Genomic DNA, 288,358 nt, shown 5'->3' on the forward strand with positions numbered 1-288,358 from the left:
ACAGTGCTCCATAGGAGCAGCAAGAGGTTAGCGTTTAACGTGTCGTCGACAGTGCTCCACAGGAATTAGCGCAAAGAACGCGGACAGTGTGAAGAAAAAAGTTCGTTACGTGAAAATGTTCTTATGTTTCTTAGGTGCAGTTATAGTGCGACCTCCAGTATATGACCAAATGAGAGGAAACGCAGATACCGGCCAAATACTCAAGTAACTACCCTATTGAAGAAGTCCTAAAGTAAAAAGGTGAAACGCATCTGGAACAAATAAAATAGATAGCAGCAAGAAAAATACGGTTTTTATTTACAAAACGAATAACGCAAAATGTATTTTGCTTTCTATTTTGGTGTAGATTGCTGATTTAGTAGTTCAGTTTTCTAATGTCACAAATTTCCAGCCAACCGGTTGCAAATAGAATTTAAAATTCTTTAACTAGTTTCCAACGCCAACTAGGGGTGCCTTCTTCAGAGGAAACTATTACCTTACATGTCGTTAAAAGGAAATTTGAGCGACATCGCTCTAGTAAAAACATTAAAACGACGATTAAAACATTTAAATTCTATTTGCAACCGGTTGGCTGGAAATTTGTGACATTGTAATTAATTACGGTTGCTAATGACAGCCATGTTCAAAACACTAGTTCAGTTTTGTGATATTCTCGCGTGATGAACCACTCGTATTGCGGATCATTTAAATGTGCTACAGACTAAATAGGTGCTTTTGTAGTGTGTACTTTTCTCTTTAAAATGCTATAGAAATTTTCTGCTTGATATTTTGATATAACTTATTGAATTACATAGTTTTATAATGCTTCGTTCGTGTGATTAACCACGTGTTTTTGAAGCCAATTACGAGTAAGAGCCACACAATGTGTCTTTCTCCTCTCTGAATGCTACAGAAGGGATTTTATCTGGTATTGTAGCACAAAGTATGCGGTTATTTGAACCGTTTATGAGTGCTTGCTTATTCTGAATATTCGTTTAGATTCTACCACGTGTGAGTGCAGGGATAAAGCCAAGGTCTGAAATTCGAACTCATCGACGAGCTGTCTCGGCCAGTGCAACAACTTTGTGTGCAATACCTTTTTCTGTACATTTTCCTGCTCGCGTATTCGTATAGCAAGTCATTTCTCCTATCAAAGTCGCGTAATTACGAACCTTCACAGGTTGTCGCACTTCAAGATTCCCTTGTGCGTTTGGAAAATGTGTTTGTCCTTAGAATGAGATTTTCACTCTGCAGCGAAGTGTGCGCTGATATGAAACTTCCTGGCAGATTAAAACTGTATGCCGGACCGAGACTCGAACTCGGGACCTTTGACTTTTGCGGGCAAGTGCTCTACCAACAATTTTTTTTACTTTTTTAAATTTTTTTCTTATTCTTTTTTGTTTTGTTTTGACGGACGGGTAATAACTGTCTGAAAATAAAAAAATTAAACTTTTCACTCGAGGGAAGACTTGAACCAAGGACCTCATTTTTGTATTTTTTTTTGTAACTTTGCGAAAATAAAGAAAGATATCTTTTCACTCGAATGAAGGCTTGAACCAAGGACTTCTCGTTCCGCAGTTTTTTTTTAAAGGAGTAAGGGGGAGGGCGGGGAAGGCAGAGCGATCAGCGGTCGTAACCCGAGGCCTGGTCGCAGTGTCCCCCTCGTCCGTCAAGGAATCAGGGATGGGAAGGGGAAATCTTTTGTGGGAATTATTATTTATTTTTATTTACTGTTTTTAATACATTCTTAATGTGGTTTAACTTTATCCCACAACTAAAATAAATGTATCTAGCACCACATCGTGCTTTGGGAAAAAGAAAACAATATCTCGGCACGTTCCTACACCGAAGTAATGTATATGGGGAAAACGAAAAAAAAAAGTGCTTCATACAGGATGCAGAAGGGTGTGTCGCTACTATCCTTACGCTTCATCATCCAGGTACGTCTTCACGTATATCATGTTGTTCCACCGAGAATCGAACTTAGTCATGTCAGCTCACTCAATGGGTATCTTCTCCTACCTGTTGATGATCCAGCTGCGTGGAGGGTCGCGTAGGGCACTCCCTAAGTAATTAGAAAAATACTGTCTGTATTTCGGGTTCCGTACGATCTTGCAATGACGTTCTTGTAGGTAGTTCCAAAAGTCTAATACATCTTTAGGTCCATCGTGAAATAAGTAGTGTACCGCATGCACACGGATCCACGTGACAGCGTTGGTCTTGGCGCACGGGCAATACTGTTGATCCGGAAATAGTAGAAACCGAGGTGTAATGTGTTCCGGAGTCACTCGTAGAAAATACGACAAAATTTGTCGCACCAAGCGCCATACGTCTTCTGCCGCGCCACATGTGAGACGGTGTTCGTCCGTGTCTGGTATCCCGCAGTCTACGCAGAGAGGCGATTCCGCCATGTTTATCTTGTGGAGGCGTGATCGGGTGATCTGTTTACCATTGACTGTGATGTACCATGTGGATCGGACGGCTGTGTCCAGTGGAACCGCGTGAATCGTCTTCCACATCACCTTCCAATTAACCTGAGGGCTTTTGGTCTCCACGATGTTTGGTGGGCGCCTCTGTTGTAGGACATGATATATATTCCGCGCCGACGCCTTTTCGTCGGTGGTACTGCGATACGGACATAGCTGTGTTCGATGTAAAAGTTCCCGAAGTAGTAGAAGGGTGGGGGTATGTCTTGCGTCGTCAGTGGGGGCATAAGGGAGGCCGGAGCTAAGGACTCCAACAGCAAACCTGGCTCCGAATGCCGCTAATAGACGTCGAGCCATCGGTAACGGTATTGGGAGAACACGCGCTATGTGTGGAAGGCGCGATGCGAGGTAAACATTGACGAAGTGTGTCCTTTGGAGAATGTCGAGGGTCCGCAGACGAAGGTTGAAGACCTGGACCCGAATTTGTTGTAATAAGCGGCGGTAGTTAAGATCCGCAGTGCGCCGTATGATGTCGTGAAACTGTATTCCGAGACATTTGATAGTGCCACGAAGCTGTAGGGGATCTACACACGCTGGGGTCAACCCGTTTCCTTTGGTCATGGCGACCGATTTGGCGACGTTGAGACAGCTGCCGGAAGCCACACCGTACGTGGTAATCCATTCTAGTGCTCCGTTGACATCGTCGCGATTTCGGAACACGAGAACCAGGTCGTCAGCATATGCTGTACAGCGAAATGTGACGTCACGTAGGATAAGACCGGTGAGGCGTTGACGGAGGCCACAGAGGAGCGGTTCCAGTGCCAGAGCATATAGTAACGTCGACAAGGGGCAGCCTTGACGGACGGAGCGGAAAATCGGGAGGGACTGCGAGAGACGTCCGTTAACGAGCACTTTGGAAGTCGCCCCTCGGCGTCTGTGAATTGCTGTGGTTACTGCATGTGCTGGAGAACGGACGTTAGGTACGCGTGATCCACTCGATCAAAAGCTTGGCTAAAATCTAGTGATGCCAGCGCTCCCGGGATGCGGCGTGCCCTGGCTAGGGCTATTAAGTCACGGTATCGACTCAGTGCTGTGTGGATGTTGTTGATACCCCCTAGGGAAGTCTGATCTGGCGAGATGACGTCAGGTAGGTTCGGTCGTAGACGGTTTGCTAATAGTTTGGTGAATATCTTCATGTCGCAGTTGACGAGTGTTAGCGGGCGGTAACCTTGTATTCAGCCCCACCTTTAGGTTTGTGAACCGGTATAATTATTCCTTCTACGAAGGTCGCAGGGAGCGGCACCGCGGGGGACATAAGCTCCCGACAGATGTCTGTCAACTTGGGAGCCAGTAAATACTGGAAAGTTCTATAAAACTCCACAGGGAGCCCGTCGGGGCCAGGAGACTTATTCGCCGCTCCTTTACCGATGGCGTCGATAACTTCGTTTTCCGTAATGTCGTTCAATAATTCAGTTTGTAAATCCTGTGGGACAATGCCGTAAACCAGTTGTGAGACTTCTGTCACCGTCGTCGGGTCGGAACATTGAGCAGAATAAAGTCGTGTGTAATGGTCGAAGAAGGCTGCAGCAATATCGCGTTGTGTGGTGTGATGACGGCCGTCCTCAGTGGTGATGGCATGCATCAGCGCCCGTCTTCGCAGTGTACGTTCTCGGATGACGTGGTACATGGTGAGTCGTTCCGTTGCGAGTCTGTCTTGTGTCCGCGCTCGGACGATCGTCCCTTCGAGGTGTCGGCGCATATGGGCTACGATCTGTGCTTTCGCACGCTGAACTGTCAACTGTCGTTCGGGTGTGGGTGGCAAGGAGGCGCATTCGCGAAGGACGGTGAAATAAAAATCAAGGGTCTGCCGCCTCCAAGCAGCAGTCTCACGACCATACGTAATAAAGGTTCCCCGTAGGGCCGGCTTGGCGCAGGTTAACCACCAACTAATCGACGTAGGATACGTTGGGAGGCGGCGGACGCACAAACTCCACGTGTCTTCGATGGCGCGTCGACAATTCGGAGAAGCGAGATGAGCAAGGTTTAATTTCCAGGGATGTCGGCTGCGCCACACCCGTTGGTGACGAAGGGTGACGGCACATATATAGGCCTCGTGATCAGAAAAGGCTACTGACCACACTTCCGCGTCACTCACCGTTGCCGCGAGAGAATGGGAGACGTAAATCCTATCGATGCGACTACACGAGTGACTCGTGAAATGGGTGTATCCCGGTCTATTTCCTCGGACATGTTCCCATGTATCTACTAGCTGGAGATCGCCGATGAGTGTCCCAAGTTCGGGGCACGGTGAATGGCGTGGCAGCTGATCTTTAGGTGCTTGGGTTCAATTGAAATCGCCCCCTAAGATCAAGTCATCGTGCCTGCCCTGAAAAAGCGGTGCTATTCCTTCTGCGAAGAGGAGCGATCGGTCACGACGGCGATTCGTTCCTTAAGGGGCGTACACATTGATAAACCGGACGCCTTGCACCGTTACGGCCATTCCTCTAGCGTCGGGGAGATATCGGACTTCGTCCGCCTCGAGGCCCTCTCTGAGGAGAACTGCGACTCTACTGTTAGTTGGCGAGGCGTGGGACACATGAGCCGTATAACCATACATACCCGGGAAATCGGCGACGAAGACTTCTTGGAGAAAGACAATGTCAACGTCTGCTGCATTGAGCATGTCTTGGAGCAGCGACAACTTCGTACGTGTCCGAACGGTATTAATGTTGATGGTCGTTAAGCGATAGGTCTGCAGATCGTCTCCTGCGGTGGGGGCCGCCGTCAGTGTCGCCGTAAAAGGTGGGGCCTGTGATCTGCCGGCCGTGTCCGCGCCGTCATCTGTTGCTACTCGGGAGGGGCCGAGGTGTGGGAGGAGAGACTCCTCTCCTCATCCACCACAGCGGCCGTAGAATCGTCTTCAATGTCATCCGCCCAAAGTCCGTAAGTTAACGGTGGCTGCGGTAGAACACTTGTGGGCTGAGTGACTAAGGGTGAATCCGCAGTTGTTTCCGGTTGTGTACCAACGGCGGGCGCTGGCCATCCGTTTGTTCGAGAGAGCGGAATCGGATTTGTCAAAATCAGACAAAGTGACAGGTGAAGGCGATCTCGTGTCATCCATTTTCCTCGTCGTTTCGTCGGCCGTCCGGTCGTCAACTGGAGAAGACGTCCGCTGGAGGCAATCGTCTGAGGGTGTGCGACGTCGTTTTTTATGTTTTCTCGGTGACCTTTGTTTGCGGACGTGGGTTTCTGTGTCCGAAAGAGTTCCCGTATAGCATCCCCCTCAGGTAGAAAGGCAGAGGTCGGTACAACCCTAGCGTCGAGTCCCATTCTCTCGTCCGAATCTTCATGTGGAGTCGATGGGCGGCGTTCTTCAACCCCTGCAGACACCGTAATGGTGTTGGTCAGTCCAGGACCGGCGACAGGTGCGCATTCTAACGCTTCCTGTCTTCCGGGGGGGTTGTCGTCTGTCATGACGGTCGATCGTGTCACCTCTGCGTAATTGAGGGGGAGGGCCGTGAGCGTAGGAGGTGGTGTCGTGTCATGCAATGGAAGTTGTGTAACCCGACGTTGAATACACGCCGAGCGCACATGACCCTCCTGGCCGCAACCAGAACAAGTACGAGGTTGGCCGTCGTACATAATTATTGCTCGACAGCCACCTATGACTAAGTAGGAAGGCACATGTTTCTTTAATTCAATTTTCACTTGTCGGACGCCGTTGAGGACTTGGTACGTCTCGAAGGTGTTCCATTTTTCGGCCACGTGGCTAATTACCGTCCCATAAGGGCTGAAAGCTGAGGTAACGACGTGCGGTGGTACTTCGAAAGGGTTCGAAGACTCTTAGTGTGCGTAATCCTAGTCCAGCATGGTCAACAGTAACCTCTCCGATGTGACCATCGGAGTGTTTGAACTTGCGAGTGTTCGCGCATCTGTTCACAACTGCGTGACATAACTCGTCATCGACCATCTTGACGTAAACGACGCTACTGGTGATGGATAGGTGGATACCGATGATGTGCTGTGTTGCTATTTGAACATCGTAACGGATGAATCGTTCGACTTCAAAGGCTCGTGGTCCTGCGTAGTCGGGCTGGAAGCTGATCTTGATGGTAGCTTTTCTGTACAAATGAGCCATGGCGACTCAGTGTTAACGGACGCGAGTATTAGCTGCGGCGAGGAAGTAAACAAACTACGCGCGCTCACGACTCTGCGGACGGGACGTAAACAAGACGTCCTCGCCGCTCACCGGCCGAAAGCAGACTGAGGTGCTAGTTCTGCTTGTTCTGCTAGTTCTGCAGGAGAGCTTCTGTTAAGTTTGGTAGGTAGGAGACGAGGTACTGACAGAAGTAAAGCTGTGAGGACGGGGCGTGAGTCGTGCTTGGGTAGCTCAGTTGGTAGAGCACTTGCCCGCGAAAGGCAAAGGTCCCGAGTTCGAGTCTCGGTCCGACACGCAGTTTTAATCTGCCAGGAAGTTTCGTGTTTGTCCTTACTTCTTGTACGTGTCGCACCCAATCCCCGCCCCCTTGACCCCACTGATTAAGAATTGTAAGGTATGACTCTTTATACTAGTGTCTCATTAGTATGTATATAACTAGTCGCTTGTATCCATTACAAAAATATGGGTATGTTAAATTTCCGTACAATAAATGCCGTGACAATTCCTTATGAGTTCACTTGTTACCCCATTCCTACTGCATCATCAGGAAAATAAAAGGTACTCAGTGTTTCTGTTACACTGGACTTAAAAATACCATGCTAATTAACCTGTTTTACCTGTTCTGCTTACGAGCAAGATGGAATCAGGACCCTGAAATGCATATGTGATCTTAGCTCCATATATCATTGCTTTAGCTCGCAATTTGCATAACGGTTTCTTTTGTCAAATTTTTATTTAATTTAATTGCTAAGTAGCTTGTGTATCAGGTCTGCTGACCACGGTATTTTTCTTTTCTGTTTTTATGGATTACTCAGGCAGTCTATTAAATTCCTTCTCATAATTTTAACCAGCATTTACTTATATTCGGATAAATATAGGTGTACCTTCCAATTCACTTGTTTGCTTCTTGTCTCTATGCTGTTTCTTCAGTGTGTTTTGGACCTAAAATTTTCCTCAATGCTTGTCATTCACCACTTTGGAATTATTCATTAATCTCTGTTTAAAATGAGCGTTTCAGTCCCATTAATACTCTGTGTTTTGCTGACAGAGTTGTAGTATCTATTTTGGGTACTTTGATTAGAATGTTTTTAATTACAAATGTCTTTTGTAAGTCCGAAGCCTGTATTCGATTGTTGGCAAAGAGTTTCATAACATACATATTTTAGGCTAGGCTCTTGCATCAATTCACCTGCATATTTGATATAAGAAACTATGTCGACATAGAAATCAGAATGTATAAATTCTGAGTAATGTTTACTCTGTTTGTAAATAACTTATCTATTAAACAGTTGCTAATGTGAAAAACGCGGATGCGTGAGGAGTTATGAAGCTGGAATCGCACAAGAAAACGAAAGTGAGGAGTAGTGTTACCATTTCTGCAAAAGCCCATTTTTTTTATAAAGAAAAGCCGGAAAAAAGCTGATATAAAACAGTGTGCAGTTTTATTTTTGCAGTAACTGTTCTGTGCAACAGAGTAGCATGTTATGACACTTCCTGGCAGATTAAAACTGTGTGCCCGACCGAGACTCGAACTCGGGACCTTTGCCTTTCGCGGGCAAGTGCTCTACCATCTGAGCTACCGAAGCACGACTCACGAGCGGTACTCACAGCTTTACTTCTGCCAGTATCTCGTCTCCTACCTTCCAAACTTTACAGAAGCTGTCCTGCGAAACTTGCAGAACTAGCACTCCTGAAAGAAAGGATAATGCGGAGACATGGCTTAGCCGCAGCCTGGGGGATGTTTCCAGAATGAGATTTTCACCCTGCAGCGGAGTGTGCGCTGATATGAAACTTCCTGGCAGATTGAAACTGTGTGCCCGACCGAGACTCGAACTCGGGACCTTTGCCTTTCGCAGGCAAGTGCTCTACCATCTCAGCTACCGAAGCACGACTCACGCCCGGTACTCACAGCTTTACTGCTGCCAGTATCTCGTCTCCTACCTTCCAAACTTTACAGAAGCTCTCCTGCAAACCATGCTGAACTAGCACTCCTGAAAGAAAGGATATTGCGGAGACACGGCTTAGCCACAGCCTGGGGGATGTTTCCAGAATGAGATTTTCACTCTGCACTCTGCAGTATCCTTTCTTTCAGGAGTGCTAGTTCTGCAAGTTTCGCAGGAGAGCTTCTGTAGAGTTTGGAAGGTAGGAGACGAGATACTGGCAGAAGTAAAGCTGTGAGTACCGGGCGTGAGTCGTGCTTTGCCGGCACGGTAGCTGAGCGTGTTCGGTCAGAGAGCTGGTTCGCCTCTGTAATAAAAATAACTGATCAAGGATCAAACAACGAACTTAAACGGTTGTCATGTGACGTCCGCGACGATCAAACACAACGATCAACAACGAAAAAATGAAAAAAAAGATGGTAGAGCACTTGCCCGCGAAAGGCAAAGGTCCCGAGTTCGAGTCTCGGTCGGGCACACAGTTTTAAATCTGCCAGGAAGTTTCATATCAGCGCACACTCCGCTGCAGAGTGAAAATCTCATTCTAGAGTAGCATGTATTTATGTTTATTTTCTTAATTTCAGATCTTATGGACATTACAGTAGCAGAACAGTGCCTACGCCCGAACAACAGGGAACTAACATGCATCGAGATTAGAAAATAGTGAATTGATAATAGCTAGGCACTAGCCCAAATCTGCATTTGCGCAATAGAAGCTGCTAAGAAAAGGACGAATGATTGCTGCGCTCTATAATTTATAAAGCACAGCTACTTTACTGTGAATGTGTAATATTGTTTGTCAATAGCGGGGAGAGAGCGGTGTGCTGTCCCCACGCACTTCGGTGTCAGCATTCGATGTCGCCAGTCGGCTGAGGGCGACAACGCCGTCGGTCGGAGTCGTCGGGCCTTCCGAGGCGTGTCAGGACGGAGTTTATAACCTCATTTGTATTACATATGCTTGACTTTACTTCGAATAAGGACGGAGGGATAGACAGACTCAATGGGAATTTCTGAAGTCACTGAGGGGTAGGGGCAATGAAACGATTGGTCAAGTTCGTGTGCAGAATCTATGAGACGGGCGATCTACCGTCAGACTTTCCGAAAATCTGGATATCCCCTAAAGAATAATAACTAAAAGTTCAGAGTTACTGTATTTTAGAGAAAGATCTCAATAAAACTATTGATGGGTGATAAATGTCCCGAATCAAAGCGTTCTGCCAGGAGAAGCGTTTTCAGTATTCCAAACGGTATTATTTCCTTAACATTAGCCAGAAAGGTTATTTTGCAGGATTTCTTGTTTAACATCTGAAACAAGAAAGTAGCCAGTAGTAATTTTGTTCTCACCTGGCTCAATATTCTAGTTACATGGGCGCCAGTAAAATATTAGTGGATGGCAGTCAAGAATAGTAGAAGGAAGAACAAATATTGGCTTGCTGTTATATCCGTTGTGTTTATTCCTGTTAGTTCTTGGTAAGGTCTAAACATAATAACGATACGGTGCCGATGTTACTTCCTGGAAGACCGCAGTAAATACTTAGAATTTTGCCGTCACGATGTACTGAATTGCCGTTACTCTAAATGGTTCAAATGGCTCTGAGCACTATGGGACTCAACTGCTGAGGTCATTAGTCCCCTAGAACTTAGAACTAGTTAAACCTAACTAACCTAAGGACATCACAAACATCCATGCCCGAGGCAGGATTCGAACCTGCGACCGTAGCGGTCTTGCGGTTCCAGACTGCAGCGCCTTTAACCGCACGGCCACTTCGGCCGGCGCCGTTACTCTAAAAATATGTAGAATTCAACATCTACATTGTCACAGAAGTGGATACACTTGTTTCCCAAGTCTCTTTAAGAGGACTATCTAGAGAATTTTGTAGGTGACCGGCTGGAGAAGTACTCCTTTATAACTACTGGTGCTTGTTTTGTCCCACATGTTCTTAAACTGTTACATTAGCGCACACATCCGTCCGGAAGGAATTCGTTCGATTTTCCATATTTTCCTTCGTTCTTGTGAACTCCCTCCTTTAAGTATTCATCATTTATCTTCCGGATTTCTGCATAAAATTCACCTTCTCCTTGGAATCTGGGGTTTTTGAGTAATTTAATACCGCTTGAAATTTCTCTACAAGGTATGGATGGAGGATAAGCTGAAGAAAGACGAAAGTAACAAGAAACAGCAAAAAAGAGATAAGCGAAGAACATGACAACTGGTGACCTCAAAGTACATGAAATGAAGGAAATATGTTAGCTTGGGAGCACAATCTACATCTACATCCATACTCCGCAAGCCACCTGACGGTGTGTGGCGGAGGGTACCTTCAGTACCTCTATCGGTTCTCCCTTCTATTCCAGTCTCGTATTGTTCGTGGAAAGAAGGATTGCCGGTATGCCTCTGTGTGGGCTCTAATCTCTCTGATTTTATCCTCATGGTCTCTTCGCGAGATATACGTAGGAGGGAGCAATATACTGCTTGACTCTTCGGTGAAGGTATGTTCTCGAAACTTTGACAAAAGCCCGTACCGAGCTACTGAGCGTCTCTCCTGCAGAGTCTTCCACTGGAGTTTATCTATCATCTCCGTAACGCTTTCGCGATTACTAAATGATCCTGTAACGAAGCGCGCTGCTCTCCGTTGGATCTTCTCTATGTCTTGTATCAACCCTATCTGGTACGGATCCCACACTGCTGAGCAGTATTAAAGCAGTGGGCGAACAAGCGTACTGTAACCTACTTCCTTTGTTTTCGGATTGCATTTCCTTAGGAATCTTCCAATGAATCTCAATCTGGCATCTGCTTTACCGACAATCAACATTATATGAACATTCCATTTTAAATCACCACATGACGGACGAAAAAAGGCGGCAGTAACAAGCAGACCTGTACAGGCGTTCCTGACCAAAAGGAGGATCATGTATTAAATATGAGCCTTAATTTCAGGCAGAGGTTCCTGTGAATATACATATGGAGCGCAAAATCCCATGTAGTATGGGCAGTGGGAAAACTGGGGAAGAACATAATCCAAAGGTCTGAAATGGGCTATAGAAGAATGTTGACAATTAGAAGCACTGATAAGATAAGAAATGAAGTGCACCGTAGAACTGGCGAGGAAATGAACATGTCGAGTAGACTGGGAAGAAGAAGGGACGGGATGATAGAACATTTGTTATGGTCAGAGAATAACATGCAATGTGCTAAAGGGACCTGTAGAGAATAAAGACTGATGGGGACTATGATGACAGGAATAACTGAGAATGATGCGTAAGATAAAGAGTTTGGTAAGGAGAAGAATTCGTTACTGGCTGCATCAGACAAGTCAGAATACTGACGCCAAATAAATTTCCATGTTTCTTGGTGTTTCCGAATCGGATTTATCGTGATAGTTTCAAAGCGCATTTTCTACGATGGAAACTCGCAGTTGATAACTTTCTTGTCATAGTCCGTTTTTGCAGTTATTTTAGTTTTTGGTTTCCGTTGACTGTATTTTATCTTTTAAAGCGTGGTTGATAACACAGATCAACGAAATTTTTTTTTAAAAAACTTTTTCTACTTTGATAGCTGATCTTTATAGATTTTTATGAACTGAATCCAAATCTAGCCTCAGTTTTTTTGTATCACCCATAGCTTTCGACTAATATGATTTTTATTATATAGTATAAAAATCCTAGGCTATACGTTAAATGGGGGAATTAATGAAACGCTTTGTTACAACTTAATCAGGCAAAGACTTTACAAACTGTTTCATAAGGCCTAACTTTATATGTAGAGGTGATAGGAGTACTTTTTTGGATCTGCAAGGTTTTTGCGTAGAATGTTCTTCTCACCAGGTTTTAAAGACTCCCTCACAGACCAGTTCTTTTTGCACCAGTGTTTATCCCTAGCCCTACTGTCCCATTCACACAAGAAACATGGAAATTTGGTAACACCACCATTCTGACCAAGGAGCATGCGTGTTGCTTTTAGATCGCCACATATCATCCAACCATGAGCAGAATAGTATATTTTATTTATCACTATTTCTAGGTTTTCATAGCTTTCTTTCATATGTACAGAATGCCCAACAGATATTGATGCATACATGTTACCATTGTGTAACAAAACAGCCTTTAAACTAGTTTTGGATGAATCAATAAATAGCATGTTGTATTCAATACCAAACTCATTTATCAGACTAGGAGTGTCTGAGCAGTACACTAAATCACCTTCTTGTTGAAAAAAAATGGAAAATTGGTGCTCTCTCTTTCTATACTTGTATATGCTGGTTCCAACTGCCAATAAGTACTTTCCTTTTAATCTAGAGCCAAGCAATTCCGCAATTTCTTTCTTTAAGACCAGACCCCTAACCGAATAATTAAACTCGGACTGAGTAAACAATTTGGGCTCTAGATTTTCTGTATTACAATGGAATTCATCATTATCTGGTTCATCTAACTGAGATTGTACATCAGAAAATACTTCTGTTGGAATAGAATTTAAATTATCTGGCGGTTCAGGAACCGGCAAATCTATACCATGACCTACTGGTTGGATGGCAGAAGGAAGGTTAGGGTAGCTTATTACCTTCATTTCTTTCGAATTGTGACCAGTAATATCAACACTGCAAAAGTAGCAATCATCAGAATGATTTCTTGGCTCCATCCATATCATAGGAGCAGCAAAACTAAACGCTTTTTTCTCCTTTTTGGACCATTTTATCAGATCTTCAACACACATATAACACACCTTATGCGGCACCCAAGATTTATCTTGATCACCAAGTTTAGATCCAAAGTATGATAGATAAACCTTTTCCACAAAGTCTGTAATGTTTCTTTCGTGTTTTTTAATTACAAATTCGCCACAAATGTAACAAAAACTGTCAGCAGATTTTTACAATCACCATTAGACATTGTACTGAGCACATGCACAGGAAAGAGGAAAGTGAGTTTACACCCCATTTTTAAATTATTTTAACTACATAAAAAGTGTTAAATTCTTTACAAAATTGTTTAATTTAATAAATGTAACTATAAAATGTGAAGAAATGGTGGGTGATACAGTTTCTTGAGTATCATATTTGGATTTCCCACCGTAAAAAACATAAGAATAAGGTATTTTCAGCAAAAAAGTTTTTCAATCGTTGGCCTGTGTAATCCAACAATTATTATTACTCTTATTATTAATATTATTGTTTTTAATATTATTATTACTGTTGCTTTCTGTATTAATAAACGATTAACCCAGTGCACAGTGTAAAGTTGCTGTTGCAGGTCGCCTATCTAACCGCTTCTGGAAGGAACAAAAATTTGATTTTCAGTACTTCAAACAATTATTGACCGAATTTGTAAATTTAAAATGGTGGCATAATCTACTCATTAAGATGCATAATCTTTCGTTAAAAGCTTAACACAGTAAGACAATTATTGCAGTTAGAAACTGTTGTATGTCTGGAGGGAGCGTAAGTCATACCACCTACATTACCCAGAAGGGGAACACTTAGAGACTTGCAACAAAGTTTGCACATAATTTCAAATCTTTTTCAAACTTTTTCTCGGTTACTAATGTCAAATATGTAACGCAGTTAGCTAGTTAGCTTCATGATCCATGCACAATTCTGTATGATAAATCGTAATAATGAGGAACGAGTCATTTTACATTTAGATCGCAAATTATTTCGCAAATATGGCTACATGATGAGTATTTATAAGCTTTGTTTAATATACAGATGTGAGTAATTCCTACCCACCATATTTTACACATTACAATAATAGAAATTCTTCTACGGAATAGAAGGAGGTATCAAGGAGAAACATTTTCAAATTTTACTTTGCTGTCTATGGAGCATTTCTTTTTTTGTTGCAGCATTGTGCTCCCCATTTTTGTGCTAAAGACAACCTTAATGTGGAGTAATTAATATCATTTTCCGTTCTGGTATTTTAATTACGTACATCATTGTTCCTTCTGAGCTGTAGTGGATTGTTTACAACAAAATTCATGAGGTGTAAATATACTATGAAGCTGTAGTCAGAATGGCAAACTCCTTACAAAAGATATCTACAAGAGATCGTGGGTGAGCACTACATATTATTCTTACAGCACATTTTTGAGCAATGGAGACTTTCTTTATTAAAGGTGAACAACATTATGAGAAGTAAAGTTGCTACTCACCATAGAGCGGAGATGCTGAGTCGCAGTTAGGCACAACAAAAAGACTCTCAGAATTATAAGCTTGGCCATTATGGCCTTCGTCAACAATACACATACATACACACACACACACACACACACACACACACACACACACACACGCAAACGCAACTCACACGTATGATTACAGTCTCTGGCAACTGAAACCATGGATTATTAAAGATGAGTTACCTCAGAACATTATTCCATATAACATTATTGAATGAAAATATGCAGCTTAGTGATTTGTCTCTTTCCAAGATTTTCAGTGATTCTAAATGAAAATGTAGTTGAACTGAGTTGTTTTAGGACTTCCAAAATCTGTTTTTCCCAGTTTAAATTCTCATTAATAGGACACCTAAGAATTTTCAAGTTTCCACCCTATTTATTGCTTCCTCACCATATGTTACACTTATAACTGCTTTAGTACCACTAGTTATGCAGAACTGAATATGTTGTGTCTTTTTAAAACTAAGTGTGAGACCATAAGCAGAAAACCAGACAATGATACTTTTCAGAACTTCTAGACTACGTCACCTTCTCAAAATTTTGGAAAATAATGTCAGCATTAACTCATTTGTGAAGTAATCAGAGGGTTGAAACTGTTTTACATATGGGATTTCAATTCTTTACAGAAATGGGGGTTGGGGTTTGCTGGTTATATTTAATCCATTTTCTATGGACAGTGTAATGTTAACTGTGAGGAATTTCTCTAAGGATATCTAGTACAGATGTAAGAGAATCTAAATTGTAATCGTATTCGGGAGGACGACGGTTCAATCCCGCGTCCGGCGATCCTGATTTAGGTTTTCCGTGATTTCCCTAAATCGCTCCAGGCAAATCCCGGGATGGTTCCTCTGAAAGGGCACGGCCGACTTCCTTCCCCGTCCTTCCCTAATCCGATGAGACCGATGACCACGCTGTCTGGTCTCCTCCCCCAAAACATTCACTTCATTCAATTCTAAAGTGTAATCCAAATATAATACACTGACGGAAAAGTAATCGCAGCACCAAAAAGTAATTTATGTAGAGTAATGAAATATCACAAATACATTTGTGTTCAAGTGATTAACATTGCAAGACCACAGGTTAGGGTAAGTGCGAGATAAGCCATTGCAAATGTGTGAAATGCTGGTACATCAGTAACTGGTGTAACTGCCAGAATGTTGGACTCAAGCACACTAACATGCATGCATGCTTTGTACTGCACACGTGCCAGATGTCAGTTTGTGAGATGGAGTTCCGTGCGTTTTGCACTTGGTCGGACAATACAGGGACAGTTAATGCTGTCTGTGGATGACGCTGGAGTTGTCCGATGATATCCCATATGTGCTCCACTGGAGACAAATCTGGTGATCAAACAGGGTAAGGTAACTTGTCGAAACTCCAAACAGCATGTTGTGTTATAACAGCGGTATGTGGAGGAGCGTTATCCTGTTGGAAAACACCCCCTGTGGAGCAGCATTATACTGTTGGAAAACACCCTCTGGAATGCTGTGTAAAAGTGGCAGCACAACAGGTCGAATCACCAAATTGGCATTCAAATCTGCTGTCTGGGTGCCCGGGATAACCACGAGAGTGCTCCTGATGTCATATGGAATCACACTCCAGACCATAACGTCAGGTGTCCATGCGGTGTGTGTCTAGCACGCAGACAGGCAGGGTCATCACTGGCGTCGAGGCAGAACCAGCTTTCATCAGAAAACACAACGGACCTTGTAACGTGTCCGCTCTCGCGCACGTTAACTCTATAAAGCATGTAGTAGTATGGTAAGTTGACGGGCCTCACCTTGTAAGAAAGGATTTTAGTAAATATATTGACCGCATGTACCTGAATGGAGGCAAAATCAGACTTACATCCACTCAGTAACAACAATGATACGCCAAGCAAGTCTAAAGTGCAACTACACGTTAGGATGGGCAAGAAACATACACAGCAGATGCTACCAATTGTTAATAATACGGTCGCCAGCCTAATTAGGCATTAAGTGAGTTTTTTCCTTGTACAAGTGGATGTACGTGCAAGCATAACAACACGTAGTAATACTGCATTCTATGGTAAATTTTAGAACCAGAAAAATCTACTGAACTAAGAATCTCACTTGCTGTACTAATATGGACACACCATAAATACACAACAATACACTATAATGCTTACTACAACCTGCGTTTTGTCTTTTGATCCGACTGAAATCGGGCATAGGTTACCCTAGAAAGAGCACTTTTGAAACACACATACAATGTCAATTTTAAGAAGGGTAAAACACTGATAAATTTAGGTTTTATATTGACTTTAACTTTGCTGGTCAAAGCAGTTCAGTACACTTCAGAATTCAAATGAATAGAAAAGAAAAAAAAGGGGGGGGGGAAGACGCTGAAACTGTTATGATCACTGTAGTGAAAGATTGCTCATTGAAAACATTAAGCATTCAAGATTTCCAATATATGATTTACCACTCTTTTTGTCTTATTTCCTGCTCATTTAACTACCGTTGTTGTGGTCTCAATTTAAATAAACTTCATTACTAAACCAATTTCAGTGTTATCTTCCAACTTGGTCAGACCTATATTATTCGTCCAGTATTTCATTAACAACAAAGTTCTTTAAACATCATTCTAACATAGATAGGTCTGCAGGTAATTATTATTAACATAAACTTTAAATCTTCATCTTGGGATACTCGGATTGCACAACATGTGGAAAGGACCCTGTCTAGGTTAGTTGTGAGGATAATTAATTGATAGGACAGTTCTGGTAAAATTTAAGTTATCATTGAACAGTATGTAGCAAAAGTGACACTGGTCCACACGAATACAGTACTGAAAGTTTCAACCTGTTCGTATCGATGAGGCGGTCGGCAGGCGGCGAGATGGAGAGGCACAAAGCACACGTGCAATTACAGCAATGGCTCATGAAATATAGGCACTTTACTTCTTCATGGCGTCGCAATGCTTTTCCATTTAGTGCCTATGGAATATTGTCATGCTGTATAGACGTCGGAAACAGCGCATCCGAAACTCAACGAAACCACTTTTTCCAGGAGAGCCTCCTCGATCTAGCACGTGTTTCTCAGATCGATGCCCAACTCCGACTAACTCTGCTGAGCCCGTTATGCCGTACCGCGCCCGTGTGCATTTTCCCGCGCTCGCCTACCTCCGCCTTTTCCTGCTCCCCTACAGACAGGGTTTTCACCAAAGGTTTTACATTCCACATAGTCTAAAATACATTGCCTACGTATGGACCAGGCGTACAAATACAACTTTCACATCTTACAATAGTTTCAACATTAGGTACACTTCCCTTCGATTACAACATTACTTGAAATTTGACATAAATATTAAAATTTACATCGAAATTTGTTTATAGCTTTTTCAACATAATGTCATGAAACAAAAAAGAAATGAAACCAGAATATGGATTATACTAATTTATCGAAATTCAGAAGACAAAAATTTATTACATATACAGTAGGATAACGTTAGTGTTGTTACAACCTCCAGAATGCTCTCCAACGAGCTCTCGCTTGACACCGCCCAAGTCGCAAATGGCCGTGGTTTGGGTCAGAGGAATGCACGTCTGGCTTAGAGCCATCCTTGAAGTTACCGATTTGTAACAATTCGTTTTGTCACTGTGGTGTCAGATGCTGCTCAAATTGCTACTGCAGATGATGTGCCAGAGTTATAGGCTGGGGACGACGACGGTTCAATCCCGTCTCCGGCCATATTGATTTAGGTTTTCCGTGATTTCCCTAAATCGTTTCAGGCACATGCCGGGATGGTTCCCTTGAAAGGGCACGGCCGATTTCCTTCTCCATCCTTCCCTAACCCGAGCTTGCGCTCCGTCTCTAATGACCTCGTTGTCGATGGGACGTTAAACACCACTACCCTAACTACCCCCTCCCCCCCCCCCCCCCCCAGCTATAGGCTGGACACGACGGTCTTCCCTCTCGTCGGCAGTGCCACCACGTGGCCGTCCAGAGCCCGGTCCTCTTGTGACTGGACATTTTCGTAACCAGCGCTGCCGGCGATTATGGACAGTGGCTACATTCCTGCCAAGTCTTCCTGCAACATTGGAGAAGGAAGATACACCCCTTCTCGTAGCCCTGTTACAAACGACCTAGTTCATCTCAGTGAGGTTTTGATAATGGCGTCTTTGTCGCCTAAAAGGCATTCTTGACTACCATAAACTAACCACGTTCTAACTCAACGGTAAGTAACGCTCACGACTGTTACACCGTGTGTTTAAGCAAACCTGGTTTGCATCCTCTTACGCGACTGGCGTGAAACCTGAACGGCAGTCATCTTTAAAATGTAGAAACACGCCAACCAACTTCCGTTTATGTCGCACGACTCCTTCTTGATGTTGTGATGCTTTTTCTGTCAGTGTAGAAGCCATAAACAAAAGAATAAAATAAATCGGATAGGGAGTGAGCACCATCTCGTGAGCAGACATACGTTCTGAGTGTTCACGAAATTCTGATAAATATTAAAGTGCTGTATAACATTCATGCTCATCAACATATTTATACAACTTCAGCCGCTGTCAATAACAATAATAATAAGAATAATAATACGCAAAACTTGTCTGAAAATGGAAGAACTGTGTTTTTGGAATTTTGTTGTTTTGTACATAATTAAGTAAATTTTATGGCAAAAACGAAATAATGTTGAAGCTTTCGCTACTCTCCGTTTCGCATTTTTGTGTAAGTGAGAGCATTCGTGCTTTTTTATTTTTCGGACAAATGTACAAGATACCTATTTCATGCATCGGTTAACGAATTAACTTCTGGGCTGAAAATCAGGCATTCTTATGTTAAATTCATATAACGACTTAAGCTTATTTTATATTTCCTTGTCAAATGGTTCAAGTGGCTCTGAGCACTATTGGATTTAACTTCTAAGGTCATCATTCCCCTAGAACTTAGAACTACTTAAACCTAACTAACCTAAGGACATCACACACATCCATGACCGAGACAGGATTCGAATCTGCGACCGTAGTGGTCGCGTGGTTCAAGACTGTAGCGCCTAGAACCAGTCGGCCACCCCGGCCGGCCTTCCTCGTTAGATGCTCGCTTGTAGTAATGCTCATTTGATTTCGTCACTTTTTCAGACACTTTCGTCACTTTTCCTGGTAATTTATGTTGTGGATTGGCAAGAGAGCCAACCCACTATGAGAGGAAGCCGAAAGGCACGCGTTTTAGCTCACGCAGGCTGGCGTGAGGTCTGGAACAGGTCAAGGAAATTAGACTAGCAAAAAACGTACGTAGCTGCTGGAATACTTAACTTTAATTCATAAATGGTGAACATCGCTCTTGACGGTACATGTTTTACAGCATCAATAGTAACTGGTAATGGCGCCTTGCTAGGTCGTAGCAAATGACGTAGCTGAACGCTATGCTAACTATCGTCTCGGCAAATGAGAGCGTAATTTGTCAGTGAACCATCGCTAGCAAAGTCGGCTGTACAACTGGGGCGAGTGCTAGGAAGACTCTCTATACCTGCCGTGTGGCGGCGCTCGGTCTGCAATCACTGATAGTGGCGACACGCGGGTCCGACGTATACTAACGGACCGCGGCCGATTTAAAGGCTACCACCTAGCAAGTGTGGTGTCTGGCGGTGACACCAAAATTTACTTATCTGTTTGCACTTAACACAAATTCAACAGACTCCATGTTGACACTCCACAGAAATGTCGATTCCTGCACAGTGGACAACCAGCTCTAACCACAAACTGCCGTTTGCGGAAATGTCTAAATTCAAGTAGTACTATCGACCAATGAGGTCACGTGACAAGCATACAAATGAGGCGCCTAGAGCCGTAAGAGCCAAAAGCATACCACCTCCGACCTTCCCTATTTAAGTGAATATCAGAGGAACCTGTGAGAGAGCTTTTCGTGAATGTTCAAAAATATGTACAATGTTGGCCTGCAGTGCAGATAAAACACAAGTTGAACAGAAGTCAGAAGCACGAATTAATGCTACAGTCTCACAATCGACTAAGATGTGCTTTACGGTTCTCAGGGCCTGAAATGGAATGCTCTATGAGGAAATCCAAATCTCTGTGTACGATATCTCAATCAGAATCCCACAAAATAGGTTTTCTCTCAAATGTTAGAGTATAACACTAACATACACTGGTGTTTAATGTATTTTTAGTATGTAGTGTGTGAATTCGTATATCTGTGGAGTGTGCTACGACCTAGCGAGACTTATGGCGAATGTAGATAAAAATCTGCTGCAGTGTGTTACCACCTGGTGGCATTGACGTAAACTAGTAGATGAGTGCTTAGAGCTAGAAGTGCACGTCATGAACGTGCGCATCGTTTATCAATTCCGTATGTATTTGACCCACGAGAAAGACAGGTCGCGTCGCGTAGGCCACGAAGGTGGGCCTGAGTTCAGCAGGCAAAATACGTTTCTGAACCGGGTAACTCGCAACTGGGTGCGTACGTACTAACGAGAATTGCATATTCTACTGGAATCTGCCATTTATTAGTCTCACTGATTACTAGTCGTAAAACAAAATTTAAGATCAGTTCTCGACATAAATGGTATAAGGGCTTATTTATAGCATTAAGTCTCTTCTGCATAACAGTCCTCATGTCACACAAAATGTGGAACCTTATGCAACAGATAATCATTTTGCATGACTTTAATTTTATTACACCCACGCACAGTTGTAATAAATTGTCAGTAGACTTGTGCGCTTTCTACCATTGTAGGACAAATGACAGTAACGCTGGCACTGTACCACTTGTCAGCAGGTACGATTGATAAATTCAGGCATAGAGTAGAAGAAACCTCGAACGGCGTACCCGTATGTATATTCCAAGCCCATTTCGACACGGTGAGCAGCCGAATTAGAGCCGGAGGTGGCAGCTGAGTCAGATGGCGGTCTGAGGAGCTCTCCACCTTGCCCAGAGATCGCAGCACTACTCGCGCGGTTTTGTTCCCCTAACACTCCATAACCGTGGCTTACAGGAAGACATCAGTCCGCAGCTCGTGGTCGTGCGGTAGCGTTCTCGCTTACTACCCCCGGGTTCCCGGGTTCGATTCCCGGCGGGGTCAGGGATTTTCTCTGCCTCGTGATGACTGGGTGTTGTGTGATGTCCTTAGGTTAGTTCGGTTTAAGTAGTTCTAGGGGACTGATGACCATAGATGTTAAGTCCCATAGTGCTCAGAGACATTTGAACCATTTTTACAGTGGGACATCCGGGAGGGATGAGGCGAGGAGCGGGAAGGCAATGTTCACTTCGGCATGGCGCATATGGGCAGCGGAAGTGTTGCCTATCCGAAAACTACAGCCTTACGGAATTCTGAGTTTTATAGTCACTGATTAGTGTTTCGTTTTTCGCCGTTTAAGCGCCCCATATCTTTTCGTTAGTTCATAATAGTTCCCAGTTACGTGTATCTGTATACTTTTTTGTTTTGTTTATTCTTCTTGTCAAGAACAACGCACAGTTCAATAAGTGGTGAGCCATTAGCCACTGGAAGTATATCTGCTGCCTCCACAATGTTTCAAGATCGTAACAAGGGGCAGACGATTCATCGTAAGGGTAGTGAATAAGGAAGTGAGGAATATTATAAAACCATGTGATCTAGAAGCCAGGCAGCAAAGTAGAACAAGATATGCTTGCTGACTATTATGCTGACGTATTTCTAAAAGAAGTCGAAAAGGCGTAATTTCCACAGGGATGGCCTCCTTTGTACTCCTGGTAAAAAGCATCCGAGATATGAAGTACATATCTATCGTTATGTGGATATGTGTCTAATAAGAGACATTATGCTACGTACATGTGGACATCACATTTACACTGCAAACTAGAAACAGTCGAGAAGCCCTCGCGAATAACGATCTTTTAATCGGCTCGTCGTGAGCAGAAAAAGCATTTCAGCGGTTGAATACACGGTATCTGCATTAATAAACTAATTACACAACAGGCTACACAAATGGAGCAGTGTTTGCTATTATTCCCACCATATGAGTATCCTGAAAGTTGCGGTGACTTGAGATATTTATTTTGTTGAGATGTATTGCTGATAAAGGCAGATCTACTTTGTATTGTATTGTACTGAACTGGGGAGCTAGAAACGATGGAGAGGCTTCATCCCCACTGTAGCCCTCTGTGGTTCACAACCCCACAACAGAATACAGCAGTCCACTCACCCCACCGCCGCCCCCCACCGAACCCAGGGTTATTGTGCCGTTCAGCCCCCAGTGGACCCCCTGGGAATATCTCACACCAGACAAGTGAAACTCCAAATGTTTGCGTGGTGGAGTAATAATGGTGTACGTGTACGTGGAGACAGTGTTGCGCAACAATCGCCGACATAGTGTAACTGCGACGGAATAAGGGGAACTAGCTCGCATTCGCAGAGACAGATGGAAAACCGCCTTAGAACGCATCCATAGGCTGGTCGGCATACGGGACGTCGACACTAATCCGCCGGGCGGATTCGTGCCGGGGACCGTGCTTTCCCGACCGGCCGGAGTGGCCGTGCGGTTCTAGGCGCTACAGTCTGGAGACGAGCGGCCGCTACGGTCGCAGGTTCGAATTCTGCCTCGGGCATGGATGTGTGTGATGTCCTTAGGTTCGTTAGGTTTAATTAGTTCTAAGTTATAGGCGACTGATGACCTCAGAAGCTAAGTCCCATTGTGCTCAGAGCCATTCGAACAGTGCCTTTCCGCCCGGAAAGCAGTGCGTTAAGCCGTCGGCACACGGACCGTGCATCCGAACGTTGAGCGTCGAGCGTGCCGAGTTTCTGACGTCACAGCGTGGAATAGCACGTTCGAGAGTCTTCCCGAATGTGCAGGGCAATATCTAGCAGGTCAGATATTCTGAGCGTGCGGCTGAGCGTTGACCAATGAGGTGGCACAACGCCACCTACGTCACACGCACGCCATCTCCCTTCAGCACAGAGTTGTGATGCGCCATATTGGCACTCATTTCAAGCCTATACGTAGATATGCCGTTTATGAGCACCAGCAAATTGAGAATTACTCGAAAACCCGTTGTTAACTGTGTGTTTCGTTGCAAAAAACATAACGAGAAACATCTTATTCGTGGCAAAAGTATTATTGTAACTTGCGCGTTATGAGAGTATGCCATTTGAATGCAACGACACATGGAGGATCCAATGTTGTCAGTGTAGCGTAGTGAGTAGCATTACCAATTTCTACCTAGCTGCAAGAAATAACTTTGGTTCGCGTCTCGCGCTAACTTTTTTTCCCCCCCTTTCGTGTAATAGGTTCTGACGCATTACTATTAGTTTAATATAAGTTTATACTATAGGATTTGATTTGATGTAAATGTAAGTGCACCTTCTTTTGAGGAGTGAGTTTGTTTGATTGGCTTAATGTACAGGACAGCTTGCGCTACTTGTATAACGATATTTTGCTCCTTTTTCTTTTACGTCTTGTAATTCACATGTAAAAATTCTGCTCCTGGGTACGAACAGTGATCAAGTAAGAATGACCTTAGGGTTTTGCTAAAATGTGGGAATGCTGAAATAATGCTTATCTTATGTGGAGAACTATAGCAAATTTGTATCACCGTGTTTGTAATAGAAATTTTATAAGTCTGTGTTCTTACTTATTAGACATGGTACTTTCCTTTTCGTCTTAAAACATTTATATGGATATTGAAGTTTTTATTTGTGTGTATTACATATAGAACAACGCGACCGGCCTATGAGTAATGGAGGAAATGTGCGTTTTGATAGAGTTAATGCGGGAATTTTACGCGCACCCGTTTAAGTAAACAGTGTCATTTAGGAGCTAGAAACATACCGCAACTGCCGCTGGAGTGCGTTGTAATCGCGTATAGCACGTTGGGGCCCACGTACCGTATGCACAAGTCGCATCGTTCCTGAGCGTTCAGCAGCACGTTGAAGTCGGCACGCTCAACGTTGACGTTCGACAGCACGGTCCGTGTGCCGACGGCTTTAGACCGCACGGCTAACAGGGCGGGTCAGACCTACTTCAGTGACAATGTTTTTAGAACGACGTGAAATCTTCCTCTCACAAAGTACACTTGGCTGGCTTCTGCATTCCTGTCGCGTGCATTATTCTCATCTGCTGACGGTGCACTGTCCATTGTGTTGTGCCATGTATCAAATGTTTACTTTTCTCAATAACAATCATCATATTCGCGAATCACGCATTGTGAATTTGGTAAGCTGTAGGTGACTAACCAGCATCTGGCGTGTGGGTGTCATATTGCCTGAATGGTACGCTCGTCATTATTATAAGGAATAAAATCCTTTGGTAAGTTTCCATTTCAGGCGCTCAGTGTTAAAAATACGATGGGTTATGGGATTCAACCAAAATTCCAACAGAATTGGCGCTTTATTTTTCTGTGAATTGATAACCTTCTCTCATTCGAAAAAGTATCACCAATTACGAGTAACGGCCACATTTCTCTTGTTGACAGATTTGAGAGTACTTCTTTTGCCAAAATACACTATAATTTGCACAAACTCATTTTTGCAGCAGCTATTGTGACCGAATTCTGAAATAGTGTGTCTCCTTAAACAAGTAATTGGCGACCAGAGAGCTCAGTAGCTTACGAACACCTAATTGTGTCCGTTTGTGGTAATATAATAGAAGAAATTTCCTATTTATTTTCATACTAGGAAACTCTTGTCTCTCACTAGCTGTCGATAACTCTTAAAGAATTACAGTCACTGGAATAAAAAAAGTAGAAAGTACAACTTCAGATATATCGCCATAGATAAGAAACTTCAATGTGTTTTCGAACTGGCAAAGTACTCTCCTCCTTGTGTGCCGTCATTCGCCAAAATCTCGTTTCGATGTCCCGAGCCGTTTAGGAGATACGAGGGCTGTAAAAATATTTCATTCCCGTGGGCGAGAGATCGGCACTGAATGCACTACATAGAATCCACTTTCCTGAGACCGGGGACAGATACAGACCTCCTCCCAAGTCTAAACAAAAATTCAATATGTTAGCTAAATTTGACACGCAGCAGCACGTGGTGTAATGGATTGGATTGTTCGGGGGAAGAGACCAAACAGCGAGGTCATCGGTTTCATCGGATTAGGGAAGGACGGGGAAGGAAGTCGGCCGTGCCCATTCAAAGGAACCATCCCGACATTTGCCTGGAGCGATTTAGGGAAATCACGGAAAACCTAAATCAGGATGGCCGGACGCGGGATTGAACCGTCGTCCTCCCGAATGCCCGAATGCGAGTCCAGTGTGCTAACCACTGCGCCACCTCGCTCGGTAATGCGCACCAGACTCAAAATCATAGCGACTCCTATTTCTCATTGCACACTTTTTGAGTTTTGCATAGTGCCTTACTAAAATGTGTATATCACGATAAGCATGACCATTAGCGAGATGATGGCCACTTCGCCACGATCGTTTGAGAAAGATAACAGGGTGCGCACGCTTTGGTTCTGTGAGCGCGGAGCTTTGCCAATCGGATTGTGCGAAGTATGTGTACGCGTCGCAATATGGCTTGGACCAGCACGACACGTGTGGCACGTGCGTGTCGCCCTGTAGTATCGCATCACTTCACACGTGCTATACGCGTCTCAGTTTCCTCTTACAAGGAGACGGCACGACCGTGGGGTCGGGGATTTGTCCGACATTTTGTGTGCTGAAAGAGGACCTCTAACACCTCACGTGGTTAAAATATTAGGACGCACTACTCGGAAAATCCCGGGAAAAATCAATCCAAAGTTTCTTAGGTGCCTTATGACTATAAAATGTTACTCTAGTGCCAATCCGCCGTCGGGCCTACATGGTTAGCGCTCGGACCCTAACCCCAGAGGTCTCGGGTTCGATTCCTCCTCTGGCACTTTTTTTTTTCTTCTGTTGCTTGCAAAATTGCAGCGCATTGTTACAGAAGAATCGTGAAATTAATTCCCGAGAAGACCGTATAAAAATTCATTCTAGAATTCACCGTCAACTATCGTCACCAATATTCCGAGACATGGTTCAACATGCCTGGTTTGCCTCAAAATTATCAGAAACTCAAAACATTTTCGTAAATGTTAATGGGACATGGTTTTGTACAGATTTATTGCAAACGCCCTGTGATTGAAAAAAAAAATCCGCCTTTATATATTGCGCAAGATGACGCAAAAATTATTGGTTTGTTTGTTTTTACGATAATTATCGCCGGCCGGAGTGGCCGTGCGGTTCTAGGCGCTGCAGTCTGGAACCGAGCGACCGCTACGGTCGCAGGTTCGAATCCTGCCTCGGGCATGGATGTGTGTGATGTCCTTAGGTTAGTTAGGTTTAATTAGTTCTAAGTTCTAGGCGACTAATGACCTCAGAAGTTAAGTCGCATAGTGCTCAGAGCCATTTGAACCATTTGATAATTACCATTGCGGTTCTTGTTTATAATTATTATGTTTCCCAATCGACTTTGTTTTTCTGATTAAAAACTCAATGTTTCCCTTCGTATAATTTACAATTAAAAATGGAAAACCCACCGCCATGAATTGTGTTGTTGGACAAAAATAAAATAATTTTTATTCAATAATGTAACTAATTTGTTAAAGATAATGTAGGTTTGGGAAACTTTTTGAATAATTGGTGGAATAACAAAAGAAAATGAAACAGATGAAAAACAGAAGTGCCAGAGGAGGAATCGAACCGGAGATCTCTGGCGTAAGACTCCGAGGCCTAAACAACTAGGCCACACGGCGGATCGGCAACGGACTAACATTTTATACTGATAAGAAACCTAAGAAACTTTGGATCGATTTTTCCCGGGATTTTCCGTTAAGTGCGTCCTAATATTTTAACCACATGAGGTGTTAGAGGTCCTCTTTCACCACAAAAATTTCGGAGAAATCCCCGACCCCACGGTCGTGCCGTCTCCTTGTTAGACTGACTCCATAACAATGGCGTACAGTCGGAGATGCAATTATCGTTTGCACATACACTCCCAGTTATGAGTTTACAGGTGTAGAAACGCTGTTTGTCTGCTGAGTTGAGTGAGCTTGGCCTACCTTCTGGACATACGCAACGCGGCCTGTCTTTCTCGTGGGCCTCGCCTGTAAGGCAATTACGTCACGGCAGTTGCCAGTCCTGACAAAACTCTACCATCTGGTGAGCAAGATGTATGAAACAGGCGAAATACCCTCAGACTTCAAGAAGAATATAATAATTCCAATCCCAAAGAAAGCAGGTGCTGACAGATGTGAAAATTACCGAACAATCAGTTTAATAAGCCACAGCTGCAAATACTAACACAAATTCTTTACAGACGAATGGAAAAACTAGTAGAAGCCGACCTCGGGGAAGATCAGTTTGGATTCCGTAGAAATGTTGGAACAAGTGAGGCAATACTGACCTTACGACGTATCTTAGAAAGAAGATTAAGGAAAGGCAAACCTACGTTTCTAGCATTTGTAGACTTGGAGAAAGCCCCTTTGACAATGTTGGCTGGAATACTCTCTTTCAAATTCTAAAGGTGTCAGGGGTAAAATACAGGGAGCGAAAGGCTATTTACAATTTGTACAGAAACCAGATGGCAGTTATAAGAGTCGAGGGGCATGAAAGGGAAGCAGTGGTTCAAATGGTTCAAATGGCTCTGAGCACTATGGGACTCAACTGCTGTGGTCATAAGTCCCCTAGAACTTAGAACTACTTAAACCTAACTAACCTAAAGACATCACACACATCCATGCCCGAGGCAGGATTCGAACCTGCGACCGTAGCGGTCGCGCGGTTCCAGACTGTAGCGCCTTTAACCGCGTGGCCACTCCGGCCGGCGGAAGCAGTGGTTGGGAAGGGAGTGAGACGGGGTTGTTGTCTCTCCCCAATGTTATTCAGTGTCTGTATTGAGCAAGCAGTGAAGGAAAGAAAAGAAAAATTCGGAGTAGGTATTAAAATCCATGGAGAAGAAATAAAAACCTTGAGGTTCGCCGATGACATTGTAATTCTGTCAGAGACAGCAAAGGACTTGGAAGAGCAGTTGAACGGAATGGACAGTGTTTTGAAAGGTGGATATAAGATGAACATCAACAAAAGCAAACCGAGGATAATGGAATGTAGTCGAATTAAGTCGGGTGATGTTGAGGGTATTAGAATAGGAAATGAGACACTTAAAGTAGTAAAGGAGTTTTGCTATTTGGGGAGCAAAATAACAGATGATGGTCGAAGTAGAGAGGATATAAAATGTAGACTGGCAATGGCAAGGAAAGCGTTTCTGAAGAAGAGAAATTTGTTAACATCGAGTATAGATTTAAGTGTCAGGAAGTCATTTCTGAAAGTATTTGTATGGAGTGTAGCCATGTATGGAAGTGAAACATGGACGGTAAATAGTTTGGACAAGAAGAGAATAGAAGCTTTCAAAATGTGGTGCTACAGAAGAATGCTGAAGATTAGATGGGTAGATCACATAACTAATGAGGAAGTATTGAATAGGATTGGGGAGAAGAGAAGTTTGTGGCACAACTTGACCAGAAGAAGGGATTGGTTGGTAGGACATGTTCTGAGGCATGAAGGGATCACCAATTTAGTATTGGAGGGCAGCGTGGAGGGTAAAAATCGTAGGGGGAGACCAAGAGATGAATACACTAAGCAGATTCAGAAGGATGTAGGTTGCAGTAGGTACTGGGAGGTGAAGAAGCTTGCACAGCATAGAGTAGCATGAAGAGCTGCATCAAACCAGTCTCAGGACTGAAGACCACGACAACAACAACAGTTGCGCATGTGCAGAAGCTCCTTAAACGTGCACAAGTGAAGGTGTGCTCACGACACTGATGCCAAGTTTCACCGAGTCTAGTGGAGCAATATGTAGCGCAGCGCGGTGGATATAATGTCGTGTATTTCAGATTACCGCATCTACATTACGTTTAGCAGCATTCAGAGACTAATAACCGATAAATCCAGAGGGTGTCAAAAGTTAGGGTGTTGAAATGCTCTTATGCCCTTACACAGCAGACGCCACTGCTCATGTGTGACCTCTCGATGCGGTATTTACTGGCGCAAAACTGTGAATCAGACTCCACTCCGAGGCGGCGTCTAGGGTAACACAACGCCAGCGCCAGTATTCGTCACACTGACGGCGATCGGAAGCGGCGGGACGCAGAGCGTGGTGGACGTGGAGGAACATGGAGGACCGTGCCCGAAATATCGCTCCGGAATACTCAGCCGACCGCGACGTGGCCGCGTGCACACAATTAGTCCCGCGCTGAGTGCGGGGTTAATTAAGCAGGGGCGCGCCGGAGCTGTCCTTTAATTAGCCGCTCTGCAGGTGGCAGGAGGCAGCCGGAGCCGCTGGAAACGTCTGCTCCAGACGAAGAGCGCGTCCGCATACCAGCTGGCCATTCATGTGGCCACCAGTGGCTTCTACGGCTGACAAGCAGTGTGTACCACATGAAGCACTGTAGAGGTACAGGGTGTATCTGTTATCAAGATACATACTTACTGTGATTGTGGAGACAAGCAAACCGTTTGCTGGTTGGTGTTCATGAAGACGTGTTGATAAAAGCCGTTAAATAAAAGACATAAAGAAAATGTGGTATTGCCAGTGCGTAGTGAACAGTCTGAGTTCTGTACATCACTGATAGTCAGATGTGCGTTTCCGTTGCGTATTATTCATACAGGAGGATAATTTGTAACTTAATTGTGAGTACGAGAGTTCATGTTACTCGATAAATAAGAATGAATCCACTCGCTTGGCAGACCACTCATCTTGCAGGCCTGACTGCTTGATGCCACAGTATGAGCAAGGCATGTGGGTGCCTCTCAATAATTTAAAATATGAAAAGTATGTGGACAGGCAGAAACAGGAAGACTATTGAAATGGCGTGGTTGTAGAGTAGATTTTGATTTGAAGATGTTTGAAAGCTTAGTACTGGGAAAGATTCTAAAGCCATAAAAAAGAAGAAACAGTGAAAAAAGAAAATAAATAAAATATTAATCCAGAGAATGTAATGGTTGAAACCATTTATCGGTAGTAATATAGTAACACTTGTGGTCTGTAGTGTATTACCCAGGCAGTTACTGTATGTTGCAAAAACAGACATAATGTCTGTTGGGATAGCAGCAATCAGTGATTATACAATGTTACTTATAATCCGTCTTGATTGCAAAATTTTTATTCATATGACCGGTTTCGGTTCATCCAGAACCATCTTCAGATCTGATATTTCGGTTACAGACGTAACCCATTCAAATCCAGCAACTTTCACTGGTTCATCCAGAACCATCTTCAGATCTGATAATCCGGTTACAGGAGTAGCCCATCCAAATCCAGCAACTTTCACATGCTGCGTCAGTGAAAGTTGCTGTATTTGGATGGGTTACTCCTGTAACCGAAATATCGGATCTGAAGATGGCTCTGGATGAACCGAAACCGGTCATATGAATAAAAATTTTGCAATCAAGACGGATTATAAGTAACATTGTATAATCACTGATGGCTGCTATCCAACAGACATTATGTCTGTTTTTGCAACATACAGTAACTGCCTGGGTAATACACTACAGACCACAGGTGTTACTATATTACCGATAAATGGTTTCAACCATTACATTCTCTGGATTAATATTTTATTTTTTTTACTTTTTTCACTGTTTCTTCTTTTTTATGGCTTTAGAATCTTTCCCAGTACTAAGGTTTCAAACACCTTCAAATCAAAATCTACTCTACAACCACGCCATTCCAATAATCTTCCTGTTTCTGCCTGTCCACATACTTTCCATATTTTAAATTATGTATGTCTTATTTTCAGTACTGAAATGAATCTACTTTGGATAAACAAGGACCTTATTTTACGGAATTCCGCCCTTGGTAGCTGCGTGGTCAGCGCGACGGAATGTCATCCCTAACGGCCCGGGTTCGATTCCCGGCTTGGTCGGAAATTTTCTCCACTCAGGGACTGGGTGTTGTGTTGTCCTTATCACCATAATTTCATCCCCATCGACACGCAAGTCGCCGAAGTGGCGTCAACTCGAAAGACTTGCACCAGGCTAACAGTCTACCCGACGGGAGGCCCTAGCCACACGGCATTTCCATTTTACGGAATTTTAAGACGCACATTTTTTCTCCGAAAAACTGCCTCCAGTATTCGAGAGCGTCTTATACTCGAAATTAATATAAAAATGCTCTGTGTTTGATTTAAAATTCCCGCCAGTCTTAAAAATGTCCATACATTCGATGCCGCAGGAAACCTATCTCCATCTGGCAGCATTGTATTCAATTGGCAGCGGCAGTGCACCAATGCGACCAACTTGAGTCGTGGTGATTACCAAGCTCGCTAACACTGTCTCGTTCTGCCATCACAAACCCAGGACACTGTGCGGCCTACGGTGCGTCATTGCAGTCTTCTGCGGCAGTGAACTTTAACTGAAAGTAATTTGTGCTATCGGTGACAGTACAATATTTTTGTTGGCAGCTAGCTTCGTAATGGAAGAAATGGAAGCTGTAGGAGGAGGAGGAGATTAGTGTTTAACGTCCCGTCGACAACGAAGTCATTAGAGACGGAGCGCAAGCTCGGGTGAGGGAAGGATGGGGAAGGAAATCGGCCGTGCCCTTTCAAAGGAACCATCCCGGCATTTGCCTGAAGCGATTTAGGGAAATCACGGAAAACCTAAATCAGGATGGCCGGAGACGGGATTGAACCGTCGTCCTCCCGAATGCGAGTCCAGTGTGCTGACCACTGCGCCACCTCGCTCGGTGGCAAGCTGTAAACTGAATGTAGTAGCAAATGCAGAAAAACACAGAAACGGAGCAGCTGAGCTGCATTTCGGCCCTCTGACAACACGAAAAAACTATTCGCGATTGGCTGCCTAGTGATGAAGGGCGGAAGAAATGAGGAAGACTGTGCAAATAGAGGACTGAATTCAAAATGGCCAAAACTAGAAGATGACGATTTTTGAAAATTTTAAAGGTCAATTCGGTTTTATAACTTAAGAATTTAGTCTGGCTTCGAAATCTAATAATAAAAATCGTATAAATGTTACATTCTTGAAGAAATTGCTTAAAAAGTAAGGTATGTCTTACAGCGCGTAGTCTTGTAGTCAGTAAAATACGGTACGTTTTAATACAGAGTACGTCCCAGTTCCGTTAGAACTGTGTCTATAAAAAATAAAGGTGGCTACACCGGTTCCTGTGAGATCACCGAAGTTAAGCGCTGTCGGGCGTGGTCGGCACTTGGATGGGTGACCATCCAAGCCGCCACGCGCTGATGCCATTTTTCGGGGTGCTCTGTGCCTCGTGATGCCAATTGAGGAGCTACTCGACCGAGTAGTAGCGGCTTCGGTCAAGAATATCATCATAACGACCGGGAGAGCAGTGTGCTGACCCCACGCCCCTCCTATCTGCATCCTCCACTAAGGATGACAGGGCGGTCGGATGGTCCCGGTAGGCCACTCGTGGCCTGAAGACGGAGTGCTATGTTTTTTTTTTATTATGTTCACAAAACCACTGTCTTTATTAAAATTAGTTTCTTCGTAAATCAGTGCATAGCTAAAACCGTTTTAAAAGTGATTTGAAACCGATATTAGTGGTTTTTTTTTTTTTTTTTTTTTTTTTTTTTTTTTTTGGCGTAGCGTTTAGTAATGCAGCACAATTTTCTTGGATGTCGCCAACTTTGTCGAAATTCTATCCTTTCACTGTCAGCTTTAATTCGGGAAACAATCTAAAGTCTACTGGGGCAAAATTCGGCGAATGAGGGGAGTGATTCAGGACTGTGATCCGTTTGCTAGCCAAAAACTCGCACACAGTCTTCAGTTTGTCGGCTGGGGCACTGTCCTAGTGGAGCGACTTCTGACTGGTTTTCTGCGGCCCGCCACGAATTGTTCTCTTGTGCCAACCTCTTCGTCTCAGAGTAGTACTTGCACTCAAAATCCTCAGTTCTCTGTGCTTCACCAAAATTTTACCCTACACGGCTCTCTCTAGTTCCATTACAGTTATTCATTGTTGTCTTAAAACTTGTGGCATGTTCCTGTTCCTTCTTCTTCCGATGCCAACATGTTCCTCTCCTTGGTGTTTCTGCGTGGAACCACCTTACTTTTTATCTTACGTGTTCACCTGATACTAAATATACCTCCATTATTCACTTCCGCGCAATGTTATGCTTCAAGCGCTTAATACTGTAACTATGATGGAATGTCGTCTGCTCCAGTGTCCTTGTTTCATTGCTGTACGCAGTTCTTCTTACAGTGTCGTATTTCCATTCCCATCGTCATCTACTTCCTCTTCCTGTTCCGTCCGTCTCTCATGACCTCGTTGTCGATGGGCCGTTAAACACTCATCTCCTCCTCCTCCTCCTGTTCGGTAATATTATCTTCACGTTCGATTTCCTTGCATAGCCCTGCAATGTATTCATACCACCTATGAGCTTTGCTTTCATTTCTTAGTGCTGATTTTCCATCTGAGCTGATATCAATAAATTTGTTTCTCTTTTCCTACAGGCGGCATCAATCTGTCCCCTTGTCATGCACACTTCTAGCCATACATGTTTAAGTTAATAGCAGTGAAGCATGAATTAAATCTATCAACTTGTAACCTCCCCCTCACTTATCGACCTTAATGACAGTGAAAAATTAAACCGCGTGTACCTAATGGAAATTTGGGAAAAGCAATCGTCACCGAAGTTAATTTGTCGGAAAAAAAGGGAGGAAAGGGTTACATCTAAATGAAAGAAAAATGCAAATGAAACTGCTGGAAATTAATTTTGAAAAGGGGTAAAGTTAATAAAGAAAGTAAATGTGCGGCCGTTACGTTAACAATTAACTAGCGGTAATTAGATATTTGAGATTTGGGGGAAATTACGGTCGCCAGTCCTAAGGACAATTACTATAGTAACTGAAAAACTAAGGTTATTACACATATAATTAGCACTAGAAGTGTGGCAACTGAAGGTTGACATGTGCAGTGTGAAAACTGAAAGTTTGTCAGAAGTAATAAATTTCGCTACACTCTGACTTAATTTAGCAAAAGAATTAATAAAACCGGAAAATCGAAAGTTAATTTAGTGACTGAAGTTAATAGTGAGCTTTCTTTCTGAAGCACATCGAAATTCAGTAAAATACGGTTAGTCTTGAACTACCTCAACAATCATTTCAAAAGCTACTTGAATCTACGCAATTTAGAAATAAGAGATTTAACTTTGAACTTGAATTAAATGATTCTGAACAATTAACAATAGTAAAATTTAGTACGTACCAAGCTGAGCTGCAGTCACAGGTAAGCTAAAATACGGTAACAAAACTCGCCCTCTTAATTTGTGCTTGTGTAATCTAAATATTGTAGCCAGCTATGAATACTTTAACTGAACTTTGAAATTAATGCAGTGAAATCGAATGATGCTGGCGTTTGAATTTCAACGACACTCGGGTTCATTCCGGAAAAAGGAAGGGACCCTGCTTGGTAATGCAATTGGGACAATGAGCAACAAAGGTTCATGCTACGTTGCTGTAATTTAGTTATGAAAATGGAACAGTTTGAAAATCTGAGGTCTGCCATACAGTTCTAAAACTTTACGTGCTTCCAGTCTTCCTTGTTGGTTGATTGAAGGTTTGAAGCTGTCGATCGAGGAGGTGGCGACAGTCACTTATTGTCGGCCGTCGCTGTTGCAGAAGCTGGATGTTGGCGCGCCTTCTTCTCGACACGGTCACCAGACGAAACGGGCTCTTGATGTGCGCCAGCTAATGCTTCCCGTCCGCGACACCGTGTCAGAAACTATCATAGCAAGTCAAGCGCTATTACATGCTGCCAAACCCCGAAAGCGCGGCGACTCGCGGGAGCGTCACACAACACACCCGCTCCACTCGCTACTCCAGGCAGTCTATGCTCTGCTCGCGCTCCACGCGACAGAGTTAACACTACCAAAGATCCTAAACACTTTTGTTCTCCACACGATCTATCGATGTATTCGTTCGATAGCATAGTTTTCCCTAGGCCAGACCCAGCGTATAAATACAAATAATATTCACAAAACAAACCAATTATACGTCGACATAAATGCATATATATACAAATAGTAAAACAATTGCAATACACAAAGACACAGAAATGTTATATCTTCAGGTAACAAAATAAGGAAAAAAATTTGCAGTGGAATAGATGGAAATAGGAGGATATGCATTTCCGGCGTTACAAACTATTGGACTATTCGTAAAAGGAAACATTATTTACATAGGTTGGCAACAGGTAATCTGCGGGCCAGATCCGGCCCGCAGTTGGTTTCAGTCTGGCCCGAGGGAGAAATTCGTGAGCTCCTCCCACTCATTTCGTGCAGTGCTCACCGCATACTATTCGTGCCAATGACCTCAAGCGGGAGAGATATCACACGGAACTTAAAGCCCCTGAAACGTTCAATATTACTGTTAATACGTCACCATAATGACTGTACCGTTCGTCAGTATTTCAAATACTGGCAAACAGTATCGTTGCCGACCAAAATATTCTTAGTATTACCAATACGTATTGCACGTGTGTGTGTGAGTATTACCTGTCGTACATTTCGCCATTCTGTTGTTCCCATTTTTCTATTTTCAGTTCTGTATGATACAACTGATTTCGGCCCTTAAACGGCGAAGATGAGTATACTGTTTCATGGCTGCTTTGTGGCATTCATCCTTTTCGTTTTACAACCACAAAGTCTCAATATAGGAACGATTATCTGGGTAAGTTACAGATAAGCGGTGTAGTAACCAAAATTGGTTACCGTATCCCTTATCTGTAGTGTAGCCCTGATAATCGGTACTAACTTGAGAGTATTTCATTTTAAATGAAAAGTATGAATGCCGTAAAACAGCGTTTCCATTTCCGCTCGTTAGGGGCACTGCGGGCACCTGATTCTTACTGCCTCTCTGGTGAGGTCATAGCATCTGCCATGTTAGAGATACGCGACGTCGCCGTATTTCACAGTTTTTACGCTTTCTTTTCAATGGTATCGGTATTATCGCTTTCCGGGTAAACATAAAATAGATGTACTTAAAAATACCTGATGTTAGATATAATCTGTTGGCGTCGCGTGTCTGAAAGGAGTGCAATCCGTACAGGTACTCTGCCTTCTAAACATGAACGTCACGGACGCCACAGTTTCGACTTTGTGTGCTACTAGTGCTGCTGTCATGTCACATGTTGAGGTGGCCCACGAGCTAAAGTAAGTATGTGAACCATGCCCGTACTTAAAAAAATGTTGCCCTTGTTTGTCATAATTCATATATTTGAGAAGACTGAAGAAAAACTTAGTAGTTGTGGTTTCAAATACGTTGATTCGTTGAAATATCTTTTACCCTTTGCTATGGGGTGCTGAGAGACTGGTACTGTAGCACTTGTCAGCAATTACGATTGATAAATTCAGGCATCGAGTTGAAGAAACTTCGAGAGGCGTACCCGTATGCATATTCCAAGCCCATTTCGACACGGTGAGCAGCCGAATTCGAGCCAGAGGTGGCAGTTGTATCGGAGGGCGGTCTGAGAATTTCTCTACCTTGTCCAGATATCGCAGCACTACTCGCGCGATTTTCTTCCCCTTACGTTGATACACGTGTTAGTAGATACCAGATAATACCACAAGTCATTTCAGTCAGTGGTTGGCTGTAGGGAGTCTTTTGAAGCAGTTGTGTTAAGCATGGTGTTATAAATTAAAAAAAATCGAGTATCGTAGATTTATTAAATTCTTCGAAAAAGAACAGCCCCAACCGAAATTCATTAGCGTCTTTGCGTGTGGTGGTTCTACGCTTTCACCTCCACCGTGAAGAAAGGGGTAGCCAAACTTGAACGTAATCGTGAGAGCATCCAGCAAGATCCACGCAAAGAACGTGCAAAAATTGCAAGCACACTGAAAATCATCGACAAAGTGCGTGATATGATTTGGAAGATTGACGTATGAAGGCGCTTGGAATTGGTAGTGCTCTAGGGATGTGAAAGGAACTTATTGGTCAAATTTTGCGCCAAAAATTGTGCAAGATGGGTGCCGTGTGTGCTCTCACAAACGGATTTCCACGACACTTTTCGAAATGTTCTTGGTGCATTTTAAGAGAAGCAGAAGTGACTCCTTGCGCCAATACGTACCAGTGGATGAAACATGGACCCACCATTTTACACCCGAATCCAAAGAGCAGTCTGTGCAGTGGTCAGGAGCCGCCTCATTAGCTCCAAAGAATGTGAGGACAGCGCCACCAGCGGGAAAGATCACGGCCCTAGTGTTTTGGGACTCCAAAGGATATTTGTTGATTGACCATCTTGAAAAAGAAGACAAAATATTCTTTCATTACAACAATGCACCTGCCCACAAAAGAGTCTTGTCAGTGGGGAAATTCAGGGTTGTGAACTATGAGGTGCTGGAACATCCAACCAATTCCGAAAATTTGCCACCCTCTGACTTCCATCCATTTTTATAACTGAAGAAACATCTTGCTGGTCAACGCTTTTTCTTCGATCAAGAAGCAATTGCGGCTGTAGATGGGCAATTTGCAGCACTTCTGGAGGAACACTACAGAGGGGGTATAATGTCACTGAAACTCTGCTGGATGAAATGCAGTGATATTAGAGAAGACTATGTTGAAAAATAAAACTTGTTTGAAAGGATAAATCGTCGTTTTCACTATCAGGCTGAGAACATTCCACACCACCCTCATATACTAAATTTCACGCCCTGAATAGCACTTCGACACCCAACAAATTTAATCTTATACTCTTTCTATTATGCTGTATGTGCGAAATAAGTAAAAATTGCTATCCTTCCTTGTGTTGCAGTTTTAATGGTCTACACTGACGGTGTTGAAATTTTATTTTATTTCACAAGCTGTGACACTGTCGCGAAAAAACAATGACACGTATATGTAATAAGTTTCCTTTAATTTACTTCTATGGTCACAAACGTTTTGTTAACAGATTACCGGTTTCGGTCTTTAATGACCATCATCAGATATGTTTCATAAAATCATTAGGACTTTGTTTTTATGAAAGAGATCTGATGTTGGTCATTAAAGACCGAACCCGGTAATCTGTTAGCGAAACGTTTGTGACAATAGACATAAATTAAGGGAAATTTATTTTATTTTGCACTCCAAGTTCCGCAGGACCTAATTGAGGAGCAAATCTCCATGGTCATGGGACGTGTCAGTACGTGAAACTACGACATAAAATAAAATGTTTGTGAACTGAAAAAAAGACAGGCAATAAGTGTATGTAAATCAACAATATAGCACAGGAGGAAGCTTAATTATTCAAGGAACTCCTCAATAAAATAAGAGTGATCCGTGAGGAAACTCCTCAGTTTCGGTTTGAAAGCGGGTGGATTACTGCTACGATTTTTGAATTGTTGTGGTAACTTATTGAAAATGGATGCAACAGCATACTGCGTATCTCTCTGCACAAGAGCCAAGAAAGTGCGAACCGAATACAGATTGGATTTCTGCCTAGTATTAACTGAGTGAAAGCTGCAAATTCTTGGGAATGAGGTGATATTATTAACGAGAAACGACATTAAAGAATATATATATATATATATATATATATATCGTATATATGAAGAGGCCAGTGTCAGAGTACCCAGACTAATAAACACAGGTCGGCAAGAGTTTCGCGGCCTTACGCCACTTATTGCTAATCCGCTCAGCTCTGGGCCAAAAATATCCTTTGAAAATGGAAAGAGTTACCTTAAAATACAATACCACACGTCATAAGCGAACGAAAATAAGCGAAGTAGATTACTTTCGTGTCGAACTATCACTTATATGAGATGCCGTTTCAAGAGTAAAAGTGGCAGCATTAAGTCTTTGAACAAGATCCTGAAGGTGGGTTTTTGACGACAGTTTACTATCTGAACTTCTAGAAATTTGAACTGTTCGATTTCGGTAATCATATGCCCATTCTGTGAAATTAAAACGTCGGGTCTTGTTGAATTGTAGGTTATAAATTGTAAAAACTGAGTCTTACTGTGATTTAGTTTTAGTTTATTATGACACAAGCCAAGAACTTATGTCATGAACTGCACTATTTGAAACACAACATCTTTTATCACCAAGCTAGTGTCATCAGCACTTATATAAATAAGGAACAGGAGTGGCCCCAGAACTGGGGCACCCCACATTTGACGATGCCCCACTCTGACCTCACATCGTAGCCACCCTCAGCACTGTGGATGATGACCTTTTGCTGTCTTTTGTTAAAGTAAGCGGTCAACCAAATGTGAGCTACTGTCCGTATTCCAGAATTGCCCAGCTTCTGGAGCAATATTTTGTGATCAACATAATCAAACGCTTTAGTTAAATAAAAAAGATGGCTAGCATTCCAAACCTTTTATTTAATCCATCGTGTACTTCACAGAGAAAAGAGAATGTAACTGAGCCGTGCGTGGCTCGTGTTCCCGCCATCATGTATTTTACGCCCTGTTTTTAACGTACTTCCATCTCACTACGTTAATTTAAATTACTACTGTCACTGAGTTGCTGCTTTGCCTGACCGTGAGTGGCGTTAGCAGCGCGTATCGATGTATCCCCTCTTGTAGTATCTTTGCTCGACTGCTATTACTTCCCGCTCGTTGTCTGTTGTAACCCGCCGTCTTGAACCCCCTCACCCCCTGGTTGCTCCTCTCCTCTCTGATCCCCGCCCCCTGCCACATCTTCACCGTTGTGTCCACCCCACTCTCCATCTCTACACCCTACATCTCCTTGCCCAAGGTGGCTTCCGTCAACTCCCCCTCCTGGATGATGCCCTCTCTCCCTCCATTTATCCTTCCTATCAACTCTGATCCTCACCCCCCCTCCTTTCCTCCATCCTTTCCCTGGGCTCCCTCCCCCCTTCTATCCTGTGTTTTCTCCCCACCTACCCTCTCCCTATCTCCTTTCTCCCCCCCCCCCCCCGCGTCCTTTTAGACTCCCCTCCTCTGCCTTCCCCACTCCCAGGCACGTCTGCTCAGCACCCCCCCCCCTCTTATGTATCTTCATCTTCAATTGGCTCCTTTCCCCCCTCCCCCTTCACTTTTCCTCTTCTTCCACCCCCCCCCCTTTTTCCCGTCATCTGCCCAGTTTCCCCCCACCTGCTCTCGGGTGTGGTATGTCATATTTGTGCCAATTTTTTAGTGCAGTGTTTGAGTGTTCAGTGTTGTGCGTCTTTCCACAGTGTTGCGAACAGAAATCATGCTGTCGCTGGGTGTGCATTTTATATCTCTTGCGAACAGAAACCAGACTGTAGAGCGGCGTACTAAGCTGCTGCCAGCCCGCCCTCTTTAGGGGGAATCGAAACTCAATAAAGGAAAAAAAAATCTGTTGTAAGTTAGTTGGTCGCAGTTTATCTAGAGTTCGGATAGTGAGTTCGGGTTGCGAGTTGTCGTCTGCTAGTCGGTTGGAACGTGTCTGGAGCGCAGCCCGGACCTGCCAGACGGGGAGTTGCAATGCAGCACTAGTGCAGTCGGATTGGAGCAGTGAGGTCTGCGTCGACATGGCTCGCCCGCACGGTCTTGTTGGATCGTCGGTCGGTCTTTCAACCGGACGACGCGTTTTGGCTCGCCGATCGTTTATGAGTCGGCTGCGTGTGTGTGCATCGACTCCCGATTTGTCTTCGTGTGTGCTTAGTTACTGTTGGGTATCGTTCTGGTCTTCGTGCAAGTGTGTCACGTTGTGTGTGTGTGTGTAGTTGGCGTGATTTCCTTTAAGTTATTTAAATGTTGTCCGCATACTGGCTCCGAGAGGTCGGTCGTCTCATGGGGCGACGTGTAACTGAATCTCTGAGCGCTTCTGGGCCCCTTGGCTGTGCAGAACAGGTAATAGGACTGTGGAAAGGGCCAAAGGTTGAGGTCAGTTTCTCCTTCTAATTGTCATTTATTGTAACTTAGTAACCTTTACAACCAAAGCGGCACATAGCCGGACTTTTACCGAATGCAACTCTTTCATGGCTGAAGGCCTCCAAACAAGAAATCTTAACAAATCAACAAGATAAAAATCCAGTTAAGATAGCAATAAAATAATAAAAAAATATATCACAGCAAAGTAGATAGAACAAACATGCAAGGTGCAATACGAACGGCTGAAGGCCACAATTAAGTTTAAAAATTTTAAAATATACTACCATGATCTTTAAAGGCAGAAGGCCGCAATGTTTAAGCTTGAAAGATAAATTTAAGAATTAATTTTGCAAAATTTTTAAGAAAAAAATAACCATAAGCCTTAAATTTTAAGTAGCTGAAGACAGATAATTAAACACCGGTGGCAATCAGAATCCTCCCTCGTTCACTCAGGCGAGACAGGTGGTGAGCCCAACTACAACTGATCTGTCGGAACCCAACTAGGGGACAGCCACGGACCGACCGACACAACGACTTGCTTTCCACTAATCGGTACATGAGAACTTAAACAAACAAAAGTTTGGAAGCACACAACATGAATGGACGAGGCTTGGGTAGTTGAAACCACTACTCAACTTTGACGTCCTGGGTCGGTGACGTAGCGATCGGACAGCTCCACACACGCTCCGACACTGCGAAGGGACCAGCATTCGAAACCTTTTGTTTAATCCATCCTGTACTTCACAGAGAAAAGAGAATGTAAAAATTTTCAGTTCCAAAACGGAACTTTAAATTTGATAGTAAATTAATTATTAAAAATGCAGTAAATGAAGCAGGCAAAAAGGAATACAAACGTCTCAAAAATGAGATCGACAGGAAGTGCAAAATGGCTAAGCAGGGATGGCTAGAGGACAAATGTAAGGATGTAGAGGTTTACCTCACTAGGTGCAAGACAGATACTGCCTACAGGAAAATTAAAGAGACCTTTGGAGAAAAGAAAGCCACTTGTATGAATATCAAGAGCTCAGATGGAAACCCAGTTCTAAGCAAAGAAGGGAAAGCAGAAAGGTGGAAGGAGTATATAGAGGGTCTATACAAGGGCGATGTACTTGAGGACAATATTATGGAAATGGAAGAGGATGTAGATGAAGATGAAATGGGAGATACGATAGTGTGTGAAGAGTTTGACAGAGCACTCAAAGACCGGAGTCTAAACAAGGCCCTGGGAGTAGACAGCATTCCATTAGAGCTACTGACGGTCTTCAGTCCTGAGACTGGTTTGATGCAGCTCTCCATGCTACTCTATCCTGTGCAAGCTGATTCATCTCCCAGTACCTACTGCAACCTACATCCTTCTATATCTGTTTGGTGTATTCATCTCTTGGTCTCCCTCTACGATTTTTACCCTCCACGCTGCCCTCAAATACCAAGTTGGTGATCCCTTGATGCCTCAGAACATGTCCTACCAACCGATCCCTTCTTCTAGTCAAGTTGTGCCACAAACTCCTCTTCTCCCCAATTCTATTCAATACCTCCTCATTAGTTATTTGATCTACCCATCTGATCTTCAGCATTATTCTGTAGCATCACGTTTCGAAAGCTTCTATTCTCTTCTTGTCCAAACTATTTATCGTCCATGTTTCACTTCCATACATGGCTACACTCCATACAAATACTTTCAGAAATGACTTCCTGACACTTAAATCTATACTCGATGTTAACAAATTTCTCTTCTTCAAAAACGCTTTCCTTGCCATTGACAGTCTACATTTTATATCCTCTCTACTTCGACCATCATCAGTTATTTTGCTCCCCAAATAGCAAAACTCCTTTACCACTTTAAGTGTCTCATTTCCTAATCTAATTCCCACAGCATCATCCGATTTAATTCGACTACATTCCATTATCCTCGTTTTGCTTTTGTTGATGTCCAGCTCGCAGCTCGTGGTCGTGCGGTAGGGTTCTCGCTTCCCACGCCTGGTTTCCCGGGTTCGATTCCCGGTGGGGTCAGGGATTTTCTCTGCCTCGTGATGGCTGGGTCTTGTGTGATGTCCTTAGGTTAGTTAGGTTTAAGTAGTTCTAAGTTCTAGGGGACTGAGGACCATAGATGTTAAGTCCCATAGTGCTCAGAGCCATTTGAACCATTTTGATGTTCAACTTATACCCTCCTTTCAAGACACTGTCCATTCCGTTCAGCTGCTCTTCCAAGTCCTTTGCTGTCTCTGACAGAATTACAATTTCATCGGCGAACCTCAAAGTTTTTATGTCTTCTCCATGAATTTTAATACCTACTCCCAATTTTCTTTTGTTTCCTTCACTGCCTGCTCAATATACAGATTAAATAGCATCGGGGAGAGGCTACAAACCTGTCTCACTCCCTTCCTAACCACTGCTTCCCTTTCATGTCCCTCGACTCTTATAACTGCCATCTGCTTTCTGTACAAACTGTAAATAACGTTTCGCTCCCTGTATTTTACCCCTGCCACCTTCAGAATTTGAAAGGGAGTATTCCAGTCAACATTGTCAAAGGCTTTGTCTAAGTCTACACATGCTAGAAACGTAGGTTTGCCTTTCCTTAATCTAGCTTCTAAGATAAGTCGTAAGGTCAGTATTGCCTCACGTGTTCCTATATTTCTACGGAATCCAAACTGATCTTCCCCGAGGTCGGCTTCTACTAGTTTTTCCATTCGTCTGAAAGAATTAACGTTAGTATTTTGCAGCCGTGACTTATTAAACTGATAGTTCGTTTACCCCTTTATACTGTCGAATATTATCCATACGTCTACAAGCCCCATGAAACTCTCTTGACTGACTGCAGGATATAGCCTGGTATAATACGCGCAAGGCGAAAAGGGGGAAAGTAACGGCGGGCATCACTCAACCTTATCGCTCGCAGCATTCGCGCACCGTGTTGGCTTTATTTCGAACTCGTCGCCTTCATGAATACGTGCGTGGGTGTACCCGTGGGCCATTGTGGCTCTGGACAGACAAAGTAGCCAAACTATATGTGTGGCACAAAGGAGGAAATTAAAAGCGCGGACGCGAAGCTAAGCAATACATCTGGGTATTTGTTTGGGTGTCGGCGCGAGATGGTGGCTGGATATGAGAGGGTGGGTGGGTGGGTGCGGGCGGACACCTGCGCCGCCGGACAGCGGCGCCGTATTTCACCGGCGTATCTGGCGCCGCGCTGTCCCCCGTGATTGACGACCGCCGCCCGCCGGCCGGACACAATCGGCCTGCCACGTGATAAGATGCCCGCGGTTCGACTCCGGGCTCCACACCGCCCGATAGCCTGCCCGTGATATCAGTTTCCCGCCCACAGCCAAACTGCGACACGCTCTCTGCGAGTGCAAAGTGATCGACCTGAATTAGAGACGGCCTTGCCATTAATATTTAATTTTCATTGCCTTGGTACGTGATAACGAATAGCGTAAGTCGCGGCTAAACTCGATCTTGTTTTTGGACATTGCTACGTCTGCTCATGTCGACACATGTGAGTAACGCTACAAGTAAGGTGATGTTCATTGTGACATGACAAGCTGGAAGTCTTTTGTTTAACGAATTTTTGGATTGTTTTTGGTGGCCGGGGCTAGAGGATACAGAAATAAATAGAGTAGCCTTTGGTGTGCGTGAGGTATGTCCCTCTGGATACCATGAACCACTCAGATGCCGGTCGTACGACGCAACTTGTATCGCACGATACACGTGTAAGTAGGCTCTTTAGTTTTTTATGTTGGTAGCGCCACTTCGCGCTCTGCATGAAAATCACTGACTTTGCTGTGTGCAGTCTGTGGCTGGTTTGCGTTGTTGGAATATTTGCTATTGTAGTGTTGGGCAGTTGGATGTGAACAGCGCGTAGTGTCGCGCGGTTGCAGGTGAGCCGCCAGCACTGGTGGATTTGACTTTTGAACACTATTAGGGTAAATACATTGTTTGATCTCCTTCAAAATCTTTCATTTGCTAACTATGCCTATCAGTAGTTAGTGCCTTCACTAGTTAGAATCTTTTATTTAGCTGGCAGTATTGGCGCTCGCTGTATTGCAGTAGTTCGAGTAATGGAGATTTTTGTGAGGTAAGTGATTCATGAAAGGTATAGGTTATTGTTACTCAGGGACATTCTTTTGTAGGGATTATTGAAAGTCAGATTGCGTTGCGCTAAGAAAGTATTGTGTGGCAGTTTAGTGATGATCAGAGTAAGTAAAGAGAGAAATCTCTGAGTACGTTCAGTTTTGTTCAGCTGTTTGAAAATCAACCAGCACTGTCATTCTTTATTTTTCTAAGGGATGTTTCACACGGGGAGTGAAATTTCAAGTGATACGATTTGCCTAAAAATTTTGTGTGTGGATGAAGCAAAGCTACATCCGAAGCTTTAGTTAGTTTCTCAATAAAACTTTTACTTTTAGCGGAAAAAAATCACTGTTTCGGGATTCACGCATGTTTTCCACTATGCAGTCTTTCTCATTTTGTTTCGAGGAAAGTATTCTATAGCAAAATATTATTTTTCTTCGTCTATAGCCACACATTACAGTCTGATAATGAACTTTCTTTCTTTCCGTTATGGCCCGAACTTCAAAGTGCAACATCGCGCATATTTTGAAAATTTTACAGTGAAAAATGGCCAGTTTACTTTTGGTGCGTTTTATGCCCACCATTACTCTGTGCGAAATGTAGCTAATATACAGAAATTGTCTTTGACAGTGGAAGGAGAGTCATATCTTTTTCGGATGTAGAAAGATATCCGCTACCAGTCACATTAAAAGGTCATTTATATTTCACACGACCGGTTTCCGGCTTGCGGCCATCCTCAGGTGTTTATACATTCATTTACATGTTTACACTGTTGGAGATCAATAAAGATGAAGCACCATTATTACAGTTGTGCTGTTACACACAATAAGTATGTAACTAAGTGGCAAAACTGTCACCACAGCATATCTTTATTGATCTCCAACAGTATAAACATGTAAATGAATTTGTAAACACCTGAGGATGGGCGCAAGCCCGAAACCGGTCGCGTGACAAATAAATAACCTTTTATTGTGACTGGTAGCGGATATTTTTCTACACCCGATAAAGGAACAGTCACGGAGTTCGACAGCATCCACTATGGATCAAATTCATAGCTTTTCCATTCTCGAGAAACGACGTGAGATATATTTGAGACTTTTCGAGACGAGGTTGGCACTAACGTGCCACAGGCACGGCTATTGCCGTCTGCTATGTAGTGTTCCCCCTGCTTCTCACCTTCATGTGTTGCCAAAGCTGAAAATAAAAGAAAAATTTAATGGAATGAAAAGACATCGGGAGTCTTCGGCTCATGAGGCTAATTATGTTTTTTAGTCTGAGCTGCCTGGTTTCAGGGAAAATGCTTTCTATATTATTCTGTTCACACCTTTACCTGTAGTACTGAATTTACTAGCTCATTTATGTATTTCCTGTTCACCTTACAACTGTCGTTTCAGCCGAGCGCGCTGTGAACTGTCGACGTGTCCCGCAATTGGTTGTTTCGAATAACGCACGAGCGATATAACTGCACTCTGTCAAAATGTAACATGGTTCCTGAACTGCACTTGGTCTATTCGCAGAAAATAAAACAAACATATATTGTCTTAACACATTCTTCTACGGAAAAATAGTCGAAATTAGCAGTAGGAAAATAAACTTGTTTTATGTTCGAACAATGCAACTGTGCGTGTAGGAGAGAACGGTACTTTCGCTTTCAACACATTCTTCAGGGAAGGTTGGGAAACGAAAACAAGAAGAAGCTGTTGTGTTACTGTCTAATAACTGGATACAAAAGATAATTCATTTGCTAGTAATACAGTCTTCTATAGAGAAGTGTGTGAATTTAAAATAAAACAGTTGTATTACAATCTAATTACTGGAGTTGCGGTTTAAGATCACGCTTCTAGATTTCTTCGCACCTTTCTCGCTTGTCCTAAGAACGTGTGCACGCCATGCTACAATGTCCTCCCTCTCAACCAGAAATGCTCTATTTTTAGGTTTTTAAAACGAAACAACCTTTCCGTTTCTCTTCTCGACAGAACTGAACTACGTTGCTTATCAACAGTTTTCCATCGGAGCATACTCTTCGACAACATATATTTGCATGATGACTTTCCATTTCAGCAGAGGCTAAGAATACGCAATAGTAGTTATGCGCTATGACTATAATTTGACTGTACAATGCTGAGCGACGTGCAACAGTCATTTAGTATTCAGCGCTGTCGGACGCCTTCGGTCCCGTTTGTACCTAAACAAAGTTCAGTTTCGCGTTCTGCCATCTGCCGTAATTTGTAAAATGAACAGTTTGTAATTAACTTGAAAACTAACAAATCTCAAGCAGCTCGATAGAAAGGCAAACCCGATAGAAAGGCGAGATGAGACAGTGAGTAAATAGGTAAACACAGAGAAAACAGCAGTGAGACTGGCGCTGCGCACCCAAGGGGTGGGGGGTCCTGGCGGATACTTTCAGGTTCTTCGTCAGGGGAAAGGCCCCTCTGCCTCCTATGTGCTAAGGTTGGGACGGGCAGCACTTCCCGCGAAAGGTTGTTCCTGTGCGTGCAGGCAAATTGTGAAGCATTGTGTGACCAGTAGTTGTGCAAACAAATGTGTGAGTTGGATGTGCGACGAACTAGCCGCACGTGTTCCAAAAACTTTTAACATAATTCACTGGAAGATTTTACTTGGACAATTGTAATCGGAACTGAACATTTTATGTGCCACACGGCAAAGATCAATACAACTTGAGGTTGAAACTACCGCTGGAGACTGAAAATCTCATTCTGGAAACATTGAGGTTGCTGACACGAACTGCCAGGGGCGGCGAAACGGGAGCATGCTTTGGAGTTGTGTTTGTTGGGTTGCCTGTCTGTAGGCGCGAATTAATTCGACGCGATAATAAGGAACGGATGATTTATCCACACGTTCTGCTCTCTAGAGCAATTACGCCATGACGCGTATTATGAATCGGAACTTGAAGAGACGTTCTGTCCACTGCTATGTGTCATTTTTAAAGTTCCGTATGTCAATATTCCCTGCATAATGCAGTCTCCATTTTATGCACAAAAATGGCTTCCTCTCATGTTAAATCAGTGTTTGGAGGTAAAATAGTCCCCCATTCGGATCTCCGGAGGGGAGGGGGGGGGGACAACTCGAAAGGAGGCAAAAAATCAAAACGAGAATGTTAGAACTCTGCTTCAAGCAGGAAAAATAGAAAAACTTAAAAGAGAGATGGAAAAAATGATATGGACCTCATAGGAGTTGGTGAGGTAAGATGGAATGGACATGGAGAGTTGCAGTCAGATGAATATGTGTTGCACTACTCAGGAGGAGAAGCAAAAGGAATGAATGGAGTAGGAATGATTATGACAAAGGAATTGGCTAAATGTGTGGAATATGTAGACTATGCAAATGACCGGGTTATTGGTGTAAGGCTGAAAGGAGCACAAAAATATTTACTGATTGTCCAGGTGTATATAACTTCAGAACATGATGACCAAATTGTAGAGGAAACGTACAATGTAATAGAGAGAATAATGGACGAAAATAAAAAATGGTGCAAAATAGTAATGGGAGACTGGAACGCCATTGGGAGAAAGGGAAAGAGGGAAACATAGTAGGCAGTCATGGTCTTGGAAAGAGAAATGATAGAGGTGAATGACTAATTGACTTCTGCAGGAAAAGGCAGCTGATAGTGGCAAACACATGGTTCAAGAACCACAAGAGGAGGCTCTACATTTGGAAATCACCAGGGGATAAATACAGAAACCAAATCGATTTTATACTGGTAGAAGAAAGATCCAGGAATGGAATCAAAAAGGTGCACACATTACCAGGTGCAGATATTAATAGTGACCACAACTTACTTATGGCAGAAATAGAAATAAGAATCAAAAAACTGAAGAAGGCGACCATGGTGAAGAAGTGGGATCTAGAGAAGATAAGATCCAACAAAGAACAAATTACAGAAATGCTGCCTCGGGAGTTTCTAAATACATTACGAGACAAAGAATCACCTGATAATGCCAACGAGTACTGGAATATGCTGAAAAAAGGAATCATTAAAGCAGGACAGCAAAATATAGGATATGAAAAAGGGGAAAGGTAAAAAAAGCCATGGATCACACAAGAAATGATTTCCAAGATGGAGAGAAGAAAATGGAAAAACAAGAGCACTGAAGATGCAAGAGAGATATACCGAATTTTAAATAATGAACTGCGAAGAGAAACAGAGGAGGCTAGGAAAAAAATGGCTAAAAGAGGAATGCGATGAAATTTAAGAAGTGGACAGGAAGGGAAGATGCGACTTAATATACAACAGAGTAAAGACTATGACATGGGAACAAAACAGAGCAGGAAGTGCTACTATAGAAATTTTGAGTAAAGGCGAAGAGGTAGTGTACAAAGATCGTGACGATGTCCTCCAGAGATGGGAAGAATAAAGAAAAGAGCTATATGACACAAATAGCAAACCAGAAACTCTGGAACTTGAATCACACAACAGTGTAAGTGATGACAAGAAAGGACCAACCATCATAATGGAAGAAGTAAAGTCTGCCATAGCTGCAATGAAAAATGGCAAAGCGATAGGTAGAGATACGATACCGGGAGAAATATTAAAATGCTTAAACCAAGATGGGATAAGAGAAATATTGAGATTATGTAGTAAAATATATGACAGTGGTGAATGGCCTGAGGACTTTCTGACAACAGTAATGATTCCATTACCGAAAAAAACAAGGAATCAAGAAATGCAGCGAGCACAGGACAATCAGCCTCATTTCACATGCAGCCAAAGTGATGTTAAGAATAATTAATAAAAGACTTGAAAAAGTAATGAAGGAGAATCTTGGCGAGGAGCAGTTTGGCTTTAGACAGAATACGGGCACCAGAGATGGAATAGGGCTCCTACGAATCTTGGGAGAAAGGTTTATTGAAAAAGGAAGAGACCTCTATATGTGCTTCATCGATCTAGAAAAGGCATTTGACAATGTGGTTTGGGACAAGCTGGCGACTATAATGAGGGAAAAGAGAGTGGACTGGAAAACCAGAAGACTTGTAAACTCATTATATCTTAATCAAAAAGTTTCAATTGAAGTGAGCGGAGAAAGTACAAACTGGATCGAACTAGGAAAATATGATTGACCGATGCTCATTAGATGACAAAGGCGTTGAAATTGGAGGAAGAAGAGTAGAGTGTTTGAGGTTTGCTAATGACATGGTCCTTCTAGCCACAGGGGAAAACGAATTACAGGATTTGGTGGACACCATTGAAACTATCGGAAAAAATATGGAATGAAAATTAACACAAATAAAACAAAAGTATTGGTACTAGGAGGAAACAAGGAAATAAAAATTATTCTGAATGGAGAAATACTAGAACAGGTGCAAAATTTTAAGTATCTTGGAAGCGGGATAGACACCGACTGGAAGTGCACAACAGAAATTAAAACAAGGATAGCAATGGCAAAAGAGGCGTTTTATAAGAAAAGAAGAATTTTCTGCAGCAGTCTGGGCAGAGAACTCAGGAAGAGACTCATAAAATGTCTTGTATGGAGTGTTCTTCCATATGGCGCTGAAACATTGACTATGAGGAAGAAAGACAAAGAAAGGCTGGAGGCTTTTGAGATCTGGACATGGCAGAGGATGGAAAAAATAAGTTGGCTGGACAGAGTAAAAAATGAAGAGGTACTGAGAAGAGTGGGAGAGAAAAGACAGTTACTAAATGTAATAAAGAGAAGAAAAAGATATTGGATTGGGCACATATTAAGAAAGAACGACGGACTGACAAAAACAGTTTAGAAGTCTAAGTAGGAGGGAAAAGGAAGCGAGGAAGGAAGAGATTCCAGATACTGGATGACATGATGGACGGTACAACATACAGCAGCCTTAAGAAGGAAGTAATGGATCGCAGAAAATGGAGAGGCGAAGGACCTGCTAGTACAGCAGATAACTGATGATGATGATGATGATGATGATGATGTCAATCGGTAAAAACAGAACCCTTATACGATGGATTTGTCGCCCGTCTATCTTTCTGTCTGTCTGTCGACAGTTAAAAACCTTTTTTGTCAGGACGAAGGTAGGTGAATAAATTTCCAATTTATGTTACATACCAAGGTCTACGGTTTATTGGCGGTGTAAAACATTTAAGCTTCGAAGTGTGTACGATCAAAAGATACGGCCACTTACGTAAAAAATTTTAATACTCACAAACACGCTCTTAAAAACCTGCAGGGAACTTCCCGTTGACCTAGAATAATGAAATTTGTTACGAAGCAGAGTGCTACAGTAAAAATAATGGGGAAAATCCGGAAATTGTTGATTTATAATTATATCACAGGAAAAAAGTTTTTGTCATTTTTTATCCATCTGTCTGTCTGTCCGTCTCCTGCGACATTTTTCTTCCTCAGGAATGGGTACATGTAACAAGTTAAAATTTGTGTCACATGGTAATGTGTAAGGACCCTTAGCAGTGTAAGAGATTTAAGCTTCTAAGTCAACCCAATTAAAAGCTAGGACCATTTACGTCATATTTTTAACAGTCGCAAACTCACTCGTTTAAACCTATAAAGTACGTCCCGCTACCTAGAATCATGAAATCTGGTAATAAGCAAGGGTTCAGAGTACAAAAAAGTCGGAAAATTGTCAGACTGTAATTATTTCACACACAAAAAGCATCTCCTTGCCATTAGATCCTACAATGTACTCATCAATCGTCGAAAGTATAATAAAAAAATTTACTGCATACAGGCATAAAACGTACATTGTAGTCATGTTTTAGTAAGTAAATAAAAATATTTCATTAACCTTCTCGCTACATATATAACCTGCTTCTTTTTGAATTCCGAGCCGGTCTCGAGAACTACTATACAGATTTTGATACGGTCTTAGAATTCCCAGGACCGACATGTTGCAGATATCCATAACGATAACAGATTCTCTATTCTCGGGCTGGATGAACTATCTGTGTACATGATTAACTTTGCATGGAACCGTCAATGCACGACTGCTACTCGCACTTAGCCGATTTTTTCCATATAGAGGGTGAAAAGTGGTACCGTACAAGTTCAGACACTACGATATGTATCTACGTCAGTGTGTTAGTTCCCCCCCCCCCCCCCTAGGTGTAACAGTTTTCCCGCAAACACGTCACATAATTTACTACCTGATGTTTTCTGTGCTTTCGTAACTGCACCACCAAGTGGATTACGCCTGACTGTGTAAACTAATCGTTTTGCGTCCAGGCGTCCACTGTTAAACACCTGATCTGTTGCCCAGAGGGAAATAAGCGTTAATGGCGTGCTATTGCCACATGTATTTGGTACTGCCAACGTAAAACCGTATTATTCCTAATAGCTACAACTATTGGCATGCATATGAAGTAATACTGATGTAATATTGTCCAATGCACTGTCCGCAGTCATCAGTAAAACTGTCTGCACTTTTACCCCTATCACTCTGTGCATTCTACTTTTTGCGCATTCGTCTTCTGCAGCTTTGGACCTGTTTACGAATAACACTGTAGTATAGTGCAAGACAGCTGGCGAGATTGTGCTGCCTTACGAGAGAATCGTGTTGACCCCTGGACTAGTGGAGCGAGGACTGGGCGTTAGAAAGGTTTGTGACACTACAACACAGTCCTTGCTATGAATTTTTTCCGCTTACTTAACACATGAAACTGTTTGTATACGATGTATTGTCTAGTGTAAATATGTATTGTAATACAGGGTTATTACAAATGATTGAAGCGATTTCACAGCTCTACAATAACTTTATTATTTGAGATATTTTCACAATGGTTTGCGCACACATACAAAAACTCAAAAAGTTTTTTTAGGCATTCACATATGTTCGATATGTGCCCCTTTAGTGATTCGGCAGACATCAAGCCGATAATCAAGTTCCTCCCACACTGAGCGCAGCATGTCCCCATCAATGAGTTCGAAAGCATTGTTGATGTGAGCTCGCAGTTCTGGCACGTTTCTTGGTAGAGAAGGTTTAAACACTGAATCTTTCACATCGCTATGCGTGAAACTTGCCCGCACGCGTTCAACCGTTTCTTCGCTCACTGCAGGCCGACCCGTTGATTTCCCCTTACAGAGGCATCCAGAAGCTTTAAACTGCGCATACCATCGCCGAATGGAGTTAGCAGTTGGTGGATCTTTGTTGAACTTTGTCCTGAAGTATCATTTCACTGTTATGACTGACTGATATGAGTGCATTTCAAGCACGACATACGCTTTCTCGGCTCCTGTCGCCATTTTGTCTCACTGCGCTCTCGAGCACTCTGGCGGCAGAAACCTGAAGTGCGGCTTCAGCCGAACAAAACTTCATGAGTTTTTCTACGTATCTGTAGTGTGTCGTGACCACATCTCAATGAATGGAGCTACAGAGAATTTATGAAATCGCTTCAATCATTTGTAATAGCCCTGTACTATGTTTCAATTGTGTAATATTTAACACTGGCAAGTCAGGGCATATTTAGTTAACGTTGAAGTCAGAGAGCTTTTTTTTGTCGTGCCGCTGAGCACGGGAGCGCGCCAGCGGGTAGTAGTAGCAGTGACGCTGTGCTCGGAGTAAGACGTACAGTCGAGTGCTGCTAGTCCTAGCTGTGTTACATCTAACGGCTAGTGTGTGGATCTAAGTACGACGGGAAAGTAATGGTCGGCATATCTGGAAGCATGGCCGGGCAAGTTATTATGGACTAAAGGGCACAGTGCTGAAGAAACGAGGGCTTAAATGTGAAGAGCACTGTGGGCCCAAATCGCAACAGTAAAAGCCCGCTGCCACATTGTGTCGCCGCCGTGGACTTCCATCGATCCACCGACAACGAAGGAAGTAAGATCTACGTAATTTTCGTAGGATAAAATTGTAGAAGGCTTGCCAGTGACTGTGCTTTTCTCTGAAGTTGAACAGTTAATAACAAGCACAACACAAGAGTTGCAGTTACATTCCACCCGACAATAACACCAAGTAGGTTCCTTCCGATCCTTACCTTATTGAACCGAGTGTGTCACGCCATTATCAAGATAAAATAATTGATTATCAAATTATTTGCACAGACGGTGAAGAGTAAATTTCAGACTGTTTCGAACGATTGGTTATCGTAGTTAATTGTTGCACTTAATAAGCTTACGCCAACCATAGCAACTTAATAATAGACTGAAATACTAAATTTGATTATTAAGATTTATTTCAATTCATATTCAGCTGAAGTTAGTTCAAGGATATTTCATGGCGCTATAAAGCTTATTCCACCTGACAATCGCCCAATTAATGAATTATTATAATTCAAAACATAGTTAATCAATTATTGGCAATATATTTCATTATCAGTAGATTAAACTGTGCGTAATTTTAAAGACAGAATGACAGTCCATTATTCAAAATCTCGATAGATAATTATCTGCGTTGTCAGCATTGCACTTAGCTGACAAATTATGAACAAAATAATTATCAAAATAGTTATTGAGGGTTAACCATTAATGTTTAAGTGTAGTTAGATTGTTATGACATTATTTTGTATGACATGAGCCTGACACAGCACTTACGTATAAGTTACCGTTCCACCTGCTTCGTTACAAACAGTAAACTTTATTTTTGACGCAATTATTCACGTACTTAACAGTACTGTCGCTAATCAGTTGAGCTGGCGACCGATTTTTTAATTGCTTTTACAACTTAATCATTTCTTCCGGCAAAATTTCCACTGGAAAAATTTATTTCCAAATTATTTCCACTATTTCATTTACCGATAGTTATTGAATGAAATTACTCATTCAATAACGGTCAAGTTATAACGTCTCCTGCTTCCCGCGGAATAATCATTATTTACTTCGGATTCGGATGCCTTATCCCGTCACGGGTCAAAATTCATAATTCACGGTGATTGTTAACTTGTAATTTCGCAAATCCCGGGAAGCAGGGGGGTGTTATACGTGGAATGACACTTTTAAATTTTTATTGAAACTAAACATTCACTAGCGATTACAAATTATTAAATCATTAATCACAATCTTGCTTTTTCAGTATACATTCTGGAAATACGAATATATAGCAAATAACCTTCAATTAAATAATTCACGGAAATTCGAAACTACGCTAGGTACACAACCGCCACGCAGCATACAACGGCATATGGCAGCGGGATAATACTACCGACAACATTTACTGCAGATCCAGACATTTCATCAGGTAAGCTGAAAACAACCATAGTTAGTTCCTGGAAACGAACATCACTAATGGCAGATACCCACAGGATTTTACCAAGTTGGGAGGAAATTACAATGACACCAGTGGGAGACTTGTCTCCTCCAGGCACTATTCGTACTTTTTTAAACGCTAACACAGTGGTTACACGTTACAATTTAGTCAGTCATGTAGCATTAGAAATTTACACAAATCTCAGATACCCCTGGACACAAAATTAGCTCAAAAAACATGTGCTAATAACAGGAGCAAAACAACCAACGCCATTTTTGAAAATAGGATACCCCTTTAGCGTACTTAAAAACTAGTTTCTACCTACATCTGTATCTGAGTGTTTGTCTCTGGAATGAGAACTTTTAACATCACTCCACTTATACCACATACGAATAACTCATTCCTCATCCGTCTATCCCAGGCGTGAGATATAAACTACACGTACATGTAATCAGAAAGATTATGGCAATAAAAGAAACGGCGCGATATAATCAAATAATTCCAATTGCTCCTAAAGGTGACAATTGTGTGGTGTAATGACGGCTGTTAGCATCAAAACGTTAACAGAATAATGATTCGACACCACTAGTGTCGACAACAGTCAGCATAACTACAAATGTGGGCATGCGTTATAGAGCGTGGAACACACGATTAGACGTACCGCCTTAATACTTTGGTGTCCATAAGTCACCCAGCATACTACTGTCGCACAAAATCCAACAATCTCCGCCTCAGGCCACAGCTGCACGACATCTTCACGTGCACATCCGTCCGTGACATTTGGATAAACGTTGATCTCTTCCAAGATCTACTGAGTGCCTTTGGGCAGACAAATTTGCTCGCAAACCGTACTGACAATGCCCAGAACAAAGCAGCCGTCTCCTCGTACCAGCTCACACCGAGCGTCAAACGCACTGGTCGCCACAAATGTGCCACTCAAGGGCAAACCCCTCGTGCTTACGATTATTCCACCATTAGTAGATAAGTGATATAACAGAGTTACTAAACACGGACTTCCGAAATGCCTTCAAAAAAGAAGACGAAGTAAATATTCCAGAATTCGAATCGAGAACAGCTGCCAACATGAGTAACGTAAAAGTAAATATCCTCAGAGTAGTGAAGCAACTTAAATCACTTAATAAAACAAAGTCTTCTGATCCAGACTGTATACCAATTAGGTTCCTTTCGGAGTAAGCTGATGCATTAGCTCCATACTTAACAATTATGTACAACCGTTCGTCCGACGAAAGATCCGTTCCCAAAGACTGGAAAGTTGCACACCTCACACCAATGTTCAAGAAAGGTAGTAAGAGTCATCCACTAAATTACAGTCCCATATCGTTAACGTCGATACGTAGCAGAATTTTAGAACATATATTGTGTTCGAACATTATGAATTACCTCGAAGGAAACGGTCTATTGACAAACAGTCAACATGGGTTTAGAAAACATCGTTCCTGTGAAACACAACTATCTCTTTCTTCACATGAAGTGTTGAGTGCTATTGACAAGGGATTTCAGATCGATTACGTATTCCTGGATTTCCGGAAGGCTTTTGACACTGTACCACACAAGCGCCTCCTAGTGAAATTGCGTGCCTATGGAATATCGTCTCAGTTATGTGACGGGATTTGTGATTTCCTGTCAGAGAGGTCACAGTTTGTAGCAATTGACGGAAAGTCGTCGAGTAAAAGAGAAGTGATTTCTGGCGTTCGCCAAGGTAGTTTTATAGGCCCTTTGCCGTTCCTTATCTATATAAACGATTTGGGAGACAATCTGAGCAACCGTCTTAGTTTTTTTGCAGATGACATCGTCGTTTATCGACTAATAAAGTCATCAGAAGATCAAAACAAAATGCAAAATTATTTAGAAAAGATATCTGAATGGTGAGAAAATTGGCAGTTGACCCTAAATAACGAAAAGTGTGAGGTCATCCAAATGAGTGCAAAAAGGAACTCGTTAAACTTCGGTTACACGATAAATCACTCTAATCTAAAAGCCGTAAATTCAACTAAATACCTACGTATTACAATTATGAACAACTTAAATTGGAAGGAACACATAGAAAATGTTATGGGGAAGGCTATCCAAAGACTGTATTTTATTGGCAGGACACTTAGAAAATGTAACAGACCTACTAAGGTGACTGCCTACACTACGCTTGTCCGTCCTCTTTTAGAATACTCCTTGGCGGTGTGGGATCCGTATCAGGCAGGACTGACGAAGGACATCGAAAAAGTTTTGTATTATCGCGAAATATGGCTGAGAGTTTCACAGAAATGATACAGGATTTTGGCTGGAAATCGTTAAAAGAATGGTGTTTTTCGTTGCGACGGATTCTTCTGACGAAATTCCAATCACCAACTTCCTCCTCCGAATGCGAAAACATTTTGTTGACACCGACCTACATAGGGAGGGACGATCACCACGTACGGAAAGATATAGGTGTTCATTCTTTCTGCGCGCTGTACCAGATTGGAATAATAGAAAATTGTGAAGGTTCCTCCGCCAAGCACTTAAATGTGATTTGCAGAGTATCCATGTAGATGTAGATCATTTGCTCGACAGAGTTATCCAATGTTCAGTATCCTCTCCCAAATTAATCGGTTATTGGACATTATGCCACTAACGTAACACTAGCAGTATCTTACAAGTTTGTCACGAAAAACGTCACCCATGCAGCAGAAGCAAACTTGATGTCAACCTAAAAAGTATTGTAACTTCCTTGCGTGCTCTGTAGTTCTTTAGTGGATACAGGGGCAAGGAACAGATGCTGTTCATCTGCAGAGAATTTAGATCTTTTATTCAACATATAATATCAAATCGCAAAAAGTGATTCGACGCTTGGTCACTGTAGTTGCAGCATCAGTTGCTAACAGTAGCTTTGAATGCTGAAACATACGGATTCACAAATCAGTTACTCTTCAGTACTATACTTATTTAGTAGATCACGATCCCTGGCCACTATGAAAGTCTGGCGAACACACAAAATAAGCAGTTCTCGTAATATGCAAAGATCAGCACATTCCTCAAACTGGGGAACTATCAAGAATGGGGTTCCACATGGGTCGGTCTTGGGTCCTTTGTTGTTCTTAATATATATTAATGACTTGCCATTCTATATTCATGAAGAGGCAAAGTTAGTTCTCTTTGCTGATGATACAAGTATAGTAATCACACCTGATAAACAAGAATTAACTGATGAAATTGTCAATAATGTCTTTCAGAAAATTACTAAGTGGTTCCTTGTAAACAGACTCTCACTGAATTTTGATAGGACACAGTACATACAGTTCCGCACAGTAAATGGTATGACGCCATTAATAAATATAGAACTTAATCAGAAGCATATAGCTAAGGTAGAATATTCCAAATTTTTAGGTGTGTCCATTAATGAGAGATTAAATTGGAAGAAACATATTGATGATCTGCTGAAACGTTTGAGTTCAGCTACTTATGCAATAAGGGTCATTGCAAATTTTGGTGATAAATATCTTAGTAAATTAGCTTACTATGCCTATTTTCACTCATTGCTTGCATATGGCATCATATTTTGGGGTAATTCATCACTGAGGAATAAAGTATTCATCGCACAAAAGGGTATAATCAGAATAACAGCTGGATTCCACCCAAGATCATCCTGCAGACATTTATTTAAGGATCTAGGGATATTCACAGTAGCTTCTCAGTATATATAATCTCTTATGAAATTTGTTATTAACAACCAAACCCAATTCAAAAGTAATAGCAATGTGCATAACTACAATACTAGGAGAAAGGATGATATTCACTATTCAAGATTAAATCTAACTTTGGCACAGAAAGGGGTGAATTATACTGCCACTAAAGTCTTTGGTCACTTACCGAATAGTATCAAAAGTCTGACAGATAACCAAGTATTTAAGAAGAAATTAAAAGAATTTCTGAATGACAACTCCTTCTGCCTCATAGAGGAATTTTTAGATATAAATTAAGAAAAAAAGAAAAACACAAAAAAAAAAAATATTAAAAAATTAAAAAAATAAAAAGTTGTAATATTAACTTAATTATGTTGTTAAATTAACTTAATTATGTCACGTATTGGAAAATTTGACTCATACATCATTACGAAATATCGTATTCATGATCCATGGAACTAATCTAATCCAGTACAACAGCCACTGGAGCTACGGGGAGGGGATGCTTGCATCTCATTGGCTGCGGTGTAATCGCCCGTGGCAGCGCGCCAGCACCGCGGTGGCGGCTGTAGGAAACACGGCGATGGAGCTGGCGGCGCTCATTCGTATTTGAAAGTGCGGCCGGATGGATAACGGCCAATACCGCAAAAAGCATCTATAGAAGGTGGTAACGGACACACGTGTGGTAGTCACAACAGCTCAGCGCCAATTCCCATTTCTGTCTCTAGCGTTTCGGTTGAATGATTTCGATATCTCTATAATCAATCAGGAGTGAAGTCATTTTACAGCTAGTTCAAAACGAGAGTATAAGAGAGGGAGTGGGTGGATGATATATACCAGCGTATGATAAACCCCTACCCTCAATTTCTCTCCTTCATACCTCCTCCGTGCTACCACAGATGACGTGTCACTCATGTCATTTGTACTAAGACTGCAATAAACGCGGGGTGCCTATTTGCATCCACCGCCTTGAGTGGAATGCATAAGTTATAACTAATGTTCACAATCCTGCAGTTTTCTAGTTTTAGTTTAGTTTTAGATTTAGTTATGTCATGTTCCATAGATCATTTTCCCAATTATTTTATCGATATGATGTGGAACAATTCAGATTACAAGATATATTGAAACCTTCCCGTCTTCTCTATATCTCTCTTTTTTTTTTACGCAACCTTCCCTTCTACAATAACCTATGAAACCTTTCCTTAGGATTTCTATCTCTTGCTTAATAATAACAAATGAAATCCTCCCTTTGAAATTTATTCTCTTTCTCAGACTTCTCATACAAATGTAATTTATGCGTATTAAAAGCGATTTTCTGATTATTTCGACGAAACATAGAATGTGTCGTCGTCGTGGCCCTCAGTCGTTATCTACAATAACCCAAAACTGATCCTTAACTTTTTTACTGTTACTGGATCGCCATCTGACTGCTACATCGAACTGCGACATGAATATACTTACTCTGGTTTACTATACTCTATTAACTGCTGGTGGGCTGTCATAATAAGTGGCTGTATTTATTACCAAAGCTGACGTTATTCTTTAACAGCAAAGCTGACGTTATTCTTTAATTTATTTGACTGAAGTTACGTAACTCATAGTTACACCTTTTCTTGACAACAATAAAATTTTTGCAAAGTTTTACGTTGACGGTTTTTGGGATGGATTATAATCAGTAATGCAACATTGCTGGCAAAAATTAATTATATTCGGAAAACGCTTCAAATATTTACTGTTGCTAATGAAATGATTTTATAAACGTTCAAATTGGACTTACTTTTTACAATAATCTTACAACTAGCATTGCGCAAACATACCTTCAGTAGTCTTGAGTTTCGCAAAGAAAATAATTCAATAATATTAGTTCCTCTTACGATAATAGTTACCTGATGTCTCTGTTCATCCGTTTATAATCTCTTGTAAATCATAGCTGGTGGCTGGCAGGCACACTACTCCTCTCAACATCTCGCTTCAGACCTGCTACCAACTCGCTTCACATCTCGCTTACTACTGACTTCCTACGAACGCTAAAGTGCGGTCTCTCCTGCCAACAATGCTTTCTGGTGCAGACAATCACTGCTACCAATACAAAATGTATCAATGCGCGGTCTTTCCAGCTCTTTTCTTAAAATGTATCCATACGCGGTCTCTCCCGCCCTTTTTAAAATTATATCAATTTGCGGTCTCTCTTGCCAACAATACTTTGGCGCAGATATTCCCTGCTACCACAATTATTTCCAACATGACAAATATTAATTATTCTTACTTAATCCTATTAATAAAATATAAACATCTGTAAGTAGGCTGTTTAGGTTTTCTTATTGGCAACGTTACGTAGCGCTCTGTATGAAAATCACTGGCTGTGTTGTGTGTAGTCTGTGGCTAGTTTGCATTGTTGTCTGCCATTGTAGTGTTGGGCAGCGGCAGCTGGATGTGAACAGCGCGTAGCGTTGCACAGTTGGAGGTGAGCCGCCAGCAGTGGTGGATGTGAGGAGAGAGATGGCGGAGTTTTGAAATTTGTAATACTGGATATTATGAACTGCTATGTATATTATGATGTTTCAACACTATTAAGGTAAATACATTGTTTGTTCTCTATCAAAATCTTTCATTTGCTAACTATGCCTATCAGTAGTTAGTGCCTTCCGTAGTTTGAATCTTTTATTTAGCTAGCAGTAGTGGCGCTCGCTGTATTGCAGTAGTTCGAGTAACGAAGATTTTTGTGAGGTAAGTGATTTGTGAAAGGTATAGGTTATTGCTAGTCAGGGCCATTCTTTTGTAGGGATTTTGGAAAGTCAGATTGCGTTGCGCTAAAAATATTGTGTGTCAGTTTAAGCACAGACATGTATAATTTTTCTAAGGGGACGTTTCACATCTTTCATAAATTGTGGTTTGACAATAGACAATAGAAATCTACACGTCTTACAATATATACACACATGAATAGTGCTAATATTAATATTACTGAAATTTTCAGTTCTACACGTACAACTACATTTAGAGGTACAATTTTCTTTTTTACGATTTCTGAAACAGAAACTCATCCATGGAGTAGAAGGAGTCGTCCAAAAGAAATGATTTTAAGCTATACGGTATTTAAAATTTGATCTGCTACCTGCCAGACACTTTATGTTGTGAGGCAAATGATCAAAGATTTTTTGTTGCTGAATAATGTACTTCTTTCTGAGCAACTGACAGCTTCAATAACGTATGGGAAAGGTCATTTTTCCCTCTAGTGTTGTACGTATGAGCATCACTGTTCTTTGCGAATTGAGATGGATTATTTGTAACGAATTTCATTAGCGAATATATATACTCTGATGGTGCAGTTAAAATACCTAACTCCTTGAGAAGGTGCCTGCATGACGTCCTTGGGTGAACACCACTAATTATTCTCACTGCTCTCTGTTGTGCAATCAATACGTTATGTCTAAGTGGTGAGTTACCCCAGAAAACAATTCTATAAGACATTACTGAGTGGAAATATGCAAAGTACATTAGGAGGCTGATCTGTTTATTACCAAGACTAGCGATTATACGAAGAGCGAAAGAAGCTGAACTTAGTTGTTTGAGAAGCTCAGTAATATGCTTCTTCCAGTTCAAGTTGTCATCAATGTGAACGCCCAAAAATTTGGAGAGATCTGCCCTGTTAACTAGGCCCTGTTCATATGCTACATCAATTGTCGGTATGACTCTATTCGGTGTAAAGAACTGGATATAGTAAGTTTTTTCAAAATTAAGGGAGAGTCCATTTTCTGAGAACCACTTAATAATTCTTTGGAAGACATCCTTAACAATACCTTCAGCTGCTTTTCCTGGAATGGGATTTATTATAACACTCACGTCATCTGCAAAAAAGTGCTAGTTCCGCTTGCTGAACGTTAAGCAGGAGGTCATTCACATGAATGAGGAAGAGCAGAGGACCTAAAACTGAACCCTGTGGGACTCCCGTTAACTCCCCATTCACTAGAATATACCACCCTCCCAACATTATTCGTGCTATTCAGCACAACGTTTTGCTTTCTGTTCATTAAGTATGATTGAAATCAGCTGTGTGTATAGCCTTCAATTCCATAAAACCTGAGTTTTTCTGAGAGTGTGACTTGATCCACACATGTACTTGTTGTCCCCTACGTAGAAATGAGTACGTAGGTTGTGAGTCCATTACCTTGAGGCTGTAATAAACTATTAGCGAGGAACAGATATTTCATAAATAATTAAATTTCCAAGTGGTTTGTTTACACGGGATGCCACTCGCTTTTTATTAGCAGAATACGAGACACTGCACAATTATATTCCACTTTAAGAATCACAAATAATCTCCAACCTTCATACCTCGATAAAAACAAAACAATGATTTGCATATTTGCGTAATTACTAGCGAATTGTTCTCAGTTACATATCAACAAACCATACATCGCTAATAAAGTCTTAACCCGATGCCGACCGCGGCAGACAACGTCTGTCCTTCGAGATTGGCAGTCCAGCTCTGATCATAGAGCCGAACCACTTCGCCCGCCATCCAATTTAGGCGCGATCCGAAGATCTCCGAAGTGCTTCGTCTGCCTTTTCGTTTAGCAGTTGTGATGTAATGGAATGATAGTACGTAGAGAGGTGCTTTAATATGAAATGCAAGTAAGTCCGCTGTTTAGTTTTTCTAATGTTAATAACAGAAGATTATCATTTTTGGGCGCAAATTCCGAATGCAGCCAATCGTTGACAAGGACCTCGATGCCCGTACCGAACAAAAGATCTGTCATCGGTAATTCACATCACATTACGTTGTCTTCCCACTGCTTCCGTCCCAACTTCTTGTACCTGACTATGATGGCTGTAAAGTTAGAAATAATACAGTTTTGACTTACATTGTTTTTGAAAATAATACTCAAATATAAATGAGTAACGGAAACTTTTAAAAGATATTCGCTGCAGAATGACAGTACTAATTATGTGAATTAATGACTTGCAGTTATTTTATTGAATTCAATTTGAAAGAGTAGGTCAGATGGGTGATGTACAGACATGAAGAACTGCTTTCCTTTTAAAACATACAATTTTAGAAATAATATGCCGGTCGGTATCATTCACATCCCTGGTATAAGGTAACGTAGGAAGGGAAGAAAGAGAGGTCATAGGGTGGATAAATATCGTGTGGAATTTCATTGTCTCTGGAGGAAACAGGCTGAAGTTCCGTTGGGAAAAGGTATGGACCGTGTTTCTGGTACAACGTACTGTAGCTGGAAAAGGGTTGTCGCGGTGGAGCTGGGAAGCGTAAGATATACGCATGTCCTCATTGCATGCGACGACGGGTTGAATTTGATGAAGTGCTTAGAGAGTGGATTGGGAAGAGGTAAACAAATACTGAAGCTCAGGCGGACTGCATGCCGTTTAAAAATTTAGACAGAACGGTGGACCTTTGGTGAACTGGATAATCGGGAAACACTGGCGTATGTGAGGACAGATACCATCAACGTTCAGTAGTTGTGGAGGACGCTGAACAATGTGGTGGCAGTGTGGCAGTAATATTGGTTCGCTGTTGGATAGAATGAAGACAGGTGGAATATTCCGGAGGGAAGCTACACCAGGTAGAGGTTTAATCTCCTCTTGAATGCAGAGTGGTTTTGTATAAGAAACAGGTTACTGGACAGTTTGTTCCTGAAACTGAGTTGGATAAAGATTTAGTGTTATGCACAGGTAAGCTGTACCATTCGGAGCGTGGAATGCCAGAAGTTTGAACGTGGTAGGGAACCTAGAAAATCCGGAAAGGGAAATGCAAATGCTAGATCTAGATACGGTGGAGGTCAACGAAGTGGAGTAGAAAGAAGATGCCAGTATCTGGTCTGAAAAATATAGGGTAATATTGAAACGTCCCCTTTGAAAAATTTATGAATTACTATGCTGATAAACCTCTTACATTATTTGATTTTCAAACAGCTGAGCAAAACTGAACGTACTCAGACATTTCTCTCTTTACTTATTCTGATCATCACCAAACTGACACACAATATTTTTAGCGCAACGCAATCTGACTTTCAATAATCCTTACAAAAGAATGGCCCTGTCTAACAATAACCTATACCTTTAATGAATCACTTACCTCACAAAAATCTTCGTTACTCGAACTACTGCAATACAGCGAGCGCCCCTACTGCCAGCTAAATAAAAGATTCTAACTACTGAAAGCACTAACTACTGATAGGCATAGTTAGCAAATGAAAGATTTTGATACAGAACAAACGATGTATTTACCTTAATAGTTTTGAAAAGTCATAATATATATAGCAGTTCATGACATCCAGTCTTACAATTTTACTGTCTCTGATGAATACACATCCAGATCATCCGCTCTCAAAACTCCGCCATCTCTCTCGCCACATCCACCACTGCTGGCGGCTCACCTCCAGCCGCGCAACGCTAGGCGCTGTTAACAGCCAACTGCCCAACACTAAAATAGCAAATTCCAGCAATGCCACCCAGCCACAGACTGCACACAGCACAGCCAGTGATTTTCATACATAGCGCTACGTGGCGGTGGCGTTACCAATATAAGAACCTAAACAGCCTACTTACAATATAAATGGCAGCAGAAAATGGTATAAGGGGATTATGACTCGTTACGACCAGGAAATTAGGGTGGAGATTGAGTTATTGTCAACAATTCAGTGTTAAAGATATTTTCGTCAGAATCGACAGCAACCAATACCGACAACGACAGCTCAGGTAAACACGCCGACATCGCAAGCAGGAGCTGGAGACATAGAGGAAGTATATAAGAATACTGGACGTATAATTCAGCCGTAAAGGGAGATGGTAACTTAATAGTCATACGGACAAGAAATGGTGCTGTAGGGGAAGAAACAGGAGAAACAGAATATGGATTTAGCAGTAGGAATGAGAGAGGAAAAGGACTGTTTGCGTTCTGCAGTACATTTCAGATGGTAATAATGAATATGCTGTTCAAGAATTACAAGAGGAGAAGCTGTACTTGGAAAAGGCCCGGTAACTTTAGGAGATTGCAGCTGGATAACATCGTGATCAGGAAGAGAGTCCGAAATCAGATACTGGATTGTAGGGCGTACCCAGGAGCTGACAAGGACCTAGGTTGCAATTTAGTAGTAATGAAGAGTAAACTGTAAGTTTAAGAGAACCTTCTGGTGAAACCACTGTGGTAGGAAATGAGATTCTGAAATACTGGGGAGTGATGAGACTCCTTCGAAATTAGCTACAGGTGTGGATACTGTGGTAAGGAATACCGCAGCAGGTAGTTCCGTTAAAGAGCAGCGGATCTTTCTAAAAATCGCAATCACAGATGTTGGACAGTCAAACATAGGTACAAGGAAGATACCTGCGAATAAACCTTGAATAACAGGAGAAATACTTCAAGAGATCAGCGAAAGAAGGAAGTACAAGAATGTATAGGCAAAGTAATAGAGAAATAAAAATCAGAATGAAATAAACAGGAAGTGCAGGGAAGCCAAGGCGAAATGCCTGCAGGAAAAATGTGAAGAAACCGAAAAAGAAATGATCGTCCGAAGGACTGATCCAGCACATATGGTACGAGTGCGAGGTCCAGAATAATGTCTCCGAATGTTTTATGTCATAAACCTTAAAGAAGTTTTTAATAAAACAAACTGTATCAACATTCTACATCTTTATTCTTCATGTCTATATATCCATCTCAACATAACCACCCTGGGGACTAACGCATTTCTCCCAACGAGGGACCATTGTGCTGATACCGTCACTGTAGAATGTTTGAATTTGTTCACGGAACTTCAACCTCATCTCTGCTTACACAGTTTGATCACTATCAAAGTGACGTCGAAGGTGTTCTTTACGTTTTGGAAACAGATGAAAATTTAATGGGACCAAGTCTGGACTGTATGGAGGATGATACACAACAGCGAATCCAAGGCGTAGGTCGTTGCTGACATCGTAGCGCTCGTGTCTGGTCTGGCATTGCCATGGTGAAGGAGGGGGTGGTTCATAAGTCGACGGCCTCTTCGAATTCGTGCTTTCAGTTTTCTAAGGGTCTCGCAGTGCCTTGGAGAGTTTATGATGGTACTTTTAGGCATGAATTCCAAATGCTTCTTACCGGAAATCTATGAGTATGACTTTGCCTGCTGATGGCATGGTCTTGAACTTTTTGGTGTCGGTGATCTTTTGTGGCGGAACTTCATTGATGTTCTTTTGTTGAGGTTAGCACCAACGTTTCCTTCTTTATGAGCACCAAAACCCCAACGTCGCACATTACTGATTATACAATTATCCCCATACACAGTTGTCATTCTTCTATGTATCTGAATTGGAGGCACGTTTCGAGCGCTTAAGCCGTCGGCACACGGACCGTCCATCCGAACGTTGAGCGTTGAGCGTGCCGAGTTTCTGACGTCATAGCGTGGAATAGCACGCTCTGGAGTCTTTCCGAACGTGCAGAGCAATATCTGGCGTGTCAGATATTCTGAGCGTGCGTCTGAGCGTTGACCAATGAGAGGGCATAACGCCAGCCAGCTACGTCACACGCACGCCGTCTCCCTTCAGTACAGATTTGTGAGGCGCCATATTGGCATTCATTTCAAGCCTATATGTATATATGCCGTTTCTGAGCACCTGCAAATTGAGAATCACTGGAAAACCCCTTGTTAACAGTGTGATTCGTTCCAATAAAATAACGAGAAACATCATATTCGTGGCAAAAGAATTATTGTAACTGGCGTATTATGAGAGTAGGCTATTTGAAGGCAGTGACACACTGAATATACACCCATAACGCATTGTCCTTGGTACAATTTGTTATAATTAAATTTCAATTAGTAACATATCTACGATTAAGGTTTTAAGCATGGGGTAACATAATATGATTAGAAATAGAAGACGTGTTGTTGCTTTAGGATAAGGAGTAGTGTCAGTATTCTGAATTTAGTTGTTGGTTGGGGCGGTGGTTCGTGTCTTGGCAAAACCTAATTTTTTTTCCTAACATTCGCTCTTTTATTAGATTCTGATACTTTATCATTAATTTAATATAAGTATATATTATAATATTTGAAGTTATTTAAATATAAGTTCACCTTTTTTTGACGGGTCACTGTTCGATTGGCTTAATCCACAGGACAGCTTGCGCTTCTTTTATAAAGATATTTTGCTCCTTTTTCTTTTACGATTCGTAATTCACATGTTGCAAAGATTCTGCTACTGGGTAGGAACAGTGATCAAGTAAGACTGACCTTCGGGTTTTACTAAAATGTGTGAATGATGAAATACTGTTTATCTTATGCGGAGAAGTATTCCAAATTTGTACCGCACTGTTTGTAATGCAACTTTTATAAGCGCATATCCTTATTGATTGGACGTGGTACTTTCCTTTTCGTGGACGACGGAGAAAATGTGCGTTTAGTAGGGCTAACGTGGGAATTTTACGCTCGCCCGTTGAGTAAACAGTGTGATTTACGAACATCCCTCAACTGCCGCTGGAATGCGTTGCGATCGCGTATACCACGTTGGGGCCCACGGTGCGTACCGTATGCACAAGTCGCGTCGTTCCTGTGCGTTCAGCAGCACGTTGAACTCGGCACGCTCAACGTTCACGTTCGACAGCACGGTCCGTGTGCCGACGGCTTTAGGAACTCTATTACAGCACGCTGTTTCTCACACACTGCCATGCTACACCCTACAGTTCATACAATTCCGCGCTCTCTAGTGGCAGAAGGTTTAACTTGTGTCAGTGAAGCGGGAAAGTCAGTAATACGCACGACATGTAATACCGCAATCGATACTGAAAACAAAATAAACAATTCAAAGTACGTAGAAAAGTCGAAACAACAATCGGTGAAATGAAAATCGAGGGTGGAAACATTAATTATGCAATGAAAATCCCACTGTTCAACATAGAAATGAGAATGGATAGGTAGAAAAAGTATATTGAATGCCTGTATAGGGGTGAGGAGTTTTCTGATGACGTGATAGAAGAAGACGGAGTTAATAGGAAGGGATAGGTGATCCAGTATTAGAGTCATAATTTATAAGAGCTATGGAACAGATGAGATCAAATACGATAGAAGTGATGTACGTATAACATTCCATCGGTATTTCTAAAATCACTAAGGGAAGTGGCAACCAAGTGAGTATTCAACTTGGTGTGCAGAATTTATGAGACAGCGACGTGCCTCAAAGTTTCGGAAAAATCCCATTCACACATTTCTAAGGCAGCAAGAGCAGATCTTCTTCTCTTCTTTTCCTTCAGCGTTTGTCCCGTGTGCCTGCGGGGTCCGCTGCAGGGGTCCGTTGTCTCCATTTAGCTCAGTGACAGGCTGCATCTGGGTGGATGCTTACGCATTTAAGGTCTTTATCAGCCCAACGTTGCTTAGGTCGTCCTTTGGGTCTTCTGCCGACGACTTCAAGTGTGTAACGCCCAAATCATCGAAGACGACTCTCACGCATCTTTTCTTGGATCGGTGCTACACCAAACGGCTGTCATTGGAAACGTGATCTAACTTGGTGAGGCTCGCTGATCCCCTTAGCATCTTCGTTTCCATTAAACGTGGGCGGTGTTCTGTCTCAGCTGTAGTCGGCCGGCACTCACAACCATACAAGGCGACTAGTCGGACGACAATGCGATAGATTTTTGATTTTAAATTATCTTTTATCCTGCGGTCGCAAGTGACTCCGGCTGTTGTTCGCCACTTCCTCCAGCTGCCTGAGTTCTGGTATTGACCTCTTCGGTGAGTCGGCCGTCCACTGTGATCGTGGAACCAAGGTGCTTAAACTTACTCACACGAGTCAGATCTTCACCATTAATCGTGATGGTTCCCATTTCATGTCTGTCTGATGATATGTACTCGGTTTTCTTCAAACTGAGGTGCAAACCATGTTGCGCCAACCGGTCATTCCATTCTTGAGTTTGGCCCTGCAGATCAAGCTTGTTTTCTGCTGCCAGCATCACGTCGTCAGCATAAAGTAGGGTCCATGGTAATGGCCAGGGCAGGTCAGCTGTCACGGTGTCCATTACGAGAATGAACATAAGTGATGGTAATGCAGAACCTTGATGGACGCCGACTGTGATGAAGTCCTTGGATGGTCCTGAGGTTGTACGGACATAACTTCTTGGCTGTGCATAAAGAAACTGCAACCAATTAATAAGCTGCTTTGGCACATTATGTTGTCGAAGTGCTAGCCAGATTCTTCACAAATCCTGCTTGGTTTTTGAAAATCTGCAAGAGCAGATAAATGCGAGAAATAACGCACGACCAGCTCAACAGCTCATGCATCGAAGTTGCTGACGGAAGTAATGTACAGAAGAATGGGAAAAAGTGAGGATTTATTAGGTAAGGACCAGTGTGACTCTAGGAAAGACAAAGGCACCTGCTAGGAAGTCCCGACGTTGCGCATGGTAAAGCAAGCAAGACTGAAGAAAATACAGGGTGCAAGGATATTAATAGGATTCGCTGATGACATTAGTGTTCTCAATGAAGGTGAAGAATAATTGCAGGATCGGTTGGATGGACTGAACAGACTAATGAGTACAGAATATGGATTGAGAGTAAACCGAAGAAAAACGAAGGTAATGATAAGTACCGGAAATGAGAACAGAAATAAAAATATGGAAGTATCTAGTGAGATTAGTACAGACTCAGAATACGAAATAATTTGGGTGCAGATAAGTGTTAAGAGGGTATCAAATATAGTCATCGAATACGTCTATGGAACCCTGCCTGAGAAACAGTAATGGAGAAACAGTTGAGGGGAAACTAAGAGAACGGTTCGCGTAAATTTCCTGGTCGTGTTGTAGTATTGGGCGGCTTCCCACTTATAGACTGGGAGACTCAAGGGATTAGGACGTGTAATAGGGACAGAGAATCATGTGAAACTGCGCTCAGTGCCTTATCCGAAAATTACCTTGAGCAGTTGTTCAGCGAAACGTGAAGAAAACACCTTAGGCCTACTGGCGACAAACAGATCCGAACTTTTCGACTCACGTAGCTCAGAATACGGATTCAGTGATCATAAGGCCGTTACAGAATCACTGAATGCGGTCGTAAATACAAAGAAAGGCGAGAAGGTCTTCACTTTTTAGCAAGATCGAAAGAGACAAATTTCTAATTATCCGAAATGTTATCACGAAAATTGCATTTAAACACTGAAGATCGACGTTGATCGTTTAGGATCAACGAAGAAACTTAAAGTACATCGTACTATACGCTTTAGACAAGTATGTCCCGAGCAAAATTGTGAGAAATGGGAAAGGCCCTCCGCGGTTCGACAACCGTGTTGAGAAGCTGCTACGAAAGCAAACAAACCTTCACAGCAAATTTAAGGGTAGCCAAAGCCTCAAAGACAAACAAAAATGAAACTAAGCCAGAATTAGCGTAAGGAGGGTTATGCATGAAGCGTTCGACGAATACGAAAGTAAAACTCTAGCTACTATCTTGACAAAAAACCCAAAGAAGTTCCCGTCTTATGTTAAATCAGTAAATGCATCGAAGCCATCTATTCAGTCACTCTGTGACCACAATAGCTCCGAAACAGAATTACACAGAGAAGGCCGAAATAATAAACCATTTACAGAGGGAGGTGACACTATAGATTCTCCTTTACATCGTCGCACGAACGAGAACAGACCGATATTGAAATTAGTGACGAGGGATGTAAAAGAAAATGAAATAGATCACTAGAGTAATGACACACGAAAGTACTTGCCCCTATTCTAGCAGCAATTTAGCGTAGATCTCATGAATAGCGAAGCGTTCCTAATTATTGGAAAAAGGACATGTAATTCCCTTTTTCAAGAAGTTCGTCGAACAGACGCATAAAACTATAGACGTATATCTCTGACATCGGTCTCGTGTAAAATTTTTGGAACATGTTTCATGCTCACGTACTATGATATTCCTGGAGACCGAAAATCTTCTCTGCAAGAACCAACTTGGGTTTCGTAACCATCTTCAGCTCGCTCTGTTCATCCACGAGACACAGAAAATACTAGATACAGGCGCCCAGGTAAATACCAAGTTATTTGACTTCCGAAAGTCATTCGATACAATTCCATACCGCCGCCGAGCGAACAAAATACGAGCGTAGGAAATATCAGACCATCTTTGCGACTGGACTGAAGAGTTTCTTTGCAAACACAACACAGCACGTCTTTCTGGTCGGAGAGAACAGAAGTTTTCAGACATAAAAGCAAGTAAGGACGTGATGCAGGGGAGTGTTTTAGAGCCAACACTTTAGACACTATTCTAGGAGTGTCCCACTCCCAGGCTGGATATTCCTGTTGTTTTGTGAGGATACTGAAGCGGATTCTCCGGTTCGGATGTACGTAGTTGTAGTAATTCGGCGAAGCAGCACGATGGATGGGTGTTTCTGCTTGTTCGAATGACACGACGGATTACTGGGCGTGACAAATTTTGCCCTCTGGTTTCAGGATTAGGGTCGTAGTATTTCGCCCCAAGAAAACACAGTACGTTTATTTGTCCCTTTGAGCTTAGGTGCAGCTTTTGATAGTTGTTAATTACGTGCGGGGTTAAACGGTAGATCACACACGCTACACAACGAGCAGCACCCGTTAGATAGTCTCGCCTACGCAAAATCAGATCACTTTATTTTCTGTTTCGACGTAAGTATCATTAAGCAGTGTGACTGAATGAAATTTAAAATGTTTGACACCACAAACAGTCGTGAAGCCACAGTAACTAAAACAATAAAATTTTAAAAAAGTCACATGACTAGTTTCGACTCACTGAGTCGTCATTTTCAAATGTAATCACAAACATGGAAAACTACAGTAACAATTGCAACCATACTTCTTTCAAATATTACGAAAAAAACCTAAGCAATGGCAGCAAGAACGGGTTACAGGATGTCACGACAGTTTTTAGTTGATCAGTCATTTCACACCTTAATACACTGTAGATGAAAACTGCATCAGGATGAAAGACATTATATACTCTTCCATTATGTCCTGCAGTGACGCATTTCGCAAAGAAAGGCTCACACATGTGAAAATTAAAAAAAATATGCATTTAACTAAGATCATGGCGAAAGCTGCCATGAGAGAAGTAGTTATCATTGCCCCACCGAAATTTTATAAGAGCACGCAATCATACTGTGTCCTGCTAAAGAAACCTTACAAAGACGATGCACTCCCATTTTCTAAAAAAAAAAAAAATTGATTTAGTTACTGTGGCTGGACAACCGTTTTTGGTGTCAAATAAACATTTCTTATCACTTAATTCAGATCCGATTGAAACGTTCAAGAATTTAGATATTTTCCTTTTCTGCCTTTATCGATAGGCACGTTAAAGTTATTGAGCAAAATATTAATTATTTTTCGCAGCTAGCAAACAGTTACGTGAAACTAGAGGTTTCTGACTATATGTTGCATTCAGTTTCCCCAAACACTTGACCAGCAGATAGCCCAGCGCTCACTGTTTGAAAATTCCGATAAGTAAAGTTGCAAAAGTCACCTTGACTTCACACAATATTAGTTTCTTTTAACTGTACCGATTCTATGTTTCTCTGTCCAGTCTAGAAAACACTACTTGATATTCTTTAATTACTTTCAGTTTTTAGGGAAATACTTCATCTTATGGGAAATGAAATTTCCGTCTTAGCGGTTGATTTAACTTTTCGTAAATGATCGTATACACGATTTAAATGAATCTGGCGTATATTGTTAAATATTTCTTTTTATACGCAAATCACACAAGCAATCACCTACAGAGTTATCCAGAAAAGAGGATGTCTAACACGGAACAGAACATAACCAAAAAACGAGAACATATAATGATTGTCCCTGTTTAATCTACTACGAAACAATCTAAGGTAGGAAGTTATAACTTCTTAAAGGGAGTAGGACGTCGAACGGGCCGACTTGGAGCAGGAGAGGCATCACAGTACATTTCCAGTGTCTATACTTTTACAAATAAATTCATAAAACTTTGTCAGCATCACCAGGAAGGATTCAGGATTCACACTCACTGCAGTGGAAGTTCGAAAACATAACAAAATAATTTTTTTTGCGTGTGAAAATTCATCATTTTTTCACTTACTTGCTGCTATAGGTACACTTTTCTTCACAAGTTAGAGAGATTCTTCGATGAATTTTGCACAGCATGCATACCATACTTACAGGTGCATGAAACTCTAGAATTTATTTAATTTATGAAAAAACGAATGAGCTGTTGCATTTTAAACTTCATGTTTAGAAAAAAACACAAATTTTGTAGTTAATTACCTCAATTTTTACCACAGTTTTTAATAGATTTGGAAAATTCTAGAGTTTCATACACCTTTAAGTATGGTTTGTATGCTGTGCAAAATTCATCGAAGAATTTGTCTTATTTATGAAGGAAAGTGTACCTATAGCAACAAATGCTGCCATTAGTAAGTGAAAAAAAATGATGATATTTCACATGTAAAAAAATTATTTCGTTATGTTTTACAACTTCCACTGCTAAGAGCGTAAATTCTGAATTCTTCCTGGTCATGCTGACAAAGTTTTATAAATTTATTTGTAACAGTATATACAGTGGAAATTGAAATTTCCTGTGGTGCCTCTCCTGTTCCAAGTCCGCCCATTTGACGTCCTACCCCCATTAAACTTTTGCATTCTTTGCCTCTTTCCTTCACCTTGGTTTACATTTATATTGAATATTTCCAAATATTTTCTCGAAAACTTTTACTGAAAGAAAGAAACAGCTAATATAAGCTTTATTACGCTTACCAAAAATGAGCGAGTGGTTATAACAGGTTGAGGACATGTGGGGCGCTTATAAAATAAATAAAATAAAAAATATTATTTAAATATTAATTATTCTATCTGTATGATGGTGATTGTGATTGTAATTGTAATTAATATTTGCTTATCTGGAACGTGGACGTTTAATTATTCGGTATCAGACGCTTGACAATGGCTTTCTCGTAAAGGCAATGTTATTCGTAGTTGACCGTGAAATAAAACTGAAATAATCGGACTTCGTAAATAAATCGTTTCCAAAGACTGCTGCGGTAGGTGCGGACTCATAATCTAAATCTCAATATTTCAATAATTTGCCAGCCATGCCAATACGTCGTACAGAGGTGATTGTCTACTAAACATAAAAAAGTTACACAGTTAGTTAAATCAGATATATTCAATGAATAAGCCTTCAGTTCATAATCCTACTTACTTTTATAAATATAAATTCTTTACAGAATCGAGTGCCTAGTCTGGTTGCAACTCGCAGTATTCTTCTATAACATGAAATATGGCGGTGTGCCAGACAATAGAATAAAATACGTGTTTCTCGCACCACTTCTACCAGAGCTCTCTCCTTTCTTAATCAAACATAAGAGTAACGTAATTGTGCTTTTGTTTTATCAGTGACACAGCGCTGCAGTTGTGTGCCATAGGCTTTATTTATTTGTCACTGATTATTTATTTAATTAATATTTCGCGTTTCCGAGGAAACTCACGCTCGGCATGCAAATGTGCCTTTATATTGCCCCCTGAATTGCGAGGCGAAAGGACACACCTGCAGGCGAGCAATTCACCTAAAGGCACAAGAAAATCTAAGTTATCTACAACTATTTACATGACTTACATTATACACATTATATACAAAATTTGAATGATGCGGGTGCGCCGTAAAAGTTCTTATGTTGGCAGATAGAGTGCGCGCATGTGCAGAAGCGTCTGTGTGACTCCGGCACTGCCGTTATATCGTACAGTTAGATCACGCGGCACAGTATTGCAGTTCATATTGTTCGTGTGCGCGCGTTTCTCAGTCGTTGCACAAAGAAAATATTCAACCAAGATTACATATGAAGACTACATTCTATGACAGGTAACTTAGTTTTAAATTTACAATATTTGTTATAACACAATACAACTTAGATTGTTGAATGTTCTTAGTTACATAGTATTGTTTTGAAATACTTCAAAGAAAAATGTCCGTATGTTTCAGGTGCGTTGACCTATACACATCGTGTCGTTATTACAGTTCATATTCATCTGTTGCACAATAATTTTTTTTATAGGTTAGTATCGTCGTGGTAAAGTTTTTTTTTTTTGATCACAGTAACATCGTTGTATAACAACGTGATTAATACATAAGCGTGTCCATTTCCCATTTCCATTATAGTCGTTGTGATGCAGTTCGTTGTGACTAAAGGCATTGCTCATTACAGATCAGACGTGACCCGTCGAGTAATTGGTCCACGTGCAGTTCGTTTTTTTTTTTTTTTTTTTTTACATTCCGTGGAAGCTTGGTTGCAGAACCTCGGACGGCACATAGCTGGCGTCGATCCTTGGACAGTCCAGGTAAGAGTGTCCGTCACATTTCGAGAACATTTCATTCCCTGAAGTTCCAACCAAAATTCTTCCACCCGTCGTGTTGTTTTCTGGACAGGCACTTTGTGTCCATTTAATCCAGTTAACATCTTGAAGTTAGGTATTGTAGTAATGTCACTAGACGATGCACGAATTATGCCCTTCACATTTTCAGTTTTTTTTGCTGAATATAGCTCACCTAAATGTTCGTAGTTATTAATCAAAGAAATCATTCATCGCGTTTACATAGATACGCTGCATAATGAATGGCATTAACCGTTTCTTTCACATAGGTTTCTGCGTAGTAGCAGAGTTAGTAATGTTCGTTAATGTCCGTGAACAGAGGTTCACTATGCAATGTCTTTTTGGCACTCGTTTTGTTCAAATTTTTTACATAGTAACAGTTACATGATGCATCAGTTAAAAAAAATAAGTAATTATACATACACACGTCACATATTTTCTTAGCATAAACATAATACAGTTGCACATAAACATGTTTGCATCATCATTACATAGCTATAGGTTATTACATTGTGTCACGTGATGTCATCTGAAATTAAGATAGGTTAGACACAACATTCATTACATCAGTAGGCAAGACCAGGCGTTTTCACTACTCAATAAATATTCAAAATAGTAAGAGAGAAAAAATGTTCGATTCCTCGCGTTTTGTGCGTGTGTGTAGAGTGTCTGTGTGGCCTTGACTACTGATAGATGCTTTTCGTGTTGAGAGATGTGCGTCTAATCTATTTCTCAAAGTAAAAGATTGCTTCACAGATGACGTCTGTCGGTTCGTCAGGTGTCATACCAAGTCAGTGGTACCTACAATAACAAATGTTCCGTGAAAAATTAATATATCATTCACTGCTACGTAATCATAAATTTTATTTTGATATCCCGTCTTCCAGGTGGTGGCGCGCGCTGAAAGAAGAGTTCTTCTGCCTTCAACTGCGACTCTGGAACCGCTGAAATGAAAATTTCTACACTACTTATTATCTGTATTGTAACAACAGAGTTTTTCGAGTTGCTTAGCAATATTTTGATGGGTATGACTTTGACATTATTCAGCATGAAATGCTCTAAGATCTCGGTGTGCGTATAGCCCAATAATTTTGTTAGTTCTACGATGTTGTAACAGATACGCACCAGGATGCGGTATGTTAACAATTATATAAGGTCCTTCATATAGCAGACGCCACTTAGCGTTGCGTCGTTTGAGTGCTACAGATTTATGATGAGTACGAAGTAGTACAAGCATTCCTACCTCGAATTTTTGTTTTCTTTTTATTATGTTTCTGTGATGTTTGTTTCGTATCTGTGCGTGATGTGTCAGCGTAGTCAATACTTCTTTTATTTTTTGTTCAGGTGTGATTACCTTGTCTGACAACTTAGGTAATGGTTCTATCCATTGATCGTTCTGTTTGCAATTGAACATGATCTCGTTAGGTGTGTAATTTGTATCATAAATATTTAAGTTATTGTGTACGTCTTCGAAAAGACTTAGGTAGGACACCCAATTAGTATGTTTTGATGAAATATAGGTCCTCATGAATCGATTTAATTCTCGGAAAAGTCTCTCAGTCGCGTTACATTGTGGACTAAACCTCGAAATAAATATACTTTTAATGTTATTGTCCTTCAAGAAATTTCTCCATTTGTACCCAGAGTAGTATGCTGCATTATCTGACAGAATTGCTTTAGGTTTTCCCACGTGCGTCAGGTAATCACTTGAGAATCTTCGTATTATAGCACTTGCAGTGGCGGATTTTAAAGCATAAAGTTTGACATGTTTAGAAAATATATCGTAAAAAGCTAAGATATATTTGACGCCTCCAGAGCTTGCTGGATGCGGTCCACTGATGTCAATACACAGAATGTCCATTATAATTATCCGGGCTGTTATGCCGTGGTCGGTTAATGAATGCTGTGGTGATTCCCAACGACCACGGCATAACAGCCCGGATAATTATAATGGACATGATATTTCCGGCCGTGAAAGTTTACATTTTAGTATAATACACAGAATTTCCAGGGGTTTACTAGGTAAAATAGAATGTAAATCTGTTTTTGTGGATAAATTCTGAGGTTTTGATTTTTGACATATGACACATGTTTTCAGTTCCCTGTAAATTTTTCTTCTCATATTGCTAAAATAACAGTATGTGCTGAGCTTTGCCAAACACTTTTTCGTCCCATAATGACCCCAAACTAAGTGTGTGTGCCAGATTAGATTACGTTCAGACTCTTTGGGAATGCATACACACCAGTTAGTAGCATTTGGATGTCGGCGGTAAAATAACACATCATTGTGTAACTTGTAATACTTAGTCGAAGGATGATTGTGTTTTTCTACCAGTAATGTTATTATCTTATACCAGTGAGGGTCAGATTTTTGTAATTTAGCCATGTTTCTGCATATATCAATATAATATTGGTGATACTGCTTGTCTTGCATTAAGAGAATCCTGTAGTCATTTATATTTTCTAAGTCACTGTTGGTATCATTCATACCTTGTGGAAGTCTAGACAAAGCGTCTGCAATGGTGTTGTCCTTACCTTTTATGTACTTAATTTCAAAAGAGTAGTTCTGAAGTGTAACTGCCCATCGTGATAGTCTAGGATGTACAAGTTTACAAGTTAACAAAAATGTCAGGGCCTGGTGATCGGTGTAAATTACTGTATGTTTTCCAAATAAATAATAATTGAATTTCTTGAATGCCCATACTATGGAAAGTGTTTCTAACTCAGTAGTGGAGTATGTACGCTCACATTCAGTTAGAGTACGACTTGCAAACCCAATAATTCTTATCTGTTCCTTTTCTTTATTCTTTACAACTTGAAATAAGCAACATCCCAAGCCAGTTCGTGAAGCGTCACAAGTCATACAAAAGTCTAAATTGAAATCTGGATGGCTCAATAAGTTTGCACCCACTAAAGCATGTTTAATTGTATTAAAGTCATTCTGGCACTGTTCCGACCAGATCCAAACTTGATTCTTTCTGAGTAGATTTAGCAGATGTTTACTGTTCAAAAGTGGTTGTGGCAAAAAACGTCTGAAAAATGAACATAGCCCAAGGAATGATTTTAACTGCTTTTTAGTTCGAGGGCTAGGAAAGTTTCTGATAGCATCTAATTTACTGGGATCTGGACGTATGCCCTGCGAATTAATGATATGTCCTAAATACTTTATCTCACTGCAACCAAACTTTGATTTTCTAAGATTGGCTGTGACTCCAGCTTGTGCAAATTTTTCTAAAATTCTTTGAAGTGTGTCAACGTGTTCCTTCCAAGACTGTGTAGCTATCAGTATATCATCTACATAGTGTGTGACTGTCTCAACTAAATCGTCGCCAAGCACGGTATCCAGGGCTGTAATAAATACCCCAGAGCTGACATTCAGTCCGAAGGGTAGAACACAAAACTGATAGGTTCGCCCCCCGAACATAAATGCAGTATATTTCCGTGAATCAGGAGTGATACCCACCTGCCAAAACGAATTAGCGAGATCTATTGTGGAAAAATATTTTGCATCTAGAAATTTCTGTAATTGCTCTTCTAAATTTTCGGGTTTTGTGTGAACCGGTAAAATTATTTCATTAATTGCTCGTGTGTCTAACACTAACCTAATGCTTCCATTTAATTTTTTCACAACAAGTAGAGGACTACAATAAGGTGAGGTGGATGGTTCAATGACCTTCCAGTCTAACATTTGCTTTAATTCTTGCCACACAGCAGGTCGTTGAGATAACGGTACGTTATATGTCTTGTGGTAGAAGATCTTGTGAGGCTTAACTTCAATCTTGTACACATACGTGTTGATAACACCTAATCGTTTGGTAAAAACTTGTAAATATTTGGATAACACTTCCTGTAGTTTTATACGTTCATGTACACTGAGAGCTGTAGCTTCACTTATCTTATGATCAAGCAATGTTTTCAAGTCCATTAGCTCTGTGTCAGATGAGTGTGTTTGCATATCTTGAATGTCATTGTCAAGTACTAACTGAACCTTGTACCCTGTACAGTGTTTGTCATGCTTTAGAGTTCTCCTGTCCAAATCAATAATAATTACACTGCCTTTATCATTTAAAATACATTTACCTTTGGAGAAGTCTATAATAGAGTCCTTCTCGCTCATAATATCTATTCCTAATATGCAATTTGTCACAAGGTTTTGTACAACCAGGAATGGCCATTGTACGGTTCCATTACCTATTTTAATGTTTACAAAAACTTGCTTCGTAACCCTACATGACTTATTACCTAGTGCAGTAGTTATTTTACAGTTTTGGGCAGGAAACTCAGGCACAGGTTCCAATTCACACATCTTTTTATAGAAATTAAAAGACAAAACGCTCACAGCTGCACCTGTATCTAGGATAATAGTAGTTGGAATCCCACCTACTACACCAGTAGTAGATGCTAAAACAATTTCATTTGTGTTTGAACGACATTGTGTACTGTCTTGTAAAATTCATCTGATATATTCTCATTGTGGTTGTATCTTATAAATAAAACAGGTAATTTTTGTTTAGAATTATTCGGCATATCATTATTCTGTTGTTCAAGTGTGGTGTCAAATAACTGATTAACATTGCAGTCGCCCCGCAAGAATTCTTCAGCCACGACCTGGGGCATAGAAGTGACTGTTTCTAGTTTGTCGGATTAGCATTTGTACTAGGTACTGACACAGATTGAGGTTGTGCATCAGGTGTCATTTCTATTATATTCACATTCGGATATTGCCTATTATGATCTCCAAACTTTTGCGGTTGTTGTTGCTGTTGCGCATTATAACTTACCTGTCGGTCGTAAGGTATGCTCCAATTTTGTCCTGGTGGCTGCTGTGGTAAAGCAGAGTTTGAATGGAAGTACTGATCGTTACGAGTCCAACCTTGATGCTGTCTTGGCTCGTAGTTATTATTATTTCTATTTCTGTTTGTGTTTTTGTTGTTGCCTTTGTATCCGTTGTTACCGTTGTAGTTATTACCGCGGTGCGTTTTGTATGGATTGCCGCATGAAGTGTTATTACTGTTGTAACTATTGTTTGTATTGGAATACGCGTGTTGATTTTGATTTTCGTATTGAAACGGCATGTGAGTTTGCTGTTTTTGCTGTACCGCGTATCCAACTGTGGGCGCGCCAGAATTGAGTTGGCAAGCCTGCATGTTTTGCATACCACTAGTGTAAACATTGTGGCTGCTGTTTTGCCGCGCGAAGCGCTGATCTTCAAGTAACATGTCAACCGAATCTAAGGCTGTTAAAAAATAATCTGAATCGTCATCCGGGATATGTAGGAGTTTTTCTTTAATGTTGAAAGGCAATTTGGCCTTCAACGCACGGAGTATATCACGCGTTGCGACTGGTTCGTCTAAAAAGTGTCCCATGTTCAAGTATTTTTCAAAATATCTGCGTAAGTTGCCATTTTTACTGTTAAAAATTTCAGGTTCTAAAATTTGTCTTCTGAGTCGCTCCTGGACGGATTGCGACCAGAATTTGTTCAGAAAAGCACGCTCAAACTCACTGTACGTGGTACATACGTCAGCTTGACTGTATGCCCAGACAGCTGCATCGCCTTGGATGTAACCGACAATATATGAAATCTTTTTCCGGTCACTCCAAGTGCGTGGAAATGCGTTACTAAAAGATTTAAGAAAAATCACCGGATGAATGGTTCGTTTTTCTGGGATAAAAATCTGAAATTGCCTGTGTTTCATTAAGCTTTCTTCTTCCTTCGCATTGTGATATGGATTTATTCCACTGTAATTACTGGTATGTTCAGCTGGCGAGTAATTACGATAATGTTGCTGTGGTTTACCATGATAATAGCTTGTGTTTGTGTTTGCACATCGTGGTATGTGTTGTAGTCGTGGTGTGTTTTGTTCTTGTGTGTTTGTCGTGTGCGGTATGTGTGTGTCATACTCGAATGTATATTGGTTCCTGAACTGTGCATTTTGACTGATATTTTCGTTACATTCAGACTGTGGTCGATCGGTGAATTGTCTCATGGGTGCAGTGACGGATTGTACTGCGTCACTGATCAGCTGTTTGTTATTAGTAATGTATTGCGCTACGGAGTCGTGCACAATTGTTGGTAAATTTTCACGTAAGCATCTATCAAAATGTTTGTCTTTGTTCACTACCCAATCATGAAATTCTTTATTAATATTTTGAAAATGAGCTGTGGCATCAGATTGTAAGATGTCAGTCAGGTGTTGTTCAACATTGTCAAATTTATTCTGTACGTCAGTAATTCGTTTTTCAAGGTTGTCATCTACTGAAGGATATGTTTGAATTTGTTCAGTAAGAACTTCACACGTGACATTAAGGTTTTTTACTTGTGTCTGTAAAAGTGCTACGTCAGTTGCAGTCTTTTCTTGTCTCGTATTAAGCTGGGAAAATTTAGTACTGAGTTCAGTCATCTGTTTGGTCAGTGTGGCGTCTATAAGTTCCACACGTTTACATAAAGTGTCATTACCTGTCTTGAGTGCTATGAGGTCAGATTTAATTGCGTCATTTTGTGTCTGTAAGGTTGCCATGTTTTCGGCGTTTTGTTTCATTAGCATTTGTAACATGTCGGCAATGTTTACTGTTTGCAAGGTCTGTGCCCCCGTCGCGTCATTAGACGTGACGTCATGCATCAACATGGGCTCTGACTGAGACTTTGAAATTTTTGTAGTGGACGGCCTATTACCAAAATTTCCGTCAACACTTGCGTCAATGTTTGATAAATCGTCACTACCGGTTGCTGTCGTAAAGTCATTTTCTAACATTTGTCTCTCGTCCGAGTCGGATTGCGTCTGAATAGTACGTCTTTGCTGTTCCATTTTTGCGTATTGATTTCTAGTTATTACCATGCCACACGTGATATATGTGTCAAGAAAATATTTGACATTGATTTTAAAATAAAATGCAGTTGAGCATGAATCGCTCGTAGCAACAATGGCTGTCTGTTAATTTAAAAATATAAACTGAATTTGAGATTATTGGTAATGGCTGCTGTCCATGTTACTACGTATCGTACAGAAGTCGGCCATATTGTACACTCGTGTATTGGTATTGTTGCATACGTTATTGTTTAAGGAAAAGTACTGAGAATGAAATTTATCACTGAAAACTGTTATGCACGAAAGAAACACTACAGAATCTACTGAAAAGCTAATACACTGAATTATACGTCTGGTCAAGCCTGCTAATGCAAAGATGCTGCGTCTTACCTTATTTTGCTGGAAGTTTCATTGCGTCTTCCCGCAAAATTTTAGAATTGGAAAATATCTTCAGATTTTTTTTTTTTTTTTTTTGTTATCTCTCATACATTCACGTCCAGGTCCAGAAAGTTGATTTTTCACATGAAACAAAGAGAACAATGTAACAAATGACAAAATAACAAGTCCGACATGCAGTCGCCAATATAAAATAAATAAAATAAATAAAATATTATTTAAATTAATTAATTATTCTATCTGTATGATGGTGATTGTGATTGTAATTGTAATTAATATTTGCTTATCTGGAACGTGGACGTTTAATTATTCGGTATCAGACGCTTGACAATGGCTTTCTCGTAAAGGCAATGTTATTCGTAGTTGACCGTGAAATAAAACTGAAATAATCGGACTTCGTAAATAAATCGTTTCCAAAGACTGCTGCGGTAGGTGCGGACTCATAATCTAAATCTCAATATTTCAATAATTTGCCAGCCATGTCAATACGTCGTACAGAGGTGATTGTCTACTAAACATAAAAAAGTTACACAGTTAGTTAAATCAGATATATTCAATGAATAAGCCTTCAGTTCATAATCCTACTTACTTTTATAAATATAAATTTTTTACAGAATCGAGTGCCTAGTCTGGTTGCAACTCGCAGTATTCTTCTATAACATGAAATATGGCGGTGTGCCAGACAATAGAATAAAATACGTGCTTCTCGCACCACTTCTACCAGAGCTCTCTCCTTTCTTAATCAAACATAAGGGTAACGTAATTGTGCTTTTGTTTTATCAGCGACACAGCGCTGCAGTTGTGTGCCATAGGCTTTATTTATTTGTCACTGATTATTTATTTAATTAATATTTCGCGTTTCCGAGGAAACTCACGCTCGGCATGCAAATGTGCCTTTATACGCTGACGTAAGTAAAACGAGATTCATTACTCGTTTTATTGTTCAGTGTACATAACTTAGCTGTGGCCCCAGCGACGGCCGGCTGCTGTGTAGGCCGCAGTCGAATCTGCTGTCGTCAGTTTCGGACTCAAGGTAGCTTGGGTGTAGCTGTAGGCAGAGGCCGACGACAAGTGGTCGGGCGGGTTGCCCACACGCCAATCCGTAGGCGCTTCCCTGGTGACGGTTCCGTAGCGAGGCGCAACTGAAAGTGTTCTGTCTGTCTCAGGTGGCTGCCCACACTGTCCGATGGACTGTGGTGTTGGTGCCGTGATGTTTGATGTCGTGATGTACGCTGATCCTTACTCACCGATTTGCTAGGCCATATGGTCCGTACGATTCCGAAGTACTGGAGCAGCTCGTGCCCTGAACTGAAACGGTGTTGCTGGACTCATGGACCACCCATCAGTCCTAGACTCCGGCGTCAGTTATGTCTGATTACAGAACTGGTGTCTTTAAGCCAGGCAGCGGGAGTATGACTGACACAGTGTGACAATGCTTGAACAATCTTACACAAGATAATGAAACACAGTAATCAGAGAACTGAGCGTCAATGACTCGGACGTCACCAATCCTACTGACTGCCTCTACGCTGGTCGGGGTATTTACACTGAAGAGCCAAAGAAACTGGTATAGGCATTCGTATTCAAATAGAGAGATATGCGCACAGGCAGAATACGGGGCTGCTGTCGGCGACGCCTATGTAAGAAAACGCAGTTGTTGGATCGATTACTGCCGATACAGGGGCAGGTTATCAAGATTTACTTGAGTTTGGACACGGTGTTATAGTTGGCGCACGAGCGATGGGACACAGCATCTCCGAGATAGCGATGAAGTGCGGATTTTCCCGTTCGACGATTTCACGAGTGTACCGTGAATACCAGGAACCTAGTAAAACATCAAAACTCCGACATCACTGCGCCCGGGTAAATGTCCAACAAGAACGGGATCAACGACGACTGAAGAAAATCGATCAACATGACAGAAGTGCAACCCTTTCGCAAATTGCTGCAGATTTCAATGCTGGGCCATCAACAAGTGTCAGCGTGCGAAACATTCAACGAAACATCATCAATATGGGCTTTCGGAGCTGAAGGCCCACTCGTGTACCCTTGATGACTGCACGACACTAAGCTTTACGCCTCGCCTGGGCCCGTCAGCACCGACATCGGACTCTTGATGACTGAAAACATGTTGCCTGGCCGGATGAGTCTTGTTTCAAATTGTATCGAGCGGATAAACGTGTACAGGTATGGAGACAACCTCATCAATCCACGGACCCTGCATGTCAGCGACGGACAGTTCGAGCTTGTGCGGCTCTGTAATGGTGTGGAGGTTGTACAGTTGGATTGATATGGGATCCCTGATACGTCTAGGTATGACTGACACGTACGTAAGAATCCTGTCTGATCACCTTCATCCACTCACGTCGATTGTGCGTTCCGACGGACTTGGGCAATTCCAGGAGGACAATGCGACACCCCACATGTCCAGAATTGCTACCGAGTGGCTCCAGGAACACTCTTCTGAGTTTAAACAATTCCGCTAGCCACCAATTTCCCCAGAGGTGAACATTATTGAGCACATCTGGCATGCCTTGCAACGTGCTGTTCAGATCTCCACCCATTATACTCTTACGCATTTATGACAGCCCTGCCGGATTTATGGTGTAAGTTCTCTCCAGCACCACTTTAGACATTAGTCGAGACCATGCTACGTCGTGCTGCGGCACTTCTGCGTTTCCGCGAGGGTCCTACTCGATGTTAGGCAGGTGTACCAGTTTCTTTGGCCCTTCAGTATATATTGAAATTAGGAGAGTGCAGATATTTTGTGGACCTGCCAAAAGGCCTGCCGCCAGCAGCCTATAGTGCTACATGTTCCAGTTCAGTGGCAAAGGGAGAGTGCACAGATTAAATTAAATCAACAGTTTTGACTTCAGATTCAAGTTGTTCGTTAAATTACCTTTCATTTGATATGCCGCTCGAGCTGATAAAATAATTATCTCAAAAATCGCTATAATTTTTAATTACGCGACCACAAATTAATTCGAGACCACCGTCTGTTTGCCTAACTAGCGATCTAGGGGCTCCTGTAGGCGGACGAATTCTTAGAGCCCAGATTCAATTAACTGTACAATACTGCAAGATGGCGAATATCGGCAGAGGCTAAGCAGCCGTTGTTTCAAATCAAGGCCACAGTTACTCGCCGCGGAAAGACGCAGGAGGGCCGGTCGTTTCCAGGGGATTCCCACCACAGTAAGAGAACAAACCTCTGAGCCGGCGGCTCTTATCACTACGCAGGGGTGTTAACGGCAACAGCCATGCTGGTTAGGTTGGCTATACGCCCCTCTTCTCGTCGGCAGAAGCATGCTGTCCTGAGGGCTCCTCTCGAGAGATGCAAGGAAAGGTAGTTGTTACCAGTGGACAGAATGGAACTGATGCGAACAGCTAAGAGGATCGTCAGTTTGGAGCCAACCGCCATCTTGGCTTCGGTGATCAAGTTTAGTACACCGTTGTCCGCCGAGGTCGTCAAACTTCCAAGATCATACTGGGTAATTTCTGTCAGTACCTACATTCAGATTACACTGCTTATTGTTCGGTACCCATAGTATGGGCGCTATTTAGGATGATTGCTGAGTATCGTGTTAAACACCTACAGCCTTACTTATGATTTTATTTTGTCACTAGCAGTTTCAACGCTTCAGTGCGTCATCTTCAGGTTGTTTTTGCTGCGGTGCAGGTTGATATGATCCCCATGCTTAACACATCAGTTGCCAGCATGGGGATCATATCAACCTGTACCACATTAAAAACAGCCTGAAGATGACGCACTGAAGCGTTGAAACTGGTAGCGGCAAAATAAAATCAAATCATAAGGCCGGCTGTAGGTGTTTTTTTTTGTCACGATAATAAACGACCGTCGTCCCAGAGCCCTCCTTCTAAAAGGATGGACATACAAAAGTTTGCTGAGTAATTGCATCAAGTGCCCTGCCCGGACTTCGTTATCTTTCTTGCCGACAACCAACGTTCTCCACTGTTTCTGTCCTTGTATTCTTCCATAGTTCCGTAGCTGGACCAAGCTAATTAATGGCTTTACTATCGATTGAATGTTTTATGCAGTAAGAAGAGACAGGAACTGCTTTATATAAATGTACCTTCATACTTGTAAATCGGGCTACCTCACCTTTGTTTTGTGTGCTACTGGAAGTACAATATACTACGTTTTTATCAGAACAGATGTATTTTATCTCGTCTGTAGCTTCCAATGTTTCCTGTTCATTGTTTCAATTGACCATCAACTGAACCCCTGATAGAAGGAATGAAGTTCGGTGCCAGCCACAGTCGGGGCAGCAGCCGACAGGAAGATGGATGACAGATCTCACCGCTTACAGAGAACGGTGAATTCATCTGCAATCACCGTAGTTAAAATTCATTAGATGTCACGGCATCGTCTCTGGCAGACCACTAATGGCTGCAAGGCTTTTCTGTGCGACGTCACTCGTAATGACAGAACCAGTCAAAGTTATTACGATTGGTCAAAGGTCTCTAGTTCTGCAACATTGGCTTCATGGGTTTGTTTCGGTACCGTAACCGCCCCGTCAGTTCCCCGACATGCATACTTGCATCCTACCGAATGCATCTTACTTCATGCTTCGAGAGCAACAAAGGAAGTTCGGTGTGCTCTTGTGTTACACTTTTCTCTATGACGAAGAAGTGTCGATGCCGCTCTCTTGGTGAACGATGTTACGTGTCTAAATGTTTACGCCTTGTGGCTGGCTTATGTTCACTCCGCCCTGAGCTAAAGCAATGCTAGGTTGTGAGGACTTACTACGAGAACGGGAGGGTAAAAATGGTCTGTGTCGCTGCGTAACAACGTAGAGAGTGGCCCACTGAAACGTTTCAGAGCAAATATCTCTGGAACAAAAATAGGTATTGAAAAACAACTTTTGTAAGTAGGCTGTTTAGGTTTTTATGTTGATATCGCCATATAGCGCTCTGTATGAAAATCACTGTGCTGTATGCAGTCTGTGGCTGGTTTGCATTGTTGGAATATTCGTTATTGTAGTGCTGGGCTGTTGGCTGTTAACAGCGCGTAGCGTTGCGCAGTTGGAGGTGAGCCGCCAGCAGTGGTGGATGTGGGGAGAGAGATGGCGGAGTTTTGAGAGCGGACGATCTGGACGTGTGTCCGTCAGAAAAAGGAAATTTGTAAGACTGGATGTCATGAACTGATTTTTTTATATATATATATATATATATATATATATATATATATATATATATATATATAAACTTTTGAACAGTATTAAGGTAAATACATTGTTTGTTCTCCATCAAAATCTTTCATTTGCTAACTATGCTTGTCAGTAGTTAGTGCCTTCAGTAGTTAGAATCTTTTATTTAGCTGGCAGTATTGACGCACGTTGTACTGCAGTAGTTTGAGTAACGAATATTTTTGTGAGGTAAGTGATTCATGAAAGGTATAGGTTATTGTTAGTCAGGGCCATTCTTTTGTAGGGATTATTGAAAGTCAGATTGCGTTGCGCTAAAAAAAAAAAAAATAAAAAAAAATGTGTGTCAGTTTACCATTGATCAGAATAAGTAAAAAGAGAAATGTCTGAGTACGTTGAGTTTTCTCTGATGTTTGTAAATCAAATAACGTAAGAGGTTTACCAGCAGTATCATTCTTAATTTTTCCAAGGGGATGTTTCACTTTCATTGGAATCAATGTAAGATAGGGGCTCATGAAAATAAATGCTACGGGACACTGTGAAACGTAATCAAATATATGTTTCATCTTAAACTTTCTTCTTATCCATAACATGAATAATCACTAAAAAGAACGGTGTTGGTTGCATCGCAATACGTCAACCACATCCCGAGAAATTGCAAAGCGAAGTTGACGCTTGAAATATAAGAAACGCACTGCTGTTGCACGTCCCGAGATGCAAGAGTTATCCCCACAATCAGTGTTTGTGTCACCAAATCCTGTTATTACTTCCGGTCCTCGTGACAACAGTGAAAGAAAGACTACGTACGTCAACCACATCGCGATTATGAGCAACGTGAGGTTCACGCTAGCATCTTGAAACGTGCAACAGCGGCGCGTATCGTTTATTTCAAGCGTCAACTTCACTTTCCAGTTTTTCGGCATATAGTGATGTATTGCGGTGCAACCAACGCCAATATTTTTGCGATTTTTTTTTACTTTATTGATTGTGTAATAAATAATACGGGATGTCCATAAAAAACGTAAGTTTGTGTTGACGCTAATATCTGCTTGTGTTTTAGAATGTCTTTCACTTATTTTCATGAGCCCCTGTCTTACTTTCATAACAGTGAAAGTCATTTTTCTGTATTTATTTTTCCTCCAGAGATATTTGCGCTGAAACACGTTTAAGTGGGCCACCCTGTTAGTAAATGACCTAGTGGATAATGTCTGAAATTCCATGATGCTTTTCGCCGATGATGCAGTTGTATACAGAGAAGTTGCGACGCTAGAAAATAATACCGAAATGCTGAAACATTCAAATGGTTCAAATGGCTCTGAGCACTATGGGACTTAACATCTGTGGTCATCAGTCCCCTAGAACTTAGAACTACATCAGACACATCCATACCCGAGGCAGGATTCGAACCTGCGATCGCAGCGGTCTCGCGGTTCCAGACTGAAGCGCCTAGAACCGCACGGCCACAGCGGCCAGCTGCTGAAAGATCTGCAGAGGATCGACGGTTGGTGCAGGGAGTGGCAATCGACCCTCAACCTAAACAAGTGTGATGTACTGTAAATACACAGGCAGAAGAACGTTTATTGTATGATTACAAAATTTCAGAATAATTATTGGAAGCAATTACTTTCATAAAATAACTAGGAGTATGTGTACGGAGCGACTTGAAGTAGAACGACCACAAGAAATTAATTGTAAGCCATATGCCAGAATGAGATTCATTGGAAGAATCCTCAGGAAGTAGCTTGCAAATCACTCGTTCGACCAATACTTGAACATTGCTCTTCAGTATTGGATCTGTACCGGACTGGTCTGACAGAGAAAATAGAGATCCAAAGGAGAGCAGCACGTTTCATAACAGATTCACTTAGTAAGCGCGAAAGCGTCACGGAAATGCTGAGTCAACTCTAGTGGCAGGCGCTGCAAGACAGGCGTTGTTCACCACGGTGTTGGTGGAGAGGATACATTCCCAGAAGAATCAACAAACTTATTGCTTCCCCCTACTTATATCTCGTGGAAAGACCATGAAGATAAAACTAGTGAGATTCGAGAGCCCAAACGGAGACTTACCAGCACTCTTTCTTTTCGCGAACCATAAGCGACTGGAACAGGGAAAGGGGGAAGTGATACTGATATACAAACTAATCCTCGCCACACACCGTCAGTTGGCTTGCGGAGTGTAGAGGAGGTGCAGATGTAGATGCAGGAGAACGTAATCAAAAATGGTGATCACAATGTAAACGAAGTTAAGAAGTTCTGTTAGCTTGGAAGGAAAAAACCCATGACGGACGAAGCAAGGAGGAGAGAAAAAGGCAAACAAGCTCTGGCAAAGAGTGTCTTCCCAGCTAAAAGAGTCCTAACTAAGAACGCACGTTAGAAGCACAGAATCATGGTACTGAATCATGGACTGTAGGAAAAGTGGGTCAGAAGAGGTGTGGTTCTACAAAAGGATGTTGAAAATTAGGTGGAGTGATAAGGTAAGCAATGAGGAAGTCCTACTCAGAAACGGCGAGGAAAGGAAAATATGGGAAACACTGACAAGAAGAAGGGACAGGATTATAGTAAATCAAAGTGGGATGACTGTTGTCAGCTGCTGTGGGATATTGCGCGCAATCAGCGGCGGCTAGTGAAAATGTGTACCGCACTGGGATTCGAATCCGGGATCTCCCGCTCACTGTGGGTGATTTAGCGGGCAAATCGTCTTTGATTCCAGGGGAGGGGTTCTCTAACCTAAAAAAGCACCACGTGCATGCCACACGTACTCCTGCGTGTAGTGCATGCCTGACCTATTAAGGAGAACCCTACATTGACAAACTGCCTATTGGCTTCTGTCTCGGGTTCTTCGGCCGACGTTCATCTAATGATTTTTCTGACGTTTCACCAGCACGAGTGGCTGGCATTGTCAAAGCTTCACCCTCCATTGCCGGTGGTGAACTGGAGGCGAGCTCGAGGCCGCAGACTATATGTACCTGGCGCGCCAACGTCCGAGGGCTTCTCCGCGGTCATTTCCGGTGTGGTTCTCATCTTGCTACCTGCGACGGTCGTTCGCTGCAGTACGGGAAGCCAGGATCCGTTTACCTTAAGGCTTTCCTCTTTCTTGTTGAAACTGTTCGTGTGTTTTTGTATTTCTACAGCTTCTCTGAACAAGCGCGTGTGATAGTGCTTCTCTACAGCTAGAACTTCCGTGTCGGCGAATTTTATTACGTGGTCGGTCCCATTCAGTGCGTGCTCTGCCACGGCCGATTTCTCCACCTGCCCCAACCTGCAATGTCGCTTGTGCTCTTTGATCCTGGTGTTAATGGATGGTCAAGTCATTCCGACATAAACTTTTCCGCATGTGCATGGTATTCGGTATATTCCCGACATTGCAAGTGGGTCTCTTTTCTCCTTCGCCGATCTAAGACACTCTTTGATCTTCCTTGTCGGTTTGAAAATCGTCTTTACGCCATGTTTGCGCAATGTACGGCCGATTCTGTCCGTGACGGCAATGGAGGGTGAAGCTTTGACAATGCCAGCCACTCGTGCTGGCGAAACGTCAGAAAAATCATTAGATGAACGTCGGCCGAAGAACCCGAGACAGAAGCCAATAGGCAGTTTGTCAACAAGTGGCCACGAAAGCCTTAACAATTTTGTAGAAACCTACATTTCCGCAACGGATAACGGAGGTCGAGAAATTTGCATCTGATACCGTCGCAGAGTCGTCTGAGTCTCGGCATGGACCTTCCATTCTGTTCCAAACCAGAGGACCGCGATCAACCGTGGGTATGATGCTACAGATAGCTCAGCCTGCACCCCAAAAGCGTTGCTAGTTGCCTTTACCAAATCAGCCAGCCATTGAAAGGATCCGAGGATGGCCTCAGAACCCAAGCGGCGGGCGTCATTCGTGCCGACATGTGCCACTACATGCAGACGCTTGCACCCAGTGCGCTCGATAGCCGCCGGCAGGGCCTCCTCCACATCACGGATGAGACCACCCGGCCGACATACCGAATGCGCACTGGAATTCTTTCCCGCCTTGCCCTATCTCGCTGAGATTACCCCCTAACAGTGGGGCTCCTAGTGACAAGCATACCCAACCTCTGTGCTTGTCCGGACTGGGCAGGAAAATCGGCCGCTGGCCCAGCAGGAGAGGCATCCCGTGCTGGCTCAGAGTTACCATCAACACGGGGTAGCACCTCGTACCTTTTGCTAAAGCTACGTTGTGCAAAACGCGACAGCTGGCTGCGATTTACGACGCAGCCCCCTCCTCTCCTCTTTTCCCACCCTGGCAGACGGCGACACGGCCGCAACACGACAGGAGTCGTCGCTGTTTCCCAAGCTCTGGTCGGCGGCGGCGGATTCAAATACATAAGGAAAATAATAATTCCGATTTTCTTGCTGTAAAAAATACTGTATGTTAATGGAACAAAGTTACATCGGCTCCCAGAGTTAGTTTTTCGATACAGATTCTCTTTTCACGTTAAAAAATTGAAAAGTATATCTTACGGTTTTTTTTTCTCTGTATATTACTTCTCTATCGATTGTGAGGAAAGTAAAAGGCACAAAAAATTGATGTTTCTGTATCTTACAGTTTCACATCACAGCTTGATAATGAGGTGTCTATTTTTTCGATATTCGTCACAGTTATTCCGATACTTAATTTACAAGTAACCTACTGCATAAAATTTGAATTGTGTACAGAGAAAAATGTGGTCGCTGGCTACTTTGCGTATGGTTCACGTTAGGTCATACATCGTTGCCGATGAAACGAAGCTAACATATCGAAATTATTTTTAAAGTTGAGATCAGAATGATATCGATCTCCGTTTCCGAGATTTGGGCTCATATATCTCCGGGAGGGTCGCGACTAGCCGCCAGTTCTGTCGACGCGCAATGTGAATCGTGTGGCCATCACACGTTAGAGAATGCATTTGTTTTGTTTCGCTGACACATTTGGACCTAATGAAACCATTTTATATCATATATTTTTCCGGTATGAGTTACTAATATTTCTCCATATGCTCTTGACAATTTCATTTAAAATGCCACGAAATGTAGGTTTCTTAAAAGTAAAGACATGCTGCCTTCAATATATTTTCTTCTCATTCTTGGGAAGATGATAAATTTTCTTCTGAACCTGGACGAGGATACCCAAGTAGAAGTAGACGTCCTAACAAAACCAACAAATGTCAAAAATTTACGTTTTTCAACAGAGCGAAATCGATTACAGAAAGCTGTACAACAATCTGCTGGTGGTTTTTCACAACTGGAAGGTATCATCAAGACACCAATCTACCGTTTACTTTCAAAGTGAAGGTATTGTAAAATGTAACTTTCTCGTTGTACTTTAGATTGTTCATTTTGTAATGTACTTGCGGTTTTCAATTTTTATCGTCACAAAAAAAGAGTAGTGCGAAAACTGACCTGCAAGTTCATTTTCATCATTCAAATTCTACATCTGCATGGATGATACTGATTTTCATAACAGGACTGAAAAATTTGCATTAGTGGGAAAATAATATGTGTTTCACTCACTTGCCAGTTTCAACTGTGCACCAGTTTCTTCCCAAATTCTGTCTCTGAACAAAGTGTCCCTGTATTTAGGGTTCTTCAAAGGCAAGGATATTGCGAGACCAGCTCACAGATCATCACATCCTGTGAGTGGCTCATTTCAGTTTTCCTTGACTGGCTCGACATCTTTGTGGCAGCCGTACGTCTTTGTGTCGTCCGACTTCCGTCTCAACACTGCTCACTGGTGCAGTGCTGCGGCAGCTGCCGCAACAGTCGCGCGTCGCATCCCAAACTCGAACTGCGCATGCGCCAGCAGGCAACTTCTGACGTCACGTAGCGACCCGTCGCAGTCGCTAATGTGCGTCGCGTCTTGGACAACGTACCTTTAGACGTAGGGAGCCAGCCGCACGGCCTGTTCCCACTTTCGCCTCCCGCCCAGTGATCAGCAAACCCACCACTGTCTGCCATCCACCCTGGAGAGAGGACGGACCGGTCAGATGTTGCGTATCGGAAGCCGCAGCGACATGCGGGTCGCCCGGGGAGTCCAGTGGCATCAAAGGTGTCGCAGGTTTCGTCACTGGCGCCCCGACGTCACCGCAACTTTGAGCATTAGCTAGAAGCTTGTCGACGGTAGCCAACGCAGCTTCCAACTGTTTACGGACAGCAGCCAACTCTCCTTGTATCCGCTAACAACAAGAACCGTCCCTATCCGTATCGTACTGTGTACAAAATAGATACAAGGTCTGAAACGGCACTACTGAGTTTGAAATGCATACAAAATGTACCGAAGGAGAACAGAGTAACACTAAAAATTGCTGTGCAGATTTATCACTGTACTCTGAGACCGCAAGCTATTAAACAGAAATAAATTTCTGTACTGAAGTTGATGTATTTGCAGATGCCTGTTATTAAAAACACTGTTTACCGAAAAGTCACTGCACGAGATAAATACTCACACTAGAATACACTGATCTGAACTGTATGCTGTTTACCAGCACAAAATTAAAACTTTGTGGCGTGACGAAGTTTCTGGCGACAGGAAAATTTACACTAGAAAGCAGCCCTACACAAGAAAATTAAAAAAAAAAGTTCAAATGTGTGTGAAATCTTATGGGACTTAACTGCTAAGGTCATCAGTCCCTAAGCTTACACAATACTTAACCTAAATTATCCTAAGGGCAAACACACACACACCCATGCCCGAGGGAGGACTCGAACCTCCGCCGGGAACAGCCGCACCGTTCATGACTGCAGTGCCTTAGACCGCTCGGCTAATCCCGCGCGGCCAAGAAAATTTACAAGATTTACGCAGAAACAAAAACTACGATTAATTTACTAACCACTAGTCTACACAGTAAAACACGCACGTATAGTTCACTTCTTTGCAGAAGCTCGTGAAGAAAAAGCAAAGATTAAATTAATGTAGTGTTTATGAGAGGACCGCTGCAGGCGCGGCTGTGCGACTTCTCGGCTCGGCTTCTACCGCCACACTCAGAAAATTTCACAGAACGTAGAAGACACTGGTGTGTGATTGTGTGACATGCCATAGCCACCTTCAAATATTATGTTGAAAACGAGCTGTAACGCAACATACTTGAAGGAATTTCACTGTACTGTTTCGTTGGGATTAGGAATTTGATATTACTACTGGGTCAGCTGAACTTGTTGGAGACTATGAAATAGTTCGCTAATTTACGGAAACTTAACTGCACTCACTGCAATATTCATTAGTGAACTGGAGGTGGGACAGACATACTTTCAATAACATTTTATAAGGCCATCGTTTTACTTGTGTGAGATTTACTAGCTGTGGAGTATTCAATTATAAATCAACTTTGTCATTTTGTTAATTACCATTATTTGTTTATTCAATTTGACTTGCATTGTTTTTATCATTCATTTATTCATTTGCATTATTGTCTGAATTTATTTATATGTGATCAGTACTTGCCTGTAAAACTTTATGATTAAACAGAGGGTGCTGTTATGAAGCTAAACGCGCAGCGGCGTTCGTTCCACCCCTCAGACTCTGGGCCCAACTGTCTATAGGGCGAACGCCCACTCGCACGTCGATAGTTAGCTATTGGACTTTAGAACGCCGTGTTAAATATTTGAATCACGAATATTACAAATACCTGATACTCTTCTGGAACAATACACAAGGCGAAAATTCCAGCCATCGCGCCCGGTAACATGGTGTAGCGAGTTCCATTCTGTCAGAAGGTTCTTTGATAGCTTGTTCCACATTCCTTTCGCGCTCACAGTAACTGTACAGAGAATGTTCTTTTTCGCTTTGTTAGCAGAAGTACAAAGGTACGAGGAAAAAGAGAAAGGTTTGTAGCTTTCTTTCTAATCTTGGTATAATTGCAGCTTTTAAGTCATTTTTATTTGAAAGTTTTCGACACTGGTTTGCAATAATGAAGGATGCCCTACTTACAGAATGACTCATTCACAACGGTGCACGGATTAAGCTGAACGTAACTTCCTTACAGATATAAACTTTGATAAGATTTACAACTTTAAAAAAAATTATAACAGCACTATTTTGTTTCACACGTACATTTCAATCAGGAAATAATTTTTCGTTTGTTTTGAAATTAAATTTTGTGAAAAGATATTTATTCCGAAATTTTATGATCCATTCTAAGTGTCGTATGACTGTATTATGTCCAAATTTTCTTTTTAAAAAATGTAAGACAACTGAATCAAGCACAGAAACTTTCGGTAGGAAAGTTGGTGTACCAGTAAGTTACATTTTCATTGAAATAAAGTTTCTCGTAAGTTAATTACGATTAGTACGTAATTCATTTGTGTGTTTCTCGGTGGTTCAGTACTGCGAATTCAAAGGCCTGAAGTGGTTTCCCGATCAGACCTACTCTATTTATCTTTCACTTCATTCTTTTCACTTCTGGCAACGTTTGTTAATATTTTTCATGCTTATTAGGAGTCCACGTTAAACTGAGCAGTTCAGTGCAAGGTTACGAGGGTGACAGCGACGTACCACCTACATACGCATGTGCTTAATAAAGCACCGTAGTTTTATTTAATTTATTTTTAATTGCAGGCAAATTTCAACATTGTGTCCTTTAATTTTCCTCGCTTGGTATGCCAAATAAGCAATTTTTATATGATTAACTTTCCCAATATTTGTAACCACCTATATCTTTCACCTTTTAACACCATAAATCTTCAGAAATTAACTGTTATGGTTAAAATGTAGTGAATTTGTTTATGTGAATTTCGACCAGCTTAAGTTTTCCATGACTCCATTAACGTGCATCAGTGTTGTAATGATTTGTGTCCTCAGTATCTCTCCTTGTATATCAAACATCTATCATCATTCAATAACCGCAATAGATTTGATGTGTTCAGCATCTTGGCTGCACCTGTGCATAACATGAAATCATTTTCCATATCGTTATTCGTTTCAGTCTTAAGACTCTAGAACAAATTAATTAATTTTGCTAATAATGGAAACATGCAAGATGCAACGCCTGTCCAGATATTTACTTGTGAAGGCTCAGTACGGAGTAACACGAAAACTATTGTGATTTAGATGGTATTAACAATGAACGACTAACACAAACAGAAATACAGAATATGAACATGATGGTCATTCTTATTAACAACTGCTAAAATCTCTATACAGACTGAAGAGCTAAATACACTGATATAGGCATACTTATTCAAATACAGAGATATCTAAACAGGCAGAATACGACATTACCGCCGGCAACGTATATATAAGACAAGTGTCTGGCACAGTTGTTTGATAGGTTACAGCTGCTACAATTGCAGCCTATCAAGATTTAAGTGAGTTTGACGTGGTGCTACTGTCGGCGCACAAGCGATGGGATACAACATCTCCCACGTAGCAATGAATTGGGATTTTCCCGTATGACCATTTCACGAGTGTACCGTGAATATCAACAATCCGGTAAAACATCAAATCTCAGACATCGTCGCGACCGGAAAAAGACCCTGCAACAACGGCACCAGCGACGACTGAAGAGAATCGTTCAACGTGACAGAAGTGCAACCGTTCTGCAAATTGCTGCAGATTTCAGTGCTGGACCATCAACGAGTGTAAGCATGCGAACCAATCAACGAAACATCATCGATGTGGGATTTCGGAGCCGAAGGCCCACTCGTGTACCCTCACCTGGGCCCGTCAACACCGACATCGGACTGTTGATGACTGGAAACATGTTGCCTGATCGGACGAGTCTCGTTTCAAATTTGATCGAGTGGATAGACGTGTACAGGTATGGAGACAAGCTCATGAGTCCAAGGACCCTGCATGTCACCAGAGGACTGTTCAAGATGGTGGAGACTCTGTAATGATATGGAGCGTGTGCTGTTGGAGTGATATACGAGGTGCATTCAAGTTCTAAGGCCTCCGATTTTTTTTCTAATTAACTACTCACCCGAAATCGATGAAACTGGCGTTACTTCTCGACGTAATTGCCCTGCAGACGTACACATTTTTCACAACGCTGACGCCATGATTACATGGCAGCTGCGAAGGCTTCTTTAGGAGTCTGTTTTGACCACTGGAAAATCGCTGAGGCAATAGCAGCACGGCTGGTGAATGTGCGGCCACGGAGAGTGTCTTTCATTGTTGGAAAAAGCCAAAAGTCACTAGGAGCCAGGTCAGGTGAGTAGGGAGCATGAGAAATCACTTCAAAGTTGTTATCACGAAGAAACTGTTGCGTAACGTTAGCTCGATGTGCGGGTGCGTTGTCTTGGTGAAACAGCACACGTGCAGCCCTTCCCGGACGTTTTTGTTTGCAGTGCAGGAAGGAATTTGTTCTTCAAAACATTTTCGTGGGATGCACCTGTTACCGCAGTGCCCTTTGGAACGCAATGGGTAAGGATTACGCCCTCGCTGTCCTAGAACATGGACACCATCATTTTTTCAGCAATGGCGGTTACCCGAAATTTTTTTGGTGGCGGTAAATCTGTGTGCTTCCATTGGGCTGACTGGCGCTTTGTTTCTGGATTGAAAAATGGCATCCACGTCTCATCCATTGTCACAACCGACGAAAAGAAAGTCCCATTCATGCTGTCGTTGCGCGTCAACATTGCTTGGCAACATGCCACACGGGCAGCCATGTGGTCGTCCATCAGCATTCGTGGCACCCACCTGGATGACACTTTTCGCATTTTCAGGTCGTCATGCAGGATTGTGTGCACAGAACCCACAGAAATGCCAAATCTGGAGGCGATCTGTTCAACAGTCATTCGGCGATCCTCGAAAACATTTCTCTCCACTTTCTCGATCATGTCGTCAGACCAGCTTGTGCGAGCCCGAGGTTGTTTCGGTTTGTTGTCACACGATATTCTGCCTTCATTAAACTGTCGCACCCACGAATGCACTTTCGACACATCCATAACTCCATCACCACATGTCTCCTTCAACTGTCGATGAATTTCAATTGGTTTCACACCACGCAAATTCAGAAAACGAATGATTGCACGCTGTTCAAGTAAGGAAAACGTCGCCATTTTAAGTACTTAAAACAGTTCTCATTCTCGCCACTGGCGGTAAAGTTCCATCTGCCGTACGTGCTGCCATCTCTGGGACGTATTGACAATGAACGCGACCTCATTTTAAAACAATGCGCATGTTTCTATCTCTTTCCAGTCCGGAGAAAAAAAATCGGAGGCCTTAGAACTTGAATGCACCTCGTACCTCTGATACGTCTAGATACGACTATGACAGGTGACGCGTAAGTAAGCATCCTTCCTGATCACCTGCATCCATTCATGTGCATTGTGCTTTCTGATGGACCTGGACATTTCCAGCAGGACAATGCGACACCCTACACGTCTAGAATTTCTACAGAGTTTCTCCAGGAACACCCTTCTGAGTTTAAACACTTCCGCTGGCTACGAAACTCTCCAGACATGAAATGGAAATGAGTGTTTGGCGTCATTGGCCGGGAGGCCCCTTACGAGGCAGGTCCGGTCGTCCTGGTGCAGGTCTTATTCCATTCGATGCCACATTGGGCGACCTGCACGCCGGCTGGGGATGAAATGATGATGAAGACAACACAAGACCCAGTCACTGAGCGGAGAAAATCTGCGACCCAGCGTGATATCGAACCCGGGCCCGTAGGACGGCAATCCGTCACGCTGACCACTCAGCTATCGGGGCGGACTCTCCAGACATGAACTTCTTTGAGCATATCTGGGATGCCTTGCAACGTGCTGCTCAGAAGAAATCTCCAGCCCCTCGTACTCTTACAGATTTATGGACAGCCGTCCAGGATTTGTGGTGTCAGTTACCTCCCGTACTACTTCACACTTCAGTCGAATTCATGTCCCGTCCTGTTGGGGCACTTCTGCGTGCTCTCGGGGTTCTACACGATATTAGGCAGGTGTACCAGTTTCTTTGCCTCTTCAGTGCATAAAAAGCAATGTCACTACTGTGACTAATCATCGCCCAGGCCAAAGCAGTAGAGACAGAAACTTGGAATTTGCAGAGGGTGTTGATCTTATACTGTAAGGGGTTTTTGAGAAGGAATTTTTCGATATTCGATCCCTGAGGGGGTATAATAGGGGTTGAAATTTTTTACAGGAATATTTCATTCCTGAAGCTAAATCTATGAAATTTTGTATTTGGCTGCTGTATTAGAAATAAATGAAATAAGTATTCCATTGCTTTTGGAAATTCAATCCGTAAGGGGGGCTGAATATTTTTATCAAAATATTTCATTCTGAAAGCATTTTTAAAGCTAAATCTTTGAAAATTGGTATTAGGCTGTGTCATTAGTCTTCTAGCGGGTTGATCCGTCTAGTCAGGAATTCCCGCCAACATCATCATCTCGTAGTAGCACTTGCAGTCTACGTCCTCAATTAACTGCTGGCTGTATTGGTTCAAATGGGTTCAAATGGCTCTGAGCACTATGCGACTTAACTTCTAAGGTCATCAGTCGCCTAGAACTTAGAACTACTTAAACCTGACTAACCTAAGGACATCACACACATCCATGCCCGAGGCAGGATTCGAACCTGCGACCATAGCGGTCGCTCGGTTCCAGACTGCAGCGCCTAGAACCGCACGGCCACTCCGGCCGGCTACTGGCTGTATTCCAGGCTCTTTCTTCCTCTATGGTTTTTACCGTCTATAGTTCCCTCGAGTACCATCGAAGTTATTTCATGACGTGTTGACAGATGTATCATGCTTTCCCATGTTGTCAGTGTTTTCCATATACTCCTTTGCTCGCAGATTCTGCGGACAACCTCCTAATTGCTTACCTTATCAGTCCATCTAATTTTCAACATTCTTCTGCAGCACCAATGCTTCGATTCTCTTCTGTTACGGTTTGCCCACTGGTCTCAAACATCGCTACCGTACAATGTTGTTCTCCAAACGTACATTCTCAAAATTTCTTCCTCAAAGTAAGGTCTATTTTTGATACTAGTAGACTTCTCTTGGCCAGAAATGCCATTTTTGTCGGTGCTAGTCTGCTTTTTATTTCCTCTTTGCTTCGTCCGTCATCGATTATTTACTGCCTAGGTAGCAGAATTCCTTAACTTCATCTACTTCGTGTTCATCAATTCTGATGTTAAGTTTCTCGCTGTTCTCATTTCTGCTGCTACTCATTACTTTCGTATTTCTTCGATTTACTGTCAGTCCATATTCTGTACTCATTAGACAGTTCATTCCATTCAACACATCCTGTAATTCGTCAACACTTCCACTGAGGATAGCAAAGACATCAGTGAATCGTATCATCGATATCCTTTCACCTCGAATTTTAATTTCACTCCTGAACCTTTCTTTTATTTTCGTCATTACTCCTTCGATGTTTAGATTGGACAGTAGGGGCGAAAGAATGTATCCCTGTCTCACACCGTTCTTAATCCGAGCATTTCGTTCTTGGGCTTCCACTCTTATTGTTCCCTCTCTTATCAGCCATCTGTGATGTATACATGAAGACTGATGCGATGAATGAAGATTTGTAACAAGGCCTAGATTCGAACCCAGGACTCCTGCTCACTAGGCAGATGCGCTAACCACTATGCCATCCCAACAGTGACTTTGCAGATCTGCAGGGACTTTCCCGGTACGCCTCCCTCCTCAGTCCAAATTCCCATTCATGTTCTGCCGAGTAGTGCCTCAGCCCAGTAGTGGTTAGCGCATCTACCTAGTGAACAGGAGACATGGGTTCGAATCCTGTCCCGATTTAAAATTTTCATTCGTCCCTTCAGTCTGCTTATATAACTGGGGTTCTGACTGGAGATGTGGGGTTCAATTTAACATTTAATTTGACACCAACGGACTAGAAATACTCTCATCAAAACTAGAGATCTTTAATTAGGTCCACACATAATCAGTACAAAAGGTCTTTTATTAAATAAAAGAATAAAATCTAACGGTTGCCCTAATATGCCTAACTGGGCAACATCATCAACAATTTACAATGTTTGACCCTCGGTCACAACCAATAATATATCTCAGCAGTAAAACATAACGTGGCACAACAACTTTTAGAATCAGCTATGATAAACTACATGGTTTATGCAGAATGTTGCTGGTAGATACATCCAATGCACTGCTCATATACCACACATTTAACTGCATCAACCATAACACCACCAGTGGCAACCGTCAGCTGCAAAAGCACGCAGGTAGGTTCCTCTTGACATGCAGAATCCCCGTTCTTCACAGAGATCGCTGTCCACCCAGGCAAGAAAAGACGACAACCGCTCCACGAGGCTGTTGCGTCCACACGGCGGCCTTGCCCATCACAGACCTTAGAAACGTCCGGCTGATACCACAGCAGCACATCAGTTCCTCGAGGTCCTCGCTCCTAGCTAGGCCCAAAACTCACTTGTCGGTCTCCATGCAGCTACAGATTGCTCCAAACTTCAGGCTCATCCAGCTGTTACGGACACCTCGACCATTACCGATGTGGCGTACGAGGGACAGTCAATAGACTGAACACTCAGTTTAAACCCAAGTACAATGCTGAGGGGAGAAACGCCCAGCCCAAAGCATGTTTAGGGCAAACACCTACACTGCTGGCCACCGTAAATGCAACACCAAGAAAGACAAGAGGTAGCACAACAAAATTTATTTTGTAGATAACATGTTGACCAAGTATCAAATGATTACGTTTACAGCCGTCTGTGACATGTGGTTCCTGCCAGAATCAGTAGCCAGAGCAGCCGCCATTGTCGGAGATCACCGCTGCCACACGTCTCGGCATTGAGTCAAAGAGACGTTGGATATGTTCCTGGGGTACAGCAGCCCAAGCAGCTTCCACACGTTGCCAAAGATCATCTGGTGTGGCAGCTGGGGATGTAATCTGGGTCACTCGTTGAGCAACCATGGACCACATGTTTTCTATCGGCGAAAGATCCGGAGAGCGAGCCGGCCAGGGAAGCAATTCAATCTGGTTATTGACGAAGAACCTTTGGACAATGCGTGCCACGTGTGGTCGCGCATTATCCTGTTGAAATATGGCTGTGGCCGAGCCCTGAAGGTAAGGAAGGACAACTGGATCCAGCACCTCGGATATGTAGTGCCGGCTATTTAAAGTACCGGCAATGCGTACTAGAGGCGTGCGAGAGAAATATCCTATACCGCCCCATACCATAATACCCGGTGCAAGACCAGTGTGGCGGTGCATAATGCAGCTGTCCAGCATCCTCTCTCCACGGTGTCTCCACACTCGAATCCGACCATCGTGGTGCTGCAGACAGAAGCGTGCCTCGTCAGTAAAGACAACGTCATTCCATTCTGCCGTCCACATCCGTCTGTCATCACACCATTGGCGACGGAGACGTCTGTGGTTCTGCGTCAATGGTAGACGAAGCAATGGACGTCTTGCGGACAGACCACTCTGCTGTAAACGGCGTCGAATGGTACGCGCAGACACTGGATGATGCGTTACAGACGCAATGTGCTGTGCTATGGTTCGGGATGTCACTGAGCGATTCGTCACTGCCATGCGCACAATTTGCCTATCAGCACGTGCAGTGATGCACCGAGGTGAATGCGATCGACCACGTCGGTCCGCCGTACCCTCCTGCATCCAACGGTCACCATATCTGCATTACAGTTGTTTGGTTTCGTCCAAAACGACTAGCGATTTCTCTGTATGATAATCCACAATCTCGGTAAGCCACTATCCTTCCTCTGACGAACTCGGATACTTGATCAAAAGATGTTCGCTGTTTCCTACGAGGCATAACTGATCTTCTTGTGAAACAACCACAAGGTAAACACATGTGCCGAACGTACACTCGTCGAAATCGCCAAGCCTTAAATGGCGCTATGAGGTGGCGCCACAGGCGCGCGTGATGTGCGTCTGCGCTGAAATTCTAATCAGTTGCGTATCTCATCGCTGCAAACTCATGGTGTAAATTCCACTTGATTCGGATGCTTCCTTCAGGGTGTTGCATTTACGGTGGCCAGCAGTGTAGTTTCAGAACAAAACAACCATGAAACAACATGATGATGTTGCAGCTTGCAGTGCAAATGCCAGAGCCCCAATACAGCCTTAACCAAAGGCAGGACTAAAGCACACTAGTTTCTCGCTCAAAGTTTCCAAAACAATAAAAACTAGCTGGCTTCCCTTATACGGCAGACGTGCCAGCACTTTCGTTCATACCCCAGAAGAACTAACGCAACATAAATCATTGACGCATTTCAGATAATATTTTAAAACAACATACTTAAATACCTTTGCCGGCCGGTGTGGTCGAACGGTTCTAGGCGCTTCAGTCTGGAACCGCGCGCCCGCTACGGTCGCAGGTTCGAATCCTGCCTCGGGCATGGATGTGTGTGATGTCCTTAGGTTAGTTAGGTTTAAGTAGTTCTAAGTTCTAGGGGACTGATGACCTCAGATGTTAAGTCCCATAGTGCTCAGAGCCACTTAAATACCTTTGTTTACCACAAGCCTTAACTAGTTAACAGGTTAGGCTCTGTTATTGATGCCACGCAAATGAGATAGCAAATTAAAGTCTACAATTATACTTAGCCATTTAACACACGTCGTGACGAGGAAAGAAAGAATCCTGCTAATTAATTGAAAGTCACTACTTGGATTCAGTATTTGACGATGCGCTTATAATCAGCAGACAAAGGTGAGCGTCAAGTTTACACCCGCAAACAGCGCACGCAGAACACAAGCATAAGATGAACATTAAGGGAAGGTTCACTATCTTTTGGTTTAAAAAATCGATTTTTTAAAAATTGCATCTTTGGATCCATAAAAGTGTTTAGAATCCACCCATGAAACGGTTTTTCCGAATACGGAACGGAAATTTTTGTAATTCGCGGTTGAACTAAAAAATGCGCCTGAAATCGGCCTTTTTCACGCACCAGTTTTTTTCTTTCTGAGGACGCGTTATTGTACCGGTACTTGGGACAAAACACACAAAATTCAAATGAATGTTTGAACGCGTGTGTTTGGAAATTAGCCCCCAAGCATTTGCATTCTGGTGCGAAGACTGTGGAGATAGCGACTTTCCCGGCAGTGAGCAGCTTCAACGAAGGGTATTCAGCGTTCAGCAATTCTGAAGACCGTGACAACGATGGAGGTCACCCTGGGACTCTATTCGACGCAGTTCGCCAAGCATTCGGACGACCACCCGGATTCAAGCGGCCGAAAACCGCTAGTCACCGACCGCACGCTCTGGGGCAGCGCAGGATGGCCCAGATCGAGCAGAACGCCCTCTACGAGGAAGAGGAAGGACTAGTTTATGGGCGCGGAATAGCAGATTGAACGTAAGTTGTATAATATTCCATTTATATGTAGTCAAAACTTCAAACGCGTTTTTCTCGAAATGACTTTTTTTTTATCGCGTGGTATGGTAACTTCAAATCTACTGAACCGATCGGCATGATTATTTGTTTCTGACGAAGCTAACTAAATTGTCTAGGAGGTGTACCACTTTTATTCCGGCCCATCAACTATAAATATTTTTACTTGGCCGACGAAATCGAAAAATCGATGAAAAAAACCTTTTTTTCAAATGGCCGCCAGTTTGTTTCCTATGGTCCAAATAATTTAAGCGATGTATAACTCCTAAAGAATCTTATATACTTCACTAACGTTAACTCAGTTTTGATTTCAGGCGAGCCGGCTGACATGTGACGTACCGCGCGTGGAGGTCTACATCGAAATTTTGTTTCCTTCCGACGGCACTTCCGTCTGTACTCTTCGACATTTCCGGTCGAAAAAATTACAGTTTGTAGAGGAAATATCAGTAAACGGTTTGACCAAATGTGACATTGATATCTATAACACACGCCTAGAAAAAAATTCTCAAAGAATATGCCTTTTTCGGACCAAAGATAGTAAACCTCCCCTTAAATAAACTGCTCCTTGTTCAATCATTTACACACCGACGAAGCAAATGATCTTCGCCGAATTACTGCAGACGCCGGAATCCCCAGTTGCTTGCAAATGACGCAAATAATGGTCAAAAAGGTCTTACTTCAGTTACGCCAAACCATCAACAAAACGGCGTGGCCTCCTGTACGCTCCCAGACGTCCGCAATTAGAGTTCCGCCTCCCGACTAGGGAGAGAAAACAGCAGAGCGCGAAGCGGCAATTTCAAAAGGAACGCGCTACAGACAAGGAGGGAACGCAGAGAACTAACCGTCACGTTTCGTCACGGTTCAGTGTACACACACAGAAATTAAGTATTACGCAAATTAAAGGTGGGGGAGGGGTGGCGGGGAAGGAAAGGGAAAGGAAGGAAGTAATGAATCAACTGTGTCGGGACTTTATGGGGAATCAGCGGCGAGGAACGAAAATGTATGTCGTAGGGGTACTCGAACCTGGGATCTCCTGCTAACTAGGCAGTTGTGTTCATCGCAAATACGCGGACCGTGTCGGCACGCTTCCCAGACGACCCACACTCCCACCTAGCACCACATACCTGCAGTCCGCGTCCATGTCCTCCATGTTCACTAAAGTTTACATTCCCGCCGTAGGTCGAGCGTTGTCGTGGATTCGCACTGAAGGTTGTGCATTGCTTACGACCGTGCGGAGCGGCCGCGCGGTTTCAGGCGCCATGTCACGGACTGCGCGGCCCCTCCCGCCGGAGGTTCGATTCCTGCCTCGGGCCTGGGGGTGTGTGTTGTTCTTAGCATAAGTTAGTTTAAGTTGTGTGTAAGTCTAGGGACCGGTGACCACAGCAGTTTGGTCCCTTAGGAATTCACACACATTTAAACATTTTAAACACTGATTACGCATCGAAGCGAATATCAGGTATATCAACGTGTGATGTCTGTTCTTTCAGAAGAAAGTGTGTTCTGCAATATTTGCGTGTGGCAGGCCTAAGTGATTGGAACTGCTGTTCATTTAATTTGGTTTATTGTGAAACGTCCCCTTTGAACAATTGTACACGACTGTGCTTAAACTGACACACAATATTTTTTTTTAGCGCAACGCAATCTGACTTTCAAAAATCCCTACAAAAGAATGGCCCTGACTAACATTAATCTATACCTTTCACAGATCACTTACCTCACCAAAAATCTCCGTTACTCGAACTACTGCAATACAGCGAGCGCCACTACTGCCAGCTAATTAAAAGATTCAAACTACGGAAGGCACTAACTACAGATAGGGATAGTTAGCAAATGAAAGATATTAATAGAGAACAAACAATGTATTTACCTCAATAGTCATAATATATATAGCAGTTCATGACAAATTTCAAAACTCCGCCATCTCTCTCCCCACATCCACCACTGCTGGCGGCTCACCTCCAACTGCGCAACGATACGCGCTGTTAACATCCAGCTGCCCCTCTACAATGGCAGACAACAATGCAAACTAGCCACAGACTGCACACAGCACAGCCAGTGATTTTCATACAGAGCGCTACGTAACGTTGCCAATAAGAAAACATAAACAGCCTACTTACATAGCCCCCATGCTCCCCACAAAAATTTTTACAAATTGTTTTGGCCAGAGGCCAATAATGATTTGATAAAATTTTTCATAAATACAATAACAAAGAAATCAAATGCACACACTTATTGATACAATGTTGGTCAAAATCTAAAATGTTCTCACAGTCCATAAAGACAGTCGTGATCATTTATCACAGTAAAATTGCCGTTTCTTTTCTCAAAGTCTGAGCAGTAAAAGACAATGCACACGGAAGTAGTGGATTTCCATGCAGTCTTGAACAAGTAGTGTTGTCCTTCCAACGGAAAGACAGTGCTGACTCTTGACATGCAGACAGGTAATGGGCCACAACAGAGCAAACCCACAGCAGAGTCATTCGACGTTTTGAAGAATATTAGTAGGTAGGTCATCACAGAGCAGACCCACTGTAGTCCTGGTAGAGATTGTGGTATTAGTGGGCCACCAGAGGTGCAGACCCCCTGCAGTCCTTGTAGAAATAATGGTACTGGTGAGTCAGCAAAGGTGTAGACCCACTGTAGTCCTTGTAGAGATAATGGTATTGGTGGGCCACCAGAGGCGCAGACCCACTGCAGTCCTTGTAGAAATAATGGTATTGGTGGGCCATCAAAGATGCAGACCCACTGTAGTCCTGGTAGAGATTACGGTATTGGTTGGTCATCAGAGGTGCAGACCCACTGTAGTCCTTGTAGAGATGGCCAGCAGCCATCTGTTGCGATTGTGCAGGTGCACATTCACCATTGAAGAGTCTTGCGGATAATAGAGCAAGTCCATAACCACCACTTGTGCACTCACGAAGTTTTTGGAATTGTCCTTAGAACCAGCAATGCTGTTATCCAGTCCCTTGCTGAATTTGTAACACATGTGCAAACACTGATTCTTGTGCATTTTCCAGCATTAGTAGAAGCAGTATGGTATTCTGTCTTACGGCAGGTCTTGTCATGGATTAAGCCTCTTCCACTTTTGTCTGCCCATAGCCAGTCTCTTCATTTCTAAATATTTGTCTCCTTTGATATTGATCAGCAGTTGATATCTTCTTTTTCCTCTTCCCCTTTTTCCCTCCACCATTCTTTCTATTCCTTCCTTCAATAAACAGTCCCTCTTCAAACAACGTCCAATACAGTTCCGTTTTCTCTTTCTGATGGCTTTCAGCATGTTTCTTTCTTCTCTAACTCCTCTTAATACTTCTTCGTTCCTTACTCGGTCTTCCCATTTCACTTTTTCCATTCTTCTCCATATCCACATCTCTAGTGCTCCAATCTTCTTTCATCTTCCATCCTCAATGTCCAGGTCTCCACATCATATTGTGCAACGCTCCAGATGTAACATTTGGCAAGTCTTTTCCTCAGATCTTGGTTTAGTGGTCCAGAAAGTAATTTCTGTTTCCTATTGAATCCTTCTTTTGCCACTGCAATTCTTTTCCTAATTTCTGTTGAGCAATACATATCATCCATTATTACACTTCTCAAGTAATTGAAGTTATTCACTTTCTCTATTTCTTCTTCCCCTATTTTCATACGGCATTTTCTCCCCTTTCTTCCAATTACCATGCTTTTCGTTTTCTTCTTATTAATCTTCATTCTATAGTCTTCTAATTTTGTGTTTAGACCGTCTAACATTTGTTCCATCTCTCTTGCACTCTCTGCCATCACAACCATGTCATCTGCAAATCTCGCTCCACTCTCTGACCCCCTATACAAACTCCTTCCAGCACTGATATCCCCCCAGTTCGCCGATCCTTTGAACGGTTGCTGGAGCTTTGGGAAATGGACAGTCCGAAGGCTCTGGTGAGTCTCAGTTGTAAGCATAGAATTGTATTGTTGACTATCGATAGTCGCCTCTCTGCCGAGCGCAGAGCAACAATGGGCAGCGGTGGCGTGGCTTTCGTGGAGCGTGGACGATGTCTTGTGTTGATGCCATTGCTCCAGCACGTATCTTTCAATTTTTGGTGAAGTAATTGAATATGTTTGACACACAAGTTTTACGTTTAACTTCACTGTTCACGAAGCATTATCAATGTTTATCCAAAAGGTGATGCTAGAATTATATATTAATACCTTCAGCTACTGACGGGCGTTGATACATATCAACAGGGAGAGGTGAAAATGTGTGCCCCGACGGGGACCCGAACCCGGGATCTCCTGCTTACATGGCAGACACGCTGTCCATCTGCGCCACCGAGGGCACAGAGGATAGTGCGACTGCAGGGATTATCTCGCGCACACATTCCGCGAGACCCACATTCTCACCTTATATGTCCACACACTACATTCGTAGTGTCCCTACCCAACACGTCCGAAAGAACAGATACCATATCCGTATAAAAGGTGATGTTTCTTGGTTTCTTGTGTCGTGTCGGGGGAACAACAATCAACCGCGTCGCGACGGTTACGGAAAAATAATGTGGACTGGTATGATCCTAACTGAAAATTCGAGCCGGCCGCGGTGGTCTAGCGGTTCTGGCGCTCAGTCCGGGACCGCGAGGCTGCTACGGTCGCAGGTTCGAATCCTGCCTCGGGCATGGATATGTGTGATGTCCATAGGTTAGTTAGGTTTAAGTAGTTCTAAGTTCTAGGGGACTGATGACCACAGATGTTAAGTCCCATAGTGCTCAGAGCCATTTGAACCATTTTTTTGAAAATTCAAAGTAAAAGAAACACATAGTTTTGACTGGCTGAATATCACGAGCGCAGATAACTTTCTCGTGCGTGTCGCGTACCCGTAATTTTGTGGAGCATCCGCGTCGCGATTCGGTCACGCGCACGCTCGTGTTATAAGCTGTTGAATTGTTAACTACTGTTGGAAGAACTGTACCAATCTTCGACTGATAAAACATCCGTTGAACAGTGATTATTTTGAGTTCTATGCACCGTGTTTTTGCATGGTATGCCATCATTTCGACAGCAACCTTACACATCACAACGGACACGTACTTTGAGTACAAATACTGATCACGTCCATTGTGGAACAACGTTAATTGTGAACAGTGCAGTCCCACCCAGTACGAGTGTAACAGAATACAGTAAATTCTACCAGAACAACTTGGTATTGCTGGTGCGAGTGGATCGTCTTCCTGCTAGACAACAGTTATTACAGGAGACGACATAGCAGGCAGCGCACAGAACCACCACGGGAAGGAGCAAGTACGTGGGTTTAGGCACACGGTCGTTAAACATCCAGCCCCCTACCTGTGTCTAGGGATATTGTACGGTCTCGAATGCTTAAGGTCAGCTTTTATTGGTACAGCAAATCTACCCCATTTTCCTCCCGGCCGTGTTAAACAGTGAATTCCCCTTGTCCCACGGTGTCAACATTTTACAGCGAGGCCTAATTATTTACAGTTAGCGATGTTGGGAAGGTTAGCATTGAAGGCACTCTAAAGTGATTAACGGTGTTTAGCAGCTAAGTAAAGGGGTCGTTCGTACTTGCTCCTCCCCGTGGTGGTTGATCCGCTGTTCTCTGCGCTGCCTGCTATGATGTCTCCTGTAATAACTGTTGTCTAGCAGGAAGACAAGCCACTCGCACCAGCAATACCAAGTTATTCTGGTAGAATTTACTGTATTCTGTTACACTCGTACTGGGTGGGACTGCACTGTTCACAATTAACGTTATTCCACAATGTACTAGATCAGTATTAGTACTCCAAGTGCGTGTCCGTTGTGACGTGTAAGGTTGCTGTCTAAATGATGGCATCCAGTGGAAAAACGCGGTGCGTAGAACTCAAAATAATCACTGTTCAACGGATGTTTTATCAGCCAAAGTGAAGTAAAAGTTTAAATAAAAAGGGAATGCTTGTCATTTACATATTCACTCTCTTTTTGTCCTTCACATTTTCCGTGCAAACTCACACAACAGCAATAAATAACCTAAGCGTCAAAGCACGGGTAATACACTCCTGGAAATTGAAATAAGAACACCGTGAATTCATTGTCCCAGGAAGGGGAAACTTTATTGACACATTCCTGGGGTCAGATACATCACATGATCACACTGACAGAACCACAGGCACATAGACACAGGCAACAGAGCATGCACAATGTCGGCACTAGTACAGTGTATATCCACCTTTCGCAGCAATGCAGGCTGCTATTCTCCCATGGAGACGATCGTAGAGATGCTGGATGTAGTCCTGTGGAACGGCTTGCCATGCCATTTCCACCTGGCGCCTCAGTTGGACCAGCGTTCGTGCTGGACGTGCAGACCGCGTGAGACGACGCTTCATCCAGTCCCAAACATGCTCAACGGGGGACAGATCCGGAGATCTTGCTGGCCAGGGTAGTTGACTTACACCTTCTAGAGCACGTTGGGTGGCACGGGATACATGCGGACGTGCATTGTCCTGTTGGAACAGCAAGTTCCCTTGCCGGTCTAGGAATGGTAGAACGATGGGTTCGATGACGGTTTGGATGTACCGTGCACTATTCAGTGTCCCCTCGACGATCACCAGTGGTGTACGGCCAGTGTAGGAGATCGCTCCCCACACCATGATGCCGGGTGTTGGCCCTGTGTGCCTCGGTCGTATGCAGTCCTGATTGTGGCGCTCACCTGCACGGCGCCAAACACGCATACGACCATCACTGGCACCAAGGCAGGAGCGACTCTCATCGCTGAAGACGACACGTCTCCATTCGTCCCTTCATTCACGCCTGTCGCGACACCACTGGAGGCGGGCTGCACGATGTTGGGGCGTGAGCGGAAGACGGCCTAACGGCGTGCGGGACCGTAGCCCAGCTTCATGGAGACGGTTGCGAATGGTCCTCGCCGATACCCCAAGAGCAACAGTGTCCCTAATTTGCTGGGAAGTGGCGGTGCGGTCCCCTACGGCACTGCGTAGGATCCTACGGTCTTGGCGTGCATCCGTGCGTCTCTGCGGTCCGGTCCCAGGTCGACGGGCACGTGCACCTTCCGCCGACCACTGGCGACAACATCAATGTACTGTGGAGACCTCACGCCCCACGTGTTGAGCAATTGGGCGGTACGTCCACCCGGCCTCCCGCATGCCCACTATACGCCCTCGCTCAAAGTCCGTCAACTGCACATACGGTTCACGTCCACGCTGTCGCGGCATGCTACCAGTGTTAAAGACTGCGATGGAGCTCCGTATGCCATGGTAAACTGGCTGACACTGACGGCGGCGGTGCACAAATGCTGCGCATCTAGTGCCATTCGACGGCCAACACCGCGGTTCCTGGTGTGTCCGCTGTGCCGTGCGTGTGATCATTGCTTGTACAGCCCTCTCGCAGTGTCCGGAGCAAGTATGGTGGGTTCTTTTTTCCATTTCCAGGAGTGTAGATCACAGGCAATGCTTGCGAAGCGAAGGAAATATCAGGCTGGCAGTTGGCGCCCTCTGCACCGCGGGCAATCTCGTGCGCTGTGTGTTCCGAGATGGACTACGAACTAGAAACTCTGTGGGGAGATCTGCTGTGTGATAAAATGAAATAAATGTTTATCATCCGTGTACCGAACACATTCAGAGGTTGGACAAAAATATGGTAACACTGCGAGAAATGCTCGCCTGAAGATAAATGCAGATGCTAACCATCTTGCAGACCGCACTGTCATATTTCATCACGAACCGCAAGTCAGTACGTTGCAAGTGTCAGTCACGGTCCGAACACGGTCCTGTGTAGATCTGAATGCAATGTATCGGAGCTAAGTGAGTTCGAACGTGGGCTTGTTGTTAGTGCTCATGTAGTGGGTGTTTGCGTGACCAAGGTCGTCAAAGTGTTTGGTATTTCTACATCTACATCTACATGATTACTCTGCAATTCACATTTAAGTGCTTGGCAGAGGGTTCATCGAACCACAATCATACTATCTCTCTACCATTCCACTCCCGAACAGCGCGCGGGAAAAACGAACACCTAAACCTTTCTGTTCGAGCTCTGATTTCTCTTATTTTATTTTGATGATCATTCCTACCTATGTAGGTTGGGCTCAACAAAATATTTTCGCATTCGGAAGAGAAAGTTGGTGACTGAAATTTCGTAAATAGATCTCGCCGCGACGAAAAACGTCTTTGCTTTAATGACTTCCATCCCAACTCACGTATCATATCTGCCACACTCTCTCCCCTATTACGTGATAATAAAAACGAGCTGCCCTTTTTTGCACCTTTTCGATGTCCTCCGTCAATCCCACCTGGTAAGGATCCCACACCGCGCAGCAATATTCTAACAGAGGACGAACGAGTGTAGTGTAAGCTGTCTGTTTAGTGGACTTGTTGCATCTTCTAAGTGTCCTGCCAGTGAAACGCAACCTTTTGCTCGCCTTCCCCTCAATATTATCTATGTGGTCTTTCCAACTGAAGTTGTTCGTAATTTTAACACCCAGGTACTTAGTTGAATTGACAGCCTTGAGAATTGTACTATTTATCGAGTATTCCAACGGATTTCTTTTGGAACTCATGTGGATCACCTCACACTTTTTGTTATTTAGCGTCAACTGCCACCTGCCACACCATACAACAATCTTTTCTAAATCGCTTTGCAACTGATACTGGTCTTCGGATGACCTTACTAGACGGTAAATTACAGCATCATCTGCGAACAACCTAAGAGAACTGCTCAGATTGTCACCCAGGTCATTTATATAGATCAGGAACGGCAGAGGTCCCAGGACGCTTCCCTGGGGAACACCTGATATCACTTCAGTCTTACCCGATGATTTGCCGTCTATTACTACGAACTGCGAACTTCCTGACAGGAAATCACGAATCCAGTCGCACAACTGAGGCGATACCCCGTAGGCCCGCAGCTTGATTAGAAGTCGCTTGTGAGGAACGGTGTCAAAAGCTTTCCGGAAATCTAGAAATACGGAATCAACTTGAGATTCCCTGTCGATAGCAGCCATTACTTCGTGCGAATTAAGAGCTAGCTGCGTTGCACAAGAACGATGTTTTCTGAAACCATGCTGATTACGTGTCAATAGATCGTTCCCTTCGAGGTGATTCATAATGTTTGAATACAGTATATGCTCCAAAACCCTACTGCAAACCGACGTCAATGATATAGGTCTGTAGTTCGATTTACACCGCATATGGGGAAGGCGGAAAAAGATTATCCGCTAAGCTACAACGCGCACGGTACTGTGGGCTGAGTGATCGTGAAGACGATCATTGAAGACGATTGTGACCAAAATTAAGACGGCAACTGCTGCTTAAGTCACTGCAGGACTGAATGTCGCCCTCGCGCCAAAACAAGGGAGCTCCGTAAACTGGGAACTGGAGGACGAGCTGGAATTTTAAAACCACTCATCAACGGGAAAATTTTGAACCGAAGACATGGACCGTAGACTATGAGCAACGGAGAAAAGTCGTTTGCTCGGATGGGTGTTGCTTCACACTGTTTCCAACTAGCCGAGTTTACGTCCCAAGAGTCAAATATTACGGGGATTCGGTGATGGTTTGGGCAGCCACATCGTCGTATTCCACGGGCTCCGTGATTTCTCTGCCATCCAAGGAAAATGTGGCCATTATGGCTGCTCAGGTCCATCCCAAGTACAATGTTTCGTCCCCAATGGTGCTACTATGTTCCCAAACGGCAGGTACCTGTTCACGCAACTCACTTCATATAGGACTGGTTTTGTGAGCACTAGGATTAATTTTTCGCGACTACCCTGGCTACGACAGGAATTAGATATCAATATTATTGAGCTTTTGTGGCCTAATTTGGAAAGAACGTAAATAAATGTCGTGTGACTAGGGACTCCTATCGGGTAGACCGTTCGCCGGGTGCAAGTCTTCCGATTTGACGCCACTTCGGCGACTTGCATGTCGATGGGAATAAAAACGCAACCTTTGGCTCGCCTTCCCCACAATATTATCTATGTGGTCTTTCCAACTGAAGTTGTTCGTAATTTTAAGACCCAGGTACTTAGTCGAATTGACAGCCTTGGATGATGATGATGATGATGATTGGGACAACACAATATCCGGTCCCTGACCGAAGAAAATCTCCAACCCAGTCGGGAATTTAACCTGCGGCCTTAGGATTGACATTCTGCCGCGCTGACCACTTTTTTTTTTTTTCGTTGTTGATCGTTGGGTTTGACCGTTGCGGACGTCACACGACATCCGTTAAAGTTCGTTTGTTCTCAGTTTTTTATCACAGACGTCAACCGGATTTCTACCCGAACACGCTGAGCTACCGAGCCGGCAGTAATGTTATCAGAAGTATCCGGACACCTAGCTGAAAACGACTTACAAGTTCGTGGCGCCTTCCATTCTGGAATTCAATATGGCGTTGGCCCACCCTTAACCTTGATGACAGCTTCCACTCTCGGAGGCATACGTTCAATCAGGTGCTGGAAAGTTTCTTGGGGGATGACAGCCCATTCTTCACGGAGTGCTGCGCTGAGGAGAGGTGTCGATGTCGGTCAGTCAGGCCCGGCACGAAGTCGGCGTTCCAAAACATCCCAACGGTGTTCTATAGGATTCAAGTCAGGACTCTGTGCAGGCCAATCCATTACAGGGATGTTACTGTCGTGCAACCACTCCGCCACAGGCCGTGCATTATGAACGGGTGCTCGATCATGTTGATAGATGTAATCGCCATCCCCGAATTGCTCTTTTAACAGTGGGAAGCTAGAAGGTGCTTAAAACATCAATGTAAGGCTGTCCTGTGATACTGCCACGCAAAACAACAAGAGGTGCAAGCCCCTTCCATGAAAAACACGACCGCACCATAACACCACCGCCTCCGAAGTTTACTGGTGGCACTGCACAAGGCCATACCCCCACCCTGCCATCAGATCGCCATATTGTATACCGTTTTTTGTCACTCGCTACAACGTTTTTCCACTGTTCAATCATCCAATGTTTACGCGCATTACATCAAGCGACGTTTGGCATTTACAGGCGTGATGTGTGGCTTATGAGCAGCCGCTCGACCATGAAATCCAAGTTTTCTCACCTTCCACCTAACTGTCATAGTGCCTGCAGCGGATCCTGATGCGGTCTGGAATTCCTGTGTGATGGTCTGGATAGACGTCTGCCTATTGCACGTTATGCCTACGACCCTCTTCAACTGTCGGCGGTCTGTGTCAGTCGACAGACGATGTCGGCCTGTACGCTTCTGTACTGTACGTGTCCCTTCACGTTTCCACTTCACTGTCATATCGGAAAAAGTAGACCTAGGGATGTTTAGGAATGTGTAAATCTCGAGTAAAGACGTATGACACAAGCGACACCCAATCGCCTGACCCTTTACAAGTCCGTGAGTTCCGCAGAGCGCCCTATTCTGCTCTCTCACGATGTCTAATGACTACTGAAGTCGCTGATATAGAGTACCTAACAGTAGGTGGCAGCACAATGCACCTAATATGAAAAACGTATGTTTTTGGGGGTGTCCGGATACTTTTGATCACATAGTGTATTTGGCAAGAACACTGATATAAGATTCCATTGAAACCGTACAGGACCTGTATTTATCCGCTACGAGACTTCTGAAAGCTGTTTTGAATGTCAGCGGTTTTCCGCCACCGTATAAGCCATGGCAATGTGTTGTGTGGGTGGTGTTTCCGTATTTTTCTGCCCCCTCGGTACTTTTACTACGAGTATAGATCGAGCACAAAACTGAGTTTCCTACACCTGCAGCCTACAGACTTGGCAGCACGTGTAAACAACTATATCTGGATACCTGAGGCTGATCAAATGAACACCCGTACTTTGGACATGACTATAATACTATTGTACACTCGAACTGTGACGAGATACTATGTGTCTGTGTCCTTTTAATGTGATGCTGATGTTGGCTAAAACTGAAACGTCTATAATAGTAAAGTTCATAAGTAAAAGACAACACTGTAATATGCTGGACTTACGTTATAATCTTATGTCAAAAGCGTGAGTCCCCTTTCGCGTGTCTTCGGATTCCGTTCTGGCTGGTATGGAGGAGGTTATTCTGTTTGAGATAACTCATTAGGTTTGAGCTCAGGATATGTTCGAATAGTCTATGGCAGGAGATACTGGAGAGCAGTTTTGTGGATTACTTCTGATACGTTTTTTGTAGGAGTGAACTGTGCTTCCTTCAACCTACCGTTCACAGTTGCTTGTTCGGGAGTGAACCGTGAATTTACTTTCAAAGGTTTTTTCTTAAGAATTTATTTTATTTACTAGCGATTCACCAAGAACATTAACACATTTAATCACGCTATGTGAGCGTGGAAGTAGTTGCCAGTAAGTAACTGATGAAATAAAAATGAAATTGCTTTTAACAAATGGGAATTTTATTCCGAAAAGCCTTTTTTTTAAACAGATTTAAAATTATAAGCAGAAAGCACCCTCTAAATTTCAAGTTACAATTTATTCAGAGGCAGAAGAAACAAATTTTTGAGTGTATGAGCTTTCGGACTGAGAACCTTGCCGATCCCGTAGTGACGACCGTTCACAACAACCTCTGAAAGACTACACAGGTGCAAATCTGCAACACACCAGATTACCTTAAAGTAAAAGTTTCAACAATTCACACAAGCACACAAACTATGCACCCCATAGGAGGGATGTAAATGGTACAAAACACTAAAATTAAAAGATTAACTTGCCACCGAAGGTGCAACTTGATTTTAACTTCTAACAAAAGTCTTACGGTGGAAGGGTGGCAACTTTATATACTAAAATGACCATTTAAATAAAAGCCCATGAAATGCAATCTTACATAAAATTTTACAAGGTTGGCCAAACATGCTCTACAGTACACATATACCGCCTCTCAAGATGATAGGCAAGATCAAAACATATTTCAGGAATTAGGCCGTTGCTCTTCAAGCAATAAATTCGTTAACGCACCGAATCCGACAAACATGGCAGATGCAGCTATTAATGTACGGCAGATTGATAGGAAGATTACCGAACAACCCGAACCGCAGGTTGCTCTAAACCGCCCCTACTCCACAAGGAAAAAACGGACCACCCAATTCATAAATAACCAGCTTCCCGCGGGTGGGCAAACGGAGAAGAATGGTGGGACGACCCCAAAACAAAGCGGCTGGTGACCTCACCAAGAAAACAAGTAGAATTTAACAGGTAAATGAAAAAAACATATCACCAATAACTTCTAATAAACTGCGATTTCTGGTGAAGACCTGGCGCCGCACCCCCAAAACGCTCTCCCGAACCGTCCGCTGCCAGCCGCTTCAACGGACGCAGGAAGGCGCGCCGATCTCCCGTCTCACGGCGTCGCAGCTCGCACCGGCCAGACCGATGTCGTGGGTTGACTCCTGTTGCTCTCGTGTCGGCCGCGAAACCACTACCATCGCTATACAGCGCGGCCCACTGGACTCACCTGGCGACCTCACATGCGCCGACGCTCAAGGCGGACAAGTCATCTTGTGACTCAGTGCGCGACCGACCAACCGACCGATCCAACCACCAATGACCGTTGCCTGAGCAACTCGAGCAGACTGGCGGCCTAACGCGCAGACTCAGATGCAGGAACTCAGCCCCCGACCCGGCGAACACTCGTTGAGCTCACTGCGCCACAAATTCTGACGACAGACAGACTAGCAAGCTGGGGACGAGAGACTGACCCCAGACTGTCCCCAGACTAACTCCACACTGACTCCAGACTGACTCCAGACTGACTCCAGACTCATCCAGACTGACCGACTGACCAGCTCATAGAGTCCCTTAAATACACGTGAACAGACAAGCTTTCCCCTTTCTCACCAGAGGGAGATACCAGAGAAACGGAGGGCGACTGATTCACACTACGCGCTGCGATGTGTAGACGAGCGTTGTCATGGACAATGTGTATGCCCTTGCTCAACATTCCTTTTCTCCGGTTCTGAATTGCCCGTCTGAGTTTTTTCAGAGTCTCACAGTACCTGTCAGCGTTAATTGTGGTACCAGCGATTCAGCTCCGACGACGAGGTGGGTTCATAACTTTCTGAACAGCATGGCGGCGAGCTGGTATGACTTTTTTTTTTTCTGGTCATCAGTCTACTGACCGGTTTGATGCGGCCCGCCACGAATTCCTTTCCTGTGCTAACCTCTTCATCTCAGAGTAGCACTTGCAACCTACATCCTCAATTATTTGCTTGACGTATTCCAATCTCTGTCTTCCTCTACAGTTTTTGCCCTCTACAGCTCCCTCTAGTACCATGGAAGTCATTCCCTCATGTCTTAGCAGATGTCCTATCATCCTGTCCTTTCTCCTTATCAGTTTTTTCCACGTATTCCTTTCCTCTCCGATTCTGCGTAGAACCTCCTCATTCCTTACCTTATCAGTCCACCTAATTTTCAACATTCGTCTATAGCACCACATCTCAAATGCTTCGATTCTCTTCTGTTCCGGTTTTCCCACAGTCCATGTTTCACTACCATACAATGCTGTACTCCATACGTACATCCTCAGAAATTTCTTCCTCAAATTAAGGCCTTTTTTGCTATAGCGAGTCTGCTTTTGATGTCCTCCTTGCTCCGTCCATCATTGGTTATTTTACTGTCTAGGTAGCAGAATTCCTTAAGTTCATTGACTTCGTGACCATCAATCCTGATGTTAAGTTTCTCGCTGTTCTCATTTCTACTACTTCTCATTACCTTCGTCTTTCTCCGATTTACTCTCAAACCATACTGTGCACTCAATAGACTGTTCATTCCGTTCAGCAGATCATTTAATTCTTCTTCACTTTCACTCAGGATAGCAATGTCATCAGCGAATCGTATCATTGATATCCTTTCACCTTGTATTTTAATTCCACTCCTGAAACTTTCTTTTATTTCCATCATTGCTTCCTCGATGTACAGACTGTAGAGTAGGGGCGAAAGGCTACACTCTTGTCTTACACCCTTCTTAATACGAGCACTTCGTTCTTGATCGTCCACTCTTATTATTCCCTCTTGGTTGTTGTACATATTGTATATGACCCGTCTCTCCCTATAGCTTACCCCTACATTTTTCAGTATCTCGAACCACTTGCACCATTTCATATTGTCGAACGCTTTTGCCAGGTCGACAAATCCTATGAAAGTGTATTGATTTTTCTTTAGCCTTGCTTCCATTATTAGCCGTAACGTCAGAATTGCCTCTCTCGTCCCTTTACTTTTCCTAAAGCCAAACTGATCGTCACCTAGCGCATTCTCAATTTTCTTTTCCATTCTTCTGTATATTATTCTTATAAGCAGCTTCGATGCCTGAGCTGTTAAGCTGATTGTGCGATAATTCTCGCACTTGTCAGCTCTTGCCGTCTTCGGAATTGTGTGGATGATGCTTCTCCTAAAGTCAGATGGTATATCGCCAGATTCATATATTCTACACACCAACGTAAATAGCCGTTTTCTTGCCACTTGCCCCAATGATTTTAGAAATTCTGATGGAATGTTTTCTATCCCTTCTGCCTTATTTGACCGTAAGTCCTCCAAAGCTCTTTTAAATTCCGATTCTAATACTGGATCCCCTATCTCTTCTAAATCGACTCCTGTTTCTTCTTCTATCACATCAGACAAATCGTCACCCTCATAGAGGCTTTCAATGTATTCTTTCCACCTATCTGCTCTCTCCTCTGCATCTAACAGTGGAATTCCCGTTACACTCTTAATGTTACCACCGTTGCTTTTAATGTCACCAAAGGTTGTTTTGACTTTCCTGTAGGCTGAGCCTGTCCTTCCGACAATCATATCTTTTTCGATGTCTTCACATTTTTCCTGCAGCCATTTCGTCTTAGCTTCCCTGCACTTCCTATTTATTTCATTCCTCAGCGACTTGTATTTGTGTATTTCCGATTTTCCCGGAACATGTTTGTACTTCCTCCTTTCATCAATCAACTGAAGTATTTCTTCTGTTACCCATGGTTTCTTCGCAGCTACCTTCTTTGTACCTATGTTTTCCTCCCCAACTTCTATGATGGCCCTTTTTTGAGATGTCCATTCCTATTCAACTGTACTGCCTACTGCGCTATTCCTTACTGCTGTATCTATAGCGTTAGAGAACTTCAAACGTATCTCGTCATTCCTTAGTACTTCCGTATCCCACTTCTTTGCGTATTGATTCTTCCTGACTAATGTCTCGAACTTCAGCCTACTCTTCATCACTACTATATTGTGATCTGAGTCTACATCTGCTCCTGGGTACGCCTTACAATCCAGTATCTGATTTCGGAATCTCTGTCTGACCATGATGTAATCTAATTGGAATCTTCCCGTATCTCCCGGCCTTTTCCAAGTATACCTCCTCCTTTTGTGATTCTTGAACATGGTATTCGCTATTACTAGCTGAAACTTGTTACAGAACTCAATTAGTCTTTCTCCTCTTTCATTCCTTGTTCCAAGCCCATATTCTCCTGTAACCTTTTCTTCTACTCCTTCCCCTACAACTGCATTCCAGTCGCCCATGTCTATTAGATTTTCGTCTCCCTTTACATACTGCATTATCCTTTCAATATCCTCATACACTTTCTCTATCTGTTCATCTTCAGCTTGCGACGTCGGCATGTATACCTGAACTATCGTTGTCGGTGTTGGTCTGCTGTCGATTCTGATTAGAACAACCCGGTCACTGAACTGTTCACAGTAACACACCCTCTGCCCTACCTTCCTATTCATAACGAATCCTACACCTGTTATACCATTTTCTGTTGCTGTTGATATTACCCGATACTCATCTGGTATGACATGGGCATACAAAAACTGCCACAGCGTCTACAAAAATGCATCGACAGGAATGGTGATTATGTCGGAAAACAGCTAAATGTTCAAGCTGTAAACTGATGTAAACCATTGTAGAAATAAAAAGGTCTATGTACTTATAAAAAAAATAGGAGACCTTAGTTTTGGGATTACCCTCGTACGTATCCGCAGTATAAACCAACCGTTCGGTTCCGAAAAGCGTTTGAGTGTCGGCTGTGTTCTTCATTGTCTGCTGCCATAAATTCTGCGGTACGGGTGTGTCGTGCTATCTACGGATACGTCAGAGATCGAATGGCCTGGAGGGGTCGAGAGGGGGTGGGGAGGTGGGGTGGGGGACTGGGATGATCGGCATGCTACAGTTTGATTGCTGCAGCTTGATTGCTCCGCTATAATCACGCGCGCTGGCCTGTGACATTGTCATGCATTCGTAAGCCACATACCATCCGTTCCGGAAGCGCACGCTACAACGAGCCCTCCTTGATATTAGGCGTAAACCGTAAACGCGTCCTCTACTTCAAACAAGCGCTCGGGGAATGGAATACAAATAAAGCCAGCGCTCTGTTTGTTCATTGCTCCGACGTTTTCCGCTGAGAATGCGAACAAAGAGTGGAAAGGACCAAGTGACGCTGAAGAATTGTGAGTTACCCTTCAGAGTGCAGTATACCTCGATATCTACTTTCATACGGGCCACAGTGACTTCCTACATAACCAATCCCAAGGACCAAAATATCGTGCGAAAACACGTTCTTTGACGGTGACCCATATGCGTCGTTGTTAGTTCATTCAAAATTTGCTAGCATTAATATTTATGACCATATTGCTAAATAATGTATCTTGCTTATGTGAAAGATCTGTTCAGCTTTCTTACTAAAAATACTCGTAACCGACATTTTACGCCATCCAGACATAAAATTTTTCTTTATTGAAAATGAAACTCCGTTGCGTCAACGTCGAAACTAGTAACCAAATAAATATGAAATCTTAAATACAGCTCGAGGAGTTTCATTTTCAATAAAAAAATTTTACTAATTTAAATATGAATGTACGAAGAGAAACCGGCCGAGGTGGCCGTGCGGTTCTAGGCGCTGCAGTCTGGAATCGTGAGACCGCTACGGTCGCAGGTTCGAATCCTGCCTCGGGCATGGATGTGTGTGATGTCCTTAGGTTAGTTAGGTTTAACTAGTTGTAAGTTCTAGGGGACTAATGACCTCAGAAGTTGAGTCCCATAGTGCTCAGAGCCATTTGAACCATTTTTTTTGTACGAAGAGACGTAAAAATGTTTCTGGGATCTGAATGTTTTGTTTAGGAGCCACGACAGGCAGATCGTTTTTTGCTCATAACAGCGACAGGTACCAGTGTCATCTGTGCTGTACAATGTACGGCCACTGAGTGACAAACATAAATTTCCTTGAGAAACGAAGCGGCGTTCCAAAAAGCATGTACTCATCAGCTGACAATCAACGTGTACATTAGGGAGGTGTATTGTTTTCTCACAGGAGGATGTCACGTTACGTCTTTGCTACTAGCGGAAGACAACTCAGGAACAGTAGCTAATAATGGGGTTCTGCTTTGACAGTACAATCATTAGTAGTACCACACCACGAAACTACTGAAGCGCCTAAACAAATCTTCATATAGGTCGGTCCTTTCAAGGATGAAGACAGCAACCAGCCACTATAGGTAATGACATTGCCGCGCGGGATTAGCCCAGCGGTCTAGGGCGCTGCAGTCATGGACTGTGCGGCTGGTCCCGGCGGAGGTTCGAGTCCTCCCTAGGGCATGGGTGTGTCTGTTTGTCCTTAGTATGACTTAGGTTAAGTAGTGTGTAACCTTAGGGACTGATGACGTTATCAGGTAAGTCCCATAAGATTTCACACACATTTGAACATTTGATAATGACATTTATTTACGTAAACAGTACCGTGAACGTTTTCGACCCGACAGTTTCATCTTCAGAGGGCTTGTCATATCAAGAAGCACATTTTTTGAAGTTTACGTAAGTTCGTGGCTCTTCTCCGGCTTGTGGTCAAAGATTCTTGGTGTGGTGACGTCGTGGAAATCTTGCGTAATTTTGTTCGAATATTAGCTTGTATTCACGAAGTACTGAGTAAATGGAGAACATATATAATGTATATACAACCAAACTGTGTAGACCAACACACAGACACATCAGAAGTGCCAAAACATCATGAGTGCTGATGAAACATGGGTGTACTGTTATGACCCAGAGATGAAAAGTGGAACAGTACAGAATGTACATTAAATGTACTCGCTGTTGGGAATATGGACAATCTCTAGCTGTAGAATGGAATGACGACAGTGAAAATTTCTGGCTGCCTGGGACTCTAACTCGGCTTTCCTCCTCTTCGCGTGCAGTCGCCTTACCATCTGCCTACCTGAGCACCACACACAGCTACCTCCACGTGTCGACAGTCATGGACTGTGCGGCTGGTTCCGGCGGAGGTTCGAGTCCTCCCTAGGGCATGGGTGTGTCTGTTTGTCCTTAGGATGATTTAGGTTAAGTAGTGTGTAAGCTTAGGGACTGATGACCTTAGCAGTTAAGTCTCATAAGATTTCACACACACACACGTGTCGACATTCTGTACTCTTATATCCATTACGTACACTACTGGCCATTAAAATTGCTACACCACGAAGATGACGTGCTACAGACGCGAAATTTAACCGACAGGAAAAAGATGCTGTGATATGCAAATGATTAGCTTTTCAGAGCATTCACACAAGGTTGGCACCGGTGGCGACACCTACAACGTGCTGACACGAGGAATGTTTCCAACCGACTTCTCATACACAGACAGCAGCTGACCGGCGTTGCCTGGTGAAACGTTGTTGTGATGCCTCGTTTAAGGAGGAGACATGCGTACCATCACGTTTCCGACTTTGATAAAGGATGGATTGTAGCCTATCGCGATTGCGGTTTATCGTATCGCGACATTGCTGCTCGCGTTGTTCGAGATCCAATGACTGCTAGCAGAATATGGAATCGGTGGGTTCAGGAGGGTAATACGGAACGCCGTGCTGGATCCCAACAGCCTCGTATCACTAGCAGTAGAGATGACCGGCATCTTATCCGCATGGCTGTAACGGATCGTACAGCCACGTCTCGATCCCTGAGTCAACAGATGGGGACGTTTGCAAGACAACAACCATCTACACGAACAGTTCGACGACGTTTGCAGCAGCATGGACTATCAGCTCGGAGACCATGGCTGCGGTTACCCTTGACGCTGCATCACAGACAGGAGCGCCTGCGATAGTGTACTCAACGTCGAACCTGGGTGCACGAACGGCAAAACGTCATTGTTTCGGTTGAATCCAGGTCCTGTTTACAGCATCATGATGGTCGCATCCGTGTTTGGCGACATCGCGGTGAAACGCACATTGGAAGCGTGTATTTTTCATCGCCATACCGGCGTATCACCCGGCGTGATGGTATGGGGTGCCATTGGTTACATGTCTCGGTCACCTGTTGTTCGCATTGACGGCACTTTGAACAGTGGACGTTACATTTCAGATGTGTTACGACCCGTGGCTCTACCCTTCATTCGATCCCTGCGAAACCCTACATTTCAGCAGGGTAATGCAAGACCGCAAGTTGTAGGTCCTGTACGGGCCTTTCTGGATACAGAAAATGTTCGACTGCTGCCCTGGCCAGCACATTCTCCAGATCTCTCACCAACTTAAAACGTTTTGTCAATGGAGGCCGAGCAACTGTCTCGTCACAATACGCCAGTCACTACTCTTGATGAACTGTGGTATCGTGTTGAAGCTGCACGGGCAACTGTACCTGTACACGCCATCCAAACTCTGTTTGACTCAATGTCCAGGAGTATCATGGCCGATATTACGGCCAGAGGTGGTTGTTCTGGGTACTGATTTCTCAGGATCTGTACACCCAAACTGCGTGAAAAAGTAATCACATGTCAGTTCTAGTATAATATATTTGTCCAATGAATATCCGTTTATCATCTGCATTTCTTCTTGGTGTAGCCATTTTAATGGACAGTAGTGTATATTTCGGTACAGCTGCGACATTTTACTTGAAAGGCGCTCGCGCAGTCAGCGGATAAATACGGCATTGCAGTGCCTGTGATATTCTGAATTACAATGTAAAGTTCCTTTGGACATGCAGAGCCAAATGGTAAGGCGACCGTTCGCAAAAAGTAGGAAATCAGGGTTCGTGTCTCGGTCTGCCACAAATTTTCACTGCCGTCATTCCATTCTACAGCTTATGGGTGTCCACGTTCACAATTGCGAATACATTTAATGTATTCCACAATGGCTGTAGGCCCCGCAATGTCTTTTCCTTTGGACATGCGCGTGCAAAGGAACTTCGCGTCGTAATTCAGTATAACACAGGCACTGCGACACCTTATCACAGTCCAGAATGGGCGTAACATGAAATTACAATGAAATCGTGACCTTTAGCTACTTACAGGCGATAAATATCAACGGGGACATTTGAAAACGTGTGCCCCGACCGAGACTCAAACCCGGGATCTCCTGCTTACATGGCATACACTCAATACGACTGAGCCACCGTGGAGACTGCATGGAAGTTATCTCTGGCGCGCTCCCCGTGTGACCCACACTTCCAACGTAATGTCGACACACTACATTTGTAGTGCCCCTGTCCACTACACTCATTACTCGCGGCAGTAAATCTACCGATTCCCTAAGAGTTCGGACAACGTGAGTGCATTCGTACTGAAGAAGATCATTGGGCGGTAAGCCTTACCTTGTAACATGGCCGAATCTCACCACAAAGGCGTGACCACAGAAGTCAGCAAATGAGGCCATGGTTATCACTTTTGTCTACGCTCACACAGTGCCAAGATATATTTCACTATAGGTTGGTATAAGAACATCCAGAAGCAATTGCTAAAGCGTCATATCCCCAAGGACGAAGGAAGCTCATTGGACAATGGAGGGTTCATGACGACAGTGATAGGCCACATGTTGCCACTGCTGTTATCGAGTTCTCGACACAAAAACACTTTCCTACATATCCCATCATCCTTAGAGAACCAACATGGTCCAGTGTGACTTCTTTCGTAACCTGACGGCAGAAAAGGAACTTAAGGAACGTCGGTTCTAAAGATTTAGAGGCGACCCTGAAAGGGAAGTCAAGGAATGGCTACCCGCACTTCTTCCAGCAATGGGAAAGGAGGTGGGACAAGTGCTTTGCAATAAATTATTGTATGAGCGTTAGTGCCAGTCTTTATTGAACACCACTCGTGTTCATTATTTCGAAAGAAGTAACTGTGCGTACTTTCACGTACGTTGTAGCAACTGCAGTGATACTTCGACTGCGCAAGAGACAATTACATGGACATGAGGTAACAAGTAATTGTCAATTAAATCCAGCAACAGCCGTGTAGCTTTAAATGTTATTTTATTTTATTTTGAATACCAGTGTCAGCCTTTCACTACGCCATCTCGAGGACCCATATGCATCTCTCCAAATAAACGAAAATGTCATGGGCCGGCCGGTGCGGCCGTCCGGTTCCAGGCGCTACAGTCTGGAGCTGAGCGACCGCTACGGTCGCAGGCTCGAATCCTGTCTCGGGCACGGATGTTTGTGACGGTTAGTTCTAAATTCTAGGGGACTGATGACCTCAGATTTTAAGTCCCATAGTGCTCAGAGCCATTTGAACCATTTTTGAAAATGTCACATAGAGGCATAAATCTCTGGAAGTCGTGAATTCAATCTGCCGTTACACTAATGCTTCATTCTAAGACTTGGTAGCAACTGTATATGACATTTGCGTGAAATGCTGAAACTGGTTGCCTTCAAAATAAAATTAAATAACATTTTAAGTTACACGGCTGTAGGTGAATTTCGTTGACATTGACAACTACTTAACCAGCCAATGTACCTGATGGGCCAACACAGATTGAAGTAACAAGCGTCATACCGCATGTAGAGCGGCTGAAACCGAATAAAAATGACAAGTTTCTTATGGTGGTCATTGTCACAACTGCTGTATACCAATTGCAGTAGTTGAAAAGAGAAACGCGTTTTTGTTCACTGCACGTTAACTTTTTACAGTCTGGTGCACCTAGACACGTTTCGCCTAACTTAATATTTTATTTATTTATTTATTTATTGTTCCTTAGGGTCAAATTAAGGAGAAGTCTCCATAGTCATGGAACGAGTCAATACATGAAATTGTAACACGATAGTAGAAACAGATAAAATGAAATATAAGTAACATACTCAGGCGACAATTCGTAAGTTTAAATAAAGAAAATCAACAATGTAACACTGGAATTTGCTTAATTTTTCAGCTCTTCCAGGAGATCCTCGACAGAATAGAAGGAGTGAGCCATGAGGAAACTCTTTAGTTTAGACTTAAAAGTGTTTGGGCTACTGCTAAGGTTTTTGAGCTCTTGTGGTAGCTTATTGAAAATGGATGCAGCAGAATACTGCACTCCTTTCTGCACAAGAATCAAGGAAGTGCATTCCACATGCAGATTTGATTTCTGCCTAGTATTAACTAAGTGAAAGCTGCTAACTCTCGGGAATAAGCTAATATTGCTAACAACAAACGACATTAAAGAAAATATATACTGTGAGGGAAATGTCAGAATTCCCAGACTATCGAATAGGGGTCGACAAGAGGTTCTCGAACTTACACCACACATAGCTCGAACAGCCCGTTTTTGAGCCAAAAATACCCTTTCTGAATCAGAAGAATTACCCCAAAAAATAATACCATATGACATAAGAGCATGAAAATATGTGAAATGGACTACTTTCGATGTTGAACTGTCACTTATTTCAGATACTGTTCTAATGGTAAATAAAGCAGCATTTAGTTTCTGAACAAGATCCTGAACATGGGCTTTCCACAACAGCTTACTATCTATCCGAACGCCTAGGAGCTTGAACTGTTCCGTCTCGCTTATAATATGCCCATTCTGTCTGATCAAAATATCGGTTCTTGTTGATTTGTGATTTAGAAACTGTAAAAACCGAGTCTCACTGTGATTTAGCATCAAATTATTTTCCACAAGCCACGAACTTATTTCATGAACTACATTATTTGATACTGTTTCAATATTTCACACAAGCTCCTTCACTACCAAGCTGGTGTCATCAGCAAATAGAAATATTTTTGAATCACCTGTAATACTAGAAGGCATATAATTTACATAAATAAGAAACAGCAGTGGCCCCAGCACCGACCCTTGGGGAACGCCCCACTTTATATGCCTTGCAAGTAAGGCGAAACGCATCTGGGAGCACAAGTTATTAAAAAAAAAACTTAACGTGCAGCGATAAAAAAGGCGTTTTTCTTTTAAATTACTGCAACTCGAATGAAAATGGTTTTGAAATGCGGAGGTGCGTGTGCGTGCGTGCGTGTGCGTGTGTGTGTGTGTGTGTTTTTGTGCACAAAATCTATGTTTGAATGTTGACGAATGTAAAGACTATTCAAGCACAAGCCGCTGTAGAAACAATTCGGTGCAACGGACAATTACCATCAGCTGCCATAGATGGGAAATTATTCAGCAGAACGCTAAACATTTTTTGAAACAATACGCATTAACATTTGCACGTCGTCAAAAAGCAAATGTAGAGTTTCAGTGAACTGGTTAAATTACGTCGAAATGGAGCATTATGCATACTCGGCAAGGCCAATACGTACACGCGCTACATTATTTTCCTTGTATCCGCACTGCAATAGTACAACATCAAAAGCCACCGTGTTCACATTAGCAATACAAAGGGCTAATTTCAATAGTGGTACAAGCCCATTTTTGTTCATTCTGAGTTACAGTCCTAAAGTCATTTAACTTGTACCATTATTGAAATAAGCCCTTCATATGTTTGTCATCAGCCGTTCCATTCTGCTGCGTTTTAACACTTCACTGAAACTTTATATATGCATTTCAGTTATGAATAAGGCAAGAAAGTGAAATGACCTGTGAGCTAGGTGCTTCGGGAATGACAGGGCTAAGTCGCCAGATAACCACCACTCGCTCAATAGCAGTTTCATTAAAATAAGCCAGCACTGCGCTCATAAGTAATCAAAATACAAAAGATTGCTCAAAGGTTTCCAATAGAATTACAAATGCCTCCAGCAGGTGTTCAATTAGCTTCCTTCTACAATCAACGCTGTGTGGGCAGGACCAAACCCGGCACCGGTTCACAATACTGGAAGCGGCGATCTACAGGATGTGGCCAAACAGTGCAGTCACTGGTAGTTCTAAAATACATACATAGAATCCATTTAACGAACACACAATAACCAGTCCACAAACATGGGCGGCTCTTCGAAGTCCTCCAAATAACATGTTGCATTGCCTTTTCCCATTTTTAAAATCCTTTACAATACTGATAAATAATCTAGACAGCACAAATAAGGAAGTTAAAACGATAGTGCTTGTATTTGACGGCAGTAGCTATTAATTCTACAATAATAAACCAACAACAAGTCCTACTAAGCCTAACATAAGTGCGAGACAGCTGTGTTGAAACTTGCAAGAAACAGTGGTGAAGATGGCAACTGAATCATACAACTAAGCAATGGTACAGCCTCAACTACAACAAGTTATAGTATTGACCAAATAAAAACATTAAAATTCGGCATGTAGTGCATCATGAGACTGCGTATGAAAGAGAGTTTACGTCGCATGGGAGAGGGAAGGACAGGTCTCTAACCGAAATTTTGTCTTGCGATAAAACTGTGTAAAAGGACTCTAGATTTTCCTACGAATGCGAACGCTAATAATTGGTGTCACGTATGTCAGTACTCCGTGCTGCAAAGAGTCACGGAATGAACAAATATAGTAAATTACTTGTGCTTGACATGTGAGGGGAGACAGATGTATTATACAGGGTGTTACAAAAAGGTACGGCCCAACTTTCAGGAAACATTTCTCACACACAAAGAAAGAAAATATGTTACGTGGACATGTGTCCGGAAACGCTTACTTTCCATGTTAGAGCTCATTTTATTACTTCTCTTCAAATCACATTAATCAAGGAAAGGAAACACACAGCAACAGAACGTACCAGCGTGACTTCAAACACATTGTTACAGGAAATGTTCAAAATGTCCTCCGTTAGCGAGGATACATGCATCCACCCTCCGTCGCATGGAATCCCTGATGCGCTGATGCAGCCCTGGAGAATGGCGTATTGTATCACAGCCGTCCACTATACGAGCACGAAGAGTCTCTACATTTGGTACGGGGTTGCGTAGACAAGAGCTTTCAAATGCCCCCATAAATGAAAGTCAAGAGGGGTGAGGTCAGGAGAGCGTGGAGGCCATGGAATTGGTCAGCCTCTACCAATCCATCGGTCGCCGAAACTGTTATTGAGAAGCGTGCGAACTCTTCGACTGAAATGTGCAAGACCTCCATCGAGTATGAACCACATGTTGTGTCGTACTTGTAAAGGCACATGTTCTAGCAGCACAGGTAGAGTATCCCGTATGACATCATGATAACGTGCTCCATTGAGCGTAGGTGGAAGAACACGGGGCCCAATCAAGACATCACCAACAAAGCCTGCCCAAAAGTTCACAGAAAATCTATGTCGATGACGTGACTGCACAATTGCGTGCGGATTCTCGTCAGCCCACACATGTTGATTGTGAAAATTTACAATTTGATCACGTTGGATTGAGGCCTCATCCGTAAAGAAAACATTTTCACTGAAATGAGGATTGACACATTGTTGGATGAACCATTCGCAGAAGTGTACCCGTGGAGGCCAATCAGCTGCTGATAGTGCCTGCACACGCTGTAGATGGTACGGAAACAACTGGTTCTCCCGTAGCACTCTCCATACAGTGACGTGGTCAACGTTACCTTGTACAGCAACAACTTCTCTGACGCTGAAATTAGGGTTATCGTCAACTGCACGAAGAATTGCCTCGTCCATTGCAGGTGTACTCGTTGTTCTTGGTCTTCCCTAGACGCGAGTCATAGGCTGGAATGATCCGTGCTCCCTAAGACGCCGATCAATTGCTTCGAACGTCTTCCTGTCGGGACACCTTCGTTCTGGAAATCTGTCTCGATACAAACGTACCGCGCCACGGCTATTGCCCCGTGCTAATCCATACATCAAATGGACATCTGCCAACTCCGCATTTGTAAACATTGCACTGACTGCAAAATCAAGTTCGTGATGAACACTAACCTGTTGATGCTACGTAATGATGTGCTTGGTGCTAGTACTGTAGAGCAATGGGTCGCATGTCAACACAAGCACCGAAGTCAACATTACCTTCCTTCAATTGGGCCAACTGGCGGTGAATCGAGGAAGTACAGTACATACTGACAAAACTAAAATGAGCTCTAACATGGAAATTAAGCGTTTCCGGACACATGTCCACATAACATCTTTTCTTTATTTGTGTGTGAGGAATGTTTCCTGAAAGTTTGGCCGCACCTTTTTGTAAGACCCTGTAGACACGAACAAAAAAGGAATCTTTTGTTGTTAACGGCGTACATGTTGTAATTTTCAATTATTGAGATTTTAATGTTAAAATATATATAGAAAGAAGAGTAACTTAGGATTGCAAAAGAAAGACTAAAACATCATAACGAAGTTTATTTAATTGAATGGATTTTTATTGCCGTGGTCTCTAATTACGAGTACGAACTTCATGTACTGATATTACTCGCGTAAAGCAAGCAGATAGATTGTTACTGGAAACACGGGGAGAACCTGCAGTTTACATGGTCAAATTCATCTTTGAAAGTAAATTTCTAAGAAGCACAATAATTGTTGTACACGCAATTCCTTGATCTCTGAAATCCAATGGACATCCGAGCGTTGTTACTGCACACGGACAGACGCCGTGAGGTTTACGTTGAGACTGATCGTACAGTTGGAGTTGTACCTAAATCTTCAGATGAGTTGATCAACCAATGACGATTCAGCTCAGGCGGTCCGGTTGTTAGCACACTGGATTCGCATTGGGAAAGGCGACGGTTCAAACCCGAGTCCGGCTATCCTGATTTAGGTTTTCCGTGATTTCCCTAGCTCGCTTCAGGCAACGCTGGCATGGTTCCTTTGACAGGGCATGGCCGATACTTCTACATCTACATCTACGTGGATACTCTGCAAATCACATTCAAGTGCCTGGCAGAGGGTTCATCGAACCATCTTCACAAATCTCTATTATTCCAATGTCGTATAGCGCGCGAGAAGAATGAACACCTATACCTTTCCGTACGAGCTCTGATTTCCCTAATTTTATCGTGGTGATCGTTCCTCCCTATGTACGTCGGTGTCAATAAAATATTTTCGCATTCGGAGGAGAAAGTTGGTGATTGGAATTTCGTGAGAAGATTCCGTCGCAACGAAAAACTCCTTTCTTTTAATGATTTCCAGCCCAAATCCTGTATCATTTCTGTGACACTCTCTCCCATATTTCGCGATAATACCAAACGTGCTGCCTTTCTTTTAACTTTTTCGATGTACTCCGTCAGTCCTATCTGGTAAGGATCCCACACTGCGCAGCAGTATTCTAAAAGAGAACGGACAAGCATAGTGTAGGCAGTCTCCTTAGTAGGTCTGTTACATTTTCTAAATGTCCTGCCAATAAAACGCAGCCTTTGGTTAGCCTTCCACACAACATTTTCTATGTGTTATTTCTAATTTAAGTTGTTCGTTATTGTAATACCTAGGTATTTAGTTGAATTTACGGCCTTTAGGTTAGACTGATTTATTGTGTAACTAGCAATACTCCAGTACCCAAGTATTCCACTATTTACGTAAGAATATAGAATATTTTGGTGTCTTTTCCTTACAGCGGACGACTCCAGAAGATATTTGTTGCTGAATGTTTTTCAAGCAGTTCTTGTTGGTACATTAAGAGCGTGTGTCTGACTTCTGTAGTAGTGTGAGGTGGAAATTGTTTCTTGCAGGAACCAAAGGGTACTTGTTTGATCAATCCATTGCGCAACTTGACAAAATAAAAACCCATACACTCACAGAAAATGGCCACTCTGCCAGGATAGGTAAAATAGGTACGTTACCAAGATGGAAAAGTGTCAGAATAGGTGATATTTGATAGTTAGGTACGGCAGGTCGCAGCATTATCACTTTGAAAAAATTTTCTTTCATGCATTAAAGAGTTATTTGCAAAGATTTAGGGTTAGAATAGATACCAGTAGCGAAGAAAGTAGAATTGTAGGGACAAGGTCTTGTGTTATTGTGTTGGAAAATTTTGGATTTTTACGATTTTTGAGTAGCTGTTAGGGCATAGGAGTTTCAGGCGATAAACACAGATGCAGGGAGATGCAGAAACGCAGGGTGACACTGTATAAAATAAGTTAGAATTAAGAAGAAACATTTTTCTCCCTTTCGCAAGCGCACAGGTGGAGATTGGAGACTGTAGCAGAGCAGATAGCACAGAAGCAGAGAATTTACGAGTTGTTGTTGTTGGTTCAACCAACTGGTAAGTGGTCGTACAGTTTTGTAGATAGGATTGTGGTGTGTTGAAAGAACTTCCATGTTAACAAGAGCACAAGCCAGAATGTTACGGGATAGTTAGCAAGTAGAGAAGATGGGGGAGAATCAATCAGATAAACAGCAAATAAACGAGCTTGTTGAAAATAGGACAGACGGTGAAACTGAGAATAGGACAGAAAGTGAATCAGAGAATAGGGCAGTCGGTGAGCTGCAGAACCAGCAGGCTCAATTACATTCGGATAGAATTGACACAGATCAGACAGATGGGAATCGAAGGGACGAGAACATCGAATTTCCAGAATACGAAATTCCGTGTAGGGGACATTCTGAGCCAGAAATAGATAGCCCACGCAGGAAATGGCATCATGGAGATGTTACAAAAAATGAACGATAGTATGACGAAACAGAATCAGGATATTAATACACAGATGACGAAACAGCATCAGCAATTGAAACAGGATGATCAGAACTTGAGACAAGAGATAAAGACACAGATTCAACAGGTTAAAATCCAGATGGAAGAAGGGATTGCTAGTACTGATAGTCAGATCACGCAGATAAACAAAGACGCGAAAGAATCTAGGGAAAGAATTCAGGTACTAACACAAAGTCAGCAGCAATTACGCGCTGACGTGGACAAGGTCCAATTGAAAATCGTAAACGTTGACAAAAAGGTGGAATGTTTTACGAAAAAAGCCACTCGAACAGCAATACAAATTTCGGAAGAACAAGCAATTCAAAGCAAGGTCGCAAAAGCCTGCATTGAAAAAATATGATCAGCGGATCAGTAAGATAGAACTTAACACCAAAGATCAGTTTGTAAAGCTTCGAACAGAATTGATACAAACTATCGAAGAAAAGATCGAGAACGATTACAAATGTAGCGAAACAACTGATACGTCAAGCATTAACTCAGTACACGAACATGCGCCGTCTAAGAAAGTTCAAAGCAGAACCAAGGCCAGACGTAACTCTCGCACAGAAATCGAAACAGAAAACCCCGATTAAAGTAATACATAAAATACCACAGAACCAGGCACAGTATCTAGAAAAACAGGACACATACAGTCAGCCGATACCAATAGAAAGACAGGCGACTGAACAAATAAATCCAGTGACACAATATAACAGTAGCACAGGTACAGTACCGCGAATGACGAGAGTAGAGACAACTTTTCTTCAGCAATGTTACGATATGATGCCATTATGGGACAGGAAACTGAGCATATGCAGACAGGCAGTAGATTACCAGAGAATAGGCAAGATGACACAAGCAGTGGCAGATTATTTGAGTCCATGAATAACCCACAAACCGGATTGATGAGTAGATATGATACAGACCACTTCCTAACAGTTAAAAAAAATTCAACATTTCAAGGAAGAGGCGGTAGCTTGCATGCACGCACGTTCATCGATCAGTTCCAAGTATACTTGCCAAACCATTGGAGCGTGGCTCACAAACGTGACTTCATTTGTGCACACATGTCAGGAACTGTAGCGGAGGTGATGCAAAAGATCGCTGCTACCTGTACGTCTTACCTACAGTTCAGAACAGCATTTCTCGAAAGATGTTGGTCTAAGGAGGCGCAAAACAAAATTAAATACGAGTTACTTCAGATGACACCATATGAAAACTCAGGGGAGAAAAGCGTGCTAAAATTCGTTGACACAATGGACAAAAAGAATCAATGCCTAGACAAACTATACAGTAACGGAGAGCTGATACGTCTATGTAGAATGAAGTTACCGGAAAAATATCAACAGGCGACAATAGGGAAAAATAAAAATACCGAAGAATTCAAAGAGGTCTTAAGGGAACTTGAATTCATGTTTAAAGAAGACGAGGTGAAAGCAAAAAGAAAGGAGAGGGAACAGCAAAAGGAGAGGACTAGGAACGAATATTCCAATAATAAAAATCCTAATCCTAATAGCAATAATTTCAGGCAATTTTACAGACCAGAACAGTGGCATAATGAAGGTAATCGGCATAGAAACGAGAACCAGAATAATTGGTACCGAAATAGGAACGGTAGTGGACACTCATACAGTGGTAGATAAGGGTTTAGGATTCAAAATGCCAACGGTCAAGGGTACTTTGAAAGAGGTCTCGATGTCAGAAACATCAACTGGCGAGACCAAGGTGCGAATAATTACACAGGAAATTATGGCCCACAGAGACAAGAACAACACATCAAAGAGAAACCAGAAGTAGAAGTTAGGCCACTAAATACTGCAAAACGTAAAGATTGAAGTGAAAAATGCGGAAGAGGTTAGGCAAACTAAAGTCCACCCTATCTTATACTAACCACTAAATGAAAGTTAAATTTATAGATCAACAGAACAATATAATTAAAAAAAAAGAAAAAAAGAGACACAAAACAGACTAACAATTTCTTGTGGTACTGAGTATCCTGCAACATGCACACAAACAAGAAATACACACAACCAATAAAAGGAGGAAGAGGTGGTAGGACATAATTAGAATAAAGAAAAGAAATATATATATATATATATATATATATATATATATATATATATATATATATATTGTTGTGGTCTTCAATCCTGAGACTGGTTTGATGCAGCTCTCCCTGCTAATCTATCCTGTGCAAGCTCCTTCATCTCCCAGTACCTACTGCAACCTACATCCTTCTGAATCTGCTTAGTGTATTCATCTGTTGGTCTCCCTCTACGATATTTACCATCCACGCTGCCCTCCAATGCTAAATTTGTGATCCCTTGATGCCTCAGTACATGTCCTACCAACCGATCCCTTCTTCTAGTCAAGTTGGGCCATGTTTCACTTCCATACATGGCTACACTCCATACAAATACTTTCAGAAACGACTTCCTGACACTTTAATCTATACTCGATGTTAACAAATTTCTCTTCTTCAGAATCGCTTTCCTTGCCATTGCCAGTCTATGGCACTATCAGAAAATTTTTGCGTTAGATAAAATCAGAGTTTTTTTTGTAAATAGCAATAACAAATATACATAAAACAAAAATTGTAAATATTTCTAAGCGTCAGAGGGACATCAATCGCCAGCTCCCTCAACATCAGATGCTTCGAAATAGCGGCGGAGAGAGTACAGACATATTGAGATAGCACTTAGGGCAATGACAACATGAAGACCAACGCCACACTGGAAATGCAGGTTGGAACCGGGTTGGACTTCAGAAGAACAATGGACATGTCATATGCCACGATACTGCTACTTCATGGACAAGTGTGGGGGAAATCATGATACGACAAGACTACAAACCTGGAATAGTCAAACAAATACAAACGAACAGCAAATGGAATATTAAGCGGTAGCAACAAACATTATCCAGAAATGGAGTCAGTAAAATGTACATCATTCTCCCTAACACATCACCAAATTGCCATACCAAACCAGGTGTGGAGTACCAAGACATCACAGCACATATATTAGATGACAATCGTCGGTAATCACCAACTTACTACAATCATCGAACTGCCATACTGCCCCAGGTATGACAGCAAAGGAGTACTAAGACATCACCGTATACTGAATAAACCCCTATCATCATCATCGGTTAAAAATACCATTACTTGATGACATTAACAAATAAGACCCAGCATTTCATGCTAGAGTGCTTCTCACATGATTTGTGACACCCTTATAAATGAGTTGACGCCTTCCAGCACTTCCATGGGGATAGTCGAACAAAGAAATGGACAGAGTAAATACAACCAGTGTAGATTATAAAAATTAGATATATACGAATAATACTTACCTTCTTTCTATTTGTACAAGTAATTATTTTATTAAATATGTAAAGTCCCTAATTTTTACATACCTCAAAACTTTTGAGAAAGAAACTGAATTAGGATAGTCATACAATCTCTTATTTCCTTTATATATAGAATTAGAAAAAGAATTATGTAGTATTTTACTTCTGTAAAGAATGTTCATATATACATTTTTGTTCCAATCGTAACATTAGTACCGAAGATAGAATTAAGATAAAACCTTCATCATTCTTATCTTTTTTTTTTTTTTTAAAAAAGTCAGTGACACATAAAAGAAATAAATAAACGAAACATAGTGACACAATAGAGCTTTTGCGAACATTCACGCAAAGCTTAACTAAAGATAAGAAATAATCACACTAAGACATGATACACTGTACACTAACGAGTTTAGAAAAATTAATATTGTAAAAGCAACTTTTGGAAATGAAAAAGAAAAACAGGACACGTAATGGCAATGACAAGGAAAAATAACCTTTGTAAAGTCAATGTTTGCCTAACAACACAACACAAATTGTATAATTAAAAACTAGAAACAATATCTCTAAGGAAATAATTAAAAAATTTCCAGAATGAGATTTGCACTCTGCAGCGGAGTGTGCGCTGATATGAAACTTCCTGGCAGATTAAAACTGCGTGCCCGACCGAGACTCGAACTCGGGACCTTTGCCTTTCGCGGGCAAGTGCTCTACCATCTTTTTTTTTTTTATAAAACCTTTATTAAAAAAAACAATGTTACATATTCCAAATACACACTAAGTTTTACATACATGAAGTTATTTAAACAAAACGGTTTGATCATTTCAATTGCGCTGACATTAAGGAAAGACAACAGAAGATTGTGTTACTGACTAAATCACCACAAAGAATTAAATTAAACATAAATACTTCAGAATGGCGGAAAGGAGATATATAATAAAGTTGACTAGCCTTCCAACTACACTTTCTAGACATTAAGTGAATCTAAGTATTTGAAGTGATCAGATCTATACAATCAGTCTTTCACTGCAAAAATGAACAGGGCAATGTGCCAGGCATTGAATACTACATTTATCAAATAGAATCTAATGGTTTTAACCAATCGATAAGGAGATTTCTATAAAAACTGTCTATTTCCAATTTCTAGTATAAGCCAATAATGCACCTTTCGTGTTTTGTGTTTGGCACTATTAGACATAAGTTCTGTACATTAGCATATAATTTCAAAAAACTTCTCTCTGAAGCAGAAAAAGCACACATCATAAATATACTGTAAAATATTAAATAGTATCCTTAAGGTAACTAATACATCACTGTCAACACAGTCTTCTTTTTTATATTAACCAATGCCCATTCTTTCAAATACAATTTTTAGCATATTACCGAACTTTTTCTTGTGATTCGAATAGCTTCTAATTTTGTGGAACTCGCACAGCATGTGTGCCTTGAACTCTATGATGCTATCGGATCCTAATTTGTTAAGGACGTAGTTAACAAAATTTCCCAGCAACCAGTAAACAGCGTTATTTTTTGCTTCTGGGAAATAGCGTGCTTCAGGCCTGTGTATCAATGACAGCGATATATACTCAGGGGATGTTCTTGTAATCAGAGCTATTTGCTCCCGGATCCACTTCCAACTATTCATGTTACCACTGCAAGTATATCGATGAATTACTGTGTCAACTAGATGGCATTGTTGACATAAATTTGTTTCACAGAGTCCGATTGCGTGCAGTCTTTCATTGGTGCTAACTATGTTGTTAACTGTCTTGTACCATGACGTTTTTATATTAGACGTGAGCACATTAGAACTAATGTTTTTCCAAATCTCAGTCCACTCAATGTTTGGAAACTGTCGTTCTATTTTGTTTCTTCCTTCGCTTTTCTTTCGTTCCCGCATTATGGCTCTCGATGTTAAGTGTCGGGACTGCCTGAGTTCGGCACTGACATAACTAAACTCAACATAGAAAATCCTCACGTGCTGTAAGCGACTGTTGATATTCTGCACGTCAATCGGGGGAAGCAGGCTTGGAGGTTTAATGATCTCGAAAAGTTGGCTGGTTATGCTTTCTTGCGAGTCTCTTATTAACGTAACTTGCCTTTTGATAAAAAGAGCAGAGGCTTTATCCGTTATATCAGTTAATCCTAGTCCACCATTTTTACGATCTAAAGTGGCTACTTTAGCAGGTACTCTGAACACTTCACCTCTCCACAAAAATTTTGTGATTTTGGACATTATTCTCCTCGCTATCATTCTCGGTATTGGAAACAGCTGGGCAGTATAATAAGCCTTAGCAAGGATGCATGAGTTGATATACTGTGTTCTTTGAACTTGGTTCATATATCGAGTTAAATTCTTTACGATTGCTCCTTGCACTTTATCTGCTGCAACTTTCCAATTTAAAGCCGTCATTTTCATAGGGCATGCTGTCAGGGTGATCCCAAGTGTTTTATGTTGTCGGACTAATTTTGCCCACTCGACGTTGATATTATCAAAACCTCTGAGATTTAACATCTTACTTTTTTTTCCGTTTGCATTGGCTCCAGATGCTCTACAGTACGAATCAATCACTGTTGCTAGCGTGGTTACCTCGTCATTATTCCTTATAATGGCCCCTATATCGTCAGCATAGGCTCTTATAACTGTTTTGTTTCCTGATAAGGTTAAGCCTTTTAATGTAGCATGGATATGTCGGAGGAAAGGTTCCAGCGAAATTGCAAAGAGCGACATGGACAGAGGACTTCCTTGAGGAACACCTCGTTGTATTTGCATCGGCCTGGATTGTTGACAATTCACCGCTATTTTAGCATTTATTCCAGTTGCTATGTTCTTAATCAACTGTATAACCCTATCGTTGAAACCTATTTTCTTCAATATCTGTAGAAGATATTCATGGTTTACTACATCGAACGCCTTATAAAAATCTAAAAACAATAAAGCACACTTTATGTTTGTTACAGAAGTTATTGCAATGATATCCCTGAATTCCGCTAGATTTTGAAAAATGGTTCTGCCTTGCGCACAGTTCTGATGTTGACTAATAATTTTATCTGTAAGGCATGAAATTCTCTTGTTTATTATTCTAGCTATTAATTTATAATCAGAATTCAGCAGTGAAATTGGACGAAAATTATTTAAATGTTTGTTTGCATTATTTTTTGGCACCAGAACAATTTTACTCTCCTTAAACTCAGCCGGAATCATTTTACCCTGAATAACCTCATTTACAATGTCCGTGATTTTCGCACCTACTATTGGCCAGTAACGGATGTAAAACTCTGCTGGCAGACCATCCGGTCCTGGCGATTTTTTTGGTGGTGAGGCGCACAGTGTCTCATACACGTCTTCTTCACTGACAACCTCGAGAAAATTTTCGTTGTCATCTTCTGTCAGCTGTGGGGCTAGGCTGTCAAGGAATTCTTCCAAGGAAGCATCACTACTTTGATGTACAGAATATAGCTCGCAATAATAGCGATAAATCTCGTCCATGATATCCTGCTGGGTTCTGAGAATCGTACCGTGTTTTGTTCGAATTTCTTCAATAAAAGTCCTTCTCCCGTTTTTCGTATGCTTCACTAAATGATATAGGGAAGTAGTTTCATCTGCTGACACCGAATTTGCCTTCGATTTTATTTTCAACCCTTCCATTTGACTTCTCTTGATATTAAGTAACTTGGCTTTGACTTTTTTGATGTCTACTATCCGAAGTGAGGAACCTGCTGAGACTTGATCATATAGATCTCTCAAAACGGAATAGTAATACTCTATAGTGCATTTCATTTCCCTTGCGCTCTGGGCACTGTATTGAATAAGAACTTTCCTCAACTTTGGCTTTGCCATTTTAACCCACCAGTCAATAGCAGTGGCATATCTACTACGGGCTCGCAGGCATATTGCCCATGTTTCTTTAATCAGATCTTCTAAATCATGATTTACTAACAAGGAAGTGTTCAAATTCCACTGATTCTTGAATCGGCGAACCGGCTGTCTTGTTAGATTTATGCAAGCTAAGACACTTGAATGGTCTGAAAAGTACGTAGGAATGGTTTCTACTTTTGTCACGGAAGTTACAAGATTTTTAGAAATATATAGTCTATCAATCCTGCTACGTGATGTTGCCGTGACATAAGTGAACTCAACAGTGGAGGGGTATTTGATTTCCCATATATCCTTTAATTCTAAACCAGTAACTAATTGTTTTCGTTCACTTGAGAAATTAAAATTAGGTAACTGATCTTTTCGATTTAAAACACAATTAAAATCACCTCCAAGTAATAACTGTCTTGGTGATTTCCTTAACAAGTATATCAAGTCATCTTTGAAGAAACGTGCCCTGTCAGCTCGATGAGAACTTCCTGAAGGGGCGTACAAGTTGATGATAGTCACATCATAGATATTTAGTCCTATTCCCCTTCCGGATTCCAGTCGTTCCACCTCGCTTACTGTAATCCCTTCCCTTACCAAAATAGCTGTTCCGACACTTGTTTCGGGAGACACATTTATGTAACTGACAAAACCGGGAATTAACAAATCCGAAATTAGAACTTCTTGTAACAGGGCAATATCAGTCGCGGATTCGTACAAAAATTCCTTAAGGGCCGATAATTTCAAACCGGTCGTGATTTTATTTATGTTTATAGTGGTGACAGAATAAGATTGCGTCATTGTGCTGTCACTATGTAGTGGTTTTGTTGAACTAATTTAGTTTACTGTGGTTCAGGGTACAGTGAAGCTGTAACAGTTTTCTCGGAAGGCTGAACATGGAATAACACTTCAATCAGTTTATTAGTTACTGTCCCGTTTTTTTCTACTTCTGATGTTTTCTCGTGTACCGCAAGCAGACTGATTTCCTGGTAAACTTTCTGATTTTTCCTCCAGTGATTCGTGTACGACCGTTTCGGACTGAACATTTTTGGGCTTGGGTCGCCCCTACTGGATTTTCCCTTCCCTTGGTTACGAGCTACATTCTCATTTGGTTGCGCCGGTATTTTACTTCGCGGCTTATCTGGAGCAGCAGCAGACGCTTTAGCAATTTCGGTTGCCTGCACCTGCCCGGAGGTGTTGACCGTGATTTCAGTTTGGCCACCACTTCCTCGTTCTTTATTAATTTCACTCACTTTCTGATCGAGGGAAACAAATGGAGATTGCAGTTTTGCAACCTCTCACTGAATTTGTTTATTAACAGATAGATTCTGATCTTTGCAATCGGCTACTGCACCTGTTGTTTCTTGCAAATTAATGCTGCTTACACCCCCTTCATTTTCTGGTACCGTATGTGTATTATCTTTCTGTTCATTAGTTTCCATTCGCATTTTGCCTTGAGGTTCCTCTGCCTTCTCATCGCACTGTTTGTGCTTGCGAAGTGAGGGAGTGGGACAAGACAGCTCGTCCCCTGAACAACTATCAGTTATCTCCAGAGGTCGTTTTTTCGGTTGCATTTCAGTTTCACGAGTAATGGCAACGGGGTTTCCTTTTGTTGTTAACGGGGCAAATTGACTGTTATCGTGAAGGGAGACATCAGCTTGTCCCGCTGCGTTAACATCCTCAACCAGTTGTTCCGGACTATTCTGTGGTAACAGATCATTTAAGGTAAGCTTCTGACGCTGTATCAAATTACTTTTAAGAACAACAGTTCGCCGCGGACATTCCTGTCTGAAGTGGCCGGTTTCGTTACATATATGACATGTAGCTTCCTGACCTGTATAAACAATTTGTGCCTTATACCCACAAACAGTTATGTGAGACGGAATATTCGTCTTCACGTCCATCTCTACACAGCGGACCCCGTTAAAACACTGCAGTTTAAAGCGAGGCGACCATCGTTCATTTGCAATTGATTTAACGTCTCCGTAGTTTAAAAGAGCTTCCTTAATCTTATAATTTTCAATTTCAATGGGAAGATTCAAGACACGAACGGTTTTGTAATGAATGTCCGCTCTATAGATGGAAACCTTACTTTTATAACCATTTCTATGCACAAAATCTACTTCATAGCCCCACTTTCGTAACACTTTATCAACAGTCGAAGCACTGATTAACTTGACAAAAACACAGTATTTTTCCTGATCCAGTTGCCAGGTATGAACGGTTTCGGAATTTAGACCAATTATCTGTGTAATCCAGTCACCTATTTCCAGGGATGTCGGCTGAACAGGACGGGATTCCTTGTCAAAAGCAAATACCAGAGTATTCTTCCTGAGGTTTGTAGCCATGGTTAATCCAGCGAAGCAATTTCGGTTAAACAACCGAAATTCCAAGTAGCAGCAGCAAGACCAGAAAGAGCGATCAGATCACAAGGAACAGGAACGAACACGGAGATTAACGGACGGACGGCACTCGGCGAAGCACAAGTACAGCGATGTAAACACCGAAGTGCAGCGCAACAGTTAACAGCGGCCACGCGCGAGCGCGGCTGAAACGGAACTGACCATCTGAGCTACCGAAGCACGACTCACGCCCGGTACTCACAGCTTTACTTCTGCTAGTATTAAGCTGTCGGCACACGGACCTTGCTGCCGAACATTAACGTTGAGCGTGCCAAGTTCATCGTGCTGCTAAACACTCAGGAACGGTGCGAATTGTGCATACGGTACGTGGGCCCCAGCGTGATATACGGTGTCGCGACGCAATCCAGCGACAGTTGTGGGATGTTTCCAGTTCGTAAATCACACTGTTTACTTAACGGGCGCGCGTAAGATTCCCACGTTAACTCTATTAAAACGCACATTTCCTGCATCGTCCACGAAAAGGAAAGTACGATGTCCAATAAATAAGGACTCAGGCTTATAAAGGTTCCATTACAAACAGTGCGGTACTAATTTGGTTCTTGGTTATTTCATCATTCCCACATTTTAGTAAAACCCCAAGGTCAGTCTTCCATGAGGACTGTTCCTACCCCCCAGTTGCAGAATCTATGCAACATGTGAATTACGAAGCGTAAAGGAAAAAAACAGCAAAATATCTTTCTATAAGTAGCGCAAGCTGCCCTGTAGATTAAGCCAATCGAACAAAGGCACCCCTCAAAAAATGGTTTACATAACATCAAATATTATAATATATACTTATATTAAACTAATAATAAAGTATCAGAACCCAATTAAATCGCGAATGTTAAGAAAAAAAAAATGCGCAGGCGTCGAGACGCGAACCGCCGCCGCAATTAACACCTCAGCACAGGACACTGACGTCACTCATTACGCTACACGAAGAACATACGAGAGACCTCCAATTATTTTATGTTAACCGTTGCTGACAACCTTAATCGTAGATATGTTACTAACTGAAATTTAATTATAGGAAGCTGTACCAAGAACAATGCGTTTTAGGTGGATCTTCTGTGCGTCGCTGCCTTCAAATAGCCTACTCTCATAATACGCAAATTACAATACGAATATGATGTTTGTCATTATTTTACTGGAACGAATCACACAGTTAACAACGGGTTTTCCAGTGATTCTCAATTTGCTGGTGCCCAGAAACGGCATATATACATATAGGCTTGAAATGAATGCCAATATGGCGCCTCACAACTCTGTACTGCGTGTGACGTAGGTGACGTTGTGACATCTCATTGGTCAACGCTCAGAATATCCGACATGCCAGATATTGCTCTGCACGTTCAGAAAGACTCCCCAACGTGCTATTCCACGCTATGACGTCAGAAACTCGGCACGCTCAACGCCCAAGGTTCGGATGCTCGGTCCGTGTGCCGACGGCTTTACTTGGCAGCAGCGAGCGACGCAGGCAGCAGTAGTCACAGCTCACGGTATTGTGCGCCACAGTGTATGCAAGCCCCATCTGTCCTCCATAACAGAACACTCCATTACATTTCTCGCGCAACAGCCTTGACTGTACCTAGAAAAGTTATTCAAGTTGTGTAGGCGCAGCTGTCAGCCATCTGCCGAGTAAATAACAAAGAACCTTTCCATACTTCGTAAAATAATAGCATTTCTATCCATAAGAGGCAATCTACTATTGCGAAAAGAACCCGGAAATTTATTAATTTATAAGAAAAAGTTTCACTTGATTTCTCAGAATTTTTTGCAATAAATAATATTTTTCGTTCGTTTAATGTTTTTCTTACACTAACTAGCAATACTTCAGTACCCATGTATTCCACTGTTGTGACTTTACCTTACAGCGGACGACTCTAGAAGACATTTGTTGCTGAATGTGTTTCAAGCAGTTCTTGTTGGTGCATTTGGAGCATCTGTCTGACTTCTGTAGTAGTGTGAGGTGGAAATTGTTTCTTGCAGGAGCCAAAGGGTACTTGTTTGATCAGTCCATTGTGCAACTTGACAAAATAAAACCCGCATACTCACAGTTGGTGCATAGGTTCGTAAGTTCGTAGCATTTTAGTGTAAGTTTAACACACACAACAGATACACGTAACAGAAATGTTAGTTCTCGATATCATACTGTCCTTAACTATATAAAACTACCGACTCAGTGGTCGTGGTCACGCGGTTTGGTGTTCTGTTCACCATGTCCTCTTCGACATGAGCGCTCATGCGATCTGGTACCTAGTAGTTAATGGGAAATACATGACACAACTTCGTCTGCATGCCATAAAAATGACAAATTCGCCGCTATGCCCTCGTCATCACACGCTTGATACGGACGAACATCGACAGATGTGTGGATCTTCTGCAGATGTGTCACAGGTGATTCAGAAGATGCTTGCGTTTCTTCTACGTACGGCTCCCCATGCCATTACACCGAAGACACTTCTGTTCCAAGATGAGACATATTTCCCACATACGAAGACCAGCGTGGTGAACTGGATAAAAGGACTCGACCTCTTATTTGTTCCATGAAGGCGATACGAGTGTTCTTGATTTTTGGACATTCCTGCAAGATGGCTTTACTTTTCCGGTGCGCCAGCCGCTATACCGTTAATACTAGGTCATCTTTTTGGGTAGTGCCTTCTTCCATCCCCCCCCCCCCCCCCTGCATCTGGGTTGTCCCGGGTATGAGAAGGTTATTTCACTGTGATTATATACTAGCAGGACTTAGTTCAATGCACCAGAAAAATGGAATATTCCCGAATGAGATTTTCACTCTGCAGCGGAGTGTGCGCTGATATGAAACTTCCTGGCAGATTAAAACTGTGTGCCGCACCGAGACTCGAACTCGGGACCTTTGCCTTTCGCGGGCAAGTGCTCTACCAACTGAGCTACCCAAGCACGACTCACGACCCGTCCTCACAGCTTTACTTCTGCCAGTACCTCGTCTCCTACCTTCCAAACTTTACAGAAGCTCTCCTGCGAACCTTGCAGAACTAGCACTCCTGAAAGAACGGAAATTGCGGAGACATGACCTAGCCACAGCATGGGGGATGTTTCCAGAATGAGATTTTCACTTTGCAGCGGAGTTTGCGCTGATATGAAACTCACTGACAGATTAAAACTCTGTGCCGGACCGAGACTCGAACTCGGGACCTTTGCCTTTCGCGGGCAAGTGCTCTACCATCTGAGCTACCGAAGCACGACTCACGCCCGGTACTCACAGCTTTACTTCTGCCAGTATCTCGTCTCCTATCTTCCAAACTTTACAGAAGCTCTCCTGCGAACCTTGCAGAAATAGCACTCCTGAAAGAACGCAAATTGCGGAGACATGGGTTAGCCACAGCCTGGGGGATGTATGGCAGAAGAGCTTCTGTAAAGTTTGGAAGGTAGGAGACGAGATACTGGCAAAGTAAAGCTGTGAGGACGAGGCGTGAGTCCTGCTTGGGTAGCTCAGTTGGCATAACCACTTGCCCGCGAAAGGCAATGGTCCCGAGTTCGAGTCTCGGCCTGGCACACAGTTTTAATCTGCCAGGAAGTTTCATATCAGAGCACACTCCGGTGCAGAGTGAAAATCTCTTCAGGTCTACGTTTACTGAGGTACAGCAACGATCAAAAGTATCTTGTAGTTGCGGTGATACGTTGTCAGTACTGTTAGTATGCAAACACAACAGAGCAAAGCATACATCTGTGTCACTTCATCAAAAGCTTCACGCTGCTGCGATTACGTATCTAGTAAACAACCACGGTCACAGTAAGAGAGTAAGAATATAGACTGAAGAAAAGAAACTGGTACACCTGCCTAATACCGTGTAGGGCTCCCGCAAGCACGCAGAAGTGCCGCAACACGACGTGGCATGCACTCGACTAATGTATGAAGTAGCGCTGGAGGTAATTGGCACCATGAATCCTACAGGGCTGTCCATAAATTTGTAAGAGTACGAGGGGGTGAAGACCTCTTGTGAACAGCACGTTGCAAGGCATCATAGATATGCTCAATAATGTTCATGTCTGGGGAGATTAGTAGCCGGCGGAAGTGTTTAAACTCAGGAGAGTGCTCCTGGAGCCACTCTGTAGCGATTACGGACGTGTGGGGTGTCGCATTTCTCCTGCTGAAAATTCCCAAGTCCTTCGGTGTGCACAGTGGTCATGAATGAATGAATGCAAGTGTTCAGACTGGATGCTTACGTACGTGTCACCCATCAGGGTGGTATCTAGACGAATTAAGACGTATTACGGGTCCCTTATCGTCCCAACTGCACACGCCCCACACCATTACAGAGCCTCCACCAGCATGGACAGTCCCCTGGAGAAATGCACTAGATACAATTTGACACGAGGCTCAGCCGACCAGGCAACATGTTTCCTGTCATCAACAGTCCAATGTCGGCGTTGACAGGCCACGCCGAGGCGTACAGCATTGTGGCGTGCAGTCATCAAGTGTACACGAGTAGGCCTTCGGCCCCGAAAGCCCATATCTATGATGTTTCGTTTGATGCTTCGCACGCTGACACCTGTTAATGACCCAGCATTGAAATCTGCAGAAATTTGCGGAAAGGTTGCACTTCTGTCACGTTGAACGATTCTTTTCAGTCGACGTTGTTCCCGTTCTTGAAGGATCATTTCCCGGCCGCAGTGATGTCGGGGATTTGATGTTTCCCGGATCCTGATATTCGGGGTACACTCGTGAAACGGTCTTAACGGGAAAATCCCCACTTCATCGCTACCTCGGAGATGCTATGTCCCATCGCTAATGCGCCGACTATAACACCACATTCTAATTCTATTAACTTTTGATAACCTGCCATTGTAGCAGCAGTAACCGACCTAACAACTGCGACAGACACTTGTTGTCTTATATATGCGTTGCCGTCTGCAGCGCCGCATTCTGCCTATTTACACGTCTCTATTTGAATACGCATGCCTATATCAGTTTCTTTGACGCCTCAGTGAATACTCCCTTAGCCCAAATATATTTCGTAATTTCCTTTGGATGTACTGAATTCATTAACTGCTGCATCTCTTTGGATTAAAACGTCGCAAAATGTAGCGCAAGGGGCTGTGGTTCGGAAGGCTCTGAGCACTATGGGACTTGACATCTGAGGTCATCAGTCGCCTAGAACTTAGAACTACTTAAACCTAACTAACCTAAAGACATCACACACATCCATGCCCGAGGCAGGATTCGAACCTGCGACCGTAGCGGTCACGCGGTTCCAGACAGAAGCGCCTAGAACCGCTGGGCAACACCGGCCGGCGGTTTGGAAGGTTGTACCAGGAAAAAAGTAGGGGCAATAGCAGTAATAGTTACATGGCCTGAGAGTATTTTAAATCAGATTACAATTAATAAACAGCTTTCCACTTGATTAGAAAGCAGCTTTAAAGAGCAAAAAGTTTTCACCAGAACAATAATAGCAACGAAGCTGCACTTAAACGGCAGAGCACAAGTAATTAATATATTTTCCTAATGCAACAGTAATGACAAAAGCTTATATAAATCAGTTTTTTAACTAGTTAAAAAATTGAAACAGTTAACCAACTGATATTGTCATATTAAATAAATGAATGTAAATACAAAGTGGGGCAAATAAAATTTTGCTTATAACCATAACCAGTGACGCACACACGATGTGTACGCCCACCATGTGACTCCCACAGGTTCAGATCATAGTGCGGGCTGTGTCAGTATGAGTAGAGAAACGGAAAGGGGGCTATGGTACTCACAGTAGAGAAATGGGTGTACGTTGTCGAACGTTACGTGACAACAAAGGCATGGAAACGTTGTGGTCAGTTATTTGCTGAGAATTTTAGTGGTGTCAAAGTGCCAGCAAAGAGTGCGGGCATCACACTACCAACATGAACGCTGTTACTCTCAGTTGAAAGAAGCGGCCATCACCACATCCAGGGGAGGCGGAACACACTAGCCGCTGCCCAGAAACACTTGGACAGGTCACGTCGGACATCGACAGCACAATCCGACTCGGCCCGCAAGAGGCCCTCACCGGCTCTAGTTGTCCCCACCACCTGAAAGTACCCTCCTCGTGATATCGTACGCGAGTCTCCCAGCTCATTACCTATTGTTACTGTGGCATTCAGACAGTGTTTTGGTGTTTGTAGAGACAATTAGAAGCACGCGGAAACGCAAAGATTACTCGGTTTATTACAAAAGAAAAATTCGGAGTAGGTATTAAAATCCATGGAGAAGAAATAAAAACTTCAAGGTTCGCCGATGACATTGTAGTTCTGTCAGAGACAGCAAAGGAGTTACAAGAGCAGTTGAACGGAATGGACAGTGTCTTGAAAGGATATAAGATGAACATCAACAAAAGCAAAACGAGGATAGTGGAATGTAGTCGAATTAAGTCAGGCGATGCTGAGGGAATTAGATTAAGAAATGAGACACTTAAAGCAGTAAAGGAGTTTTGCTATTTGGGGAGCAAAGTAACTGATGATGGTCGAAGTAGAGAGGATATAATATGTAGACTGGCAATGGCAAGGAAAGCGTTTCTGAAGAAGAGAAATTTGTTAACATCGAGTATAGATTTAAATTTCAGGAAGTCGTTTCTGAAAGTATTTGTATGGAGTGTAGCCATGTATGGAAGTGAAACATGGACGATAAATAGTTTGGACAAGAAGAGAATAGAAGCCTTTGAAATGTGGTGCTACAGAAGAATGCTGAAGATTAGGTGGGTAGATCACGTAACTAATGAGGAAGTATTGAATAGGATTGGGGAGAAGGGCAGTTTGTGGCACAAGTTGACCAGAAGAAGGGATCGGTTGGTAGGACATGTTCTGAGGCATCAAGGGATCATCAATTTATTATTGGAGGGCAGCGTGGAGGGTAAAAATCGTAGAGGGAGACCAAGAGATGAATACACTAAGCAGATTCAGAAGGATGTAGGTTGCAGTAGGTACTGGGAGATGAAGAAGCTTGCACAGGATAGAGTAGCATGGAGAGCTGCATCAAACCAGTCTCAGGACTGAAGACCACAACAACAACAACTCGGTTTATGTGAGACAAGCTGTTTTCCATGCTTTGAAGACGGGAAAGCCGCAGTCTAGCGATGCTACAATCTACGGCATATCACAGAAAGTGTGTGAAGTCGTCAGCAAAAACAGACAGGAAAAGTAGTCAATATGCCAAGGTCAGGTCGTCCTCGAAAAACAACAAGGAGGAAGGACATGATGACCTGTACGAAGTTGGCTGCTGATATAGGAAAATCGCTCGACAAATTAGGGATGATCCGAAACAGCCAAATGGACTAAACCTGTATCTCTCTCCTGTAAAACGCCGCCTGGCAGCATGTGATTTAAACAGTACACGACCCTTACGTAAACCAAAAAATTCATAACCTAGAAAGGCCAGGGTAGCGCCCGTAAAGAAACATGAAACTTGGAATGATACTGATTGGTTTAAGGTTTTGTGGAGTTACGAGAGAAAATGTAATTTACTTTGTTCTGCTGGTGTGTAGTGTATACGTCCTCTGAAATATTAAAGTGACAACAAAAATTACGTTGTACCGACCATAATGCTTGGTGGTGGCAGTACCATGGCGTGGGGATATTTTACTAGACTTTGGGATGGCCCTCTAATCGAAATTAAAGGCAAAATGCATCGTTTCCTATAGAGTGACATTTTAGAAAAGAATATCGTTCCACGTGAGAGAATAACAATGCCACGTAATTCGATACTTTAGCAGGACAATGATCAAAAACAAAAATTTTAAAATCTTTTCAGATTAGAAAATCCAACTTTTGTAGTGGCTAAGTCAGAGCTCAGATCTAAATCCAACTGAAGACTTCTGGGATGTCCTGGATCGACGTGTCAGTCGTGAAGCTACTCAGCACGCAATTTGCTGCTGCGTTATTGGACAAATGGTGAAATCTCCCACTTGATGCATTACAAAAGCTTGTGGACTCGATGCCAAGTAGTCATGGAGCTGTGATCAAAGCCCTTGGGTACGCAACGAAATACTAGTTTCTTACTCAGGTTCCAAAATAGTTTTCTTTTATTCTTTCATACTTGGGCCTACAAATTAGTTTTGAGTCAGAATAAATGTTATCTCTGTTTCGATGCAAGCTGACTATGTTTAAGCTAAATGCAGTTTTGTACTAAATGGATTATAATTACATACTTTTCAAGTATCTGCTGACAGTGTTTTCTATTAAACACTTACCTTTATGTAATTGTAAGTAGTGATTTCCAGAAGACGCTACTCAGCGCTACTGTAAATGCTTTAAGAAATGGTTGCCCTTTATTTTCGAATATGCAAGCAAAAAAGCTGCCAACAAGATCCTTCTAAAATAACAAGTACAAGAGCCTCACTTAATGTTCGTATATTCTTTCACTCCTCAGTTGCCGGCCGCGGTGCTCTAGCGGTTCTAGGCGCTCAGTCTGGAACAGCGCGACTGCTACGGTCGCAGGTTCGAATCCTGCCTCGGGCATGAATGTGTGTGGTGTCCTTAGGTTAGGTAGGTTTAAGTAGTTTTAAGTTCTAGGGGACTGATGACCACAGATGTTAAGTCCCATAGTGCTCAGAGCCATTTTTGAATCATTAGCCACTCCTCAGCTCATTGATGCGAAATACTCACACCACAAGTCAGCATATATATCGAAACAGCGACCTTTGGGTAAGAAGCCACGTCAAAGACAGTTTACTAACAGTCTAACGTTCGCAAGGTATTCGATGATCGGTTATGTTGCCCAAATTAGTGCACGTTTTCTAATTTCTGTCGAGGTGATGTCACTAATCGATGCTTGCAATGTTACAACATGTAGTAAGAAATGTAATTTTCACTTCAGCCACCAATACTCTCAGGTAAGCCATCTAGACTGGATATTCATGTTCATGTCTTCTTTATACGGTACGCTACCACACTGTTCCTCAACTAAATGCGTTGTTGAAGTACGTGACTAAAATTTTCACAGCTGACCTATCACTGCTCTCAGAAGATTGAACCACAACTCCTCGACGCTTAAGCCCGTGTAGTCAATCTTCCGGATCCAGAACGTGGGAATGCACTCTCCTCTGATTTGCTGAGGCCGCTTTTTACGGTCATGCACAGGGAAGTACACTCTTTGACATAAAACTCGACCGGCGGCCGGCCGCTTCAGAGGCTAAATCCGCGCCGATCGCGACGTGGGACAAAAAAACTGGCCAACTCGCTAATTCTCTAAGTCCGGTTATCTGCACAATCTGGCAACACTGTAGACTGCGGCACTTCCTGGAGGAAAACTTGTCCCAAGATAGAGAGACTCTAGGCTGATTACGCCTGTGGTCTAGCGGTAGCATGCGTTGTTTCTGTTCATAATGTCAGTGGATCGAGAGCAGCTGGCATAAAATATTTTTATAGCCTCTTCTGTCTGAATGCTGAAGACGTGAATGTAATGGTAGCGCAGATTCAATCTATTTAGCTTTGTGACACACCGATATCAAAATTTTATCTAGTAACGATTTTGCGGCAGATTTCCTGCAGACTGTCCTCCTCTGGACGCCGTATGCGGCAAAGCTCCGGGATCCATTTGCTGGCTACTGGCAGCGGCCGTGGCGACAGCAGCGGCGCTGCACTCCCCCGTTCTTTATCGAAAGCGCCTGCTACCGCTCATCGCTTTTGATGATTTAAAACGCTTTATTATTAAATGTTGCTCCACAGAAAATTTCTACAATTTCCATTCACGCTCAAAAGCAACGGAGACAGACGCCCTGATTAGTAGGCGGGTAATCGGCAAGAGCTGAGTATGGCCCGAAATTAATTTTATAGACTGGGACGAAATTAAACCACCTCACTACATTCGATGAATTTATAAATGCTTCATACCTTGTTTCTTTTCCTTTCAAACTTAATTATTTGTGCAACTTTTGGTCAATGTTTGGATGTTTTCGTCAAGCCAGAGTGAGCGTCTGTGGTGTAAAGTGTATTACAGTTCTTGTTTCATTCCTTATGGTAAGTCTATGCGATAAACTGTGTGAATACCTTGCAATGCATGCTCTGTAGCAGTGCAGGCACACTGCACATTTGGAGTTCCATGTATGGGTTCATGAAGTATTTATTGTTGATCGGAAGTGATAGTTAAGGTCATCAGATTTAAACCAGAAAAATTTGTCGTTTTGAAGGTTTCAGAGAACGGAAAGGAATTGCTAACGCCGGTGTTAGAAAACGTCTACAGTTAAATGCTATTGCAAAAATTTAGAAGATGGGAACTATATTAATGAACATGTGCACTTCATAAACAACCTTCCGACATGTTAGACCTATATGACGGACAAAGCTCAAATTTATATCGTTGACAGTCGGTTTGAATCTTTTCAGGACCTATTTTACAGCGAAGCACCTTGGAATTTGCAAATCAGAAATCCATGATATTAACTTAATTTACTAAGTCGAAATCGGACGAAGATTGATGTTTAAAGGCATTCTTCAGATTTCGCATAAGAAATTTTTACTAGCAGTTTGCAACTCCATTAATTAAAATGGAAAATAAAAGGTTGTAGCCAGCGGCTTCTACCGTGATTCGAACTTATAGTACAAGCACTGCAACGCACAAGGGAACCTCTGAGCTAACGACACACTGGCGGCCAGAGGCGGACTATAGTCACTGCGATGTTGCCTGAGCCTCAAAACGCAACCCTAAACACACAAACAGAGGAGGTGGAGATTACTGTTTTAACGTCCCGTCGACAACGATGTCATTAGAGACGGAGCACAGGCTTGGATTAGGGAAGGATGGGGAAGGAAATCGGCCGTGCCCTTCCTAAGGAACCATCCCGGCATATGCCTGAAGCGATTTAGGGAAATCATTGAAAACCTAAATCAGGATGGCCGGGCGCGGGATTGCACCGTCGTCCTTCCGAATGCACACACAAACAGGTGTTACTTATGTGAAGAACGCCGTTCTTGGAGTCCAGAAATTAAATATACTTTCTAATTGTGTCATCTTGCAGTGGATTATATCGTACGAGTCTTCGACGTGGAAAACGAATGTCAAGTGAATTTAGCGAGGTAACGCCGACCTACACCCGGAAGTAAATGCACTATCAGAGTGTTGACAAATACTTGCTACGACGCTGCCATTTCTCGGCTCTCTGACGAGGCAGCTCTTCAGCGAAATGCTTGCCGTGATTCTCCGATACGGTTCTTCAGAGTGGAGACGCGCGCGCACGTTTGGTTTTTATGCGGCGTTCTCCCCTGATGGTTTCCGACGTCACCTTGTGGGCTATGTATACATATGAGACATTCAATTATCATTAATCCAGAATGATACAAGTTTCAGCTTCCGGCGTGGAAGAAGGCTGTTGACGCCGACATTATATCATTTCAACGTAGGGAAAGCAAAACGGATCATTCAATGTTTCTCATTCAACATAAAGCATGTGAGATAAATTTCCGTAACGTTCATAATCATCTAAAAATACAAACGAAGTAAAAATACACCGGAAGCTTATTCGAATTGAATATAATGTAAGATACGAAACGCTTTGCACCTCGATGTCGCATTTGTCCACTTGCAATCGTTTGCAGCATGCACATAGAATGTCATGATTACCACGAGAATGAAGAAATATATTGGTAAGGATGGAAGCAAGAAGAGACGCAGTCAACAAATATTCTATTCCTCATGGCATTCATTTCATTTGACACGTAAGAAGAGGTAAAGCGGGAATTTACTTTCGTTAACACGAAAGATATGCCGCACATATTGATAACGAGGAAGTCTGCGTCTTCATACGTTTCCTCCTTGAAATCTGTATGCTCTATTATATACTAAGTAGCCCGATCATTGTTTCAGTAATGTTACCCTCTTGTTTGACCCCGTAACGATGAACAGATTCCAAATGCATGTCTCTGCGTGAAAGTAGCTGTTCGAACCCTTCCTGGGTTGTTTTTTGTGTTTTATTGCTTGGAATTCCTGAAGCAGACCACTGTGCCTTCCCCCCTCGTGGGTTAGGTCTCAAAACTAAACCGCTTTGTATCCAATGGCATAATTTATTCATACAGCATCAGCATAAGACTCTTGCGAGTGAGAGAATGACAATAACAATCGTAACAAGAACAAGCAAATAATGAATGATGTTTATTCCAACGCAGAACGAGAATGGCTTTAAATATAAAAATCTATATCTATATCCATATCTATTGATCTTTGAGTTGGCACAATGCAAATATATTCTTAGCATTTAGTTACTGAATTTAGTTCTGGATGTTTGCAGAGAAAAGGAAAAGTCGGTACTTCTCGCTAGTGTAATATAATGTGAACCAGCAACTACCCTTTCCTTAGAACACGACTCAAGCAGGTCCTCAAGTAGGCACTGCTGCATTCTGTTCCCTGACATTGCTCTGATGACGGTTAATGCAGATAGTTCCGATTATGAAATACAAAACGTATTGCAGGTTAGTTCCTAGGATAGTAACATTAAATTTGCGTGTAGACGGCACATGAACGTGACGACTATCCATATTACTCATCAATATAAAAAGACAATATTTTGGGAATTTAGCAGGATTACTCAAAATGAATTCTGAAATTGGGTGACTGACCGCACAGGTGCTAAACGTCGTCAAGAGTATACGATGTCCTAATCGCATTAGGAATATGAAGATCGTCTTCGACAGCTCGCAACTTTCACATTGCTATCTCCACCCTACTCCAGACAGCTCTCGGTGGAGTTGCACTACGTTGCCGATGTTATGGAATGCCTTCAAACCGACAACAGACCACATATTGAAAAATACAAGCGAATTCTCTTGCAGCGTAAGCTTATTGTAACCAATCTAAACATTATTGGAGAGGAACATTGTCCTATTCAAAAAAAGTAAAATGTTACACACTGTTGACGTCAAACGGACATTATCTATGTCCTGTCTTGTGTCCTACTCATCTATAATATCAAGTGTACTATGAAAATGATTATATATAATGGATTATAAGGTAATGCATTGATACCAGATGGTGGGGGCCGGCCGATGTGGCCGTGCGGTTCTAGGCGCTTCAGTCTGGAACCGCGTGACCGCTACGGTCGCAGGTTCGAATCCTGCCTCGGGCATGGATGTGTGTGATGTCCTTAGGTTAGTTAGGTTTAAGTAGTTCTAAGTTCTAGGGGACTGATGACCTTAGAAGTTAAGTCCCATAGTGCACATAGCCATTTGAACCATTTTAACTATTTAACACAAAATGACATTAAAAATTTAAGTTATTCACGAGCAGCTAGTTGAGAATATGTGTGAACATTAAATGGCACGACGAACCGTCTTGTTCTGCATATGGATTCAAACCCAGCTCATGCAGACTAAGCAAAGATTTCGTGACTGACGGAAACTAACAGTCATTCCTGATTAGGCATACAGAGAGTGATATACCTCGATTTTAGACAGTATCAGTTAGCAAATATCAACTTTAAATTGCATAGCGCAAACATTTTTAACAGACGCGAATTCCTACCCAGCATCTATTGTCCCCGTTAACGAACTACGAGAGATGTTAAATATTGCTTCTTCACAAGTAACTTACTTGAAATGCCGTGAGGTAAAGCTGTGTGTTGGACACGGATTCGAACCCGGAACCTAATCGGATTGCTATCGAAGCACAGTCAAATGTGACATATCGGAATTTCGCGGCAGTAACTAGATGTTTTAACTGAAATGACGAGACGAAACATTAATTTTTTCCTTCCCAGGACTCCAACCCGGCACCTATCGCTGTTATATTCTAGAGAAAACTAACGTTAAATATGGGTTTATTGCACCAGCAGTGACATGTGAGCATGTTTGAACTGAAATAATATGACGAAGAGTTCAGCGCTCACTGGGAATGGAGCCCCACACATATCGTTGTTGACTACACACAAAGAGACGTCAGCTACCGAATTTTTCTCCACCAGCTGCTCAGAATAGCATCTTGAACTTACAGTCATCTCGCAAATAGTTCTGTGTCTCACTGGGAGTTAAAAACGTCGGATATCGTTAGTGTTGACTGCGAATGAAAATACATTAAATATCAAAATTATTATCCACCAGCAGATAGGTGTTCTCATGTTAGAGCTTGATAATACATAATTAAATCTTTAGTGCCGGGCCAGGATTCGATCCCATTCACGCATAATATGTGAAGGTGTTGAGGAATCTGCAGTTTTGAACAAACAACAAATTGTAGCCGAGCTGTATTGCCACGAAGGGATCAAATTCCGCGTTAAGGGCGGTCTGAGTTGCATTCCCAGTTCAGAACCAATTTTATCGACATACAGAAGCTCAAATAAAAGATGGAATAAGTGTCCTGTGACCATACATAGCGTTTGTGTCGTCACTTGAAATAAACAACTAGTATAAGAAAGGTTACTGGTGATACAGTTCCTACATGTCGCCACTCCAGACTTTATTGTGGTTCAACCTACCGTCTACTTGGTAAAGAAGGAATATCATCTTTAATGTGAATTTTCAGACCACGCAGCCATTATATCTCCTTCACTTGGTGTAGCCAGGAGAGAATGGAATCTGCCTCTCCCTATCTAAAATCATTGACAGAAGTGGGAATCGAACCCAGACCATAGGTATAACAACCTACCATCCGTCCAACAGACCACGAAATCCTCTTCTCTGCGAGTCATTTTTCTATCGTAACGCAGTTGCGCCACACTGGATGAGAATTCTGACACACAGGCTCCCTGTAGTAATTTGCAGCATGTTCAGTAAATTCATTTACTTGGTTGACCGAATCACCATGAACTAGCTGCCTCGGCTACCCAGTGCATACATTCGACTATTTTGTAATCACAGAAATAAAATCACGTTACTGCCACCTACACACAACTGCCAACATTGTGGGATGCAGAAGTTTAAATAGGAAGTGTTCCTTTCCACTTGAGCTATTCTATTGCGCTATCTGTTACTAGAAAACGTCGTTCAGTCCAAAAGAAAAGCTGTAACTGTTTGTCTCTCAGAAGTCAAGACCTGGCCATATGCATAATCTCACAGTGCTGTGGAATCCAAAAGTTCTGGAGGAATAGTTGCTGAGCTCTGGAGCTGTTGTAGCTACGTGTCAGCTTGTAGCATAGATAAGATGTCGCGAGTTCGAATACATTCAGTGCTACATTTTTTAAAACGCAATTCTGCTCTCTGCTGAAGTTATCAATCTAATGGAACTTTGAACATAATTCCCTTCACTTCTCAACCCAAAGTAGTCGCATGTGGAAAAAGGACTAACTACTGTGACATTTTGTTCTATTCAGGTTTAATAGACAGCAGGCAGCAGATGCATCTCGAAGATGTGCAGGGAGAGCGCATCGTGCCATAATATGTCAGAAAAGTATTTTCTACATTAGCCGTCGTGTGGTAGTGATATTTTATTCTTCTTCAAACTTTGATTGACAGCTTTAACTCAGAACAAATTTTCTACATGCATGTAATCAATAAACTGCATGTGCATTGTCAGACTGTCATAGGTAACATCAGAGAATTCGCATATATCGTTGATGATTAATTTCTCTCTCATGTTTACTATCGTTTTAACAACACTAAAGGAAACCTTACGAAAATTGTGCACTGTATTATAAGAAATGAAATAAAACTAACCATGATAACCTCACGACGAAAGTATCTGTACACAAGCATGCCTCTATCGACACGAATTAGTAAAATACTACTCACTTAGATTTTGATTGGGTCTGTGTTTAATTGGTATGCTGTGTCATACTCAAGAGGTATGCAAATGTGGCATTTCATAAATATAGTTACGCATTCCTAGAAACCCAAAATTCGCTTGTCAGCAGCGGAAAGAGGCGTTACCTGTTGTGCAGCATTGTAAGTTTTTCAACATTGCACTATGAGCTGAAAGCATTTTCTTGCGATTTCCTTATTGATGTTTGATCTGACTGCTTGTAGCTCTTTCACAGAAGGGATACAAACGTTTCAGTCAGTGAGACTGGAACTGCGAACCGCAACAGACGCTGTTTCACAGGTCAGCACGTTACCACAGAGCTGGCGAGGAGGTATGGGTGTCAGCTTCCTATTACGACGGCAATAGTAACTAGAACTTGTAAACCGCTATTTAAAGGTCGAGATTAGTTGCGATTTCCACCTGCAACGACTTTCCTGGGCTGAAAACCGTAAATTTTCAATCTTTTGTTACCCTTCAAGCTATAATAACTCAGATTATTCAATGGAAATGACAGGTAAAATCAAGTGAACTTTGAGGCTTAATTCCGTGCACACCAGGAAGTAACTCGTCGATCACAGAGTTGCCAAACATACGTTGCCTTGTTGCCAAATCTCAGTTACAGTACCAGCAGGAAGAAGACGAACCGATGTGATCCTACAGCGGTCTGGGAAGTGACCATAGCTGGTGTCTCCAAGTCGCGGCTGCTACGGCCTGGAATACGTAATGCGTCTGATTCGCTTTCTGTAACTAGGTTTAGGGACTGGAGCGTAGTTACTAATAATACTCAGAACTGACTGCAAACTGAGCATCATAAATCAGTAACTCTCATTGTTGTTTTTATATTTCTTTCGTAAGTGCACTCAAAACTAAGAAAGTCATTCACAGGCGTTTTCGTGCCACGCCGATAGTCGAGCACAACATACAAATAAAAATAAAAAAGAATGTGTGTGTGTGTGTTTGTGTGTGTGTGTGTGTGTGAGAGAGAGAGAGAGAGAGAGAGAGAGAGAGAGAGACAGAGAGAGAGAGAGAGAAATAAAAAGCAATGAGAGAGAGTCTAAAAAATTGTTGTAAAGAAATTGAATCATGGTATTTAAAGAAATCTTTCATTAAAATGACACGTTCCACATCATTACGAAATGTCGTATTCATGATCAATGGAACAAGAGTTAATCTAATGTAATCTAATCTAATCTAATCACATCATATTGATGATTAGCCATGAAGAGTTATGAATTACCGAAAGTTTTGCCAATACCAGTAACCAAATCTAAACTTGAAAATAAAAGACGACAATTTTTGTAATAAACCGTGACTCCTATCAAGACCCTTTCATCCCTGTTATCTAACCACGAAAGATGTCTGATATACCTCCATTCTGAAGTAACAAAGTGTGCATGCATTTAAAGATGAAGTGCATGATGTGAAGTTCTGTGACGGAGATACGAACCCAACACGTAATCCGATTGTTAACTAAGAAAAATCAAATGTTACGTATCGGTTTTTCTTACGAGCCGCTAGGTGTCTGAATCTAAAATAAGGATACAAACTTTTGTGCCTAAGCGACAATCGAACTGCACACCTACCGTGCATCCACGAATATAGCCTAAGTATCAGTTGCTTACTCATGAACAGTAAGATGTGTGCGTGTTTGACCAGAAATAACGACACCTGTTGCGATTGTTGGCAACACATGAACAGACATTGTAATTGCGCGTTAATTTTCACTAGCAGGTGGGTGTGCACTTGATGAAGCTAGAAATGAAATTATGAATATTTTTGTACTGGATCAGGTTTCAGACCCACATACTTAACTTTGGAGGAGACCTAGAGAAGATTGCAGTCTTGGGAAAAAGGAACGAAATGACTGAACTATACTGTTCCGAGAGATTCAGATCCTCGGAAGAGGAAATACGAATTCGAATCACAGTCCAGCACCAAATTTTTAAACGTCTCTAGTTCAATCAAGTACAAGTAAAATAAGATCCCTGTCCCTTTAAATGGCTATCGGTTCATCAAATAAAATAAAATTTTCTAATGTAAGTAAGCTTACTGGCGACTGTATTTCTTTTTACCATGACTTCCGCTGTGTCATTTCCCAACGTAAACCGGTTCTGCCCAGTTGGTAATGAAGGAACGTGATGTTTAATGCGAATTCTGGATTATAACGTCTTTCTCTTGAGGTTACCAGAGGTAAAATAAATCTGTTTGTGCCTCTTAGAAGTAAATGCCTGAACCCACGCATTGCACCTGTGATAGCTCGTTCCACCAGACCATTGTGGCCACATTACCCAGCCCCAGGAGTGTGCTGTAACGGATGATGTGCTTAGCTTACAAAATTAGTCACGGTGGAAAAAATGCGAGTCTATTAAATGGTCAAGTAGAAGCAAGCTTCTTACGCAGAGATTATACTATTCTCATGTCAGCAGGATGTAAAGACTCTTCTAGGCATCATAGGCTGGATGTGAAGCCATTTTGATTTTTCACAAATTCAGCAAATTTCTTAGTTCGAGAAAATCCACTGTGAAGTGTGAAGTTGCCGGATAATTCGATTATTACTGTTATTATTAATATCATTTTATTCATACTGCTGCTGTAACACAAGTGCTTGAACATCATTTAGTGCCTTTTGGTCACTATAGAAGTAGTTTCCCAAGAACAGGTTCTTTCCCTGTCTACGGAATCCTTTTCATGTTAATATCAAACACCAGCAATTACTCGTAGATTACATTAAAACTTAAGTAATTGACGAAGACGTTACTTGGTAACAAAAACGCACTGCCTTTCTTCATTTACTTTCGCCTAGAAATGGCTATCGAGTACTGACAAACCAAAAGGCAAGAGATCTTACTGCCTTCCGATATACGTTGCTGTTAGTTCTTCCACATGATTTGGTCGACATGACCTGTTTCAAGCAGTGTATGACAGACAGTGTTTTAGAAAATCTATTGTTTTCCTTTGCAATAAACAGAAGTATCTTCATTCTAAGCTGTCCAAGTACAAAATTTTCGCAATATTAGTGCAAATTTAATATTCGCTTCTATAATGTATAAAAGTATTTCACAGTCGCAAAACTCGCATCCGAAACGTTGACCTTACACTTAGTCGCTGACCATAAATTCTAGCTTAGAGTGACACCAGTTTAAATAACCTAATGTAGCGAAGACTGTTTGCCAGTGCTCTTTCTCACCGGAAAATACGCAATTGACTCATTTGGCTCCATAAGTACACTGTAACAGTAATTTCTGTGTGAAATTTGTCAGTAAGCTTTCGCCTTCCAACCGGCAAAATACGGAAGAGTACGGCCGGTAAACAATTCACAAACCACGATTTAGTGCCGATAAGACGATTTCTTTAAACATTGTCGAAGCTGAGGGAATTTAGTTTCTGCTTAAATCGTCTTAAGCAGCAACGTTCACAGATATCTCAAATAGGAAAAAGCTGAATATCCAGGTACGAAGGTTGTAAAACAAACTTCCCACAGTTTGTGTCAGGTTGATCTTTTCGTCTGATAACACTGCTTAAGTATTTTGTCTAAGAGGTATCACAAGTAGTATCCCTGTAGCTGTGGGAATCATTGGTTGAAAACGAGTTTAATACCAATGGGTACAGTGCTGCTATATTTTCAAAATTATTATCAACCTAAGTCTGAGTTCATCCACAAACTGAGGCGTATTTATAATATTGAAGCTAGACTGTGTATCCTTGTCTTTCTTGAGTGGTCATTGGAAGGCGTTTACACACACGTATACAATACTATGAATACTTCGAACGCTATGGTTAACGTTCTTCTGGGTCTTAAGCGTGCAATATGTGTTGTAGATACAGTCTCAGACCAAAAAATTGACCGCCGAGTCGTTCACGTAAGGTGGACAATACAGTCATGCTCCTCTCAGAATTCTATGTCTGGTAATATGCTCGATCTAGCAACATGTAGACTGCGGCACTTCCCAGAGGAAGTCTTGTCTCCAGTCTTAGTACATTACTCTTGACTACGACCGTAATCTTGAGGTTAAACGCGAGACCAGCTAATATGATATTGTAGATTCGCTTGAATTACACTCATAGCTTCAGCACCGAGAGGAAAGGGGCGATAAAAATGTTGTCGATATGTGCTTTCGGTAGCCAGACGTCATATTAGCTGGTCTCGCGTTTTACCTCAAGACTACGGTCGTGTTCCATCAGCGGTATGAATAAAATGATATTAATAATAACAGTAATAATCGAATTATCCGGCAACTTCACACTTCACAGTGGATTTTCTCGAACTAAGAAATTTGCTGAATTTGTGAAAAATCAAAATGGCTTCACATCCAGCCTATGATGCCTAGAAGAGTCTTTACATCCTGATGACATGAGAATAGCATAATCTCTGCGTCAGAAGCTTGCTTCTACTTGACCATTTAATAGACTCGCATTTTTTCCACCGTGACTAATTTTGTAAGCTAAGCACATCATCCGTTACAGCACACTCCTGGGGCTGGGTAATGTGGCCACAATGGTCTGGTGGAACAAGCTATCACAGGTGCAATGCGTGGGTTCAGGCATTTACTTTTAAGAGGCACAAACAGATTTATTTTACCTCTGGTAACCTCAAAAAAGAAAGACGTTATAATCCAGAATTCGCATTAAACATCACGTTCCTTCATTACCAACTGGGCAGAACCGGTTTACGTTGGGAAATGACACAGCGGAAGTCATGGTAAAAAGAAATACAGTCGCCAGTAAGCTTACTTACATTAGAAAATTTTATTTTATTTGATGAACCGATAGCCATTTAAAGGGACAGGGATCTTATTTTACTTGTACTTGATTGAACTAGAGACGTTTAAAAATTTGGTGCTGGACTGTGATTCGAATTCGTATTTCCTCTTCCGAGGATCTGAATCTCTCGGAACAGTATAGTTCAGTCATTTCGTTCCTTTTTCCCAAGACTGCAATCTTCTCTAGGTCTCATCCAAAGGTAAGTATGTGGGTCTGAAACCTGATCCAGTACAAAAATATTCATAATTTCATTTCTAGCATTATCAAGTGCACACCCACCTGCTAGTGAAAATTAACGCGCAATTTCAATGTCTGTTCATGTGTTGCCAACAATCGCAACAGGTGTCGTTATTTCTGGTCAAACACGCACACATCTTACTGTTCATGAGTAAGCAACTGATACTTAGGCTATATTCGTGGATGCACGGTAGGTGTGCAGTTCGATTGTCGCTTAGGCACAAAAGTTTGTATCCTTATTTTAGATTCAGACACCTAGCGGCTCGTAAGAAAAACCGATACGTAACATTTGATTTTTCTTAGTTAACAATCGGATTACGTGTTGGGTTCGTATCTCCGTCACAGAACTTCACATCATGCACTTCATCTTTAAATGCATGCACACTTTGTTACTTCAGAATGGAGGTATATCAGACATCTTTCGTCGTTAGATAACAGGGATGAAAGGGTCTTGATAGGAGTCACGGTTTATTACAAAAATTGTCGTCTTTTATTTTCAAGTTTAGATTTGGTCACTGGTATTGGCAAAACTTTCGGTAATTCATGACTCTTCATGGCTAATCATCAATATGATGTGATTAGATTAGATTAGATTACATTAGATTAACTCTTGTTCCATAGATCATGAATACGACATTTCGTAATGATGTGGAACGTGTCATTTTAATGAAAGATTTCTTTAAATACCATGATTCAATTTCTTTACAACAATTTTTTAGACTCTCTCTCATTGCTTTTTATTTCTCTCTCTCTCTCTCTGTCTCTCTCTCTCTCTCTCTCTCTCTCTCTCTCTCTCTCTCACACACACACACAAACACACACACACACATTCTTTTTTATTTTTATTTGTATGTTGTGCTCGACTATCGGCGTGGCACGAAAACGCCTGTGAATGACTTTCTTAGTTTTGAGTGCACTTACGAAAGAAATATAAAAACAACAATGAGAGTTACTGATTTATGATGCTCAGTTTGCAGTCAGTTCTGAGTATTATTAGTAACTACGCTCCAGTCCCTAAACCTAGTTACAGAAAGCGAATCAGACGCATTACGTATTCCAGGCCGTAGCAGCCGCGACTTGGAGACACCAGCTATGGTCACTTCCCAGACCGCTGTAGGATCACATCGGTTCGTCTTCTTCCTGCTGGTACTGTAACTGAGATTTGGCAACAAGGCAACGTATGTTTGGCAACTCTGTGATCGACGAGTTACTTCCTGGTGTGCACGGAATTAAGCCTCAAAGTTCACTTGATTTTACCTGTCATTTCCATTGAATAATCTGAGTTATTATAGCTTGAAGGGTAACAAAAGATTGAAAATTTACGGTTTTCAGCCCAGGAAAGTCGTTGCAGGTGGAAATCGCAACTAATCTCGACCTTTAAATAGCGGTTTACAAGTTCTAGTTACTATTGCCGTCGTAATAGGAAGCTGACACCCATACCTCCTCGCCAGCTCTGTGGTAACGTGCTGACCTGTGAAACAGCGTCTGTTGCGGTTCGCAGTTCCAGTCTCACTGACTGAAACGTTTGTATCCCTTCTGTGAAAGAGCTACAAGCAGTCAGATCAAACATCAATAAGGAAATCGCAAGAAAATGCTTTCAGCTCATAGTGCAATGTTGAAAAACTTACAATGCTGCACAACAGGTAACGCCTCTTTCCGCTGCTGACAAGCGAATTTTGGGTTTCTAGGAATGCGTAACTATATTTATGAAATGCCACATTTGCATACCTCTTGAGTATGACACAGCATACCAATTAAACACAGACCCAATCAAAATCTAAGTGAGTAGTATTTTACTAATTCGTGTCGATAGAGGCATGCTTGTGTACAGATACTTTCGTCGTGAGGTTATCATGGTTAGTTTTATTTCATTTCTTATAATACAGTGCACAATTTTCATAAGGTTTCCTTTAGTGTTGTTAAAACGATAGTAAACATGAGAGAGAAATTAATCATCAACGATATATGCGAATTCTCTGATGTTACCTATGACAGTCTGACAATGCACATGCAGTTTATTGATTACATGCATGTAGAAAATTTGTTCTGAGTTAAAGCTGTCAATCAAAGTTTGAAGAAGAATAAAATATCACTACCACACGACGGCTAATGTAGAAAATACTTTTCTGACATATTATGGCACGATGCGCTCTCCCTGCACATCTTCGAGATGCATCTGCTGCCTGCTGTCTATTAAACCTGAATAGAACAAAATGTCACAGTAGTTAGTCCTTTTTCCACATGCGACTACTTTGGGTTGAGAAGTGAAGGGAATTATGTTCAAAGTTCCATTAGATTGATAACTTCAGCAGAGAGCAGAATTGCGTTTTAAAAAATGTAGCACTGAATGTATTCGAACTCGCGACATCTTATCTATGCTACAAGCTGACACGTAGCTACAACAGCTCCAGAGCTCAGCAACTATTCCTCCAGAACTTTTGGATTCCACAGCACTGTGAGATTATGCATATGGCCAGGTCTTGACTTCTGAGAGACAAACAGTTACAGCTTTTCTTTTGGACTGAACGACGTTTTCTAGTAACAGATAGCGCAATAGAATAGCTCAAGTGGAAAGGAACACTTCCTATTTAAACTTCTGCATCCCACAATGTTGGCAGTTGTGTGTAGGTGGCAGTAACGTGATTTTATTTCTGTGATTACAAAATAGTCGAATGTATGCACTGGGTAGCCGAGGCAGCTAGTTCATGGTGATTCGGTCAACCAAGTAAATGAATTTACTGAACATGCTGCAAATTACTACAGGGAGCCTGTGTGTCAGAATTCTCATCCAGTGTGGCGCAACTGCGTTACGATAGAAAAATGACTCGCAGAGAAGAGGATTTCGTGGTCTGTTGGACGGATGGTAGGTTGTTATACCTATGGTCTGGGTTCGATTCCCACTTCTGTCAATGATTTTAGATAGGGAGAGGCAGATTCCATTCTCTCCTGGCTACACCAAGTGAAGGAGATATAATGGCTGCGTGGTCTGAAAATTCACATTAAAGATGATATTCCTTCTTTACCAAGTAGACGGTAGGTTGAACCACAATAAAGTCTGGAGTGGCGACATGTAGGAACTGTATCACCAGTAACCTTTCTTATACTAGTTGTTTATTTCAAGTGACGACACAAACGCTATGTATGGTCACAGGACACTTATTCCATCTTTTATTTGAGCTTCTGTATGTCGATAAAATTGGTTCTGAACTGGGAATGCAACTCAGACCGCCCTTAACGCGGAATTTGATCCCTTCGTGGCAATACAGCTCGGCTACAATTTGTTGTTTGTTCAAAACTGCAGATTCCTCAACACCTTCACATATTATGCGTGAATGGGATCGAATCCTGGCCCGGCACTAAAGATTTAATTATGTATTATCAAGCTCTAACATGAGAACACCTATCTGCTGGTGGATAATAATTTTGATATTTAATGTATTTTCATTCGCAGTCAACACTAACGATATCCGACGTTTTTAACTCCCAGTGAGACACAGAACTATTTGCGAGATGACTGTAAGTTCAAGATGCTATTCTGAGCAGCTGGTGGAGAAAAATTCGGTAGCTGACGTCTCTTTGTGTGTAGTCAACAACGATATGTGTGGGGCTCCATTCCCAGTGAGCGCTGAACTCTTCGTCATATTATTTCAGTTCAAACATGCTCACATGTCACTGCTGGTGCAATAAACCCATATTTAACGTTAGTTTTCTCTAGAATATAACAGCGATAGGTGCCGGGTTGGAGTCCTGGGAAGGAAAAAATTAATGTTTCGTCTCGTCATTTCAGTTAAAACATCTAGTTACTGCCGCGAAATTCCGATATGTCACATTTGACTGTGCTTCGATAGCAATCCGATTAGGTTCCGGGTTCGAATCCGTGTCCAACACACAGCTTTACCTCACGGCATTTCAAGTAAGTTACTTGTGAAGAAGCAATATTTAACATCTCTCGTAGTTCGTTAACGGGGACAATAGATGCTGGGTAGGAATTCGCGTCTGTTAAAAATGTTTGCGCTATGCAATTTAAAGTTGATATTTGCTAACTGATACTGTCTAAAATCGAGGTATATCACTCTCTGTATGCCTAATCAGGAATGACTGTTAGTTTCCGTCAGTCACGAAATCTTTGCTTAGTCTGCATGAGCTGGGTTTGAATCCATATGCAGAACAAGACGGTTCGTCGTGCCATTTAATGTTCACACATATTCTCAACTAGCTGCTCGTGAATAACTTAAATTTTTAATGTCATTTTGTGTTAAATAGTTAAAATGGTTCAAATGGCTATGTGCACTATGGGACTTAACTTCTAAGGTCATCAGTCCCCTAGAACTTAGAACTACTTAAACCTAACTAACCTAAGGACATCACACACATCCATGCCCGAGGCAGGATTCGAACCTGCGACCGTAGCGGTCACGCGGTTCCAGACTGAAGCGCCTAGAACCGCACGGCCACATCGGCCGGCCCCCACCATCTGGTATCAATGCATTACCTTATAATCCATTATATATAATCATTTTCATAGTACACTTGATATTATAGATGAGTAGGACACAAGACAGGACATAGATAATGTCCGTTTGACGTCAACAGTGTGTAACATTTTACTTTTTTTGAATAGGACAATGTTCCTCTCCAATAATGTTTAGATTGGTTACAATAAGCTTACGCTGCAAGAGAATTCGCTTGTATTTTTCAATATGTGGTCTGTTGTCGGTTTGAAGGCATTCCATAACATCGGCAACGTAGTGCAACTCCACCGAGAGCTGTCTGGAGTAGGGTGGAGATAGCAATGTGAAAGTTGCGAGCTGTCGAAGACGATCTTCATATTCCTAATGCGATTAGGACATCGTATACTCTTGACGACGTTTAGCACCTGTGCGGTCAGTCACCCAATTTCAGAATTCATTTTGAGTAATCCTGCTAAATTCCCAAAATATTGTCTTTTTATATTGATGAGTAATATGGATAGTCGTCACGTTCATGTGCCGTCTACACGCAAATTTAATGTTACTATCCTAGGAACTAACCTGCAATACGTTTTGTATTTCATAATCGGAACTATCTGCATTAACCGTCATCAGAGCAATGTCAGGGAACAGAATGCAGCAGTGCCTACTTGAGGACCTGCTTGAGTCGTGTTCTAAGGAAAGGGTAGTTGCTGGTTCACATTATATTACACTAGCGAGAAGTACCGACTTTTCCTTTTCTCTGCAAACATCCAGAACTAAATTCAGTAACTAAATGCTAAGAATATATTTGCATTGTGCCAACTCAAAGATCAATAGATATGGATATAGATATAGATTTTTATATTTAAAGCCATTCTCGTTCTGCGTTGGAATAAACATCATTCATTATTTGCTTGTTCTTGTTACGATTGTTATTGTCATTCTCTCACTCGCAAGAGTCTTATGCTGATGCTGTATGAATAAATTATGCCATTGGATACAAAGCGGTTTAGTTTTGAGACCTAACCCACGAGGGGGGAAGGCACAGTGGTCTGCTTCAGGAATTCCAAGCAATAAAACACAAAAAACAACCCAGGAAGGGTTCGAACAGCTACTTTCACGCAGAGACATGCATTTGGAATCTGTTCATCGTTACGGGGTCAAACAAGAGGGTAACATTACTGAAACAATGATCGGGCTACTTAGTATATAATAGAGCATACAGATTTCAAGGAGGAAACGTATGAAGACGCAGACTTCCTCGTTATCAATATGTGCGGCATATCTTTCGTGTTAACGAAAGTAAATTCCCGCTTTACCTCTTCTTACGTGTCAAATGAAATGAATGCCATGAGGAATAGAATATTTGTTGACTGCGTCTCTTCTTGCTTCCATCCTTACCAATATATTTCTTCATTCTCGTGGTAATCATGACATTCTATGTGCATGCTGCAAACGATTGCAAGTGGACAAATGCGACATCGAGGTGCAAAGCGTTTCGTATCTTACATTATATTCAATTCGAATAAGCTTCCGGTGTATTTTTACTTCGTTTGTATTTTTAGATGATTATGAACGTTACGGAAATTTATCTCACATGCTTTATGTTGAATGAGAAACATTGAATGATCCGTTTTGCTTTCCCTACGTTGAAATGATATAATGTCGGCGTCAACAGCCTTCTTCCACGCCGGAAGCTGAAACTTGTATCATTCTGGATTAATGATAATTGAATGTCTCATATGTATACATAGCCCACAAGGTGACGTCGGAAACCATCAGGGGAGAACGCCGCATAAAAACCAAACGTGCGCGCGCGTCTCCACTCTGAAGAACCGTATCGGAGAATCACGGCAAGCATTTCGCTGAAGAGCTGCCTCGTCAGAGAGCCGAGAAATGGCAGCGTCGTAGCAAGTATTTGTCAACACTCTGATAGTGCATTTACTTCCGGGTGTAGGTCGGCGTTACCTCGCTAAATTCACTTGACATTCGTTTTCCACGTCGAAGACTCGTACGATATAATCCACTGCAAGATGACACAATTAGAAAGTATATTTAATTTCTGGACTCCAAGAACGGCGTTCTTCACATAAGTAACACCTGTTTGTGTGTGCATTCGGAAGGACGACGGTGCAATCCCGCGCCCGGCCATCCTGATTTAGGTTTTCAATGATTTCCCTAAATCGCTTCAGGCATATGCCGGGATGGTTCCTTAGGAAGGGCACGGCCGATTTCCTTCCCCATCCTTCCCTAATCCAAGCCTGTGCTCCGTCTCTAATGACATCGTTGTCGACGGGACGTTAAAACAGTAATCTCCACCTCCTCTGTTTGTGTGTTTAAGGTTGCGTTTTGAGGCTCAGGCAACATCGCAGTGACTATAGTCCGCCTCTGGCCGCCAGTGTGTCGTTAGCTCAGAGGTTCCCTTGTGCGTTGCAGTGCTTGTACTATAAGTTCGAATCACGGTAGAAGCCGCTGGCTACAACCTTTTATTTTCCATTTTAATTAATGGAGTTGCAAACTGCTAGTAAAAATTTCTTATGCGAAATCTGAAGAATGCCTTTAAACATCAATCTTCGTCCGATTTCGACTTAGTAAATTAAGTTAATATCATGGATTTCTGCTTTGCAAATTCCAAGGTGCTTCGCTGTAAAATAGGTCCTGAAAAGATTCAAACCGACTGTCAACGATATAAATTTGAGCTTTGTCCGTCATATAGGTCTAACATGTCGGAAGGTTGTTTATGAAGTGCACATGTTCATTAATATAGTTCCCATCTTCTAAATTTTTGCAATAGCATTTAACTGTAGACGTTTTCTAACACCGGCGTTAGCAATTCCTTTCCGTTCTCTGAAACCTTCAAAACGACAAATTTTTCTGGTTTAAATCTGATGACCTTAACTATCACTTCCGATCAACAATAAATACTTCATGAACCCATACATGGAACTCCAAATGTGCAGTGTGCCTGCACTGCTACAGAGCATGCATTGCAAGGTATTCACACAGTTTATCGCATAGACTTACCATAAGGAATGAAACAAGAACTGTAATACACTTTACACCACAGACGCTCACTCTGGCTTGACGAAAACATCCAAACATTGACCAAAAGTTGCACAAATAATTAAGTTTGAAAGGAAAAGAAACAAGGTATGAAGCATTTATAAATTCATCGAATGTAGTGAGGTGGTTTAATTTCGTCCCAGTCTATAAAATTAATTTCGGGCCATACTCAGCTCTTGCCGATTACCCGCCTACTAATCAGGGCGTCTGTCTCCGTTGCTTTTGAGCGTGAATGGAAATTGTAGAAATTTTCTGTGGAGCAACATTTAATAATAAAGCGTTTTAAATCATCAAAAGCGATGAGCGGTAGCAGGCGCTTTCGATAAAGAACGGGGGAGTGCAGCGCCGCTGCTGTCGCCACGGCCGCTGCCAGTAGCCAGCAAATGGATCCCGGAGCTTTGCCGCATACGGCGTCCAGAGGAGGACAGTCTGCAGGAAATCTGCCGCAAAATCGTTACTAGATAAAATTTTGATATCGGTGTGTCACAAAGCTAAATAGATTGAATCTGCGCTACCATTACATTCACGTCTTCAGCATTCAGACAGAAGAGGCTATAAAAATATTTTATGCCAGCTGCTCTCGATCCACTGACATTATGAACAGAAACAACGCACGCTACCGCTAGACCACAGGCGTAATCAGCCTAGAGTCTCTCTATCTTGGGACAAGTTTTCCTCCAGGAAGTGCCGCAGTCTACAGTGTTGCCAGATTGTGCAGATAACCGGACTTAGAGAATTAGCGAGTTGGCCAGTTTTTTTGTCCCATGTCGCGATCGGCGCGGACTTAGCCTCTGAAGCGGCCGGCCGCCGGTCAAGTTTTATGTCAAAGAGTGTACCTACGCATAATACTCTACAGGCACCCCGCTTCTGGCCCACCTGTCCAAGAGGTAATGGCACAGCATTAGGCCGCATGCCAGCTCTCTATCCCCTTCTGAAATCGGAATCGATGCTGCCTTCACGCTGCTGATCCGATCAGTGCTAGAATACACGGCCGTAGTGAGGGAGGTACGAAGCCGAAAAGCGTATACTTCGACTCCAATGTTTTCGGAGCAGGGTCCTGCACCTTGAAATGCACCTCCCGCGGGATTTCCCTAGTCGGAACCTGCACGAGATCAAAGTGATCTCTATGTTAAGGGACCGATTCAAACAAACTGTGCGACAGTTTTATGCAATGTTGCAGCAGTGCGAAAATATACAATTTTGTTACATGATGACATGGTTGGAGACCGTGGCTGTTACTTGAAGACAAATGTTGGTGTTGGGATAGCAACCAACCACAAATTTACTTTCACTTCCTTTATTCAAAGGGTGCCGTTACCGGTTTCGAATCGTTATGATTAATCTTCAAACGGTTTACACGCTTTCCTTATCCGAAAATAGGCTGATTTCCACTCTGGGAAACCAGAGGCATGGGAGAGGAGCCGCCAGATGTCCAGACCTGCTTCGGAAGTAATTACACGCAGCAAGATAGTACACTACTGGCCATTGAAATTGCTACACCACGAAAACGACGTGCTACAGACGCGAAATTTATCCGACTGGAAGAAGATGCTGTGATATACAAATGATTACCTTTTCAGAGCATTCACACAAGGCTGGCGCCGGTGGCGACAACCACATCGTGCTGACATGAGGATAGTTTCCAACCGATTTCTCATACACAAACAGCAGTTGACCGGCGTTGCCTGGTGAAACGTTGTTGTGATGCCTCGTGTAAGGAGGAGAAATGCGTACCATCACGTTTCCGACTTTGATAAAAGTCGGATTGTAGGCTATCGCGATTGCGGTTCATCGTATCGCGACATTGCTGCTCGCGTTGGTCGAGATCCAATGACTGTTAGCAGGATATGGAGTCGGTGGGTTCAGGATGGTAATACGGAACGCTGTGCTGCATCCCAACGACCTCATATCACTAGCAGTCGAGATGACAGGCATCTTATCCGCATGGCTGTAACGGATCGTGCAGCCACGTCTCGATCCCTGAGTCAACAGATGGGGCCGTTTGCAAGACAACAACCATCTGCACGAACAGTTCGACGACGTTTGCTGCAGCATGGACTATTAGCTCGGAGACCATGGCTGCGGTTACGCTTTACGCTGCATCACAGATAGGAGCACCTGCGATGGTGTACTCAACGACGAAACTGGGTGCACGAATGGGAAAAGGTCATTTTTTTCGGGTGAATCCAGGTTCTATTTACAGCATCATGATGGTCGCATCCGTGTTTGGCGACATCGCGGTGAACGCATATTGGAAGCGTGTATTCGTCATCGCCATACTGGCGTATCACCCGGCGTGATGGTATGGAGTGCCATTGGTTACACGTCTCGGTCACCTCTTGTTCGCATTGACGGCACTTTGAACAGTGGACGGTTCATTTCAGATGTGTTACGACCTGTGGCTCTACCCTTTATTCGATCCCTGCGAAATCCTACATTTCTGCAGGATAATGCACGACCGCATGCTGCAGGTCCTGTACGGGCCTTTCTGGATACAGAAATGTTCGAGTGTTGCTCTAGCCAGCACATGGTGGCCGAGCAACTGGCTCGTCACAATACGCCAGTCACTACTCATGATGAACTGTGGTATCGTGTTGAAGCTGCAAGGGCAGCTGTACCTGTATACGCCATCCAAGCTTTGTTTGATTCAATGCCCAGGCGTATCAAGGCCGTTATTACGGCCAGAGGTGGTTGTTCTGGGTACTGATTTGTCAGGCTCTATGCAGCCAAATTGCGTGAAAATGTAATTACATGTCAGTTCTTGAATAATATATTTGTCTAATGAATACCCGTTTCTCATCTGCATTTCTTCTTGGTGTAGCAATTTTAATGGCCAGTAGTGTAGTCACTGTCGATGCAAACATAGGTTAAAAACTCCAGTGATACAGAAGACATACACCATACGCTAGGACACAAACATTTAGAGAAATATTGGGGAAATGCAAGAAAAATGTAAAAGCATTAAATCTGTGCAAACTCAAGGCATTCAGGCTTGCCGAACAAGGAAATGAGTGAGTGAGTGGGTGAGTGAGTGAGTGAGTCGAACAATGGCCTGAAGCGTCACTCCTAAGGTCATGTTGCTCGATACTTCACTTACTTGACAGAGCAGTATTCATAAATTTATGTAATTTGCCGAACTATATTCACAAAAAAAGCAAGACAAACTTTGACTAACAATAACTTCACGTTTCTGACGGAGCTGAGTAATGATATTAATGTCCAATTCGAAATAATGGCTATTTTAACATTATGCCTTTCCGCCTGCCGTCAGGTGGACGGTCACATATACTGGATCACATACGGTTTCAAAATTCATTCTCCACGTACACTCAGCAGTCACTTTTACACACAGTCTGGACGCACGAAAACTATATCCTGTTATGCAAAATGGAAAATTCTGAGTTTCAAGTAAATTTCTATATCTCAGAAACTGGTAAAGGTATCGAACTGAAATAGGTGTGGTTGCTATTTGATAGCGTTATGTAAAGAGTAAGGAGATTGAGTTCCAGTTTGGTTTACCGACTCGATACACCGTACGCCAGCTGAGGCATGCACAGCACGGGTACAGATATCAGGGCTGCCAATCCACACTGAGTCTCTTATATCACTGTCTCTTATAAGTGACTAGCTGAGTAATGGACCTATGTTATAGGGGTAACGTCTCTGAATAGTAATCAAAACGTTTCAGTCCCGCTTTCGAACCCCGTCACCACTTAAATTTCGAATAAAAATCATCAGTAATAGTAGCCGAAGACATCCGATGTAAGAAGTCACCCTCTTCCAGCCAACGACCTTGTCGTAGAATGCGGAGGACCGGGAGAGGTTTCTTCTCCTGTTTCTTCTCCTATCACAATTGACAAATCTTCCCCCTCATACAGACATTCAATGTACTCTTTCCACCTATCCGCTCTCTCCACTGCATTTAACAGTGGAATTCCCATTGCATTCCAAATGTTCCCACCCTTGCTTTTAGTTTCACCGAAGGTACTTATCCAAATGCTGAGTCAGTGCTTCCGACAATCATTTCTTTTTTGATTTCTTCATGTTTTTCTTTCAGCCATATCGTCTTACATTCTCTGCACTTCCTATTTATTTCATTCCTGAGTGACTTCTCCTTCTGTATTCCTGAATTCCCCTGAATTTTCGTATTTCCTACTTTCATCGATCAACTGAAGTACACTCCTGGAAATTGAAATAAGAACACCGTGAATTCATTGTCCCAGGAAGGGGAAACTTTATTGACACATTCCTGGGGTCAGATACATCACATGATCACACTGACAGAACCACAGGCACATAGACACAGGCAACAGAGCATGCACAATGTCGGCACTAGTACAGTATATATCCACCTTTCGCAGCAATGCAGGCTGCTATTCTCCCATGGAGACGATCGTAGAGATGCTGGATGTAGTCCTGTGGAACGGCTTGCCATGCCATTTCCACCTGGCGCCTCAGTTGGACCAGCGTTCGTGCTGGACGTGCAGACCGCGTGAGACGACGCTTCATCCAGTCCCAAACATGCTCAATGGGGGACAGATCCGGAGATCTTGCTGGTCAGGGTAGTTGACTTACACCTTCTAGAGCACGTTGGGTGGCACGGGATACATGCGGACGTGCATTGTCCTGTTGGAACAGCAAGTTCCCTTGCCGGTCTAGGAATGGTAGAACGATGGGTTCGATGACGGTTTGGATGTACCGTGCACTATTCAGTGTCCCCTCGACGATCACCAGTGGTGTACGGCCAGTATAGGAGATCGCTCCCCAAACCATGATGCCGGGTGTTGGCCCTGTGTGCCTCGGTCGTATGCAGTCCTGATTGTGGCGCTCACCTGCACGGCGCCAAACACGCATACGACCATCATTGGCACCAAGGCAGAAGCGACTCTCATCGCTGAAGACGACACGTCTCCATTCGTCCCTCCATTCACGCCTGTCGCGACACCACTGGAGGCGGGCTGCACGATGTTGGGGCGTGAGTGGAAGACGGCCTAACGGTGTGCTGGACCGTAGCCCAGCTTCATGGAGACGGTTGCGAATGGTCCTCGCCGATACCCCAGGAGCAACAGTGTCCCTAATTTGCTGGGAAGTGGCGGTGCGGTCCCCTACGGCACTGCGTAGGATCCAACGGTCTTGGTGTGCATCCGTGCGTCGCTGCGGTCCGGTCCCAGGTCGACGGGCACGTGCACCTTCCGCCGACCACTGGCGACAACATCGATGTACTGTGGAGACCTCACGCCCCACGTGTTGAGCAATTCGGCGGTACGTCCACCCGGCCTCCCGCATGCCCACTATACGCCCTCGCTCAAAGTCCGTCAACTGCACATACGGTTCAAGTCCACGCTGTCGCGGCATGCTACCAGTGTTAAAGACTGCGATGGAGCTCCGTATGCCACGGCAAACTGGCTGACACTGACGGCGGCGGTGCACAAATGCTGCGCAGCTAGCACCATTCGACGGCCAACACCGCGGTTCCTGGTGTGTCCGCTGTGCTGTGCGTGTGATCATTGCTTGTACAGCCCTCTCGCAGTGTCCGGAGCAAGTATGGTGGGTCTGACACACCGATGTCAATGTGTTCTTTTTTCCATTTCCAGGAGTGTATTTCCCTTGCTACCCATGGTTTCTTCGCAATAACCTTCTTTTTACCTATTCTTTGTACCTATGTATTTCTTCCCAACTTCTGTAACTGCCATTTTTAGAGTTGTCCATTGCTCTTCAACTGAATTGCCTACTGATCTATTCATTTTCGAAGTGTCTATAGCCTTAGAGAACTGCAAGCGTATCTCCTCATTACTTAATAATTCCTTATTCCACTTCTTTGCCTATTCATTTTCACTAAATTTTGATCTGGGTCTGTATCTGCTCCTGAGTTCGCCTGACAATCCAGTATCTGATTTCGGAATCTCTGCCTGACTATGATGTAATCTAATTGAAATCTTCCTGTACCTCCTCGCCTTTACCAAGTATACTTCCTCCTCTTGTGATTCTTTTAAGGAGTATTGCCTGTTACTACCTGAAATTTATTACAGAACTCAGTAAGTGTTTCGTCTCTCTTATTCCTAGCATCCTCACCATATTCTCCTGTAACCCTTTCTTCTAATCCTTCCCCTACAACCGCATTCCAGTTCGCCATGACTATTAGATTTTCATTTCCGTTTACATACTGGATTACCCGCTCAGTATCCTCACATACTTTCTTTATCTCTTCGTCTACAACTTTTGATGTCGGCATGTATTCCTGATCTGTCGCTGTTGGTACTGGTTTCCTATCTATCCTGTTGAGAACAAGACTGTAATTGAACTGTGTAATATTTCTGGCTTATTCAGCCATCATATTAGGCTCCAGGAAGCTATTCCCAGGGCAGTGGAGATGCAAGAAGCATAGAGATGACGCGATGTGGGATGAGGTACCGGTGACAGGTGTGAGATTCGGTACCATTCCCGTGAGAAAGACCGCCTGCATGATGCTGCTGCTCTGTGATTGGCTGCTGTGTTCGGCGGTAGGACGCCAAAACGTTAAACTTTAGTTGCTATTATTAATTAAACCTGCCATCCAAATTATTTCATTTTTTAAAATAAACATCTCTCAACAGGCAGTTATCAATCAGACATTTCAAAATTATTAAAATAAAAGTATTACTAAAACAAAAGACTGACGATATTACTGCCGATGCACTTCGGTGGCGTTCGGGTCACGCCTTGCTGGCTCGGCGCGCGAAGTGTCTCGGGCAGTCCGGCTCTCCAGTTCTGACCGTTCCAGTAGACAGACATGTTGTCTGTTATAGCAGTATTTGTTCCATGCAATTTTATTTACTACAGTTCCGACCGTCGCTAGGTACAGACATGTTGTCTGTAATAGTAGTATTTGATTCATGTAATTTTATTCTGCAGTTCTGACGGTTCCAGTAGACAGACATGTTGTCTATGGCAGGATGTATTTCATGTTATTTTAGCCAGATATAATGACTGTGGAAAGATATGTCCAATACGTTGTGATCAAGAATAGTTTCTCGTGTCTATATCAATAAAAACGCGAGTGGCATCCCAAATGAGTTATAGTTTATTCGTAGCAGCAGTTCCTTGCGAAGTTAATTTCAGCCTCAAGAAAAAGAATCCACGACCTGCGTGCTGTTTTCTGCGCTGGGGACATCATCACCATGAAGACAGCAGGTTAGTGAAGTGTGCAAGAACTTGTGTATTCCACACAGGGCAGTGGAAACAACTAGGCACCTAACATGTTATGCATGCACAGTACAAATGTGCTCAGTTCCACGTCATCTGCAGTAATGCAGAGGAGGTAAAGAAGGATGAAAGTATTAACACTGTCCCACTTTTATTCCTTTTTCTTGCCGCAACTGTCACAGTAATTCACTCTCTGCTCTGCCTTAATTATCGTAACGAATCCTACTCGCGTTATGCTATTTTCTGCTGGTGTTGATATTACTCACCTGACAAGAAATCGTTGTCTTCTTTCCATTTCACTTCACTGACCCCACTAAATCTAGACTGAGCTTAAACATTTCCAGATGCAGATTTTCTAGCTTCCCTACCACGTTCAAACTTCTGGCATTCCACGTCCCGACTCGTAGAACGTTATCGTTTCGCTGATTATTCAATGTTTTTCTCATTGTCGTCTCCCCGTGGGCAGTTCCCTCCCGGAGATCCGAATGGGGGAATCTTATGCCAGTGAAGAGATTATCAAGACACATTTTCAATTACAGGCCACATGCACTATGGGTACACGTCACGTGTCTTTAATGCAGAGGTTCCCGTTGCCTTCTGCATCCTCATACCTTTGATCATCGCTGATTCTTCCTCCTTCTGGGGCAGTTTCCCACCCAAAGGGCAAGAGAGTGTTCTGAACCTCTCCCGCTCCTCCGCATTCTACGACAAGCTCGTTGGCTGGAAGAGGGTGACTTCTTACATCGGATGTCTTCGGCTGCTATTACTGATGATTTTTATTCGAAATTTAAGTGGTGACGGGGTTCGAACGCGGGACTGAAACGTTTTGATTACTATTCAGAGACGTTACCCCTATAACATAGGTCCATTACTCAGCTAGTCACTTATAAGAGACAGTGATATAAGAGACTCAGTGTGGATTGGCAGCCCTGATATCTGTACCCGTGCTGTGCATGCCTCAGCTGGCGTACGGTGTATCGAGTCGGTAAACCAAACTGGAACTCAATCTCCTTACTCTTTACATAACGCTATCAAATAGCAACCACACCTATTTCAGTTCGATACTTTTACGAGTTTCTGAGATATAGAAATTTACTTGAAACTCAAAATTTTTCATTTTGCATAACAGGATATAGTTTTCGTGCGTCCAGACTGTGTGTAAAAGTGACTGCTGAGTGTACGTGGAGAATGAATTTTGAAACCGTATGTGATCCAGTATATGTGACCGACCACCTGACGGCAGGCGGAAAGGCATAATGTTGAAATAGCCATTATTTCGAATTGGACATTAATATCATTACATGTGATCTACATGTTCTACAGAAAAAAAAGAGTGATTACAATTACAGGAGCCGGCCGCGATGGTCTAGCGGTTGTAGGCGCTCAGTCCGGAACCACGCGACTGCTACGGTCGCAGGTTCGAATCCTGCCTCGGGCATGGATGTGTGTGATGTCCTTAGGTTAGTTAGGTGTAAGTAGTTCTAAGTTCTAGGGGACTGATGAGCACAGATGTTGAGTCCCATAGTGCTCAGAGCCATTTGAACCATTTGAACAATTATAGGAAAACATTATGATTTATTCAAAGGAAAGAACTTAAAAATTGAGCAAGCAACACTCTCTAGCCCTCGTGCAACCAGTTAGTCGGCTTTTCACTAATGGAGTTGTTGGATGTTCTGCTGAGAGATATAGCGCCCAGTTCTCTCCAATTCACGCGTTAAATCGTCAAAATCCCAAGCTGTTTAGAGGGCCCTGCCCATAATGTTCCGAACGTTTGGAAGACATCCGGAGCTGTGCTGGCCAACGTAGGGTTTGGCAAGCAAGAATACAAGCAGTAGAAACTCCTGGCTTGTGCTGGCTGGCATTATCTTGCTGAAACGTAAGCCCAGGATGGCTTGCCATGATGGATAACGAAACAGGGAGTAGAATGTCATCGACATAACGGTGTTCTGTAAGGGTGCCGTGCATAACAACCAAAGGGCTCCTGGTATGAAATGAAATGGCAGCAAATGGTTCAAATGGCTCTGAGCACTATGGGACTTAACATCTATGGTCATCAGTCCCCTAGGACTTAGAACTACTTAAACCTAACTAACCTAAGGACGTCACACAACACCCAGCCATCACGAGGCAGAGAAAATCCCTGACCCCGCAGGGAATCGAACCCGGGAACCCGGGCGCGGGAAGCGAGAACGCTACCGAAATGGCAGCCCAGAGCATCAACGCTCATGGTTGTCGGGCCAATTGGCGGGCGACAGGTTGGTATCGCACTGCTGTTAGGGATGTTCAAATGGTTCAAATGGCTCTGAGCACTATGGGACTTAACATCTGGGGTCCTCAGTCCCCTAGAACTTAGAACCACTTAAACCTAACTAACCTAAGGACATCACACACATCCATGCCCCTAGGCAGGATTCGAACCTGCGACCGTAGCGGTCGCGCGGTTTCAGACTGTAGCGTCTAGAACCGCTCGGCCACTCCGGCCAGCGTCTTTGCTGGTCATCAGGGCTAAATTCTAAGGGGGAATCGTCACTGAAGACAGTTCTAATCCTCGTACATCCATATTTAAATTGGATGAAGGTGGGACACGCAGAGCACGTGTTGGTCTCATCGCAGACTTCTAGTACGGAGCCACACACAATCGTTTTCATCAATGTGTACGGGCCTGAAGATGGCGTGGACGCAACGTCGAATCTAGTAGCCAAGTAAGTATAAAATCTTAAGTACAGCGGGAGGACTTTCATTTTTAACAAAAAAGTTCTAATCCAGGCAGTGAGATTCCAGACCGAATGTGCCCAATACCACAGCAAAGGGGCTTGTTGGTGTACAGAGGTGAATGCTAGTCGGCTAAAGGGGCATCGTGAGCTCGGCCCCCTTCCTGTGAGCCGCTTATTAATGGTGTCACTGAAGCACCAGCTGCACGTCATGTCGATAATAATCACGAATACGAGGTTCTGAGTGCCTCTCTGACGATTGCTCGGCTCTCACCTTCTGCCGTCTCTCAAGGCCGACCGCGTCCTTCTTGATGCTGTGTTCGGCCGTGGTTCACCCATTAGTGCCGACATCGTCGAACTGTGACATCGCTCCTATTCACACGTAAAGCTACACTCCTGGAAATGGCAAAAAGAACACATTGACACCGGTGTGTCAGACCCACCATACTTGCTCCGGACACTGCGAGAGGGCTGTACAAGCAATGATCACACGCACGGCACAGCGGACACACCAGGAACCGCGGTGTTGGCCGTCGAATGGCGCTAGCTGCGCAGCATTTGTGCACCGCCGCCGTCAGTGTCAGCCAGTTTGCCGTGGCATACGGAGCTCCATCGCAGTCTTTAACACTGGTAGCATGCCGCGACAGCGTGGACGTGAACCGTATGTGCAGTTGATGGACTTCGAGCGAGGGCGTATAGTGGGCATGCGGGAGGCCGGGTGGACGTACCGCCGAATTGCTCAACACGTGGGGTGTGAGGTCTCCACAGTACATCGATGTTGTCGCCAGTGGTCGGCGGAAGGTGCACGTGCCCGTCGACCTGGGACCGGACCGCAGCGACGCACGGATGCACGTCAAGACCGTAGGGTCCTACGCAGTGCCGTAGGGGACCGCACCGCCACTTCCCAGCAAATTAGGGACACTGTTGCTCCTGAGGTATCGGCGAGGACCATTCGCAACCGTCTCCATGAAGCTGGGCTACGGTCCCGCACACCGTTAGGCCGTCTTCCGCTCACGCCCCAACATCGTGCAGCCCGCCTCCAGTGGTGTCGCGACAGGCGTGAATGGAGGGACGAATGGAGACGTGTCGTCTTCAGCGATGAGAGTCGCTTCTGCCTTGGTGCCAATGATGGTCGTATGCGTGTTTGGCGCCGTGCAGGTGAGCGCCACAATCAGGACTGCATACGACCGAGGCACACGGGGCCAACACCCAGCATCATGGTGTGGGGAGCGATCTCCTACACTGGCCGTACACCACTGGTGATCGTCGAGGGGACACTGAATAGTGCACGGTACATCCAAACCGTCATCGAACCCATCGTTCTACCATTCCTAGACCGGCAAGGGAACTTGCTGTTCCAACAGGACAATGCACGTCCGCATGTATCCCGTGCCACCCAACGTGCTCTAGAAGGTGTAAGTCAACTACCCTGGCCAGCAAGATCTCCGGATCTGTCCCCCATTGAGCATGTTTGGGACTGGATGAAGCGTCGTCTCACGCGGTCTGCACGTCCAGCACGAACGCTGGTCCAACTGAGGGGCCAGGTGGAAATGGCATGGCAAGCCGTTCCACAGGACTACATCCAGCATCTCTACGATCGTCTCCATGGGAGAATATCAGCCTGCATTGCTGCGAAAGGTGGATATACACTGTACTAGTGCCGACATTGTGCATGCTCTGTTGCCTGTGTCTATGTGCCTGTGGTTCTGTCAGTGTGATCATGTGATGTATCTGACCCCAGGAATGTGTCAATAAAGTTTCCCCTTCCTGGGACAATGAATTCACGGTGTTCTTATTTCAATTTCCAGGAGTGTATTTGCCTATTACTCCGACCGGCTTCTTCTAACCCAACGTCACATCCTCTCTCAACTGCTGACATCCGCGTATATTCCCGAATGAGATTTTCACTCTGCAGCGGAGTGTGCGCTGATGTGAAACTTCGTGGCAGATTAAAACTGTGTGCCCGACCGAGACTCGAACTCGGGACCTTTGCCTTTCGCGGGCAAGTGCTCTACCGGGCGTGAGTCGTGCTGCGGTAGCTCCGTTGGTAGAGCACTTTCCCGCGAAAGGCAAAGGTCCCAAGTTCGAGTCTCGGTCGGGCACACAGCTTTAATCTGCCAGGAAGTTTCATATCAGCGCACACTCCGCTGCAGAGGGAAAATCTCATTCTGGAAATATCCCCCAGGCTGTGGCTAAGCCATGTCTCCGCTATATCCTTTCTTTCAGGACTACTGCAAGGTTCACAGAAGAGCTTCTGTAAAGTTTGGAAGGTAGGAGACGAGATACTGGCAGAAGTAAAGCTGTGAGTACCGGGCGTGAGTCGTGCTTCGGTAGCTCTGTTGGTAGAGCACTTGCCCGCGAAAGGCAAAGGTCCCGAGTTCCAGTCTCGGTCGGGCACACAGTCTTAATCTGCCAGGAAGTTTCTCATCCGCGTATATTGTTCGAGCACCAGTCTGCGAGGCATAGTTGCTGTCGAAATGAGTGTGCGGAATGAAAATAGCAAAGGCTTTATGCTCTGATATCGTCATGTCTCTTCTTTACTATCCTTGCCAGATGCATAGCGAAACTGCGCTGCAGCGTCACTCATTCATCCATTGGCAGCCAAAGTTTGTAATTTTGCATTTTCCGTCGATACCTGTATGAACTATCAATTTGCGACCAATTCGTATAATTTCTTTGTATTGCGTCTTTTTCTTTTTTTTGCTTAGAGTGTATGTGTCGTGCAATGATAGATCTTTGCAAATACATGGTGAAACGTCCCCTTTGAAAAATTATACATGACTGTGCTTAAACTGACACACAATATTTTTAGCGCAACGCAATCTGACTATCAAAGATCCCTGCAAAAGAATGGCCCTGAGTAACATTAAACTATACCTTTCAGAAATCACTTACCTCACAAAAATCTTCGTTACTCGAACTACTGCAAAACAGTGAGCGCCACTACTGCCAGCTAAATAAAAGATTCAAACTACGGAAGGCACTAACTACTGATAGGCATAGTTAGCAAATGAAAGATTTTAATAGAGAACAAACAATGTATTTACCTTACCTTACAGTTGCTAGTTCTGCAAGTTTCGCAGGAGAGCTTCTGTAAAGTTTGGAAGGTAGGAGACGAGGTACTGGCAGAAGTAAAGCTGTGAGTACCGGGCGTGAGTCGTGCTTCGGTAGCTTAGTTGGTAGAGCACTTGCCCGCGAAAGGCAAAGGTCCCGAGTTCGAGTCTCGGTCGGGCACACAGTTTTAATCTGCCAGGAAGTTTCAATGTATTTACCTTAATAGTCATAATATATGATATCCAGTATTACAAACTTCAAAACTCCGCCATCTCTCTCCCCACATCCACCACTGCTGGCGGCTCACCTCCAACTGCGCAACGCTACGCGCTGTTAACATCCAGCTTCCCCTCTGCAATGGCAGACAACAATGCAAACTAGCCACAGACTGCACACAGCACAGCCAGTGATTTTCATACAGAGCGCTACGTGGCATTACCAATATAAAAATCTAAACAGCCTACTTACATAGCCCCCATGCTCCCCACGAAAAATTTTACAAATTGTTTTGGGCAGTGGCCAATAATGATTTGATAAAATTTTTCATAATTACAATAACAAAGAAATCAAATGCACACACTTATTGATACAATGTTGGTCAAAAGCTAAAATTTTCTCACAGTTCATAAAGATAGTCCTGATCATTCATCATAATAGTAATTACAGTTTTTTTTCACAAAGTCTCATTAGTAAAAGAAATTGCACACAGAAGTAGTGGATTTCCATGCAGTCTTGAAGGAGTAGTGTTGTCCTTCCAACGGAAAGACAGTGCTGACTCTTGACATGCTGACAGGTAATGGGCCACAACAGAGCAAACCCACCGCAGAGTCATTCGACGTTTTGAAGAATATTGGTAGGTAGGTCATCACAGAGTAGACCCACTGTAGTCCTGGTAGAGATTACGGTATTGGTGGGCCACCAGAGGTGCAGACCCACTGCAGTCCTTGTAGAAATTGTGGACAGGCCCACTGTAGTCCTGGTAGAGATTGTGGTATTGGTGGGCCACCAGAGGTGCAGACCCACTGCAGTCCTTGTAGAAATTGTGGACAGGCCCACTGTAGTCCTGGTAGAGATCCTGCAAAGTGTTTCACAAACAGAGTGGTAAATAAGCAATAAATTAGAAGATCACGCACGAAGTGGCCGTTTTACTGCATGAGCAGCGAAAATGTGATAAGACAAACTTTCTTTCTTTCATCGATTTGTGGGCGGCGTTAATGAGAGAAAGTATTGTAAAGCTTTCAAACTATGAGCAGTGTTGGTTGTATGTGCCTAAGTGCTCACATTCTGAAATACTGTACGAATATAGTCTGGCTACTTGCGCGTAGTGAACTATGTTCCCTTCTACCCCCACCCCTTTGAGAGGTGGGCGGTTCTTGCTCCGCAGTGGTTCTTCCCAGACAATGAGAGTGCCGTGTGAACCAAGTTTGGCTGAAATCGATCCAGTACTTTTGGACGAGATGTTGAACCTCGGCTTTTATTATATGTGTGTATTACGCCACATACGGTATTGATACATCGGCAACTTGGCGCCCCTGTAACCTTTTTATTCGTTAACCTTCAAACTTAGATTCTACACAAACCCACAGCTTCACAGATAAATGAGTCTTATACCTCTCCGTATTGTAAAACAATACTTGTTACAATAGTCACGCCTAGGGTATGGTGTAACCTCCCCACTATGTATGTTTCTGAATAAAATTTAGCCCAACTTTACCTTCCACACTATACAAGTCTACGTATTACCAAAACTATATATTCACAATCTATTATCTAACTTAGGCCTACACTCGTACGGTAATCTTTGACAAAACAGAACCTAATTTGGACTGAACTGTAACTGATCTGAATGCAGCTTGTCTTTGTATTAATGTAAAATAGAAGTACAACAATTGTCTGGCCTTAATCACAATTTCCACTTAGCTCGCGTCTTGACAACATTGTTGCAGCGTCCTCGAGGGCACAAAAGCAAACAGCAGATAGGCAGAGTCCATGCTAGATTTCTGTTTCTAAATACATATTCAGGCTGTAGCGTAATGGTAAACAGTGGGATGGGGTGAGTAACTATTCATGTGAAATGGTATTCCAAGACGACTTTAGAATGAAGTATATATTCAAAAACACAGAGTAAAACTAAGCCCGATGTTCGCACATAACATTGGTCTGAACAATAGAATGCTTAACAGAGTGAACAATGATTTAAAGAGGGTACAGTGTTAACAGAGAATATCTATAAAAATCAAAGAGCTTAATCAGTTAATACGTTGATCCATGAATCAGAGAAATGGGGTGGTGTTTTTCTTAGCTCTGAGGAAGTTAATTAGTTGACATCATTCCTAGCTATGCAATCCAGCAGTCTTATCTCACACTCCTTGTCTTCAAAAATAATGACATTATTCAAAATATATATTCCTTTCACCTTCCAGTGAACACGTCATACTCATCTTTGCTGTCCTTTACCATATTCTTTATCTAACAGATGCAACTACGAGTCAACATGTAATCTCCCCTTTACTAATCGACCTATCTTGCTTGCGATATAAAATATGACCGTGGATCATGTGTATACCTAATGGAATTTTTCTAATTGGATAAGGCTATCTTTCCCGAAGAAGTAATGCCGATAAGGAGGGGGACAGTGTACAACCGATTTTTCTGATAAAAAAGTCTACTAAAAATAAAAAAGTAATTAAACAGAACAGGGCTACAATTTGGAAAAATGAAAGTTATTTCGTGCATTCGCTCACGAACAACACTGGACAAAAAAGGGGTAACACTGATCATGAATCCAAAAGTTACACAAATGAACGAAAAGGAAATAATTATGGTCGTCAGCCCACCAGGGCGATTAACATCCACAATCCCGTACAAGATGATGGGAAAGAATAACATTTATTATTAAACACTGACGTGGCAACTGAAGGTTGTCACGTTTTTGACACTAATTTTAACTGAGAAGTCATTTTTACGTTAAGTTTGTCATTAAATTTTGAAAAAGGCAATCGAGTAATGATTTGAAAATATCAACTTAAACTGTATGTTAGTACTGAACTTCGTTACGCAAACAATAACGTTCAGAGACATCAACATAACGTCTTCATAGAAATTTAGAGAAAGGCAAGCACTTTTTACTTTGCAGTTACTTAATTTTCAAATTGGATTTCATGTTATTGTCTGAACAACTGAGCCTTTTTTACTTACTTGAACAGAATTAAATACTAGAATATGTACCAAACCAAACAGCCATGTGCTCCAAGCTATATGTAAAGTAAATAAAACTTCCGCACTCTTAATTTGTGCATTTTCTTTAAATCTGGATTTTTTTCCAGTGATAGATTCTCAAACAACGGTTAGCATATAAAGAAAAAAAGGAACAAGGACCCTGCTTGGTAACAATGTCTGGGGGCAATGAGGACACAATCGCCCTGAATTTAACTGGTTATTGTGGTGTCACCGCCAGACACCACACTTGCTAGGTGGTAGCCTTTAAATCGGCCGCGGTCCGTTAGTATACGTCGGACTCGCGTGTCACCAATATCAGTGATTGCAGACCGAGCGCCGCCACACGGCAGGTCTAGAGACACTTCCTAGCACTCGCCCCAGTTGTACAGCCGACTTTGCTAGCGATGGTTCACTGACAAATTACGCTCTCATTTGCCGAGACGATAGTTAGCATAGCCTTCAGCTATGTCATTTGCTACGACCTAGCAAGGCGCCATTACCAGTTACTATTGATGCTGTAAAACATGAACCGTCAAGAGCGATGTTCACCAATTATGGATTAAAGTTAAGTATTCCAGAAGCTACGTAGGTTTTTTGCTAGTCTCAATTCCTTGTCCTGTTCCAGACCTCACGCCAGCCTGCGTGAGTTTAAACGCGTGCCTTTCGGCTTCCTCATAGTGGGTTGGCTGTCTTTCCAATCCGCAACAGTTATTATTTAAATAAAGTTCATTAATCAAATCAGATTCAGTTGTGCTGCTGGGTTAGCCGTTAATACTTTCAACCAATGAACAGTCTTACTTAAGTGCTGTGCCGCGGTGGTCTAGCGGTTCTAGGCGCGCAGTCCGGAACCGCGCGGCTGCTACGGCCGCAGGTTCGAATCCTGCCTCGGGCATGGATGTGTGTGATGTGCTTAGGTTAGTTAGGTTTAAGTAGTTCTAAGTTCTAGGGGACTGATGACCACAGATGTTAAGTCCCATAGTGCTCAGAGCCATTTGAACCATTTTTTTAAAGTGCCGTGTGTGTGAATAAACTCGATGGTTCAAATGGTTCAAATGGCTCTGAGCACTATGGGACTCAATTTCTTAGGTCATAAGTCCCTTAGAACTTAGAACTACTTAAACCTAACTAACCTAAGGACATCACACACACCCATGCCCGAGGCAGGATTCGAACCTGCGACCGTAGCAGTCCCGCGGTTCCGGACTGCAGCGCCAGAACCGCTAGACCACCGCGGCCGGCGAAGAAACTCGGAGCCGACGATGAATCTGTGTTGCTGCTGTTGTTGAAGACGGTAGCATCTTGTGGGACCACGGTTGATTACGGGAACGGGCAGTTGTAATTAATACAGCCTCTTCCGCCCGTCCACTGTCCATACTCCTGCTACTAGTCATCTGACCGGCGCGCGTACATGATGCCGCCGAAATGGTACTCTCTACTGCGAGAGCGTTAACACCACACTTCCGCACACCACAAGCGCTGGAAGCAGTCTCCCGCTCTCTCCGCGCGCTCTGCTCAACAACCCCCTACCCAAAGATTTTACAACGCACAAGCACTGCTATTATCTTTGCTAGTCGATGCAAATAACAATTCCTTTGGCTGTTTCCCAGAGCTAATAAGTTTCACAGTAAAACACAGATAGATACAATAAAACGTCAAAAGACCTAAATGTACACATACAGTGTGTGAGCGTGTGGGGTTGATCTGCTATTCTGTTATTCTGCGCGACGGATTAATCTGAGATGTACCCTTTACACTGTGGCTCCTGCAAGATGCAATTTCCACCCCCACACTACTACAGAAGTCAGACAGACGCTCCTAACGTTCTAAAGAGAAATGCCTGAAAAACTTTCAGCAATAAATATCTTCTGGAGTCATCCGCTGTAAGGAAATGACACAAAAATTCACAAAATTTCTTACGTAACTAGTGGGATACTTGGGTACTGGAGTAGTGCTAGTTGGTGTAAGAAAAACATGAAACTAACAAAAATTATTATTTATTTTGCAAAAATTCTGAAAAATCACAATGGTACTTTTAGTTATGAATTGAACAAGTTATATCCTGGTTCTTTTCGGAATGTGAAGTTACCTCTCAAGGATAGGATTCGCTAATGAAATTTCTATACAAAGTTTAAGATGGTTGTTGATTTGGCAGAATTGCTGAGAGGCGCGCCCAATCAACTTGAATAATTATCCTATAGAATATTGCTTGGTAGGGTCGAGGCTGTCGCGTGCGAAATGCAGTGAAGTGTACTGTTGTGGAAGAAATATGGGGCTCGCAATAGCTGTAGCACGCAATACCGTAAGCTGAGATGACTGCTGTCTGCGCCACTCGCTGCTGACAAATAAGATAACTCTCGTTCTATCTGGATTGGTCTTCGCCAGTCAAACTCTCCCTACACCTTGATGAAGTCAAGGATTCCTATTCGCCCCTAGTCTAACTATTGGCGTGGTACACCGGTCAGATAACCAGTCCACCGCGATGACACTCAAAAATTCGCTCGCAGGTGTTTAACTCTAACTCTGTCCATTCACGCTGCACAATAAGTGTGTCAGCCAACACAGTGAACAACGCTTAATCGCAAGGACTCAATGCAGAGTCGCACTTCGATTGGCTCTCGACAGAGGTGCTCTCCCAGTGAAGTACTGAGGAGAGACTTATTCCTCACTCCAAGAGCGACAACGGAACGGCGCCTCTCCACAGCAGATGTGAAAGGGTATATCTTTTGGTCTCTTCCATTACTCCTTCAGCTCAAGGCGTCAGAAATATCGTCTGCCAATCAGCATTGCTCTTCTAAAACGGGAGAATGACGTTTCGTTTAAGGCGACCAATCTGGAAATCTGTAGTATCGGCGTTTGGCATTTTCTGTGTCCCTGTGAAAATCTCTGAAACTGTGTGCTATGTGTAAAGAATGTGTAGGTTGGACGCTCCCACACAATGTAGCGGAATTTGCTTTTAAGCCGAACAATGGGTCTTTCCCCCTTTCACTCGGGCACACGCTGTCTGCTCCACGGGCAGCCGAGGTTGACTTGTCCTCTGAAGGGACTGGCCTCCCGGTGTGTGGTCTGCCTCCCTCAAACTAAAAGCTCCTGTGACCGTCGTGTCTGGAATGTATGTGTATACGCCAGCCTTGAGTATTTTAACCCTGGTGCACACTTGTTATCTGCATATCATTTACATGAATTCATACAAAATTGACTTTATCTTATCGAGTTCAGGTTCGAATGAAGTGTCTTGATGTGTGGAATATGATTGTGAGGGCGGAATATGTAAGCAATGAAGGTCAGGAGACCACGACGTGTTACAAGTGATGCAATGACCTTACTTATTAAAAAGAAAGCATTTAAATTACAAATATTTACATATAATTAAAAAAGTTATATATCGGTAGCAGGTGCCATGCATCGTGCATTTTCGGTGTTACAAACACAGTACTACTGAATACGTTCGTCACCTACCACACTTCAACTAAGACTGTATCAGAAAGTGCAGAGGCAAAGATTGTGCCACTCCAAGACTAAAGATGGCTTCGGATTAACGTAACTTATCTAACAGATGCAACTACGAGCCAACACAGCACTGCTGAATACGTTTGTCACCTACCACACTTCAACTAATAATGTATCAGAATGCGCAGAGAGAAAGACTGTGCCACACCTAGACCAAAGATTGTTTACCAGTAACGTAACTCGTTCTCTCTCTGACGTGCGCATCGATGACATACAAAAACCAAATGAAGTCACCACCTTACAAAGGCGGTAACATTGATCCTCGGCAGTGCATAACCGTTTTGACGACATGCAGCCATTCACGAAGTAACCTGATGTTGTGTACATAGTGCCGCGTAGTCAGCGCGTACACAATTTTCCCACTAGAGCGCGCCCCGCTAAGCACAACAGCGCAGGTGCAGTGCTCGTCCGTCTCCGCACTACAAGATGGCGCTGCCATAGAGACGGACCAAATTCTGCTTCCGCCGATCGGCGTATTAATATGTAACGCAGCCAATGAGATTGCTGCTAACGTAGAACCTTTTCTCCTCGCGGATCACACTCGTGCAGTGATACCTGAATGCGCGAGGTATTATAACGAGTGTACAGACCTCCGATTAGTCAGTCTGCATTTGTCGGTACCAGTCTGTAGTCAAGTTTCAGTCTGCGCCTAATAAGATTACCATATTCCTGTACATAGCCATGAAGATAAAGGTATAGACACTTTTGTCAAGTATCAGAGATATATGTGAGAATAAGATTAACGTACCAAGACCAAAGGAACTTCAGATTGTCAATTGTGAATAGCATCCAGAACCAAGTTAAGTAATTTTTATGCTTGTTAATATTTTAATAAATGTGTGTGAAAATTAATCAAGTTCTGTTTAAAGTTGGTCACCGTCAATCTGCTACTCTAAGCGTGCAAGTGGCATTTCTATCGTCTGACCTAACGGCAGAAGATAAACAAGCCACGATAAGACCACGAGACATATTGCTGACACTCGCCTACTTCGTTAGAGCGACAGGTCAAATAATCTGATGGTGTGTGTACTGAAGGTCTTACAGTACGCACACCACACCTGATCAGATCCGAAAATTTTTCGTAGGGTTCAGATGCAGGCGAGGCGTTAGGGCGCGTGACCCAGAAGGCCGGACATTTTCCGCACGCCGTATTGCCTGCCGGAGTACGCGCTGACGTGTTTCGACAGCCCTCGTGTCGGCAGAGCCGCGCCGCGGCCTCGGCCGTTGCGCGCACGTCAGCGCTGCGTGACGTGACGGCGCCGCGGCGGCTGGAACTGTAGCCGCAGCCATCACTCTTGATGTGAAGTCCGAGCCGGGCGCTCCAGCGCGACCCGTCGCCGGCTTATGATGAAATATGACGTCCAGCGGCGGCACGGGGCCGCAGGCCGCCGCATGCATACTGATGGAACCCATTACCCCCTTAGCGCGGGCCGTGCCAAACTGAATACGAGCCTAGTGGCTCTCCGGCGGTCCTTATCTCGATACTTTTCGCCGTCACGCCCTGCTGTTGACTGGGGGACACGGCGGTGACGCGCGTCGTTCAACTATACGTTGAAAAGTGCCCAAAAATAGGCGCGGCTCATCATTTCGCGTAAAGAAACACAGGGCTAACAGGTTTTAGGCCGCGACGCGTAACAGTGAAACTCGAAACTGAGAACAAGGTCAGATATCAGCGTGAAAGCCTTTACTCGATTTTTACAAGCATTGCGTGGAGAGGCGTTCGTCTCAAAGTGTAATTAAACAGGACTTTTTAAATTGCTATGAATATGTCTTAGGTATTAAAATCCATGGAGAAGAAATAAAAACTTTGAGGTTCGCCGATGACATCGTAATTCTATCAGAGACAGCAAAGGAAGACAGCGAAGGAACTGGAAGAGCAGTTGAACGGAATGTACAGTGTCTTCAAAGGAGGATATAAGATGAACATCAACAAAAGCAAAACGAGGATAATGGAATGTAGTCGAATTAAGTTGGGTGATGCTGAAGGAATTAGATTAGGAAATGAGACACTTGAAGTAGTAAAGGAGTTTTGCTATTTGGGGAGCAAAATAACTGATGATGGTGGAAGTAGAGAGGATACAAAATGTAGACTGGCAATGGCAAGGAAGCGCGTCTGAAGAACAGAAATTTGTTAACATCGAGTTTAGATTTAAGTGTCAGGAAGTCGTTTCTGAAAGTATTTGTATGGAGCATAGCCATGTATGGAAGTGAAACATGGACGATAACTAGTTTAGACAAGAAGAGAATAGAAGCTTTCGAAATGTGGTGCTACAGAAGAATGCTGAAGATTAGATGGGTAGATCACGTAACTAATGAGGAGGTATTGAACAGGATTGGGGAGAAGAGGAGTTTGTGGCACAACTTGACAAGAAGAAGGGATCGGTTGGTAGGACATGTTCTGAGGCATCAGGGGATCACCAATTTAGCATTGGAGGGCAGCGTGGAGGGTAAAAATCGTAGGGGGAGACCAAGAGATGAATACACTAATCAGATTCAGAAGCATGTAGTTTGCAATAATTACTGGGAGATGAAGAAGCTTGCAAAGGATAGAGTAGCATGGAGAGCTGCATCAAACCAGTCTCAGGACTGAAGACCACAACAACAACAATGTCTTATCAGTCTGAAAGCAAAGTTCGTAGCTTACTGTATTTCTAAACAAATAGTCCTTGGAGAGCTGTCTACATGCAGGCTCCACAAGGCATAGCACCCAGAGAGGTGGCACGGTATTTATCCCACTGGACTCGCAGTCGGGAAGACGACGGTTCAAACCCGCGTCCGGCCGTCCTGATTTAGGTTTTACGCGAATTCCCTAAATCACTCCAGCCAAATGCCGAGATGGTTCCTTTGAAAGATCACGGCCGACTTCCATCCCCATCTTTCCCTAATCCGTGGGTCCGACGACCTCGCTATTTGGTTCCCTCCCCCAAATCAACCAACGAACCGCAAGCCATCGCATGATGCATGGCGCAGGGTACCTTGTACCGCAGCTGGAGCAAGGGACAAATGACTATGTGCCCCTGTACGAACCCTAATTTCTCTTGTCTTATCTTCGTGGTCCTTACTCCAAATGAGCGTCGGGAGCAGTAGAATAGTTCTGCAGTAAGCTTCCAGCACCGGTCACTCTCAATTTTCTCATCAATGTTTCACAAAAAGAGCTTTGTCTTCCCTCTGTACGGCCGCTACCCTTTGGACGCAAAAATGAAAAATATAAATCTTGTCTTCACACCCCAATACAAGCCCCAAGCCCAAGATCCAAATTCCATAAAAAGAAAAACTGAGTCCCTCTGTACTAACATTGCACGACTAGTAGCAAGTAGACTGAAAAGAAAGTAATATAAAAAGAAATAGAAAGAATCTTGGTAGCAAAGTAACTTAATGTTTTGAAAAAGAATAAAAAAGAAATAGAATCCATTAGTTCCAAGATAAAATAATAGTAGATCGCAAAGTAGTAGACTTATAGATAACGGAGTATAACAAGTGACCTGAAAGAATACTCCTTGTGAGTACTCTTTGAGGACACTGCGAAATACAGAAGCTAAAGTAGGACATTGTTAGTGTGCTTCTGGCGCTTCCCTTGTCGTTTCGTAACTGAACTTGTGCTCTCGTACGTAATATTGGTAGGCGACACGGGATTGTTTGTTACCTTTTGAAGATTTGCGACTGCTAGAAATGATTAAAAACCGAAAGAGGTAAATGAGCAGCTTTGAAAATATCTTTGAAGTAATTCAAGCTATGAAAGTAACCTAATATATTGTCTTAATTTGATTATTATCAACGAAAGACTGAACTTAGACCAAATGCGACAGACAATTAATAGTTCAACTGACAGTAAGTGTTGAATAGTGTAAACTGTGAGGAATATACTTAAACTGCGTTAAAGTAAATAGCGTAATATGGATCTTGCTGTAAACTCTTTGGCTGAGTTTACGTAACTAATTCCACCCATCTGAAAGAATGGTTACTTCTTTAAGACAATGATAGGATGTGCATAGACTAGAATAAACCAACATAAACTGAATATACAGTGTTTGACACTTCTTTCAACCCATTTAATATTGCGTGCTCATGAAACATTTATCTGTGCGACAACATAAATTATCAACAGAGCACAGCATTCATAGATATTCTTTGGCGCTCTAGAGAGTTATCGTACTGATTCAAACATTTTAGCCCACACGAATTGTAAACTTTCATAGATAAACTCTGGATGTAGATAGACTGTAATCATGATTAGGACAATAATCTCAGTTTTTATGCATGTACGTGTAGCTAGGCTCGCACACGTCGGGGAGCAAATATTCATCTGAGTAACAGGCACTCGGCGTAAATACAGTGCAGCAAGACAATTCTTGTTTTGTAACTTTCCTCGCAGTCATTATACTGCGAGCTAGCCGGAGCCTGAGCTTCATTCATTAACAAACAATCAATATAAAAAGGGGAAGTTATACCTCCCGGGATTTCCATTTAAGTTGGCGAAGCATCTCCGTAATACCTGCGTGCTGATCGAACCTACTGCTAACAAGTGTACCAGCCCGCCTCTGAATTGCTTGGATGTCTTCCTTTTTTATGTGACCTGCACACACGACCAGCACTCGGCAGTGTGTTGCACTAGTGTTCTATACGTGGTCCCCTTTATAGATGAACTACAATGTCCTAAAGTTCTCGCAATAAATGCAAGTCGACCAAGCAACTCCTCTACTACCGCATTTACGTGCTAGTTCCATTTCATATTGCACTGCTGTGTTAAGCCTCGATATTTAATCGACGTGACTGTGTGAAGCAGCACACTACAAATGCTGTATTCGAGCGTTACACCATCTTTTTTTTTCCGCAGTCATCTAAATTAACTCACATTTTTCTGCATTTAAATCAACCTGCCATTCGTCACACCAACTAGAAATTCTGTTCAAACCATCTTGAATCCCCCTACAGTCACTTAACGATGACACCTTGCCGTACACCACAGTGTCATGAGCAATAAACCGCAAACTGCTGATCATCTGTCCGGCAGATCACTTATGATTGTAGGGAACAATTTGATACAATTGAAATCTCACCCACTTCTCCCTCTGAAATTAGGAAAATAATAAACTTGCTTAAAAGCAAAAACTCACATGGAATTGATGGCATTTCCAGCAAAATACTAAAAGCTTGTTCTCAAGAGATAAGTAAGATTCTCAGCCACCTGTGTAATAGCTCTCTGAAACAGGGCATTTTCCCTGATAGACTGAAATATGCTATTGTTATACCTTTGCATAAAAAGGGGGATAGATCTGATGTCAACAATTACTGTCCAATCTCCCTTCTAACAGCTTTATCCAAAATTTTTGAGAAAGTAATGTATTCAAGAGTAGCTTCACATATCCGTAACAAAGAAGTACTAACAAAATGTCAGTTTGGTTTCCAGAAAGGTTTTTCAACAGAAAATGCCATATATGCTTTCACCAATCAAATTTTGAATGATCTGAATAATCGAACACCACCCATTGGGATTTTTTGTGATCTCTCAAAGGCTTTTGATTGTGTAAATCATGAAATTCTGGTAGACAAGCTCAAGTATTGTGGCATGAGTGGGACAGTGCACAAATGGTTTAATTCGTACCTAACTGGAAGAGTGCAGAAAGTTGAAATAAGTAGTTCTCGTAACATGCAAAGATCAGCACATTCCTCAAACTGGGGAACTATCAAGAATGGGGTTCCACAAGGGTCAGTCTTGGGTCCTTTGTTGTTCTTATTATATATTAATGACTTGCCATTCTATATTCATGAAGAGGCAAAGTTAGTTCTCTTTGCTGATGATACAAGTATAGTAATCACACCTGAGAAACAAGAATTATCTGATGAAATTGTCAATACTGTCTTTCAGAAAATTACTAAGTGGTTCCTTGTAAACGGACTCTCACTGAATTTTGATAAGACACAGTACATACAGTTCCGTACAGTGAATGGTATGACGCCATTAATAAATATAGACCTTAATCAGAAGCATATAGCTAAGGTAGAATATTCCAAATTTTTAGGTATGTCCATTGATGAGAGATTAAATTGGAAGAAACACATTGATGATCTGCTGAAACATTTGAGTTCAGCTACTTATGCAATAAGGGTCATTGCAAATTTTGGTGATAAACATCTTAGTAAATTAGCTTACTGCGCCTTTTTTTGACTCATTGCTTTCATATGGCATCATATTTTGGGGTAATTCATCACTGAGGAATAAAGTATTTATTGCACAAAAGCGTGTAATCAGAATAATAGCTGGAGTCCACCCAAGATCATCCTGCAGACATTTATTTAAGGATCTAGGGATATTCACAGTAGCTTCTCAGTATATATACTCTCTTATGAAATTTGTTATTAACAACCAAACCCAATTCAAAAGTAATAGCAGTGTGCATAACTACAATACTAGGAGAAAGGATGATCTTCACTATTCAAGATTAAATCTAACTTTGGCACAGAAAGGGGTGAATTATACTGGCACTAAAGTCTTTGGTCACTTACCAAATAGTATCAAAAGTCTGACAGATAACCAACAAGTATTTAAGAAAAAATTAAAAGAATTTCTGAATGACAACTCCTTCTACTCCATAGAGGAATTTTTAGATACAAATTAAAAAACAAAAAAAACGAAAAAATATTAAAAAAATAAAAAAAATTAAAATAAAAAAAACAAAAAAAAATGAAAAAGGGGTTATATTAACTTAAGTATGTTGTTAAATTAACTTAATTATGTCATGTATTGGAAAATTTGACTCGTTCCACATCATTACGAAATATCGTATTCATGATCCATGGAACTAGTATTAATCTAATCTAATCTAATCTAATGATCAGTTCCCCCCTACAAGAGTATTTCTCGTTCTTCAGTTTACAGAGAGAATAATCGACTACAGCCTTCACAGCATTTCCTGTCTAGTTGTCTTATGTGAGTAGACAAAATAAATTCAGTGTGACCATATTTAAATAATGGAGTGACTTCCAGTTTGTTGAGTTTTTACATTAAATATGTTCCTATAAATAATGGGTGGGAAGTGTTTAATCGGTGAGTGTGATCTTGTCAATGACCTATGCAACGCTGGTGGGAAAGGAATACATGTAGTGGTCAAAGCCAGTTATTTCAGAAAAGAGGAGAAAACTGATATGGTTCAAATGGCTCTAAGCACTAAGGGACTTAACATCTGAGGTCATGAGACCCCTAGAACTTAGAACTACTTAAACCTAACTAATCTAAGGACATCACATACATCCATGCCCGAGACAGGATTCGAACCTGCGACCGTAGCAGCAGCGCGGTTCCGGACTGAAGCGCCTACAACTGCTCGGCCACATCGGCTGGACAGAAAAAAAAAACGGTACGTCTCATACATCTTGCAGGAAAGAGTGTACCAGAGCTAGGGCAATTAAAAGGTCTCTAAGAGTGGCACCTCCAGGGGAACAGCCTCCAGCGTCAGCTGGAGTCAAACGTTTGCGTTCAGCTTTTAATGTATTATGGTAAGAAGAATAGATGCTGAATGATGAATGCACGCAGCTTGCCGCTAACTTTGTGTAATGTCTGGTCTGTATAGACGTGTATCTGTTGCCTTTAAGATCCCTTCACTTTCACACATAAATCTATACAGTAAATTAAGGGTCTTCCGTTTTGTCTTTAGGCTGATCCGTGATAAGACAGGCGAAAAATTAGACTAATGGAGGATTACTAGTATTTTCTCTAATTTTCATTCACTCTCTCTCTCTCTCTCTCTCTCTCTCTCTCCTTTATCTATGTACAGTTTTTGATATAATATTTCATTACGTGAAATCAGCCCAATAGAATCTCTGGTGGAGCCCTTCGTCTTAGTATTCAGCGGCTGGCTTGCTGTAAGAGATCTTTACATTTATTATTATTGTTAAGCGCTGCATTCAGTTGGGAAAATCAATCGTTGGGACAATTCGTTCCTGTTACGAAAGATTTCGAATTCCAGATGTGTACGAAGCCTTTTTGGACGATTTAACAAAGACTCGGTGATTGCAGGCTCTCTTCGACACAGCTGAATCTTCCCCACTTATTACAGGGCCAACGCGATTATCAATGATTCAGACAAAGAACTCATTCGTTCATACGCTACAGAACAAAAGTCACAAACCTTATTTATGAAGGAAATTGTATATTCAATCCATCTCCATTACATGTCCAGATCTCTGTTGGTTCCAAGTCTTAATTATTTTCCGTTACAGTTCCTTTCTCTTCAAACAACCCGCTAGTGGCACAAATGTTAATAGCTCGCTTTAGCGAGAAGAAAAGCAAATATGTCTCTTTTAGAAACCCGTCAATCTTTCAACAGATACTTCCGAAGCTGTCCTAGTTACCCGTCTAACAACCTTGGAGAATACATACATGTATCTCTGTTATTCCAAAGAATAAACGTACTAGAAAATACTTTGGCGTCGACGAGCTGTCGGCGCATATATTACTAGAAAATCAGATCAGATACTTTTCCAAAGTGAATGAATGTGGATGGTTTGATTGGCAATGATTAACTTGTGCGTGGTAGAGGGTATTTTCTGTGGGGACATTACAAGCTGAAGCGAAATTTGACTTTAAAATCAGATGTATGTCGTGTGCAGAAGGCGTGATGATAAATTTTTTGATAAAGAGAAGAGGAAAACCCATAAAAAGCGGCGAAAGATTTGCAGTGTTCAATCCTTCAGTCGCCATAACACAATCACAGGTCGTGCAGTGGTGAGGGAGGATGAATAGTGAGACACCGTCCGAAGACATATCTGCTTGATGGGGATCTACACGTTGCGGGTGCAAGATATCACGAAGACTACTTTTAAAAGTTCTTTACAGGCTGAGCAACTAAATCTATAAAGCCCGGACGCCCAGAGGACGAAGGAAATGGCTCTGAGCACTATGGGACTTAACATCTATAGTCATGAGTCCCCTAGAACTTAGAACTACTTAAACCTAACTAACCTAAGGACAGCACACAACACCCAGCCATCACGAGGCAGAGAAAATCCCTGACCCCGCCGGGAATCGAACCCGGGAACCCGGGCGTGGGAAGCGAGAACGCTACCGCACGACCACGAGATGCGGGCAGGACGAAGGAATTAATGTTCAAATGGCTCTGAGCACCATGGGACTTAACTGCTGTGGTCATCAGTCCCCTAGAACTTAGAACTACTTAAACCTAACCAACCTAAGGACATCACACATATCCATGCGCGAGGCAGGATTCCAACCTGCGACCGTAGCGGTCGCGCGGTTCCAGACTGAAGCGCCTAGAGCCGCTCGGCCACACCGGCCGGCGGAATTAATGTGTCAATGCAGAAAATATTCAGATATATACAGGGGAATGACGACTGCCAGTTAACCTTATACGAGTTCTTGGACCAAGTTTTGGGAACATTACCTCATATAAAGACATTCAGACATTCAAGGAGAGACTGAAATATAGGATTCACATTGTTTCCTGCACAATTCACATCGGATAAAAATACTGTGTGCTTCCGTAGATCAGGTGAAAAAAATTTTAAATGCTGCATGGTAGTCTTGAAGTGTGTAGACACACCAGCAGAATGGGAAGCTCCTACTATAATCTTATAAGTTATTGTGTCAATGGCATACGATAGTTCTGTTTTTCGACTGTGTGACAAATTCTGTACTGTGACTGAGGAAATGGTGTCTTCGTGGATGGCGTTTCAGCGAAAGAAAGAGCAAAACAGGAAACTTAAAATAAGCCGACTTCTATATGAACGCCCTCACTGCTGCCATTCGTCATCGATCATTCACATCACCTATAAAACATTCTATTGCTCTCTTCATTCCTGGGAAGTTTGGATCAAAAAATCTGATCAATCTACTAGCTGGTTTGGGATTCAGAGAAATGTATTATGAAGCACAATAGATGGAGCTATCTCGCACGCTGAGACAATTTCAGTGTCAACGTCTTCACTATCGACTCCTGGAATACTTATCACAGCATGGGTGCCATCAAGCGCATCATCCCAGGCTAAGCTCTCCCACCATCTGAAGAGATCCAGAAGGTTAAATCGGCTTCTGCCTCAAAAGAAGGTCACTTAGTATCTGAAAATCAGAAAGATCTGAATAAACTCTGCTATGCTGTAGTGTTACAGGCATCGTCACAGCCAAATCCAGACCTTGCTCAGCCAACCACAGCACTATTTCAGAGTTTAAAGCTATATTAATTTTTTAATTTTCTGTTTTTATGTAATGCTTTTTACAACACCGTTTCTTGTTACTTACAGGTGTTTGGTTACTTATTTTCAGATTCAATAATAGTTCAGTAGCTCCCTACTGCAGACCGAGTAGGGATAGAACCGTGGGGAGGACGAACTGCTCTACCCAATAACAACCAAAGACCGAGCAGGACCTGGTTGGTTGCTTGATTGATTTGGTGGAGGGGACCAAACAGCGAGGTCACTTGTTTCATCAGATTAGAGAAGGATGGTGAAGGAAGTCTGCCGTGTTCTTTCAAAGCAACCATCCCGGAATTTGCCTGGAGCGATTTAGGGAAATCACGGAAAACCTAAAACACGATGGCTAAACGTGGGTTTGAACCGTCGTCCGCCCGAATGCGAGTCCAGTGTGCTAGCCACTGCGCCAGCTCGCTCGGTGTCGATGTTGTACTGGGTGCGGGGGGCCGATGTGGATGCCAAAAAACAGGGATTACGGCCTTCATGGTTTGCGGCACGAGCCACCGTTACTCATCCACTATGATGATACAATTGTTGATTTTTTGATATGCACTCATTCAAGATAAAATGTCATTTTATAATAACTAATGATGATTTCTGTTATTTCTAAGTCCAGTGGTCATTAAACATTAATTTTATATCACTGAAACACTACTGTTAGTATTTTGCAATTCGCCGTCCCCTGCAATACGGAAACAATTAGTTCCAGAGAAAAAATGAGCAGGACCATTTTGAGGGAAACATACTGTAATTTGATTTTGTACTGAGAAACATTTTCGATAGAAGCAGCAGCTTTAGAGATATTCAAGAGAAACATAAAAAAGTGACCTTTAAAGGGCCCCACCACCCCACCCCACCTCAACACTCACACCCCACAGTTGGTAATTTTCAGTATGTTGTCCATGACACTGTCCCCTACCACTGTACACATGTTTGCGAGTACACGAAATTTTCCACAAAATTTTTCTTTGTTGACTAGAATAAAAACTTGGACAATACAACGATTCGAATCAGTTGAATGCGGAGATAACAATCGACACTTAGAATTGACTGCACGGGGAGGTATTTTGTCTCACGAATCCTGACCAACACTTAACGCCAGCAAAAACATACCTCACTACCGTTCCAATATCAGGCCGAAGCAAACCCTGGTCAATGTGGCCACGACCACCAGCCAAAGTAATTGAAACACCCCCGAAATCTAACTCCAGAATATGGCCCGTCACCTACAGACATGGTAAAGTCGCAACTCCCCACTAGGCGAAGACTCGGTCTGCAAAGTAAATATCAACAAGCCACACACAGCCAGCAGTCACCACGGCTCCCAGGTACGAGCCACGATACCACGCGAGTCTCCATCAAACAGCCAAAACCCAGCCGGTCACGCCTGAGCTGCGCGTGCGATTAGATCCCTTGCGGATCCTGCCAGATGCCACCTCCTGGGACGAACAGGGAGCCGTAGGTAAGTAAGGCTAGGGACAGAGCTTCCTCAAGCATGGAAATCGACATAACGACGCACACGGTTCGATTAGAAATACATCTATCCGAACGTAAATGTTTCAAGCTATCTTCAGAGAGCCAATTTCGAGTATCAGTCTCGTCAATCGAGAGGTCTATTCGGTGATTGCTGTTGATATGGCGGCATGGACGGTGCGTTCGATTTCGTGTGTGGGGACACGGTTAGAACATATAAATTCATACGTGTGCCGCATCAATGGGAACAACAGAAGGGCAGTAACAGCTGTCGAGTAGAATGTGAGCTGGGTGCTGTGCTCTTATTCCTGAATGAAGTACAACAGCTTTTGCATGTGAGAGGGACGGAAATCGATAGGTCGCTGGTGAAACAATGCAATTTTTTTTTTCTTTACTGATTTTCAATTCCCTCCGAAGGGGGCGGGCCGGCAGCAGCTTACTACGCTGCTCTACAGCCTACAGACTTTTTGTAAATAAAGGAAGAAGAAAGAAACAAGGAAAAACAGGCGATAAAATGGCGATTTAAAGTGAAAAATGGCGTAAAATTGCGGAAAGTTAAAACAGAAAGCAAAGGGGGTTGGCAATGTAGATAAAAGACACAGGAATCAGACAAGTAACACAGTAGACACACAATTAACAAACATGGCGACAGTCTGGTTTCTGTTCGCAGGTAATAAAAAGCACACCCAGCTACACTTCCCAAAAGACACAACACGGAGCACGCACTGGAAAAACACACTGTAAAACACTGCACGAAAAAGGTGGCACAAAGATGGCACTCCCGACCCAAGGCAGATGGGGGGGGGGGGGGACCTGGAGTAAGGGGAAAACAAGGAGGGAGGAGAGGAAAAAACGAAAAGGGGGGGGGGAACCAAGGAGGGAGAGGACTAATAAAGGGGGGAGAAGGGCAGACGCGAGAGGGGATGAGAGGAGGCAGAGGAGGGAAATGTAAAAGGACGTGGGGGGGAGAAGGGGGCAAAGAGAGGGGAGGTGAGGAAGAAAGAGGATGGAAGGGGGGGAGAGGGAGCCCGGGAAAAGGACAGAGGAAAGGAGGGGGAGTGAGGATCAGAGTTGAGAGGAGGGATAAATGGAGGGAGAGAGGGCATCATCCGGGAGGGGGAGTTGATGGAAGCCACCTTGGGAAAGGAGATGTAGGGTGTAGAGATGGAGGGTAGGGGGGACACAACGGTGAAGACGTGGCAGGGGGCGGGGATGGGAGAGGAGAGGAGCAACCAGAGGGTGAGGGGGTTCAAGACGGCAGGAGGTGTAGAGGATGTGGATATGTTCGAGGAATAGGAGCAGATGGGGGAAAGGAATGAGATCATAGAGGATCCGCGTGGGGGACGGGAGGTGTATACGGATGGCGAGGCGGAGTGCATGACGCTCAAGGATTTGGAGGGACTTATAGAATTTGGGGGGGGGGGCAGATATCCAGGCAGGACTGGCATAACAGAGGATGGGACGGATTAAGGATTTGTAGGTGTGGAGGATGGTAGAGGGGTGCAACCCCCACGTCTAGCCAGAGAGGAGTTTGAGGAGTTGGAGGCGGTTGTGGGCTTTCGATTGGATGGAGCGGAGATGAGGGATCCAGGTGAGGTGAGGTCAATGGTGAGGCCAAGGTAGGTGAGGGTGGGGGTGAGGTGGACAAACGTGCGCAGACAGTAAGGGATAAATCCAGGAGCCGGAAGGAGCGAGTGGTACGACCTACGATGATTGCCTGGGTCTTGGAAGGATTGAGTTTCAGGAGCCACTGGTTACACCATGCAGCAAAAAGGTCAAGGTGATTCTGGAGAAGGCGTTGGGACCGTTGGAGGGTAGGAGCGTGGGCGAGTAATGCGGTGTCATCAGCATATTGCAAGAGGGAGGGGGGAGGGGGTTGGGGCATATCTGCCGTGTACAGGACGTAGAGGAGAGGGGAGAGGACAGAGCCCTGGGGCACACCTGCAGACAATGCAAATGCACGACATCAGATTTTAAAATTACAAGGACTGTGCTTTGAACCGAGTAAGGCTTGAAATGTGTCGTGTCGCTCAGTTAACAGAAAATGCTTCGTGGATGTCATGAAGGACGGCATTGTACGAGGTGCATTCAAGTTCTAAGGCCTCCGATTTTTTTTCTTCGGACTGGAAAGAGATAGAAACATGCGCATTGTTTTAAAATGAGGCCGCGTTCATTGTCAATGCGTCCCAGAGATGGCAGCACCGTACGGCAGATGGAATTTTATCGACAGCGGCGAGAATGACAACTGTTTTAAATACTTAAAATGGAGACGTTTTCCTTACTTGAACAGCGTGCAATCATTCGTTTTCTGAATTTGCGTGGTGTGAAACCAATTGAAATTCATCGACAGTTGAAGGAGACATGTCGTGATGGAGTTATGGGTGTGTCGAAAGTGCGTTCGTGGGTGCGACAGTTTAATGAAGGCAGAACATCATGTGACAACAAACCGAAACAACCTCGGGCTCGCACAAGCCGGTCTGACGACATGATCGAGAAAGTGGAGAGAATTGTTTTGGGGGATCGCCGAATGACTGTTGAACAGATCGCCTCCAGAGTTGGCATTTCTGTGGGTTCTGTGCACACAATCCTGCATGACGACCTGAAAATGCGAAAAGTGTCATCCAGGTGGGTGCCATGAGTGCTGACGGACGACCACATGGCTGCCCGTGTGGCATGTTGCCAAGCAATGTTGACGCGCAAGGACAGCATGAATGGGACTTTCTTTTCGTCGGTTGTGACATTGGATGAGACGTGGATGCCATTTTTCAATCCAGAAACAAAGCGCCAGTCAGCTCAATGGAAGCACACAGATTCACTGCCACCAAAAAAATTTCGGGTAACCGCTAACTGGGACAGCGAGGGCGTAATCCTTACCCATTACGTTCCAAAGGGCACTACGGTAACAGGTGCATCCTACAAAAATGTTTTGAAGCACAAATTCCTTCCTGCACTGCAACAAAAACGTCCGGGAAGGGCTGCACGTGTGCTGTTTCACCAAGACAACGCACCCGCACATCGAGCTAACGTTACGCAACAGTTTCTTCGTGATAACAACTTTGAAGTGATTCCTCATGCTCCCTACTCACCTGACCTGGCTCCTAGTGACTTTTGGCTTTTTCCAACAATGAAAGACACTCTCCGTGGCCGCACATTCACCAGCCGTGCTGCTATTGCCTCAGCGATTTTCCAGTGGTCAAAACAGACTCCTAAAGAAGCCTTCGCCGCTGCCATGGAATCATGGCGTCAGCGTTGTGAAAAACGTGTACGTCTGCAGGGCGATTACGTCGAGAAGTAATGCCAGTTTCATCGATTTCGGGTGAGTAGTTAATTAGAAAAAAAATCGGAGGCCTTAGATCTTGAATGCACCTCGTACAAACAGTTTTCCGCATCATCGTCATCACACTACCTTGAAACACTGGAACGAGGCGAGTTGTGGCCAAAGTGCAGATTTGTGAAGCAGACTGGTGAATAGAATGAGACTCCAATTGCTAAAGTTTTTTATTTGAATTTCCTCTTAAAATTACAATTTTACTCTCCTTTTAATATTATCTTTGATCGACAGTATTTTTCACAAACCGGTGCAACAATAACCTCTACCTCTCGTGTATAAAAGGAAATGCCCTGAATTACTGACTCATCATAGCCAACGCAAATCACTGAGGACAGAAATTTGAAATCTGGAGAGAGTTTTGATTTTATATTGCAGGCATTGTTTAAGAAGGGAGTATTCGAAATTCCACCACAAAGTTGGTGAAATAGGGAGAGAAATTTGGAAGCTAAAACTACGAAAATTAGTGTTAGGTTCCCCAGCCAGAAATAAGTACGTGTTTTAGCATTTCTGGGAATTTAATGCTAATGGGACTGAAATAGTGAGAGAATGTTGTTTTTAAAATATATCGTTATTCAAGAAATACTAAAACATTTTTAAAGCTATAAAAATTGGCTTTTGAATTTACTACCAGAAATAAAAAAATTGTTTCATTGTTTTTGGAAAATTCAACCGCTAAGGGGTGAAACAGAGGATGAGAGGTTTTATGGAAATATTTCATTATAAAAGAATTTTTGAAGCTAAATCTATCAAAATTTGTACGTGGTACCTTGGTTAGAAAAAAACTAAGTGGTTTGTGCGTATTTGGAAATTCAGTCCTAAAGCGGTGAAAAAAGGACTTGACTGATTAAGCGACGCATCGTCGCCAAGCTCAAACAGCTAAGGCCAGAAAAATGAAATTTTCAGAGGGAGCGTATGCTGTATGAATCGTCTGCTAATGGACTGTTCGAAATTTCCACCACAATGGGGTGAGATAGGGGACAAATGGCGTTTTGAAGAGACACTATGCGATCAAAAGTGTCCGGACAGCCCCAAAAACATACGAGTTTCAGATTAGGTGCATTGTGCTGCCACCTTCTGACAGGTACTCCTTACCAGCGACCACAGTAGTCATTAGACATCGCGAGAAAGCAGAACGGGGCGCTCCACAGAACTCACGGACTTCGAACGTGGTCAGGGGATTGGCTGTCATACGTGTCATACATCTGTACGCGAGATTTCCACACTCCTAAGCATCCCTAGGTCCACTGATTCCAATGTGACAGTGAAGTGGAAACGTGAAGGAACACGTACAGCACAGAAGCGTACAGGCCGACATCGTCTGTCGACTGACACAGACCGCCGACAGTTGAAGAGGGTCGTAGGCATAATGTGCAATAGGCACACGTCTATCCAGACCATCACACAGGAATTCCAAACTGCATCAGGATCCACTGCAAGTACAATGGGAGGTGAGAAAACTTGGATTTCGTGGTCGAGCGGCTGCTCATAAGCCACACATCACGCCGGTAAATGCCAAATGATGCCTCGCTTGGTGTAAGGAGACTAAACACTGGACGACTGGAAAAACGTTGTGTGGAGTGACTAATCGCGGTACCCATGGTGGCGATTCGACGGCAGGGTGCGGGTATGGCGAATGCCCGGTGGACGGCATCTGCCAGCGTATGTAGTGACAACAGTAAAATTCGGAGGAGCTGGTCCTATGGTGCGGTAGTGTTTTCCATTGAAGGGGCTTGTACCCCTTGTTGTTTTGCGTGGCACTATCACAGCACAGCCCTACATTGACGTTTTAAGCACCTTCTTACTTCCCACTGTTAAAGAGCGGTTCGGGGGTGGCGATTACATCTTTCAACACGATCGAGCACCTGTTCATAATGCACGGCCTGTGGCGGAGTGGTTACACGACAATAATATCCCTGTAACGGACTGGCCTGCTCAGAGTACTGACCTGAATCCTACAGAACACTTTTGGGATGTTTTGGAACGCCGACTTCGTGCCAGGACCTACTGGCCGACATCGATACCTCTCCTCAGTGCAGCACTCCGTGAAGAATGGGCTGCCATCCCCCAAGAAACCTTCCAGGACCTGATTGAACGTATGCCTGCGAGAGTGGAAGCTGTCATCAAGGCTAAGGATGGGCCAACACGATATTGAATTCCAGCATTACCGATGGAGCGTGCCACGAACTTTTGAGTCATTTTCAGCTTGGTGTCCGGATACTTTTGATCACATAGTGTATGTCTTTGGAGTGGATGAAACTACATTGTCTTCCAGGTACCTGGAGTTCGCACGGAAGCTTTCTAAAAGCCATATTTTTGGGGAACCTATCTATCGCTCCCCACCGAGAGTCAAGATTAGCCTACATAAAACGGCATAGAGAGGCATATCAGCACTTTCACACTCTATGCGTGAACGGAATAGGAAGAAACGCTAATATCCACATACTCTCTGCCACTCATTTCGTACTGGTTTGTAGAATATGGCTGCAGATGTAGTTGTAGATTTGTTTCGGGTTTAAGCTTACCTAAATGTTTGTTAACTTTTAATTATGTGTTAGAGTTGTCTTCAGTTTCCCCGTGTAATACAGTTGTCGAATGAATTGCGAATTAACAACGCACAGACTAACTAACAAGCTACAGTTAGGTGACGCAAATACTTTGTAAAGAGGACGGAGGTTTTCTATCAAAGCTGTACTGCTGCAATTGAAACTGCTTTTAATTACCACTGTTATTACGAGGGGACTACAAAAAGTAAATTTTTATGGCAGGCCAAGTGAATTTTATACAGTACTGTACTATACTTTCAAAGTGACGCAGGTAAATGACACTGTTTTCCAACATAGTCACCAAGTCTCCGAAAAGAAAGGTCGGAACGGCTTGCAAATCATTCGTTTCCTCGACGATAGACTTTCACTCCTTGTTGGCTGAACCATTCAACAAACACTCAGTGAACGTTCTCAAATCCCCCCCCTCTCCCGCCTCCCAGAAACCTCCCCCCCACCCCCCGATGTTCTTTGAGCTTGCCAAAAAGACAGAAATCGCATAGTGCAATATTTGCACTTCCCGATCAGCACCACCAATGCAAGTGCGGGTTTAGCGAAATTCCCTGTGGCCAGAGGCGACATTGCATTTGGTACATATACATCCAGATTTTTTAAGGCGAAACTGTGTGTAGTTTTACCAACGACAATCGTATTGTGCCACGTTCTTCAACTTTCGCGTAAGTTTGCTGTTGCTGTGCCATTTCAATCGCACACTGTGGAGCACCTGTTGTCCGTACCGTAGCAGAACTGTGCGGGAAACCCGGAACATGTAGTCCTACTGTCTTCTGACAAAGCTAATCTCTTGTTGCGTAATGGTTTTAACGTGGTATGGTGCGGCTGGTAAATATTATGGGTGTTTGTTCGTTTGGTCTCTAATTTTGTAAGTTAAGTGTTTGGTAGTCTTGTGCGACTTTTGACTACTACAGCCTTTTACACGGGCCTAGATTGTTTGAGCGAACTGCCAGAAAGATTAGATTAGATTAGATTAGATTAATACTAGTTCCATGGATCATGAATACGATATTTCGTAATGATGTGGAACGAGTCGAATTTTCCAATACATGACATAATTAGGTTAATTTAACAACATACTTAAGTTAATATAACAACTTTATTTTTTTGTGTTTTTTATTTTTATTTATTTATTTTTTATTATTTTTTTTAATTATTTTTTTAAATAATTTTTTTTCTTAATTTATATCTAAAAATTCCTCTATGGAGTAGAAGGAGTTGTCATTCAGAAATTCTTTTAATTTCTTCTTAAATACTTGTTGGTTATCTGTCAGACTTTTGATACTATTTGGTAAGTGACCAAAGACTTTAGTGCCAGTATAATTCACCCCTTTCTGTGCGAAAGTTAGATTTAATCTTGAATAGTGAAGATCGTCCTTTCTCCTAGTATTGTAGTTATGCACACTGCTATTACTTTTGAATTGGGTTTGGTTGTTGATAACAAATTTCATAAGAGAGTATATATACTGAGAAGCTACTGTGAATATCCCTAGATCCTTAAATAAATGTCTGCAGGATGATCTTGGGTGGACTCCAGCTATTATTCTGATTACACGCTTTTGTGCAATAAATACTTTATTCCTCAGTGATGAATTACCCCAAAATATGATGCCATATGAAAGCAATGAGTGAAAATAGGCGTAGTAAGCTAATTTACTAAGATGTTTATCACCAAAATTTGCAATGACCCTTATTGCATAAGTAGCTGAACTCAAACGTTTCAGCAGATCATCAATGTGTTTCTTCCAATTTAATCTCTCATCAATGGACATACCTAAAAATTTGGAATATTCTACCTTAGCTATATGCTTCTGATTAAGGTCTATATTTATTAATGGCGTCATACCATTCACTGTACGGAACTGTATGTACTGTGTCTTATCAAAATTCAGTGAGAGTCCGTTTACAAGGAACCACTTAGTAATTTTCTGAAAGACAGTATTGACAATTTCATCAGATAATTCTTGTTTCTCAGGTGTGATTACTATACTTGTATCATCAGCAAAGAGAACTAACTTTGCCTCTTCATGAATATAGAATGGCAAGTCATTAATATATAATAAGAACAACAAAGGACCCAAGACTGACCCTTGTGGAACCCCATTCTTGATAGTTCCCCAGTTTGAGGAATGTGCTGATCTTTGCATGTTACGAGAACCACTTATTTCTACTTTCTGCACTCTTCCAGTTAGGTACGAATTAAACCATTTGTGCACTGTCCCACTCATGCCACAATACTTGAGCTTGTCTAGCAGAATTTCATGATTTACACAATCAAAAGCCTTTGAGAGATCACAAAAAATCCCAATGGGTGGTTTTCGGTTATTCAGATCATTCAAAATTTGACTGGTGAAAGCATATATGGCATTTTCTGTTGAAAAACCTTTCTGGAAACCAAACTGACATTTTGTTAGTACTTCATTTTTACAGATATGTGAAGCTACTCTTGAATACATTACTTTCTCAAAAATTTTGGATAAAGCTGTTAGAAGGGAGATTGGGCGGTAATTGTTGACATCAGATCTATCCCCCTTTTTATGCAAAGGTATAACAATAGCATATTTCAGTCTATCAGGGAAAATGCCCTGTTCCAGAGAGCTATTACACAGGTGGCTGAGAATCTTACTTATCTGTTGAGAACAAGCTTTTAGTATTTTGCTGGAAATGCCATCAATTCCATGTGAGTTTTTGCTTTTAAGCAAGTTTATTATTTTCTTAATTTCAGAGGGAGAAGTGGGTGAGATTTCAATTGTATCAAATTGCATAGGTATGGCCTCTTCCATTAACAGCCTAGCATCTTCTAATGAACACCTGGATCCTACTATATCCACAACATTTAGAAAATGATTATTAAAAATATTTTCAACTTCTGACTTTTTGTTCGTAAAGCTTTCATTCAATTTGATGGTAATGCTGTCTTCCTCTGCTCTTGGTTGACCTGTTTCTCTTTTAATAATATTCCAAATTGTTTTAATTTTATTATCAGAGTTGCTGATTTCAGACATGATACACATACTCCTGGATTTTTTAATAACTTTTCTTAATATAACACAGTAGTTTTTATAATTTTTGATAGTTTCTGGGTCACTACTCTTTCTTGCTGTCAGATACATTTCCCTTTTCCGGTTACAAGATATTTTTATACCCTTAGTAAGCCATGGTTTGTTACAAGGTTTCTTACGAGTATATTTAACTATTTTCTTGGGGAAGCAGTTTTCAAATGCATTTACAAAAATGTCATGAAATAAATTATATTTTAAATTGGCATCAGGTTCACGGTACACCTCATCCCAGTCTAACTGCTGTAGGCTTTCCCTGAAATTTGCAATTGTTAAATTGTTGACTGAACGTACTACTTTGGAGGACTGTTTAGTACTGCTGAATGGAGCTATGTCATATATTGTAACTAGCTGTGCACCATGATCAGAAAGACCATTCTCAACAGGCTGAGCATTTATCTGGTTAAACTTATCTTGGTCTATAAAGAAGTTACCTATCAGTGAGCTGCTATCCTTTACCACCCGAGTAGGAAAATCAATAACGGGTGTCAAATTGAAAGAACCGAGTAATACTTCAAGGTCATTTTTCCTATTACCCTCTTTCAGAGAATCTACATTGAAGTCCCCACAAATAATAATTTGCTTCCCCCTGTCTGACAGATAGCACAACAAGGAGTCCAAATTTTTCAGAAATAGATGAAAATTTCCTGATGGGGACCTATATACAGTTACAATTATAAATGTGCCTTTATTTAATTTAAGCTCACAGGCACATGCTTCTATATGTTTCTCTACACAAAACTTTTTTGTTTCTATACTTTTTGCACAGTGATAACTTTTGACATATATGGCAACTCCTCCTTTCTCCATATTTTCTCTCATTACATGTGCAGAGAGCTTATAACCACTTACATTTACCTTATCCATATCAGTAACAATGTGATGCTCAGACAGGCATAGTATATCTATTTCATTCTCAGCTTCTAAATCTTCTAAACAAACCAGAAGCTCATCTACTTTATTCTTTAAACTCCCAATATTTTGATGAAATATACTTACATTATTTTTAATTATACTTTTATGAGAACCTTTCCTTATTCTAACATTTGCAGTACTCTCCTGTCTGAGTTTCTCATTGTGCTTAGGCCTAGTTCCTATACCAGTGGTCACATGGTGTTCAGAGAGGCAGATTATGTCAACTGGGTTGGGTGACTTTAATTCATCAATGCAATTACCTAGGACTGAGATACAACTTGGTGGAGATAAAATTTCTGGTGATTGGTGAAAATTTATAATTGGTAGCTGTGATTGGTGATCTAATGTGCTGGAATTGTGCTGTTTAATTTCTTTCCTAAATTGAAGATTTGTTTCAATCCTGACCTCTCGTAGAACTTGACATCTTTCTGTCTTACCTATCCTAAAAAAGATGCTGCTCCAACACCTGTAACCACTGGTATTTTACCATTCATGGCAGTGCCTCCCCCCCTTAAATTTCCTGCTATAACCCCAGCCAGTTTCCCCTTCCCTTTCCTGTTGAGATGTAGGCCATGCCTGGTATAGTCCCACCTACTGAGATAATCAACAGGAACCACACCAATATGAGCCCCCGCACCTGACCCAAGCAGCCGTTCCAACTCCAAATTAACTCTCCCAACAGAAGAGTCCAATTGAGGCCGGTCATGGCGTCTCAGGACAGATACAAACTCAACATTGGTGTGTCTCGATGCCGACGCAATCTTCACCAGGTCACACTCTATACTGTACCCAGGATCTCTGTCGATGCTGTTCCCTGGCCCTCCCACAACAACCACGGTGTCTTCCCTGGTAAATCCTTTACAGAGTGAACCTAAATCCTCTGTCACCTGATCCAGACTAGCACTTGGTTTGAAAAAATTTGTGACCTGGTATTCTGGTCCTAATTCCTCCTGCAGAAGTTGGCCTACACCTCTGGCATGAGAACTGCCTAACAACAAAACTTTCTTCCTTTTCGATGACTTTCCTACATTCTTTTTCAATTTCCTATTGAAAGTTTGTTGTGTCCTGTCTACACCTACCTCTGCTTGAGGCTCATCAGTTTCTAACTGAAGCAACAGGTCAAACTTATTTTTGACATTCACCACAAAACTGTCAGACTTAGTTCTAGGCCTGTTCCTTCTGCTACCTGTTGCCACTTCCCACCTCTCTTTGCCCTTCTCCCTTCTTAACCTGTCCAGATCTTCCCTAGCCTGATCTAGCTCAGCCTGAAGGGCAGCAATTTTCCCCTCCTGTTCCACTATCTTCCTATCTCTGCTGCAAATCCTACATAACCACTGATGAGCCTGATCCACTTTCCCAACACCCACGCCACTGCAGTCCCCCCAGTGAAAAAAACTACTGCATCCATCACACCAAACCCCGGAACTAACAATTCTACGGCAAGTCAGGCACTTCTCACTCATGGCAAAAATAATACTTTAGCTAGAATAAATCAATTAAATTACCGAAAATCAAAAAAGACGTTACAAGAATTAAGCCTATTCACAAATGTATATAAGCAAGTTTCTGATTTAAAATTCCGCTGTTTTTCTGAGATCTGTATTAAAACAACGAAGGTATACGCTATTTATTATATATTTCACTCGATGGAATGAAAAAAGGACAATTAAACGAGATACTTTAACTTTGATTCTCGAAAAACGTTACGAGAATTAGGCCTATAAACAAATGTATATAGGCAAGTTTCTGATATAAAATTACGCTGTTTTTCTGAAATCTGTATTAAAACAATAAAGTTATACGCTATTTACGGTAGTTTACTTATTTGTTACCGAGAAACTAGTTAAATTACCGTGAAACAAGAAACAAACACGTTTACAAAATTTAAGCCTAAGCGCGACTTCGCGAAGTTACGATCTTTTCGTGTTTTCTGAAAAAATACGCAAAGAAAAGTCAAACCTTTAACGGCAAGACTAAACGATACACTAATGCACGTATTTAATTTGTTGTCGGCGTTAAACTAAATTATATTCCTGTCTAAATCACTTAACTTTCTGGAAATGCTTTCTGGCGTTACTTACTCGGCGGCCATCTTGCAACTCATGCATAACGTTCTGTCCACACTCTTCATACCACAGGTCCATTTCTCAGCTCGCCTAAACTGAAATAAAATGTTATAACTCTCTAAGAGTAATGCCAAAAGCCAGGAACCACGACGCTAATTAAAGGTCTACTGTCGTTTAACGAAACACTATATTGTGATAATATTCACGGGCACCCAAGAATGAGTATGAAAATCATTAAAGCTTCTCAATCATACTCAGCACTCGAAATAGTTCACATTCAATTCGACTGTCTATTCCCATTAACGAAAAGCTAGTTGCTCGCCTTAAAATTGGAAAGTAATCTCGGATGCTTGCTAAGCAGCTATCTATTATATCGAACGGCACGCAAAACAGAACATGAATACGAAACAGGATCATTGCGATATATCATAAACCGTTATTAACGTCGTTCGAGGGTTGAGCGAAATCGAAACAGATACGTAGCAGACCATAGCACATGCCCGTAAAACTGACAACGATTGAATAACTTTGCAGGTGCCACCTGACTTTTGGAGATCTCTGGATCTCTTTCTTGAGGTACTTTCGGTACTCTTAGTGCCTTGCCTACTTAGCGGCTTTTTTTATTCGGTTCTAATTCTGCTGGTTTTGCTGTGTCGGCTCTTTTTGGTGTGTCTGCTCTAGGTGTCATTCTTATTACATTATTGATTACTCTTACTGAGTATTTTTATTCACGCAGTAGGTCCAACCACCTTGTGGTCGGGGGCTAGCGTGCATACATGTCGTTCAATATACTTGCTCGGTGCCAATAGCTAAGAGGACGCTTGGTTCAAGATACTTCTAGCGTTTGCAGGTGCGCCCGGCCAAAACCATTAATGACTACAAAACTATTTATATCATTGTTAGTTGAAGACTAACAACGATCCTAATTTTTCTGTAAATCTCTCTGTACTTTCTTTGTTTTCTATAAAATCTTTAATCCGATAGCTCTTAAATTTTGAGCTCCAGAATTTTCCAAACGGAACCGACCGTAGATCGTCGCCTGTGAACTTTCTGCTCTTTTCTTCTGCACCTTGAAAGTTTACAATATTACCTTGCAACTTGTTAAATCTTCATTATTACATGTAATGAGTATAGTGCTGTCATCGTGGCTTTGTAGCTTAATAATAAATATTAATTAATCTAACTCGTTTTGCAAAATTTGGGCATGAGAACTGGTTTTTCCCTAATAATTCAAAAAGTAGATGTGATATCTTCATGGAAGCTGCAACGTATGTTTTTATGATAAACTGAATCAAATTCGCCGGTTCTAGGCGCTGCAGTCCGGAACCGCGCTGCTGTTACTGTCGCAAGTTCGAATCCTGCCACGGGCATGGATGTGTGTGGTGTCCTAAGGTTAGTTAGGTTTAAGTAGTTCTAAGTCTAGGGGACTGATGACCTCGGATGTTAAGTCCCATAGTGCCTAGAGCCATTTGAACCATTTTTTAATCAAATTACAGAAGTTGAACTCTGTAATTTTAATATTATGCGCTTCTAATATTTCGGAAAGAGTGGAATAATTCAAAATGTAACGGAGTTAGCTTCTTGTAAACTTCTGTCTTGTGTCTGCCTCTAATTCCAAAAGTAGAAGCTTCTAGCTTTAATATTGTTCGCCTCTTAGAATTTTACAAAAAATGCATTTTTGAAGAACCTTTTTGTGAATCATGCTGAGATTCACAGAATTTACGTAGTCTTACATAATCTGTCCAAGTTTTGAAACGATATATAAATATTTAAATTTTACGTATGTGGTGCAATCCGTGTGTTAGGGGCTCAGGCATGTATTTCTGCACTCTGTTGGATTGACCTTGATCGAGCAACACGGGTAGAAATAACTATTTTACTTGCCGTGCTGCCGTCGGCTTGCATCCGTACAGTGCGCGGACTTGTGAAACTTACAGCGTGATTTTAACTAAACCTTCCGTGATTGAGCCAGTGTAGACAGAAAACTACAGTAAATAGCCAAAGAAACTGGTACACTTGCATAATATCGTGTAGAGCCCCTGCGAGCATGCGGAAGTGGCGGAACACGACATGGCATGGACTCGACTAATGTCTGGAGGGAACTGACACCATACATCCCGCAGGACTGTCTGTAAAGCCGTAAGAGTACGAGGGGTTGGTGATCTCTTCTGAACAGCATGTCGCAAGGCATCCCGCATATGCTCAATAACGTTCATGTCTGGGGAGTTTGGTGGCCAGCGAAAGTGTTTCAACTGGGAACAGTGTTCCTGGAGCCACTCGGTAGCAATTCTGGACGTGTGAGGTGCCGCATTGTCCTGCTGGAATTGGCAAAGTCCATCGGAATGCGCAATGAACATGAACGGATGCGAGTGATCAGTCAGGATGCTTACGTACGTGTCACTCGCCAGAGTTGTATTTAGACGTATCAGGAGTCCCAGATCACTCCAGCTGCACGCGTCCCACAGCATTACAGAGCCTCCTCCAGCTTGAATAGTCCCTTGCTGACATGCAGGGTCCATGGATTCATGAGGCTGTCTCCATACCCATACACGTCCGTTCGCTGGATACAATTTGCAACGAGACTCGTCCAACCAGGCTGCCTGTTTCCAGTGTTCCACAGTCCAGTGTCGGTGTTGACGGGCCCAAGTGAGGCATAAAGCTTTGTATCGTGCAGTCATCAGGTGTACACAAATGGGCCTTCGACTCCGGAAGCCCACACTGATGATGTTTCGTTGAATGGTTCGCACGCTGACACTCGATGATACCCAGCATTGAGACCTGCAGCAGGGGCTGCACTTCTGTCACGTTGAACGATTCCTTTTAGTTGTCGTTGGTCCCGTTCTTGTAGGATCTTTTCTGCCGCAGCGATGTCTGAGATTTGATGTTTTACCGGATGCCTGATATTCACGCTACACTTGTGAAATGGTCGTACTGGAAAACCGCCACTTCATCGCTACCTCGGAGATGCTGTGTCCTATGGGTCGTGCGCCGACTATAACACTACATTCAAACTGACTTAAATCTTGATAACCTGCCAATGTAGCAGCAGTATCGGATGTAACAACTGCGCCAGACACTTGTTGTCTTATATAGGCGTTGCCGACCGCAGCGCCGTATTCTGCCTGTTTACGTACAGGGCTATTACAAATGATTGAAGCGATTTCATAAATTCACTGTAGCTCCATTCATTGACATATGGTCACGACACACTACAGATACGTAGAAAAACTCATAAAGTTTTGTTCGGCTGAAGCCGCACTTCAGGTTTCTGCCGTCAGAGCGCTCGAGAGCGCAGTGAGACAACATGGTGACAGGAGCCGAGAAAGCGTATGTCGTGCTTGAAATGCACTCACATCAGTCAGTGATAACAGTGCAACGACACTTCAGGACGAAGTTCAACAAAGATCCACCAACTGCTAACTCCATTCGGCGATGGTATGCGCAGTTTAAAGCTTCTGGATGCCTCTGTAAGGGGAAATCAACGGGTCGGCCTGCAGTGAGCGAAGAAACGGTTGAACGCGTGCGGGCAAGTTTCACGCGTAGCCCGCGGAAGTCGACGAATAAAGCAAGCAGGGAGCTTATCGTACCACAGCCGACAGTTTCGAAAATCTTATGGAAAAGGCTAAAGCAGAAGCATTAAAGTTTACAATTGCTACAAGCCCTGACACCCGATGACAAAGTCAAACGCTTTGAATTTTCGGCGCGGTTGCAACAGCTCATGGAAGAGGATGCGTTCAGTGCGAAACTTGTTTTCAGTGATGAAGCAACATTTTTTCTTAATGGTGAAGTGAACAGACACAATGTGCGAATCTGGACGGTAGAGAATCCTCACGCATTCGTGCAGCAAATTCGCAATTCACCAAAAGTTAACGTGTTTTGTGCAATCTCAAGGTTTAAAGTTTACAGCCCCTTTTTCTTCTGCGAAAAAAACGTTACAGGACACGTGTATCTGGACATGCTGGAAAATTGGCTCATGCCACAACTGGAGACCGACAGGGCCGACTTCATCTTTCAACAGGATGGTGCTCCACCGCACTTCTATCATGATGTTCGGCATTTCTTAAACAGGAGATTGGAAAACCGATGGATCGGTCGTGGTGGAGATCATGATGAGCAATTCATGTCATGGCCTCCACGCTTTCCCGACTTAACCTCATGCGATTTCTTTCTCTGGGGTTATGTGAAAGATTCAGTGTTTAAACCTCCTCTACCCAGAAACGTGCCAGAACTGCGAGCTCGCATCAACGATGCTTTCGAACTCATTGATGGGGACATGCTGCGCCGGGTGTGGGAGGAACTTGATTATCGGCTTGATGTCTGCCGAATCACTAAAGGGGCACATATCGAACATTTGTGAATGCCTAAAAAAACTTTTTGAGTCTTTGTATGTGTGTGCAAAGCATTTTGAAAATATCTCAAATAATAAAGTTATTGTAGAGCTGTGAAATCGCTTCAATCATTTGTAATAACCCTGTATATCCGTATTTTAATATGCATGCCTGTACTAGTTTCTTTGGAGCTTCAGTGTATTTACCATATGGGTAACCAATTTTATAAGAATGATATTCAGACTGTGCAGTACAGTACCTGCGTTGTTAGTAGTTTTGGTGTCATAACTTACCGTTAGACACCGGTACAGGTACGTCGACGTAGGGTTGAAACACAAGCGTGGGTGTGAATTACAGTTGCAGACAGTCCACACGGGTGTGGGAACGGTGAAGCTCGTCCTTAATCATAAAGCTGTTTTATCTAAACAACAGCAACAGTGCTTCTGCTCATCGCGAGTGTCTTTCCGCTCCGCAGTTGTGGAGCGTGATTTGGAAGTACGAATTAACTGGCGACCTGAGAGGTTCTCCTGGGAGAGACGGGTATCTGAGCTGGTGCGCTGCTGGCGCCAGTGTCCATCGATTGCCATCCCGATCGTTGTGAGTCGATCTTCGATGCCTGCTTGTCTTCTTCGCATCTTTGGCGGATGGCTATTTACCTGCGGCTCTCGCGCTCTGCTGGGGCTCGAGTTTGGGTATATCAGCTGTGTCAGCGACAGTGACGTGTGGCGCTGGTGAGTGACCGAGTCGGTACGACGAAGGAGCGTGGGCAGCTGCTGCGGCGTGTTTCGCCGTTTGAATGCAGGTCCGCTGCCGATATTGATTGGGACTTCCTGGAGATTTCAAGGACAGATTTCCTTCGAGTCTGTTACATGTTACTCAAAGTGAACGAAATGGAGTCGTCGAATTGTTTCTTGGTGGGTTTTGTTCGCGTTAATTGAATATCCGAGTGTACTAAAAACTATCTTGGTTGTTTCAGTTATTTTCACTGTATTTGGTCTGGGCGCCTGATATGTTGGTGGTATTTAAGGCAGTGCTAGCTAAGCACAACAAATAGACATGAAGCCGTGCTTAATGCGTAGCTAGAGGTCATGTCAAATAGTACGTAAGTCTGTGACTGACGTTCAAGAGCGGGCCGAAATTATTTTCCTAATTCCTGTTCCTAGGTTACGATTTTATTTCTTTGTTCTAGAGAATTGGCTAGTCAAATTTTAAGAGCCATTACTGAGCAGTGCTTATCTAGGTTTGTCAGACTTGGGTTCATTGGTGTCGTGTATAATGAAAGGATTATTTAAAACCAGTTGGGCAGATATGCTTGTCTATCCGATGCGCCAGAACGTTGTCTGCCGCTGATGTGTTTATGTTTCAGATAATTGGCAGTGGTCGACGTGAGCAAACACCTATCGGGGTATCATGGTGGAAGAGGGAAATTTAAGGAACTGGATCGGTGTCTGTGTTTACTGCAATTCCATATTTCCGGTGGAGCGGTGGAGCTGTGTCACAACTGCTAAACATTCCAAGGTCCACAGTTGAAAAAGTGTTGCGGACAATTATGGAACGGTACCTGTTGTGCGGTTCCAGGCTGCCATGGATGCAGATGGTTTTCACATTGAGCAACGATTGTGACATCCAAAATAAGATGGAACACAATTAACAAATGGCATCCCCCTATGTGGAAATTAAAACGTATTTCTTTCAATGTATTATTCGTTATTCCTCTTCCGCATATCCTTATAAATGTTCCTACAATGTTTTCATTGTCCTACGACCATTCGTTTTTGTGGGGCCATGTCAAATAGTGAAAGTTTAATTACGATCACGCTGTACTTTCCGAAGTCTCTACGCATCTTTATCGAAATTGTTATTGTGTTCTCCATAACGTTGTTAGCAACCTCAGGGAACCCCGTGGAGCATAACAGGCGGAGCAGATTACAAAGGACACGTCTAACAAGTAGTAATCTATTTCTGCTAGAGAAATACGTTCATTCGGGCTAGGCAGAATGCGAAACAAAATGAAGCACTTGGCTAATAAAGTACTCAAGGAAGGTAGGCGACAGGGAGAGGACGTCTTCCGTGTATCGCCGTACGTTGCAGCGTGCCTGCCGGATCTGGCGCAAGTTTGTTGGTGGTGGGGGGGGGGGGGGGGGGAGAGGCAGCTAAGGAGTCCCGGTCTCCGGGGTGTGTGTGCTTGTGTGCTTGAGGGGGGGGGGGAGGCTGTTTGTAGCGCCATTATAAATCTCGGTAACAAGTTGCGCAGCAAACTTGGGCCACGCGAGGTGCCAGCGTTCCGGAACCCCAGCTGCCGCCCCCCCTTTCCTCCCCCCCCCCCCCCCGTTAACCCCCAGGATGTTATGTTCCGTTCTGCTCTGTCGAGTAAAGAGCCAGCACGTGATTCAGCCACACTTCTCTCACAGGACAGACAATGTTTCAGGTTGAAAGTCGCGAGCTCTGTCTTCTTATCTCGTGTTTCCTAGTGAAAATCTCGTGCTTGTACTCTTGTTAACTTTACTATTACAGAGATCGCCTAAACTTTATTATTTTTTTAATTGGTCCTGTGCGCAACAGATAACTTACTTGGTCTTTCTGCTGCCACTGCTTGATTTGCTGCAACCCATCATTTAATAACAACAGGATGGCAACATAGTGAAAGAACTGGAAGCGAGGTGTAGCAAAGCTAATGCAGTGAGCGCTCAGCTACGATCTACTCTCTTCTGCAAGAAGGAAGTCAGTACCAAGACTAAGTTATCTGTGCACCGTTCAATCTTTCGGCCAACTTTGTTGTATGGGAGCGAAAGCTGGGTGGATTCAGGTTACCTTATCAACAAGGTTGAGGTTACGGATATGAAAGTAGCTAGGATGATTGTAGGTACTAGTAGATGGGAACAATGGCAGGAGGGTGTCCACAATGAGGAAGTCAAAGAAAAACTGGGAATGAACTCTATAGATGTAGCTGTCAGGGCGAACAGGCTTAGATGGTGGGGTCATGTTACTCGCATGGGAGAAGCAAGATTACCCAAGAGACTCATGGATTCAGCAGTAGAGGGTAGGAGGAGTCGGGGCAGACCGAGGAGAAGGTACCTGGATTCGGTTAAGAATGATTTTGAAGTAATAGGTTTAACATCAGAAGAGGCACCAATGTTAGCACTGAATAGGGGATCATGGAGGAACTGTATAAGGGGGGCTATGCTCCAGACTGAACGCTGAAAGGCACAATCAGTCTTAAATGATGATGATGATGATGATGATGATAAAAACCCTATTATTCATGCTGAGTGCAATGCATGTTCTGCATGGCGGCTCCTGCTGTTGCTGCGGCTGCTGCTGCTTACTACAACTACATATAATTCAAGAGAAAATGTTTGGTCAAATCTAAACTCGATAAATGATAACCCAAACAAGTAATTCCTTTTTTTCAAAAACTATATTCTGAAAGCGATTCTTTCTCATTCAATTAACAAAACGCTAGAAGCTCTTTGAACAATTGCTTCGTATGTAAATCTGCCTGCATTGGCAGTAAAGCAATATTACAAATTAATCAAACTCTTGAGACAGACAGAAATACTTCTGAATTAAATACATAGTGAAACAATTCCCTGACAATTACAAAAGAAATCAGTGACAAAAATCAATACTTAATCTATTCGTCTAACAATGCTTTCCCTTAAGAATTCTACTCCTATCATTGTCAAAATTACCGTCTGCTGCTACGCACATACACAAACCCTTTACTTTAAATTAATAAGCGCGCTGCAAATTATAAAAAATATCAACTAAATACCAAATCCTGTGTCGCTGCTGGCGGACACGGCAGTACGACAGCTCGGCGACGACCCCTCGCTCAACACACGTGTGCATCACAGCAGGCGGGCTCCTACACTGGCTTCCAAACTGAAACTTATTAATCCGTGCGCTGCGAAGCGCTACAACAACATCTTACATTCCAGAGTTTGTGTATGCGCGCTGTAGCCAACCTTTAAATCCTAAGAGAGTATTCCCAACTCTCAAGGTCTAAAAGGTAGTTGTATAGGTGATCTACACCGGCCGCCATTAAAACTACAATACCACGAAGGGGACATCGAACAAACGTCAGACTGACAAGGGGAGGCCACCAATTGTGAAATTCAGATTCGATTCATACTGCGCATAATAAAAGCTCATGGCCAGAGGTGTAATGTGGCAAAGCACCAAGATGCACTTCTCAGCCGTTGTCGAGAAAATCGACAGTTAAAAGAAACCGTTGCGGTGAAATACTCTCTACGATTAATGATTTTCTACAGCGTCGTGGTGCAGCGGTAAGCGCTCGGGTTCGTAATCCGAAGGTCGCCGGATCGAATCTCGCGGCATGCAATTTTTTTTATTATATATATATATATATATATATATATATATATATATATATATAAACTATTAATCAATTGCTTATGCTTGTTGGTGAAGGCGGATCGCTCTCTAATTGTACCGCCTCCATTTTTCCGTTTGTTTAACAGGGTGTACCAAAGCTCTCCCGTCCGCACTGATTTTCGACGATGTTATAAGTTGCGCTAGCAACCGCATCTACCTTCTTTCGAAGTTAGCAGGCAACTACGCTGTTATGCGGCGGCTCGTTTCGGCCCATTCAACATCTGTCCTTCAAGTGTAACGAGCGAGTAACGGAGTTTATATTTCATACCTGCCACAGCAAGTTTGTGTTCGTGGGGTCTCTATTCTAATTCGAACGTTTGACTTACGCTATACGTATTCGTTTCGGAATGTCGTTTCTACGTCTTCCGTTAACTATACGTGGTTAACATTATGAAGACAATTAATAACATTTGTCAAATACAACTTTGTTTGCGGAAAACATGATAATGTTCGAAGTCGCCAGTTTTTCCACGACAAACGACTTTCAACAGCTTATTATATGCATAATTGTTGCAACTGATTGCCGGGAAATATTTGAATTACAATAAACAAATACTAATAAAAAAAAGAAGTTGAATGTTGCGAGATTCGATCCGGCGACTTCCGGATTACGAACCCGAGCGCTTACCGCTGCACCACGACGCTGTAGAAAATTACTAATCGTAGAGAGTATTTCACCGCAACGGTTTCTTTTAACTGTCGATTTTCTCGACAACGGCTGAGAAGTGCATCTTGGTGCTTTGCCAGATTACACCTCTGGCCATGAGCTTTTATTATGCGCAGTATGAATCGAGTCCGAATTTCACAATTGGTGGCCTCCCCTTGTGAGTTAAATTCTACTATATGCTCTGATATGCAAGTGATTAACATTTCGGCACAAGTGCACAAAGTAGGTGGCGGTATTGCTACATGCTTTCTGTATGTACGAAATGGATTTCTTATTCAAAAATCGGGTTAGAACGTTACCTACCTGTGAGGTCATCTTTCGCCGCCAGTAAGAATGAGAAACATCTACGGGAATAGACAAAAGCAAGGAAACACCGCCAGAAATGCATGCTTCAGAATAAATACAGATGCCAGGCAAGCCTGAAGGTTGCGCTGTTGTATATGGCCACGAACGGCACCTGTGTAGTGCCCTCAGTACCTTGCAAGCGTCACTCGCGTTCAGAACAAAGCTCCGTCTGCTTGTGAGAGCATTACATCCGAGGTAGGGAATTCGAACGTGAGCAAATACACTCCTGGAAATTGAAATAAGAACACCGTGAATTCATTGTCCCAGGAAGGGGAAACTTTATTGACACATTCCTGGGGTCAGATACATCACATGATCACACTGACAGAACCACAGGCACATAGACACAGGCAACAGAGCATGCACAATGTCGGCACTAGTACAGTGTATATCCACGTTTCGCAGCAATGCAGGCTGCTATTCTCCCATGGAGACGATCGTAGAGATGCTGGATGTAGTCCTGTGGAACGGCTTGCCATGCCATTTCCACCTGGCGCCTCAGTTGGACCAGCGTTCGTGCTGGACGTGCAGACCGCGTGAGACGACGCTTCATCCAGTCCCATACATGCTCAATGGGGGACAGATCCGGAGATCTTGCTGGCCAGGGTAGTTGACTTACACCTTCTAGAGCACGTTGGGTGGCACGGGATACATGCGGACGTGCATTGTCCTGTTGGAACAGCAAGTTCCCTTGCCGGTCTAGGAATGGTAGAACGATGGGTTCGATGACGGTTTGGATGTACCGTGCACTATTCAGTGTCCCCTCGACGATCACCAGTGGTGTACGGCCAGTGTAGGAGATCGCTCCCCACACCATGATGCCGGGTGTTGGCCCTGTGTGCCTCGGTCGTATGTAGTCCTGATTGTGGCACTCACCTGCACGGCGCCAAACACGCATACGACCATCATTGGCACCAAGGCAGAAGCGACTCTCATCGCTGAAGACGACACGTCTCCATTCGTCCCTCCATTCACGCCTGTCGCGACACCACTGGAGGCGGGCTGCACGATGTTGGGTCGTGAGCGGAAGACGGCCTAACGGTGTGCGGGACCGTAGCCCAGCTTCATGGAGACGGTTGCGAATGGTCCTCGCCGATACCCCAGGAGCAACAGTGTCCCTAATTTGCTGGGAAGTGGCGGTGCGGTCACCTACGGCACTGCGTAGGATCCTACGGTCTTGGCGTGCATCCGTGCGTCGCTGCGGTCCGGTCCCAGGTCGACGGGCACGTGCACCTTCCGCCGACCACTGGCGACAACATCGATGTACTGTGGAGATCTCACGCCCCACGTTTTGAGCAATTCGGCGGTACGTCCACCCGGCCTCCCGCATGCCCACTATACGCCCTCGCTCAAAGTCCGTCAACTGCACATACGATTCACGTCAACGCTGTCGCGGCATGCTACCAGTGTTAAAGACTGCGATGGAGCTCCGTATGCCACGGCAAACTGGCTGACACTGACGGCGGTGGTGCACAAATGCTGCGCAGCTAGCGCCATTCGACGGCCAACACCGCGGTTCCTGGTGTGTCCGCTGTGCCGTGCGTGTGATCATTGCTTGTACAGCCCTCTCGCAGTGTCCGGAGCAAGTATGGTGGGTCTGACACACCGGTGTCAATGTGTTCTTTTTTCTATTTCCAGGAGTGTAGTTTGCGCTCTTACGGTTGGTGCTTCCGTAACCGAGGGATCCGAAGCGTTTTGTGTTTCAAGAGACACGGTCACAACACGTAAAGGGAAAACGAAAAACATAAAAACATCGCCCGCTACGTCACAACGTGGACGAAAGTGTGCATTGAGCGATCGTGACAGCCGGTTATTGGCGAGGGTAATGACGAAAAATAAGGAGTTGTAGGACGCAGATGTCGTTGCAGAGTGAATGTCGCACACTCGAACTCTGTCAGCACAAAAACAACACTAGGGTACTCCAGAAGCGGGGAATTACAGGGTGATCTGGGATTTCAAAAACACATAGCAGTGAGCCAGATGGCTGTTGTAATATCACGTGACGGAAAATGATTTTTGTGTGGTGAAGTTTGGAATGTTTATCGTTGCTTAACACACGAAAACACAGTACCACGTCATATTACGGATATCCTCCACCAAATAAATAATACATGTTTAGTGTAATCCGGGGTGCCGCTTCTTAATGCTGCCGTAGGTTTGTCTTGATGTTACTGCACCGCCGCTCAGGAATCATGCAATGTAGAAATAAGCTCCAGGAATTCGTGTTCGCAACCAGATTTATTTCGTACGCTACATGTTCAGCGGCGAACTGCATGTAAAACTGACTTAACACTGTCTCATGACTGACGTCAAACTGAACTCCTACTGAGATATGGCGGCGTACAAAGCGCCTCTATTTACATGATCTTAAACTATTACTGACATTGTTAAATATTGAATTTCTCGGTTTAAGAATCATAACTTTTACATACATCTGCACAAATTACCTAGAAATTAACATGAAATGACATTGAATAATTTCATACAAATACAGGAAAGAAACTTTTTCTATTAAGACTACAAATTACATGCTTTATCATTACAACAATCTATTTTGTTAATTTGCATATATTATTTTACTTACTTAAAAGATAATCACCCTATTATTTTCAGATGATCAGAGGGACTAGTTTTATTGAATGAAAGGCCTACATTCAATTCATTAAATTTTGTATGAGTGAAATTTTGCATTTGTTTATAGTCGTAATTACAATTCAATTAACTAACACAAATTAAAACATGAGTATACTTAATTCTGACTCAAAAATTATAACTTCATATTTCTGTTATGGATGCAATTTGTTTTTTAGTCTGAAAACATAAACATAGCTGTCTTTCGATGACTAGAAATATCGGAACTTAAATCGTTAATTACTCCACAATTACAATAGCAAAATTATTCCTATCATGTGCCTGAAGTTTGTATAATGTACAAATTCTGATGGTACATAAATTTTTGGTCCAACATGTTTCCTTCATTCTGCATATTGGTGAGGCACAGTGTAAACAATGTCAAAACAATAGCTTAAATTAATAAAAATTATTAATTTACTGCAAAAGAAAATCTTCAGTGTATTCGAATCAAGATAACCAGAATAGACAAAATCAAAGTAGCAGTAATGATATTACACATACGCCCTCTTCGGGAGAGGGGAATGAGACTGGTAAAGAAATATAGGATCCAAAAGGGTTGTGGTATTACACCGTAGCTAAAAATCTTGGTACCGAAACCATTAAACCTGGACTGTGAAGCAACGGAAAAATGTCGTTCGGTCGGGTGAGTCTTGTTTCACATATTTTACAGCTTCTACCCGAGGTTACGCCCCACGATTGAAACATGGCGGTATTTCCGGTGATCAACAATATTGTGGAACTCCATAAGCCCCAAATTTACTCTGCAAAGTTGTTACTACCAAAGATTATGTGACTATTTGGCTGATCAGTTCTGTGCCATGATACAATGTTATTTACCGATTGGCGATGCTGTGTTCGAAGACACCAGGGTTCCTGTTGAAACAGCTCGCATCTTCCAAGACTGGTTGTTTCAGCACGAGGATAGAGCGTCGCATCTCCCCTGGTCACTATGGTCAGCAGATCTTAATATTACTGAGCCTTTGTGGTCTAGCTTTGAAAGAACGTTGCCTTACCTGAATGTGGCCAGAATTTAGCCATTCCGAGTCGTCTGGAAGCTGTTTTGAATACCAACGGTTTTCCTACACTGTATTAAGCAAGATAATGTGTTGTTGGTGTTCCCATATTTTTGTCGATCCCCGTTACCAGCGTCTGTCACAAATGGACAGCTTCAAGGTTGTAGCCGATAGAGTCTGTGAACGGTATAATACAAATATCATGAGAATATCGAATTAATGGTTTCAGGACGGCCTTAACGCCATGCAGGATCTCACAGCCCTGCGTGACTAGCGCCCGAGAGGACACACATATTGTTCACTCGATTGCTGCCATCAGTTTGTGGACTCGTTTGCAGCAAGACAAGTATCCACAGGCACAGTGAGGCGTCCTGATTACCACTGACTGCTATGATGGTGACCACTGTTGCGGCTTTCCTTTATGTGGCAAGAGCTACGGGCGCGCCGAAACTGGTGATTGAAACTTTGTGCGCAGATCCCGCCTCAACGAGAAGCGCTTTTGTATTATTGAGGTCCACCCCAAATCTTGTATCATGTGCGTGACACTTTCTCCCCTATTTCTCGATAATACAAAACATACTGATCTTCTCTGAACATTCTTGATGTACTCCATTACTCCTATCTAGTAATGATTCCACACGGCGCAGCAGTACTCCAAAAGAGGACGGACAAGTGTAGTGTAGGCAGTCTCTTTAGTAGATCTGTTGCATCTTCTATGTGTTCTGCCAATAAATTGCAGTCATTGGTTCACCCACCCCACAACATTTTCTATCTGTATTTCCAATTTAAGTTGTTCGCAGTTGTAGTTTCTAGGTTTTTAGTCGAATTTAGGGGCTTTAGATTTAATTGATTTATCGTGTAACCGTAGTCTAACGGATTTCATTCAATACTCATGTGGACGACTTCACACTTTTTTTATTTAAGGTCAACTTCCAATTTTTCATCATACAGATATCTTTTCTAAATCTGTTTTGTAATTTTTTTCGTGTTCTGATGACAGTACTAGGCGATAAACGACAGCATCATCTGCAAGCAACCTAAGACGGCTGCTCAGATTGTCTCCTAAATCGTTTATATAGATTAGAAACAGCAGAGGGCCTATAACACTACCTTGGGGAACGCTAGAAATCACTTCAGTCAGTTACTACGAACTGTGACCTCTCTGACAGGAAATCACGAATCCATTCGCATAACTGAAAAGATATTCCATAAGCCCGCAGTTTCATTACAAGCCGCTTGTGAGGTACGGCTACTTCAGATCCAGAAATACGGAATCAGTTTGAAATCGCTTGTCGATGGTACTCAGTACTTCATGTGAGCAAAGACCTAACTGTATTTCACAAGAAAGACGTTTTCTAAATCATTGTTGACTACGATTCAATAGGACCTTCTCTGCGACGTAATTCATAACGTTCGAGCACAATATATATTTTCCAAAATTCTGGTGCATATCGACGTTAACGACATGGGCCTGTAACTTAATGGATTACTCCTACTGCCTTTCTTGAATATCGCTGCAAGCTGTGCAACTTTCCAGATTTTGGGTATGGATCTTTCGTCAAGAGAGAGGTTGTATCTGATTGTTAAGTATGGAACTATTGCATCAGCATACTCTGAAACGAACACAATTGGTATACACTCTGGACCGAAAGACTAACTTTTATTTATTTATTTATTGTTCCGTGGGACCAAATTAAGGAGAAGTCTCCATGGTCATGGAACGAGTCAATACATGAAATTATAACACGATATTAGAAACAGATAAAATGAAATATAAAAAAACATATTCAGGTGACAAGTCGTAAGTTTTAAATGAAGAAAATCAACAATCTAACACTGGAATTTGCTTAATTTTTTAGCTCTTCCAGGAGCTTCTCGACAGAATAGAATGAGTGAGCCATGAGGAAACTCTTCAGTTTAGACCTAAAAGAGTTTGGGCTACTGCTAAGATTTTTGAGTTCTTGTGGTAGCTTATTGAAAATGGATGCAGCAGAATACTGCACTCCTTTCTGCACAAGAGTCAAGGAAGTGCATTCTACATGCAGATTTGATTTATGCCTAGTATTAACTGAGTGAAAGCTGCTAACTCTTGGGAATAGGCTAATACTGCTAACAACAAACGACATTAAAGAAAACATATACTGTGAGGGCAATGTCAGAATTCCCAGATTTTTGAATAGGGGTCAACAAGACGTTCTCGAACTTACACCACATATAGCTCGAACAGCCCGTTTTTGAGCCAAAAATACCCTTTTTGAATCAGAAGAATTACCCCAGAAAATACCACCATACGACATAAGCGTATGAAAATATGCGAAGTAGACTACTTTTCGTGTTGAAGTGTCACTTATTTCAGATACTGTTCTAATGGTAAATAAAGCAGCATTTAGCTTCTGAACAAGATCCTGGACATGGGCTTTCCACAACAGCTTACTATCTATCCGAACGCCTAGGAGTTTGAACTGTTCCGTCTCGCTTATAATATGCCTATTCTGTCTGATCAAAATATCGGTTCATGTTGAATTGTGAGTTAGAAACTGTAAAAACTGAGTCTCACTGTGATTTAGCATCAAATTATTTTCCACAAGCCACTAACTTATTTCATGAACTACATTAGTTGTTACTGTTTCAATATTACACACAAGATCCTTCACTATCAAGCTGGTGTCATCAGCAAACAGAAATATTTTTGAATCACCTGTGATACTAGAAGACATATCATTTATATAAATAAGAAACAGCAGTGGCCCCAGCACCGACCCTTGGGGAACGCCCCACTTAACAGTGCCCCATTGGGACTGAACATCACTACCACCCTCAATATTGCGGAGAATTACCCTCTGCTTTCTGTTCTTAAAGTAAGAGGCGAACCAATTGTAAGCTACTCCCCTTACTCCATAATGGTCCAACTTCTGCAGTAATATTTTGTGGTCAACACAGTCAAAAGCCTTCGTTAAATCAAAGAAAACAACTAGCGTTCGCAACCTTTTATTTAATCCGTCCAAAAAATGGTTCAAATGGCTCTGAGCACTATGGGACTTAACATCTTAGGTCATCAGTCCCCTAGAACTTAGAACTACTTAAACCTAACTAAACTAAGGACATCACACACATCCATGCCCGAGGCAGGATTCGAACCTGCGACCGTAGCAGTCACGCGGCCCCGGACTGAGTGCCTAGAACCGCTAGACCACCGCGGCCGGCCTCCGTCCAAAACCTCACAGAGAAAAGAGAATATAGCATTTTCAGTTGTTAAACCATTTCTAAAACCAAACTGAACATTTGACAGCAAATTATGTGAATTTAAATGCTCTAGTAACCTTGTATATACAACCTTCTCGATAACTTTAGCAAACACCGATGGCATAGAAATAGGTCTAAAATTGTCAACATTATCAATGTCTCCCTTTTTATAAAGTGGCTTCACTACCGAGTACTTTAATCGGTCAGGAAACCGACCACTCCTAAAGGAAAAGTTACAGATATGGCTGAGAACTGGGCTAACATACATAGAACAATACTTCAGTATTCTGCTAGATACCCCGTCATATCCATGAGAGTTCTTGGTCTTTAGTGATTTAATTATTAACTCAATCTCCCTCTTGTCAGTATCATGGAGGAGCATTTCAGGTAACAGTCTCGGAACACTTTTTTCTAAGAGCGCTATATTATTCCCTGTTGGGAGTAGGTTTCTATTTAGTTCACCTGCTATATTCAGAAAGTGATTATTAAATACTGTACATATATGCGACTTATCAGTAACACGGACATTTCCACTACGCACTGATTCTATATCCTCGACCTGTCTCTGCAGACCAGCAACTTCCTTTACGACTGACCATATGGTTTTAATTTTATCCTGAGACTTAGCTATTCTATCTGCATACCACATACTTTTTGCCTTCCTAATAACATTTTTAAGCACCTTACAATACTGTTTGTAATGGGCTGCTGCATTTAGATTTTGACTGTTTCTAACGTTTTGATATAATTTCCACTTTGTTCTACAAGATATTCTTATCCCTCTAGTCAGCCACCCAGGCTGCCTGTTTGTACTAGTACCCTGTTTTAAACGTTGTAACGGAAAGCAGCTTTCAAAGAGCATAAGAAAAGTCTTGAGAAAAACATTATATTTATCGTCTACTTTGTCAGCGCTATAAATATCTTGCCACTCTTGTTCCTTTATAAGGTTTACAAAGGTCTCTACAGCCACTGGATCAGCTTTCCTGAACAGCTGATGACTATATTTAACACGTGTTGCAGCACAAAAATCTTTTAAAGTTAAAATTTGTGCATCATGATCTGAAAGGCCATTCACCTTTTTGCTAACAGAATGCCCTTCTAGTAATGAGGAATGAACAAAAATGTTGTCTGTGGTTGTTCTACTGTTCCCTTGCACTCTCGTTGGAAAGAATACGGTTTGCATAAGATTATATGAATTGAAGAGGTCTACCAGCATCCTCTTCCTTGCACAATCACTTATACAATTAATATTGAAGTCACCACATCTAACTAACTTTTTGTATTTCCTATAAAGTGAACCAAGAACCTCCTCTAGCTTTAACAAAAATGTTGTGAAATCGGAGTCTGGGGATCTATAAATAACAACAGTTAGAAGTTTAGCTCCATTAAATTTAACCACACCTGCACAACATTCAAACACCTTTTCATTGCAGTACTTTGAAACATCAATTGACTCAAATGGGATGCCGTTTTTCACATACATGGCTACTCCCTCACACCGCAAAGAGCTCCTCGAAAAGCTGCTAGTCAACCTGTATCCTGGTAAAGGAAGCCTCTGAATTATCTCCTTATTTAAGAAGTGTTCAGATATACCAATAATTTCAGAGTCAACATCTATAAGCAGTTCACTAACTTTATCTCTAATACCTTGTATATTTTGATGAAATATACTAATTCCCTCATTACTCGGATACCTAAGCTTTGTCGAAAGTGGTTTCTTTGTAAGAGAGACTTCCCTTAAGCAGGAATACCTATCAGCTGACTTCAATCTAAAAAAGGTGCAGCTCTAACACCCACTACTTCATTAATTTTCCCATGAGTGATCCCACCAACCCCACCTATGCAGTCACCTATAAGCTTTGCCAACCTCCCTTTCCCATACCTGTTGAGGTGCAGGCCATGTCTAGTGAAACCCGTCCTGCTGATAGACTCCACCGACACCACTGAAATGTGACCCATGCTTTCTGTCATCAGCGCACCCCCAAGTCTCATGTTATTACGCCTGCTGGCTGTATTAAGATGAGGCAGATCGTGACGCTGAAACAGTTCCACGAAATGCATATTTGTGTTGCCAGTCTGAGTGGCTATCTTTTCCAGGTCACCATCTATGTAATACTCCCCATCCCTACCAATACTATTACCAGCCCCACCCACAATCACTACCTGATCCTCTTTAGTAAAATCCCTACATAACCCCCCTATGTTAACAGTCACCTGAGCCAACCCTGCATTAGGCTTCACAATGCTGGTGACGTGGTACTCACTCCCCAGCACTTCCTGCAACTGCTGGCCTACACCTCTGCCATGAGAACTACCTAACAGCAGAACCTTCTTCTTCCTCTTCGACTTTGCAGCTGTTCTAGGCACAGTAACTACTGAGGTCTGCTGCATACTTCCTACATCTACAGCTACTAGAGATTCCTCTCCACTAGACTCTGACAGTTGGTCATATCTATCGTAAACACCAATAGTAAAACTATCTGAAAATCTTCTTCTCCTAGCAGATCTCTTGCCAACCGCCAGCTCACATTCCCCAACCCCCTTCTCCCTCCTCATCCTATCTAGCTCCTCCTGTGCGTTTTTCAACTGCACCTGAAGGGCACAGATCTTACGCTCCTGCTCCTCTATCAACTTACTCTTGCTACATAACCTGCAGTTCCAGGAGAGGATCTCACCAGAATGCCCACTGGCTTCCCCACTGCATTCCCCCCAGTGAAAATACTCTCACACCGCAATCCACTACTCACGAACCTACGGCAAAGCCCACACTTCTCACTCATGGTAAAATTTTACTTTTTCCAAGTTCCGCTACTACAATAAGAAGATGTTAAAAACCTGACCACAATAATCACAAACTTACTCTACAAGGGAAGTAACGACTATTATTAACAGTATTAATAAACAACAAATGTGAATATAACAAAAGACTAATACAGAAAGAGAATCAAACGTGTAATGACAAAGTAACGAAGCTGAAAACAGTTCCCAAAAGGTTCTTCTGAAATTGTTTCACCAGGAAACACCAAGAACACCGGTTGAAGACTACTAAAGTTCCTAAATAAAGCACTATACACAAACAATTAATTAGTACTTAGCTTTCGATGCGCCGCTACAGCTGTAACTGGTCAGCGCGGAATGTAAACACAGGCAAGAGGTTAAGTTGCTCGATACGAAACACTCACAAATATCAGGTCACAACACAAGAAAGTCAGAGGTGAATGAAGAAACCACTAATACGTCACTTATATAGTGAATATTATCACAAAAACCGTTAAAATATGTATCTGAAACCTAAAAATACATGAAAACTTAGAGAGCAATCTCACACGCAGTCACTCGCTTATGACGTCACCAATACGTAGCAATATAAGCTGCTTCATTACTCCGAGGATATTTACTTCTGAGTTACTCATATTGGTAGCAGTTCTTGATTCGAATTCCGGAATATTTAGTTCGTCGTCGTTGGTGAAGGAGTTTCGAAAGGCTGTGGACAGTAACTATGCTTTATTAGCACTGTCATCAATATTATTTACATTGCTAAAGCGCAGAGAAGGCATTGATTTTGTCTTGTCTCTGCATACTATACATACTGTCAGAATTTCTTTGGACTTTCTCCCAGGTTTCAAGAAAAAGCTTCGTTATTGAAACTATTATAAGCATCTCGCATTGGAGTCCGCGCTAAATTTCGAGCTTCTGAAAAAGATCGCCAACCTTGGGGATTCAACGTTCATTTAAATTTGGCAAACTTTTTTAGTTGTGTCTGCACGATGTTCTGACCTGTTTTGTCTCTCAAGGGGATCAGGTTCATCGTTTGTTAATTTATTTGGTACAAATATTTCAATTGCTGTCGATATTACACTACTAGCCATTAAAATTGCTACACCACGAAGATGACGTGCTATAGACGCGAAATTTAACCGACAGGAAGAAGATGCTGTGATATTCAATTGATTAGCTTTTCAGAGCATTCACACAAGGTTGGCGCCGGTGGCGACACCTACAACGTGCTGACATGAGGAAAGTTTCCCACCGATTTCTCATACATAAACAGCAGTTGACCGGCGTTGCCTGGAGAAACGTTGTTGTGATGCCTCGTGTAAGGAGGAGAAATGCGTACCATCACGTTTCCGACGTTGATAGAGGTCGGATTGTAGCCTATCGCGATTGCGGTTTATCGTATCGCGACATTGCTGCTCGCGTTGGTCGAGATCCAATGACTGTTAGCAGAATATGGAATCGGTGGGTTCAGGATGGTAATACGAAACGCCGTGCTGGATCCCAACGGCCTCGTATCACTAGCAGTCGAGATGACAGGCATCTTATGCGTATGGCTGTAACGGATCGTGCAGCCACGTCTCGATCCCTGAGTCAACAGATGGGCCGTTTGCAAGACAACAACCATCTGCACGAACAGTTCGACGACGTTTGCAGCAGCATGGACTGTCAGCTCGGAGACCATGGCTGCGGTTACCCTTGATGCTGCATCACAGACAGGAGCCCCTGCGATGGTGTACTCAACGACGAACCTGGGTGCACGAATGGCAAAACGTCATTTTTTGGATGAATCCAGGTTCTGTTTACAGCAACATGTTCGTCGCATCCGTTTTTGGTGACATCGCGGTGAACGCACATTGGAAGCGTGTATTCGCTATCGCCATACTGTTGTATGTAAAGAAACTGGTTCTCTACTTCTGAAAAAGACCCCTTTTAAATAATAAAACATGACCTATACAAGGAATATGACTATCCCTGTTAGTCATGGACGAGAAAAAAAATTGGCATAGTGTTTGTCAGAACGTGCAGAATCGTATATGGGGCCCATAAGAAGTCAATTTTAATCTAAATATGGTCTGCCAATGTTTACATAATAAAAAATAAATTAGGTAATTCACTACAATTATTATATAGATGCGATTTTCGCCAGCCAGATGAACAATTAAAGTCAATATAATACCAGTAAACATGGAAAAAAAAGAATTACTGTAGGGGCTTACATAGACATCGCGCATCTGCTAGATGCCCACGAAATACGTAATTTTGTTTTGAAGCTGACAACCAGTGAGAAAATAGGTGCAAAAATACTATTGGTCAGTTTTCAAGTAGTAATGGCGGACAGCATCAGCTGGTAATATACGTAGTTTTATGGTAGCTAATTTTACTGCACCAAAAATAAAATATATACTCCCTCCAAAAGAAGTCACACAAACATTAAAATAAAATTATGATGAGCAGCAAAATGTCTGAGAAGAATTTCGAAAGAAAATTATTAACTGAACTTTAATTTGGCGGGTTTTCAACACTGTCAACTAGACGAAATAATGGAAAGAATATTTATGGGAACTAAACAAAATTGAACCTTGATATTGTGACAGTATTTTTAAAATAGATAATTTAACTGCAATTGTCTTTAATTTTGAAATGAGAGAGAGCGTAATAATTTTCTTTTAATGTCTTAACTGTTGCTGCAGGCAGGGCGATGACGTCAGCGGTGGTCCTCGCGGACGATGTGTGAAGTTAATCCTGGTTCGTGGCGTGAAGATAATGGTGGATCCTCCTGTTTCATTAATATTCCAGTTACGGCGGTGGTTCACGTCTCCGTTGTAGTCGAATCAGTTGGCAGCACTGGCGCGATGATAATAGTTCCAGTATGTGCGTTGTCGTTACGCGCGCGACGATTTATTATTAAAAGTTTATTGATCACGCGGTGCGGGTAGGTTGGAATTATGCAATGTCTTTAGTATTTACGATATATAGCCGGTTAATGCCAATTCTTCGCACAGTTATTTCACCGTGTTGCCACAGGGAAACAGTCACATGTGCTTATCACTATAACAGTCCGTTAAACATCAGTTCAATTTACGTCGTCGTATTTAAGACAGTTTGGATGATATAATAAACGTTTCTTGATCAAATCACAGCACTGTTCTTTTACTTAACATTTTGGTTTGTTCCACATCCACGAAATTCTAACAGTTAGTGTCTCCACACGACAATGGTGTCTGGTTCACGGCTAATTGTCACAAGTTCACACAGTACGTAAAATCGTCACCGCAAACACTCGATATACTTCTCAGGTTTTACTGTTCACTTAATAATGCACGATCTCCTATTAATAAAGCGGACGCACTGTAGTTAATTGTACCTCCGCGTATCACCGTCTTTCACGCCGAACTTTTCAACGTTTCTCCACCCGCGAACCGGCCTCGATACCACAACAACTCGCACGCACTCTATCGATAGTCGTTCGCTCTGTCTCTGACACAGTACTTCTCCTAGCCTAACCAAAGATTTACGAAGCATATAAAACCAGAACATTCATATTCGTACAATATAAAATGTAAAACAGTAGCAAAATGAATGAAGAAACAATGTGACGGTTTAACAAATAAAGAATAGTTGAAATAAATGATACATATGTACTATGACAAGGTAATGCACAAAAGAAAAAAAAATATTATCGACTTTCGGGGAAAGCAATGTCATTACACGTATCACCCGGCGTGATGCTATGGGGTGCCATTGGTTACACGTCTCGGTCACCTCCTTTTCGTATTGACGGCACTTTGAACAGTGGACGTTACTTTTCAGATGAGTTACGACCCGCGGCTCTCCCCTTCATTCGATCCCAGCGAAACCCTACATTACAGCAGGATAATGCACGATAGCATGTTGCAGGTCCTGTACGGGCCTTCCTGGCTACAGAAAATGTTCGACTGCTGCCCTGGCCAGCACATTCTGCAGATCTCTCACTAATTGAAAACGTCTGGTCAATGGTGGCCGAGCAACTGTCTCGTCACAATACGCCAGTCACTACTCTTGATAAACTGTGGTATCGTGTTGAATCTACATGGGCAGCTGTACTTGTACACGCCATCCAAGCTCTGTTTGACTCAATGCCCTGCCGTATCAAGGCCGTTATTATGGCCAGAGGTGGTTGTTCTGGGTACTGATTTCTCAGGCTCTATGCACTCAGATTGCGTGAAAATGTAATCACATGTCAGTTCTAGTATGATATATTTGTCCATTGAATACCCGCTTATCATCTGTATTTTTTCTTGGTGTAGCAATTTTAATGGTCAGTAGTGTATTTCTTTGAATTGGAGCCACATCTGGTATACACTAACTGACATTGTTGATTTGGAAGGAGTACTGATTCTCTCCGGAAGGCATCAGTCGAATTTTCAACTGCTTTTCTTTTTAATACCTACATTTTTCGTTTACTTTTAGTGTATTTGGGAGTTACGGTATTCAGGCTCGCTACAACAACCCTGTGTTAATTAATGGCTGTATCCGTTTTCATGCTCGTTATTGGTTCAGGATTACTTGTTGCTTCGAGATCAAGTCTGTTTCACCAACCGTTTACTGTTGGAGTGGGCTCATGAACTAATTGTTCGAAAAAAGTTTCAGAGAATGCATTGAGCATAATTTTGGGTGATGTTTTGTGAGTACCTCCGGATTTAAATATGTACTTTCGCCAACATATCGAGGGTAAATTAAGGCCACTAGCAACTATCAATGTGTGAGTCGAGTGCGTGTTTAAAATTAGACTAAAATTTTCTTTGAACCTTCTAGCAGTTGTATGATATTACTTGTGAGCTCGGTAAAGTGATCCATTTATCATTGTATTCCTGCTGCCAAGAATGACCTCTGCCCATACTAACTCACAGGAACTATGTACTTTCTTTTCTCTACAAGATAAGCACGCCATCGCCAACTGCATTTAGTCTATCCAATATGAACTCCGTTAGGTCCTTCGCAAAAATTACAGCTGGACTTATCTCTGGCTTTAGCCAGGTTTCAGTGCCTATAAAGATTTGAGAATTAGTGCTTTCTATTAGTGTTTGGAGCTCTGGTACTTTCCCAACACAGACACGACAATTTACAACTGTTATACCGGTGATTTGTAAATTTACCCTTTGAGACTGAAGCCCTTTTTGTGTTTCCACGATACACTCTGACCTAAAAAAAATCCTCACGGCCGACCTGCAACAGTGATGCCCATGCTCTGCAGCCCGATGCTGTGTAACCAAAGCCAAAACAGCCTGGAGCTGAGAGCGAAGTGTCACCAACTCAACTCGGATCTGCAAACGGCATTCAGAGTCCCTATCCATACTAAAAACTGTGGGAAACTACACTACACGGACGAACAGAGGACTATCGACAAGTGCTGTTGAACTCTACTGTAGACACTGACGAAACCGCAAGAACTGAGTCCAGTAAATTAGGTTAACAAGCGTAGATTCAAAAATTAAACTTCTTTTTAGGAACGTGTCAAAGGTCACTAAATCGGTTACTTTCCGACACAAACGAAAACGAAAGAACTGTGTCTATTAAAAATTAAATTACCAAACAGAAACACAAAAACTAAACTATCAAAGCACACAGATGACATTATATAACTCGCTCCTGGTTAGGAACTCGTAAAATATCAAGAAATCAGTCACTTCCCTCATGCTGATGTTCCTTGGCTAGCGGCCGCTGCATGACAAACGCCAGGTTTCTCCACCAGTAAAAAATAAAATACGAAACCGTTTGTTATGTGTCCATGGTTGGGACTACCACTATTTACGTTAGTCATTGGTTGTTGAAGATGGATCCTTATTTATAGCACTAAAATGTAAAAATAAATTTAAGGTATTGACGAATTTATAAATGATAGTTAATCAGAACTCTGTACTCTACATGGTGTTTTCATGCTACCACTTCTGTATCACGGTGCCAAAGGAAAGTTAACTGCGATTCTTCTCACATCAACACAGAATATTACAAGCTAAATGTTTTAAATAAAATAAACATCATGAAAGATTAAACTTATTCATTATTGATAATGTACAATCCTATGATTTGTGTTAAATGAAATCTAACTATAGTTACCTGCTGTCTGTAGCATTATGTAAATGTAAACGATATATACTTACAGTAGTAAAGGAGTTTTGCTATTTGGGGAGCAAAGTAACTGATGATGGTCGAAGTAGAGAGGATATAAAATGTAGACTGGCAATGGCAAGGAAAGCGTTTCTGAAGAAGAGAAATTTGTTAAGATCGAGTATTGATTTAAGTGTCAGAAAGTCGTTTCTGAAAGTATTTGTATGGAGTGTAGCCATGTATGGAAGTGAAACATGGACGATAAATAGTTTAGACAAGAAGAGAATAGTAGTTTTCGAAATGTGGTGCTACAGAAGCATGCTGAAGATTAGATGGGTAGATCACGTAATGAGGAGGTATAGAATAGAATTGGGGAGAAGAGGAGTTTGTGGCACAACTTGACTAGAAGAAGGGATCGGTTGGTAGGACATGTTCTGAGGCATCAAGGGATCACCAATTTAGTACTGGAGGGCAGCTTGGAGGGTAAAAATCGTAGAGGGAGACCAAGAGGATGTGGGTACCAGTAGGTACTGGGAGATGAAGAATCTTGCACAGAATAGAGTAGCATCAAATCAGTCTCAGGACTGAAAACCACAAAAACAACAACAACGATATACATACATTAACTTGTGAAACAATGAATGATACACATGGAACATGTAGTGAAATAATTATGGAAAAGAGAAATACAAATAACACAGCAGATCAATTATGACTGGAGTAGTGATGCTGTAGGGACCAATGTCAGAGTATACAGGCTGACGTTCGATAACACATATTAGAGTCACTTAGCCTGTATGTGTAACGTACTAGAGCCCCCACTATAAAATAATGTACTGGAGGGGGTGAGGGTGAAACGTTTGACTACACTGTTATGTAGCCTCCGGCCGTATAATCCCAACCAGCAGCACGATTTCAAATTATCCCTTTGTGTCTATCTGCGACTGTGCTGTGACTGGGATGTGACTATGCATTATAGAAAGCAGTGGATTTTTAATAAGAGAAGGGGCTGTGAACAGGTTCAATATCGCTACTTTATGGTTATTTATTGTGGCGCATATTGTATTACCAAGCGGTATGCCGTAATGCCAGTCTTCGCTAACATTTATGCCAAATGAGGAGACATACCGCTGTTGGCTCCGACGGACGGGGTAATTAATGTACACCGTACATTAAGCGGAATGCGCGGGACGCTACTTCGTTCCTAACTCAGGTATGACAGAAAAAGTATCTGGCCTCTGCGTCACGTGGATGTCCAAGGGTTATCGGAAAAGGGAGAGACTTATCTCAAATTACAGCTTTTCTACGCTTACGGTAAATTAACTAGTCTTCTTTCGGTCGTGAAATGCGTATCGAGTAGGTGCTTAACAATTCACCACAGTTATGGGGACAAGAAATAAACTTTAAAATAGACGAGCTGCAGTTTGGATAAAGAAACAACGGCAAAGGCCACAAAGTTGTCGGGCACTGAAAGTTCCGTGGAACTTAGCGAATATCTACAAAAGTCTTCCCCCTTCCTTTGGATGTACTGAATATGGAATTCTTGATAAGAATAATCAAGGAAAAAAATCTTCCCCGAGACGACGATCATAAGCATCCGCTGGAAGTCATGCGAGGTTAGTGTAAACTCCAAGGATCTGAGAGATCGTTCCGTTTAGACACGGAATTTGGAGAGAATCTGGCAGGACATCAGAGGCGTCACCTCATGATTTGACAAAAACACCGATCATTTTTGGGATTCCTTGACTGAATATGTGTTCCACAGATCATATAGCACGAAAGATTCATTACATAACTTTTTGTTTTTGTGTCATGTAAACTTTGCCCACTCGCAAAATTCGGTGATCGATTAGTTCCTTCATAGTGTACTTCTGGCATGACAATTCCACACCTGCAGTTTCTTTGTACCTTTTTGAAGCAAAAATTATGGGGAACGCGGTGTCTTTACCTTCCTCAGGATCCAAAGAATGTACGACGTGCCATTACTTTACACTGTACTGCTTGTATTCTAATCTGAGACATTTACAATACATGTTTTATTCATGTTGCATACATAATGTTTTTCGTGTTTTCAATTCTGAACCTACATGTTTTTCGTGTTTTCAATTCTGAACCTACAAGTTTTTCGTGTGTTTTCAACCCGGACAGTATGTGTGTGTTCATGCCACGAAATAGTGAGGCTTCCTTGAGGTCACATGTCCTGAGCTATAAATGGTTGACCGAGTAGCCACCATACTGAACTCAGTGTAGTTGCGCTTTTCGTATTTGCATCCACGTGCTACGCAAATATGCAGTTTCAGTGAAGCGCTGCAGTAATGATTTCTCCAAAATGCGTCATTTTCAAAGCGGTTCGTTGTGCTGACGTGTCGGGAGATGTGACGTCGGTGCAGAAGGACAACTAAGAAAGAACGGAAAGGGGAAAGCAGATGATAATTATAGAGTTAATACAGCTGCATGATAACCTTCGAGGCGGCCGGTGTGGCCGTGCGGTTCTAAGCGCGTCAGTTTGGAACTGCGTGACCGCTACGGTCGCAGGTTCGAATCCTGCCTCGGGCATGGATGTGTGTGATGTCCTTAGGTTAGTTAGGTTTAAGTAGTTCTAAGTTCTAGGGGACTGATGACCTCAGTAGTTAAATCCCATAGTGCTCAGAGCCATTTGAACCATTTGATAACCTTCGAGAAAATACAGGATATTGACTAGCTTATTATGGAACAAAGGTAAATAGTGCTAATTTTGTGGTTTGTCTAAAGTAGCTGCACTTAATGTTATTGCGACTTACCGATACCGATGCTGCTTTCTGTGTAAAATCAGTCAGACCTGGTTAAGCACTAGTGATCGTGGCCGATGCACGGAGAATGACATCGATTTCGACGAAAATTTGCGAGCCAAGTTTAGAGTGCATTAAGTATAGGTGCCATCTTAACCGTACAGGCACAATACGGCAACGTCAGCAGAGAGCTTCAACGCATATGGTTAACTGAGAACTGGAGGTGATGGTTGGATTAGTAAGTTGTAGGCTATTAAAAGAAAGTTTCTCACCGTGGACAGGTGGATAAACTATGATTTGCCTACTAACTACACTAATTACAGAGTTCTGAAGCGAACTACAGAAATGATTCGACATATATGCCAATCGATTATTGTGAGGACTTTAGTTGTAATTAAAGAGGCCAGTGATAAACGTTCCACCGAAAGCTGTGTGAGTGCAGTGTGACACCTAAAGGTGCGGACACTTTAAGTACAATAATGTGGCTCAAAGACAGGAATATTAAATTAAATCTAAGTGTAACATTTTTTAAGAAATAAGTTATTCGTAACACAATAAACTGGTAGCCAAGATCGCAGGAATTCTTTTTATTCCATGATTACCGGTTTCGGCGTAACTAAAGCCGCCATCATCGGATCTAGGGTCGACAGAAAACACTATAAAAGTGGGCTTGGATTCCACTTATGTAACGTGTATACGTATAAATTTAGTCACATACCTTAGGACACATACAGGTTACAACATGATGGCAAACAATGACGATATTAATAGTTGCCTATAACACGCAGGCCTGACAAAATTGTCGTGAGTAGCACATAGGCGTCCAAGAGAGATGACATCATAAATGTTAAGTGTCTCCATCACCTACAAGCGCACGCTAGGTACTACCGCAACTCCGGCTCTGTTCTTACACTACAGGCCGCGTCGCTAGATGGCGCTAGCAGAAGAATGTCACAGCTCGTGTCATAACAGGCTCTGCATGTGTGGTAACACTACGTCCTTATACCTGTATAATTCTAGATATTACTGTATCACGCAAACGTATACAATACTTATGAAAGCTGCAGACCTACACAATTGCACAGCTGCCTGGTCACATATACGACATAGCGAAAAGCAATTGCAAATTTCATGAGAACTGCGGAATTACAAAAATGTACATCTGTCTGGTCCTATATGTAATAAGATACGATCAAACATAGATATTTTATGGGATCTGCAGGGTTATACACAGCACATCAGTCTGGTGATATATAAAATCTACCAAAAGTATATACAAATTTTAAGAACATTACAGGGTTACACAGTGCGTACCTGTCTGGTCATATTCATTGTGTAACCCTGCAATGTTCTTAAATCTGTATATGACTTTTGGTAGGTTTTATATATGACCAGACAGATGTGCATTTGTGTAACTCGGCAGTCCCAGAAAATTTGCATTTTTCTTTTTTGTATGTTTTGTATGTGACCAGGCAGATGTGCATTTGATATGACTTAAAAATCTGTGCTCACACGCAAGTTGTGTTTTATTGGTATTTTTATTTATGACCAAACGGGTATGCACTGTCCTCTCACCATCTCCACACCCTCCATCTCCTTTCCCAACACAACTTCCACCGTTTACCCCTCCCGGATGATGAGCTTCGCCCTGACATCTACCCTTCCTAACAACTGTAACCCCATCTTCCTGCCTCCTCCTCAGGGCTCCCTCTCCTCCCCCTCCCTCCTCCTGAGCGGCTTCCCCCTCCTACTCCCCCTCCCTATCTTGTGCTCCCTTTCAGTGTCTCTGCATTCCCTCCTGCCTTGTCTTCCCTCTTCATCTCCTGCCCCACGTGTCTCCTGCCTCTTCGTGAACCCACTGACGCCCCTCCTCTCTTCATCCCGCCGCTTCCCCTGCTGCCCCTTGATCTCCCCTCCTTTTCCATCCTCTCTGCCCTTTCCCTCGGCAGGTCCCGCCTGGCAGTTTTATTCTTCGTCATGTGTGCTCCAAGTGGGTTTCTAAGTGTGTTGTTCCGGAGTGTTTTTACTACTGTGGCCGACTTTTAACGTGTGCATGTCCATTCAGTGTCTTCTCTTAGTTTTGAAGACTCGCCAACTGTGTTTTTTAACTTCCTGATGACTTTTAACTGTCCTCCATGAACGTCTCCATGTTAGTCTATTTTTTGCATCCATTTTCTCCCATTATTCTGTTTTAAGTTCCCCTTTCTCGCCTTATGCATGTAACATTTTATTCTTATTTTAAGTTGTTATGTCACTCGGCTGAAGAGCGGCGGATTGTGCTGCTGACAGCCCTCCCCTGCCCATATGGGGCAGGGGAATGAAATCACAATAAATAAAAAAAAGGGTATGCACTGTGTAACCCTGTAATGTTCTTAAAATTTGTATATACTTTTGGTAGATTTTATATATCACCAGACTGATGTGCTGTGTATAACCCTGCAGATCCCATAAAATATCTATGTTTGATCGTATCTTATTACATATAGGACCAGACAGATGTACATTTTTGTAATTCCGCAGTTCTCATGAAATTTGCAATTGCTTTTCGCTATGTCGTATATGTGACCAGGCAGCTGTGCAATTGTGTAGGTCTGCAGCTTTCATAAGTATTGCATACGTTTGCGTGATACAGTAATATCTAGAATTATACATGTATAAGGACGTAGTGTTACCACACATGCAGAGCCTGTTATGACACGAGTTGTGACATTCTTCTGCTAGCGCCATCTAGAACGCGGCCTGTAGTGTAAGAACAGAGCCGGAGTTGCGGTAGTAGCCAGCGTGCGCTTGTATGTGATGGAGACACTTAACATTTATGATGTCATCTCTCTTGGACGCCTATGTGCTACTCACGACAATTTTGTCAGGCCTGCGTGTTATAGGCAACTATTAATATCATCATTGTTTGCCATCATGTTGTAACCTGTATGTGTCCTAAGGTATGTGACTAAATTTATATGTATACATGTTAAATAAGTGGAATCCAAGCCCGCTTTTATAGTGTTTTTGTCCTCCCTAGATCCGATGATGGCGACTTCATTTTCGCCGAATCTGTTAATCATGGAATAAAAAGAATTCCTGCGATCGTGGCTACCAGTTTATTCTTTTAGAAGCATCTAGATCGCTCCCACATGAGCACAATGTGCTCCCTACAAAATAAGTTTTTCTTAAATTTATTTAAATATTTTCATAATGAATTCTTTTCTGTACCCAAGACAGGAGAGAGGATGAGTGAAACTAGTATTACTGATCATACACGGTAGTAATTTCAGATAATGTTCATTTTATTATTAAGCCTCTTGCTTTCTAATTATTAGTGCCAACTAAGAAGGCTATTTCGTATGTAGAATACGCCATGAATGCAACGATAACCTTTCTGGGGAATAATCGGTGGTTAAAACAAGATAGGTAACAGATCCACTGAGTCCTTCTGACCCACCGACGTTTTATTTTTTTTGTTTAGTCTCTATCATTCCCTGTCCTAATTTGTTGGCTTGACTCGTCATAATATCATCGGAGGCGCACACGCAACATCGCTTTAAGACCTACACATTTCATACAGAATTAATCTGCAAACATTTTAGTGAAAGTAGACAGATTAGTGAACAATAAATAATTCAGTAAAGTGGCCGGATGAAAGCCTTAGGATTAATGATGTTGGCGAAACAAACGAATTATTGTTCGAACCAAATAAATGTTTTCTGAATAATATTCACAAATGGCTGACTAAAAGCCTCATATAAATTGCAGATTCGAATACAAAGTCAGTTAAACAATAATTGATGTATGTAGTGCGAGCGGAGAGTGGCACATAACGTATGTAAATTCCACGGAACTTGGTTTGAGCAGGTCTCAACGGGCAAGCTTGCGTATCATGGGATAACACTTGGTGTACTGACCGATGAGATTCAGTGGTTATACACTCGACTCGTTTTGGTGATAACGGTGGTTCAAATCCCGTCTGAACATCCGGGTGCAGGCTTTTCCACGCAATCGATGACTCGTTCAAGATGAATGTCGGGATGGTCACTTTGAAAAGGACGCGTCAAACTTCCTTCTCCAGTCGTCCCCAGTCAGAGTTTGGCTCCCTTCACTAATGGCATAATTGTCGACGGGATGTTAAACACTAACCCTCATTCTTTCCTTCCGAGAAGACGTAAGAGAATGGACGAGACCGCTGAACAAATTAATTGTTTCTGTTTTACCACATTTAAATTGCGGTGTTTCTTCTCATACATATATTACAGGCAACAGCCAAGTCAGTCAAAAAGGAAATAATATGGACCTCCCGCTGTGTATTCGGTTGTACTCTCACAACTGATATAAAAAAAATTAATTAATGACAAACTAGCACCTCTCGCTTAGTGTGAAATAGTACACACACCAAAAAAAGTTTTGCATCACCCCAGTTCCCAGAATTCCTGAAGACAGACGTTGACTGTGGATATTGTATCACAGACACAGACCCTTTGACTGTTTAAAGATGTCACTAAATCTACCCAAAGATGTAAACAGCCATGCATGAACAGCCCCTATTAGATGGAGGGCGTCCGACAGCCGATCAGTTCCAGTCATTCAACCAGGCAGGAGGTACACGGCTCGTGTTGTCTGTAGTACAACCATGTCTAGACGGTCAATACCGCGGTTCGATCGCGTCCGCATTGTTACTTTGTGCCAGGAAGGGCTCTCAGCAAGGGAAGTATCCAGCCGTCTCGGAGTGAACCAAAGCGATGTTGTTCGGACATGGAGGAGATACAGAGATACAGGAACTGTCGATGACATGCCTCGTTCACACAGCCCAAGGGCTACTACATACGGATTATGGCTCGGAGGAACACTGAAAGCAACGCCACCATGTTGAACAATGCTTTTCGTGCATCCACAGGACGTCGTGTTACGACTCAAACTGTGCGCAATAGGCTGCATGATGACCAACTTCACTCCCGACGTCCATGGCGAGGTCCATCTTTGCAACCCGACACCATGCAGTGCGGTACAGATGGGCCCAACAACATGCTGAATGGACCGCTCAGGATTGGCATCACGTTCACTTCACGATGAGTGTCGCGTATGTCTTCAACCAGGCAATCGTCCGAGACGTGTTTGGAGGCAACCGGTCAGGCTGAACGCCTTAGACACGCTGTCCAGCGGGTGCAGCAAGGTGGAGGTTCACTGATGTTTTGGGGTGGCATTATGTGGGACCGACGTACTCCGTTGGTGGTCATGGAAGGCGTCTTAACGGCTATACGATACGTGAATGCCATCTTCCGACCGATAGTGCAAACATATCGGCAGCATATTGACGAGGAATTCGTCTTCATGGACGACAGTTCGCGCCCCCATCGTGCACATCTTGTGAATGACTTACTTCAGGGTAACGACATCGCTCGACTAGAGTGGCCAGCATGTTCTCCAGACACGATCCCTATCGAACATGCCTGGGATAGATTGAAAAGGTTTGTTTATCGACGACGTGACCCACCAACCACTCTGAGGGATCTATGGCGAATCGCCGTTCAGGAATCTGGACCAACAGTGCCTCGATGAACTTGTGGGTTGTATGCCACGACGAATACGGGAATGCATCAATGCAAGAGGACGTGGTACTGGGTACTAGAGGTACTGATGTGTACAGCAATCTGAACCACCACATCTGAAGGCCTCGCTGTATGGTGGTACAACATGCAATGTGTGGTTTTCATGAGCAATAGCCGGCCAGGGTGGCCGAGCGGTTCTAGGCGCTACAGTCTGGAACCCTGCGACCGCTACGCTCGCAGGTTTGAATCCTGCCTCGGGCATGGATGTGTGTGATGTCCTTAGATTAGTTAGGTTTGCTTAGTTCTAAGTTATAGGGGACTGATGACCTTAGAAGATAAGTCCCATAGTGCTCAGAGCCACGAGCAATAAAAAATCCGGAAGTGATGTTCATGTTGATCTCCATTCCAAATTTCTGTACGGGTTCCAGAACTCTTGGAACCGAGGTGCTGCAAAACTTTTTTTGGTGTATGTATATGGTTGTTCCATTAATTAAATATTTCTAAAATTTCCTGTCAGTTGCGAATCTTTTCTTGTCTAAGCTTAAGACGTAAACTAAGCTTTAAGCTCGTCAGTCATTTTGCTTCGTAGAGTGTGCAAGACTTCAGAGACCATGTTGTTGGAGAAGGGCCGGACTCGATGAGCAGTCTCTGTTTTTCGGTCACTATCGACAACTTCAGTGACGGCGCCCATTAGCCACAGAGTGCTCCCCGTTTCCGCAAAACTCGTTGCCACCCGCCGTTTATCACAACTAGCCCTGCTTAAAAGGGCAACGTTCTCTCAGCGTGAATCAAGAAATTGTCTGTGTGAGTGGCACCTGCTTTCCGTGTTATAATACGTGTCCTAGATGTACGTGTTGTAGTAGACGGATGATCAAAACAGATTTATTAAAGCACAACCTATTTGCTTAAATGACCAGCACTATCTATATTCCTCATTAAATTATAAAATCCTCGGTGGAAAGCATTAGTATCAATGGAAACACGTTACTGCCCAATGTATATATTGCTTATACATAAGGCGTGTATTACACTATCGAATTTCTTTGACAAAGGAATATGATAAAATATTCGTCAAATTTCTTTGACAACATCTTTGACGTGGCTCTAAAAAGGGGTATTACACTGTCCTCATATTTTTCGTCAAATTGGCGGTAAAAAAGAAAACATTCTTGGATGAAGCCGTAGGTATTACGTCGAGATAGTAAAATCATTCACAAAAATTTGTTACGAGAGCTGCAAGTGGAGGATGTCAAGCATTTCACGTAAATTGCTTACAAATGGATAAGAGTGCATTTCAGTATTTGCCCAGTAAAGTGGCTTCTCATATTACAAAACAGAATACTATCCTGAGAAATGCTATATCTGTAGAAGACACTGGGATTTCTTGATACAGCAGAGAGGTACTTTAGTTTACAACACAGCACTCGAATATCACACTTCACATTAACCAAAATAATTGCAGAAACGCGTGAAGCGATTTATAAAGCTGTGAATGGGGAATATTGAAACATCCACTTAGAAAAATTGTACAGGACTGTGCTTAAACTGACACACAATATTTTTCTGCGCAACGCAATCTGACTTTCAAAAATCCCTACAAAAGAATGGCCCTGACTAACATTAACCTATACCTTTCACAAATCACTTACCTCACCAAAAATCTTCGTTACTCGAACTACTGCAATACAGCGAGCGCCACTACTGCCAGCTAAATAAAAGATTCAAGCTACTGAAGGCACTAATTACTGATAGGCATAGTTAGGAAATGAAAGATTTTGATAGAGAACAAACAATGCATTTACCTGAATAGTGTTCAAAAGTCATAATATATATATAGCAGTTCAATACATCCAGTCTTACAAATTTCAAAACTCCACCATTTCTCTCCCCACATCCACCACTGCTGGTGGCTCACCTCCAACTGTGCAACGCTACGCGCTGTTAACAGCTAACTGCCCAACACTACAATGGCAGACAACAATGCAAACTAGCCACAGACTACACACTGCACAGCCAGTGATTTTCATACAGGACGCTACGTGGCGTTACCAATAAAAAAAACCTACACAGCCTACTTACAATATGTAAAGGTTAACAAATGTTTGGTACACTATATGGGCTATAAGAACTAGTTTTATTTTTGAATAATTTAATTAATGGAATTAGTGTTCCAAATTGATAAAGAGCACGAAACAGATGAGCGCTTTTTAACTTGTGACATCCAGACTTCAAAAGTAGACAAAGTAGATTGGAAAGCTAAGAAAGAATTTTTTATTTTAGTGTGTGACAACATCCTCTATTTCGGCTTGCTGTAAAGCTGCCTGGATGTTTCCAGAAGTAGACGTGGACGGATGTAGCTGTGACTGCAACATATTTCACTTGTCCATCTACACACAATTAGTAGCGTGCATAGTGCCCCTGGCTCACCCCCTTCCCCTACCTTAGTTTATTTAAAAAAAAAAGAAAAAGAGTCGAAGGAACACACCAACTTTGAAGCCATGTTTACAAGCACTACAGAGACGTCAAATAGCTGTAGCGACGCCAGCGCTCCAAGAGGCTACATTTCAGTTAACAGAAGACGAACGACTTTTATGATAAAATCTACGGTGAGACCCTAGATTTGATGATATTTATTTGATGACAGGTCAGGTTTGATCAAGTTCCGTATTACACCATCACATTTCTTTGACATAAATATATGACGTATCACCTTTGACAAAGAAATATGATAGTGTAATACCGGCCGAAAGAGCGTAACTAGCTCACAACAGAACAGCGGCAAACTATTGTTATAGCATCATCGTGAGAGGCGAGTTGAACTTCCTTTATCACCTAATCTATAAATATGCGATAAAACGGGTCATCCTTTGTACTGTCTCATTTTCATTTTTATGTTTTGAAAAGCTCCTTCTTTATTTCATTCGCGTCAGTCCTGGTCAACATCGAAACGAGAATGCATAAAGCTCCAATAACGTTAATGTTTGTATAAACAATAAGTGATTCTTTGGTTGTTTTTGTGTGACGATGTCACGAGCAGGTTGCGTGTGAGGTGACATCTTACTATGAGCACTGGATCCACGCAGAATAATGAACGTGAAGAAATAATGCTGGCCAGTAAAAGAGAACTGCAAACACACATCAGTACCTGGCATTACTGCAAAGCGACAAAAGCGACGATTCTTTGCTTATTTAATAAAACGAGAAGGTAGCTTTCATCTATCGTCCAGAACGAACACACGATCAGAGAGAAGCCGGCTTTTATTGGCTTTGCGTTGACGTACAAAGCGCAAAAATCGACTTTCTTGTCTAAATTGAGTGAAGCGTCTGGATTATTTGATTTGTAAAGAAGAGAAGCCAGGTCGCGCCTGAAACCGGTCAGACGTAATATTTCGTTTGCAGTATTAAAGTGGAGCCTTAGAACAGAATTTTTTAAAATGCTCCTGTAGGGAACAGTAGGAGAGACTACTGGTAATGCGAAAATAAATTTTGTTTCAACTTAGGAACTTCCTACGCTAAGACTGAGGTTACTGTGGTATTTCCAGTAAATTATACATTTTGTTACAAAGAAAATATTGCGTCACTGTTGCCGTCAAAAATTCCAAAAATTTATAAGTTATGGGCAAATGAAAACTTTCTGGATCAAGTACGTATATTAATTTAAATGTTCTGTAGTTAAGTGTTGGAACTGAAATTTGGAAGAAAGAAGTTGGCCACATGATTAACTAAAAATCTCCAAAGCTGATACATAAAAACTAGATCATTGCCACGCGGGGTTAGCCGAGCGGTCTAGGGCGCTGCAGTCATGGACTGTGCGGCTGGTCCCGGCGGAGTTTCGAGTCCTCCCTCGGACATGGGTGTGTGTGTTTGTCCTTAGGTTAATTTAGGTTAAGTAGTGTGTAACCCTAGGGACTGATGACCTTAGTAGTTAAGTCCCGTAGGATTTCACACACATTTGAGCAACACTAAATCATTATTACTTGGAATAAAAATTTACCGTAATAGTTTTCTTTTTGTATTGTCAGTCATACGTGCTATTTTCAGTCTGTGACGTATTAAAAAAAATAAGTTTCCTTAACAGAGAAAGTGTAGTTTAAGATCGCTGGCTTAGCAGTATGAAACAGAAACATAGCGCATAGTAAAACAGTTAGCAGCTAGCTCAGTACTCTCGTTTGCAAGTGCGCCAGTAATTCGGTACCGAACGGCCACCGTGTCATCTTCATCTACATAAGTACTCCGCATCCACTGTGCGGTACATGGCGGAGGGTACCCCGTACCACTACTTGTCATTCCTTTTCCAGTTCCACGCGCAAATAGAGCGAGGGAAAAACGACTCTCTATACGCCTCCGTATGAGCCTTAATTTCACTGTCTCGTCTTCGTTGCCGTTACGCGCAATTTATATTGGAGGCAGTAGTATTGTTCCGCAGTCAGCGTCAAATTCCGGTTCTCTAAATTCACACAATAGTGTTCTTCGGAAAGAATGTCACCTTTAGTCCAGGAATTCCCATTTGATTTCCTGAAGCATGTCTGTAACACATGTATGTTGCTCGAACCTCCCAGTAACGAATCTGAATTGTTTCGATGTCTTCCCGTAATCCGACGTGATATGGAACCAAAACACTCGAGTAGTACTCAAGAATAGGTCGAATTAGCGTCCTACATTCGGTCTTCCCTACAGACACACTCTCCTAGAATTCTCCTAATTAACCAAAGTCGATCATTCCCTGCTACAATTTTCGCATGCTGATTCCATTTCATACCATTCTGCAATGTTACGCCCAGATATTTAAACGACGTGTCTGTTTTAAGGAGGACACTACTAATGATTTATCCGAACATTACGTGTTTGTTTTTGCCACTAGTCCTAATTAACTTGCATTTTTCCACATTTAGGGCCAGCTGCCAGTCATCTTACCAACTAAAAATTTGGTCAAAGACATCTTGTATCCACCTACAGTCATTCAAGTTCGACACCTTCCCGCACAACACAGCATCATCAGAAAGCAACCGCAGATTGCTGCCAACACTGTCCACCAAACGCCAAATCATTTATGTATAGACAACAGCGGTCCTATCACACTTGCCTGGGGCACTGCTGAAGATATTGTCTGTTGTGGATTGGCAAGACAGCCAACCCACTATGAGGAAGCCGAAAGGCACGCTTTTAAGCTCACGCAGGCTGGCGTGAGGTCTGGAACAGGACAAGGAATTGAGACTAGCAAAAAACGTACGTAGCTTCTGGAATACTTAACTTTAATCCATAATTGGTGAACATAGCTCTTGACGGTACATGTTTTACAGCATCAATAGTAACTGGTAATGGCGCCTTGCTAGGTCGTAGCAAATGACGTAGCTGAAGGCTATGCTAACTATCGTCTCGGCAAATGAGAGCGTAATTTGTCAGTGAACCATCGCTAGCAAAGTCGGCTGTACAACTGGGGCGAGTGCTAGGAAGTCTCTCTAGACCTGCCGTGTGGCGGCGCTCGGTCTGCAATCACTGATAGTGGCGACACGCGGGTCCGACATATACTAACGGACCGTGGCCGATTTAAAGGCTGCCACCTAGCAAGTGTGGTGTCTGGCGGTGACACCACATTGTCTCTGATCCTCAACCATCTGGCGTCATCGGATGCGGAAACGGTGGATGGGTTGCAAGCTCCCAACGACTGGTATTTATATCGTAAATGTCGTTAATTCTCCCTGTCTGTGGCAGACTGAGAAAGGAGTTTGCTTAATTTTATCAGCAGGGATTACTTTTATTCATTTTTATGTAAGCCTGCTGTGGAGAGGGATCTTATGCACACTTTTTCTCTCTCGGCAGCGTAACCTTCTGCCGGCTTTAGAATTGCTGTTTAGGCCCATCAAAGTTCAGAATACAATCTTATCGATTGAATTTGAAGTCGCAACGGATAACGCAATTGTAATTTTGGGGACGGTCAGAGAAAACTACATCCTGCACGAATCTAGTCCTGTGAAAATAATTTTAGGTAAAGGGGCAGCGTGATTGATATGATTCTCTTTCCTTAGGTATTGTTTAAATGAGCAAGACGAGAACGGAAATTACGTCGAAAAACAAATTTAATTTTATTTTAACCAACATTAGACAAATTTACGAAGTGGCTTCTTAACAATGTTTAGAATACACATTAACTATGGACAAAGATTATTTAGCTATGCACATAGATTATTTCTCCTTTGAATTACAAACCGTGTTGCCTTTGATTTGCATCGTCCTGTGGCGGGAAGGAAAATCTTGGAGAGCACGTGGTCACTACTACTATGCTGATACATGCATTATCACTGAAATGCAAATATCGTAACTATTTCTCTATGCAGATTTTCTATGTACAGTGGCTGGCATCGAGCACGACTCGTGGCTGGTATCTCCAGCGCGAAGTGCTTGAATACGAAACGATTCATCTTAGAAAAGCTACACTCGTCACTAAATTTTCAATAAGTTGTTAAACATCAACACACGCTAGCATAAATGTTCAGCAATCGCAAAAACTGTCTACAACTCCCTCTATTAGCTTTCTCGGCGGTTGCAGTTTCAAACTATGCACCACGTGGCGGGTCTTAACGGAAATCTCGATCGGAGAAGATTATTCTTATATCGGATAAATTCAACAAAAATCAATAAATGGTTCTCAATTAATCAATCGCCAAAGAAGCCTCTGATAAATAAATTGTTAACATTAAACATATTTAAACATTCAAATACCTTTGTCCTGATTTCGACGCAGCGTCCTGAAGGAACTTCTGGTCGCTCACCTGTCTTCCAAAAAAACTCCCACGTAACCGTTGCGAGGCTCTTTCTCCCGAGCAGCGCGAGGTGGTGGGGGAGGCCCATGACCAACCTCCGCTAAGAAAACGTTTTTTTTTAGACTTTCGCACCTCTGGTCGAACCATCCTGTTCCTGTTCTTTGTCTTCCACTGACTGTGTTAAAGTTGGTAGAAAATTCAGAGACCCACTACATCGACGTATTCCAATCTCTGTCTTCCTCTACAGTTTTTGCCCTCTACAGCTCTCTATAGTACCATGGAAGTCATTCCCTCATGTCTTAGCAGATGTCCTATCATCCTGTCCCTTCTCCTTATCAGTGTTTTCCACATATTCCTTTCCTCTCCAATTCTGCGTAGAACCTCCTCATTCCTTACCTTATCAGTCCACCTAATTTTCAACATTCGTCTATAGCACCACATCTCAAATGCTTTGATTCTCTTCTGTTCTGGTTTTCCCATAGTCCATGTTTCACTACCATACAATGCTGTACTCCAGACGTACATCGTCAGAAATTTCTTCCTCAAATTAAGGCCGGTATTTGATATTAGTATACTTCTCTTGGCCAGAAATGCCTTTTTTGCCATAGCGAGTCTGCTTTTGATGTCCTCCTTGCTCCGTCCGTCAATGGTTATTTTACTGCCTAGGTAGCAGAATTCCTTAACTTCATTGACTTCATGACCATCAATCCTGATGTTAAGTTTCTCGCTGTTCTCATTTCTACTACTTCTCATTACCTTCGCCTTTCTCCGATTTACTCTCAAACCATACTGTGTACTCATTAGACTGTTCATTCCGTTCAGCAGAACATTTAATTCTTCTTCACATTCACTCAGGATAGCAATGTCATCAGCGAATCGTATCATTGATATCCTTTCACCTTGTATTTTAATTCCACTCCTGAACCTTTCTTTTATTTCCATCATTGCTTCCTCGATGTACAGATTGGAGAGTAGGGGCGAAAGGCTACAGCCTTGTCTTACACCCTTCTTAATACGAGCACTTCGTTCTTGATCGTCCACTCTTATTATTCCCTCTTGGTTGTTGTACATATTGTATATGACCCGTCTCTCCCTATAGCTTACCCCAACTTTTTTCAGAATCTCGAACAGCTTGCACCATTTTATATTGTCGAACGCTTTTTCCACGTCGACAAATCCTATGAAAGTGTCTTGATTATCTTTAGCCTTGCTTCCATTATTAGCCGTAACGTCAGAATTGTCTCTCTCGTCCCTTTACTTTTCCTAAAGCCAAACTGATCGTCACCTAGCGCATTCTCAATTTTCTTTTCCATTCTTCTGTATATTATTCTTGTAAGCAGCTTCGATGCATGAGCTGTTAAGCTGATTGTGCGATAATTCTCGCACTTGTCAGCTCTTGCCGTCTTCGTAATTGTGTGGATGATGCTTTTCCGAAACTCAGATGGTATATCGCCAGACTCATATATTCTACACACCAACGTGAATAGTCGTTTTGTTGCCACTACCCCCAATGATTTTAGAAATTCTGATGGAATGTTATCTATCCCTTCTGCCTTATTTGACCGTAAGTCCTGCAAAGCTCTTTTAAATTCCGCTTCTAATACCGGATCCCCTATCTCTTCTAAATCGACTCCTGTTTCTTCTTCTATCACATCAGACAAATCTTCACCCTCATAGAGTCTTTCAATGTATTCTTTTCACATATCTGCTCTCTCCTCTGCATTTAACAGTGGAATTCCCGTTGCACTCTTAATGTTACCACCGTTGCTTTTAATGTCACCAAAGGTTGTTTTGACTTTCCTGTATGCTGAGTCTGTCCTTCCGACAATCATATCTTTTTCGATGTCTTCACATTTTTCCTGCAGCCACTTCGTCTTTGCTTCCCTGCATTTCCTATTTATTTCATTCCTCAGCGACTTGTATTTCTGTATTCCTGATTTTCCCGGAACATGTTTGTACTTCCTCCTTTCATCAATCAACTGAAGTATTTCTTCTGTTACCCATCGTTTCTTCGCAGCTACCTTCTTTGTACCCATGTTTTCCTTCCCAACTTCTGTGATGGCCCTTTTTAGAGATGTTCATTCCTCTTCAACTATACTGCCTACTGCGCTATTCCTTATTGCTGTATCTATAGCGTTAGAGAACTTCAAAAGTATCTCGTCATTCCTTAGTACTTCCGTATCCGACTTCTTTGCGTATTGATTCTTCCTGACTAATGTCTTGAGCTTCAGCCTACTCTTCATCACTACTATATTGTGATCTGAGTCTATATCTGCTCCTGGGTACGCCTTACAATCCAGTATCTGATTTCGGAATCTCTGTCTGACCATGATGTAATCTAATTGAAATCTTCCCGTATCTCCCGGCCTTTTCCAAGTATACCTCCTCTTGTGATTCTTGAACAGGGTATTCGCTATTACTAGCTGAAACTTGTTACAGAACTCAATTAATCTTTCTCCTCTTTCATTTCTTGTCCCAAGCCCATATTCTCCTGTAACCTTTTCTTCTACTCCTTCCCCTACAACTGCATTCCAGTCGCCCATGACTATTAGATTTTCGTCCCCATTTACATACTGCATTACCCTTTCAATATCCTCATACACTTTCTCTATCCGTTCATCTTCAGCTTGCGACGTCGGCATGTATACCTGAACTATCGTTGTCGGTGTTGGTCTGCTGTCGATTCTGATTAGAACAACCCGGTCACTGAACTGTTCACAGTAACACACCCTCTGCCCTACCTTCCTATTCATAAAGAATCCTACACCTGTTATACCATTTTCTGCTGCTGTTGATATTACCCGATACTCATCTGACCAGAAATCCTTGTCTTCCTTCCACTTCACTTCACTGACCCCTACTATATCTAGATTGAGCCTTTGCATTTCCCTTTTCAGATTTTCTAGTCTCCCTACCACGTTCAAGCTTCTTACATTCCATGCCCCAACTCGTAGAACGTTATCCTTTCGTTGATTATTCAATCTTTTTCTCATGGTAACCTCCCCCTTGGCAGTTCCCTCCCGGAGATCCGAATGGGGGACTATTCCGGAATCTTTTGCCAATGGAGAGATCATCATGACACTTCTTCAATTACAGGCCACATGTCCTGTGGATACACGTTACGTGTCTTTAATGCAGTGGTTTCCATTGCCTTCTGCATCCTCATGTCGTTGATCATTGCTGATTCTTACGCCTTTAGGGGCAATTTCCCACCCCTAGGACAAGAGGGTTCCCTGAACCTCTATCCGCTCCTCCGCCCTCTTTGACAAGGCCGTTGGCAGAATGAGGCTGACTTCTTCGGAAGTCTTCGGCCGCCAATGCTGATTATTTATCAAAACTTAGGCAGTGGCGGGGATCGAACGTTTTGATTATGAATCGTAGGCGCTACCTCTAGACCACACTCGAAACATTCACACCTGACCACATACTTTAAGGAGAGGTGGGTAAATGTAAATAGGGACACAGGACGTGCATATTGTAACGAGAATAAAAGACTTTGATGCATAATTGTTTCTACATGCATGTAATTTGGGGCTGAGATTATTTCACTGTTCATTAATTATGTAAAGTAATTGAATTTACGCTGATAATGTCTATCAGCTGATAGCAACATAACACTGATTTTAACTATGTAACGAAACCTATTGTGACGTTACAGGGTGAGCGATGAGGGGAGCGGGAGACGGGGATTAGACCAGCTCGTCGCTTTCCCTGCCGTTGTCTGTTTTCGTGAAGTGGAGCCACCACGACACGGTCAAACAACTCCTCAATTGGCACCACGAGGCTGAATGCAATCCGGCAGATCAACAGTGCAACGTGGCCCGAATGGTCACTCGTCCATGTGCTAACCTCCCCAAAGTGTGCTTGAATTTGCTGATCTGACGGGAACTGGTGTATCACTATTACCCAACCGTTGACCTAAAAAAACACGTGAATTGTTGTCGGTATGCGTGCGACAGCATGCATACCTAAGTTCCAAAACGCCGCGCATAGACACATGATTTTTCGGTGCTCATGCCACTCGGGTTATATTGGTGACAGAAGGGTAAGGTCAAGTGTTCTGGACAGCCATTGGGCTAGGGACAATTTGTGTACCCAGCAGAAGGATCACTATCCTACAGAACTGATCTAAGTGTGAATATTATACTCTTGTTCTTAATAAGGAAAATCATCTGGTTCTTTTTGCATTTGATTTGGTCTGAGGTGGGTTTGATGAGAATTACGACTGCACCATTAGTTCATTGGAGGTTCTTCGGAAAATCACAGAAAATGGCCATTTGTACTATATTTTCGGCGTCGCCAGCAGCCTATAACCCAGACGAGGATTCCGTGAAGGCTGAGCACGACAAACGGCTGAAATTTTTACAATATATTTCTAAGTTTCCAATCTCGAGCAACCTTGAAAATTTTCTTTATATCTTTATCCATTTCCAAGATATAGAGCTTCAAAGTGACCCTACTTCTACACTTAAAATCCGGTATGAGGGGAGATCTAAACAATAAATGCCATAGAAAATTGCTCAAATTTTAACGGTATATTATCCAGGCATCTATACGGAAGTGCCGTCTCTCCGTTCCGAAAAATCTTTATCCTCAATGAAGGGAAATCCCCAAAAGCCTGTATTTTGGGTACCAAAATCCTGCCGAGGATTCCGAGACTGCTGTACACAGAAAACGGCCCTAAGTTGTACGATGTATTCCTAAGGTCCCGATCTCGAAAAACTTTGAGAATTTTCTATATGCATTTATCCGTTTCCAGGATACAGGAGTTAAAAGTTACTCTAAGTTGTACACGTAAAACTCGCAATTAAAATACGGTGTGAGGCCAAAAAATAGTTTGTAAAGTGATGTAGCACGGAGTAATATGCTCTAAAGTGTTTCCGTTATCACCTGAGAATCCCACGCTGTAGTACTGAAGCACATGCAAAACTGTCTTGCGCACAAAATCAGGTCTGAGGTCTAAAATTAGTTTTGCGTTATTTCAATTTCACATAACTAACTAAATTTTACTGACCAAAACATTTCTTGTCATATAAGTTACATAGTCTGCTGCAACAGGGAAAAGAAGGGTACCAGCAGAAAAGTAATCTATCGAAGCATAAAAAACGCGATTATATTCCCGTTGATTTAAAAAACTGAAAGGGGGCTACCAGCTGTCTCATTCCCCCTCCATCAACACCTTTAAAGATTTTTCCAAAAATTCTAAGATGCGAAGATATTCGAGCATTTTTAAGGTGGGATAGAAGAACACAGTGGCAGTGACAAAGAGACGGAATATGGTAGACCGTAGTTGTGGTGCCGAAAGAGCGAACAGGACAATGACAGTGTGAGAGAAAGAGAGCCACGCGGTGGCAGTCGAACATGATTGACAGCAACAGAAAAGTACTAGGTAAAGATTGAAGAAGATAATGTAAGGGGGGCTAGGGAGGAAAAAACAGAAAGGGAAAGTGGAAGTGGGTAAGAGACAGTGATAATGAGAGACACAGTATATAACAACGCAACGAGGGAGAGACAGAGAGAGATAGTGACAGTGAGAAATAGCAGCAGCAGTATGGAAGGAATGAGACATTAGGGGTAATGAAGAGCAAGATAGAGACAGGGACAGTGAGACCCCACTGTAGTAATAGGACAGAACGAAGGGGACTGTGGATGTGACCCAACAGACAATGACAGAGATACACAAAAAGATAATGACAATAAAGTGGACTGAATGAGTGAGTGAGAAAGGGCAAATGGGAGTGGAAGGCTATGGTTCAAATAGCTCTGAGCACTATGGGACTTAACACTATGGGACTTAACTTCTGAGGTCATCAGTCCCCGAGAACTTAGAACTACTTAAATCTAACTAACCTAAGGACATCACACACATCCATGCCCAAGGCAGGATTCGAACCTGCGACCGTAGCGGTCGCGCAGTTCCAGACTGAAGCGCCTAGAACCGCTCGGCCACACTGGCCGGCTGGAAGGCTATGAGACACTTATAGTGATGGACTAGTGCGTAAGAGTGAGTTACTGTTAGGGGAACTTGTGGGCGCTTGAGGTGAGTTGCATGTTAAAAAAAGAGCGAATATGTTCGCATTCCATAATTTTTGGGAACATTTTTAAAGGTAATGATGTAGGTAAAATGATGCAGCTGATACCCCAATTTTCACTCTGAGTAGGAACATATTTGAATTCTTTTGTGCTCCGATAGGACCATTTTTAGTTGATAAATATACAGTTTAGCGCTACTAAGAAAACCAAAAAGAAAAGTAAGTAACAACCAGCACTGAGATCGACGGAGTTTTAATTATGAAGAAAATATTGGTACTGTAACAGTGTTTGGCTTCACATCCGCTTATGTGATAAATCCAACAGCTTAGCCATAGCGGCATGTTGTGTTTTCGTTGCGCCAAAGCGTGTAGCACCCAACAGTTTCATCTGACCATCACATAAGCAAGAGGCTGTACGCAAATATTAATAAAAAGGAAAAACCTCAATGAAATCGGCAAAGGCGGACGAAGCATCTCGTATAGTTGTTGATAAATTCACAGTAGAACGTTTCTGTCTTAACACCAGGCCTACGTTTCTTTTATTTGGCTATGAACATTTAGTAGGTACTCGAAGTAAATGTTGAAATCCGATCAACGACAGAGGACGACCCCGCTACTGCAGTGTTGAACCTTCCATTCAGTTAAGGATAATCCTCTAGTTTGCATTGCTAATTTCTTTTTAGAAACAGTGTCTCGGTTATGCTAGACATATTACTTCAGCCATGCTGCAGAGCAAAAAAGAGGCTCACTTAAGATTATTAAAAAGTAATCGAGGGAGGAACGAAGCAACAGCATCGGGCGTTTAGAGGGATTTTATTACCAGACGAAGCGAAATTACGTTCCAGATCGTCGTTAGGGGTCGAGTAATTAAATCGTTTGGTGTGCTTTAACAGGCAGAGTTCCAACTAATTAAAATAAATAGTATAATACAGTTACTCTTTCTGAGGTCAATAGCAATGTAACACAACTGTTTACGGCGAGTGAAAGCTGCGGGATAGATTCAAGATACACGTACAAATTGTCTGTCATTACCAAGTTTAATACGTTGTTACAGAGACGTTCTTATTACAACCCGAAAAAAAAGATACTCGTAGATTGTCGCTCATAACATTTTACAAGGAAGTTGTTGTTATCTTGTCTTACATACAGTATTATACACTGAGGTAACGAAAAGTTATGGCATAGCGATGTGTACATACACAGATAGCGGTAGTATTACTTACACAAGGTATAAAAGGGTAGTGCATCAGGGTCTGGGGGGGGGGGGGGTGGCATCATTCATGTGAAAAGGTTTATGTCGCGATTTGGCCGCACGAGACTGGAATTTACAGACTCTGAACGCAAAATGGTAGTTGGAGGTAGACGCATGGGATATTCCATTTCTAAAATCGTTAGAGAAAGCAATATTCCAATATCCACAGTATCCAGGTTGTGCCAGAGTACCAGATTTCAGGTATTACCTCCCACCACGGACAACGCTGTGGCTACGGCCTTCGCATCGAGAGAAACAGCGTTTGGGCAGAGTTGACTCTGCTGACAGAGCCTGCCGCTGTGGCCGAGCGGTTCTAGGCGCTTCAGTCCGGAACCGCTCTGCTACTACGGTCGCAGGTTCGAATCCTGTCTCGAGCATGGATATGTGTGATGTCCTTAGGTTAGTTAGTTTTAAGTAGTTGTAAGCCTAAGGGACTGATGACCTCAGATGTTAAGTCCCACAGTGCTTAGAGCCATTTGAACCATTTTAACTGCTAACAGACACTGCGTCAAATAACCGCAGAAATAAATGTGGGACGTACGACGAACGTTTCCGCCAGGAACAGTGCGGCGAAATCTGGCGTTAATGAGCTATGGCAGCAGGCAGTCAACGCGAGTGGTTTTGCTAACAGCACATCGCTTGCAGCGCCTCTCCTCAGCTCGTAACCATATAGGCTGGACATTAGACGACTGGAAAATGGAACCTAGTCAGACGATTTTCCGACTGCAATTGGTAAGAGTCGACGGTGGGATTCTAGTGTGGCGTAGACCCTGCGTGGCCATGGACCCAAAATGCCAACAAGGCTCTATGCAAGTTGGTGGTGGCTCCAAAAGCGTCTGGGCTGTGTTTACATGGAAGACTGGATACTCTGGTCCAACTGAACCTATCATTGACTGGAAATGATTATGTTCACCTGCTTGAAGACCATTTGCAGCCAGCCACTCGTGGACTTCATCTTCCCAAGCAACGATGGAATTTTTAGGGATGACACTGTGCTACAAGGTGGATTCAAGTTCTAAGGCCTCCGATTTTTTTTCTCCAGACTGGAAAGAGATAGAAACATGCACATTGTTTTAAAATGAGGCCACTTTCATTGTCAATATGTCCCAGAGATGGCAGCACCGTACGGCAGATGGAATTTTACCGCCAGCGGCGAGAATGAGAACTGTTTTAAATACTTAAAATGGCGACGTTTTCCTTACTTGAACAGCATGCAATCATTCGTTTTCTGAATTTGCGTGGTGTGAAACCAATTGAAACTCATCGACAGTTGAAGGAGACATGTCGTGATGGAGTTATTGATGTGTCGAATGTGCGTTCGTGGGTGCGACAGTTTAATGAAGGCAGAACATCGTGTGATAACAAACCGAAACAACCTCGGGCTCGCACAAGCCGGTCTGACGACATGATCGAGAAAGTGGAGAGAATTGTTTTGGGGGATCGCCGAATGACTGTTGAACAGATCGCCTCCAGAGTTGGCATTTCTGTGGGTTCTGTGCACACAATCCTGCATGACGACCTGAAAATGCGAAAAGTGTCATCCAGGTGGGTGCCACGAATGCCGACGGACGACCACATGGCTGCCCGTGTGGCATGTTGCTAAGCAATGTTGACGCACAACGACAGCATGAATGGGACTTTCTTTTCGTCGGTTGTGACAATGGATGAGACGTGGATGCCATTTTTCAATCCAGAAACAAAGCGCCAGGCAGCTCAATGGAAGCACACAGATTCACCGCCACCAAAAAAATTTCGGGTAACCGCCAGTGCTGAAAAAATGATGGTGTCAATGTCCTGAGACAGCGAGGACGTAATCCTTACCGACTGCGTTCCAAAGGGCACTACGGAAACAGGTGCATCCTACGAAAATGTTTTGAAGAACAAATTCCTTCCTGCACTGCAACAAAAACGTCCGGGAAAGGCTGCGCTTGTGCTGCTTCACCAAGACAACGCACCCACACATCGCGCTAACGTTACGCAACAGTGCCTTCGTGACAACAACTTTGAAGTGATTCCTCATGCTCCATACTCACCTGACCTGGCTCCTAGTACTTTTGGCTTTTTCCAACAATGAAAGACACTCTCCGTGGCCGCACATTCACCAGCCGTGCTGCTATTGCCTCAGCGATTTTCCAGTGGTCAAAACAGACTCCTAAAGAAGCCTTCGCCGCTGCCATGGAATCATGGCGTCAGCGTTGCGAAAAACGTGTACGTCTGCAAGGCGATTACGTCGAGAAGTAACGCCAGTTTCATCGATTTCGGGTGAGTAGTTAATTAGAAAAAAAATCGGAGGCCTTAGAACTTGAATGCACCTCGTAGGTCCCTGGGACACAACCGTTCGCGATTGGGTTGAAGATCACTCTGGACAGTTCGAGTGAATGAACTGGTCACCCATATCGCCTGACGTGAATCCCAGCGAACATTTATGGGATATATGTGAGGAGGTATCTCGTAGACTTGTCATAAGATGAAATTTTGTAGACTCAGAAACACTAGTCACCCTAGCTTGCTTATATACTGCGAAATTCAGGCAGCTATACATTTAGCATCGGCCGCTACGCACAAGGACAGGTCTGTGACCGTCTTCTGTCCAAAATGCAGTAGCAAGCTGTCACCATCAGACGCTGCCGTTAACAACTGCAGATCAATGCTTGGGTCGGGTCAACGCTCTCGACGTAGCTCCTTGACAAATCCACTGTGTGACTACCACCTGGTGACAGCCGACTTCCTGTTAGGTCGAGGGTTCGAGTCTCGGCCACCCAGCCGCGGCAGCCGTCACAGCCCGAGAGAGCAGACACTGTCGCTGCATGGTGCATCGCCCTGTATGGGCACACACCGATGCTGTGCGCAACGGACCAGTGCCGGCACACACCATCGCCGTCGTCTGTGTTGGAGGCCATAGTTTGACAGAAGTGCTTCAACTTCTTATTAAAAGAGGCAGAGCATAGAAATGTTTGCAGACGTGCAAGACAACTTGTTCCAGAGGCGGACAACAGCGACGGCAACAGAATTTGCGAATGTTTTATTTTATGCGTGGGCGCAGCTAGGATAATTGATGAGTGGGACCTTGTGCTTCTATTATAATGCAACGAAAGCCGTTTAATCTCTGATGCGAGTTACGGGGGTGCTTGTACACAGGGGAACCGGCGAAGTAGGCATAGCTCACGGTAGTCCCGTAACTTGTCTGGTTGCAGCCATCCAAACTGCGCCAGTGGTGTACACATTTCGGCTTCCAACGTGCCATGCTTCTCTGTTAGCTAGGCAGGCAAGCTGCCGCACGTTATCAGCTGAATCGGCAGGCTTCTTTACTCTAAGTCAAGCTTTGCCCATCCCAGGAACACTAAGGGAATCTTGCTTGCCTAGTTGCCTGTCTGCCAGGTGTGCTACGCTACCTAAGAGTTTATTCTGTACGCTTTCATTGTAGTGTTATGAATAGGGTTCAGAAGTGAGTGAAAAGTCTGTTTTCTTACCCAAGTATCACAAGACGAGGTGAAATGAAATATATATTTATTGTGGGTCTTTGTAGACCAGAAAATTGTGGATTTTATGTCCTATATTTCCTTTTCGGCGTATTAAGCATGCGCTTTATTATTTAATTCGATGTGAACTGTTTTCTCTGAAAATTCTCTCTCCCTCGGCTAGCACTGGCAATTCTCAATTAGAACAATCGTTATGTCACCTGTAATACATGTTTTCTGTGCTAAGCAAAACCTCTCTAGAAGTCGAAGTCGTTGGTACCAAAGAACCTGACGATGTCTATTACACTGCAAAGACAATTAGCGTAAGCTGTCCCCTGTTCTCTTCAGCACAAAAAACGCGAATATGCTCGCACGTCAACAGTTTTGGTGAGAAAGGTGGAATGAGGATTGAGGCAACTGGTTTCCCACTTTTCTGTCTTTTCCTTTTTGTGCTCTCAGAGGAGCATTTTTCCGTTGGTGCCTTCTTTTCCCTGCTACAGCAGTGTATGAAGCTTATATAAAACGAATCCCATTGATTAGTAAGGTTTTGACAGTTTAGTTACATACTTGGACACGTTTATATACTTTTACACATATGAACAACAAGCAAGTAATCATAATACAAGGTTAATAGAAAATCGTTTGCTTTACGTTCTTCTCAGTACTTTGGTTGTCGATAGCAATCCATCGACAATGGCCAGCTTATGATTTGTGTTGTAAAAGAGTAAAAATGTAATGAGAAATATTTTACTGAATTTGCAATCTTTCTAGTTTTACGTAATTTTTGGCAGTCACGTTACGTTATTTTCAGCCATGTTAACACCATTTCAGCCCTTTTTAGTAACTCCATTATCACTTTGGGCACATCTATATAGGAGTGAAGTGCCCATTATACAGAGAAAACGTGTCATAAATTTTTATTGGTGAAAAATGCTAATTGGAACCATAGTTTTCTGTGATATGAACCCTTATGATGTCCCTGGAACGCCTTGCCACGTATTCACAACATCAGTTAACACTACATTTACCCCTCATACGGAATATTACGTGCATATTTTAGTACATAAGTGTTATAACTTTGAACCTTTGGAACTTGGCAATCCCCACGATTGATACATTTCGTACGCAAAAATCGCGAATTATTTGCGGTTTTGTTAGGAATCGTCAATGAAAAAACTGGTGATTTTATAAGCCAGCTAAGGTACACTCTAGATCATACCTAGTGCAAAAGAGCGAAGTGATTTCCTTACTTTGCTTTGGAGAAACTCTTTAGTGTTTAAATTTTGAGTGTATTGCAGGATAGCTACAGTATACTCGTTCTTCCTTCAGGTATACAAATGGTCGCTATGCCGTTGGTTATCCAAAACAGTTGACCTCTTATCTCCGGAATCAATAGAATCCCAGATATGACACCCTGAATAATCTCATTTCCGTGCGGGCCCATGTACTATTGTGTTCAGACCGATTACATTTGTGAAGATACGTTTAAATGTTTAATTTAAATTATATTTGTTTCATATTTAATCCTAATGAGTATTTTTGTGTATTCCCAACAATCCCCAAATTGCGTTATGCTCAAATCATGTCAAACCTTGTTCAAAATACCAATAAAATTTGGTTGCTATATTTGTAGTTGGGACCAGTCACATCTAGCCCTGCGCCCATTTCTGGCCGTCAGCGGTCGTGTGCAGTATTAACACCCAAACTCCAAAGAGATCTTGTGTGTCTAGTCCACCTGACCCTTCTCTGAATGCAACATAAAGCAGCAGTAGAATGGACCACGTGCTGTGATAGATAATGTATTTATTGTTGTTATACGTGTAGAAGGTTTCTTTGAAAAATTTTGTCTTTGCTGCATCCATAAAGCTCTAGAGGGTCTTTCAGAGCTACTTAAATCTATCAAAAGGCTGTGAACTAGCACATTCCTGAAACGAAACTTCCTGGCAGATTAAAACTGTGCGCCGGACCGAGACTCGAACTCGGGCCCTTTGCGTTTCGCGGGCAAGTGCTCTACCAACTGAGCTACCCAAGAACGACCGTACTCACAGCTTTACTTCTGCCAGTATCTCGTGTCCTACCTTCCAAACTTTACAGAAGCTCTCCTGCGAACCCTGCTGAACTAGCGCTCCTGAAAAAAAGGATATTGCGGAGTCATGGCTTAGCCACAGCTCAGTTGGTAGAGCACTTGCCCGCGAAAGGAAAATGTCCCGAGTTCGTGTCTCGGTCCGGCACACAGTTTTAATCTGCCAGGAAGTTCCATATCAGCGCACACTCCGCTGCAGAGTGAAAATCTCATTCTAGTACATTCCTGATCGAGACACTGAAAGCTACCGAAGTACGAGTTTTTAAACGCCAAATTACTTGGAGAAGATGCTACCAACAGTGATCTGCACACTAGGCTACATTATTTTGAAGGAGAAGTGCTAGGATATTATTGATATACATACATACCAACGAACTCCAACAGGAATGGGAAAGTGAATGTGTCAGTGAAGCGCAGAATTTCATGAAAGGGGTTGATGGTGAGCTTCAGAAGTCAGCGCATCCCGACATTCAGCCAGCCGAAACTGTCTTTCCGGCTTAATGATTGGCCCTGTGTACCAAATATAATGTGCTGCTGTTAGCGTCAACGCTTCGGTCGTTTTGTCTGATTAAAGTCACACAACGTGTCTCGTTCTCTGATGCGAAGAAGGTGTTTAAGGCCTCACAGCCGAAGAGGTTTTCTGAATTTTCCCTCGGCACTGAAGCAGTCTGCCCAGACGATTAGTGTTGCCACCGATATATATATATATATGCACTTATGTCGATGTATAATTGGTTTGTTTTGTAAATATTATTTGCATTTTTACGCTGGGTCTTGCCTAGGGAAAACTATGCTATCGAACGATTACATCGATAGGTCGTGTGGAGAACCAAAGTGTTTAGGATCTTTGGTAGTGTTAACTCTGCCGCATGGAGCGCGGGCAGAGAGAGTCTGGCTGGAGTAGGGCGGTGGAGCAGGTGTGTTGTGTGACGCTCCCGCGAGTTGCCGCGCTTACGGTCTTTGGCAGCATGTAATTGCGCTCGACTTGCTATGATAGTTTCTGACACGGTGTCGCAGACGGGAAGCATTAGCTGGCGCACATCAAGAGCCCGTTTCGCCTGGTGACCGTGTCGAGAAGAAGGCGCGCCAACATACAGCTTCTGCAACAGCGACGGCCGACAATGAGTGACTGTCTCCGCCTCCCCGATCGACGACTGCAAACCTTCAATCACCCAATAAGGAAGACTAAAAGCACGTAAAGTTTTAGAACTGTATGGCAGACCTCAGCTTTTCAAACTGTTGCATCACAAAAATACAGCAACTTAGCATGAACCTTTGTTGCTCATTGTCCCAATTGCATTACCAAGCAGGGTCCCTTCCTTTTCTGGAATGAACCCGAGTGCCGTTGAAATTCATACGTCAGCATTAAGGTAATGTCATTCCATTTCACTGCTTTAATTTCAAAGTTCACTTAAAGTATTCATAGATGGCTGCAATATTTAGATTACACAAGCAGTTATTAAGAGTGCGAGTTTTGTTAGCATATTTTAGCTTACCTGCGACTGCAGCTCAGCTTGGTATGTACTTAATTTTACTATTGTTAATTGTTCAGAATCATTTAATTCAAGTTCAAAGTTAAATCTCTTATTTCTAAATTGCGTAGATCAAGTAGCTTTTAAAATGATTGTTGAGGTAGCCCAATACTAACGTTATTTTATTAAATTTCGTAGCGCTTCAGAAACAAAGTTCACTATTAATTTCAGTCACTAAATTTACTGGTTTTATTAATTAGTTTGCTAAATTAAGTCAGAGTGTAGCGAAATTTATTACTTCTGACAAACTTTCAGTTTTCACACAACACGTGTCAACCTTCAGTTGCCACGCTTTAAGTGCTAATTATATGTGCAGTGATCTTTAATTTTCAGTTATTATAGTAGTTGTCCATAGGACTGACGACCATAATTTTCCCCAAATCTCAAGTATCTAATTAACGCCAATTAATTGCTAACGTAACGACCGCACATTTACTTTCTTTATTAATTTTACTCTTTTCTCAAAATTAGTTTCTACCAGTTTCATTTGCGTTTTTCCTTTCATTAAGATGTAACCCTTTCCTCCCTCTTTACCGACAGATTAACTTCGGTGACGATTGCTTTTGGAAATTTCCATTAGGTGCACGCGGTTTAATTTTTCACTGTCATTAAGGTCGATAAGTGAGGGGGAGGTTAGAGGGTCAGTAATAGCTGTTCAGCGTGACTAGGTATGGTATGGATCCTCCTACGTACAGAGCATTAAACGATGGCATGAGCAATTCCGAGTAACAGATTGTTTGTGCAGAGGCATATAGCCGGGCCGTCCCCACGTGTCTGACACAGACGTCGAACGCATCCACCATAGTTTGACATGGAGTCCGCGGAAATTCGCTCGCCGTGCAGTTCGACAGCTCAGCATGCCCCCGGCGTTCGTCTGGCGTGTGTTGCGTCGACGTTTACATATGAAACCGTACAAAATTCAGCTACTGCAAGCTCTTCGCGAAAGTGACAAACAACAATGTGTGGGGTTCTGTAATTTCGGTCTTGGCAAGGTGGAGGATGATAGCTTTCTTCGCCGCAACACTCTATTTAAATGGAAAGGTGAACCGTCATAATGCAAGAATATGGGGTATGGAACAACCACACGAAATTGTAAAAGATGGGAGGCACTTTCCAAAATTTAATGTGTTTCTTGTAGTTTCACGGGAAAAGATGTATGGTCCATTTTTCTTTGCCTAGAACACTGTTACAGGAATCACATATCTCGGTATACTTGAGAACTTTCTTTTCCCACAGTTGGAGACTGATTCGAACGACTGCTTTTATCAACACGATGGGGCACCGCCACACTGGCATTTGGAGGTGCGGGAATTTTTAAATCAAAGGATTACTGAACTGTGGATCGGTCGCACTGGACCAAATGATTCAGCCTTACATTAATGGCCTCCAAGGTCATCGGACCTGACTGTATGTGATTATTTCTTGTGGGGGTTTACAAAAGACTGCTTATGTGCCTCCGTTACCAACAACAATGAATGAACTGAGATATCGCATAACAGCAGCTGTGGAAGCTGTACCTCAAAATACGCTCGCTGCTATGTGGGAACTATTTGAATACCGCACTGACACATGCTGTGCATCTAAGGGGGGTGGGGCATATTGAACACCTATGAAAAGGTATGAAAACAAAAGGCTTTTGACTTTCCCGTTCATCAAAAAACAAAATTCATTGTGAAATGTATAATGGTAGTGGCACACCAAAATCACAATAGTAATCCGTTGTAGTTGCTACATATTTTATTACAATCAAAAGCATTATAAAATCACAATCACAGTAATACAAGAGATTGCCTTACAAGGCCAGATCACTTGGACAAGTAACAAATAAATTTCTTTAACCGGAACAAGACCCATAAAACTTGAAATTTGAATATGGCTAGGTAAATATACTCAGGTAAAGCTTTACTTAAATAGTACAGATGTCCATACAATTCCCATCAGAACTCTCATTCCTTCCAATCAGCTGAGGAACAGATTAACGGTAAGAACACAGATCATTAAAGGTATGGCCAGCCAACTTTCCTAAACAAAACTATATACAAATTACGAAAACAATTAAGGAGGTGCTTTGATTTTGACTAAACCAATCTTAAAATTTATTTACTCAGTTGATTAATTAACAATATTCTTAGAATGATTACAACTAGAAGATTACCATATGACAATACCCCTAAAATGAGGTTGCTTCAATATTGAGTGTGAATTAGAGATAGACGAGAGCAGACCAAGGATTCAAATCAATACGAGAGATCCACGAGACTGGAAATGGCATAGAAATGCACTCAACTTTGCGCTGCAATTGAACTTCAGATGCTATAATCCTCCGCCGGAAAGATGATATGACGCAACAGTGACAACATAGCCTAAGATGTAAAGTAGAGGACAGGGCCTTAAATATCTCTCTGCCCCCGTGGTGTTCTGCTCCCAGTATGCTCGCGTCGACCGCTGCCAATTATCTCTAACACATCAACGGCAGACAATATTCTGAGACATAAACTACACAATCTTATCTAGAGAACAGGTGATCAATACAACTGAATAGAAACAAATTACCCTCCGTGAGTTACTTGGCCAGTGCCAGCCATTAAACTCTGATTCATAAGCTCGCTAAAAATCATGCCCTAAAGTTAAGATGACAAGAATTATCTTCGGCGCACACGCCAAACTACCAAATGAACTACAAGGTGGAATAGAAGACGTATGTGGGCGTGTCTTGAAACGCCAGAGCCGGACTTACTCACTACTCGTTGCACTTTTAGCTGCGTCCTTAACCACTGGCGCCAGAAACGCACCAGCTCACATTGTATATGTTTATTAGTTTCAGAAATATAGACGTGTCAAATTGGATGATTCGTTTTGATATAGTATGTAGTTCAATTAGATCAGGGTACACTAATGCCTGTGTGCCTGCAGAAGATACATTTTAAATCCTCTGATGCGTCTGAGCTACACGTCTACATTCTCCACAAAAAGGACGACTTTAACTGAGAGACATCTAAAAGTGAAGTGACAATTTTTGTAAACAAACTCTTCACTTATATCCTACATGCAGTCGCTGTATCAGTGCATGTGCACCATCGGTTGACAACATGTTCATTTTGCCTGTCTGTACATGAGGTGCTCGACGAAGAGATATTCTGCAACCTCCATACTCAATTCCCCCACCACTTTATCCTCTGTGGGTATTTTAACGCACTCATGATGGTTTGGGGCTCAACAGCCACAGCCACTGGGACAGTGGCACAACAATTGAGAGCCTTCTCGTGTTCTCATGTGCGTGTTTGTTGAACGTGAGGCGCAGCGCGCGCTTCACCACTGTTCTAGTGAACAATCCTTTTGCAGTGGTGAACTATGGGTGAGCTGCCCCGCCACTGCATACGCCTTCCAGCGGGAAGTGTGTAACCTCCCCCTCACTTGCCGACCTTAATGACAGTGAAAAATGAAACCGCGTGTACCTAATGGGAGTTTTGGAAAAGCAATCGTCACCGAAGTTAACCTGTCGGTAAAGAGGGAGGAAAGGGTTACATCTAAATGAAAGGAAATGTGCTAATGAAACTGGTGGAAATTAATTTTGAAAAGGGGTAAAGTTAATAAAAAAAGTAAATGTGCAGCCGTTACGTTAACAATTAACTAGCGGTAATTAGGTATTTGAGATTTGGGGGAAATCACGGTCGCTAGTCCTAAGGACAATTACTATAGTAACTGAAAAAGAAAGGTTATTACACATATAATTAGCACTAGAAGCGTGGCAACTGAAGGTTGACACGTGTAGTGTGAAAACTGAAAGTTTGTCAGAAGTAATAAATTTCGCTACACCCTGACTTAATTTAGCAAAAGAATTAATAAAACCGGAAAATCGAAAGTTAATTTAGTGACTGAAGTTAATAGTGAGCTTTCTTTCTGAAGCACATCGAAATTCAGTAAAATACGGTTAGTCTAGGACTACCTCAACAATCATTTCAAAAGCTACTTGAACCTACGCAATTTAGAAAGAAGAGATTTAACTTTGAGCCTGAATTAAATGATTCTGAACAATTAACAATAGTAAAATTTAGTACGTACCAAGCTGAGCTGCAGTCACAGGTAAGCTAAAATATGGTAACAAAACTCGCACTCTTAATTTGTGCTTGTGTAATCTGAATATTGTAGCCAGCTAACTGAACTTTGAAATTAAAGCAGTGAAATAGAATTAGCTATATTACTTTAGTGCTGGCGTTTAAATTTCAACGACACTCGGGTTCATTCCGGAAAAGGAAGGGACCCTGCTTGGCAATGCAATTGGGACAATGAGCAACAAAGGTTCATGCTAAGTTGCTGTAATTATAGTTACGAAAATGGTACAGTTTGAAAAGCTGAGGTCTGCCATACAGTACCAAAGATCCTACACACTTTGATTCTTCACACGACCTATCGACGTAATCGTTCGATAACAGTTTTCCCTAGGCAAGACCCAGCGTAAAAATACAAATAATATTTACGAAACAAACCAATTATACATCGACATAAATGCATAAATATACAAATAGTAAAACAATTACAATATACAAAGAGACAGAAATGTCATATCTTGAGGTAACAAAGCAAGGAAAAAAATAGTACAATAGATGGAAATAGGAGGATATGCATTTCCGGCGTTACAAGTGGTCGACGATTTACACCATTCAATAAACGAATCATCCTCAACAACATCACTGCCGGAAGATTCGGAATTTAATCCAGCACATCGGTGCAAAATCTGATAATTAGGAGCTATAAGCAATCTTCCCCCTCTCCCACCACCCCCCTCCTCGCCCTCACCATCGCCGACCAGACACTATCGACGAAAATTGCTTCCACTTCAGGGACTGGAATCGGATTCCTACAAGCAGAGCGTCATTACACAGGCCTATGTTAGCAATCTAAGCTAGGAGTAGCGCCATAGAAGGATATGAGCTGCCAGTTAGTCATGCAATGACTATTTAAATAAAGAAACTTCCTGGCAGATTAAAACTGTGTGCCGGACCGAGATTCGAACTCGGGACCTTTGCCTTTCGCGGGTAAGTGCTCTACCAACTGAGCCACCCAAGCACGACTCACGCCCCATCCTCACAGCTTTACTTCTGCCAGTACGTGTATTGGTTATTCCTCAGTCTTGATCCTATTGTAAAATGTAATGTCAGAAATGCCTCTGTGACACCTTTTCCTTTCCTAAAGCCAAACTGATTTCATTTAGCAGATCCTTCCTTCTAGGTTCACGAAACCATGCTTCTAAAGGAGGGCATTCCCTCGCTAAGTTATGGCCACACAGATTTATGCTGGATTTGGCCTCGGAGGCCCATAAAACGCTCGAAGATGCTAAAGTGATCACCAAATCGCCACTGTTTCGTTAACTTAGACCTGTTTTTGAGTCACCTGCCTTTTGACTGGTTTGATACAGTTTGCCACAAATTCTCTCACGTGCCAAATTTTTCATATCTCAAAGTAGGACTTGCACCATAGGTCCTCAGTCATTTTCTGGATTTATTTCAATTTTAGTCTTCCTCTACAGTTCTGACCATCTACAGCTCCCTCTAGTACTAGGGAAGTTTTTCCTGATGTCTTAACAGAGGTCCTATCATCCTGTCCCTTCTTTTTGTCAGTCTTTTCTTTCTTTCTTTTGCTTGCACCTTTATCCAGCAGTTTTCGCAAGGTCGGCGTGGTTGCAATCGGATTTGGCAATATTGAAACGTCCCCTTAGAAAAATTTATGAATTCCTGTGCTGATAAACCTCTTACATTATTTGCTTTTCAAACAGCTGAGCAAAACTGAACGTACTCAGACATTCACTAAATTGACACACAATATTTTTAGCGCAACGCAATCTGACTTTCAAAAATCCCTACAAAAGAATGGCCCTGACTAACATTAACCTATACCTTTCACAAATCACTTACCTCACAAAAATCTTGGTTACTCGAACTACTGCAACACATCGAGCTTCACTACTGCCAGCTAAATAAAAGATTCAAACTACGGAAGGCACTAACTACTGATAGGTATAGTTAGCAAAATGAAAGATTTTAATAGAGAACAAACAATGTATTTACCTTAATAGTGTTGAAAAATCATAATATACATAGCAGTTCATGACATCCAGTCTTACAAATTTCAAAACTCCGCCATCTCTCTCCCCACATCCACCACTGCTGGCGGCTCACCTCAAACTGCGCAACGCTACGCGCTGTTAACATCCAGCTGCCCAACACTACAATGGCAGACAACAATGAAAACTAGCCACAGACTGCAAATAGCACAGCCAGTGATTTTCATACAGAGAGCGCTACGTAACGTTGCCAATAAGAAAACATAACAGCCTACTTACAATATTAATTTGAAGGGATGGCCGGATGTCCTTCCTGCCGCCATCCCGTAACCCCCAGGACGGAATCAGTGTACCCCAGCTGTCTGTAAATCATGAAATAGTGTGAACGTGTTTCAAATGTCTGCGAGCCGTGTAACTGAGGAGGGACGTGGGGACCAGACCGGTATTCACCTGGCGGGATGTGGAAAACAGCCTAAAGCTCATATCCAGGCTGGCCGGCACACCGGCCCTCGTCGTTAATCTGCCAGGCGGATTCGATCCGGGGCCGGCGCGCCTTCCCGAGTCCAGCACATTAACACTATCGGCTAACCTGGTGGGTCCCTTCTTTTTGTCAGCATCTTCAATATATTCCTTTCCTCCCCGATACTGTCGAGGACTCCCTCAATTCTTACCTTACCAATCTACCTAATTTTCAACATTCTTCTGTAGCACCGCATCTCGAATGCTTCCATTCTCTTCTGTTCCGGTTTTCCCGGGACCATTTTTCATCACCATTCAATTCCGTGTTTCAAACGTATATTCTCAGCAATTTCTTCCTCGAATTACGGCCTACGTTTGATACTAGTAGACGTCCTTCGGCCAGGAATGCCTTTTTTGTCATTGCTACTCAATTTTTTTATGTTCTTCTTTGTCTATCTTTCATGGGATTTCTGCTGCGTAGGCAGCAGAATTCCTTAACTTCATCTACTAGTAATCGTCAATTCGGATACTTTCTTTTTGTTCACATTTCAGCTACTTGTAATTACTTTCGTCTTTCTTCGATTTACTGTCAGTCCATATTCTGTACTCAATAAACTTCATTCCTTTCAGTACATACATTAATTCTTCAACGGCTTCACTGAGACAGCAATGTCATAAGAGAATCTTATGACTGATGTCCTTTCACCTAGGAATTTAATCCTACTCCTGAACATTTCTTTTATTTCCGTCATTGCTTCTTTGATGTATAAATTGAACAGTAGGGACGAAAGACTACATCCCCTACACCCATTTTAGTCCGAGAACTTCGTTATTGGTCTTTCATTCTTACTGTTTCTTGTTAGTTCTTGTACATATTGTATAGCATCCGTCTTCCCCTGCAGCTTACTCGTATTTTTCTTAGAAATACGAACATCTTTTACCAATGTATTGTCGAATGCTTATTTCAGATTGATAAATCTTATTAACGTGTATTGATTATTCTTCAGTCTTTATTCTAAGTGAAGGGTCAGAACTGCCTCTATGACACCTTTTCCTTTCCTAAAGCCAAATTAATCTCATTTACCAGATCCTTCCTTCTCTTTTTCATTCTCCTATGCTCTATTCTTGTTAGTAACTTGGCTGCATGAGCTGATTGTGCTATAGTTCTCGCATTTATAGGTTCTTGCAGTCTTCAGAATTTTGTGGATGATGTTTTTTCCAAGGGCCCCACGGTATATCGCCAGTCTCATACTTGGCCTACTCCACTATATTTGACAGGAAAATTTGGCAACTAATACACACATGGTTAATCACTACATCGTACATCGACATGGTTCTATTCATGTCGACACTGATCAAATTTTTTTAAGTTGGCCTGAAATCTTAATAATCTAGTTGGAGGTTCAACGTATTAGAGTTTGACTTTTTAAAAAAAATATCGATTTTAGGTTAGAGAGAAATGAGACATGGCTAATACATGTAGGTATGTCCCAACATGAGTGGGGTTTCACATAACATCATCGACACTCAAGAAGGTAGCAATGGAAATCCACACTGACTATGAACTTAACAAGAGGATAATGTTGAACTACCCATCCAGATTCAGTCGATCACTGAACCAGAAAATCAGTGAAAAATTGTACAAATGAAACCATTTATAGTTTTTAATACGCTTCTGAATGTGTGAATCGAAAGCCGTACACACAACGCATTTCTACCCCTGTACAAGTGTCCTAACTTTTGATTATGCTGTCAAGAGGCGAAATCTCTATAAATAGTGTGACAATTGTATCGAACTCTTTAGCTCAACGATATGCGCCTAGATGAATGAGGTCTAGGATTATATGGACAGTGACTGGGACGCATACGCATGCGATGTGACCTACAGTGTATATTCAAATCAAATCACTGTACACTGTGCACTGCGAAATGAACAGTTACGATAGTGGGTCGGACAGGCGGTGTACAACAATCTCGTCCATATTCAGTTATACGGTTTTTCTACCTGCGGACGGCGCTCCAAATGAGTTCGGAGCATCATAATGAATTTCTGACCGGTTGCACTGCAACCGTAAAGCATTTTTCGCTTATTCGATAATCCGGTAACGACCCGTGTTCTGCCGTGCGCGCTCGCGCCAGCAGGCTCCGGGGTGGGGGTTGGGAGGCACGCGTTAATATTTATGGCGGGCCGTTTCCTCGCGCCGCTCCGCGCAGAGCCGTATCTGCGGCCGCCTCTGATTGGCTGTGCCAGAATATTCTCGCGGCGCAAATTCCCGCTCTCCGCCGCCGCCACCGCCGCTAGTTTTACGAGCCGGCGTCGGCCGCTGATCGCCGCCTTGATGGTAGATGTTGCAGTGGGTAATGCCGCTGTCAAAGCGCAACTACTGGGCTCTGCGGATAATTTGTGCGGCACCCCGCTACAGCCCGGATATCGCTTATTCTGCATCCAGCGTCCAGTGTCCAGGGGGCAACTCCTCGTGGCAATTACTGTACTGCGCGTCCACTTGAATCCTACCTGAGTATCAAATTCAATTAAAATAATTCGAGACCTACAATAGCCGATCAAAAGTATCCGGACACTCTTATGCAACGCGGAACTGCCCATTAGATGTTGCAAGTGGCCGACCCACCAGTATAAAAGAAATGAAACTTCCTGGCAGATTAAAACTGTGTGCCCGACCGAGACTCGAACTCGGGACCTTTGCGTTTCGCGGCCAAGTGCTCTACCATCTCAGTTACCGAATCACGACTCACGCCCGGTCCTCACAGCTTTACTTCTGCCAGTATCTCGTCTCCTACGTTCCAAACTTTACAGAAGCTCTCCTTCGAACATTGCAGAACTAGCACTCCTGAAAGAAAGGAGTGCTAGTTCTGCAAGGTCCGCAGGAGAGCTTCTGTAAAGTTTGGAACGTAGGAGACGAGATACTGGCAGAAGTAAAGCTGTGAGGACCGGGCGTGAGTCGTGATTCAGTAGCTGAGATGGTAGAGCACTTGGCCGCGAAAGGCAAAGGTCCCGAGTTCGAGTCTCGGTCGGGCACACAGTTTTAATCTGCCAGGAAGTTTCATATTAGCGCACACTCCGCTGCAGAGTGAAAATCTCATTCTTCATAAAAGAAATGGATTGGATAGGAGAGCTCACTGACTTCGAATGTGGACTAGCGATTGGATGTCACCTGAGAAGCAAGACCATCAGGTACATTTTCAACTTCCTGACTCTGCTCTTGCCGACTATTGGCGACCTCACAGTGGAGCGAAAACCCAGAGGAACATCCACAGCTAAACCACGTGTTGTATACGCCTGGTAGTCGTTTCTTCCGCACACCAGGCGGGCTGTGCGCGTAGTCATCCCGCTAGGAGTACGCGGGTAAATGGCTGTCGTCAACGCCGAGGTACGAGGGCTGTCCAGAAAGTAAGTTACGATTGATCGCGAAATGAAAATCACAGTGAAAATCAGAAATGTTTCATTTGTAACAGTTAGCTACACCTTTCAGCTACTTCTCTACGTAGTCGCCGTTCTGACTCAGACATTCGTCGTAGCGTTGTACCAACTTTCCAATACCCTCATCATAGAAGGCAGCCGCCAGTGCTTTCCGCCAATTCTCTACGCTGGCCAAAAGCTCGCTGTCTGTGCCAAAGTGTTGTCTTCATAGCCAGCGGTTCGTTTGAGCAGAGATGAAACTCAGTGGGAGACAATTACGGGCTGTATTGTGGGTAACCAAACATTTCCAATTGAAACGATGCAGGAACATCTTCATTGCCCCTGCAGAATGAGGCTGAGAATTGTCTTGAAGAAGAAACCGCACGACCGTTATGTAACGTTGGTTGCATAGCTTCAGGGGAAAATTCTCACCAGGCCCTCGTACGTGGAGGGAGACACTATTTTCTATAACATCTTTACGCGCTCACTAAGAGCTCAGGAATGAAAAGAGCGACATAGTTCTACCTAGAGTCTTACTAGAGACACTGCCCAACACATCTTTGCAAAGCTTTATCGGATTTTCATAGTCGTTTCCATTTCGCGACCGATCGTAACTTACTTTTTGGACAGCCCTCGTATTTTCTCCTGTGACCTTGACAGTTCACCACGCCGGTTCCACAGCGTCTGGGGGCGCCAATCTCGCCGAAGGCAGCATGTAGCTTGCGCATGATACGGCGGCCGAAGCGTAGTGACCAGTTTTGGTCGAAAGCACTGGGCGAGTTCATTCGTTCGTTCGGAGGGGAGTCCAACAGTGTCTGAAACCTTTCGGCCAGTCAGCGATGGCAAAATCGAGGCGCACACCCTGCAATCTTTTTCAAACGATGTTACAGAAACTGTTCGGAAAGAAAATTTTTGCTTTATTTATAGCTTTATACGTTAGATTCGTGATGGCGTGCCCATCATTTCATCGATTGTCATAGTTGGTGTGATTTTTACATGAAAGTACACACTTCGTGAAATTCGGAAAATTGTACACTGAAAATTGAGGTCACTAAGATTTTGCTTTTGGTGAATATTACGTAATATGTTGTAGCGTACGAAATTTAGCTAACATATTGAATTTTTCTTTAGACTTGGTAGAGGTATCTATCTGTCCTCAATCTCAAGTACACTCATTAACGAAGGCGCCGCCCAGCTATGAGCCAGAGTGAAATATCTACAACATTCCTCATATTGCATAAACGTTTATAAATATCGAAATGAGATTTCGGCAAATGATACCACGCAAAGAGGTGAATATTTTACCATATCGTTATTACGTAAAACTTCACTATCTACCATGTTATTCCAGTAAATACAGACTGTTTCTGTGAAAGAATGTAAATTTTAAGGGCCATCGATAGCTGGTGAAACGAGAAGTACCATGTGTCCTGGAACAACATATGTGAAGACATAACACGTTTCTTTGTACAGAGGATGGGTTTTTTTCATAAGCTACAGACTTCACTTTTCCTCAGTTCCTCACTTAAGAGGCTCCGGAAAGGCTCAAAATCATGAAAAGTTCAATTTTTACTTTTTTGCGTTTTCTGAATCTGCAGACTATTATCTTTTAATAGATATATAATTTATTCAATTCTGAAGACTACAACTATTTTAAAATTTTTTTTGAAATGTGTTCTACATGGGCGTGACCCACTGTGGCGCTGTTAAACTGCTGTCAAATGGTGTTATTATTAACGTCCGTGTTCATCAGGTACATTTTAGTGATGTGAGATAAAGTATGTGTTGTGGATAACCTGTGATGGTTCAATATATATCGCTGGTATGATTGTCGATTGTTTCATGTTTATTTACTCTGCCGTTACCTCGAAAATATTCGTAATTAATGCTGTTTCTTGAGTCTCTGTTTTGTTGAAGGATAATAATGAGTAAAAGTAAAGTTGCTGTTGCGATTTTCAATGATGGCAACATTGTAAGGTGCAAGGTATTTAGAAATATGGGAATGAAGATAGGTTCTAACATGGTACGAGAGATGCTTGCTTTAGACAAGGAACGCCTTCGGGCTGCAGACAGGGCTGTAAAGAGTCTAGAAATACAAGCAAGAGTAAACAGGAGGAGGAACAAGAGGAAGCTGGAGGAGGAGTTTGCAGAGGATGAAGATAATCCATCCTATGGACCTGGAATGCACTAAAAAGTTAATCCAATCTTTGTCGCTCGATTCCCAAAACTTTTATTTTCTCATACTAACTACATGTTTTCTAAGGATTTTCCAAACATATTTGTTTCAAACTTTCAGTAAATGTTACACAGTACCTTCTGCATAATTTAACACAGCCTTTTTCCAAAACACTGTATATTTTTGAATATACAAATAAAAAATTGCAAAAAAATGTTGTGAATTTTCTTACAATTGAAAAAAAATCATATTTAATAACTGAACTAAAATTTTGTAAAATCCCTGTGTTAAGTTGTAGCCCATATTCCAATAAATAATCTGTAAAAAGTTCAACTTCCTACCTCAAATACTTTGTGAGGAAAGATGTAATTTATAAGCGTTATTTTAACATTGCAAGTATAGGGCGTTCCGGAGCCCCTTAATGGAAATGAGCGTTTGGCGTCATTGGCCGGGAGGCCCCTTACAGGGCAGGTCCGGCCGCCTTGGTGCAGGTCTCATTACATTCGACGCCACATTGGTCGACCTGAGCGCCGGATGGGGGTGAAATGATGATGAAGACAACACAATACCCAGTTCCTGAGCGGAGAAAATCCCCGGGAATCGAACACGGGCCCCTTAGGACGGCAGTCCGTCATGCTGACCATTCAGCTATCGGGGCGCACTACTCACTTAATAAACCTCTCGTAACTGTCTCTGCACAATATGTTAGTGAGTTGGAACAGTGTAACCTCTGGTGTGGTTTAGCAAAAACAGAAAATTTTGACACGACAAGCAAAGAAATGTGTAGGTTTTAGTCAAAATAAGCCACTCATGACGCTTCACTGAAAGTTACAAAAGTTTAACACGTCAGGTGGAAATAAATATTTCATCCTGCCATTGTTCCCTCCTGTTCTGACGCAAATTGCAATGTCTGAAAAAAAAACCCAGAGAACTGATCTTTTCGCATCGCGGTGCAGAAACCTTCTCCCAGCTGCCGTCTTATGGCAGTCTATTGGAAGATCACATGGCTGTAAGTTGCAGTTACCCAGACTTAACAGGAAGATGCTTCACATATAATCTGTTACCGATGTTACCGTGCCCTCTACCACCGTCAGACAGACTGAATCCTCCTGCTCTCGGTGTACAGCATTTGCATAGCACGCAGATGGATATCTGGCGCAATTGAAGAGCGTCCACGTACCAAGGTTCTCTGTGACACTCAGTCCCAGCTATTTTCGCGCAAAATGGCGAGTGCACTTCGACTTACTAATGATAGTGACTGAACGATAGTGTAGCTATCAGGTCGAGTACAGGAATTAATTCTGAAATATTAATTTGAAAGGAAAAGGGAAGTTTACAGGTACTCGAAACGATTACCAACAGTTGAGTAAAAACAAAGACAGAAATTCAAACCGATACGTCATGCGAGAGCTCAGAGCTGCCATAGTTTAAACAAAGAAAATTTAATCAGATTATAAATGACTGGATTCCCTACAGTTTAAAAACAAAACAATCCCAACTAAGCAATTTAGGATATTAAAGCAGACTTCCTTCTGCAAACGTAAACTGTCGCATGCGTTCAAAACAGCATCTGATCAGAAATGTACTAACATCTACAGGGCGAGTCACTAACTGTTGCCACCTAGAATAACTCCGAAAGTATGATAGTAGTGAAAAGTTTGTGGGACAAATGTTGCATTCGAGAACAGGGGCCATAATATGACGTTGGTTTCTTGTTGCTAGGTGGGGTCGCGTTATTGATATGAAGATCAACTTTTTTTTTTTTTAATGGGATACTATAGTTTGGTGCTTATTTTCTGATAGCGGCTATCGGGACGAATCCAATGATCTGTAACTGTAAGGTCTTTGAAGATCAACGAAGGTAGAAAGTTGGCATGAACGTCCATTTACAGAAGGTGTTCGAAGCGATGACCATTGGTATCAATGCAGTGCTGCACTCTTCTTATCATGGATTGAGTGATATTCTTTATCATTTCGGCACTTATCGAAGCACATGTCCTGACAATTCTCTCTCGTGTGACGTGTAAATAGCAAATATTCGCCGAATAAGGCGTATCCATGTAACGTGCCACTGACATGTAAACACCATTCGATGGTTTCGCAATACTACACTAACAGGAACGATAAGACTAATATCGTCGAATCAAACGAATGTGAATGATGTATTCCTTCGCAGAAAAGTCAACATGCTTCTCATTTACAGAGAATGCCAACGAAAGTTAGTGAGAGCTGGAGACATACGCTGAAAGATATCCTCAACGTATTTACCCTACATGTAGCACAGTTAAATATGTGTATGATAAATTGAGAACAGCTGGATCTTTAACGCATCGGAAACATATCCAGCAAAGGAAAGTAACTAACGAGAAAACGGAAATTGGTACTCTTGCCACTGTGGTTCGAGATCCTTGTGTTAGTTAGCGTCAAATCGCAAGGGAATCTGGCATGAGCCAGAGTAGTGTTGTTCGTGTTCTGCATCGCCATAGATATCATCCTTACCATATCAGTATCCACCAAGAATTAACGGGTACGGATTGTATGCGTGGCATTGAATTCTGACGATGGGCTCAACTTCAGATTCAGAGGTATGACACATTTATTAATTTGATATTATTTACTGCCGAGGCTACATTGACGAACCATGTAAATGTTAATTTGCGTAAAATTCACACTATTGGGCAACTGAAAATCCATGTTCACTGCGGAAAGTTGCACACCAAAAACCGTGGTCGGTGTGAGATTCTGGAGGACTGAATTATAGGCCCCTATTTCATTGAAGTAAGTCTTAATGGTAGGAGGTACATCACATTCCTGCAAGAAACATTAGGTCTGTTATAGGAAGAAGTACCTTTAGGAACAAGGAACAGAATGTGGTATCAACACGATGGGTGTCCAGCACATTTTTCGCTGATGGCTAGAAATGAATGGTAGAGACATTTACCACAACGTTGGATTGGACGCGGAGGAGATGTGTCGTGGCCGGCTCGTTCGTCAGATTTGACGCCTCTGGATTTTTTTCTGTGGGGATTCGTAAAAGACATAGTTTATAAAGACGTTCCCACTGCACCTGAAGATATGCGAGAGAGAATTGTCAGAGCGTGTGCTTCGATAAGTGTCGAACTGATGAGAAATACCAGTCAATCCATGGTAAGAAGATTCAGCACTGCATTGATACCAATGGTATCACTTCGAACACCTTCTGTAAATGGACTTTCATGCCGCCTTTGTGACCTTCGTTGACCTTCAAAGACGTTACTGTTATCGATCATTGGATTTGTCTCGTCCGCAGCTCGTGGTCGTGCGGTAGCGTTCTCGCTTCCCGCGCCCGGGTTCCCGGGTTCGATTCCCGGCGGGGTCAGGGATTTTCTCTGCCTCGTGATGACTGGGTGTTGTGTGCTGTCCTTAGGTTAGTTAGGTTTAAGTAGTTCTAAGTTCTACGGGACTGATGACCACAGATGTTAAGTCCCATAGTGCTCAGAGCCATTTGAACCATTTGATTCGTCTCGATAGCCAATATCAGGAAATAAGTACCATACTATAGTATTCCATTTAAAAAAACAAAGTTGACCTTCATATCTCTGAAGCGACCCCACCTAAGAACAAAAAACCAACGCCATATTATGGCCCCCGTTGTCCCACGCAACTTCTGTCCGGCAAACTTCTTAGTTACTATCATACTTTCGGAGTTATTCTTGGTGTGAATAGTTAGTGACTCACCCTGAAGTAGTGAACATTAGGGCAGCAGCTTGAACACTAGCGGGGACACTTTCAGTGAGGTGTGTGGATGTCTGTGGAGGAATGGCAGACCGTTCATCTTCAAGAGCCTAAGCCAGGGAACGTAGTGAGTTGGGCGCTGAGGCCTGGAGTGAACCCCACTTTTTCATTAACTTAAAAGCTTTCCTTTGGGTTAACATCGGGGCTTTGCCCAGGCCTGAAAATCTTAATAATGTAATTGTCCACAGTCCATTGCCTCATAGAGCCTGTTTTATGACAGTGTGCGTTCTCATGCTGACACAGTCACCGTCTCTAGACTGGTTCTCTGCTGCATGCAGTCAGTACACAATGCTAGAAAATGTGTTAATTTCCTTCCGCATTAGAGCTTTCTTGAGTTGACAAGGGGCCGCTCCTACCAACGCAAATCATTCCCATAATATAACACCACTTCCTCCGTGCTCACTGTTGGCTCTACACGTGGTGGCTAGTAACGTTCTCCAGGCCTCCGCCAACCCAAACCGGCCTCTGGACTGCCACGGGATTTAGCGTGATTCATCACTACAAACCACCAGTTTCTGACCATTCTACCCCATTATTTTTAACTTCCCATTCACAGTCATTGTGGTAGCTGCATTCTCAGCGAAAACAATGTCCACTCTGTAGTCCACGGCAGAATTTAGGATCCGCG

General features: G+C 42.7%; 1 non-coding gene and 1 pseudogene across 1 annotated transcript; one reads left to right on the top strand and one right to left on the bottom strand.

Annotated features, from left to right (window-relative positions):
* Positions 1-6,784: 6,784 nt before the first annotated feature.
* On the top strand, positions 6,785-6,861 carry Trnas-cga (transfer RNA serine (anticodon CGA)). Its single transcript has one exon. It is a non-coding gene; the product is annotated as a tRNA-Ser (tRNA).
* A 62,718-nt stretch (positions 6,862-69,579) lies between these two features.
* On the bottom strand, positions 69,580-194,740 carry LOC126092410 (uncharacterized; annotated as a pseudogene).
* Positions 194,741-288,358: the final 93,618 nt, after the last annotated feature.

Source organism: Schistocerca cancellata, chromosome 7, assembly GCF_023864275.1.
Source record: "Schistocerca cancellata isolate TAMUIC-IGC-003103 chromosome 7, iqSchCanc2.1, whole genome shotgun sequence".
NCBI lineage: Eukaryota > Metazoa > Arthropoda > Insecta > Orthoptera > Acrididae > Schistocerca > Schistocerca cancellata.